Here is a 260,580-nt window from a genome sequence, read left to right on the forward strand (position 1 = left end):
CTCAGCTTCATTCAGCAGTATATCACTTCTCCCAGCCACTTTATATACGTTCCCATCCTGCAAAACATTACTCCTCTCATCTATATACAATCCCTTCCTGCAGCACATTACTACTTTCTTCTATACACAGCCCCATCCTGTAGAATATCACTCCTCTCTTCTATCCACATCCCCATTCTGCAGGACATCGCTCCTTTCAGCCCATCTATTTGCAGCCTCTCCTTGAGTACATCACTCTACTTAGTACTTTCTATATACAGTCCCATCCTCAGGTACATCACTCCTCTCAGCTCCTGTATACACAGCACCTTCCTAATGTACGTCACTCTTCTGATCACCTCTATATATAGCTTCAACCTCAGACTAATCCTGATTTCTCATCCAAACACCATTATTTAAAAACGGTCTATTGTTTCTCTCTTTCATTTGCTAGAAGGGATGAAACTTCTATGCTTATCACATACTACAAGGGTTATTACCAAAATACTATGGTTTGTTGGGCAATCTAGCAATCCAGATATTGGGGCTCTCAAACCCTGTCCTAAATGGAGTGGACATGTGCTTGCTCAGCTTTCTCTCCATTTAATGTCAATGGAAGTGCCAGAGAGAGCCACATACAGCACTCATTTTTCTCCAGCAGTCCCATAGATAGTAAATGGAGTGGAGGTTGAGCATGCATACTTCATCTTTATTTAAAACAGGGCGGGTGATAGGATATTTTTTTATTTCATAAGGCTTTAAAGTTCTTTGTTTTTAGATCAGCAAACTCCAAATATTAATTTCACCTACATTTGCTAAATTGGATCTTATATTGGCAGATATATTTTAAATGTTTGTGAAATAACTTTACAAAAGTCTATTTATATCTAGAGAAATAAATACTATATGATTAGTGCCTCGTACATCATCCACCTCCGCCACATATGCTATTTCTGATAAATTCTCAGAAGCTTGCTTTTTCTTTTCTGCAACAGCTGTTAATGTTTGCTTGCAACAGCTTACTTCCTTCTTGTCATTCAAAAGGGAAGGCTCTGGTGGGTTCCCATCACTTGGGAGCTGTGATACATTCTTGATTCTTGTGACTAAGACTACGTCAATAGGTAACGTAAGCTGGTATGAGTCATATAACAAGAGACTTAAGAAAAAAATATATAAAAAAAAAGTTACAACACTTCTTAAATCCCCCACTATTTCAGCCCCAATGTTTTGGTGGACTCCACCACAACTAGGGACTAGTGATGAGCGAGCATGCTCATTTAACCCTTTCGCCGAGCATGCTCAGGTGCTTTCCGAGTATCTGCGGCATGCTCATATATTAAGTTCGAGTCTCTACGTCTGCATGATTTATGGCTGTTAATCATGTCGCAGAGTGCATCTTCTTACAGTCACCACTGTACTTACGAGAGCTTCAATCAGCAAAATATCTTGAGCAAACTGTATTACTTCATACTGGTTAAACATGAGATACAATTCAGTGTCACACAGTCCGTGTGCTGCTGACATAACACGTTCAAGAAAAGAAAAGAAAAAACAGGAAGTATAAAACAACCAACAATTGAGAGCTTTTCTCCCACCATTACAGCAAGCATATAACTTTACACACTATCGCCCTCTGCTGTCTGGTTAGTATAAAGTCCTCCTTACACTTATAATAAGTCCTGATCTGTTGTATATGCCAACACCCTTTCTCAACAGTAAGGACTTATTCAATCAAACCCAACTTTTTTATTAGTCTCTGGTGTTTATCAGCATTCAACGCCTTCGTGAAGATGTCTGCTGTCATTTCTTCAGTAGGACAATACTCTAACTTCAAGACTCCTTGTTCCTGATGATCTCTCAAGAAATTATATTTCACATCAATTTGCTTGGTTCTTGGATTGACTCTTTCCATCTGAGCAAGAACAAGACATCCTTGATTGTCCTCTTTCAGTTTTGTTGGTTCCAACTGTGGTTGTCCTAATTCTGTCAACAATTGTCTTAACCACAGTATTTCTTGACTCGCATGTGCTGCGGCAACATATTCTGCTTCTGTTGAAGATAGTGTCACAATTGACTGTTTCTTACTTGTCCAACTTATTGGTCCACCTGAGAGAAAAAAAATATGTCCACTGGTAGATCTTCTGTCAGTTGGATCTCCAGCCCAATCTGCTTCAACATATCCTGTTAAAATGCAATTATCACTTGTGGGTAATTTCAGCTTAACATTGCTAGTTCCTTTCAAATAACGCAATACTCTCTTCACGGCATTCCAATCAGCTTTATTTGGTTTTGATACCTTTCTACTCAGGATTCCTACTGCTGCTGCGATGTCTGGTCTTGTAACGGTCGCTAGATACAGTAGTTTTCCTATTGCTGTTCTGTATTCTTCATTATTTGGTAGCATATTTTTTCACTGTTCATCTCTTTGAGATAATTAGTTTCCATTGGAGACTTTACTGTTTTTGCATCCTTTAATCCAAATTTTTCTGTTATGTCTTGAATCATGTGATTTTGATTCAGTAGGAAACTTCCGTCTTCTTTTCTTTCTACCTGTATTCCTAGGTACTGTTTCACATTTCCCAAGTCTTTGATTTCGAAATGTTGCTTCAGGATTTTTAGAATGTTTTCTTTATCCCTTTCTTGTTTAAAACAAATCAAAATGTCATCTACATATATGAGTACATAAATCCATCTATTAATCAGCTTTTTTGTGTACAAGCATGAATCAGCTTTGCTTCTTTGAAATTTTTCATTTGTAAGTACTTCCGTGATTTTGTCATTCCACGCTTTAGCTGCTTGCTTTAAACCATATATGCTTTTCTGTAGTTTGCAAACTTTGTTTGGATTTCTTTCATCTTTGAATCCTGGAGGTTGTTCCATGTAAATGTCTTCTGTTAAATCTCCATTCAGAAAAGCTGTCTTGACATCCAGATGTCTCAGTTCCATCTGTTTCATTGCTGCAACTGTAAGTAAAGTTCTTATTGTAGTGTGTTTGACAACTGGAGCAAATGTCTCATCATAGTCTTCTCCATATTTTTGAGAATACCCTTTAGCTACGAGTTTTGCTCGGTATCTTTCAGCTGTGCCATCTGTTTGGTATTTTACTTTAAAAATCCATTGATATCCTATGGCTTTTCTTCCTTCTGGCAAATCTGTTAGTGTCCATGTATTTGAATCATGCATGGATTTAATTTCTGTTTCTGTTGCTTCTATCCATTTATTAGCTTCTTCTTCAGGAAGTTTAGATATGTCTTCCCAAGAGGTAGGCTCATAGATTTTTCTTATGCTTGTCTTGTATGAGAGACGTTTTGGTGGTTTTCCTTTGTTCTCTCTCATTGAACGTCTTGGTTCTGTGTCTGTTTGTAGTTGTGATTCTTCACTTTCAGCATTTTGTTCTTCATTAATTTCTACTTCTTTCTCATCAGATATTTCTTCAGTTATGTCACTATTGTTTTTCTCATTTTTTGTTTCAACTGAAATCATAATGTCTTCATTTAAATCTTCAATGAATGTCACACTGTTACTCACCGTAACTCTGTCTGTTTTGGGATCTAGGATTCTATATCCTTTGCAATTTTCCCTATATCCAACGAATATTCCTTCCATGGATCTGTTTTGAAGTTTGGAACGTTTTTCTGTTGGAATGAATATAAAAACTTTACATCCAAAAGCTTTTAAATGATTGACACTTGGTTTCATACCTTGCCACAGTTCACATGGAGTTTTCGTCAGTTTTCTGGAAAAAAGTCGATTCTGTAGATATGTAGCTGTCATTGCTGCCTCACCCCAATATTTCTCTGGTAGTTTGGAATCCGTCAGCATACATCTTATCATTTCTGTTAGAGTTCTGTTTTTCCTTTCTGCTACTCCATTTTGTTCAGGTGTGTATGGAACAGTTTCCTGATGTTCTATTCCATTTTGTCTTAAGTAGTCTTCTATTCTGTGACCTGAAAATTCACCTCCATTATCACTTCTGATGACAATTGGCTTCCTTTGAAATTTGTTACTTGATCTTGTTACATAGTCTACAAGTTTATCAAAAACTTCACTTTTGTTCTTAATTAAGTATGTGACTGTGTATCTTGAGTAGTCGTCTATAAAAGTCAACATGTATCTATTGCCTCCTGATGTAGTCACTTTCATGGGTCCACATACGTCAGTATGCACCAAATCAAGTGGTCTTTCGCTTTTCATCTCACTTTCTTTTGGAATAGATATCCTTGTGGCTTTGGATTTTATACAACATTCACATCTTACGGTAATTGAGCAATCTGATATCTTTAAATCTTTTGTCAATTCTTTTCTCTGTAGTTCCCTTAAACTGTCAGGGTGTCTATGTCCTAGACGTCTATTCCACATGTGAATACAGTTTTTGTGATCATGTGTACATACCTTCATCTGTTCCTTTGGCGTGTTAAAATGATATAATTGTTCATCTGCCTTGACTTTGGTTATCACCTTGTTTCCTGCAATAATTGCACACTCATTGTCTTTGAATTTTACTGTAAGTCCTTTTGGTGTTAAACGTTTCACAGATAATAATCCGCCTTCCAATTTTGGAACATACAACACATCCTGTACAAGTATCTTTGAATCTTGTCCGAACTTGTTTGAACAATTTAGCATACCTTGTCCGATAGCTTCTGCGGTTATTTTGCTTCCATCTGCAAGATAAATGGCTTCTTTCTTATCTAAATCAAGATCAGTAAAGAAATTGTCACTTGTCATATGACTCGTTGCTCCTGAATCAATAAACCAACCAAGTGATGATTTTTTGTCTGTTACTTTAAATGTGCCATCCCAATTATTCTCACTTGAATCGGAAATTGTGTTTTTTACTTTCTGTGTATGCTTTTTATGTTGTAATTTTTGTTGTTCTGCTTTCCATATGGTACAGTCTTTCTTTAAATGACCTTTTTTGTTACATCTGAAGCATTCTCTTGTCTCTTTATTATAGGGTTTTTTAAATTCTGTAGCTTTAAGAGCGTTTTCACTGTCCTTTTCAGTAGAAGAATCATTTCTTTGTTCTTTTCTTCTCTAATATTAATCTATTAGTCTTGTTTTCACAAAATCTAAGGTAATGTCAGTTTCTGGTCTCGTCTCAAGGGCATTTATCAAGGCTGTATACGAATATGGTAAACTGCACAATAATATAGCTGCTACCTGACTATTAGTGTTGAGCGAGCACTAAAATGCTCGGGTGCTCGAAGCTCGGGCCGAGCTCGCCGTAATACTCGGGTGCTCGACCCGAGCAACGAGCCCAATGTTAGTCTATGGGAGACTCGAACATTTTTGCGGTGGCACCCCCGGCAGTCTTTAAAAGCCTAACAAGTGCCCAAAACGATAGTGACAGTGCTCAAATGACATGGGGACAGCATGGGGATCGCCCCAGGAAGCATTTCTGACCCCCAGGTCACTGCTGTCAACAACGTGGTCAGAGATATTAAGCCACTTTTACAGGCTCACAATAAAACGTTCAAAAACGAAAGTGAAACTTTTTTCCTTTGAAATAAGGAACATCCTTTCCAGGGTAAAGACTTGTGTATAAGTTAAAATAAATGACCAAAAACAAAAATACTCCTCCACACCTTCGGCTATGTTCACAAGTAGCATTTTTTATGCGTTTTTGCACTTTTGTATTGCTTTCAACTATGACAAATGTATTCACCGTGAAATTTCATTTTAACATTTTACAACCTTATCTGGCCATGTGCTGTGTGACACATGCCGAAAGTGCTGAAAAGACAAGGGAACAGCATGGGGAAGACCCCTGGAAGCATCTCTGACTCCCAGGTCACTGTCTAAAAGTGTGCCCATCATAAGTGATCCTTACCGCATCAGAAGATGCAGACTTGCAACTATCCCCATGCAAGTTCTAGTCCCAGGGCAGTGTTCAATTGTACCTCCCCCATTCCTTGCAATACAAGCTCAAGTATGCAGCCTGCCACCCACCCACCCCCAGACTGCAATACCATACTGCTTGCTTGCTTGAACTTGAAATTGGGCCTTTTAGGCATGTGGAGGCGGAATCTTGCCACCACGTCATGGCTGTGTTGGCGGCCTGGAATCCATACTCAGTCCCCAGCCGCCTGGCGGCCGGGTGTCCATACTCGGTCCCCAGCCGCCCCGCGGCCGGGTGTCCACACACGGTCGCCAGCCGTCTGGGGGCAGCCGGGTGTCCATAAACGGTCCCCAACCGCCCCTATTTCTCCTTGGAACATCCCCCCACACACTTTTCTTAGCCCAGCCTGCTTTAGGCAGCATTGGACGAGCCCACCAGAGAACCAGACTCCTCCGGTGGGCCCTGACTTCTCCATCGGTGGAGTTGAGAGTGCCAAGGTGAGGAGCATGATGATGATGACAGAAGTTAGCATCAGCTATGTTTTCTTTTAATGCAAGTGTAAGTGTGCAGCCTGCCACCCACCCACCCCCAGACTGCAATTCCATACTGCTAGCTTGCACTTGAAATGGGGCCTTTTAGTTTGGAGGAGGCCGAAGCTGGCCACTACCTCATGGCTGCTTTGGCAGCGAGGTATCCATACTCAGTCCCCAGCCTCCCATATTTGTCCTGGTGTGCCTTATACATAAGATTAAGCGCGTATACCAAAACATTACCTGTGCCCTCCCCAGTGCATTTAGTGGGAAGGAGAGCCTATTCCGCTGTAGTGTGTGCATGCCAAACCCCTGTTCATGGTACATGCGAAGATGCCTCCCACCTTGCACCTGTCGTTGCAGACTTGCAACTATCCCCATTCAGGTCCTTGTCCCAGGGCAGTGTTCAATTGTACCTCTCCCATTCCTTGCAATGCAAGCGCAAGTATGCAGCCTGCCACCCAACCACCCCCAGGCTGCAATACCATACTGCTTGCTTGCACTTTAAATTGGGCCTTTTAGGCATGTGGAGGCGGACTCTGGCCACCACGCCATGGCTGTGTCGGCGGCCTGGTATCCATACCCAGTCCCCAGCCGCCTGGTGGCCGGGTGTCCCCGCTTGCTCCCCAGCCTCCAGGGTGTGGCCAGGTGTCCATACTCGGTCTCCAGCCACCCCTATTTGTCCCAGTAACCTTTCCCACACTTTTCTTAGCCTGGCCTGCTTTAGGGCAGCATTGGCCGAGCCCACCGGACTATCAGACTCCTCCGGTGGGCCCTGGCTTCTCCATCAGGGGAGTTGAGAGTGCCAAGGTGAGGAGCATGATGAGGATGATAGAAGTTAGCATCTGCTTTGTTTTGTTGTAATGCAAGCGCATGTATGTAGTAGCGGCTAGGCCTGAGGTGGTCAGCGTTTTGGCGCATATCCTACCTCCTGCGAGGATTGCTGGATGTTTTCCTGCTACTATCCAAGTTCTATGACTCCCGTTAAAACAAAGCTTCAGGTGATAAATGATGGATGAGGTAGTGGCAAAGGAGAAAGAGCAGGAGGAACAGGGACCATTCACATCAATATCAGGCCAGTCAACCAGATATGTCTTGTAGGATATGTTTCTGTAACAAAAGGAGCAGTTCGGCTACACAGTTATAGGGCATACAGTGAATGCAATGCCTACCAAAAATTTCGAGCCACTCCAATGCCCCTTGGAAATGACACGGAGGTCAGAGGGCGTTAACTAAACCTTTTTTTCCATTTATAGCAACTGGGTCTCCCGTGCACTGTTGGCCTAAGCAGTGAATGGAAGGCTTTCCAAAAATTATGAGGAACTGCAATGCCCCTTACAAGAGCCATGTGTGGCACCCCAGGGGTCTGGTCACCACAGTAATAGAGATATTATGTCGGAGAGCAAGTGGGAGGTTTCCTGGTCAGGATCCCTTAAACATGCAACATCCTCCTGCCCCAATCCTGGGAGGGGAGAATTCTGCCCTTATAAACAGGATCTGGAGCGGGGTTGAGTGAGTCAGAGAACAGTCAGAGTCAGAGTGAGAGCAAGGGAAAGTAACAGCAAGGAGCTCTGTAGGAGCTAGGAGCTAAAGACCAGGGACTGGTAGCTGAGCAGAGCTCGCCCTGGCAGAAGACAATAGGAACCGGACACAGGAGTCCGAAGCTGTGAGGACTTATATATCCAACAGCAGAAACCAGCCGGCAGGGGATTTCAGGTCCTCTGGCCATAGAAGCCCGGAGGCTCAGTCACAAGCAAGGGACCAGCACCGCCGTCGTGGAGCAGAGGCTAACAGAAGGCCCCAAGTCACCAGCCATACGGGTGAGCACTACACGGTACACTCAGGGACGTGGGCTACTTCTACCCGCTTACAGCAAGGTAGCCAGGAAGAGTGCAGACAGACGGGGAGGCCTACAACTCCACCTGGCCAGGGGAACTCCTGCTTGCTCACAGACTGACCAGGCCTCTTATGCTAGCCAGTACTCCCGGGAGGGTCTACCTTATAATCATCAGTAAAGACCCTGAACTGCACTGCAAAGACTCTGAGTCATTCCTGCTGCGCTCGTGCACCATCACCCCCATCATCCACACTCACTGCCCTGAGGCTATACTCCTCCCGAGGGGAGTTATCCCATTCTATGCTGCGCACACAACACCAGCCTCAGCGGCCTGCCTCGCAGCGGTGGTACTCCCTGACCGCAATCCACGGGTGGCGCAGTCGGACAATTAACCTCAAAACCTAAGAAAGACTGCCACTGGTTTGACCAGCCTGAGCCACGGGACCGGGTCACCGCCACGGAGACTACAGACCCCAGAGACCCGGCACCGGGTATCCCACACACGTGTACACACGGCCCAGGGGGCGCGTCACATGCTGTACAGCATATTACAAACATAAGTCCCATTATTGGGGAGTGGGGGTCCCATGGTATTTGCTTATGCTTTCCAAGCAAAAGCTGCCAAAAATTAGGATGGAGCAACTTGCAATGCCCCTTACAAGAGCCATGCAGTGCAGCATATTACAAACATAAGTCCCATTATTGAGGAGTGGGTGTCCCATAGTATTTGCTTATGCTTTCCCAGCAAAAGCTGCCAAAAATTAGGACGGAGCAACTTGCAATGCCCCTTACAAGAGCCATGCAGTACAGCATATTACAAACATAAGTCCCATTATTGGGGAGTGGGTGTCCCATAGTATTTGCTTATGCTTTCCCAGCAAAAGCTGCCAAAAATTAGGACGGAGCAACTTGCAATGCCCCTTACAAGAGCCATGCAGTACAGCATATTACAAACATAAGTCCCATTATTGGGGAGTGGGTGTCCCATAGTATTTGCTTATGCTTTCCCAGCAAAAGCTGCCAAAAATTAGGACGGAGCAACTTGCAATGCCCCTTACAAGAGCCATGCAGTACAGCATATTACAAACATAAGTCCCATTATTGGGGAGTGGGTGTCCCATAGTATTTGCTTATGCTTTCCCAGCAAAAGCTGCCAAAAATTAGGACGGAGCAACTTGCAATGCCCCTTACAAGAGCCATGCAGTACAGCATATTACAAACATAAGTCCCATTATTGGGGAGTGGGTGTCCCATAGTATTTGCTTATGCTTTCCCAGCAAAAGCTGCCAAAAATTAGGACGGAGCAACTTGCAATGCCCCTTACAAGAGCCATGCAGTACAACATATTACAAACATAAGTCCCATTATTGGGGAGTGGGTGTCCCATAGTATTTGCTTATGCTTTCCCAGCAAAAGCTGCCAAAAATTAGGACGGAGCAACTTGCAATGCCCCTTACAAGAGCCATGCAGTACAGCATATTACAAACATAAGTCCCATTATTGGGGAGTGGGTGTCCCATAGTATTTGCTTATGCTTTCCCAGCAAAAGCTGCCAAAAATTAGGACGGAGCAACTTGCAATGCCCCTTACAAGAGCCATGCAGTACAGCATATTACAAACATAAGTCCCATTATTGGGGAGTGGGTGTCCCATAGTATTTGCTTATGCTTTCCCAGCAAAAGCTGCCAAAAATTAGGACGGAGCAACTTGCAATGCCCCTTACAAGAGCCATGCAGTACAGCATATTACAAACACAAGTCCCATTATTGGGGAGTGGGTGTCCCATGGTATTTGCTTATGCTTTCCCAGCAAAAGCTGCCAAAAATTAGGACGGAGCAACTTGCAATGCCCCTTACAAGAGCCATGCAGTACAGCATATTACAAACATAAGTCCCATTATTGGGGAGTGGGTGTCCCATAGTATTTGCTTATGCTTTCCCAGCAAAAGCTGCCAAAAATTAGGACGGAGCAACTTGCAATGCCCCTTACAAGAGCCATGCAGTACAGCATATTACAAACATAAGTCCCATTATTGGGGAGTGGGTGTCCCATAGTATTTGCTTATGCTTTCCCAGCAAAAGCTGCCAAAAATTAGGACGGAGCAACTTGCAATGCCCCTTACAAGAGCCATGCAGTACAGCATATTACAAACATAAGTCCCATTATTGGGGAGTGGGTGTCCCATAGTATTTGCTTATGCTTTCCCAGCAAAAGCTGCCAAAAATTAGAACGGAGCAACTTGCAATGCCCCTTACAAGAGCCATGCAGTACAGCATATTACAAACATAAGTCCCATTATTGGGGAGTGGGTGTCCCATAGTATTTGCTTATGCTTTCCCAGCAAAAGCTGCCAAAAATTAGAACGGAGCAACTTGCAATGCCCCTTACAAGAGCCATTCAGTACAGCATATTACAAACATAAGTCCCATTATTGGGGAGTGGGTGTCCCATAGTATTTGCTTATGCTTTCCAAGCAAAAGCTGCCAAAAATTAGGACGGAGCAACTTGCAATGCCCCTTACAAGAGCTATGCAGTACAGCATATTACAAACATAAGTCCCATTATTGGGGAGTGGGTGTCCCATAGTATCTGCTTATGCCTTGCAAGCAAAAGCTGCCAAAAATAAGGACGGAGGAACTTGCAATGCTGGCACCCTGGTGGTATAGTGGTGGTGGAGGCTGAGGATAAGGAGAAGAAGATTAAACAGCCGAAACGAGGAAGCGTATACCCATGTGTGGGTGTGAAGCGGTGCATGTGAATACACCTCCCGAAATAACACAGTGGATTTGACTTTATGTTACTCTGCTGTCATTTGGTGGTGATGAGAAGTCTGGCCCAATCCAGCCCTTGTTCATTTTGATAAGGGTCAGCTTGTCAGCATTGTCAGTTGACAGGCGAGTGCGCTTATCAGTTATAATTCCCCCAGCGGCACTAAAAACACGCTCCGATAACACGCTAGCGGCAGGGCAGGCCAGGACCTCCAAGGTGTACAGAGCGAGTTCATTCCAAGTGTCCAGCTTGGATACCCAATAATTAAAAGGCACAGAGGAATCACGGAGGACGCTGGTATGATCGGCAAGGTACTCCCTCACTATCTTTTGAAACTTTCCACTCCTTGTGAGAGTACCCCGCGCCTCAGGGCCTGTAAGCTGGGCGGGTGTCAGAAAACTGTCCCAGAACGTTGACAGTGTTCCCCTGCCTCTGCTGGATTGGAGTTGCATCTCTCTCGCCTGTACGCCTTGATTGGGCAACGAACTGTGACCTCTGCCGCTAGCGTGTTCAGATGGGAATTTTTTTAAGAGTTCTGCAGCAAGGGCCTTCTGGTATTGCCCCATTTTTGTAGACCTCTCCACCTCAGGAATAAGAGAGTGAAAGTTCTCCTTGTAGCGGGGGTCTACAAGTGTCACCAACCAGTAATGACTGTCACCCAACATTTTGACAACGCGAGGGTCACGGTTAAGGCAGCGTAACATAAAGTCAGCCATGCGTGCCAGACTGGTAACGGGCAAGATTTCCGTGTCCTCACCAAGATGATGACTGACCATGCTCTCCTCCTCCTCCTCCTCTTCCTCCTCCCCCCTGTCCTCAGGCCACCCACGCTGAACCGACGGTATGACACTTGTACAGGTACTACCGTCTACAACGCATGATAGCAGCTCCTGTTCTTCCTCCTCCTCCTCCTCCTCCTCCTCTTCCTCATTGTCCCCCAATGCACGTTGGGATGAGATGAGGCTGGGCTGTGTGTAATCGCCCGCTACGGCTTCTTGATCCATCTCATCATACTCTGGCTGCAATGCCTCCTCTTTAATTCTCTGCAGAGAGCGTTGCAAAAGACAGACAAGTGGGATGCTGACACTAATGATGGCGTCATCGCCACTCACCATCTTGGTTGCCTCCTCAAAGTTTGTCAGGATGGTACATATGTCAGACATCCAGGTCCACTCCTGAGGTCTTATGTGTGGAGTCTGACCTGAATATCGACGGCCTTGTTGCAGCTGGTACTCCACAACTGCTCTCTTCTGCTCACAAATCCTTTGCAACATGTGGAGGGTAGAGTTCCAACGTGTGGGGACATCACACACCAGTCGGTGTGCCGGAAGCTGCAAATGCTGCTGCAACACAGCAAGGGCGGCGGAAGCTGTAGCCGACTTGCGAAAATGAGCTGACAGGCGGCGTACTTTCACGAGCAGATCTGGCAACTCGGGGTACGATTTAAGAAACCGCTGAACCACGAGGTTAAGCACATGAGCCAGGCATGGTACGTGTGTGATCTCACCTCGCCTCAGAGCCACCACCAGGTTACGGCCATTGTCACACACGACCATGCCGGGATGTAGGTTCAGCGGTCTCAGCCACAGATCTGCCTGCTCTTTCACAGCTGTCCACAACTCACAAGCAATGTGAGGTTTATCACCTAAGTTTATGAGTTTCAGCACAGCCTGTTACCGCTTGGCGGAGGCAGTACTGCAATGCTTCCAGCTTGTAACTGATGTGGTGATATCTGAGATGGAGGCTGAACATGAGGAGGAGGAGGAGGATGCGCAGGAGCTGTACACTGTGGGGGCAACTCTGACTGACATAGGGCCCGCAATCCTCGGTGTGGGGAGGATGTGTTCCGTCCCAAGGTCCGACTGGGTCCCGGCTTCCACTATGTTTACCCAGTGTGCCGTCAGAGAGATGTACCGTCCCTGGCCACAAGCACTTGTCCACGTGTCCGTTGTCAGGTGGACTCTCCCAGTAACTGCGTTGTTGAGGGCACGGCAGATGCTTTGGGACACGTGCTTGTGTAGTGCGGGGATGGCACACCGGGCAAAATAGTGTCGGCTGGGGACCGAGTACCGAGGGACGGCCACTGCCATAAGATTGCGGAAGGATTCCGTCTCCACCAGCCTAAAAGGCAGCATTTCCAATGCAAGCAGTCGTGAAATGTGCGAATTTAGGACTGTGGCCTGTGGGGCGTTAGCTGCGAATTTCCGCTTTAGTTCAAAGGTCTGGGATATGGACAATTGAACGCTGCGGTGGGACGTGGACGTTGATGCTGTTTCTTGAGAAACTGCCATAACAAGTGAAGACTGAGAGGAGGGGGCATCTTTACATGCAGTATGGACAGGGGATTGCCTTGCACACACAACAGGGGGTTCTATTGCACGCACAACAGTGGAAGAAGCAGTGGTGACACCCGCTGACACTGGTCGTGGACCCTGGGTTTCGCCCCACAAAGTCGGGTGCTTTGCTGCCATGTACCTGATCATGCTGGTGGTGGTCAGGCTGGTAGTTTTGTCACCCCTGCTGATGCTGGCATGGCAGGTGGAACATATGGCCTTTTTGGGGTTATCAGCAGAGTCTTTAAAAAAATTCCAGACTCTGGAAGACCTACCGCTTGTACTGGCAACGTCCCTCGTGTTGGTGTTACGGGGAACGGTTGCCTGCCTTCTGTCTGCGGCCACCACACTGCTTCTTCCTGCCTGTTGGGGTACTCTGCCTCCCTCCCCCTGAGTGCTGCTGGCCTCACTCTGCATGTCCTCCTTCCACGTTGGGTCAGTTACTAGATCATCCACCACCTCCTCCTCTTCCACTTGCGCACCACGATCCTCCTCCTCACTTCCTGGCAATTGTGTCTCATCATCGTCCACCTCTTGTGACAGATTGCCAACGTCGACTTCCTGTGGCCGTGGCTGTTCAAATATTTGGGCATCGCAACATGGGATCTCCTCTTCCACCACTTCAAGCGTATCAGGCGAGGGGCCCAAATATGGAAATGGACCAGTGAACAGCTCTTCAGAGTGTCCAAGTGTGGGATCACTTGCTGTCTGATGACACTCGGCATGGTGGGAGGAAGGAGCATCAGGGTGAGGAGGAGTATGCGGTCGAGACTCACGGCTACTAAGAGTTGACCGCGTGGAAGACAGACCGGAGGTGGTGGTGCCCAGGTAACTGGAAGTATTATCTGCTATCCAATTAATAACCTGTTCACACTGATCAGTTCTCAATACTGGTGTTGTTCTGTGCTTCCCTAGTAATTCGGTCAAGAAGTGGGAGCGAGAAGATGTGGCTGTTGGTTGTGGCACATTTTCACCTTGGCCACGGCCCTGTCCTCTGCACGAACCATCACCAGAGCGTCCACTTCCACGTCCCTTGCCACGCGCCTTGCCCATTGTAAATGAAGTAAAATAGCTTACACTTGCACTATCAATGGAAAAAGGGTAATGAAGAGTAGATTAGAACCGTGGAAGAGGAAAACCACAGTTATTGTTTACTGGGGTATACCACACTTTTTTAAATAGAGATATTTGCGGCTGAACAGTGAGCGACACACTCAAACTGCTTTTTTTTTAGATACCAAAGGCCCAAAACTGGATAGTACAGCGATTTGACCCGTGGAACTGCGAAACCACACTGGGATGTCGGGCCTACACAAGACTATTTTCAACAGATATATTTTTGTGTCACAACAGTCAGGAGACACTACTGTTTTTCTTTACGGAAAAAACTACCAAAAGCTGAATAATAGAGATTTTTACCGTGGAATGGCAAAACCACAGTTATTGTTTACTGGGCTATACCACACTTTTTTAAATAGAGATATTTGCGGCTGAACAGTGAGCGACACACTCAAACTGCTTTTTTTTTAGATACCAAAGGCCCAAAACTGGATAGTACAGCGATTTGACCCGTGGAACTGCGAAACCACACTGGGATGTCCAGCAATTTCAGCAACAGGAGCACACAGGACTGTAATGCAGCGTTTGCTGGTATAACCACTGTGTCTCCTATACAGCCTGCCTGCCTGGTATCTGGGATGGATATTAGTCCTGAAAAGGACTGTTAGTTTGTTCTGGCAGCCTTTACAGACCCTACACTAACTATTTCGCAGTTTATAGCTCTTCCTAAATCAGCAGCGCTGTCCCTACACTGTCTAATCCGGAGCGACTGTGTCCAAGATGGCGGCGCCCCTTTTAAATACTCGAGGTGACGCTGTGCGGCCAGCCAATCACTGTAATGCCCACAACCAACATGGCTGCAGCATTACAGTGACTGGCTGGCAATCCCTGCATGTTCATTGGCTCTGTAAAGAGCGCCAAACATGCAGGGCGGAGACCCGAGCTCCCGCCCGAGTAACCCGGAAATGCTCGGTGGTCGCTGAACATCCTGAATAGCGTGATGCTCGGGCGAGTACCGAGCAGTGTCGAGCATGTTCGCTCAACACTAATGACTATCTTTAATGTCTTCACCAATAGATCTTAGCTGTGATATCACTTCCATCATTGAGAATATGTGCTTCTGCATGTCGTCATTTGCACTCAATCTCATACTGTAAAGCTTTCTTAATAAAAATAACTTGTGATTCAAGCTAGGTCTTTCATACAGTTTTCTTAATTCTTCCCACATTCCTTTAGCTGTTTCTTCATTTCTTATATGTATTAATTGTGCATCATCCACTAATAAGCTAATGGGGGCTCTCGCTTGTCTATTCTTCTTATCCCATGTCTGATTATCTTGATCTGGTCTTTCTGTAACAATTACTTCCCATAAATCATCCTTAGATAACAACATCTCTACTTTGAATTTCCATAACTGATAATTTTCACTATTCAGTTTAGCTACTGTGAATTTCAGTTCTGTGTTACTCATCATCTTTATATAGTCTTACTTGTTTAGAGAGTTGTACTGAAGATATTTTCCTGTTTTTTTCTTCTTGCTGATAGTTCCTGTATGTCCTGCCTGTGTTGAAGTCTTTGTAATTATATCCAGCTCCTGGGATCATGAATTCCTTTGTCACTCTGTATCTGGATTTATTTCCTTCTGTTTACAGAGCTTATCTGTGTGCTCTGTTATCTGGGGTTATAAACCAGGATCCTCTTGTAGTGCGGGCCTGTAGTGTCTGGGCTTTAGTGTCTGGGCTCCGGCCAGGGCCCATAACCTGTCACAGAGTGCATCTTCTTACTGTCACCACTGTACTTACGAGAGCTTCAATCAGCAAGATATCTTGAGTAAACAGTATTTACTTCATACTGGTTAAACATGAGATAGAATTCAGTGTCACACAGTCCGTGTGCTGCTGACATAACATATTCAGGAAAAGAAAAGAAAAAACAGGAAGTATAAAACAACCAACAATTGAGAGCTTTTCTCCCACCATTACAGCAAGCATATAACTTTACACACTATCGCCATCTGCTGTCTGGTTAGTATAAAGTCCTCCTTACACTTATAATAAGTCCTGATCTGTTGTATATGCCAACAAATCAGCCTCAACACATGCACAGATTGCCTGTTAGGTAATCCTCACATGTGTTGAGGCTGACTAACAGCCATAAATCATGCAGACGCAGGGACTCGAACTTAATATACGAGCATGCCGAAGATACTTGGAAAGCACCCGAGCTTGCTTGGTAAAAGGGTTAAATGAGCACGCTCGCTCATCACTACTAGGGACCAACCAACAATAATGCTGAAATGGCAAAAGATTTAAGAGTCAATCGTTTTTTTGCCTTTATTTATTTTTAGTAATAACTAACCTGTTTGAGACCTATATTGTCAAACCTTTCGGTACAGGAGATCCATTTTGTGAAACCTTAGGGGACAGATATATATGGTGCTCGGCGTATGCTGCTTACTTTTATTTTATGCCTTTATATTGATAGTAACAAGGCGGAAACACCTTAATTCCTTAAAGACAGGGAGATTTTTCAATTTTGTATTTTCGTTTTTTCCTCCCCTTATTCGAAGAGACATAACTTTTTTATTTTTCCATCAATAGAGCCGTGTTTTTTGTGGGACAAGTTGTACTTTTGAATGGCACCATACATTTTATCAAATGATTGAATGCAAAGCAGGAAAAAAAATTCTAAGTGTGGCAAAATAGCAAAAAAATGCAATTCCGCAATAGCTTTGGGTTTTATTTACAGCGTTCATTTTACCATAAAAATGAACAGGCAATATAGTTCTCAAGGTCAGTACGAGTACGCAGATACCAAACATACATAGTTTTTATTTTATTTAAGTGGTGGAAAAAAAAAAATCTGAAATTTGTAAAAAAAAAAAAATTTCTTGTGTCGCCACTTTCCGAGAGCTGTAACGTTTTCAATTTTCAAATTTTCAGGATATATGCTGTATGAGGGCTCGTTTTATGCACTGCAAGATGATGTTTTTATTGAGACCATTTTGGGGTATATACCATGTTTTGATCACCTGTTATAACATTTTTTTCTGTTGTTGCTTCGGCCAAAGAAACACAATTCTTTTTTTCTTTTGTTACGCCGTTTACCGATCGGATTAATTTATTTTATATTTTGATAGATCAGACTTTTACGAACGCAACGATACCAAATATGTGTATTTTTTTCAATTTTTTTTGTTTCTTAATTTTTATTGGCCCAAAGGGGGGGGGGGGGTGATTTGATCTTTCATATCTCAAAAAAAAAAAAAAATTTTTGAAAACCTGTTTTTTACTTTTTAGTACATTTGTTAGTCCCCTTACGTGAAGCTGCAATCGTCTGATTGCTTCTGCTATACATAGCAGGGCCATAGCTAAAATCACGGTTTCCTATGAACGCAGGACCACCGTGATGACAAACAGGGATATTCTGCTGACCCCTGCCTGTCATGGTAACACATCATCATCCCGCGATCACGTCGTGGGAGTGCCGATGAGGAGATAGAATGGTGTGCCCCCTGCCATCGCGTGTCACAGATTGACAGCAGCATTTAACATGTTAACAGCTGCGGACGGAGCTCCAATCCACCAGTGGCTGTTAGAGGCAGATAATGGCTGAACACTTTACCCATTATCTGCTGGGAAATATCTGGGCTCAGCTTGCAAACCCGCATCAAAGGCCGGGAGATGACTTATGACGTACTAAGTCGTTAAGGGGTTCAAGAAAAACTCCCATTTCTACAGTGGAAATTCAAAATCTCCTTTCTTGTTGCATTTATTGAAATACACTTCCCTTTGTTTCCCTCTTGCAATTGTATTGTGTAATCTTTGTCTAGCAACCAATAATAACAGCCATTAAAGAATTTCAAGAGCATATAAACCTTTAAAGTATATAGAGTTAAACCGCCAGCTATAAGCAATAATGGTGATCATATTAAGGTCCCTTCACATGAGTGGATAGTCGCTGAATGAGTATCCATAATTTCGCATGTTGCCGATCATTGGGATGAAATTAGCAAAATGGTTATGTCTATATAAAAATCATCGCTGCTGGAAACACATGACAGATGTAGGGGCTGTGCATCAGCCAACATAGCCCCTGCACGGGAACAGAACGATCATATTTAGGCTGGGGTCACAGGGCTGTTGATTCTCCCATCAGGACAATTATGCTAATGACACTCGGCTCAAACTCAGTCAGAGTGTGATCAGAGTGCCATCTTATTGTGATCTGACTGTCAGAGAATCGCAGCACAGGTGCGGAGGAGAAGGCGAACTTAATTTCTCTATCTTTTCCATTGTCTCTGTCTGCGTAAATCCGAGTGCAGTCCGATGTGTCACACGCACCCATAGACTTGTATGGGTGCGCATGGTCCGATTATCAGATGCACTTGCAGCATGCTCTGAATCAGCATGAGAAAAAAAGCGCTGGTCGGCACTGCCCCATAGTATAACACTGGGTCGAGTGCCATCCGATAAAACATCGGCTAGCACTTGGCCCTGTTACACGCTCCTGTGAGCGCGCCCTAACAATCGTTCTTTGCTTATCAGCTTGTGTTGGCCTTTGTGAACAGGCACTCATTAATGATCTGAATTTGGCCAAGATAAGTGGGCCTTTAAAGAAGCCCTCCCATTAAGTTTTTTATTCATTAAATATGTGTATATGTGTTATGTAATGTAGTGTGAGTGTATTAATATACTCACCTACTGCTGCTCTCTCCAGTGTCCTGCGCTGTTCTTCTCCTCTTCTCAGTGATGTTACTGCAATTGTGACTATCCGGCTCACTCTATGCTCTATGTGACGCGCCCCTGGGCCTGTGTCGCGCTGCGTTGCGCACGCGGGAGCTTACCCGGAGCCGGATCTCTTGAGGGTTGTAGTCTCGTGGCGGTGATCCGGTCCGTGCCCAGGGAGTCAGACTAAGTGGCGCTGTATCAGCGGTAGATGATGGACGACTACGCCACCCGTTGAATGCAGCTATGGAGCTGCCACTGCAGGGCAGACCGCTGAGGCCGGTGGTAGGATAGTGCAGCGTAGATGGTATAACCCCCAACGGGAGGGGTATGGCCTCAGGGCAGCCGACGTGGATAATGGGGGTAGCAGGAACCACTCAGAGACGATGCGGTGTAGTTCAGGGTCTTTACTGGTGACAAAGATAGACCCTCCCGGAGTACTGGCTAGCGATTGGGGCCTGGTCAGTCCTTGAGCAGATGGGATCTCCCCTGGCCAGGCGGAGTTGTAGGCCTCCCAAACTGACTGTACTCTTCTGGCTACCTTGCTAGAAGCGAGTATAAGTAGCCCACGTCCCTGAGTGTACCGTGTGGTGCTCACCCGTATGGCCGGTGACTCGGGGCCTTCTAGTAGCTTCCGCTCCACGACGGCGGTGCTGGTCCCATGCGTGTGACCGTGCCTTCGGGTTTCTTGGCCAGAGGACCTAAAATCCCCTGCCTGACGGATTCTGCTGCTGGGTAGGAGTTAGTCCCCACAGCCTCGGACTCCGGGTCCGGTAAGAAATCTTCTCAGTCAGGGCGAGCTCTGCAGCTGCCAGCCCCTGACTCTTTGTAACACTGCTCCCACAGAGCTCCTGATGTTCTTCTCCTATATCTGCTGCTCTTCTCTGTCTCTACTTCTTCTCTACTCACTAACCCTGCCTCAGCACTAGGTTTATATAGGGGAAGTTCTTCCCCTCCCAGGACTGGGCAGGAGGTGTGGCATGCATAGGATCCCTGACCAAGAGACCTCCCACCTGCTCTCAGACATAACATTGCCATTACTGTGGAAACCAGACCCCTGGGGTGCCACATTCCCCCCTAGTGAAATTTAGTACTCCGGGACTAAACATATTTTTAGAAAAACATAACAAGGTATAAACAATAATAATACAATAAGAAAAACACATAAAGATGGTTACGGCGTGTCCGCAACCGGGTGCAGTTTTGAAGAAAAACAAGGTGTCCATTTCACCAAAAACAGGGAGACGTAACCAGGTAGGGGTCTGTCCTGCCCCGAGTCCTTAACAGTCTCTAGTCCATTCCTAGGTTACGCTCCAACCAATTGTACAAGGATTCCCGGTAAACCCACCAAGGACTCCTAAAAATAACTAGAAACACATAATTATTTACAAGTAACAGACAGGTGACCACAAATAAAACAATTTAAACACTTCAAATCCTCCAACGTGCGGGTAACTGGCCTCTAGTGGCCCTAGTGGACCTACGGAGCTGACTGTCTGGCCCTGAACTACAGGGTGTAGGTGCTGTCAAGGGTAAACTGGGCAGCTGTTTACGGGCTCTTTGGCTCACTAGGGGTACGGCAGGCTCATTATGAGCAGAGGGTTGATCCTCCTGTTCTGCTTGTGTGGAGTCTGCTGCCTCCTGGACCGGCTGCTCTTCCAGCTCTACCTGTTGCTCCGTAGGCACTTGGGATGCTGGTTGGAGGAACGTGAGGACGGGTACCACAACTGCACCATTGACTTGAGTCCAGGACCGAGGGAAGTCTCCGAGCACAGTACTAACCATATCTTCCCTTTCCTCTACGGGTCGAGGGTCTTCTTGCTCTCCTTCTGGGTTCCGTAGCTGTTCGGGACACTTCTTCAGGTGATCCCGGGATACAATGGCTGTGGTTTCCCCTCCGTCTTTACTGATGGTACAAACCTTCGGGTTGTCGTGGCTTGAGGGCAGTACGGTGTACGGGTCCTTCTCCCACTGGTCGTCCAACTTGTGGAGCCGTCTCTTCCTCTTCAAGACCTGCTCTCCGGGTACCAGGGGAACAGCGGGAGCATACTGGTTGTAAGTTTTCTCTTGTCTTTCCCTAGCGAGACAGAGACTTCGCTCCACGCTCTCCTGTACTTTCCGGTACTGCTGCTGCCTCTCTGTGTCCCAGTCTGCTTCCGGTGAAGTGTCCTCGGGTGTCAGGACTCCCATCTCCAGGTCAACAGGTAGCTTACCAGGCCTTGCCCTCATTAGGTAAGCCGGGGTACAGTTGGTGGAACCTACAGGGATGTAGTTGTATAGGTCCACCAGGTCGGGCAGCTTCTCAGGCCACAGACTGCGTTCTTCCAGGGGCAACGTTTTCAGAAGATCCATTACCACCTGGTTCATTTTCTCACAAAGTCCATTAGTTTGCGGATGATAGGGTGTCGTCCTTATCTTCCGGCAGCCATACAGATTGCAGAATTCCTGGAAGACCTCCGCTTCAAAAGCAGGTCCCTGATCCGTCAGCACTTGGTCCGGGTACCCGTGTGGACGGCAGAAATGCTGCTGGAAGGCTCTAGCTGCCGTTTGAGCTGTTAAGTCCTTAACGGGGACGACAACCAAGAACCGGGAGTAATGATCCACAATGGTTAACGCGTAGACGTAGCCACTTCTGCTTGGGGTCAGTTTTACATGATCCAAGGCTACCAGTTCCAACGGCTGCTTGGTGACGATGGACTGAAGGGGGGTCTTCTGGCTGGCACGGTCCTTCCTTCTTAGGTTGCACGGGCCACAGTCTCTGCACCACCTCTCGATGGTTCCCCTCATGCCTACCCAGTGGAACCGCCCGCGCAGCAGGAACTCCAGCTTCTTCCATCCGAAGTGTCCAGCCCCGTCGTGGTATGCCTCCATCACCATGGCTGCGTCTCTTTGTGGCACCACTACTTGCCAGATTAGTTCATGCGTCCGGGAGTTAACCATTCTGCGGCACAACTTCCCCTTGTAAAGGAACAGTCGACTCTTCTCAGCCCACAGTTGTTTGGCTTCCTCCGGAGCGTCTGGGTCAAGGCGAGCCTCTGGCCGAGTCAGCATCTCCTTCACCAGTCGGACGGCAGGGTCACTGTCTTGCATTTCCTCCCAGTTGTAGTGAGGCAAGGGGTTAAACGTAGCGGCTTGCTTACTCCTTACCCGATGGGAATACTGGATAGTCCCATGACGGTGGAACGCGGGGAGTTCGACTTCTTCCAGTCCCTCTGGATCTTCTCCTACGTCCGGTAGGTTTGGCATCCTGGACAGGGCGTCCGCGTTGGTATTGGAGCGTCCTGCCCGGTATTTGATTGTGAACTCGTAGTTGGACAGACGGGCCATCCATCTCTGCTCTAGGGCACCGAGTCTTGCCGTGTCCAGGTGTGTCAACGGGTTGTTATCCGTGTACACGGTGAACCGGGAAGAAGCGAGGTAGTGCTTAAAGCGTTCGGTGACTGCCCACACCACTGCCAGGAACTCTAGCTTAAATGAGCTGTAATTCTCAGGGTTTCTTTCGGTGGGTCGCAGTTTTCGACTGGCGTAAGCGATTACTCGTTCTTTCCCCTGCTGGATCTGGGACAGTACGGCTCCTAGCCCGATGTTACTTGCGTCGGTGTAGAGGATAAAGGGCTGGCTGTAATCAGGGTATGCCAGGATTTCATCCCCCGTGAGGGCCATCTTCAGCTGGCGGAAGGACTCTTCTTCTAACTTCTCCCATTTGAAGGGCGGCTTCTGGTTCTTGGCCTTCCGGGACTGGCCTATCAGGAGGTCCTGCATAGGAGCTGCCTTTTTGGTGAAACCGGGGATGAATCTGCGGTAATAGCCTACCAACCCGAGGAACTGCCGCACTTCCTTTACACTGGAGGGACTTGGCCATTCCTTAATTGCGGTGATCTTATCAGGGTCGGGAGCCACTCCGTCAGCGCTCACCACGTGTCCCAGGTACTGCACCTTTGGTTTTAGGAGGTGACACTTGGAGGGTTTTACCTTTAGGCCGTAGTTTGCCAGAGCTTCGAACACTTCCGCCAGGTGTTTCAGGTGGTCCTCATAAGTCTTGGAATATACGATGACATCGTCCAGGTACAACAGGACCGTCTCGAAGTTTCTGTGGCCCAGACAGCACTCCATTAATCGTTGAAAGGTTCCTGGTGCGTTACAGAGTCCGAACGGCATGCAGGTAAACTCGCTAAGTCCCATCGGGGTGGTGAATGCGGTCTTCTCCCGGTCCGCCTCTGCTACAGGAACCTGCCAGTACCCGCTAGTGAGATCCAAGGTAGAGAAGAAGTTAGCAGATCTTAAAGCAGCCAAAGACTCCTCTATCCTTGGTAAGGGGTACGCATCCTTGTGTGTGATATGGTTGATTTTCCGGTAATCTACACACATCCTCATGGTGTTGTCTTTCTTTTTGACTAAGACTAGTGGAGCTGCCCAGGGGCTACAGCTATCCCTGATCACCCCAGCCTCCTTCATGTCCCTAAGCATCCCCTTGGCGTGTTGGTAGTGTGCAGGGGGTACGGGTCGATACCTCTCTTTTATGGGAAGATGGTCTCCCGTGGGGATGTGGTGTTCTACCCCCTTGACTCGCCCGAAGTCTAACGGGTGTTTACTAAACACTCTCTCGTACTCTTGAACCACCCGATAGACTCCCTGTCTCTGGTGTGAGGGAGTGGAGTCAGTACCCAAATGTAGTTGCTGACACCAGTCCTCCATTGTTTCCTTAGAGCCGTTACTTTCCTCAGGGGAAGATGGAGGCAAGGGTTCTACGGACTGTATGGAATTTTGATTGATGGTATACAATTTGGCTAGCGTGGCATACCGGGGCAGGTACACTTCCCTCTTCCCGATATTTATTATGCGAACGGGCACCCTCCCATGGCGTACATTGACCACCCCCCGTGCTGTCAAAATGGTGGGCCTACTGTCTGAGTAAACTGGTTCTACCATTGCCTGGTAATCTCTACCTCTCAGACCAATAGCTGCCCGGCACCAAATCATCATTTCACTTTTTGGGGGCATGGCAATAGGGAAAGGGTCACACATTCTTACGCTACCAATCTCACCACCGGAGAGTTCTATCTGTTGCCGTCGCATCAGTGCCCGGATCTCTTTCTGGAGCACTCGCTGCTGGCCGGTGCTGGCGTTCTTGGCAACCTGCTGTAAAAGGAAAATCACCTCTGCAAGACAATTTTCAATTACATTAGTTCCTAGAGTTATCTTTGGGTGACTCTCGTGCTTGTCAATGTCTACAATGATCAGTCCCTGTGCCGCCAGTTCAACTCTACCGATTTTAATGGTCACCTCTTTAAATCCAATCTGTGGCACGGGCTGACCATTGCTGGCGATGATACTCAAATCGTCGTCAGGGTAGCGGGTGATATCCGAGTCATTCCAGTACTGCTTGAAGAGCACGTACGGGATAGTGGTAACCTGCGACCCGGTGTCCAGTAGGGCACTCATAGGGATGCCATCCAGTACCACAGGCAAGACTGGACGTCCTCCCACATATTTGTCGCGCCAGTTCGATGGGCCTGATGATCTTTTTCCTGGGGTTTGGCCCTCTACCCCAGGTTGTGCCAGTTTAAAGGACAGTACCTTGCCATATGTCCGGGTTGATTGCAGCGGCGGCAGATGGGTTGTCCGTCCTCGTTGTATCGGTCGCTGGGTCTTCCTCTGGCCGGTGGGGTCCTCCTTGGTCGACGCCACGGGATGTCCTCCGGTCTGGATGCCAGCTGGATCTTCCCTGGAGTGGAAACCTGTAAAGACTGCACAGTTCGGGTTAGCGCGGCAACGCTTTTAGCTAGCTCTTGGACCTGATGGTGCAGGTCTGGAGCCGGGTCATTGTTCAAAGCCTGCGCATCAGCTCCCACAGGCCCTGCTGACAAGGGCGCCGCCTCCTGGTGGTAAGTGGTAGTGGGGCGTCTGTGGGTCACAACGCCACCTGGTGCCGGTTCTCGGAGCACCCGGATGGCTCTGTCCTTGAACTGTGCAAATCCCAGATGAGGGTCCTGTAAGGCCATTGCCCGCAACTGGGTTCGGTGGGCATTGCAATATAAACCCTCTATAAATTGTTCAGTCAACAGCCTGTCCTCGTCTCCCACGCCGTCAGGGTCGGTCTGCTTAATGGCTCTCAGGGCCTCTTGTAGGTTCAGGGCATAGTCCCTTATACTCTCGTGTGCTCGCTGCTTGCACCCGTAGAATCTAAGCTTGATCTCGGCTGAGGTGCGGGTATCAAAGGTGTCCCTCAGCCGGGTTAGTATCCCTGCAACAGTCCTCCCCCCAGGTGGCCAGGACTTTACCTCCCTTTGGGCTGCCCCGGTTAATTGGGCCACCAGGATGCTCACTTTTTGCTCTTCTGTGAGGGGATACACCTGGAAGAGGCTATCCAGCTTTTCTCTAAAGTCATGCAGGGTATGTGACTCCCCTGAGTACTGGGGTAGCCAGGCCGCTCCCGGGATATAGGGCATGGTGAAAGGCATGACTGCAGCAGCGGTGGCGCTGGCGGGGGTTGAGGCAGTGAAGCTCTCTTCCGTATCCGACATCTTCCTCCCCCCTAGTGGACCGTGGCCTACCTTGCGATGATCCTCTTCCGTAGGCCGCGGCTCCGCAGTGGATCGTCAGGGTTGAGGACCTTCCGTCGCGCTCCTGTGACGTCGGCGTCTGCTGGGCTCCTTCCAGGACCTTACGCAACGTCCGGACGTGAGGCGGGGCTTCAGTTCTCGCGCGCTTTCGGAGTCCACGCCCCTCTTCTTCCCGCGTGGCGTCTTCAAGATGGCGTCCAACGGCGGGAAAACTCCACGGATGGCGGGAAGAAGGCAGAAGATGGCGCCGGATGGCGGGAAAACTTCGCGGATGGCGGGAAGAAGGTAGAAGATGGCGCCGGATGGCGGGAAACCTCCACGGATGGCGGGAATCTTCACCACTGGTAAGTTTGAACAGTCTTTTTCAGGCACGCAGTACCCGGTGGTTGCGGGCACGAAATCCTGCCGACTACGCCAAAAGTTGACGCGCCCCTGGGCCTGTGTCGCGCTGCGTTGCGCACGCGGGAGCTTACCCGGAGCCGGATCTCTTGAGGGTTGTAGTCTCGTGGCGGTGATCCGGTCCGTGCCCAGGGAGTCAGACTAAGTGGCGCTGTATCAGCGGTAGATGATGGACGACTACGCCACCCGTTGAATGCAGCTATGGAGCTGCCGCTGCAGGGCAGACCGCTGGGGCCGGTGGTAGGATAGTGCAGCGTAGATGGTATAACCCCCAACGGGAGGGGTATGGCCTCAGGGCAGCCGACGTGGATGATGGGGGTAGCAGGAACCACTCAGAGACGATGCGGTGTAGTTCAGGGTCTTTACTGGTGACAAAGATAGACCCTCCCGGAGTACTGGCTAGCGATTGGGGCCTGGTCAGTCCTTGAGCAGATGGGATCTCCCCTGGCCAGGCGGAGTTGTAGGCCTCCCAAACTGACTGTACTCTTCTGGCTACCTTGCTAGAAGCGAGTATAAGTAGCCCACGTCCCTGAGTGTACCGTGTGGTGCTCACCCGTATGGCCGGTGACTCGGGGCCTTCTAGTAGCTTCCGCTCCACGACGGCGGTGCTGGTCCCATGCGTGTGACCGTGCCTTCGGGTTTCTTGGCCAGAGGACCTAAAATCCCCTGCCTGACGGATTCTGCTGCTGGGTAGGAGTTAGTCCCCACAGCCTCGGACTCCGGGTCCGGTAAGAAATCTTCTCAGTCAGGGCGAGCTCTGCAGCTGCCAGCCCCTGACTCTTTGTAACACTGCTCCCACAGAGCTCCTGATGTTCTTCTCCTATATCTGCTGCTCTTCTCTGTCTCTACTTCTTCTCTACTCACTAACCCTGCCTCAGCCCTAGGTTTATATAGGGGAAGTTCTTCCCCTCCCAGGACTGGGCAGGAGGTGTGGCATGCATAGGATCCCTGACCAAGAGACCTCCCACCTGCTCTCAGACATAACATTGCCGTTACTGTGGAAACCAGACCCCTGGGGTGCCACATTTGCATGAGCCGGAAGTCTCCTTTACAATGTAAGTCTATGGAGCCTTGTTCTGACGCTTCATACACTTACATTGTAAAAGCATATTTCAGAGTCACACAAAGCGCAGTGTGACCCAGAGAGTCTACAGAGTGGTGACGTCACTGAAGAGGAGCAGAACGACGCTGGATCCCTGAGAAGACAACGGTAGTTGAGTATATTAATACACTAACACTACACTACATACACATATACAAACATTTAATGAATAAAAAACTTAATGGGAGGACTTCTTTAAGTTGAGTTCAAATCACATTTGACTTATATGTCGAGAGCACATTTTGGAGAATGTCTGGAGAATATGTTCTGTACAGTGGTGTAACTTGAAATTATTTGTTAGCTCCAATACAAAATATCCAATAATATCCCCAATTGTCACAGGTCTTTCATAGTATTCGTTTTCTATTATGGGTATGCCAAATGTATAGCCCGATCATGATAACATAGTGAGTGTAGGGTTGTCCTTAATTCTCAAACGCAACTATGCTGCCAAAAGTATACCAGCTGATAATTAAATTGAGGATTGTAATATGGAATTAATATAATCTAGGATTTAATAACTAGCTTCAGCTAAACGTCCATATTAATTAGACATTTCCATCCCATGGCTATGGCATTAATAATATATCTATGTCTATAAACCGTATATTAGATGGTCTGTAGTCATAGCAATGTTATAATCACAAAAGTTCCCTAACTGGCAGGCCTACCTGTTTAGTTACGTTTTCAGTATATAAATCAACAAGAGCAGAAGTTTAATGCTCTGAATGAACATGACCTCGAAAAGCATTATACTGGTTTGCGATGTTAAAATGCATTTGTCAGAGTGCGATTTGTAGGTAGGTTTATGTAAAGCCTCATGCACATAGTCATATTATTTGGCGTCACCATAGGCATCCAGAGAGGCAGAAGTGTAACTAATAGGGGGCAAGGTCAGTCTTTGCAGGCCCACCCCTTCAGTGGGTTTCACCCAGATCCTTGGGGGTTGCAAGTCTTAATTGTTACAACCTATAGGAGAGCAGTTAGCCATGGGCTCCCCACCCTACCAGACTCCTAGTGTGGGCAACAGTGCGCTGAATGCTAATAGAATATATGAGGCCTTTGCTGTTGCACTTGTCGGGGTTAGATGAGTAAACAATTTTTTGGGGGGTGCAACCTTACTTTTAATCAAACACTTATTTTTGGGTGAAAAATGCAGAAGTGGTGACGTGTTTCTATTATACTTTTCCACTCCTTATTTTGGCTTACAAATACTGATGTAAAATACTGACCACATACTGAACATGTGAACATGGCCTTACTGTTATTTTGCAGTCGTTTTTTTTTTTACTTCATGGAATAATGAAGAAACCGCTAGAGGTTTTTAAAGCAAATATGCTGGCAAAAGAATTTTCCCATTGATTTGCATTGAAAAGTACAGTGTCTTCTGAGCACAAAATGCTTGAAGAATGGCAATATTACTTCTTTTAACTGACTCGCGACTTTAGAAACCTGAAGTGGTTAAAAGACATTTTAAGCCTTGCACATATGGCCAGCAAATAGTTTTTCATAATTTCAATCTTTGGAGAATTTTCTGAATCCACCTGAAAAGACATGGAGTGCACATACCATTATAGGGATTTTGCATTACACCATAGAATCAGGACATGAGGAGTATAAGCCTAAGGCCACGGCCCCACTATCAGTATTTGGTCAGTATGCAGTCAGTATTTTTTCTCAGGAGTGGAAGCCAAAACCTGATGAGGAACAATCAGAGAAAAGGTATAATAGAAACAAGTCACCAATTCTGCATTTATCACCCACTCCTGGTTTTGGCTCCCACTCCAGAGAAAAAATACTGACCAAATACTGATAGTGGGACCGTGGTCTAAAACAAAGGAGCAAACCAAAAGTACCTATAAAATCATCATTTTTGTTGAAATTTAGTAAAAAAAAGATATAAAGTAAATAGTACATGTGGTTACTGGATGTACCACATAGAGAATTAGAACACACTCTATGCATTGTTCAGCATATTCCAGTGGTAAAACAGCATTTAGAAGTAGAGCATTATTAATATAGACCATTGCTGTAATGACCAATATTACATTTATTATGTTTATCTGCAGGGGAATACATAGAAATCATTGGGCCCCATAGCAGAAGTTCTAGTTGCCCGCGCCCCCCAAAAAAGATAAATAATTGTTGGGGTCACAGAAGAGCATATCTCACAGCTTTGCAGCCTTTACATAGTAATTTTCCACCTGCTGAAGTCTTAAGCCCCCGTCTCACATAGCGATATCGCTAGCGAGATCGCTGCTGTGTCACGGTTTTGGTGACTCACCAGCGACCTCACCAGCGATGTCGCTATGTGTGACACTTTGCAACGATCAGGCCCCTGCTGTGAGGTCGCTGATCGCTGCAAAGTGTCCTGGACCATTTTTTGGTCGTTGGCCTCCCGCTGGCCAGCACACATCGCTGTGTGTGACCAGCGGGACCAACGATCTGGCTGGTAACCATGGTAAATATCAGGTTACTAGGGGCACGCGCGCACTTAGTAACCCGCTGTTTACCATGGATACCACTCTGCTACAGTGAGCGGAGGCTCCCGCGCACCGTAGCAGAGTGGTATCCATGGTAAACAGCGGGTTACTAGGGGCACACGTGCACTTAGTAACGCGATGTTTACCATAGTTACCAGCCTGCTCCTGCTTCAGCAGGCTGGTAACGGGAGCAGGACATCGTGGAACGATTCTTTCCACGATATCGTTGCTCCCCTGATCGCTGGTGAGCCTGCCTGTTTGACAGCTCACCAGCGATGTATTAGCGATGCAGCAACGATCCCTGACAGGTCGTATCGTTGTCGGGATCGCTGCTGCATCGCTTAGTGTGACGGGGCCCCTAGATTACTCTTTCATTGCCCCCATAAAGTATTATGCAAACAAAAGTGTCCTCCAAACACAGTATGACACCCCCATCCTCCGCATGCACAGTATAATGACCCTACTGTACCCCACCTCAACTCCCAAGGCAAAGTATGGTGACCCCCAACACAGTATGAACCCCCAACTGTGACCCCCCCACTCAGCTCTCCATGCAGTATAATGAGCCTACATTTCTGTTTTTGAAGCTTAAGGATGGCTTGTTTCACCTGCATGGAGAGCTCCTTTGACCGCATTTTACTTCACACCAAAACCTTCCAAATGCAAGCACCACACCGCAAATCAACTCCAGGCCTTTTATCTGCTTAATTGAGAATGACATAACAAAGGGATTGCCCACACCTGTCCATGAAATAGCCTTGGAGTCAATTGTCCAATTACTTTTGGTCCCTTTAAAAACAGGGTGGCACATGTTAAGGAGCTGAAACTCCTAAACCCTTCATCCAATTTTAATGTGGATACCCTCAAATGAAAGCTGAAAGTCTGAACTTCAACTGCATCTGAATTGTTTTGTTTAAAATTCATTGTGGTAATGTCTAGTACCAAAATTAGAAAAATGTTGTCTCTGTCCAAATTTATATGGACCTAACTGTAGCATAATGGCCCACACTAGCTCTCCAAACAGTATAATGGCCCCCACACAATATGATGGACCCCACACAAACCTTCACACTGTATAATTGCTTGCATACAGTATAATGGACCACCACATATTATAATGGCCCCACTAGCCTTCCATATAGTATAATGCACCCCCTAATCCTCCATATAGCATAATACACCCCCATAATCCTCCATATAGTATAATGCACCCCCTAATCCTCCATATAGTATAATACACCCCCATAATCCTCCATATAGTATAATGCACCCCCATAATCCTCCATATAGTATAATGCACTCCCCATGGTCCTCCATAGACTATAATGAACTCCCCATGGTCCTCCACCCGATATAATGTACCCTCCACGGCCCTCTATACAAGTATAATGCATCCCCCATGGTCCTCCACACAATATAATGTGCACACCATGATCCTCCATACAGTATAATGCACCCCCCATGGTCCTCCACAAAGTATAATGTGCCCACCATGATCCTCCACACAGCATAATGCACCCCCATGGTCCTCCATACAGCATAACGCACCCCCATGGTCCTCCATACAGCATAACGCATCCACATGGTCCTTCATACAGCATAACGCACCCCCATGGTCCTCCATACAGCATAACGCACTCCCATGGTCCTCCATACAGCATAATGCACCTCCAAGTTCCTCCATACAGCATGATACACCCCCCATGGTCCTCCATACATTATAATGCAACCCCTCGTCCTCCATACAGCATAATGCACCCCCATGGCCCTCCATACAGCCTAATGCACCCCCATGGCCCTCCATACAGCATAATGCACCCCCCATGGTCCTCCATACAGTATAATGCACCCCCATGGTCCTCCATACAGTATAATGCACCCCCCATGGTCCTCCATACAGTATAATGCACCCCCTTGGTCCTCCATACAGTATAATGCACCCCCATGGTCCTTCATACAATATAATACACTCCCTATAGTCCTCCATATAGTATAATGCACTCCCCATAGTCCTCCATATAGTATAATGCACCCCCCATGGTCCTCCATACAAAATAATGCACTCCCCATACTGTATTAGGACCACTGGTCACTGATTTAAAAAAAATAAATACAATACTCACCGGACATCTCAGAGCAGCGAGCGCCCTGTTATGACATCATACATCAAGGAAGAATGATCGTGGTGGATGTTTCCTCCTCCATCATCATTGCTCGCACTGGGCCCCCAGCGCGAGCAATGATGTTGGAGGAGGGAGCATCTGCAGAGGCTCACAGGTCCCATAGCAGTAGCATAGCCTGCCACCATTGGCAGTACACCACTGGATATATGCACACACATATATACAGTATATACGCACGCACACACACATTCACACATATGGACTTACCCTCTCTGCAGATGATTGCACATGATGCATTTCTCTCTGGTGCAGCCTCCAATCTCCCAGGGCCCGACTGCAGAGCTTTCTTGCTAATTGCAGGGCTGAAGGCAGGAGGGGGAGAGCGGATCAGTACAATACAGAGCAGGGGAGGCAGGGAGAGCAGTGGCCATGCTGTGATCAGCCTCCTCTCCTGCTCTAACAGAACAAACACCGGAGTCATCCTGCAGGGAGAGATGAAGAGGTGGGTCCTTCTCCTGACTCCGGGCCACTGAATCCTAGTCTGGAGGTTCTGAAGGAGACCTTAGGAGACTTGAAGCTGCGATTATCCGATCACCTGTGATACACATAGCAGGGCTTCAACCCTGCTATGTGCAGCATAAGTCATGATCTGTGAACGCTGGCCATGGCCTGGCGTTCATAGGAGATTTATAATTACAGGCATGGGGGTCTTCTTCAGACCTGCGGCTGTCATGACAATCCTTCGGCGATCCCATGATGGGGCACCGATGGGCGGGTCTTGTGACGCGCTTCTGGCCAGCTCGTTTTAAATGGCAGAGACTGACAGCGGCATTTAACTTAACAGCCGCAGGTGGATTGTGTATCCACCCGCGGCTGTTAGATGCACATGACAGCTGATCAGATAAGCTGTCACGTGCAGGGAAAGATGCAGGCTCAGCACTGGAGCCAGCATCAAAGGCAAGGACAAGACCGATGAAGGGGTTAATATAAATCCCTATCTATTTGATGCCATAATCTAAACTAATGTCTAATATGTTTGCATTTAAAATTCCCTACTGTTACCTAACTAACAGTTATTGTTTATTGCATTCCCTACTTCCTGTGTGATGACGCTTCGTTTGAGAATCCCAGTGAACATAGCCTAGGTCCCCTCCATGAAATGAAGTGTCATCAGTGACGCTCGTTTCAGAAGTGGGGCTAGTCCCTGCACTCTGTGCACTGTGCGATGTGCACAATCACAGAATCAGAGTGTGATCTGTGTTGCCGGCTCAGATCAGTAGAAACGAGTCGGCAACACAGAGGAGAGCGCACTATCAGAGCGATGTTAGGGTACCTGGCGTGCAGAGACCAGCGCCGTCCCCAAATGTGACTCACTGCGCTCACTGCTCCACTCCTCTCAGTCTCAGGCCATCATGCCGAACTCCCATTTGGAGCACTCCTAGCACTGCTGTATTCTCCTCTTGCTATTAATCTTCACCTGTCTAAAGGGAGGCACAGTCAGACTCTGCAGGGATTTAACTCCTGTGTGTCCTGCAGAGTTTAACTTCCCTGCCCTATCCCCCTCCCAGCACATTATATATTAGGCCCTCCGCCTTCCAAACAGTGCCTGAACTTAGATTCCTAGTGCAGTTTGCCTCACAGTATCCTGTCACGGTGTATTAAAGTGTTTTCTCTCTTGTTACCAACCTGGCTAGTGTTACACGCACGCCGCTAGGTTCAGATAGGGGCAAGACAGGTTACATGAATTCTTTGGAATCCTGGGGGAACCGTTACTCAGGGCGACCATAGACCATGTGCTGCAGCTTCTCTCAGGCACACAGGGGTATTGACCCTTAGGCACAGTCAAGTAGGTTGTTTCACTTGCTGACCAGACACACTTGACAAGAGTCCTCATAAATGGTAGAACAGTAGCATTTAATAAGAAGCCGCACAGCCAGTGCAAGTTAAGTCTTATGAGTAACAAGCTCCAGTGACAAACAGTACAGTTTCCTTAGCAGCACAGCAGTTCACAGTCTTCCCAGTAGTATAGGACAGCACAGTTCTAATGCAAAGGCACATTAATGAACACAGCATTCTTTACAGCACAATGAGATGGAGGAGGGGGGAGGGTTTTCTGAGGGAGATGATCACTGTGACACCATTTCTTACAGTCCTTATCTTTCTGCTTGACAATACTCTGCACTGCTAGTTCAGGAACTCTATCAAAGAAACCTAGGCCATATGCGCCTTGGTTTAAATGGAAGAAAAATAGAAAGACACATAAAATTAATTATTATTTATTTCAACAGTTTAAAATAGAAACAGGATTAAAAAACAAGTGCCCTCAGAATACATAACAAACATATTCCCTTAGCTAAACAAATACAGTGGTGGGGGGCCCTATATCAAAAAGGGTCAAAAAGGTATATTACAACTGTAATAAATATTGTGCACAATTCCTATAAAAAGGGGGCTAATAATGCTATAATAATTTGATAATTTAATATCGGTAAATAGTACAACCTGCAGATAAGTAAAGTGCAAATGTGCCTGAAACAGTATCAAAATATGTAAATTAACATATATATATATATATACACACATATATATATACATACACCCTAAGTTTATAAATAAATATATAAAGTGAAAAAGTGCATAAAGAGATTAGTGCATACAAAAATACACTTGCAGGTGTACCAGAAGAACAAAGGTAGTGCAATGATTGTAATTACATCTTATGCATCCCATTTAGCAAGTGCTAACAACAAGACCTGTCAGGTGGATGCATAGAAATAAAAGCACAGAAGTAATGTGTACACCTCAAAAGAGATTACTTACATAATGACCACCAAGGGAATAGCAAGGGGAGATATGCCGTCCTAAACCCCGACGCCGCCGTTTCGCCTGTAGCTTTTTCAAAGGGGCGTGCTAGTTCAGGAACTCTACCTGACCTGTGCGTAGCTTCACTCCTGACTTGAATCCTTTTCACTTGCAGGGGCACTTCTGTCAGATGCAGAACACACACACCACCTTTCTCTTCAGCCCCAGCCAGACAGTAAACAACTTCCTCACAATCCCCCTGGGGCTCTGCTAAAACACTCCCCTTCTCCTGTGACTGTGTTAACCCCTCTAGTTGCTGGATGCTTCTGGAGCACAACACTTCCTGTCTCATGTGCTTGTGTTACTGCTAATAGTTGCTGAATGCTTTTAAAGAAACAGCACTACTTCTGCATGTCACACTAGTTTCCTCATTTCATCTGACCTCTCCGCTCCTGACCCCGGCTTCGTATTCTGATCCTGTGCAGTCCGCCCCAACCATGGACTATCTGACTACGTCTCTGCCTGTGCCCTCTGTACCATATCCCTGCCTATAACCGTTGGTCAGCTGCTGCAGGTCCAGTCATTGCCCTGAAGTGGCACCTGGTGGCTACCCAAATGACCTAAGCCTATCCTCATGATCAGAGCCTCTAGTCAAGACCAGGTAGCCACTTAGTCATGCCCCTCCAGGGTAAGTCTGACCAGTGGCACAGTGGGTTCACACTCATCGCCACCACAGTAAGTTCAGGTGATGGGCCCTGCTGACAAATCGGGTCACAGAGACCCCAAGTCTCATGTTCAAGTCTTGTATGAGGAGGTTCCTGCACCTGTCAAGACCAGCTAATGCAGGCAATTAATGTGGTGGCAACTCTGCGGCAGGATATGTCCACCTCAGTTTCTACTCTGTCCTGTGCCTCTACCATGCCAGGTCATCCTTCCTCAGAACTGGCAGCCTCTCCTGGGGAACTGCCTAAGACTCCAGTTTCAGGTGGAGCAGCTAAGCTCCACCTTCCACTCCCATCCTGCTATGATGGAGACCGCAAGGAGAGTGGCGGCTTTTTAAACCAGTGCCAAATCCACTTCATGCTCCACACCCATATTTTACCTTTGGACCAGACCAAGATTTCATTTATGGTCTCGCTGCTGTCTGGACAGGCCCTGTCTTCAGCAAACACCATTTGGCAGCGTGGAGGTCCTGAGACCCGCGATTTAAGAAAGTTCCTGGAGATGTTCGAGGTGGTGTTTGAGGTACCAGGCTGCACCTCCTCAGCTGCCTCATCCCTTTTGACTATGAGACAAAGTGCGGACACTGTGGCTCAGTATGATTAATGTTTCTGCACCCTGGTTGCGGAGCTGGCATGGAATGAAGAAGCCCTGATAGCGACCTTCTGACAGGATCTGTCCGGTCGTATTAAGAATTAACGGCTGGCAGAGATCTACCATCCTCCCTGGACGCACTTATACTCCTGGTTACTAGGATTGATCTCCGTTTCCATGAGCGGGTTCTGGTACCTGCTCAACTACCCACGTAAATCAGAAGACCACCCAAGCTGGCTCCAACCTTAAAGTACCCCTTGCTGTCGCAAGCCACACCTCCTGCTATAGAGCCGATGCAGGTTTAGTGGGCCAAATTCTCTGTACAAGAGCGACAGGGAAGGTATAAGTGCATGTACTGTGGAGGCAAAAGGTATTCTGTTCGTCAGTGCCTAGTGAGGCTTGGAAACTCCAGCACCTAAAGTTGGCCAGAGAGTCGGCCCTAGGTGAAAAAGATTGCTGTCCAAAACTATTGACTGAGGTAACCCTGGTCTGGGGAGAGAGGTCTCTCTTCGCGGCAACCCATTTAGACCTCAGGATCTGGTTTATCAACTTCAGCTTCCTACCCAACAGCTTGATCATCCCTTCTCTATTGCCTCCATTGGCGGACAACTCCTGGCGGAACAGATGTATCACCCTACCATTCACATTGCAGATTTGAGTTCTGCATTCCAAAAAGATCTTGTTCTACTTGCTCCCTAAATCTGTAAGCCCTGTCCTTCTGGGACTTCCATGGTTGCTTTTACACGCGCCGGTTGTTGACTGGTCCACCGGCCGGGTGCTTCAGTTTGGACTGTTATGTGCTACCAACTGTTTTGCCAAGGTCTTACCCAAGTCTCCACATTCTGTGCCTCCAAATTTTTTTTCTCTGCCTACCGATTATCGAGCCTTAGCGAATGTCTTTTATGTGAAGAAGGTAGATGTTATGCCACCCCATAAATATTACGATTGTCCCATCGATCTTCAGTCCGGGGTTGAGTGTATCCTCTCTCTTTATTAGAGACTAGGGCCATGTCAGAGTACATCCAAGAGAACTTAGCTAAGGGACTCATGGCACTCTTCTCCGCCTTAACCATGAAGGGGGCTGTGAAGAAAATGCAAGGTATTCCCATGTCAATCACTGTGCACTGCTGGCAGGGGGGGGTTTACAGAGCTCTACAATATGTAAATCCGACACCACTGCAGCTCAAGCAGACAAGGTGGCCACCGCCTTACTGGAGATTTTCTCCCGAGTGGGTTTTCCCCAGGAAATGCTCACCGACCGGGGGACCCAGTTCATGTCGCAGCTGATGGAGTCCCTCTGTAGACAAATACAGTTGCAACATCTGGTGACTAGCCCGTATCACCCACAGACAAATGGCCTGTGCGAACGGTTCAATGGCATGCTGAAGCAGATACTTAAGATGTTGATGGACTACCATAGGCGTGACTGGGAGCGGTACCTCCCACACCTGCTATTTGCCTACCAGGAGGTTTCACAGGCCTCAATGGGGTTCTCCCCCTTTGAGCTCCTGTACGGCCGGCGTGCGTGGGGCCCTCTGGCTCTGGTGAAGGAGTTCTAGAAAGGGGACTTAGCCACCCCTGGAGTGTCGGTCATCGAATATGTCGTGCGCTTCCGTGACAAAATGCAGGCCTTGGCGCAGTTGGTGCACGACAATATGACGCGAGCCCAGGCCGACCAGAAGCGATGGTACGACCAGAATGCTTGTGAGAGGACCTACCAGGTGGGTCAAAAGGTGTGGGTACTAGTCCCCGTACCCCAGGACAAGCTTCAGGTGGCCTGGGAAGGTCCGTACCTCGTGCGCCAGCGGCTCAATGCCGTGAAGTACCTGGTCACCCTGGACCACGCCCGGGGGAGGCGGAAGACCTTCCACATGAACATGATGAAGGCACATCATGAACAGGAAGCCTGCACCCTTCCTGTGTGCAAGAGGAGGGAGAGGCGGAGACCCTCCCGGACATGCTCGTCCAGGCCAGGGCAGGTGGGACCATCGAGGACGTGAAGGTTTGCCACCAGCTGTTGCTGGACCAACGTCCCCAACAGTGGGCAACCCTGCATCCCTTCCTGGATTTGTTCAGCAACAAGTCCGGAAGGAAAGAGTCGGCTGTCCATCACATGGACAGCGGGGATCACCCCCCCAATCCGGCGTTCAGCATATCGGGTCTCCCTGGAAGTGCAGCAGCACATGCACCAGGAGATTGACGAGATGCTGAAGCTGGGGGTCATCCAACCCTCCAGCAGTGCTTGGGCCGCGGCTGTGGTCCTCATCCCAAAGAAGGACCAGACAACCTGGTACTGCGTGGACTAGCAGGGGCTCAACGCTGTCACGGTCACCGATGCGTACCCAATGCCACGCATCGATGACCTGCTCGATCAGCTGGCTGGGGCTAAGTACCTGACCATCATGGATCTGAGCCGGGGATATTGACAGATTTCCCCGACCCCCGAGGCACGAGAACGCTCTGCCTTTATCACCCCATTCGGACTGTCCACGGTGATGCCCTTCAGCATGAAGAATGCCCCTGCCACTTTTCAGTGGATGGTCAACACGCTGCTCAAGGGACTCGAAGGGTACACGGCCACTTACCTGGATGACATTGCCATCTTCAGTCCCACCTGGGAGGATCACCTAGAGCATCTGGCGCAGGTGCTCGGGCGGATCCAACGGGCAGGCTTGACCATTATGCCGGAAAAGTGCCAGCTGGGTATGAGAGAGGTCCACTACCAGGGACACCGGTTAGGGGGGGAGCTCTGAAGCCTGAGCCCGGGAAGGTGGATGCCATCGCATCCTGGCCCACCCCCAGGGCCAAGAAACAGGTGATTTCCTTCCTGGGCACCGCCGGGTACTATAGGAGGTTCGTCCCTCACTATAGTAGCCTGGCGAAGCCCCTGACGGACCTCACCAAGAAGAGGCTGCCCTCCGCAGTCGATTGGACAAACGACTGTGAGACGACCTTCCGGACGCTGAAGACCGCCCTTTTTAGCTTCCCTGTACTACAGGCAACCGACTTCACGCAACCGTTTGTAGTGCAGACCGACGCCAGTGACTTTGGCCTCGGTGCGGTGCTCAGCCAGGTGAACACTACGGGCCATGAACAACCCATTTTGTACCTGAGCCGGAAGCTCCTGTCGAGGGAAGTGGCCTATTCCACGATGGAGAAGGAATGTCTGGCAATTGTATGGGCCCTGCAGCGTCTGCAGCCATACTTGTACGGACGCCAATTCACGGTGGAAACAGACCACAAACCCCTCAGCTGGTTACACACCATATCCGGGACGAATGGGAGGCTGCTACGCTGGAGGCTCGCGCTCCAGCAGTACCACTTCGTCATTTGCCACAAAGAGAGCAGCGAGCATGGCAATGCCAATGGCTTATCCTGACAAGGGGAGGTTGCAGATTGGCGTGCGGGTGAGTACCGAGTGGTGCTGCCCCCTAGCACCCTCTAAAGGGGGGAGGTGTGAAGAAAATGCAAGATAATCCCATGTCAATCACTGTGCACTGCTGACAGGGGGAGTTTTACAGAGCTCTACATATGTAAATCCGACACCACTGCAGCTCAAGCAGAGGGGAGGGGGTCTGAAAAGTCGGAGTGAGATCCCTCACACAAGCTGCAAGTGGCACAGGACGGCCCATCCCCCAGCCATGTGCTCTCTTTGTTCAAGAAACATAATTCAACAGCAGTTATGGGAAAACGATATAGCCAAGTGATGCACAAGATGGATTTTTGGAAACTGGAAGGAAGAGAGAATCCCCCCAGCCCTTTCTCCACCGCCCAGCTAGCAAGGATAGGGAGATATGCAGCACAGCCTTTCAGAAGCCCCTAGGGCTGCTGTGTTTGGTCTCTACGCGTAGCAGGGGCCAGGCTGAGTCCATTGACACCAGAACCGGTTCCCTGGGACCATCCAGTAAGGAGGTATAACCCATTTTAGTTTGGAGACTCTTAGCTAAAAGGGAACAGGGGTGGAGACTTGGGTTAGAGTAGGGGGGAGTAACCCAGAGAGTTTAAAAACTCCTGCAGGTCTCCTCCCACCTGTCTTTTCCTGGGGGAGCTCGTGACATCAAGAAGTGTGGGATGCAAGCAGGGCCCACAACCTCCCCCATGTGACAGCCCTCCCCGAAAAGCCAGGCTTTCCATCTAAACTGGTAACTGACTTTAAGTTCTGCTTACTTGTTGCACCATGCTTTTGTATTTGTAACTCTGACCACTGTATATGTAACCCTTATGTATATAGTAGATTGTTTAGTGAGCACTTATGGCAAATAAATATATAATTTAATCTTGGGCTGTTCTTTTATCTTGACCCCCGAACCTTACGTCTGTTGTTCGGTCCAACGAGAACGCTACCGGGCTGGTTTCTTGCCCGATATAAGCCTGTTATATCAAATAGGAACTGGTGGCAGCTCTATCCAGGCCAACAAGGCTCTGCTTCACTGGATTAGTGGAAGAGCCTCTCAGCCTTCAGGGGTGTGAGTGTGGGGGCCACGTCAGTGTCTGCGTGGATCACCTTTTCTCACTCCCTGGTGCCTCTCTGTACCCGTGTGGACAGGAGGTGACGGTGTAAAACTGTACCAATCTGACCTTGCGCCTCCTTAAGGGGGGTGCGGAACATCACGTTGGTACAAAGAGTAGATCCTTATCACTTGCTCCGTCTGGCGTAGTGTGACGTCAGGTGGGTGGCGGGGTGTGGATCCACCGGAAGCGGCAACAGTGGGACTCTGCGTGGCCCCCGCTTGTGCCGTTTCTTCATAGGGGCTAATGCCAGAGTCTGGCCTGAGTCGGCTGTGTCAACCTTCCAAAATTTGAAAGAGGCATTGAAAGCCAACATTTGAATACTCTGTTGCTGCATCATTACGATCCTAATAGTTTCTTCTGGAAGTGGATGCCTTCTCTATCAGTGGTGGGGCAGTTCTTCTGCAAAGAACGTCTTTGGTGAAGTCTGTCTCTTGTGTATCTAAACTGTTCTCACCAGCCAAGCAAAACTATACTACTGGGGATCGTGAACTACTGGCCATTAAGGTGGCACTTGAAGAATGGCGACATCTTCTGGAAGCCGCCAGCTCTCCGGTAGTAATATACGCTGACCATAAGAATTTGACCTTTCTGCAGACCACCCAGTAATTAAATCTTCGTCAAGCCAGTTGGGCACTCTTCTTCGCTTGTTTTGACTTGAAGTTGCACAACCGTCCTGTATAGAAGAATGTTAAAGTGGATGCCTTGTCTCGAACCTTTCACATGTCCAATTCTGAAGAGGAATAGAAAAAAGAGAGGGGTCGCTCACTGGTCTATTCGGGTGCTCTGAAGAAAAGAGTAATCTCAATTGCAAAAAGAACTTCGGCACTCCATACATGAAAATATAAGAAATATTGTATCTAGACTAATGTCACTTTGAAAAAATGAAGGTTTTTTGCGCATAATTTGGCCAATTTATGTGTGCCCATCAACCACGACAAGGTCACCTTCGTATGATAGGAAACTACGCTACGCTACCACTGGATATGCCACTCTTGGGCTGTAAGCCTGTATGGACAATATGTCTTTGCTTGGGCTTTTAACCTACAATGTATGGGCTGGTAGAGCTAGTTAAAACCACCTGTGACTGAATGGGAGGGACACATGGTCAGAAAAAAGGCTGTCAAACTTCTAATAGTGTGAACACGTACCTGCTGCAATACTCCAGGAGCGGGATCCCAAAAATGATTAATAGAAAAAAGAGAGGGGTCGCTCACTGGTCTATTCGGGTGCTCTGAAGAAAAGAGTAATCTCAATTGCAAAAAGAACTTCGGCACTCCATACATGAAAATATAAGAAATATTGTATCTAGACTAATGTCACTTTGAAAAATGAAGGTTTTTTGCGCATAATTTGGCCAATTTATGTGTGCCCATCAACCACGACAAGGTCACCTTCGTATGATGGGAAACTACGCTACGCTACCACTGGATATGCCACTCTTGGGCTGTAAGCCTGTATGGACAATATGTCTTTGCTTGGGATTTTAACCTACAATGTATGGGCTGGTAGAGCTAGTTAAAACCACCTGTGACTGAATGGGAGGGACACATGGTCAGAAAAAAGGCTGTCAAACTTCTAATAGTGTGAACACGTACCTGCTGCAATACTCCAGGAGCGGGATCCCAAAAATGATTAATAGAAAAAAGAGAGGGGTCGCTCACTGGTCTATTCGGGTGCTCTGAAGAAAAGAGTAATCTCAATTGCAAAAAGAACTTCGGCACTCCATACATGAAAATATAAGAAATATTGTATCTAGACTAATGTCACTTTGAAAAATGAAGGTTTTTTGCGCATAATTTGGCCAATTTATGTGTGCCCATCAACCATGACAAGGTCACCTTCGTATGATGGGAAACTACGCTAAGCTACCACTGGATATGCCACTCTTGGGCTGTAAGCCTGTATGGACAATATGTCTTTGCTTGGGCTTTTAACCTACAATGTATGGGCTGGTAGAGCTAGTTAAAACCACCTGTGACTGAATGGGAGGGACACATGGTCAGAAAAAAGGCTGTCAAACTTCTAATAGTGTGAACACGTACCTGCTGCAATACTCCAGGAGCGGGATCCCAAAAATGATTAATAGAAAAAAGAGAGGGGTCGCTCACTGGTCTATTCGGGTGCTCTGAAGAAAAGAGTAATCTCAATTGCAAAAAGAACTTCGGCACTCCATACATGAAAATATAAGAAATATTGTATCTAGACTAATGTCACTTTGAAAAATGAAGGTTTTTTGCGCATAATTTGGCCAATTTATGTGTGCCCATCAACCACGACAAGGTCACCTTCGTATGATGGGAAACTACGCTAAGCTACCACTGGATATGCCACTCTTGGGCTGTAAGCCTGTATGGACAATATGTCTTTGCTTGGGCTTTTAACCTACAATGTATGGGCTGGTAGAGCTAGTTAAAACCACCTGTGACTGAATGGGAGGGACACATGGTCAGAAAAAAGGCTGTCAAACTTCTAATAGTGTGAACACGTACCTGCTGCAATACTCCAGGAGCGGGATCCCAAAAATGATTAATAGAAAAAAGAGAGGGGTCGCTCACTGGTCTATTCGGGTGCTCTGAAGAAAAGAGTAATCTCAATTGCAAAAAGAACTTCGGCACTCCATACATGAAAATATAAGAAATATTGTATCTAGACTAATGTCACTTTGAAAAATGAAGGTTTTTTGCGCATAATTTGGCCAATTTATGTGTGCCCATCAACCATGACAAGGTCACCTTCGTATGATGGGAAACTACGCTACGCTACCACTGGATATGCCACTCTTGGGCTGTAAGCCTGTATGGACAATATGTCTTTGCTTGGGCTTTTAACCTACAATGTATGGGCTGGTAGAGCTAGTTAAAACCACCTGTGACTGAATGGGAGGGACACATGGTCAGAAAAAAGGCTGTCAAACTTCTAATAGTGTGAACACGTACCTGCTGCAATACTCCAGGAGCGGGATCCCAAAAATGATTAATAGAAAAAAGAGAGGGGTCGCTCACTGGTCTATTCGGGTGCTCTGAAGAAAAGAGTAATCTCAATTGCAAAAAGAACTTCGGCACTCCATACATGAAAATATAAGAAATATTGTATCTAGACTAATGTCACTTTGAAAAATGAAGGTTTTTTGCGCATAATTTGGCCAATTTATGTGTGCCCATCAACCACGACAAGGTCACCTTCGTATGATGGGAAACTACGCTACGCTACCACTGGATATGCCACTCTTGGGCTGTAAGCCTGTATGGACAATATGTCTTTGCTTGGGCTTTTAACCTACAATGTATGGGCTGGTAGAGCTAGTTAAAACCACCTGTGACTGAATGGGAGGGACACATGGTCAGAAAAAAGGCTGTCAAACTTCTAATAGTGTGAACACGTACCTGCTGCAATACTCCAGGAGCGGGATCCCAAAAATGATTAATAGAAAAAAGAGAGGGGTCGCTCACTGGTCTATTCGGGTGCTCTGAAGAAAAGAGTAATCTCAATTGCAAAAAGAACTTCGGCACTCCATACATGAAAATATAAGAAATATTGTATCTAGACTAATGTCACTTTGAAAAATGAAGGTTTTTTGCGCATAATTTGGCCAATTTATGTGTGCCCATCAACCACGACAAGGCTGTAAGCCCAAGAGTGGCATATCCAGTGGTAGCGTAGCGTAGTTTCCCATCATACGAAGGTGACGTTGTCGTGGTTGATGGGCACACATAAATTGGCCAAATTATGCGCAAAAAACCTTCATTTTTCAAAGTGACATTAGTCTAGATACAATATTTCTTATATTTTCATGTATGGAGTGCCGAAGTTCTTTTTTCAATTCTGAAGAGGAGGCACAGCACATCTGTTACACACGCAGGCCGCACACATAGTTTTGTGGACCCACTGTGCCACGGGCCTGGACTTACATAGGAGGAGCGTAGCTAGTCGGCTACCAAGTGTTCACTGGAGCTTATGATGATGGAGTCGGTCTTGGCTGCAGGCGGCCGCACATGGACCGGGGGACGAGGTTCAGGCATTGGCCTCATTAGAACCAGGGACTTCTGGTTCAGGACTTGCTGCACAAGGACCAGGTATTTCGGGTTCAGGAATCTGGGCACACCAGGACCAGGGACTTTGGGATCAGGACTCTGGCCACACCAGGACCAGGGACTTTGGGTTCAGGACTGGCCGCGCAAGGACCAGTAACTTCTGGTTCACGACTGGCTGCACAAGGACCAGGTGTTATGTTCTGCTACCAAAGCTAAGGAAAGAGAGGAGATCTGTCCCTACTATAGGACTCAGCTGAATCCCTACGATGTAACAGGGAACCTGATCCTGCGATCAGACCTGCTAAAGTCCTAATCTAGTCTGTACGGAGACCTATAGATGTGGGGAGGGAATCCCTACAAGTACTAAGGACTGGGAGGAATATGGGACACCTCCTAACAGAAATAGTAGCAGACAGACGAACAAACAAAATAGATAGAACATAGAGGTCCGTAGACCAAGCAAACTAACAGAGTTAGATACAGAGCACAGGCTAGCTAGAAAGTAGATATACAATGAAGTCCAGCAAAGCCAGAAGGGCGGAGCAGGATTAAATAGGCCAACAAGGTCATGTGACCAGCAAAGGAAAAAAAACCTAACAGCAAGGTTCTAACACCAGGGACTTCTGGTTCAGGACTGGCTGCACAAGGACCAGGGACTTCGGGTTCAGGACTCTGGCCACACCAGGACCAGGGACTTTGGATTCAGGACTCTGGCCACACCAGGACCAGGGACTTCGGGTTCAGGACTCTGGTCACACCAGGACCAGGGACTTTGGGTTCAGGACTCTGGCCACACCAGGACCAGGAACTTTGTGTTTAGGACTCTGGCCACACCAGGACCAGGAGACCTCACAACGCATTAGTAGGCCACCACACTACTTAATGATTCACCGTGTTGCTTGGCACCTCCCTATTATATAAAAGATACCTCCCAGCTATTGGCTGGGAGCCATCTTGCAGGTGTACTTTGTTACTAAATGCCTTCCAGCCATTGGCTGGGGGCATTTTACTATGTGCGTGTGCTGCCCCTTTAAGAGCAAGGGAGGGCGCACGCACTAGGCAAGCTGCTGGGACCCAGGATAGGAAGGAAGCAGGGAGCATGCCGAGGACCATGCCGTGCGGCCGAGGCAGTGAGTATGCCGACGTCCCTGCATGGAGGGGGAAGAGGAACCATGCAGGGGTGCCAGCAATAGTGTTACATCATTAAACCAGCTAGGATTGTTGAAGCAGCTCCTGTTCAGTTAAAAGACATCCCTCCAGGTAAGACCTTTGTTCCTACTGATAGGAGGAGGAGAATTCTGTCCTAGGGGGACGAATGCAAGCTGGCAGGCCATGTGGGCAAACGTAAGTCCACTGAGTTGATTGCTCACCGCTTCTGGTGGCCTTCACTGGCTAAGGATGTTTGGGACTTTGTAACCACCTGTCCACTATGCGCCAAACATAAGTCTACCAGGAACAAGCCTGCTGATCCCTTTCAGCCTCTGCCAGCTCCTTACGCTCCTTGGCAACACATAGACATAGATTTCATCACGGACCTGCCCCTCTCTAAAGGTTACAACACTATCTGGGTCATGGTGGACTGGTTCGCCAAGATGGCTCATTTCATTCTTCTTGTTGGCCTTCCCTCTACTCTCAAGCTCGCCACGCAGTTCTTTCTGCATGTGTTTCATCTCCATGGTCTTCCTCTCCACATTGTCGCTGATAAAGAAGTTTCAGTTTACAATTAAATATTGGAGAGCTCTTTGCAGGCTGTTGAATGTTCAGTTGGATTTCTCCTCTGCGTCACATCCTCAGACCAATGGAAAATTGGAATGGGTCAACCAGGTTATTGAGAACTACACCACTTTAATCATCCGGTGAGGATGATTGGGTGCAGTTACTTCCCTGGGTGGAGTTTTCCTACAACAACCACGTTGGGGAGTCTTCTGGAACATCTCCATTTTTGTTGTAAACTCTCAGCATTCTGAAGTGCCCTCTCTTATGTCTGCTTCCTCTGGGGTACTAGCAGTGGATTCCTCATATGGCAAGTTCTTCCAGATCTGGCAGGAAACTCAGGCCTTTCTCCTTATGGCCGTGTCTCTTATGAAGTCTCATGCAGACAAGAAGAGAACTTTGCCATCTCATTACCAACCTGGAGCTAAAGTCTGGTTATCTTCCTGGAACATTTGCCTGAGAGTATCATTCTACAAGTTCGTCCCCTAGTACCTTGGGCCATTCAAAAAACTCAGACAAATTAATATAGTGACTTACTGTCTTAAGCTCCCGAAGAATTTACGGATTCCAAATTTGTTCCAAGTCTCGCTCCTGAAACTGGTGGTCCTGAATCGCTACTCTAAATCTCATACTCCCGCCTTTGTTTCTCTTCCAGAGAGTCTTTCAAATGTGTTTGAAGTTAAGAACAATCTGGATTCTTAGAAAGTTCAGGGGAAAACCTTTTATTTGGTCAATTGGAAAGGCTTTGGTCCTGAGGAGAGATCTTGGGAGCCTGTGGAGAACATCTACGCCACTATCATCTTGGAAATGTTTATCCATCGGTCTGGCCAAAACAGGAGGTGGCATAAGGAGGGAGCGAGTTTCCTGTCATGCTGGTAACTCACATGCTTTCTTACTCACTGTGCTCACTGCTCAGCTCCTCTCAATCTCAGGCCATCATGCAGAACTCCCTCTTGCAGCATTACTTACTATTATTACTTACTATTAACACACAAACACACATACACACTATAAACTGTATATATACAAACACAAAAAGTATATACACTGTATACCCTATATATACACACATACACTTTATACTACACTGCTCAAAAAATAAAGGGAATACTCAAATAACACATCCTAGATCTGAATGAATAAAATATTCTCATTGAATACTTTGTTCTGTACAAAGTTGAATGTGCGGACAACAAAAATCACACAAAAATCATCAATGGAAATCAAATTTATTAACCAATGGAGGCCTGGATTTGGAGTCGCCCCCAAAATTAAAGTGGAAAAACACACTACAGGTTGATCCAACTTTGATGTAATGTCCTTAAAACAAGTCAAAATGAGGCTCAGTATTGTGTGTGGCCTCCACGTGCCTGTATGACCTCCCTACAATGCCTGGGCATGATGTCCCAGATGTGCTCAATCGGATTCAGGTCTGGGGAACGGGTGGACCAGTCCATAGCTTCAATGTGTGAAATATGACAGAGTGACAGTGTGGAGACCATAGTTCATAAGAGAGGTGCATGTGACTGTTATAGTTCATAAAAAGTGGAGGAAGTGTATAATTCATAAGGGGGGCAGTGTGGCATTCATACTACATAAGGTATGACAGTGTTGCAGTCATTGTACATAAGAGGGAAAGGTTTGGAAGCAATATTTTGCAGGAGAAGACAATGTGGAGGCCATTTTGTGTGCAGGGCGGATATTAAGGGGCACAAAAAGAGTAGATGCCTCCCAAAAGTTCTGGATCCAGAAGGACACTTCAAGCTTTGGGGGCTGTCCTGATCTCCTGGGAAGTCAGCGGAATGTACTGCTTTGCATTTTATGTGTGTTATTAGGACACAGATACAGTTCAATATAAAAGTGGAGTGGGAGAGCGTCCCCACAAACCTATGACTTCTGAGGCTCGGCATACGAGGTGTGATGGCATCATGCCTGCTGCACTGACAACACACACAGCACAGAGTGGAAATCGGCTCTGCTTATCGTGGAAACTGGATTAGGTAAGTAGTTAAGAAGGACTAGGTAAGTAGTTACTGTATATATTTGCCAGTGGAGTGGAGGTGTCCCATACTGGGGGAAAGGGGCCACTTAAGCGTGATCATACCATAAGGTGAAAGGAGGGTGACTGGGTCATCATACTGTGTTTGTGCGTGTGTGAGGGAAACATAGGGTCATTATATTGTGTGGGGGGTGGACAATTGGGACATTATACTGTGCAGTTATGTAAGAAGTAACATGCAGAGAGTGACATGTTAAGCATGTCACGGTGAGGAGACTTTTAAAGCTGCAATGCTCCTCTGGGAAATATTTCTCCTTGCGGAGAGCGACATGTTAAGCTTGTCAAGGTGAGGAGACTTTTAAAGTCGCAATGCTCCTCTGGGAAATATGCAAATTGTCTCTTCAGAGAGGAAGAGGACCAGAACTCTATTGCCACCTATTGGAAGTAGCAATCCTAAAAGTCAATAGTGACCCTTTAACTAGCCTTTTCACATGACTTAGAATATAAACCAGAACCAGAAACTCAACATGCTTAACATGTCACTCTCCGCAAGTAGAAATATTACCCCTAGATACCTGTCTGCCGCCTCTCACCCAGCCAAACCAGAACTCACACTTTGCACTGATGAGGGGCAGGAGCCCAAAACACAGTGTCTGCAAATTGAGTTTCTGGCTTATATCTTAAGTCATGTGATAAGGCTCCTTAAAGGGTCAATACTGACTTTTAGGATTTCTACTTCCTGTAGGTGGCACTAGAGTTCTGGTCCTCTTCCTCTCTGAAGAGACAATTTGCAACTGTGTAGTTAGACACTGGTGGCATCATACTGAAATATTGACATTGGATTCAGTTATTCAGTTCACGTAATAATGGTAATACAGTAGAAATACGGGATAAATCCGGTGATTAGTGCTAACCAGACAATATGGTAATACTGCTGGGCTAGCTAAGACGTTCTGCTGGTTGGTGAAGACTACGAGAAGGAATATGCCTAGGGTTGCCAACTCAACTTTTTATTTTTTCTGGACGGCTTATCAAAACATCACAGACAGACAATATTTCTTACGGACACAGTGGAAAACCATAATCATAGGCGGATTATAATGAGGGCAATCTGGGCTACGGCCCGTGGCTCCGGGGGGTCCATGGCCAGATTGCCCTCATTATAATATGTGCGGCGCCGCGGCACATACTGGCAGACAGTGGCGGGGGGGCCCCCGGACCGCTCCCCCAGCAGCGGTGCACGGCCGCTGCTACTTCTTCAGCCGTGTCTGCTAGTGTGACGTCACGCAGTGGCCGCTCGGCCTGCACAGCTGCACCAGAGAGAAGCTGGATGACTGGAGCCGAGCCGGGGGATGGTGTGTGTGTGTGTAGGCAGATATCATTGTGTGATGTCTGTTTATATGTATTTTTGTGTTTCAAATGTGTTTATGCGTGTATGTATATGTCTATGTTTGTGTGTGTGCGTGACTGCGTGCGGCCTCCCACTGTCTCTGGGGGGGGCGCCGTGCGGTCTCCCGCTGTGTATAGATGGCTACGTGCGGCCTCCCGCTGTGTATAGATGGCTACGTGCGGCCTCCCGCTGTGTATAGATGGCGCCGTGCGGCCTCCCGCTGTATCTGGGGGGAACCGTGTGGCCTCCCGCTGTGTATAGATGGCTACGTGAGGCCTCCCGCTGTGTACAGATGGCTACGTGCGGCCTCCCGCTGTGTACAGATGGCTACGTGCGGCCTCCCGCTGTGTACAGATGGCTACGTGCGGCCTCCCGCTGTGTATAGAAGACTATGTGCGGCCTCCTGCTGTGTATAGATGGTGCCGTTCGGCCTCCCGCTGTGTATAGATGGCGCCGTGCGGCCTCCCGCTGTGTATAGATGGCTACGTGCGGCCTCCTGCTGTGTATAGATGGCGCCGTGCGGCCTCCTGCTGTGTATAGATGGCTACGTGCGGCCTCCTGCTGTGTATAGATGGCACCGTGCGGCCTCCCGCTGTGTATAGATGGCACCATGCGGCCTCCTGCTGTGTATAGTTTGCTACATGCGGCCTCCCGCTGTGTATAGATGGCTACGTGCGGCCTCCCGCTGTGTATAGATGGCTACATGTGGCCTCCCGCTGTGTATAGATGGCTACGTGTGCTCAATATTAAGCCCTTTACAACCGATGATGTCTTAGTACGCACATTTACTTACCCCCCGTTCAGTGAGGGCTGCTGCGCTGAGCCCTCACTGAACCGAGCACATGTCAGCTGATTCTTACAGCTGACATGTGCCCGCAACAGCCGCGGGTGGAATCGCGATCCACCCGCGGCTGTTAACATGTTAAATGCCGCTGTCAATCTCCGACAGCGGCATTTAATGCGCTCTTCCGGGTTGCCCGTCATAAGCCCCGCCCATCGTCGACCCCGTCACGTGATCGCGAGTCACCGATGGGTGGGCATGACAACCCAGGGTCTGCAGCAGACGCCTGTGGTTGTCATGATCTGGTCGCTATGAGCGCCACCTAGTGGTCGGCGCTCATAGCACAGGACCATTTCTGCTGCATGCAGGGGATCTGCTGGTCCCCTGTATGTAGCAGAGCCGATCAGACAACTGCTGCTTCTAGTCTCCTATGGAGACCATTGAAGCATGCAATAAGTGAAAAAAAAAAGTTTTTAAAAATATAAAAAAATTAAAAAAATATAAAAGTTTAAATTACCCCCCTTTCACCCCATTCAAAATAAAATATTAAAAAAAAAACCTACATAGAAATATTTGGTATCGCCGCGTTCAGAATCGCCCCATCTATCAATATAAAAAAAAAATTAATCCGATCGGTAAACGGTGTAACGAGAAAAAAATTCTAAACGCCAGAATTACGTTTTTTGGTTGCCGCAAAATTGCAATAAAATGCAATAACGGGCGATCAAAACATCGGATCTACCCCAAAATGTAATCAATAAAAAACGTCAGCCCGGCATGCAAAAAATAAGCCCTCACCCAGCCCCAGATCACGAAAAATGGAGACGCTACAGGTCTTGGAAAATGGCGCTTTTTTTTTTTTTTTTTTACCAAATTTGGGAAATTTTTTTCACCACTTAAATATAAAAGAACCTATACATGTTTGGTGTCTACGAACTAATGACCTGGAGAATAATAATGGCAGGTCAGTTTTAGCATTCAGTGAACGTGGTAAAAAAAATATATAAAAAACAACTGCGGTATTGCACTTTTTTTTGCAATTTTACCGCACTTGGATATTTTTTTCCGTTTTCCCGTACACGATATGGTAAAACTAGTAATGGCGTTGAAAAGTACAACTCGTCCCGCAAAAAATAAGCCCTCACACGGCCATATTGACCAAAAAATAAAAACGCTATGGCTCTGGGAACAAGGGGAGCAAAAAACGAAAAAGCAAAAACGACAAAACCCAAGGTTGCGAAAGGGTTAAGTCATACAATTAATGTAAGGCTATGTGCCCATGATGCAGAAATGCTCCGGATTTTTTTTTTAGCATTTCTGCATCTCCCTGGCAGAAAAAAAATATGCGGATTGTACATGCGTTTTCCTGCCAGGGACTTACTGATGTGAAGCGTTCTTCACTTGCATTTCCGCATGCGGGTTGACAAGCGCTTTCTATGCGATTTTAGCATCACTTGGAAAGTGCTTGACAACTTGGTCACACTATATAAAGCCATGCAACCGGCATGGATTTATATAGTGTGACCATAAAAGAATGGTAAAAAATAAATATATACTTACCTTCTGATGACCTGCTGACGTCAGCGGTCGCGTGACCCGTCACATGACTAAATGATGTCACGGCAGGTCCTTTTCAGACCATCGAGAGCTGCCGGGAAGCCAGGACGCATCAGAAGGTAAGTATGATATTTATTTTTTATTTTATTCTTTTTTTCACAGGTTCTATGGTACCCGGGTCCGGAGGAGAGTCTCCTGTCCTCCAGACCCGGGTACCATCCGCACACTGAACCGCATGGCATGCGCATGTACAGATGCAGTGATGCAGATTACATGCGTTCCAATGCAAGTCAATGGCGGCGAAAATGCAGCACTTCCGCAAAATAATTGGTAATGCTGCGGATTTTTCCACAATGATAATCCGCAGCGGAAATTTCCGCAGCATGTGCAGAGCACATGCGGATTATCATTGGGGAACATGGCAGGCCTTCGACCAAGCGTTTTTCAAGCGTTTCTGCAGCGGAATTGCCGCTGCGTAAATGCTTAAAAATCACATCGTGGGCACACAGCCTAAAAAAAAATATTATAATATATTAATATTGTGCCAAATTAATTTCACGTGAACTATCACATGATCTATCACAGGGGATCATGTGACATGTGATACATCAGGTGTGTGGGGGGGGGTCCGCGCCTTCTAAACTGCCCGGGGCCCTTGCTACTCTTAATCCACCCCTGGGTATAATAAATCATTATGATTCTAAGTGATCAATGTATACAGCCCATAATTCTGATATGAGACATAATCTGCATTCATTGTAAACTGTAAAATTATAATTACAGCCAAAATTATCTGTAAAACTTTTTTTCATGTTCAAAAAAATCAAGAATGCCTTATATTTTTTTTTAAGAACAGGGCAATAAAGTGCACTATTGTTACGGATAGTCCTGGAGTTTTGGCAACCCTGACTACACCAATAACTCTAGGCACTAGGGTACATAAGGGCGTTACTTTATTATACGGTAATACTGCTCGGCTAGACGTTCTGCTGTCTCTGCACGGTAATAACACTAGTCACCCGCAATACTAGGAGAAATACGGTGATAAGTGCTCAGCTTTACTATAAGCTAATACTGCTCAACTAGCTGACCAACATTGAACTTTACTAGAAGGAATACGGTAATCGTACTAGCTATAGTACTGGAATAAATATGGTGATTAATGCACGAAGTCAGGTAGCTGCCGCTGTATACTAGAAGGGATACGGTGGCACCACTAGCCGTAGGCAGCACTAGGATATATACGGTAATCCCGCTCAGCTAACAGACTGACGTTGTAGCCTACTAGCAGGAGTACGGTAACAGCTGTGCAGAGCAGGAAGATGCAGGCTGGCCCCGCCCCCCGCGCTGGGTGCTGTGCTCGGCTATGCACTCCCGGGGCTGTGCTGCGGTCTGTACTGTGGACTGTACAGGGAAGACCCTGCGGTGAGACCCTCGGCACTGTGCATGGGGCTACTGCCCCCCGCCGGACACAGACGCCGAGTAGCAGTGTCGGCCCGGTGTGGCGCCCCTGACAACAGTGGGAGGTGAGAGGCCCCTGCACGGACCCGGAAGAACAAGAGCAGTAGACGGCGCTGTGCGGGCGGCCTGGCACCGGGAATGGGGGATCAGCATGAGGAGGTGCCGCACACCCAGGACATGCAGCACTCCGCCAGCACTGACCAGGAGGAGGACGACGATGAGGAGGACGAGAAGGGGGCGCCTGCCCCGGGGACGGGCAGCAGCTCTGTGCGCCACAAGCCCCGGAAGAGATGCGGCGTCCTGTGCACCGTGTACTGCGTAGAGAGCGATCTCTCCGGAGAGCTGTCCCCGGAGCCCCCCGCGGAGCACGAGCTGCAGCGCCCCCTGGCGGACAGCACCCCCAGGAGCTCTGTGCGGGCCACCGGGGAGCTGCCCCTGAGCCCGGCCAGCCTGGAGCTCGAGCTGGCCCCCTTCCTGATCAGTAGCCTCGCCGATGGCGGCCACAAGCTGCTGATGAGCTGCCGGGTGTGTCTGGAGGACAAGTCCATAAAGCCTCTGCCCTGCTGCAAGAAAGGGGTGTGTGAGGAGTGCCTGAAGCGCTACCTGAGCTCGCAGGTAAGGAGGCTGCGGGGCCCGGAGCTGCCGGGCGATTGGTGGGGGTACAAGGATCTGCGCTACAGTATGACCTGCACTGTACAGTCCGCGGGCTGCTGGCGGCTGATTGGTAGGGGTACAAGGATCTGTGCGACAGTATGGTCTGCGCGACAGTATGGTCTGCTCTGTACGGTCCGCGGGCTGCTGGCGGGTGATTGGTGGGGGTACAAGGATCCGCGCTGTACGGTCCGCGGGCTGCTGGCGGCTGATTGGTAGGGGTACAAGGATCTGTGCGACAGTATGGTCTGCGCGACAGTATGGTCTGCTCTGTACGGTCCGCGGGCTGCTGGCGGGTGATTGGTGGGGGTACAAGGATCCGCGCTGTACGGTCCGCGGGCTGCTGGCGGGTGATTGGTGGGGGTACAAGGATCCGCGCTGTACGGTCCGCGGGCTGCTGGCGGGTGATTGGTGGGGGTACAAGGATCTGCGCTGTATGGTCCGCGGGCTGCTGGCGGGTGATTGGTGGGGGTACAAGGATCCGCGCTGTACGGTCCGCGGGCTGCTGGCGGGTGATTGGTGGGGGTACAAGGATCCGCGCTGTACAGTCTGCCACATTATTATTATGTCACCATGGTGGAAAGTGAAACATTGTGATGTCATTCCAGCGTCTGGCAGCTATCTGTCTCCGCCATGTTGATACTCCAGTCAAGTCACCGTGGCGGGAGACCATCAAGGCCAGGTATATGGGTACAATGAACACTCAATGTCATTTAGGGGACAACAAAGTATAAACTTTCCAAAAACTCAGCTGATAGTTCTTCTGGTGTTGGCTGAGGGCAGTGCTACCTGCCTGGTAGGAGGGCACAAGTGACCTACCTATAGTGCCTGCATGTAACCAGCCTTCTCAAGACTGTCCTGTGTACATATTGGTGCCTTTATGATCACTGTATAGCATGATGGCACTGTCGTTTTATGCTTTGTCTCCTGGACCCTGTATAACAGACAGATAAGGAGGCAGTAAGGCTCTGTTCAGATTAGAAAAGTGCTCTGCAGTTCATCAGGAAAGGAGGGGGGAGAGTTTACACCTAAACAGTGCTCGGCAGTGCCCCGTCTTGTCTATTCACTACATTGGCATATTGAGTCTCAAGGATGAATGTTTAATCTTTGCTCAACCTCCTTTTCCCTCAGACGGATTTGTGGTCCGCTCTGTGTGGCTGCTAGCTCCAGAGCAGTGCTTCCATATTCCATAGAATAGAGCTTGTAAGCGCTGCTCTCCTTGCCTAGGAGATTGGCCGATACGGTAACCTAGGCAATGGGCAGTAAACATTAAAAATCCCTCTGTTCTTGAGAACAAAAAATATTTTTAATAACAGGTAAATTGCTAAGTTACTTGTATGTAGCGCTGTGCAATATTACCCCTTTAATGTAATATGCTTAACCCTTTGAGGGTATTTGTGGTAACAGGAAACTTGTTGAAGCGCCACAATTCAGAGGTCAACTACAGGGTTGTGTGTGTTTGTTTTTTTGCCTTAATTTTTAAGGGATGGTCTGAAATGTCAAAAAACTGCTGGTAATCCTGTAGTGAAATGCTTTTGTCTGCAGACTTAGATAATGTGGGTAACCTACCTCCACACCGGGTCTTTTGTGAGTGGGTCATTTCCTGTGTGGCTGACTGTTTATCTTCCTTCTAAGAAAACAACTGGTCTGAAGCACAGCACAGCATAGAAGATAGCAAAGAAAGGATGTTGGCATTAGTTGGTTTCCTCCTCAGTGTGTGACAGGCAGCCATACTGCTGTGATAAGATGTTTGCCAACTGTCAAGGAAGTAAATATTCAGATCACACATTCAGCACTGCTAAGCCCCCCAGTCATGCCTGTCCAGGAGGGTTTGGCTGGGTGTCTATCTCTACCATCTCCTGTACACAGGAGCACTGGTTCCTGGCTGGGTGGCTATCTCTGCCAATCTCCCGTACACAGGAGCACTGGTTCCTGGCTGGGTGGCTATCTCTGCCAATCTCCCGTACACAGGAGCACTGGTTCCTGGCTGGGTGGCTATCTCTGCCAATCTCCCGTACACAGGAGCACTGGTTCCTGGCTGGGTGGCTATCTCTGCCAATCTCCCGTACACAGGAGCACTGGTTCCTGGCTGGGTGGCTATCTCTGCCAATCTCCCGTACACAGGAGCACTGGTTCCTGGCTGGGTGGCTATCTCTGCCAATCTCCCGTACACAGGAGCACTGGTTCCTGGCTGGGTGGCTATCTCTGCCAATCTCCCGTACACAGGAGCATTGGTTCCTGGCTGGGTGGCTATCTCTGCCAATCTCCCGTACACAGGAGCATTGGTTCCTGGCTGGGTGGCTATCTCTGCCAATCTCCCGTACACAGGAGCATTGGTTCCTGGCTTGGTGGCTATCTCTGCCGTCTCCCGGACACAGGAGCACTCTCTCAGAACATTCCTGTGTTGTCTTATAGAGAAAAGGATCAGAAGTCCAAAATCGGACACTCAAGTTCTTTCGTGATAAATCTGGAGAACCTCTTTAACTCCCCTTACAATCTGTCTTGGGCACCCATACACTATAGACTGACATTGGGGGGGCTGTACACAGGTAGTCCCAATATATCAGCCTTATTTACATGCAATCCCCAATAATTGGACAGCTCAGTAGTTTTTATGTTTTAGAAATGAATGGGGGGCTTGTAAGTAATTGGAAACCTTTCTGATTACATATGTGATTGATGTTTTGCTTGCCTGTATCATTATCGGCCCTGTACTTACTGTAAAGTGGGGGATCTTGACACCTTTCGAGGCAAGTTACATTATGCAAAAATACTAATATCACAGAACTATCCTTAATATAGTTATATAAAGGAAAAATGAGGTTATTGCTGTGTGATAAAAAAGGGGACACGCGACTCCCTGTCATCTGATTGGTAGATATGGTTTATAACTCATCACTGAAGGATTTCATATTGATGGCTGCTATTAATTTCCAAAAAAGCCCTTAGAGATGGCCTGAGAAGCGATTCCTCCCAAGTGAATTTCTGCCCAGGTGACCCCTCAGAGGGGCTTTTCTGGGACTTTATTAATATCAGATCCTTCAGCGGTAGGTTTTAAAACATCACCACTCAGTTCCCAGGGGAATCGCATTGGGTCTCTGTTGGGGGGGGGGGGGGGGGGGGTCAGGCATTTCACAGGAAAAAGTAGCATGGCATACTACAAGGTAAGGACTCTTTCACATGTCAGTGTTTCCGGTACGAGTGGTGACAGTTTCCACACGTACTGAAGACACTGACACACGCAGACCCATTCAAATGAATGGGTATGTGCACGTCAGTGTGTTTCCATGGACCGTGTGTTCCACATGCTGACATGTCTGTTTTTTTCCTGCTGCATGGTCCGCAAAATGTCTTGCGCTAAACACACATGGATGTCATCAGTGTGACACTTACCGGCGCCTGGGAATCAGCGGTACAGTTAATGCTGTTCCCAAGCGTCAGGTGCTGGATGCTTCCCTCATAATTGTCCCTTGCTCGCGCTGTGATCAGCATGAGCAAGGGACAATGTTGGGAGTAGCAGTGTCCCAAGCGCAGGTACGTTTGCTCCTGATGCGGCACACAGTTGCCACACACAGGACACGGATATCTCTGGTACGGGTTTTTTCGATCTCTGAAATATCTGGACGTGTGAAACAGCCCTAAGGCTGTGTGTTTTTATCTGTGTTCTCTTCATGAAAACATTGAACTGATAAAGTGCGTATAATGTATTTTAGCTAAATGGCAACACTTTTTCATAAACTCTTACAAGGGGTAAGCATTTTTAGCTGATAGAAGAAGCTTTGTTAGATGAAGAAATTGAGGATTCTCTAAAATAAGTAATATCCAGTTTCAGGTGACAACATGCTGGTAACAGCGCCGTCCTGAAAACGAGACTAGTTAGTCCTCTCCCTTCAGATGACTTCTATTGATCTGCACTTTTGTTCTTCCAGTTGTCATTTGGCCTGTAAATCCCAGACAAGTGGCAATGCTAAATGAAAAGGAGATCTATTTTTACCAGCAGTCCTTTCCTTTATGGCATGTTTCTGAATGTATAGTTGTATTAGTGTAGTTGCTTAGCAAGTATTCAACCATGCACGGAACAGGTGATTGCAGTCTGTGGAACTAATATATATTGCCTATGTAATAATCAGCGGTACCATTAATGTTTCAACATTTACTTATGCCGCTGCGATTGAGTAATGGTACATGTAAAACTGCAGCATATGAACGATGGCGGTTCACGTCCTTCAGATTCTCAGCAGGTGACTTGAAATATTGGTATATGTAAGCGAAGCAAACCTTACAGGGGTTGTCTGATGAAAACAAGTTCATAGCCACTGGAAAGTTGATAACTAACCGGTGGGTGTCCCATCACACCGCTGGGACCCGCACCCATCGGCAGAATGGGGAACCTTTATCCCCTGACTAGGAATTTATATTTCCGTTATAACATGAAGCATCAGTTCAGGCAGAATACTATAGGGCTACTGGGAAAAAAACAAGCGCCGCCTTCGGCAGTCCCGTATAGAATGAATGGAGCGGCAGTCACTGCCAAAGTCTATGGGAGTACAGCATTCTGCAGTCCCATAGGCAGTGAATGGAGTAGTGGTCTTGCATTTTTGATCACCACTCCATATAAACCCAGGGCCTTAATTCTCATGAGTGGTGTACATTCTACTGTGGATAGATGATTACTTGTGACTGTAGCATCTGTATTTCATCATTGGTTCCTGTAGCGTTGTGATAATTTCCATGCCACCAAGTCACAGTGTAGTCCAGTCCTAAATGTTAGACCTCTGGGATCCCACTGGCCATAGCTGTTTCCATAAGACCCATTGACACTAGTTGTTTGGAGCTATGGCGCGCCGTGCACACAACTTCTCACCACTTCTGTGCTGGTAAGAGGGGACATGGACGTGAGCCTCCAATAATACTGAACATTGGCCCTCCCCTTATTATCATGCACTTTTCATTGTTAGATTATTTTAGTGTTTGTGGGGAAAACACCTGGAAAGGGAACTTTTATTCTTGCTGACGTCTGGTCTTCTGCAAGTTTTTTTAGCCTCAATGCATTTTGTCTTATCATCTTTGCACAGATCAAGACTACACCATGGAATCACTAGACAATCTTCTCATTTTATTGCTGTAGGTTACAATATTAGTGTCTTCCAGTGCAAAGATCAGAAATAACAGATACAAGACACCATAAGATAATGTATTTAATGTTTTTATATAGAGAAAAACACAATGGATTGTTCTTGTTCAGGACTAAAATATTGATACCTTATCTTTAGAATAAGTTATCAATAGCTGATCGATGAAGGTCTGATACCCAGCCCCCCGCCATTCAGCGGTTATCCCGTGGCCTCGAACTACACAGTGTATGGAGTCGGAAAACTGCTCTGGACACTGTAGTGGCCATTCTCAGGTACTGCAGCTCAGCCTCCTTCTGGGGCAAATTGGCGCTAGTAGGTGTCCAGGAACTGGAACCTGACGATTTCCAGAGAAAGATGGTTTCGGTGGCTCTTTACGTTGTGATAGTTTTGTACTTCTGGGCATTTTTTAAAGACTGTAGCTGTATTAGCTATATTGTCACTACTTTACATATTAGGTTCTACAAGTCTCCTTTATAATTGGCATAAAAAGTCAGCCATGAGCCACAAGTGTCTTGTTTCTGATGGGTGCAGGGCGGTACAAGCGTGTTATACCAGCAGGACTCTGTCCCCAGACCCCTAGGTCTCCATATAATCAGTCAGTTATCTAAGGTGGATTCTATGACTCATATTGTCTGACGTGTTTACTACGGAAGTGCTTTATACTCAATCAATTCTTTACTGTAAAATAGATGGACTAAGGTTAGATCCAGATGACCTATAGCGTTTAAAATCCCCAAAATAGTATGTTTCTCACACACCTATTGAGAAAGATTTAATAAGGGCGCATTCAGAAGATTTTTTTTTTTTGTGGACACGAAAAAACCAAAATGCATCTGTTAGATGAAGTGTAAGCCTTTCATTTGTTTAACGGCACCTCGTGTATTGACTGGCTGATTCTGATCCCCAAAGGTGGATTAGAATGGAATATACTCCAGAATGGACGCACTGATCTGTCCAAAAAGAAGCAGACCTGAATAATTGCATTTGGCTCCATAGGGGGAATGAATCTCACTATACATAGAATCATAGAATGTTAAGAGTTGGAAGGGACCGCCGGGGTCATCGTGTCTCTGATCAATGCAGGATTCACTAAACCGTCTCAGACATATGTCTGTCCAGCCTCTGTTTGAAGGAGAACTCCCCACCTCTCGTGGCAGCCTGTTCCACTCATTGATCACCCTCACTGTCAAAAAGTTTTTCTAATATCTAATCTGTATCTTCTCCCTTTCAGTTTATCCCATTCCTTCTCGTCTTTTTTTTTTGTGCAAATGAGAATAAAGCTGATCCCTCTACAGTGCGACAGCCCATGAGATATTTGTAGATGGCTATTGTCTCCTCTCAGTCTTCTCTTTTGCAAGCTAAACATTCCCAGATCCTTTAACTGTTCCCCATAGGACATTGTTTGTATACTGCTCACCATTCTGATCGCTCGTCTCGGAACTTTCTCCAGTTTTTCAACGTCTTTTTTTTTTTTTTTTTTACAACATGGTGCCCAGAACTGGACACAGTATTCCAGATGAGGCCTGACCAAAGAGGAGTAGAGGGGGATAATTACTTCACTTGATCTAGACTATGCTTCTGTTAATGCAACCCAGAATTGTTTGCATTTTTTGCTGCTGCATCACACTGTTGACTCATGTTCAGTCTGTAATCTGTTAATATACCCAAGTCTTTTTCACATGTGCTGTTGCTTAGTTCTATTCCTCCCATTTTGTATATGCTTTTTTCATTTCTTTTCCCCGATGTAGGACTTTGCAATTCTCCCTGTTTAAAAACCTTCTATTAGTTGCTGCCCATAGTTCCAGTTTGTTTAGATCTTTTTGAATCCTCTTTCTCTTCTCTAGTATTAGCTATCCCTCCTAGCTTTGTGTTGTCATCATCAAATTTAACCAGTTTACCCTCAATTAATTCCTTCATCTACATCATTGATAAAGTTGTTGAACACAGCCTTGTGGTGCCCCACTTGAGACATTCTTCCAACTGGATGTGCAACCATTTGTGACCAGTCTTTGGGCCCTATCACGAAGCCAGTTATGAACCCACCTAACAGTTGCCTTGTCCATTACAACAAATTACACTGAAATACTACAGTATTGGTAAAATTTCTACCTAACATGTAGTTGCACAAAACTTTTGATACTCTTGATGTATTTGTGCTAGCTCTACTAACTTTTCAAAAAGTGGCCAGAGCAGCCGGACAGAACATGGCCTAGTATAATCTGACTGATACACTTTAATTTACACCTCCAAAAATGGGGTAAATTATATCAGAAATGTAGTCCAGTCCAGGGCGCATGGACAGCTGAAAGATGCATCAAATCAGACATGTGGGGGAAGTCAGAGCTGCGGCTTCTCTTACTTCCTCCGGATGTCGGTTATGCCCAAAGGAGGGAAGAGTGAAGCGGCCAATGATTAGCCACATGAATTAAATAGCATAACAATGTTTCGCTAGCCCAAGGAGAGCCAGTGCAGACACCACTGGAACAGCGCCTGCATCAGAGGTGGGTATAATTATTTTACTCTGGAGAAACGGTGATTGAGAAGGGGTTGTCCGAGTAGTGGACAACCTCTTTAATGAATTGACACATCTCCAGCAGACTCTGGCTGAAGGCTGGCCTATATGCCAGTCTTTACGAAGGCCTCAACTCAACCCAAACATTCAGTTGATTTTAAAAACCCAGTTCACGGACGACTATCAATGGGTAACTACACCTTTATCAGGGCTTCAGGATCATGGAGTCGGTGTCCATGTTGGTGGAATTGGTACAAAATGGACCGATTCCGACTCCGAAAATATATAATTAGATACAGTAGTGCAATGCAGGATGCGCTGTAAATGTTTTCATCAGAATTTGGGAAAGTTAAGAAATGTCCTATAAATGCCTGTTCTGTTCCTGATCTAAGGATCTGTTGAGATGAATCTGTGCTGCACTTTATGTACACTCTCAGTAGTGAGGCAGGGCTGTGGAGTCGGAGGTCTGGCTTACCGACTTCTCGGTCCTGACATTTATAGAACTTTTTAGAATAAGCTGTCATGTGTGCATACATGTGGAATAACACTCTTTCTGGCCATTCTATAACTTATAGCCTGTGTTTTCCCTTCTGCAGGTCTGGTTCAGACAGCCATACTATATCCTATCCAACTGATGGTACCACTACTTTTCATGATAATTGGGGTTGTCTTCTGTCGGAACAGAGAGATGATTGCACATGTGTCTTCCCAATTTGTTCTCTTAAGTGATAGTTAGCCAAGTTCAGTGTTTGGATATTCTTGTCAATCCCATAGACTTCTCATTCAAATGGGGACACAAGACCCCCCCCATTCTTGTGATCAGTGTGACACCCCCCCCCTCTCCACTCTGCACTCAGACACGTTGCCTGTCCTTTTGAATAGGAATTGTGCTATAACTATGGGGAACCTCTTTGAGTTTTAGCTATGTAAACCACTAAAAAAAGGGAAAGGCTCATCACAAAATGAATTGCTGTTTAACCCCTTAACGACCTTGGGATTTTCCGGGTTTGCATTTTTGTTTTTTTGCTCCCCTTGTTCCCAGAACCATAGCGTTTTTATTTTTTGGTCAATATGGCCATGCAAGGACTTATTTTTTGCGGGACGAGTTGTACTTTTAAACGCCATCACTGGTTTTACCATATCATGTACTGGAAAACGGGAAAAAAATTCCAAGTGTGGTGAAATTGCAAAAACAGTGCAATTACACAGTTGTGGAAAGAAAAAAAAAAAAAAAAAAAAAAACATTTACTGGATGCTAAAACTAACCAGCTATTATTATTCTCCATGTCATTACGAGTTCGTAGACACTAAATTTGTACAGGTTATTTTTTAAGTGGTTTTAAAAAAAAAAAAAAAAAAAAAAAAAAAACAAAAAAAACAAAGTGCCATTTTTCGGGATCTGGGGCCGTGTGAGGGCTTATTTTTTGAGCGCCAGGCTGACGTTTTTATTGATACCATTTTGGGGTAGATCCGATGTTTTGATCGCCCATTATTGCATTTTGTTGCAATGTTGCGGCGACCAAAAAAAAATATTTTTTTGGCGTTGAGAAAAAAAATTCCTGTTAAGCCGTTTACCGATCGGATTAATTTTTTTTATATTGATCGGGCTATTCTGAACGCAGTGATACCAAATAGCAGCAGCATTTAACTGGTTAACAGCCGCAGGTGGATCGCGATTCCACCAGCGGCTGTTGCTGGCACATGTCTGCTGTAAGAATCGGCCTACATTTGCCCTGTTCAGTGCAGGCTCAGCGCCGGAGCCCGTGCTGAATCAGGGATGATGGCCTGATGATACGCCCCAGGCCACTAAGGGGTTAAAACAGGTTTGTTATACCCTGTTTGTGAACAGGTATCCGATTATCACCTTAATCTGGCATGTTTTTTTCATATTAAAAAAAAACAAAAAAAAAAAACAGGTGCTTGTGTTAAAAACACATATATTTTTTAAATTTGCCTTTTTTTTTTCTTCTTCCCCACGTCACAATCTTTAGTTAAATAAAATTGACATCTTGTAATTTTCACACTGACCACTGTAAACGTTTAAGGAAATTTAAGTGTACGCTAGCTGCAATGATCAATCTGTCCCAATCTTGTATGTTACAGCATCTAATGAGCGTGTGTACAGGTCATTGTGAAGAGAAGGGGGATCGCCTATTGAGATTGGTGGATACTGTGTTATCTGTTCTTACCTGTCATAGTGATCCTGCCTCTGATAATATGGAATATTGCTAAAAACTCTTCGAAAGAGTTAGGGCTATTTTAGTCCCCGCTTTCCTATTGGCCAATGTGAAAATTGTAAGATTACTCATTTTGTTTAAGGCTTTTCTTTAAATATATGTAGTAGAAAAAACAAATTTCTGACGACACGTTCACTATAACTCTATGTTCCCACCATCGGTGTTTGAGTTTTTGGCGCTGGAGAATTTCTGCACCTTAGTATACTTGCGTGTTTTTTTGACGCTGCGCTTTTTGTCTGTTTGGTGTGTTGCGCTTTAAAGCTGCTTTGTTTTTGAAACTTCCTGGTGTTAACATTAGGTGCTGATTACATAAGTTTTTGATGCGTTTTACGCTGCGTAAATGCACTAAAACCACATGTGCGTTTTTTTTTTTTTTTACCTGCGGATTTTCCGCGTCTAATGCAAGTCTATGGGGAAATTCCGCACAGAAAACTCTGCGTACCCACAAGAGAAGTTGCCATGCTGCGGAATGAGAAAACGTACCACAGGTGAGTTTTTGCAGCGTAAAGCACAATGGACATGAGATTTCTATAAATCCCATCCACTTTGCTGGGACTGTAGCCGCAGTGAAAATAGTGTCAAAAAAACGCAATAAAAGCTTATCGTGGGCACGTAGCCTAATGGAGGTGTCCACTACTCTGATGACCCCTTCTTAAATATTCTGTTCCCAGTGTAAAATAACATGCTAACCTCCCGCATCGCTGCTGTTCCAGCCATGTCTGTGCCGTGTCGTCAGAGGCTCTCGTGATGTTGGCTGCATTGCTCACTTGTCATAACTATCGGCGGCCCCTGACTGACTGCTGAGCTCACATATTTTCTTTCATTACTCTGTAGTCCTTCCATGTGTTAAAAGTGCTGCATGCACTTGAGGTTTTATTCTTATGTTGAGCATAAACATGAATTGCCATGGACAAAACTGGTTTCTGCTGTACCTGCCATTGGGATGAACACTTACTGGGTTCTTGACAAGTGCTGCTACTTGATTATGTTTTCTGTCTATTATGGGAGGAATAAGCAAGTTAAACTGCTTTAACCTGTAAGTGTTGTGCTAAAATACCTGTCCTCTGCTATGGGTGTATCAGAGAGCGAAACCTGTTTTATCAGTGGATTACATAACCGTCTTTCATGTTACTTAAAGGGGTATTCTCAAGTTGTCTCGTCAGCAGTTCAGAGCAACACAATCCCCTTACAGTCTCCTTACTTCTTGGTTTCTATCAGCTCTGGCTTTCCTCATTGACTGACAGCGCTGGTGAATAGAACTGTAGTATTAGCAGAACTATAAAACCAAGCACAAGTTCTGCTAGAACACATTCAGCTATCAGTGGTTTGTTCTGAGTCTACACTGTTACATCTCTATTTACACAGAGATAATAGGGCATTTGAACAAGCACACAGACAGGAGGGCAGAGAGCCCTGACTGGTGATTTATAACTGCGTCTTTTCAGAAGATGATAGGAGGGAGGTGAGCAGCTAACTGCTGTATAGAAATCAATAGGCTGGAGATAAATGGCAGGTATGTTAAGAGTTAACTCCTCACCTAGAATTTAACAACTGGGCACACTCAGCCAGGTACTAGCAGCCGGGCTGCATGGGGAAAAAAAGGATAGCTAGAGATATGTCTCTATCTCTGTCTCTGTCTCTATATTAGATATCTGTCTCTGTCTCTATATTAGATATCTGTCTCTGTCTCTATATTAGATATCTGTCTCTGTCTCTATATTACATATCTGTATCTATCTCTATATTAGATATCTGTATCTATCTCTATATTAGATATCTGTATCTATCTCTATATTAGATATCTGTATCTATCTCTATATTAGATATCTGTATCTATCTCTATATTAGATATCTGTATCTATCTCTATATTAGATATCTGTATCTATCTCTATATTAGATATCTGTATCTATCTCTATATTAGATATCTGTATCTATCTCTATATTAGATATCTGTATCTATCTCTATATTAGATATCTGTATCTATCTCTATATTAGATATCTGTATCTATCTCTATATTAGATATCTGTATCTATCTCTATATTAGATATCTGTATCTATCTCTATATTAGATATCTGTATCTATCTCTATATTAGATATCTGTATCTATCTCTATATTAGATATCTGTATCTATCTCTATATTAGATATCTGTATCTATCTCTATATTAGATATCTGTATCTATCTCTATATTAGATATCTGTATCTATCTCTATATTAGATATCTGTATCTATCTCTATATTAGATATCTGTATCTATCTCTATATTAGATATCTGTATCTATCTCTATATTAGATATCTGTATCTATCTCTATATTAGATATCTGTATCTATCTCTATATTAGATATCTGTATCTATCTCTATATTAGATATCTGTATCTATCTCTCTCAGAAAAAGCTAGTCAATTGCAAACTTGCTTATTTTCACGCTGTCTAATTAAAGCAATTTAAAGGACACCTGTCATCAGGATTGTACTAAGTAAACTCCAGGCATTGTCAGGTTGGTGCTGTTACACTAATTTAAAATGATACCTGGGTTGAAGAAATCAGTCTTGTTGTTTTAATTTAATCTGTTTTGAGATAATTAGATGCTCGTGCTCCAGGCGGGTCTTTATTTATTTATTTTTTTGGGTGCTCTGGCCTTATCGTTATCATTCTGGGCTGAAATGATGACGATGACCAGTGGGCAACACTTGCGCAGATTGAGGGCATCGCTTGCCGATAGATGCTACTACTCATGTTCCACCGCCAGCGCCATTTTGATAGAGCCAAATTTTTTATTTTTTTTTTTGAAGACCGCAGTATTTCAAATAGGAGGCGGGTCATTGAAGGTTCATTGACCTGTCATTTAAGCCCAAAATGGTGACGATGCGGCCAGAGCACCAAAAAAATAGACCTGCCCACAGGCCGCCCCGGAGCACTGGCATATCATTAACTCAAAACTGCAAACACTGATTACACAAGATGGATTTGTTTAACCCAAGTATTATTTTAATCAGTGTAACAGCGCCAACCTGACATTGCCTGTAGTTTACTTAAATGAAACCTGTGATCAGGATTTTGCTAAGAACTTGAGAACACCCCTTTTTAAAGTACGCATAAAAAAAATGCTTCTAGTGATCAAGCCCAAGTAGTCTTTTAGGACATGCCAGAACAGATGCCTGTTCATTTTATATGCGAGTTCATGTAATGTGATGACATTTAAATTACAAAAGGAAGACCATTTTTAATGTTGCTTGATAATATCAGAAAAAAATGGTGAAAAGTAGTTTCCAGTTGAATGAAATCACGCCAAATGCAATAAATTAAGTTTTTATATTAACAGCAATATTGGATATCAACACTTTTTTATAATGTCAGAGTATAGTGATGTTGTCAGTAATATGAATGGCATAAAAATAAATTTTAAATAGATTGAGTTATGTTTTTCTTGTATTCCGCTATTCCGAGAGGTTAAACATTAAGGGGGTCCTTAACTTTCAGAATATTGATGGACTATCCTTAGGATAGGTCATCAATATCGGATAAGTGGGTGTCTGACTCCCATTACCCCAGTCGATTTTGAGAGTCGGTACCTTTTCAGCACCGTTTGCTTGCACATATTAGCGGTTGTGCTCAGTATTTCCGCGTTGTCCCGTTTGCGTCTTTTAACCACTGATTGGTAGAAATGCTGAAGATGAGGTCCTCCATGATCAGTTGATTTAATATTCTAACCCTGAAAAACCCCTTATATGTACCCCAAAATACAGCCTTCAGCTCCTCCCTCCAAAAAAGAGGCCCTAAAAAAGCAATGCTCACCTAAAAAATAAGCTATTAATATAAGTATACATGCCGATTATGGTATATATCAATGTATTCTGGCTATAGCAGCTTTGTAATTTTCTGTTTCTCAGTAATTAGAAATCTAGAGTGATTTAGGGTCATTTGCCGTGGTTAAAGTCCTGTTGGGAAACGTGTAGATGTAACGTTTGTTTCTGATTGCCCCTGCTTCATTGTGTTCTTTCAGTGGCGCTTCCACACATTCTAGTTATAAATAGATTTTTTTCCTTCCCAAAATGATTATATAGGACCAGGAGATATATTTATCAGTCGTTGATGTGAAGGCTCACAGTACTTGCAATCTCACTTGATTTACTAATTGCTCTCAAACCTTTATTGGCTAAACCAGAAAATAAAGTGCAGCTTTTGTCTTTTCTTTATACCTGGGCTTGGGATACACAGCATAAATAGCAATTTAGGAATCGATTAAATGTCTCCAAATTCTCCCTGCCCATCAATTTGCAAATCTAGGCCACTGCTTATCATAGAAACGTGGCTGTCTGCAAAGCCATCGAAGACCATTTCATAAGTACAATTGATATTTCTGGAATAGAATTGGACAAATTTTAATATCCTGGTTTTTAAAATGTCAGCATTAAATCTACCCTCTGAATCTATAGAGGCTTTTTGCACCTGACTGGTGGTAACCAGCACCATGGTTAACACCATGAACAAATTATATTGCTCACTGTAAGGGTGCATTTACACTGCGGGATGCACAGCGTTACTTGTCCAATGACCCAACAACTTTGCCAGTCCAGCAGTTTGATAGCCTGTTTACCAGGGCTGTGGAGTCGGTAAGCCAAACCTCCGACTCCTCAATTTCCATGACACTGACTCTGACTCCCTCATACATGGCTCATGTTTAAGTGATAAATTTACTGCAGCACAGATTCATCTCAGCTAAAAGTCTAGACCCTTAGATCAGGAATAGGACAGCCATTTATAGGAAATTTCATAACTTTCCCAAATTATTATGAAAAATATTCCCCACAGACTGCATTGTACTACTGTACCCAATTTATTATATATTTTAAGGGGTTGGAGTCGTTCCAATTTATTCCAACTCCACAAAAATGGACACAGACTCCGACTCCACAACCCTGCTGTTTACACAGGCCGACCCCGCTGCATATGCGCCTTGGACAATCTGTAATAGATCGTTAAGTGCACATAGGCTGCCACTGTTCTTAGCAGCAAAGGTCCTGTTTACGCAGAGAATGTTTTGGGCAAACCCAAACATCATTTCCCCCTTTATTGATGGGGGATCAGCAGCCTGTTTAGATTGCTCATTTTTTGTGATCGAGCGTTCCTAGAAATGCTTGTTCACCATAATCATGCAATGTAATTGCACCTTTTAGCTGTATGATTTCTGAAAGCTGCCAAAGACCTCTTTCACATGTGTATATAGTGGCCATATTTTGATATTTACCATGGCTGCAATGCCCAACAGGACTGTAGGCCTTCTAACCCAACTATGGTTAAGTGGACACAGTTCGTTTTTTCAGCGCAAAAATGGGCCAACAACGCATTGCATACCTTATCCCATAACTTCCTATGACATTTTGCAAGTTCTGTGCACATGATCAGGAATTTTCCTGACCGGATTTCATGTGCGGAAACGCAGCATGGCCATTCTTTGTGCATTTCCGCATGTGTTTTTGCCTATGCATTGCATTGGAAAAAAACGCATGGCAAAAAACGCATGTAAACGCTGTGGATTTTCCAAAGTCGCATGCATGGACTGCGCCCATAAAGGGTCTATAATGCTCTGTTCCTGATGGAAGGCACACATCAGCGGATTTTCAAGAGATGCCGAAACGCTGCAGAAATTTCCGCAAGCAATTCCTGAACGTGCACACATAGCCTTATTAGAGTGTCATATATGCTTATCAGGCTGCTACCACTGTCAGGCCAGGAATTGCAGCCTTAACACACTAGAATACACCACCTGTATGGTGCTACATGGCCATATTTAGGGCTTATTCACACCACATCTTTAGGCCAATGTATCTCTCTCCTGACCACCTACTGGGCTAGCTGATGCTGCATGTCTTATGTATTTGAGGTCAATTCTTTTATTTCTTTGGGAACAAAAATTTGTTTTTGAAATGCCACATGCACAATCCTTATTTCAGGAGTCTTCTATCACATTAGATGGTTGACCAAAACCGATGAAATCAGTAGGCTGTAAAGTGAAATGCCAGCTTAAAGACCACAGCCAATCGCAGACTGCTGAGACCTCTACCTATCACAAGAACGGTGCCACTTTGTTTAACCTCTATAGGATTGATGGAGGGGGCGCATCTGTCCATCCATTATATTACAATGCACACACAACCACCACTCCATTCAAACAGGGGGCACAAGCAAATGGAGGCTCTTGGCTGTCAGATCCCCCACCAGTGGGGTATTTTGCTTGTTTGCACTTCAGGCTCCATTCATGCGGTCTTTACTGTACATCTGTGTGTTTTTAAATTCATAGAAGGGCATAAAGTGGTACCAAACCATAGTCTGATTAAAAAAATATATTTTCATGGGGTCCTCCAGAATTCCAATAATAACCTATCACTAGGGTAAGCAATCAATGTCAGTTCAATGGAGGTTTGACTCCTGATATTGGTTGTTTAAACATCTTGAATGTTTGCAGTGCTCCATCTGCTCAGTAGAGGCTATGCTTACAATTGGAGCACTGGCCCAGTGAAACCCAAGGCCCGCACCGCTGCTACTGAGTAGATGGCATGCCAGTAAACGGAGCACTGTAAACATTGAAGAACCTGAGCGCCATAGCCCATTCAGACTGCTGATCGGCTGGGAGGCAGTTCCACACTGATTGCTATGCATGGCCTATCCTTATAATACATACACTGTATAGATTTGAGGGACAGTCTTATATTGAAATGCAAACTACAAAATGTGTCAAAAGCACTCTTTTTGGCAATTATTCGGAGATAGTTACATCTACTAAAAGCAAAAAGGAATGTTGAAATTGGGAACTGAAAGAGTATGTCACCACCATGCAAACTGCCTACAAAATGTATTAAAGACCTGGTGAGGTTAGTGGATTTTTAAAAGTGAAGAGCTCATAAGGCCAAGTGTATTCAGTGTCTGCTCACCCAGCCTGACTGACAGCTGCAGCTTGCACAAAGCAGTTGAAGATTTCGATGACCGCAGGGAGGAGGGACACTGAGGAGTGATGGATCAGGCTAAATGGGCGGTGTTTGAGTTTAAATTTTAAGAAAAACCACATGCAGCCATGGATTTTCATACGAAGTAAACCAGCCTTATTTGTGAGAGATCTGCTTAATGATGTATATAGTTTGAATAGTGAAATCTGGTGACAGATGCACTTGAAATAAGCACAGCTGCCCTGTGTCGCTCAATGTGTAGCATATGCTGCTGGGTACTGCACATCAACTCCTATTTTACTTAACAGCAAGACTTAAAGGGAATCTGTCAGCAGTTTTTGGCTACTTCATCTGAGAGCAGCATTATGTAGGCAAAGAGAAGCTGAATCCAATGATGTATCAGCTGGTTTACTGGGTGCAGCTGTTCTGACACAACCAGAGTTTTAGATGTTTAGCAATGCAGCAGAGCAGAGTAAACTAGCCCCGCCCACACACGACTCTACTTACATTTTCTATAGACAGTGAGGGGCTTATCATAGGAGGGGGCGGAGTCAGACTTGCAGCCAGCTAGTCCCAGCAATGATAATCCGGTGATAAAGCCTTCAGTGTAAAGCCCCCGTCACACTAAGCGAGATCGCTGCTGAGTCACAAGTTTTGTACGCAACAGCGACCTCAGCAGCGATCTCGCTACGTTTGACACTTAGCAGCGACCAGGCCCCTGCTGTGAGATCGCTGGTCGTGTCGGAATGGTCTGGACATTTCTTTGTTCATTGAGGCCCCAGCTGGGTAGCATGCATCAGTGTGTTTGACACCTTACCATCAACCTTGTTAACGACACAGAAACACATAGGCGTGCATCGTTATACAGATCGTTACCGGTCGCCGCATCGTTGCTGCGTCATTGGGAAGATCTGACTGTTTGACATCTCACCAGCGACCACATAGCGACGCAGCAACGATCCCTGACAGGTCGTATCATTGTCTGGATCGCTGTAGCGTCGCTTAGTGTGACAGGGGCTTTAGGAAACCACACACAGCTTGACATGCGACACACCTTTGAATTCTGTGTTTTAACCCCCTACCTCATGCTGTCCTCATAACACATAACAAAAGCCTGCTGACAGACTCCCTTTAAAGGGGTTGTCCAGTCATCTCGTATTGATGACTTTCCCTAAGGTTAGGTCATCAGAATCATAGGTGGAAGTCCCAGATTTGGCACCTCCAATGATCAGCTTCTATTATGTAGGTAGCTGCTGGATCTAAACACTGAACGGCGCTGCACTGCGCAGCTCTGTTCAATGTCTTGTGGCTGCTGCTGGATACTACTCATCAGCTCATATTCTACTGCAATTAAATGAACAGCAGCTAAATCTGCAGATTTAGCTTGGCCTAGCACACCATCTAATGACGCCTACTGGCAAAAGCAAGGCTTAAGGGGGTTGTCCAGTCATTTGATAATGATTACCTATCAAAAGGATAAATCATCAATATATCGATGGGAGTCCCAACACCTGACACCCTGCCAATCAGCTAATAGGTCCAACGACTGCATAGGAGCTGATGTGCAGCACTCGCTACACATTGAACTGGTCTGTGCAATACAGCTCAGTGTTTACATCCCACTGCCTCTGGACCTAGTAGCAACTGAATAGGCGCTTACGTGCAGTACCTGGCAGGGCCTGCTACACTGAATAGAGCTGTACAGTTCTGCATTCAGTGCTTACATCCAGCTGCTGCCAGACCTAATAACAGCTGATCTGTGGGTGTGCCAGGTGTTGGACTCCGACCGATATATTGATGATCTATCCTTTTGATCCATCATAAATCAGATGCCTGGACAGCCCCTTTAAGTCTTGCTTGTGCCATCGGGGATAATCAGGGGTGTACCCATACACATTAGATTGTCTGCTGGGCCAACCTAAATCTTCAGGTTCAGCTTTTCATCTAACTTCTGTGGCCACCTATATTGTCTGGCTTAGGGGTTTTTTTTAGATTCACTTATTTGAAGGTGTGTGTAACAAAATTAATAACGCTGTAATTTTCACTCTGGCCACTGGGGCTTTTCTAGACTGATACTTCCTTCCATTTTATACCGAGGTGCCGAAGCAAGAAATACTACGAATGCATGGCCAATATCTTGAAAAAATAGAAAATCACTTTATTGAGAACTTTTTTTAAAAAAGATCATTAAAGTCATACAGGACTTCGGTGGCACAACATATGTCAAAAAAGAAATTACACATAGATAATTAAAACATACTTAAGAACAGACACCAGGTGTCACCACAGGGTGCAGATATCACATCCATCATTATATTCAATTACATTTATATCACACAAGGGGACACTGTGAGGATTGTATGTATATTCATATATATTCTCACATATATGGGGGCTGGAGGGAGGTATCATAACAAGCTATACATGGCCACAAATAGAGCCTCACTTATGGACCTAAGCCTGAAATCCACCCGCCATAAATGTGAATAACTCACAGAACATATATCAAAAAAAGAAAGAAAACATGATTCACCTGGACAAAGAAGCTGCACGCTGTGTGGCTCCCCGACGCGCGTTTCGGCGCTCCTGCCTTTGTCAAGGGGATGGCTGTGACTGAAGATGAGCAGTGCTTTAATACCCCAATTGAGATTAATAATTAGCTCACATCCACCTGTCACGGGGGCCGGAACTATGCAGTCATGTGACCATCACCAAGGAAGCGCATGGTCACATGACCGTTACTATAGTAGTACCCGACGCTACCCACTATGCACCGCGACCCGGAAGTGACGCAGCATGCGTCCCTGCAGCCCGGCAACAGACCACATCGGCGTCGCAGCAGCAAAGCTGCCCAAGGACACCGATGGAGTCAGAAGCCACGGAGCAGCTATGCATCCGCATGCAGAGTCATGACTGTGAGTATACATACTGCAAGAAGAGACTGAGAGAACTACGGGGTGGTATCCTATTGATCTCAGTGGTCTGCCAACACACAGAAAGAGAAAGGGGGAAAAGGGGAAGACAAAAGAGGAAAGAAGGGGAAAAGAAACAGTGAGAGGAAAGAGGGAAAGAAGAGGGGACCAAAGGGAAAGAGAGATGAAGGGAGGAGGGGGGAGAAAAAAAAAAGGGGGGGGGAGAAACAGGGAAATAAAGGGGACATACCACATACTGCAAATTGGTATATCATCACATAAATGAAGATCCCATATCTCCAATGTCTATCACAGGATACATATATTAATCCCATAAGTAGTTCCCATATACAGAGAATAATGTCGGTGTAGGGAAGTATTAAATAGCTGCCTCGTTAGTCCTAAAACTCCCAAGACTACCGCTTGCTTCATTTTGGTGTACCAGATTGATTACCTATTGTTATAAATCGCATCTTGCCCCATCGATTTATCTAAATGATTCTATATGGAATCACACTAATATACATTGTCATATTGGGCCAAACACCAATATACAATATGGTACACATACATTGTAAAGAGAACATTGTGTCATGATGTTATTAGCTGTGTTAAATCCATTCTTAGAATGCACATATATATTACACCACAGAGAATCACAGAAGGAAATAATAACTATGGAAGGTATCATCATCAGGACAATATATGTGAGACCTGATTACATCAATTGATTGTAGCTAAATTACGTAGGACCAAATGGCTACATATATACGTTCTCTCAATCCGTGTATTACGAAGCTTCCCAGCAAGATTGGCATAGAATCACGTTCTAGGGCGTCGCATCCAAAGTAGAGATAGTCCGGTGCATAACATGGGTGAAGAAACAAACTACACATCCAGCCAAGGCCAAAAATTCACAGCACCTGGTAAAAAATATATTATATACAATTAAAAATAGAATGCACTCTATATATAATAACTAATACATACGTAAGATGGGAACCCAGGATAGAATCACAAATATGGGGCGAAACTATTATATTCGTTCAGACCTTTCGGATGTATTGTTTGGAGGGTCCAAATCCACCTGGTCTCGCTACGGGCAAGTCTTTGTGAAATAGGACCACCACGTATACCCACCTCTACCATGTCAATCCCTTTTACCTCTAATAGTTTGTGATTGCAATTGTGGTATCTTTTAAAGTGTCTTGGAAGTGTCTTTAAGGTAGATATTTCATTCTGTTCGGAAGCCGCTATCATACCCAGAACATGTTCCCTCACTCGTGTTTTTAGGCAGCGTGTGGTCATCCCAACATAGATGAGGTTGCAAGGACATGTAGAATAATATATCACGTTCCGGGAATTACATGTTATACGTTTTTTAATCTCATATGAATGTCTCCCCGTAGAGTCTACAAAATTAGTGCTTCTCACTATGTTGGGACAGGCCACACACCGACCACATGAGGTACATCCAAGACGACTATTAAAATTGTCAAGAAAGGTACCAACCCTTCCTCCTTCATAATGACTCCGAACTAGATGGTCGCGAAGATTTTTGCTACGGCGGAATACAATAGTGGGTTTGATCGTAATGTATTTGGCTAACACAGGATCAGCTCTAAGTACTGGCCAAGCTTTACTCAAGACCTTCCTAACTGCTGGTATTTGTGTGTGGAAGGTGGTAATGAACCTCACAACATCATTTTCTATCCTGGAACTAGATTTATACAGGAGTTCATGGCGAGAAGAATGTCTAGCGCGATTATACGCTTTCTTGACACGTCTATGGCTGTACCCACGTGCATAAAAGCGCTCACTCAGTTCCTGGGATTGTAATTCAAAATCATTATCGTTGGAGCAAATCCTGCGAAGCCGCAGGAACTGCCCCACCGGGACAGACCGAATAATGTGCGATGGATGGGAAAAGGAGGCATGTAACAAAGTATTAGATGAGGTGAGTTTTCTGAAGATATTTGTTTGAATGGCATTGTCCGGACCACGAGTTAGACATACATCAAGGAATTCAACTCGATCTGGATCACAGTTAGATGTGAGCCGTATATTGAGGACATTCACATTTAGGTCACGAATAAACATCTCTAGATGTTCACGTGACCCCTGCCAGATCAGGAATATGTCATCGATGTACCGCGTCCAAGAGAGGATGCGGCCCATCGAGGACTCCTGATCTGGCAGAGAGAGGTCCTTCTCCCACAGCCCCAAGAAGAGATTGGCGTATGAGGGGGCAAAGGCCGCCCCCATCGCAGTCCCTTGGAGCTGTAGGTAGAACGACCCCTTAAAAACAAAAAAATTGTGGGTAAGTGTGAATTCTAGCAACTCCATCACTAGTATTTGTATCTCAATTGGTATTGATGACCCTCTCAGAAAATATTGGGTAGCCCGTAACCCATCATTATGTTTGATGCTGGTATATAGCGACTCTATATCCGCAGTAACCATTAAAGAGTCAATATCAAGATATAGTCCATCTACCCTTCTCAATAGGTCCCCTGTATCTCTAAGGAAGGAGGGAAGAGTTTCAACTAATGGATTGATTTTAGAATCTATCCATCTATTGACGGGCTCCAAGTAGTTACCCCTGCCTGATATAATGGGACGTCCAGGAGGTCTACATAGATTCTTGTGAAGTTTAGGGAGGAGGTAAAGGGTGGGCACCGTTGGTTCTACCACACAAGGCCGAGGACAACTCGCCAGTAATAATCCCTTTGCTAACAGCTTGACCCAAAATATTCTTTAATTGTTCCTGAAAAGTATGTAATGGGTTGTATGTCAATTTTTTGTAGCATGTTCTATCCCGTAACTGGCGAAATGCCTCGGCCTCGTACATCTGCTGTGGCCAGATCACAAGATTCCCACCCTTGTCAGCCGGTTTGATTACGACGTCTGTCAGATTTTTTAAGATCTTAAGTCTCTGTCTCTCCTCCCTATTAAGATTATCACAGGAAACATGTCTGGAGATTTTACATAATTCATTGGAGACTATTTGTACGAACATCTCTACATTGGGATGGCTAGATAAAGGGGGGAACCGCTTGGAGCCTTGTCTAATAGATGGAGGTATTTTGGAACTATCAGTAGATGTATGTTCAGTCGCCAGTTCTTCCAGAGTTCTCACGGCTCTTTGCTCCTCCTCCGAGGGGAATAATTGCCATAGGTGAGAATCATGGAAATGATGTTTGAAAATCAGGGATCTAGCAAAAATATGTAGGTCCTTGATAAGAGTAAACTCATCAAAACCCATAGCTGGTGAGAAAGACAGGCCCCTACTGAGAAGGGAGAGGTCAGATTCAGAAAGCAAGTGCTGACTCAGATTGATTACCTTGTTGTCCGAATTCTTTTTCGTCGGAGGCCTAAAGTTCTGCCGTTTATAAGGGTGATAGTTGAGGTCACGATGTTTCCGGGTCATTGAGCCAGACCTAGTCACTCTGGAAGTAGATGCCTCATCGCAGGATTCACTGAGTGACGATCCCGATGAGAATGATGATGTACGAGGTGAACGAGGTTGTTGAACATGTTTTTCGCCACCAATAGACCCTTTTCAACTTGTAGTCACGTACATCTCTATTGATTTTTTTGACATGGACCTCCTGAATTTTCTTAACAATACCATCAACAGAATTCTCCAATTTGGAATCAAACATGGGCAATTTATCTGGAGGGCAATTTGCCCTAAATGCTTTCTGAGCAGTATCAATAGATAAATCCAAGGCCGTAATTTTGCCCGTATTTAGTTCACTAAGTTGTTGCATTAATTTATACGAACACTCATCACATGTAGCTTCTAGGGTTTAGGAAGGGTTTTCAGCAAGGCCAGGATTACAGGGACTGTTAACACCTTTATACACTGCTGAAAAAGCAGGATCCACCAATCAATATAGGGGATGTCACAGCTGACTCTGCTCCCCTTCCCTAAACAGTGACCTTTGGGTCGGAGTCTGCTCATTGTGGCTAAACATGTGGATTTCCTGAAATGAGAAGTTAGCATCTTAAAAGCCCCAGTGGTCGGTGTGAAAATTGCAAGTTTTTTTTTATTTTTCAATGCAGTTTTTGATATTCGAAAAAAAATTGCCACAAATTAAAATCGGATTTCTTTTTTTTTTTTTTATATATATATATATATATATATATATATATATATATATATACACTTGCTAATTTTCTGATGCTCTGCCATAATTTTTTTCCCCTAATCATTTCTAAATATGTATGTAATATAGTGGAAGTGTCTTAAAATACTTACCAATAACAGTCTTTCCCGATTTCCAGTGTCGCTCCAGTCCTCTTCTGGCCCATGTGACTTTGAACCCGGCAGGCCGGCACACAAAGGTGTTGGTGTGTACCGGAAGTTGCTTTCTCAGTGTAATGGAGCAATTGACACAGTAGACCCCGCGTGAGCCTGCAAAGCTGAAGCGTGGTCCATAGAATCAAAGAATGTTAGAGTTGGAAGGGACCGCCGGGGTCCTCGAGTCCAACCCTCTGCACAATGCAGGATTCACTAAACCATCTCGGACAGATGACTGTCCAGCCTCTGTTTGAAGACTTCCATTGAAGGAGAACTCACCACCTCTCGTGGCAACCTGTTCCACTCCTTGATCACCTTCACTATCAAAGTTTTTTCTAATCTATCTGCTCCCTTTCAGTTTCATTCCATTGCTTCTCATATTTCCACGTGCAAATGAGAATAAGGATGATTCTTCTACACTGAAACATCCCTTCAGATACTGTGTTTGTAGATGGCTATTAAGTCTCCTCTTAGCCTTCTTTTTTGCAGGCTAAACATTCCCAGATCCTTTAACAGTTCCTCGTAGGACATGGTTTGCAGTCCGCTGCCCATCCTGGTAGCTCTTCTCTGAACTAACAGTTTCTTCATGTCTTTTTCCAGAGTAGGAGCAGCAAAGTAGTGCTAGTAGGTGGGGAGGATGTATTATTCACAAGTATTTTAATACACCTATACTACATCACATGCATATTATAAATAGTTTCTGCAGATGCTACTTTAATTGGTTGACACCCCCCTTCAAAGTCTTTTTATACCTTTTCTAAACCACCAGTTTCTCAGGCGACTCCCCAGCAATCAGAGATGACTGTGCACCAAGTTCAACAGTATCTATGGTAATCTTCCAAATATAATAACTAGTGATGAGCGAGCATGCTCGCCGCTGCTCGGTACTCACCCGAGCATCTCGGAGCTCGCCGAGTACTTTCGAGTTGCGCCATTTCTGGGGCGGCTGACGGCTGGTGTTTCTAGCCTGAGAGGGGGCCAATATTCATGGCACCCTTCCTGGGCTATTAATATCAGCCCCCAGCTGTCTGCCTAGCCTTTGCTAGCTATTAAATTAGGGAGGACCCCACGTCATTTTTTTTGGGGGGTCCCCCATTTTAATAGCTAGTAAAGGCTATGTATTCAGCTGGGGGCTGATATTAGTAGCCTGGGAAGCTCCGTGGGTATTACCCCCTTCCCAGGCTTCAAACATCTGCCCCAGCCGTCTGCTTAACCTCCGCTAGAGACTAAAATTACGGGGAACCCTACGCCAATTTTTTTTTTTTTTTTTAATAAATCCTTTATTTTAACACTAAATGACAAGTACAGTAACCAACAATATCACTGTACTTCTTATATATGTGACTGACATGTTTCTATCTAATCTATGTGTGATGCTCTATTCTTTCTGTTCTAAATTGTTGAGTACCGGTGAATGCCGCTGATGAATTGCCGGCCGGCTTTTTTAAAGAGACTGGTGCATGAAAATCGGAGGGCACTAGTGTGTTCCAAGTGCCCTGCTATGTTTTTCATGCACCCTCCTATATACTCTGCCTGCCTGTCTGCCTATATATTCTGCCTGCCGTTTAATTGAGCAATGTTCCCATCGATTTTGGCAATTTTTGACCTTCTGCAGACCACCGGGGGTCTGCCAGAAAAATGCTCGAGTTTCCCATAGACTTACATTGGGCACGTTGCTCGGGTCGAGCACCCGAGTATTCCAATGTGCTTGACCCGAGCTTCGAGCACCCGAGCATTCTAGTGCTCGCCCATCACTAATAAACTGGATAACACTATAAAGAAATTAGTTATTATTTGGGCCTTTATTAGTACAAGGTAAAAGTTTTGTATTAGAACCACATATTACTCAAATTGCTCAATATTCCTGGTTAAATCAGCATGTATTATGCCAGTTTGTCCCCAGGGGTGGGGACTATTTAAAAAAAAAAAAAAAAAAACCCTCATCATGCAAACTTGAATAAGTATACATGAAGTAATGCAGGGAGTCGCGGATCTGGTACTACTGCATTGCTCCATAGGAAAATCCAGGATTTAGGAGCTCTGTGCAGTAGCCACTAGTTCTATTGCAGTTTTTCTTCTTTTTTTTTTTTATATCCGCACAACATCACATTAGTTTACAAACATCAAGGTTATCGCACCTTTAGTGCCGCAGTCTGGACGTGTTGCTAAAGTTAATTATTTATATCTGCCCTTTTGATTTCTTTTTATTTCCTAAGCAACATTTATTCATGAGATCGGAAAGGTTAAATGATGACGGCTTCACAGATCTACCCACCTGCAATAGTCTGCAGTTACATCATCGGATGTTTTATATATAGATTTATGACTGTATTTATCATGCTGCGCAGCATTTGGCCCTTTACCAGAGCAGTGATGCTATTCTGTTAGGCCTCTGGCACATGGCTGTATTATGGATCCATGTTATACAAGTCAGAAATCTTTGGCCCTACAGTGCACAATCCTATATTCTTCTATGTGATTTCATACATGGACAAATGGAGACTTTTTTTATTTTCTTACTGATTCAGTGAGAAAAAAAACATGGTGTTCTCCATTGTCTCCTGCATAGAGATATAGAAGCATTGCTGCGCAGACTGGTGGCACTATATGGCTTTAAGTGAAGTGCCTATGGCTCCTTAATACAAGAATATTGACAACATATACATATCGGTGTTATTCACGAGGTATTTATACACAGTATATATTCAGTGGTGTCCATTCGGCTTTGACATTTTAGTTTTCTGCCCCTATTTCAGAACAGAAAAATGGACTAGAGAATACAAAACACCATTTAAAGGTAACCTGTCAGCAGCATTTTACTACGTAAAGTACAGACAGGGCTATATTGGCGCTGTCATACTGATTAAAATCATACCTCAGGTGAAGAAATACATTTTGTAGATTTTTCATCGTTGTCTGAAGTTTCCTTATATTCATATCTTTGTGCATCGGGGCGGGCCTGTGGCCGGGATTGTGGGTCGGGTCTTCAGCTTTGTTTTGTCCCCTCTGCTGTGCCTGTGTGTTTTTTTATTGTTATTTAAAATTTTGAGGCTGGCGCTGATCTAGCCGTGGGCACCACTTGCACTGATTGAGCTCTTAGAAGTCTTCAGGAAAATGACGCTGGTGGCTGCGCATGTGCAGATTGCTCAGTGCCACCGGCACCATTTTAATGAAGCCCACCATTTGATGAAAGCTCCGCCATGGTTAGTTTTAATGGTGGGCTTCAGTAAAACGGAGCGAAATTTTAAACAAGACGACACCCAGACACAGCGTAGGGGGCGAAACAAAGCTGAAGACCCGACCCACTGGCCCGCCACGATGCACGAATATGTGAATACAAGGAAACTTCAAACAAGGATTAAAGAAAATCTACAAAAATTTATTTCTTCACCTGAGGTATCATTTTAATCAGTATGACAGAGCCAATATGACCGTGTCTGTACTTTATGTAGTAAAATGCTGCTGACAGGTTACCTTTAAGGGCTTGTTGCCTTGGGCCCTGTAAGCTGTAGAATTTGTGCTGAGAGAAAATCCACTACAGATTTCATTTTTGTATCTGTTCAGATCTGCTGCACGTTTCACCCTCCGCATTGTAAAAGGTGAAATATACAGCAACACCTTCAGCATAAAAGATTGATGTGCAATTTTGTATTTTTCTCCTCCTCCATGTGTGAATGGGTTTGTGAAATCTCATTCCTAATACTGTTACTATACAGCTGCACGGGAAAATTCCCTGACCATAGGATCTCCTGTTGTACAAGAATAGTGGATGAGACTTTGCTAGACCTGTGCTGATCGATTCTCAGGACTCTGGTCCATCAGCCAAGTCAGTGGTTTGTGGCCCCTGGGCGAGAGGAAGAACCACAGAAGTGAAATGGCCTTACCAACACCAGGTCAGATTACCAATGCACTAGTAAGATGCAGCAGACCCCCATGATAAAGGCGGGGGCAGCACATGTGCAAAATACTGATGAAACGTCCACTCACTAACCTACCAATTCATGGTGGCGGTGGCTGTCGAGTTCTACATCTGTGGCATAGGACTCCAGTCACACAGGTAGGTGTGATGCACAGTGTCTGGCTTACGGGCCTATTGATGATGCCTATAGTATTAGATCAGGTGGTCTGCCAAGCACTGTATAAGTGCACCCCACAAGACAGACGCCCCTGTTCACCCAACCAATACTAAAGGGTCTGGCTGCATCCTGCAAAAAAATGGAAAAATGTGCAATAACAAGAATGAAAGATGATGTATAAGACAAATGAGGTATCTGTCAATATTTTCGCCAAAATATGCAAGCTTGCAACCCATATTAAGGGTCCTAATATTTGCGAGTCCATTCAAGAAAGACCACCGAAAAAGCAGCTTTACCAACTCCTGGTCAGTTTACTAATGCACTAACAGGGTGCAGGAGACCTCCATGATAAAGGCGGGGGCAACACGGGTGCAAAATACTGCTGGATGGGAGGTTTGCAAATCTCTTTCCTTTCTGGATCCCCGACATGGCTTTTGATTAGCCTGCATCGCATAACATCATTATTGCAGCGTGACAAACGAATGATGTCGCCCCAGCTTGGTTAATCAACAGTTACATCGGGGATCCCGGAAGGTAAGAGATTTGCAAGCCTCTCCTCTAGATACCAGAGACTACTGATCTGGACAATGGACTGGAGTCCCGTGAATTGATCCAACCATCTCTATTAACATAATCTTATGCAAAATGTTCTTTTCTGTTTCCATTCTTTTGCATTGAGCATGGTAACTTGATCGATGGGGGTGCCGGACCTCACAATCTGATATTTATCAATTTTAGATTAGTGACATACCCGTGTGTCTAGAGTAGGGAAGGGCAGTAGACCGTGTCATCTAAGGCTGTGTTCCCATGTCCATGTCCTGAGTTAGAATGGATCCAGCAGTAGTCCGTTGACAAAGTTGTGCAGGCGCAACGTTTTTGTCTGCCTGAAAAAAAACAGATTTCAACTGGATTTGTTTGTTTTTTTTTAACATTGAAGTCTATGGAAAACGGATCTGTTAAATAGCCACCCGTATTTCTCCTATTTGAAAGAGATTCATGGGATCCAGTTTTTGCTTACTATAGGTGGAAAAATAAGTATTTAACATATCTTACTGGACATGTGAACTTTCAAGTAATCCTCTATTTGAACCTGATCAAGTAAGCCAAAACTGATCCGTTTCAAATGGGAGAACGGATGACAATTTAACAGATCCGTTGTCCATAGACTTCACTGTTAAAATAAACAGATCCAGCTGAAATCCGTTTTTCAAAAAAGTTGCGCAACTTATTACCAATAGATTGCTCTTGGATCCATTCTAGCAGATGACTCCTGGACATGTGAACATAGCCTAATAGTTGATGTCCATGAGGTCATACACCCCACCTGTTATCATGGATTCTGTAGATATGTGATGAGTATTATGAGTCACTCTGTAACAAACCCTCTTTAGACAAGGATCTGCTTATTCATTAACATTTGAATGCAGTTCCCTAGAAAAAACAAAACACCTTTTCTTACCCAGGACACTGACTCCATGTAAATGGATGAGGTAACAGGAGTCACAGGAAAACCTATGTCATCCAGATTGACCTCAGAAGAGGTCAAGGGGTCACCAACCACCTGGTCCATTAATCCTGTCCTTAATGAATGGGACATGTGGAGAGAAGGGCAAGTAGCCACCCTACACAAGTTTCTTTGCATCACATGCATGAAAATATTTCTGAAGATGATCAAAGTACTTTTTTATGGCCATGTCAAATTGTAAAAACTGGTATGGCACATTTTTGGATTTTTATCTATAGGAATCATTGAAACTTTTCTTGTTGCACTATTTTTTTCCCAAAATAAAATGACACCCTATGATGGATACCCAATTCTAGTTAATGGGGTCTTTTGGGTGATGTTAGTGTCCATCATTAGGTGGATCTATCCCTTGCATCAATATAGAAAAGCTGAATCCTCTTATGCGGATGTAAACCTAGCCTTCAAGGGGGTTGTCACCTTTTGGAAAAGTTTTTCTTATGAGCTATGTTCGTAGTAAAAAAAAAAAAAAAAAAAAAACCTGTTCTTTACTTCCTCAGCCTAGGTCCAGGCGCTGCCCCTGTGTTTGTTGTCTGCTGTACTGACATCACCTCGACAGCGCTGCAGCCAATCAGTGAGTTCAGCTGCTCAGCCAATAGTTTCCCAGTGATGGGCCTCAGTGCTGCAAACAGAGACCAGTGCAGCAGTGGAGATCGTGTGCTGAGATGGTGCATAGTACAGGAGTTTAACTACTACTAAGGCTATGTTCACATGTCCAGTATTGATCAATTAGAACGGATCCAGCAGCAATCCGTTGGCAAAAAGATTGTGCAGACACAACTTTAGTCAGGTTTTAAATAACTGATCTTTGCTGGATCCTTTTTTTTTTTTTTTAAATATTGAAGTCCATGAAAAACAGATCCTTTAATCAGACATCCATTTTTCTTTCATTTGTAATGGATCAGTTTTTTGGTTACTGGACCCTGTAACTGATCCATTACAAATGAAAGAAAAACGGATGTCTGATTAACAGAAATGATTTGTTGATTGAAAGTTGAGCTTATTATCAGGGCTGTGGAGTCGGTAAGCTAAACCTCCTACTCCTCAATGTCCCTGACTCTGACTCCACAGCCCTGCCTCACTTCTGAGCATGTACATAAAGTGCAGCACAGATTCATTACAGATCACATTCTTGGCACCCAGATTGGTGACCATTATTGGTCCTGACAAATGTAACAAGTCAGTGTTGGCCACATGAGTGTTGTATCAGGCTGTGATTGTTCGGTCTTGTGCTTTGACAATGTTCCCTGCAGCGGAGCACCCCCAGAAATTGCTTTCATTAGAACAAAAGGAGATCTGTAGCGTACTGTACTCTCCTCATTGCCCTCAATATTAGCCATTATGTGCCAGTGACTGGGATATAATCTAGTCTAAGCACATTGGCACACTGTTACATGGGAATCAAGTTCCACTGCTCTGGTGTTATTGTCTATCTGCATTTATTGTTTCCATATAGAATAACATTGGCAATTTTTAAGTGGGACATCACAATGTGTCTGCATGGTTCTGTTCTCTGATCCACAGCACAGTCTGGACCTGATAATTCTACATTTTCCCCTCATTGTACTTTTATAACTTTTTGTTATCTAATGTGAATTCCTTTTGCATTGTAATTCTGATAAAGGGAGTCTGTCCACCCAAACGGACAGTGGAAACTAAACACACAACCTTGTAGGGAATATAGCCTCTATAAATCGCACCTTTAGTGTTCTAATAGCTGCCTCCATTCCATCATTGCTGTGGCCAAGAGGCTCATTCCACCCACTGATTCTTCATGTCCCCGCCTCCCTCACTGCTGATTGACAGGACTGTCTTCTCCCCTGAGTAAGCACTCTGACAGTGCTGATTAGCTTGAGCTTTCTAGCCAATTACCAGTGAGGGTGGTGGCATGCAAAGCCAGTGGGTAAAACAATGCACTGAGCTTCTTGGCCTCACCGAGAGTGCGTTGAGCACCCTAATTAGCATATTACGTTTCTCAGTATATTTAGTAATCTATTTAAAATTCTATGTACCTAGTGACTTTTAATCTATCTGTTCAGATATTATAATTAATATTATGCCTGTTTGCACATATACCTTACTCAAATCTATTCCACCAATGACGACAGAGTTTACTCTATTTTATCAGTACATGTTTATCTATAATCAACTATTTTGAGTCCTAGATTTTTGAACCATAATTAAGTACTCTCCATTGGTCCTCGTAACACGATGACCCTCTATTTTTTTAAAAGTTTTAATCATGTAATTAAAGGTAACCTGTCACCAGAAATAACACTTTTAACCTGCAGATATGCGGTTAATCTGCAGATTACAAGCATTATTATGCTGTCCGGCGCCTGCACGCAGCCGAATGCAGCGGGGAGAAAATCAACTTCATTAAAGTCACTGCTCTGAAAATAAAGCGGCCGCTGTAACCACGCCCTGACCCTGACTGACACTCTCTCTGCATTGAGGCCGGCTGTCAATCATGATCAGGGTTGCGGTTACAGCGGCCACGATGTATTCTCAGAATAGTAACTGAACAGTTGCCGCTAGTGATGGGCGAGCACTAAAATGCTCTGATGCTCGGGTCAAGCAAATTGGAATACTCGGGTGCTCGGCCTGAGCAACGAGCCCATTGTAAGTCTATGGGAAACTCAAGCAATTTTTCAGGCGGCTCCCCCTGGCGGTCCATATCAATATGAACAGTGCTCAGATGACATGGGAACAGCATGGGGAAGACCCCTGGAAACATTTAGAATTATAGAATGGTAGAGTTGGAAGGGACCTCCTGGGTCATCTGGTCCAACCCCCTGCTCAAAGCAGGATTCACTAAATCATCTCAGACAGATGTCTGTCCAGCCTCTGTTTGAAGACGTCCAGTGAAGGGGAACTCACCACCTCTCGTGGCAGCCTGTTCCACTCATTAATCACCCTAACTGTCAAAAAGTTTTTTCTAATATCTAATCTGTGTCTCCTCCCATTTAGTTTCATCCCATTGCTTCTAGTCTTTCCTTGTGCAAATGAGAATAAAGATGATCCTTCTACAATGTGACAGCCCTTGACATATTTGTAGACAGCTATTAAGTCTCCTCTCAGTCTTCTTTTTTGCAAGCTAAACATTCCCAAATCCTGCAACCGTTCCTCATAGGACATGGTTTGCAGACCAGTCACCATTCTGGTCGCTCTTCTCTGAACTTGCTCCAGTTTGTCTATGTCTTTTTTAAAATGTGGTGCCCAAAACTGTACACAGTATTCCAGATGAGGTCTGACCAAAGAGGAGTAAAGACCGATAATGACTTCACGTGATCTAGACTGTATGCTTCTGTTAATACATCCCAGAATTGTATTTGCCTTTTTTGCTGCTGCATCACACTGTTGACTCATGTTCAGTCTATGATCTATTAGTATACCTAAGTCTTTTTCACATGTACTGTTGCTTAGCTCTATTCCTCCCATTCTGTATATGCTTTTTTCATTTTTATTGCCCAGATATAGTACTTTGCATTTTTCCCTGTTAAAAACCATTCTGTTGGTTGCTGCCCACTGCTCCAGTTTATTTAGGTCTTTTTGAATCCTCTCTCTCTCTTCTCTAGTATTAGCTATCCCTCCTAGCTTTGTGTCATCAGCAAATTTAATCAGTTTACCCTCAATTCCTTCATCTAAATCATTGATAAAGATGTTGAACAATACAGGTCCCAGGACGGAGCCCTGTGGTACCCCACTTGAGACATTCATCCAGCTGGATGTGAAGCCATTTACAACCACCCTTTGAGTCCGATCACTAAGCCAGTTATGAATCCACCTAACAGTTGCCTGGTCCATTGCATACTTGGTCATTTTTTCAATAAGGATGGTGTGAGATACTTTGTCAAATGCTTTGCTGAAGTCAAGATATACTATATCTACAGCATTTCCCTGATCCACCCAGTCAGTGATTCTGTCATAGAAGGAAATTAAGTTAGTATGACATGACTTGTTAGTTACAAACCCATGCTGACTCTGGTTAATCACTTCATTCTTATCCATGTACTTACATACATGTTGTTTAATAATTTGTTCAAAGATCTTTCCTGGTATAGAAGTCAGACTCACCGGCCTATAGTTCCCTGGGTCCACCTTCTTCCCCTTTTTGAAGATAGGAACAACATTTGCTCTTCTCCAGTCTTCTGGGACTTCTCCTGTTCTCCAAGAATTTTCAAAGATTATGGAGAGTGGTTCTAAAATTTCTTCTACGATCTCCTTCAGTACTCTGGGGTGTAATTCATCTGGACCTGGAGACTTGAACTCATTTATGTTCGCTAAATATTCCCTCACAATCTTTCTGTTTACAGATAACTTGGATTCCTCTATTCCTTTAAAATGACAGTGAAGATCAGTTGATGTTACATTTTCTTTCTGAGAGAAAACAGATGCAAAATAGGAATTAAAAAGTTCGGCCTTCTCAACATCCTCTCTTACCATTTCTCCATTTTCATCCTGTAAAAATCCTATAGCATCTTTGACTTTTCTTTTACTTTTGACATACCCCCAAAATCCTTTTTTATTGCTTTTGACATCTCTTGCAAGCCTTAATTCATTGTCAGCTTTAGCTAACCTGATACGTGCCCTACAGGATCTGCAGACTGCATTATAATCTTCTTTAGATATGCCTCCCTCTTTCCATTTAATAAACATTTCTTTCTTTCTTTTTAGCATGTGTTTAAGTTCTGTGTTCATCCATCCTGGTTTCCTTAAATGCTTCCCATTCTTCCTACTTTTCGGGATTGTTAACGATTGTGCTTTGAGAATCTCATTTTTAAAAATTTCTCATCCTTCCTGGACATTTCTGACTCCCAGGTCACTGCTGTCAACAATGTTGTCAGAGGTGTTAGCCACTTTTACGGACTCACAATAAAACATACAAAAACGAATCTAAAATGTATTTTCCTGGGAAATATGTGAAGGAACATCCTTTCCAGGGTAATGACTTGTATATAAGGCAAAATAAATAACCAAAACCAAAAATACTCCTCCACACCTTAGGCTATGTTCACACGTAGCGATTTTGATGCGTTTTTGCACTTTAGCATTGCTTTCAACCAAGAAAAATGCATTCACTGGGAAATGTCATTTTAACACCTGTCTGTCGTTGCAGACTTGCAACAATCACCGTCCACGTCCTTCTCCCAGTTCAGCGTTCAGTTGTCCCTACCCCATTCCTTGGAATGCAAGCGCAAGTATGCAGCCAGCCACCCACCCACAGGCTGCAATACTATACTGCCAAATTTTTGACAGCTGCTTGCACTTGAAATGTGGCCTTTTAGGCTTGTGGAGGTGGAAGCTTTTTACAACCTCATGCCTCGTGTCCATACTCTGTCCCCAGCCGCCACTATTTCTCCCTGTGTTGTCTCCGCCTTCTACAAGCGCGGGTCCCTGAACATTACTGCTGGTACTTTTCTGTGGGAATTTGCTTGCCTCCTACCAGCCTGGAATATTTCCAGTAAACTATGGTACGACGCCATGGTATTAGCACTGCCCCCAGTACCAGTACCAGTAGCGAAGCCATCCCCAATTTCCTCCTCAGGAATTTTATTTGGTAGACTGAGTGACTGCCCAAATACATTTTCTCACAAAGGAGCTGAAGATAGTGGCAGTAGGTGCAAGTTTCTCCAGCCTGTTAGATATTAGAGGGTGAACGGCAGCACATTGGATCAGTGGTTAGCACTGAAACCTTGCTGCGCTGGGATCCTGGGTTCAAATCACAGCAAGAACAACATCTGCAAGGATTTTGTATGTTCTCCTCGTGTTTGTGTGGATTTCCACCTCAGTAAAAAAGCAGCCATAGAGTGTCTGGGAACCTTCCCCCACACTTTTTTCTTAGCCAGGGTTGCTTCTCGGCAGGGTTGGACGGTCCCACCAGAGAATCCTCGGGTGGGCCCTGGCTTCTACATCAGGAGAGTTCATGATAGCGCAAACTTTTCAGCTGCTATGGGCCTCTTGAGCGGGGGAGAAAGGTGAGCCCTCAGAATCAAATCCTCTGGTGGGCCCAATGTTTTTCAATCTGAAACAGCTTCTCAGTGGGAGTTGTATTTCACCACAGCCATATTCTTTAGCTCGGTGAAAGGACTGGTGTAGTGCCGGCGTCCCTGCCCTCTGCTAGGCAGGGACGCTGTTCCCCTCACCGCTCTGCTCCGTGCCCGGCGTCCCTCTCCCGCTCTGCTGGCAGCGCGCGCTCCTTCCCGGCCACTGTGCTTAGGGCGCGCGCGCTCTCCCTCCCTCTTAAAGGGGCCGCGCGCGCCGTCCTAAGGAGTCCCCGGCCAATGGCCGGAGGACTTTACCATATATAAGGCACCTCCTCCAAAATGGAGGTGCCCGAGCAATGTTGTTTGCACCTGTGTCTCACCTGTGCTTCAGCCCTCAGGTCCCGTTGCCAGTTACCTGCCAGATTCCTGCCTGATTACTTGCTACCTGCCTGCTAGTCTGAGGTCCGACGGTCTGCCTTACTAATCCTGTCAGTCTGTCTAAGGACCAGCCTGCCCGCTCACCTGGGAGCGCACATCAGCTACCTGCCTGCTTGCCTGTGGTCCGACGGTCTGCCTTCCAACTCCTGTCAGTCTGTCTATGGACCAGCTTGCCCGCTCACCTGGGAGCCACATCTGCTACCTGCCTGCTAGCCTACCTGGAGGCTCCGCCGTCACGTGCTGTGACCACCTGCCTGTCCAGTGACTCCTGCCCGCTCACCTGGGAGCGCTCATCTGCTACCAGTCTGCTTGCCTACCCGGAGGCTCTGCCGTCACGTGCTGTGACCACCCGCCTGTCCAGAGACTTCTGCCCGCTCACCTGGGAGCGCTCATCTGTCGCCTGTCCGCTGGTCTTCCTGGAGGCTCCGCCGTCACATGCTGTGACCACCCGTTCATCCAGAGACTCTCGCCTGCTCACCTGGGAGCTCACGTCTATCTTCAGCCGCCACAGGTCGTACCAACCCTATACCTAGAGACTGCCCCGGTCACTTGCCGTGACCTCCAGCCCGTTCACTCAGAGACTGTCCCGTTCACTCAGAGACTGTCCCGTTCACCTGCTGAGACTTCCAGCCCGTCTTCCCTGGTCGCCACCCGCTCCCTTACAAGGACCGCCCCCTTGTATAGTAGCTCAGAGGTTCCGCCTCCCAGACCCGTTACAGTTTGCTCGGGCCATGGAACCCGGTGGCACCCAAGCTCCCTCGCTCTCGGACCTGTGTCATGAACTGTCCCGTCAAAGGTCCCAACAGGAGTCCATCCTGGGTCACCTGCGGAATGTCAATACTCGCCTGGACACTCTGACTGCTCCACCAACAACCTCCGCCAGTGCCATGTCTCGCAATCCGGCAGCTCCACTGCCCACTAATACCATGGTATCTTACCCCGGACCCCGGCTTTCTGCACCTCCTCGCTTCGGAGGCGACTCCGCCCAGGCTCGGGGCTTCATAAATCAGTGCACCCTGCACTTTGAACTATTATCTCACCAGTTTAACTCCGACCGGGCCAAAATTGCATTCATCATGTCCCATCTCACTGGGGAGGCCCTGGCCTGGCTAAATCCTCTATGGGAGAGAGGAGACCCCCTGGTATCCAACTTGCCTGCTTTTCTCACGGCTTTCCGGAAAGTCTTCGACGAACCCGGACGGAAGACCTCATCCGCATCATCTCTGCTACGCCTCCGTCAGGAAAGTCTCACCGTGGGCCAATATGCCATACGGTTCCGTACCCTTGCCTCGGAGCTGGCCTGGGATAACGACGCTCTGGTTTCCGTCTTCTGGGAGGGTCTGTCCGGCCGTATTAAAGATGAGCTTGCCGGTCGGGACATTCCTACCACTCTCGATGATTTAATAACTCTTGCCACCCGGATTGACCTACGGTTCCAGGAGCGTGCCAGAGAGGTCACCCGTGAGAGGAGATTACCACGTCTAGCTCCTACTTTTCAGAAACCCGTCACTCCTTCTGTCTCTTACCAGGTACACTCTCCTGAGCTTATGCAGGTCGACCAGACCAAGATGGTCAAGACCCGTCAGGACTTACGCCGTGCCGAGGGGACCTGCTTCTACTGTGGCAGTAAGGAGCACCGGATCCGTGCCTGCCCGGAGAGGTCGGGAAACGCCTGTGTCTAGGTTCGCTCAGAGAGGTCCACCTAGACAAGAATAAATCCTCTCCATCCCTGCTGTTGTCAGTTTCAATCGTCTACGGGGAGAACCGTTATTTCGAACTAGCCCAACTTGACTCTGGAGCAGCCGGGAGTCTTCTCACAGTCCCTGGTAGAGAAATACCGCATCCCCACCAACCCTCTGGCTGTACCCTTGTCTGTTGCTGCCGTGGATGGGGGGCTCTTACCACGCCCCATCCAACTCATCACCGAATCCATTACTCTGCAGGTGGGAATGCTGCATTCTGAAAGTATCTCCTTCCATGTTCTGCCTGGACTCTCTCACGCCCTCCTGCTAGGTCTACCTTGGCTCCAGAGACATGCACCCGTTCTTGACTGGCAGACCGGAGAAGTCCTTCGCTGGGGACAGGGCTGCCATAAGACCTGTCTGGTTCCCGTCCATCCCGTCCGTCCTTCTCCTACTCCAGCTAATCTACCTGGACTTCCGATCCCTTATTGGTCTTATGCTGATGTCTTTAATAAAAAGGAAGCAGAGACACTACCCCCTCATAGACCATACGACTGCCCTATCGACTTGTTACCTGGTACTTCTCCTCCCCGTGGGCGTATTTATCCATTATCCGCTGCTGAGACCCGCTCGATGTCCGAATATATTGAGGAGAATCTGGCCAGGGGATTCATCCGGAAATCTACCTCCCCGGCGGGAGCAGGCTTCTTTTTCGTCAAAAAGAAGGACGGCTCTCTCCGTCCCTGTATAGACTATAGAGGCCTTAACCAGATCACGGTGAAGAATAAGTACCCCCTTCCGCTCATTCCGGAGTTATTTGATCATCTGAGGGGGGCTAGAATCCTCACCAAACTAGACCTCCGTGGGGCGTACAACCTGGTTCGTATCCGTCAGGGGGATGAATGGAAGACGGCATTCAATACCCGGGACGGCCACTATGAATATCTGGTAATGCCCTTTGGCCTCTGTAACGCTCCTGCCGTCTTTCAAGAGTTGGTCAATGACATCTTCCGGGACCTTCTCTACTCCTGCGTAGTGGTGTACCTGGACGACATCTTGGTCTTCTCTCCGGATCTCCAGACTCACCGGAGGGACGTTCGTCAGGTCCTGCTCAGGCTCAGGCAGAACCATTTCTACGCTAAATATGAGAGGTGCCTCTTTGAGCAGACCTCGCTTCCGTTTCTGGGCTACATTATCTCTCAGACCGGCCTACAAATGGATCCTGAGAAACTGTCTGCCATCGAGAAATGGCCCCGACCGGAGGGGTTGAAGGCCATTCAGCGATTCCTGGGCTTCGCCAACTACTACCGCCTCTTCATACCACACTTCTCTTCCCGGACTGCCCCAATTTCCGCGCTCACCCGTAAGGGTACTAATCCCAAAGAGTGGCCGCCCGAAGCAGAGGAGGCCTTTCTTTCCCTAAAACAGGCCTTCTCTTCCGCCCCGGCGCTGCATCGCCCGGACGGCAACAAGCAGTTCTTCCTGGAAGTTGACGCCTCCTCCTCTGGAGCCGAAGCGGTACTTACTCAAAAATCATCTTCCGGGAGAATGGTAACTTGTGGCTTCTTCTCCAAACTCTTCTCCTCTTCTGAGCGCAACTATTCCATAGGAGACCGAGAGTTATTGGCCATCAAGCTGGCGTTGGAGGAGTGGCGTTACCTACTCGAGGGGGCTCTTCATCCGGTAATAATTTACACTGACCACAAGAACTTGGCTTACCTCCAGCATGCCCAGAGACTTAACCCGCGCCAAGCCCGGTGGTCCTTGTTTTTTGCTCGCTTTGATTTTGTTCTTCATTTTCGCCCGGCTGACAAAAACGTCAAAGCAGACGCCTTGTCCCGATCCTTTCTGGTGTCCGATCTCGAGGAAGAACCTAAACATATCATCGATCCCGCCAGAGTAATGCAGGTGGCTCCCGTGAGTCTAAATAGTCTCCCTCCCGGTAAGACGTTTGTTTCAGTACCTGATCGGGAGAAGATCCTACACTGGGGCCATTCGTCTAAGCTAGCTGGCCACGCCGGTCAGAAAAAGACCCTCCAGCTTATTGCCCGGCACTATTGGTGGCCTACCCTGCACAAGGACGTAATAGACTTTGTTTCTGCCTGTGTGTCCTGCGCCCGCAACAAAGTCCCGAGACATCTGCCAGCCGGACGCCTCCTCCCGCTTCCTGTGCCTGCTGCCCCCTGGCAGCATATTGCTATGGACTTCATAACTGATCTCCCCGTCTGTCGGTTGTACGGTCATTTGGGTGGTCGCTGACCGCTTTTCCAAGATGGCTCACTTTATTCCCCTGCCAGGCCTCCCGTCTGCACCCGAGCTGGCTAAAGACTTTATCCGCCATATCTTCCATCTTCATGGCCTGCCCCTCCACATCGTGTCGGATCGTGGGGTACAGTTCACCTCACGTTTCTGGAGAGCCACTTGTAAACTACTAGACGTCACCCTGGACTTCTCCTCCGCTTACCACCCACAGTCCAATGGTCAAGTGGAGCGGATCAATCAGAACCTGACCAGTTACCTCCGGCACTTCGTTAATGCCCACCATTCTGACTGGGTGGATCTCCTACCATGGGCCGAGTTCTCTTATAATAATCACGAGAGCAAATCCTCCTCCAAATCCCCGTTTTTTGTAGTTTTCGGTCAGCATCCTCTGATTCCTTTTCCTGTCTCCACCTCTGTGGACAACCCGGCTGCGGAATCTCTCGTTAGCAAATTTTCCTCCATATGGGAGAGTACCCGGTCCGCACTCCTTCTGTCATCCGAGCGTATGAAAAGACACGCTGACAAAAAACGCCTGGATCCTCCACAATTTCGTCCAGGAGATAAGGTCTGGCTCTCATCTAAATATGTTCGACTCAAGATACCTTCTTACAAGTTAGGGCCTCGGTTCATCGGTCCTCTGGAGGTCATCAGTCAGATCAACCCGGTGGCCTATAAATTGAAACTCCCGGCCAACTTACGGATCCCTAACTCCTTCCATGTATCTCTCCTGAAACCCGTGGTGCTTAACTCTTTTTCCAAGTCTACAGGTACGCCTCCTGCTCCGGTTTCCGCTGAGGACGAGTTTGAGGTAGAGAACATTCTTGCTACCAAAAGGGTAAGAGGGAAGACCTTTTTTCTGGTAGATTGGAAGGGGTTTGGTCCTGAGGAGAGAACGTGGGAGCCCCGGGAGAACATCCATGCCCCTCTCATCCTAGCTAAATTTCTCTCTGGCCTAAAAAAGGGGGGGCCTAAAGGGGGGGGGTACTGTAGTGCCGGCGTCCCTGCCCTCTGCTAGGCAGGGACGCTGTTCCCCTCACCGCTCTGCTCCGTGCCTGGCGTCCCTCTCCCGCTCTGCTGGCAGCGCGCGCTCCTTCCCGGCCACTGTGCTTAGGGCGCGCGCGCGCTCTCCCTCCCTCCTAAAGGGGCCGCGCGCGCGCGCCGTCCTAAGGAGTCCCCGGCCAATGGCCGGAGGACTTTACCATATATAAGGCACCTCCTCCAAAATGGAGGTGCCCGAGCAATGTTGTTTGCACCTGTGTCTCACCTGTGCTTCAGCCCTCAGGTCCCGTTGCCAGTTACCTGCCAGTTACCTGCCAGATTCCTGCCTGATTACTTGCTACCTGCCTGCTAGTCTGAGGTCCGACGGTCTGCCTTACTAATCCTGTCAGTCTGTCTAAGGACCAGCCTGCCAGCTCACCTGGGAGCGCACATCAGCTACCTGCCTGCTTGCCTGTGGTCCGACGGTCTGCCTTCCAACTCCTGTCAGTCTGTCTATGGACCAGCTTGCCCGCTCACCTGGGAGCGCACATCTGCTACCTGCCTGCTAGCCTACCTGGAGGCTCCGCCGTCACGTGCTGTGACCACCTGCCTGTCCAGTGACTCCTGCCCGCTCACCTGGGAGCGCTCATCTGTCGCCTGTCCGCTGGTCTTCCTGGAGGCTCCGCCGTCACATGCTGTGACCACCCGTTCATCCAGAGACTCTCGCCTGCTCACCTGGGAGCTCACGTCTATCTTCAGCCGCCACAGGTCGTACCAACCCTATACCTAGAGACTGCCCCGGTCACTTGCCGTGACCTCCAGCCCGTTCACTCAGAGACTGTCCCGTTCACTCAGAGACTGTCCCGTTCACCTGCTGAGACTTCCAGCCCGTCTTCCCTGGTCGCCACCCGCTCCCTTACAAGGACCGCCCCCTTGTATAGTAGCTCAGAGGTTCCGCCTCCCAGACCCGTTACAACTGGCATAGACTGTATCTACCCCGGCTGTCATTTCTCCGTCACCAGGTTCCGCCCATTGTCATCCGCTGAACATCTGTGCAATGTGATTACATTGAGGTTACATTGGCGACTGTTTTTAATACTAAAGAAAGATCCTACTGTTTTTGTTTTTTTTTATTTATCCTTACTTTTTAAGACAAATGCATTCACCGGGAAATGTCATTTTAACACTTTACAACCTTATCTGGCCATGTGGTGTGTGACACATCATCCGACACATCCTATTTCATTTATGATGGAGGGACTCTGAAAGTCACAAAGCCTATTTTTATAGGGCCATCAGGCAGCCCTTACTATTGTTAGAGAGCCATCAGCTGCCTATGCTTTGTTGTTCCCAGTATTAACAAGTGGGTCTCATATACTGTTATTGCGTATCCAGTGACTGCTAGGGCTGCCAAAAATTCGGACGCAACCCAATACCCCTTTGAAGAGACACAGAGGAGGGTCTCGGTAAAAAAAAATGTTCCCATTATAAAGGAGCGGGTCTCCTATAGTGGTAATGCCCATGCTGTGTCTGCAAGGGCTGCCAAAATTAGAAGAAGTTAAAGACACATAAAGCAGGGCCACAGTAATGACATGTTTCCATTACAAAGGAGCGGGTGTGCTATACAGTTATAGGGTATGCAGTGAGTCCAACGGCTGACCAAATTTAGGAAAAATCCCACTAAGAATTTATAGACACACAGAGCAGGGACACAGTAACGACAAATTCCCATTAGAAAGGAGAGGGTCTCCCATAGTGTTGGCCTATGCAGTGAATGCAACGGCTGCCAAAAAATTGGGAGGCACTCCAATGCCCCTTGGAAGAGACTTAGAGGGCCTCATAAAAAAAAAAATGTTCCCATTAGAAAGGAGCGGGTCTCCTATACTTGTAATGCCCATGCACTAAGTGTATGTGCTGACAAACATTTACCCCTAGGGGTATACATGAACATACGGTGTAAAAAAAAAAAAAAAAAAAAAATTTTATGGGCATCATAAACACCCTTTAAAAAAATTATGTGGGTGTTGCATCACGGACCACGATCACCCTGGTGATATGGTGGTGTAGGATGAGGAGAAGGAGGAGGACAAGAGCAAATAACCAAAATCAGGAAGCATATACCCATGTGTGGGTGTGAAGAGGTGCACGGGATTACACCTCCCAAAAAAACACTGGATTTCAGTTTGTTATGCTGCTATCATTCGGTGGTGTTGAGAAGTCTGGCCCAATCCAGACCTTGTTCAGTTTTATAAGAGTCAGCCTGTCAGCATTTTCAGTTGACAGGCGGATGCGCTTATCAGTTATAATTCCACCAGCGGTACTAAAAACCCGCTCTGATAAAATGCTAGCTGCAGGGCAGGCCAGGACCTCCAAGACATAGAGTGCCAGTTCATTCCACATATCCAGCTTGGATACCCAATAATTAAAAGTCACAGAGGAATCACGGAGGACGTTGGTATGGTCGGCAAAGTACTCCTTCAGCATCTTCCCAAACTTTGCACTCCTTGTGAGAGTACCCCGCGCCTCAGGGCCTGTGCGATGGGAGGGGCTGAGAAAATTCTCCCAGAACTTTGGCAGTGTTCCCCTGCCTTTGCTGGATTGCATTTGTCTCTCTCGCCTGTACTCCTTTGTTGTCCAACGAAGTGTTACCTCTGCCGCTAGCGTTTTCAGATGGGAATTTTTTTAATAGTTCCACAACAAGGGCCTTCTGGTACTGCCCCATTTTTGTAGACCTGTCCACCTCAGGAATAAGAGATATAAAGTTCTCCTTGTAGCGTGGGTCTAGAAGTGTCACCAACGAGTAAAGACTGTCACCCAAAATTTTGAGAACGCGAGGGTCATGGGAAAGGCAGCGTAACATAAACTCAGCCATGCATGCCAGACTACTAATAGGCAAGACTTCCGTGTCCTCACCAAGAGGATGACTAACCATGCTCTCCTTTTCTCTGTCCTCTGGCCATCCACGCTGAACAGACGGTATGACAGTTGTGCAGGTAGTACCATCTATAGTGCAGGAAACTAGCTCCTGTTATTCCTCCTCTTCCTCATTGTCACCAAATCTATGTTGGGATGAGATGAGGCTGGGCTGTGTGTAGTCACCCTGTATGATTCCTTGCTCCATCTCATCGTGCTCCGCCTGCAATGCATCCTCTTTGATTGTGAGCAGAGAGCGTTTCAGAAGACTAGAGAAGCGGGATGGTGACGCTAATTATGGCGTCATCGCCGCTCACCATCTTGGTGGAGTCCTCAAAGTTTTGGAGGATGGTACATATGTCTGACATCCATGTCCACTCCTGAGGTCTTATGTGTGGAGTCTGAACTGAATACCAGCGGCCTTCTTGATGCTGGTACTCAACAACTGCCCCCTTCTGCTCACAAATCCTTCCCAACATCTGCAGTGTAGAGTTCCAACACGTGGGGACATCACACACCAGTCTGTGAGCCGGAAGCTGCAAACGCTGCTGAAACACGGCAAGGGCGGCTTAAGCTGTAGGTGACTTTCTAAAATGGGCACACAGGCGGCATACTTTAACAAGCAGGTCCGGGTAGGATAAGGGGAAACCGCTGAACCACGAGGTTAAGCACACTGGCCAGGCATGGTACGTGTGAGAGCTCGCCTCGCCTCAGAGCCGCCACCAGGTTCCGGCCATTGTCACACACGACCATGCCTGGCTGTAGGTTCAGCGGTGTGATCCACAGATCTGCCTGCTTTCAGAGCTGTCCACAACTCTTCAGCATTGTGTGGTTTGTCACCTCAGCATATTAGCTTCAACATAACCTGCTGCTTGGCCGAGGCAGTGCTGCAGTGCTTCCAGCTTGTGACTGATGTGGTCATTTCAGAGATGGAGGATGAGGTGAAGGAGCTGTAGACTGTAGGGGCGACCCTGATTGACCTAGGGCCCGCAATCCTTGGCCTCGGGAGGACATGTTCCGTCCCAAGGTCCGACTGGATCCCGGCTTCCACTATGTTAACCCAGTGTGCCGTCAGCGAGATGTACCGTCCCTGCCCATAAGCACTTGTCCACGTGTCCGTGGTTAGGGGGACATTCCCGGTAACTGTGTTGTTGAGGGCACGGCTAATGTTTTGGGACACATGCTTGTGTAATGCGGGGACGGCACACCGGGAGAAATAGTGGCGGCTGGGGACCAAGGGACGGCCGCCGCCATCAGGTTGCGGAATGCTTCAGTCTCCACGAGCCTAAAAGGCAACATTTCTAGCGCAAGCAGTCGTGAAATGTGGGAATTTAGTAGTGTGGGGCGTTGGCTGCATATTTGCACTTGCGTTCCAAGGACTGGGGTATGGACAACTGAACGCTGCACTGGGACAAGGACGTGGACGTGCTTCCTGATGCTGCTACTTGAGTGTGCTCAATGACAGGGGCAAGGCTGGAGGCATCTTCGCATGCACCATGGATAGGGGATTGACTTGCATGCACAACAGCGGAAGAAGCAATGGTGCCACCCGCAGACACTGTTCCTGGACCCTGGGGTTCAGCCCACAAAGTTTGGTGCTTTGCCTGATCAGGCTGGTCGTTTTGCCACACCTGATGATGCTGGCCTGGCAAGTGGTGCAAATGGCCTTTTTGGGGTTATCGGCAGAGTCTTTAAAAAACAACCAGACTCGGCAACAGTTGTACTGGCAACTTCCTTTGTGTTGGTGTTACGGGGAACGGTTGCCAGCCTTCTTTCTGCGGCCACCACACTGCTTTTTCCTGCCTGTTGGGGTGTTCTGCCTACCTCCCCCTGTGTGCTGCTGTCCTTGCTCTGAATGTCATCATGCCAGGTTGGGTCAGTTACTATATCCTCCACAACCTAGTCTTCCACTTCCGCACTCTGGTCGTCCTCCAGACTTTCTGGCAATTGTCTCATCATCGTCCACCTCTTGTGACACTTTCCCACGGTCGCCTTCTTGTGACCGTGGCTGCTCAAATATTTGGGAATCGCTACATGCGATCTCCTCTTGCCCCGCTTCAAGTGGACCGGGCAAGAGGCCCGATTATATAAATGGAAAAGTGAACAGCTCTTCAGAGTGTCCAAGTGTGGGATCAGTTGTCTCTGGCACTCTCCATGGTGGGAGGAAGGAGGATCAGGGTGAGGAATATGCGGTCCAGACTCACGGCTACTGAGACTTGACCGTGTGGAAGACAGGGTGGTGGTGGTGGCTAAGTGACTGGAAGCATTATCTGCTATCCAACCAATAACCTTTTCACACTGCTCTGTGTTCAATAGTGGTGTTCTGCTGTCCCCTATTAATTGGGGTGAGAAGATGTGGGTGTTTGTTGTGGCACAACGCCTCGGCCTCTGCATGCACCATCATCACCATCATGTCCAGTTCCCCGTCCCTTGCCACGTGCCTTGCCCATTTTAAATGGAGGACAATATCTTCCACGCTCACTACAAATGGCTGAATTTGGAGCAAGCTTATATGTGAGCCGTGTGATTGAGAAAACCGTTTTAAATACCTGGCCTGTAGGTAACCATTTTGAACTGCAAACTGGTGTCAATTGCTTCACTAACACACAAACAAATTTTTAATGGAGGTCCGAGATGGCAGTATTTTCTGAAAACGTATATGTGATCCGTATGACGGAGAAAACAGTTTTAAATAGCTGGATTTTTAGCGCTGTAATATGGAAAGGACCTGGCTGTATTCTGCAGTGCCAACAAGCAAATGGCGCAGAAAAATGGTGTTCTCTGGATTGCTCTTTAAGAAATAATGACTATTAAGATCCAAAAAAAATAAAAATAAATTATTCCTGGCCCCTGAGACCTGGGCCTATTTATAGAAATATCTAACAGCAGCAGAAGGCAGAATTGGAATGGAGCCTCTTGTGCTATGTGCACTGCAGTCTGCTATAAACACTGCCTGCCTATATACACTGCTTGCCTGATATCTCTGTAGATGGATTAGTCCTCAGAAGGACTGTTTGTTGAGATGGATATGTGCCTCTAATATAGTTTGGTACACCTACACTAACTAGAAACAAGCAAATCTCTCCCTGACACAGCAGCAGCTCTCCCTACACTGTCTAATCCGGAGTGACTGTGACAAGCATGGCGGCGCCAGGTCTGATATAGACCTGATGATGCTGTGAGTGGCAGGCAATCCCTGCATGTTCATTGGCACTCTAAAGAGCACCAAACATGCAGGGAGAAGACCAGAGCTCCCGCCGAGCAACCCCGGAAATACTCGGCGAGCGCCGATCATCTCGAGCACCGTGAGATGCTCGGACGAGTAGCGAGCATGCTCGCTCATCACTAGTTGCTGCTCCTGCCGCCACCCATGATTGAATGCTGGCCGGGAGAATAAAGTTCATTTTCTTCCCTCTGCATTTGGCTGTGTGCAGGGTCCGGGCAGGTTAACAGCGTTATCTGCAGGTTAATATCGTTATTTCTGGTGACAGGTTCCCTTTCATACTAAATAAAGACCTATTTGTGCCATTTTGTGAAAGTCATCTATATAGGTGTAAATGTGTATCTTTCAGATACTGCACTTTTAGTATATATTTAGTTACAAATGTCTGTGGCCATGGACATCTTTTTTTATAGGTTATTGCGTCATTTTATGTTAATAAAATGGCTCCTGTTCAGAAATTTCCTTGGCATGACTCTAGCTGCGCTGACAGCACATCGACAGGTCACATGGTGTAGAGACTCCTCAGCACTGACGTGTCGATGCGATGTGACTTTTCGGGGCTGGGGATTGTGAAATGAGTCACTAAATTGGGCTAGTCTGAATGATCTTCTAGATGTGATGCCTCTTGGTTAAAAGTTTAACTACTGATTCTCCCCACTAGGGCACCGTGGGGAGACACTAGATATAGTGGGATGATACATTGTGTTCAGTTGCTCCCTTGTTAGCTTTGCTGCATATATTGGTGCAGAGTCATCTCCTAATTAGAGTGGGGGATTTAACAACAGATCCATTGTGTTGCTGTAGGCCTAGATAAGGCAAAATATACAAAAATATACAAAAATGAGGCTCTTTGTTAAAGGGAATCTGTCAGCAGGTTTTGGTTAATCTAGCAGCATAATATAGAGAGCCTGATTTCAAGGATCTGTCACTTTTAGGTTGTGTTGTGATTTCAATACAAACAGTAGGAGATTATCAGTTCCTGACTAGGTTTCACATGCAGGCTAGTCCAGCTAATCTGTGTAACCCCGCCCCACCACTGATTGGCAGCTTTATGACAATAAGCAGTATACACAGGAAATTGCTTATCAGGGGTGTAGGTGGGGTTATACACGGCTCTGCATTCTGACCACTGCTACGTCTACAACAGCAAAACACCAAGCAGTCCAATAACTAATGCATTGCTGGAATCTGGGTCTCTGCCCCTACATCATGCTGCTCTCGGAATACATAGTAAACCCTGCTGACATATTCCATTAAGCTTCCACTTTCCCTGCCTGTGGGTGGCCCAGCACTGTATCACTTCCTGTAGACTATAATAATCTTCAATATTTCTCTGTCAATTGACTCTCATTCATTGGAGCCGCCATAAAACACACACCACTTACTGTATGGAGAGTCTAGAAAGGGTTTATCTTCTTACAAATACTAAATCAATAGGTATAATTTATATATAGACATAATCCTCTTTAACAGTCTAAACAAACGGAGTGCCTTTAACATGGCATGTTCCTAATAAAGGGGTCTGTGAAAGGATTGATGAAACTGTGGCCAAGGAAGATTTCAAGTCTTATTTATACCAGATCAGATTGGTTTCCATTTTAATTGGTATAAATGAGAAATCTCACTAGATTACATAGTTGTTTGCTTGGCAAGAATCCGAGCTGTGTTCTTAAGCACTACTTATTTAGAATGGAAGCAGATTGCTTAATTCATACTTGAGTGTTTGCTAGCATGCAAAACAAGGAAATTGTTCTAAATAGCCATCTAATTGGCAGTCTGTCGGGTACACGCCTCTTTACCCATCCTGTCTGGACGACTTGTTAATTAGTATGTCATGTTTTGGCACAAAGGGTTATTGCATCTCAAGATGCCAATGACTGCTGCACAACATAGTCTTTAGTATCACTATACAGTGGCTTGTGAAAGTACTCAATCCCCCCGCCCTTTGGCTTTTTACCTATTTTGTTGTATTACGTGTTTAAATATTTTTGTAATCCGATTTAACTAAGAAAAATATAGGCAAAAATTAAATTTATGGGATCAAATACCTAAAAATTGGCATGTGCATATGTGCTTTTGCTATGAAGCCCCTAAAAATTTCTGGTGCAAGTAATTACCTTCATAAGTCACATGCTTAGTGAAAGGAAGCCCATCTGTGTGCAATCTACATGCCACATGGTCTGTCAGTATATTCACACCTTTTCTGAAAGGCCACAGAGGCTGCAACACCATTAAGCAAGAGGCACCACTAACCAAACATGTCACGGACAAAGTTGAGAAGTACAAGTGAGGGTTGGGTTATACATACAAAAGAAAAAAAAATCCCAATCTCTGATGATCCCCCGCAGCACCATCAAATCCATTATCCTCAATTAGTCGGTACCACAACAAACCTGCCAAGAGAGGGCAGCCCACCCAAACTCTCAGCCCGTGCAAGGACTGAACAAGAGTTCCCAAACAGACTGGATTGTCTGTCCATATGACCACAAAAAGCCTTACACTCGAAAGAGGTGGCCTTTGTGGAAGAATGGACTTAAAAAAGCCTTTACTTACACACACAAATTGTAAGGCTCATTTTGAGTTTGCCAAATGTGGGAGACTCCCCAAATGTATGGCGGAGGGTGCTGTGGTCAGATGAGACCAAAATTGAACTTTTTGGCCACCAAGGTAAACGTGCAAAACAAGCACAGCTCCTCACCCTAAGAACACCATTCTCACAGTGAAACATGTTGGAGGCAGCATCATGCTGTGGGATGTTTTTTGGCAGCTGGTGCAGGGAATATGGTCTGTCAAGGGGGAGATGGATGGTGCAAAATACAGGGATGTTCTTTATGTATTGGTGAATGGATTCCATAAAAACCCATGAATTATGGATGCTACACAATGGTTCTTTCCATAATGGCCTACAGATGATATTCGTTTAAACAAGTGTCAGCTGATTTCTCATACAAACTACATATATTAAATAGGTTTATTAGAGCTGATAATCCTAGGGTACTTAGAAAATGGTTGGAAAATCTTTATAATTGAGCATAGCTATATAATGAAATGCCTCATAAGTCCAATTGTATTCAGTCTCCACTTGCCCAGCCTGGTTGCAGCTTGTACAGAGCAGTGTGAGATCTCTGCAGCAGGAGGGACACTGAGGATCTGTCAGACTAGCAAAATGGTTATACAACCATTCTGACATGGCTTTTCATAGTGCATTAGCCTCATCTGGTCAAAGATCTTACATAATGTATACAGTTTGTGTAGTGCATTCTAGTGACGAATCCTCTCTAATGAATCCTTTGGTAAACATAAGAGGTGTACGTTAAACCCATGCCATAGTAGCCTATGGGTGATTATTGCCATACAGCCTTTAACATACGAGTTGGGTGTTTAGTATTTTATAAACTGAGGTAATATAAAATAAGCCATAAAGATAGCCTGTGAATGGCATATTAGGCTATAGTAGGCTGTGAATACTGCTATGAACTTTGTAAATGTGGTTGTCACGAAGTACGCACCTGCCTGTGTAGGAGGCTAAGCTCAATGAGGCTATGTGCCCACGATGCAGAAATGCTCCAGATTTTTTCCTGAGCGTTTCTGCATCTCCCTGGCAGAAAAAAACGCATGCGGATTGTACATGCAGATTGTACATGCATTTTTCCTGCCAGGGACATGCTGATGTGAAGCGTTCTTCACTTGCATTTCCGCATGCGGGTTGTCAAGTGCTTTCCAAGCGATTTTAGCATCACTTGGAAAGTGCTTGACAACTTGGTCACACTATATAAATCCATACAACCAGCATGGATTTATATAGTGTGACCTTAAAGAATGGTAAAAAATAAATCTATACTTGCCTTCCGATGGCCCCTGGAGTCTTGCTTCGCTCCGTTCTCCCTTGCCGGCAGCTCGCGGTACACTACACTGAAGGACCTGCCGTCACATGACTATATGACGTCAGCGCAGGTCCTTCAGTCCACCATAATCTGCCGGCAAGCCAAGACAAGGACACCGGGGGCCATCGGAAAGTAAATAAAATAAGATAAAAAATAAATATATATATTTATTTTTTTATTTTTTTTTTAATACAGTTTCTATGGTACCTGGGTCCAGAGGATAGTCTCCTCTTCTCCACACCCGGGTACCATCCACACATTGAAACGCATGGAATCCGCATGTACAGATCCAGTGATGCGGATTACATGCGTTCCAATGCAAGTCAATGGCGGCAAAAACGCAGCGCTTCTGCAAAATAATTGGTAGTAATGCGTTTTTTTCCCCGTTATCAAGCACTTTAACATGTGATGCTAAAATCGCTTGGAAAGCGCTTGTCAACCCGCATGCGGAAATGCATGTGAAGAACGCTTCACTTCTGCTTGTCCCTGGCAGGAAAAATTCATGTACAATCCGCATGTACAATCCGCATGTGTTTTTTCTGCCAGGGAGATGCAGAAACGCTCAGGAAAAAATCCTGAGCATTTCTGCATCATGGGCACGTAGCCTTAAAGAGGCGCTGCCAGACTTATCTGGCGGTGGCTTATCTCAGGAGCACAAAAGAATCATCAGTCTGGAATTGGAAATTCCAGATCCTTAACTTCTTCAACAAGCTGTTGTCTCGGGTTCCCATACACATTCGATTAGCAGCAGGACCACATGGATATCTGTGGGCTCAGCTAACATTAGTCTGTACAAACCTAACTGTGCTGCAGATGGACCTTGTGGAAATTAGGGAACTTAACTGATCTCTCTAATCTGTTATATGTGCAACACAAAACAATGTTTTATGTCTAAAACTTGGACAAGGTAAAGGTGACCTGCGAATGAATCATAAATGCCACACAGTACACAATCACATACAGTAATAAAACGCCTCGGCATCAAAATTGCAACACCAAGAAGGAAAATCTGCGGTATTATGGTAATGACAGGATTGATAGACATGGTAATGATATGCAAATGCTGAAAAAAAATAGAAACCCATTTTAAAAACATCTTGTTTGAATGTTACACATAGAAATACATGCACTTGCACGCCTTAGCATGCCATCAGTAAGGTGATCAATGGTGGTCTGAGGAATGTTCTGCCATCCTGAATGCTTTTGGGCATGCAAATTGTTAAGATTAGTTTTTTTTTTAGCTCCCTCTGCAATTTCTGACCAATAATGTCCCAGATGGTAAACAAGTCCATAGAGCCTGCAGCACATCTACGCAACGCAGACTGCTCACAGCATGAGCAACATGCGGCTCGGCGTTGTCATGTTGATTAATGGCTCCTGAGACACTTTGGAGGAATGAAAGTACCACTGCCTTAACGCCCAAATCAATGGAACGCTGAGATGGTAGTGTACCTGTTATGAAGACTAGAGGTCCCACTGTCATTCATTATGCTACCCCACACCATAATCCATGGAGGGGAACTGATGTGACTGTTCACTCGAAAGCCTCATGGCTTTGCTGACATGGTCTCGCCAGATTCAAAGAATAGCACATAGTGATTCATTCTGTACTGGAAGTGAAATTGAATGTTTCATACCAAGCCTAAGGCGTCAAGCAGTATCTACACAAACAATTACAAGGTGTTTTCATGAACTTGGGATACGAGATCTATGTCCATCTAGCTACAGGTGTTCCATTGACTTCATGCCACCGCTCTGAGAAGCAATCATTGTACAGAGCTAGAGTGCAATGGAGGCTGGAATGGAGATCTACCCTCTAAATTAATGAGTCCTTTTGTCTTTGATCCAATGATAGCTGGAGATCATTCTGAAGACCATGTGGGTAACGCATTGAGGACTTCACAAGAGAATGTCAAACCGGTTTTACTTCTGGGATTATGGTGTTGGGTGGTATAATGTACAGTAGCCGGAACCCCTCTAGTCTTCATTCCAATTACATTAACTGCTTGGCCTTGCATCTGTTTGGCTGTGGAACGAGTGGTAAGGCAATTTCTTCAAAGTGTCCTAGGAGCCGCTTTCCAACCTGACAACGCCAGGCTGCATGTTGCTTATGCAGTGTCTGTTTCTCGCTGAATACATCTGGGAGGTCATTAGTTGGAAATTGCAAAGGGCGCTGCCAGCAGCTTATTTTGATTATTTGTGTGCCCAAGTGCATTCAGCAAAAAAAAAAAAAAATTCCACAATGGTTACCTTCTTGGTGTTACAGCTTCAATGTTGAAGAATGAAATACTATAGGCTTGAATCATCAAGACCTGTGGTGTTTACGGCAGTCTTGATGAGATGTGCTGGAGTCAGACGCTCCTGATTCATGAAGAAGCGGCATATGCCTCTTCATTAATCGGGAGCATCGGATGAGTGGTGTACACCTCTGTGTGCGCCTTGCTGCTAATCATACTGCAGTCGCTGCTGGAGTAAGATTTGTGGCATAGCGAATAGCCGCCAGTAATCATGCTCCCCGCTCCAGCTCCACTCACTTTTTAGAAAAACTTGGCGATGATGTGAGAATTCTAAGTTGCAAAATTTTAGCGCAGCCTCGATTTGCGCCAAAACTATGCAACTTTTTGAAGTATTTTACACCAGAATATTGGTGTAAAAGCTTCTTATACGTGTGATATACTGAATCGAATTGTAAAGGGCCTTGCAGTCCATGATATGTTTGTTCTTCTATATAACAAATATATAAAACTGTCTTTAGATAATGAATCTTGAAGGTTCTTTTCTTACGTTCTTAAAGTAAAAAATATAGAATTTTTGTTAGACAGGCTTAATTGAAAAATGTCTGCTTCCAGAGCATAGTTGTATTGGCCATGGCAACTGCTATGGGGTCCAACTTCTAAAGGGTCCACTACCGTTTTTAAAGGAACCTGCCTCCACATTTCTAATGGCTTAACTGACAGCATGACGTAGTGTGGACTGTAACCAGCATAAAAAAGTCAATTTTCTTGTGTAAAAAGACTGATGACAAGGGCAATATGACATTGAGTTAATGATTCTTATCATAATTACTTTTTTCTTATGCAGATTTTTATTATCTGGCTGGTAATCTGGAAAGTCTGCCTGTATGGTAGATTATTGGAGTATCTTTCCAGTAGATGAAGCATACTGGATGTTCGCCCGCTCTCTCTGGAGACAATGTATAAGGGCTCCACTATGAAGCTAATTTAAAGCGATTTATAAAGATTTATAGCCGTAATCTGTCAAGCCTGAGCTCAGTCGGAGATCCCCAGCGTGTAGGAAATGCCACATTTTCTGCGTCACTCCTCTTCTACTATTGAAAGAAAGTGGCCTGACTCAATTCGTAGACTTTTCATTATGTTGGTTTTGTGTTAATCCATTATTAATTGTATCGTATATCAATTGTGCGTCCTAATGTTGGAAACTCAAGCCATTAGTGGATAGGGTGCGGTTCCTATGTTTGTCAGTCTCTGGCTTGCCTCATGATATTATTAGGATTGTAGCCATCTGCTTCCTGGGTTATAACGAGTGCACGTTTCTGTATGTGCTTTCTTAGATGACACCGCGTTCTGCAGGTGCGCAGCTCGCACGTGACAAAGCCGTTCAAAGCCATTTCCCAGGTAGTAGGTTTCACAATGAAAGAAAAAAATACAGCTCTGATTTACAGAACATTATACGAGTGTAGGCTATTATATCTTTACATGATGACTGTGATCGCTCGACAGCTAAGTACCATACATTGGGGCATTTGTAAAGCCATTATTCTAGAGCTATGGAAAAGTAAAAAGCGTTTTGACTGGTCACAAATAAGTCACATATACTTCAATATAAGCTGTTTCAGTGCAGAATTCAAAAAGATCAAAAAAGGTGGCACTCACCATCCCATAAAAAATACTTTATTCAAAATTCATTAAAAAGTGGAAGCAAGAGGATGCAGGCAGGCAGCGTTATGGACATATCACTGCCTGATCCTCCTACTTCCACTTTTTAATGAATTTTGAATAAAGTATTTTTTATGGGATGGTAAGTGCCACCTTTTCTCGATCTTTCGGAATTTTGCATAGCCCTTACTCTCCTTGGTTGAGTACCACAATATTCCTAGAGTCAGAAGGTGCGTTTTGGATAATCCCGGACACTAGATATATTTAATGGTGCCGGGTCATTCTCAAAGTTTTTTTTTTTTCTTGCATCACTGCAGAGTTACACTTGACCAGTGACTGAAAATCTAACATGAATGGAAAAACCTATATAGAGGAAGAGGTAGGCTTTCCCAAGTGGGGGCACCAGGTTAAGCCATCCGACTTACCCATCAGGAATATCACTAACGCCCCGACGCGCGTTTCGCACACCCAGTGCTTTCTCAAGGGGAGTGTGTAGTGACGACTATCAGCTGTGTATCCACCAGACTTCTGTACAACACAACTGATGGTCCCAACCCCATTTATAAGGCAAGAAATCCCACTTATTAAACCTGACAGGGCACACCTGTGAAGTGAAAACCATTTCCGGTGACTACCTCTTGAAGCTCATCAAGAGAATGCCAAGAGTGTGCAAAGCAGTCATCAAAGCAAAAGGTAGCTACTTTGAAGAACCTAGAATATAAGACATATTTTCAGTTGTTTCACACTTTTTTGTTAAGTATATAATTCCACATGTGTTAATTCATAGTTTTGATGCCTTCGGTGTGAATGTACAATTTTAAGTCATGAAAATACATAAAAATCTTTAAATGAGAAGGTGTGTCCAAACTTTTGGTCTGTACTGTGTATATGTGTAATATATATATATATATATATATATATATATATATATATATATATATATATATATATATATATATATATATATATATATATATATATATATATATATATATATATATATATATATATACTGCAGACCAAAAGTTTGGACACCTTCTCATTTAAAGATTTTTCTGTATTTTCATGACTTTGAAAATGAATTAACACATGTGGAATTATATACTTAACAAAAACGTGTGAAACAACTGAAAATATGTCTTATATTCTAGGTTCTTCAAAGTAGCCACCTTTTGCTTTGATAACTGCTTTGCACACTCTTGGCATTCTCTTGATGAGCTTCAAGAGGTAGTCAACAAACCAAGATATATACACTGCTCAAAAAAATAAAGGGAACACTCAAATAACACATCCTAGATCTGAATGAATGAAATATTCTCATTGAATACTTTGTTCTGTACAAAGTTGAATGTGCTGACAACAAAATCACACAAAAATCATCAATGGAAATCAAATTTATTAACCAATGGAGGCCTGGATTTAGTCACCCCCAAAATTAAAGTGGAAAAACACACTACAGGCTGATCCAACTTTGATGTAATGTCCTTAAAACAAGACAAAATGAGGCTCAGTATTGTGTGTGTGGCCTCCACGTGCCTGTATGACCTCCCTACAACGCCTGGGCATGCTGCTGATGAGGTTGCGGATGGTCTCCTGTGGGATCTCCTCCCAGACCTGGACTAAAGCATCTGCCAACTCCTGAACAGTCTGTGGTGCAACGAGACGTTGGTGGATGGAGCGAGACATGATGTCCCAGATGTGCTCAATCAGATTCAGGTCTGGGGAACGGGCGGGCCAGTCCATAGCTTCAATGCCTTGATGTTGCAGGAACTGCTGACACACTCCAGCCACATGAGGTCTGGCATTGTCCTGCATTAGAAGGAACCCAGGGCCAACCGCATCAGCATATGGTCTCTCACAAGGGGTCTGAGGATCTCATCTCTGTACCTAATGGCAGTCAGGCTACCTCTGGGCTGTGCGGCCCTCCAAAGAAATGCCACCCCACACCATTACTGACCCACTGCCAAACCAGTCAAGCTTAAGGATGTTGCAGGCAGCAGATCACTCTCCACTGCATCTCCAGACTCTTTCATGTCTGTCACATGTGCTCAGTGTGAACCTGCTTTCATCTGTGAAGAGCTCAGGGTGCCAGTGGTAACAGTTTTTTTTCTTAAGGTTGAAGGAACACGAAGTCCATCTAGTTCAACCCATAGCCTAACATGTTGATCCAGAGGAAGGCAAAAAAAAAACCATGTGGCAAACACTAAGCTCCACATTGGGGAAAAAAATTCCTTCCCGACTCCATACGACAATCAGACTAGTTCCCTGGATCAACGCCCTATCAAGGAATCTAGTATTTATAACCTATAATATTATATTATACTTTTCAAGAGAGGCATCCAGGCCCTTCTTAAATTTTAACAGTGAATCACTCATTACAACATCATGCGGCAGAGAGTTCCATAGTCTCACTGCTCTTACAGTAAAGAATCCTTGTCTGTGATTATGATTAAACCTTCTTTCCTCCAGACATAGAAGATGCCCCCTTGTCCCCGTCTCGGGCCTCAGAGTAAAAAGATCAGTAGACAGGTCTTTGTACTGTCCCCTCATATACTTGTACATAGTAATAAGATCACCCCTAAGCCTTCTTTTTTCCACAGTAAATAACCTCAAGTGTAATAACCTGTCTTGGTATTGCAGACCCCCCAGTCCTCTAATAACCTTGGTCGCTCTTCTCTGCACCCGCTCTAGTTCAGCTATGTCTTTTTTATACACCGGAGACAAGAACTGTACACCGTATTCTAAGTGTGGTCGCACTAATGACTTGTATAGAGGTAAAATTATGTTCTCCTCATGAGCATCTATGCCTCTTTTAATGCATCCCATTATTTTATTTGCCTTTGCAGCAGCTGCCTGACACTGGCCACTAAACGTGAGCTTGTCGTCCACCAATACACCCAGGTCTTTTTCAGTTACAGTTTTGCCCAGTGTTTTACAATTAAGCATATAATTATACATTTTATTTCCTCTGCCCAAGTGCATTACCTTACATTTATCCCCATTAAAGCTCATTTGCCATTTATCAGCCCAAGCTTCTAGTTTACATAGATCCTCCTGTAATATAAAATTGCCCTCCTCTGTATTGATTACCCTGCAGAGTTTAGTGTTATCTGCAAATATTGAAATATTACTCTGTTTCCCCCTACAAGGTCATTAATAAATATGTTAAAAAGAAGGGGGCCCAATACTGACCCCTGTGGTACCCCACTGTTAACGGAGACCCAGTCTGAGTGTTTTCCATTAATAACCACCCTTTGTTTCCTATCACTGAGCCATTTCTTAACCCACATACATATATTTTCCCCTATCCCCATTGTTCTCATTTTATGTATCAACCTTTTGTGGTGTGGAACCGTGTCAAAAGCTTTTGAAAAGTCCATATACACACTTTGCCAATCCTGGTGTTCTGTGGCAAATGCCAAGTGTCCTGCATGGTGTTTGGCTTTGAGCACAACCCCCATCTGTGGACGTCGGGCCCTCATACCACCCTCATGGAGTCGGTTTCTAACCATTTGTGCCTGCTGGAGGTTATTTTGCAGGGCTCTGACAGTGCTCCTCCTGTTCCTCCTTGCACAAAGGTGGAGGTAGCGGTTCTGCTGCTGGGTTTTTGCCCTCCTACGGCCCCCACTTCGTCTCCTGGTGTACTGGCCTGTCTCCTGGTGTACTGGCCTGTCTCCTGGTGTACTGGCCTGTCTCCTGGTGTACTGGCCTGTCTCCTGGTGTACTGGCCTGTCTCCTGGTGTACTGGCCTGTCTCCTGGTGGCGCCTCCAGCCTCTGGACACTACGCTGACAGACACAGCAAACCTTCTTGCCACAGCTCGCATTGATGTGCCATCCTAGATGAGCTGCACTACCTGAGGAACTTCTGTGGGTTGTAGAGTCTGTCTCATGCTACCACGAGTGCGAAAGCACAACCAGCATTCAAAAGTGACCAAAACATCAGCCAGAATGCATTGTTATGGAGATGTGGTCTGTGGTCCCCACCAGCAGAACCACTCCTTTTATTGAGGGTGTCTTGATAATTGCCAATTATTTCCATCTATTGTCTATTCCATTTGCACAACAGCATGTGAAATTGATTGTCAATCAGTGTTGCTTCCTAAGTGGACAGTTTGATTTCACAGAAGTTTGATTTACTTGGAGTTATATTCTGTTTGTGTTCCCTTTATTTTTTTTGAGCAGTGTATTTCTATAGAAGTCAGTAAGTTCAGGTCAGAAGATCTGGCGGTCGGACTGGGCCTTACAATTCGAGCACAGACTATATTTCTCGGATATGTGAAACTGACCTTAGTGCTGCATAAAACATCAGCCTCTCAGCCACCCACAGCAGGAACCTGCAGTAGAGCTCTATTTCAAGTGAGTTGGGTGGGGGTCTCTTCGTTAATGTGCATGGCTAGCATTAGGCTGTGCTTGATTGGAAGCCAAATTAGTGGTAACTTTTTTGAGTACACAAAAAGTACTCAAACTATTAATGGCCAGATTCACTCCACTTTTTGGTCCTCATTCTTCAAGGTTGTGTGTGGGGTCTTCCTTTTAAATACTATAAAAATGGTATTCAGATGTTACCCCAATGAAGGCATTGACTTTAAAGCTCGCCTCCAGCGTTTGTTTGTTTTTTTATTTCATTTTACCACTGGAGCGGTGTCGCTTATCTGTTCCCTGCCCCTAGACTTATTCTTGCCAGCCGCCGTCTTCATTCGTCATCGGCACTAGTCCAATCATCTTAAGCAGTTTGTGACCTGGCAGATGACTCCAGTTTTTTTGTTGGAACGAACTGGAAGTCACTACTCAATGCAAGTCTGAGAGCCAGAACAAGGCCCTCATAGACTTGCATTGAGAGTTTGTGACGGTTAGCCCGAAGTTGTGGTCCCCATATGGCAGCGAAGGACCAAAGCGTAACCGGAAACAGCGTAAGGGCTCTTTAACACGTCCAGATATTTCTGGTATTGAAAAGACCAATACCAGAGATGTTTGTGTGTATGATACGTGTGGTAACCGTGTGCTGCATCTGTATCACACGGGCGCCTGGGAATCAGCGGTACAGTTAGCGCTGTTCTCAAGCGTCAGATGCTAAATGATCAGCGCAAGCAGGGGACAATGTTGAGAGTAGTATTCTGCTCCCGCTGTCTCCTAGTGTAAAAATATGAATAAAATCGTTATACTCGCCTGTCCGAAGATGAAATAAGTGTCCCACACTGTAATCCATCTGACCGAACATGCTGAGGAGCCGAGGAGAATGATTCGCTCCAAAGAGTGGGCACCTGACTTGCGCTGAGCTCAGCGCAGGTCAGGGGCCCGCTCACTGGAGCGAGTCATTCTCACCTGCTCCTCAGCGTATATGGTCACCTCAAGCCACTACAGACGCTGATGCAGAATTGTCGGTCAGATGGATTACAGCGTGGGACAGTTTCAGACAGGTGAGTATTATGGTTGGTTGGTTGTTTTTTTTTTGTTTTGTTTTTTTTACAGCGGACAATAGCTTCAGGGAATTGGGAATTAGGTGTAAAGGTGAGTATAATATTTATTTTATTCTTATCTTACACTTGCTGGACACTGCGGGGGCAGAATGCAACTGTCAACATTGTCCCCTGCTGGCACTGATCTCAGCGCCAGCAGGGGACAATGATGACAGATGCCTTCTGCTCCCGTCGGCTGGGAACAGTGCGAACTGTACCGCTGATTCCCAGGCACCGGTACATGTCACACGAATGTCATCAGTGTGCGGTATATTGCGGGCCGTGCTGCGGGTAAAAAATGGGCATGTCAGCGTGTTTTGCCCATGGACACGCAATCCGTGAAAACACATTGATCATTGCACAGACCCATTCATTTGAAAGGGTCTACGTGTGTCAGTGTCTCCAGTACGTGTGGAAACGGACACCACATGTACTCGAAACACGGCTGTGTGAAAGAGCCCTAAGACAGCATCTGCTAAGTATAATACTAGGGGCAGGGAACTTAATTTTTGGTATCACTCCAACACTGAAATTAAAAAAATGCTGGAGCAGTGCTTTGAGGTAAATATAATTCAGACTATGAAGCTTGTTTTGGCTTTTTGACTTTTTTTTTTTTTTTGGTGGGTGTCTGTTCTTTTTTTCTGTTTTTATGGAAACGTGCAGTTTTTATGGGATGTTTTATTACTTATCTCAATTATATTCCATCACAACAAAACCTGGTTCCATGACTCATTAGTACCTCATGTTTTATTTAGTAAAGTGAAGGCTGTTATACTATGACATACAATCAGTCTGCAATGTGACAAATATAACTCCCTATAATTACGTTAACACAATTTACTTTAAAAAAAACCTTAAAGGGCTTGTCCACTACTAAAACACCTCCTTCTCAATCTGAGTGTTTGTCCCCATTAAAATAAAAATGCTTATACTTGCCTCTGGTTCCGGTGCTGTTCCAGCGGTGTAGTCACTCGCGTTCCCGGGGCTCTTGTGAGGTTATGACGGGGAAGTGAGCAGCCAACCGCAGTTCTGACTTCCTGTTAATTACGTAACCATTAAGCAATTAACAGGAAGTCAGAGCTGTGGCTGCCGCTCACTTCTTGTCAATTACTTAAGTGTCTAAAGATGGGGAGAGAGAAATCGGTGCTGATTGGGTGGAGGGCTCTTGTGATAAACGACACTGGCATGGGAGGGGAGTATAGATGTTTTTATTTTAATGGGGGAAACAACTCCGATTGAGAAGGGGTTGTCCTAGTAGTGGACAACCCCTTTAATGGATCGACTCTCAATTTTTTTTCTTTTTCTATCTACTGGCTAACACAGTGCAAAGATATATATTTTTCCTGTAAAAACCCAAACAACTTTACATTTTAGCTCCTTTATAATTCTCCTCTCCGTTCCCATGATCAGAGAGATTTAGAATTTTCTAGTGTAGAGCTCATTGCCTAGGTTACTGGCCACCGTACAGTCTAAGTGGCTGGTTACCTAGGTAAGGAGCCTGCTTGCAGCTGGAAGGATCGCTAGATCCCATCAGCCTCCGTTCCCCTACACTTCTCCCATACAGTAGAAGCAAAGCTTCCTTTACGGGCGTCCTGAAGGAGCACTTGGTATGGACCAGCAGCGTGACCATGCCGCTGTCCGAACTTTAGGAGCGCACTGCCACTAACAAGGTGGGAGCGGTGTACCCCTGAACAGAAGTTAGACAAACCCATTAAACCTTTCATCCTGCACTGACTGATATGTATTTTGGCTGTATCAGTCACATTCTGTGTATGTTTGGGCTGCTGTTAGCAGGGTCTGGTGGCTGCTTGTGATCTGGTCGGGGATAACTGGCCTCTTTCATTGAGGTTGCTACATTGAATAAATGCAATTGTCTGTGTTCTGCGGCTTCCTGTGTACATGACTCGGAGGGGGAGAAGTATTTAATGGCTCAGATTTAAACATGCGAACATCACTACTTGCAATTAACGTCAGCTGAGTAGTTGTGAAGACCTCCTGCATAAGAAAGTATTCTAGCTGGCAGCTCCCCAGGGCGCGCTGCATGAGAACACTTCTAATTGGCAGTCAGTGAGCTTATTAATAAGCTCTTCACGGCTTCCCCTGGCTGCGCATCAGACATGTTTTTAACTTTACATCCAGCTATCCTCAGTCTCCAATATGGGAAAACTTGTGGGTTTCCAGGACGTGGGTTTGTCTCATCACTGGAAGGCTTATGAGATTAGCTGCATTCACTATTCATAATAACTAGTGGTCAGTGTTACCCACTCAGCAAAGTGGATTTGTCGTAGTGTGGGTGCATGCTAACTTGTCACTTCTATTTACATCCATTCCTATGTGTGAGATGCATTCTTTTTTTTTTTTTTCTTTTTTTTGTCTAGATATATGGATTCATTTTTGTGTTTGTTTTTTTGTTTTTTTTTTTCTTCTATAGAATGTCAAAAACCGCTTTGAATTACTCCTTAAAGAGTGACCGTCGATAGTACACATGAAAATAAGTAACGTCATATATCTCATCAGAGAAATTGGCTTTTTTCTCATCCTGAGCTGAACTTTCCCTCCCAATTCATGGGGGCTTTGCTTTCTGGGTAATTCTATAGAGTAGTCTAAAGACCCCCCCCCCTCCCCCGCCCAGAAAATCCAGCGAGCCACACAATCTTAGTAATGCCCGTGAAAATTAGCATTTGTTAAAATGGCCCATATTTATATAAGGGTATGTGCACACATACAGTATTTGCTGCAGACATTTGTATACCGTTTCTGCATCTCTTGGCAGGAAAAATGCAGCATAAAATACGCACTTTTTGCCGCTTTTTTGTTTCGTTTTTGTCACGTATTTTACATACGTTTCTGTTGCAGATTTTTCCCCACCTATTAGTATGAGTGAAATCCGTAGCAAAAAACGCTGAAAGAATGGATGTTCTGCAGGTTTATATCTGCTGTAAATCTACGAATAAAAAAAATAAGCAACATGTGCATGAGACTTCAGGAGTATCATTCACTTTGCTGGCACTAAGAAATCCAGGTCTTCTGTAAAGACTTGAACTGTGCGGTTTCCTTTTTTATCATATAAGTCTATGGAGATCCTGAAAAAAGTGCATGCAACAAAACACCTATTTTTAGGCACAGAAACCCAGTTTTTCTGCACTAAAGAAATACATAAAAAAAGCTGACAAATCTGCGCCAAAAGCACATTAAAAAAAAGTCAGCAAAAATGCAATAGTCTGAGTAGATTGATATTGTGTATGTTGGTGCAAACACCTGCAGAAAAACAGGGTTTTTTGCATGTGGAAACCTGGCCTTACTGAGCTTAAACAGCAGCATGGTGGCTCAGTGGTTAGCACTGTTGCTTTGCAGCGCTGGGATCAAATCCCACCAAGGAAACATCTGCAAGGAGTTTGTATGTTCTCCCCGTGTTTATGTGGGTTTCCTTCCACACTCCAAAGACATACTGATGGGGAATAAAGATTGTGAGTCACAATGGAGACAGTGATGATGACTGGAAAGTGCTGTGGAATTTAATGGCGCTATAAAAGTGAGTAAAATAAATAAACCTCTAATACGGTGATGGCAATGATTTTTTGATTTTTTTTGCGGATGAATGAGAAGACTGGGATGAGTTCTCCTCTCTCTCCTTAACATTTTGGGAGCACTTGTAGATAGATCCTTTTGTACGAGTGCGGTTTTTATATGGGTTCAAAATTAAAATGGTTGTCCAGCTTAGAAGTGACATTTTCCAATTTTTTTTATGTAAAATGACCAACATTTAAAAGCCAAAACCATGAGAAAAATCAAATAGATACAATAAAAAGATCTACTGATTTGGCCTAAAAATACTGATGTATGCATACAGTTCTAGGCCATGTTCACATGTTGGTATGTGATCTGTAGGGTTCCTTTTCAGTTTGGAGGATCCCTTTAACTGTAAAAGCCATTGTTACCAGTGTATTTGTACCTATTTCTATTGTACAGTGCCCACATGTTCTTGCCAGGGGATTTCATACCAGTAATAAATGATCGCGATCATTAAACCCAGCTGTCAAAATGGGTTTGGCTGTTACAACTATGCTCAAACAGATTAAAAGCTTGTAATAGCTTGTTTATAGCCAGGGCTCTTGTTTCCTAGAGTACATCTAAAATGTCCAACCAGTAACAAAAGCTCCCTCAATTATTTTTTCATGAGAATTGAACTTCTTTGAAGTCCCAGCTACATGTTAGGGAAGCTTAAATGATGTGAAACATGGCCGTGTTGAAAGCATATTTATCACTTAGCTTATCATTGTATCTGTCACAGCAGTTTGTTAGCGTAGCATCCCATACACGTGTGTGTGTGTGTCTCTATATATAATGTGGTGCTTCATTCTCAGGAGTAGGCAGCGTTCACACAGGTATGCTGCCTGTGTCCAAGCAGGCAGATTTATTCAAGTTTATAAATCTTTTCCAGCAAAATAGATAAATGGCCTTTCGGCATAAGGCAAAACAAAATAGTCCATACAGTTGTACTGGGCTCACCCCTTCGCAACATTGTCCAGATTCTCGCCGCACAGTCCGAGCAGAAGTAAGAGGTCTCTACACACAGACCATTATGAGCTACTCAGCGGCCCTTTTAACCTAGCTGTACTTTCTGGATTCGAGGATGGGAATGACCAGTCCCGCCCATCACTTACCTATCGTTCCTGACACCTGAACCCATACTGCTCCACTAAAGCAAAACCTCTCAGCACCAGGTACCTCGGCGACACATACACTCCAAATAGGAGTTATCCAGCTGTCATCTTACAATATACATTGGTGTGTCACTTCGGGGAAAATATCAGCTGGTTCAACTGATTATGAAAAGGTGTCTCATTACCAAGGTGCCGCACAAAAAACATCTCATGATGGGTAAAACCAGTGAACTGTCTCAAGACCTTCGCAACCTTATTGTTACAAAACATACTGATTGGCATTGGTTACAGAAACATTTCTAAACTACTGAAGGTTCCAGTGAGCCATAATCCGGAATGAGAAAGAACATCATTTCACCATTAGCCGGCCACAACCAGGTGCTCCCCACAAGATTTCAGACAGAGGAGTGAAAAGAATTGTCAGAAGAGTTGTCTAAGAGCCAAGGACCTCCTGTGGAGAGCTATGGAAAGCCCTGGAATTGGGTACATTTGTTTCAAAGAAAACTATTAGTAATACACTCAACCTCCATGACCTGGACCAGTCTCACCACACAAGACTCCCATTACTGAAAAAAAAAAAGCATGCCCAAGTGTGTTTACAGTTTGCTCAACAACATTTAGACAAACCTGTGAAATACAGGGAGAGTATAGTTTGGTCAGATGAGACCAAAATTGAACTGTTTGGATGCCATTATACACACCATGTCTGGAGGCCAAAAGGCATTGCATACCACCCCAAAAAACACCATATATCTCATTCTCCATGCAGGTAAAAGACATGAAGCCTAAGGCTATGTGCCCACGATGCAGAAATGCTGCATATTTTTTACGCTTCTCCCTGGCAGGAAAAACGCATGCGGTTTTTACATGCGTTTTGCATGCATTTCTGCATGCGGGTTATCAAGCGCTTTTCCAAGCGATTTTAGCATCACTTGGAAAAGTGCTTGACAACTTGTTCACACTATATAAATCCATGCAAACAGCATGGATTTATAGTAGTGTGACCAAGTTAGTTTAAAATAAAAAATAAAGATTATACTCACCTTCCGATGTCCTCCCAGTGTTTTCTCCGCTGCGTCCGTTGCCTTGGGCGGCTCGCGGTGGTGTGAAGGACCTGTGGTGACGTCATTGAGTCATGTGACGGGTCACATGACTCAATGACGTCATGGCAGGTCCTTCACAACACCGCGACCCATACAGCAGACCAGACGGAGGGGAGAACACCGGGAGGACATCGGAAGGTGAGTATAATCTTTATTTTTTATTTTAAATTCTTTAACAGGTTCTTTGGTACCCAGGTCTGGAGGAGAGTCTCCTCTTCTCCAGACCCGGGTACCATCCGCACATTGAACCGTGTGATATCTGCATTTGCTGATGCAGTGATGCTTATGTCACGCAGTCCAATGTAAGTCAATGGCGGAGATTACGCTGCGTGTCCGCAAAATTAATGGACATGCTGCGTATTTTTACGCAATGATAATCCGCAGCCGAAATTTCCGCAGCATGTGCACAGCACATGCGGATTATATTGGGGACCATGGGGCACGTATTACCAAACGTTTTTTAAGCATTTTCGCTGCGGAAATTCCGCGGCAAAAACGCTTGAAAAACGCGTAGTGGGCACGCAGCCTTAGTTGTTACGGATGCGGCAATTCATGTACATTATTTTTTTTTTTCCCCACAAAATAAAGACAGACGAGGGGAGGTACTTTAATTTAACATTTTATCAACTTTTGTTTTTCCCCAATCCCTCTAGCGGACTTGAAACGTGATCACCTATTAGATCAGGGGTGGGGAATCTTCTTTCTGCCAGGGGCCATTTGGATATTTATACCATTATTCAGGTAGCATTAAAATTGTGCACGAACTCTGCCCACAAAGTACTTTCATTGCACGCGCCTCAGCGTTCAGTAGTGAACGTTGCATGCACATACTCACAGAGCAAGAAGAAATTAAAAGGCCGGTGGCTATCAAAACACTGCTGCCGACCCAAAGCACTGTGTTCCCCAGGAATGTGCCCAGGGGCCGGAGAAAAGGTCATCTAGGGTCGTAAATTGCCCGTGGGCCTGAGGCTCCCCTCCCCTGTATTAGGCCCTGCTAGAGTAGGAAGATAGTTGACCTGGGGGCCATTGTTTAGCCTCCTGCAGATATAGTAACTAATTGGCACCCAGTAATCATGTTAAAAGGGGGTTAACAAAAGGAAGCCCTTGACGGTGGCATGGGTATTAGAGCTTAAGTGTACCTATCATTTTATATATATATATATGTATTTTTTTTTTCATTTCCTGAGCAATTCTCTCCTAACATGCGCTGCTGACCAGAGGGGCCTGGGTTGTAAGACTCCCACCAGTCACTCAAAAAAAAAAACAAAACCCGCTGTGCATCACTCTGCTCAGCTTGCAGTAGCGCACAGGTCCTGCATGTACATGTACTCAGAGCAGTATGCAACCTTATAGATTTCCTATTGTGCAGCGCACTGCAGTGTGTGTTTGATCAGTCCATGAGGGTCTGAGGACCCAGACCCTTACTGATTGGCAGGACTTATTAGGAAGGAGGTACATGTTGAATATAAAATGATAGGTACACTCTAATTTAGGTCTTGTCACAGATGGGCTTCCACAGTAACCGCTCCTGCACCCTGCAACAATCAAGACATACGTGTACAAGTATTTTGCAGAAACTACAGTACCTCCCGCTAATAACATACAGGTACGTCATATGTTGGGAAGGCCATATATATACGCAACTGTGTCTAGATGCTGAGGTTGGAATCTTGTTTGTTAGGGCTTTCAAGAGAAATTTTCAGCAGAGCTCAGAACATCCTGCTAATCCGTTAAGTGCGATCATCTTTGCCAGTGACAACTCAAATCACTGATTAGTTTGGTGGTTTAAAAAGCCATAGCATTTAAAGGGCTATTGTTCTATTTGCAGGAGCTATAGATAAGATCCAGAAGGTAAAGTTTTCTTCTTTTTTTTTTTTTGTCTGAATTATAGTTGCACAAGTACATAAAGCCATGTAATTAAAACGATTGTTGTGCAGACAATTCTAATACCAGTTATTTGGCGCTTTGCAGCCCTGCCTCACTACTGAGCGTGTACATAAAGTGCAGCACAGATTCATCTCCACTAAAAGCCAAGATCCTAAGATCAGGAATAGAACAGACATTTCATAACTTTCCCAAATTCTTATGAAAACATTTACAGCACATCCTGCATTGTACTACTGTATCCAATTTAATATATATTTTAGGAATCGGTCCATTTTATACTGACAAACTCCACGACCCTGACTCCACAACCCTGTTTGCAGCGTGATTTTTTTTTTTTCTTGTATTGAGTTCATATCTTTTACAGTGAGTTGACTTATGGGGTTTGCAGTTCTTTAAAAAAAACAACTGACATTTCACATCACATTACATTTTTATTTTCTTATCCCCATTTAAACCCGGGAATCTGCTGCCAGATTTTGCCACCTAATCTGAAAGCCGCATAATGCAGAGACAGATTCTGACTCTGGCAATGTATCACTTAAGCCCCCGTCTCGCATAGCGAGATCGCTGCTGTGTCACGGTTTTGGTGACACAACAGCGACCTCACCAGCGATGTCGCTATGTGTGACACTTTGCAGCGATCAGGCCCCTGCTGTGAGGTCGCTGATCGCTGCAAAGTGTCCTGGACCATTTTTTGGTTGTTGCCCTCCCGCTGGTCAGCACACCTCGCTGTGTGTGACCAGCAGGAGCAGCGATCAGGCTGGTAACCATGATAAACATTGGGTTATTAGGGGCACACGCGCTCTTAGTAACCCGCTGTTTATCATGGTTACGAGCCTGCTAAAGTGAGCGGTAACCTCCCGCTCACCGTAGCAGAGTGGTAACCATGATAAACAACGGGTTACTAGGTGCGCGTGTGCCCCTAGTAACCCGATGTTTATCATGGTTACCAGCCTGCTCCTGCTTCAGCAGGCTCGTAACCAGGAGCAGGACATCGTGGAAAGATTCTTTCCACGATGTCGCTGCTCCCCTGATCGTTGGTGAGCCTGCCTGTTTGACAACTCACCAGCGACCACATAGCGACGCAGCAACGATCCCTGACAGGTCGTATCGTTGTCGGGATCGTTGCTGCGTCACTAAGTGTGACGGGGCCTTTACTGGTTTGCTTGTTGAAGTTTTGATCTCCTGCTAATTTAAACAGTGATTTTATTAGAGGACTAGTAAACCTGCTGCCAGATAGTCAAGCTTATTCATGAGCCCTGTATAACCCCGCCTCGACCACTGATTGGAAGCTTTTGCTGTACACTATACATGGGCGGAGAGCTGCTAATCAGTGGTGTGGGCGGGTTTATACAGGTCACAACACAGGCTGCGTGCCCACTATGCGTTTTTTTCAAGCGTTTTTAACGCGGAATTTCCGCAGCGAAAACGCTTAAAAACCGCTTGGTAATATGTGCCCCATGGTCCCCAATGATAATCCGCATGTGCTGTGCACATGCTGCGGAAATTTCCGCTGCGGATTATCATTGCGGAAAAATACGCAGCATGTCCATTAATTTTGCGGACACGCAGCGTATTTGCCGCCATTGACTTGCATTGAATCGCTTAATATCCGCATGACTACATGTGCACAGGCAGATATTAAGCGATTCAATGTGCGGATGGTACCCAGGTATGGAGAAGAGGACTCTCCTCCAGACCCGAGTACCATAGTACCTGTTAAAAAAAAAAAAAAAGTGTTTAAAATAAATATACATTATACTCGCCTTCCGATATCCCCCGGTCTCCTCTATGGTGCGTCCTGGCTCCCCGGTGGATCGCGATGGTGTAAAAGGACCTTCCATGATGTCATTTAGTCATGTGACAGGTCACGCGACCGCTGACGTCTGCGGTCGCGTGACCTGTCGCATGACTAAATGACGTCATGAAAGGTCCTTTTACACCACCGCGAGGCGTACAAGAGACCGGACGCACCGGAGAGAAGACCGGGGGATATCGGAAGGTGAGTATAATGTGTTTTATTTTTTTACCATTTTTTTTTTTTTTTTTAACTATTAACTTGGTCACACTATATAAATCCATGTCTGTTGCATGGATTTATATAGTGTGACCAAGTTGTCAAGCACTTTTCCAAGTGATGCTAAAATCGCTTGGAAAGTGCTTGATAACCCGCATGCAGGAATGCATGCAAAAACGCTTGACAAACGCTTCTACCTGGCAGGAAAAACGCATGTAAAATCCGCATGCTTTTTTCCTGCCAGAGAAATGCAAAAAAAAATCTGCAGCATTTCTGCATCGTGGGCACTTAGCCTCAGAGAAAACTGATTTTTTTTTTTTTATCAAAACTACAGCAAGTAGCCCAGTAAGTGCTATATCACTGGAATTAGGTTCTCTGCCCGCTACATTATGTTGTGCTCAGATGAGGTAGCAAAAACCTGGTGACACTCGCTTTAAAAAAAAAAAAAAAAAAAACACACACCCACCCTCTCCTTCGCCAAAAGGCTGGCTAATTATAGCCCAGGCCACACCCTGGGGTGGACATATGGTGAACAACCTCCCACCCACTCTACAGCTGTTCACATAAAACCTAGCCCATTAAAATGGCCGATTAACCCCTCAGCACATAACATAACAGAGAAAATTTCAAGGTTTCACTTCACTGAATCAGCCTCAGTGAAACATATCTCCCCTCCAGGACTTTGTCACAGGACATAACACTTTATCATTTATTTCAGGTTTTTAATTTATTCCCATTGCCAAAGGGTTATAACATGCAGCACAAGGCTGTCTGCCTTTCCAAACTTTTGTGATAGCATGGCTCGTTCTAAAGAGATGACTGAATTCAAGTGTAGCACTGTAAGAGGATGCTTCATGGCATGTGTTTCCATGACTGAGCAGCAGCATGCAAGCTTGACCCCGACAAGCACAGTGCCAAGATGAAGTGGTGTAACGCACGCGCAGCGGAAACATGTTTTGTCAAGTGCCGAATTGCTCTTCCCTATATGGCACTCTCATGGACGAGTGAGTTTGGCGAATCCTAGGAGAATGTTACCTGCCTGACTGGTAAAAAGATAATGATGTAGGGTTGTTTTTAGGGGTAGCACTTAGCTCTTTAGTTTCAGTGAAGGGAAATCTTAAAGGGGATTGTCCACTACTAGGACATCCCCTTCTTGAACTAAATGTTTGGCCCCGACAAAATAAAAAAGCCTATATTCCCCTCCCGTATTGGCGCCGTTCCAAAGGTGTCGGCACTCGCAGTCCTGGAGCTCTGTTGTGGAATAACACATGGTGCTCGGTGCCCAATCAGCACTGGCGTCACGGTCTCCGACTTCGTACGTTTTGATGATGAAGAGGAAGTCTGGGCTGCAGCTGATTTCTGACTTCCTCTTCATGTTTAATCCGTATGAATGCGGTGACAGTGACGCCAGCGCTGATTGGGCGCCGGGCACAATGTGTCATTCCACCGCACCCGAGCTTCGGGACCGCAAGTGTTTACACCGCTTGAATGTTGCCAGCACCAGAGGCGAGTATAGATTTTTTTATTTTTTTTATTTTATCAAGGCCAAAGATTTTAGTTCAAGAAGGGGTTGTCCTACTAGTGGATAACCCCTTTAATTCTTCAACATTCCAAGACATTTTGGATAATTGTACACAGCTTTGTGGGATATATTTAGAAAAGACCCTTTTCTGTTCCAACATGACACTACCCCAGTGCACTAATCAAGGTCCATGAAGACTTGGTGGTGTGAGCGTGGAAAAACTTGACTGGCCACAAAAGGCTCTGACCTCAACTCCATTAAACATCTCTGGGATGAACTAGAACAAAGACTGCAAGCCAGGCCCAACATCAGTGTCTGAACTCATAAATGCTCTTCTGGATGTATGGGCAAATATTCCTACAGACCCATTCCAAAATCTTGTTAAAAAGAAGTTGTAACCTTGTCCATATGTTTAGTGGCCATAAACTAATCCATACTAGTCTCCCAGTTTCATCTTAACCTGCAGGTAGAGGCCAGAATACATTGGAGTAAAGCCTAACTAGTTGATCTGAAAGCCAAGATATGACTGACAAATTCTTGTTAAGGGAGAGCTTAAAGAGCCCTTTTAGAGTTTTCAAAATGTTTTCTATTATGTATTTTCATGCTCCGCTGCAATATTGGGGTGCCCTGTTATGGAGACTTGTAGATTTGAGCCAAGCACAACATTTCTTCCTATTGACTTGAGTAGTGACTATTGGAGGACCTTTAATAGTGAATTGAATCCAAAGGTCTCCATGACCACCTAGGCATCATGTCTCAGTAGTGCAGCTTCAGGCCTTCAAGTGGTCATATCAATCTGCATAGATACTGTAATTTTCTATTGATCTATTATTAGATAGTGATTTGGGCATTGTGACCTACAGTAGCAGTTGTGTAATACTGCCTCATATCTTACGTAAGATTTTTCCATACATTATTTTTGGCAGATTGATTAAAAGTGCATTCATTCCGTCATAGATTTATTTTTTTTGTGCTCTCCCGCTAGAGTTGATCTTTCGCTACATTTACATCTGATGTAATTAAGAGTGACTAAGCTTTTAAAGCTGCTGCTCCGTGTCAGGTTGTACAGAGGACGGCATTTCATTGTGTCAACAGAACAGCTAAACCGATTGAACTCAGATCAGTGGGTCACAAGTTACCGATCTAGATCACACCTGCTTACCAGGAGAGAAGTTACAGCGGCCCTATAGGATGGGAACAGAGGGAAACTCCAAAGGCTAACCTGTTAATCATTACTGCATGTTTCCTGATTAATAATGCTTCCATGACTATGTATCCATCCATACCTCCCAGTGTTGGTTTTATTACACAATGTACACAAGCCAAGCTTACTTTAGTAAGTATATTTTTCATTGGAGATTACTTGTTCTATTAGAAGGGAATTTTTGCCATGCGTGCAAGCTTGATCTCTTTAACAAGACTCTTGTAATATCTATAGTATATCCTAGACTGCTGGTTCCGTGCACAGTTCATTTTTCCAGACCATTCAATGGCCTGAATATGGGGGTCGCCATACCAAGCCCTACAGTCCAGGGTGTCCCCAGGTCTACCTGCCGTATCAAGCCCTTCAGCAGTGACCTATCATTGTGTATGGCAGAGCATACAAGGGTCCTGACACTAAACTGCATGAGGACATCTGTATGGCATGGTATACAGTGTCCTGATGCTGGATTACGTGTGCTAGAGATAAGAGAAGGATGCCAGAAAAGGTAAGTAAATACCTGCTGCTTTGTTTAGTGGTCTGATCCAGGGTCTGGGCTCTTGAGTGGGGCCTAAAATAATTTGGGAGGGGTTTGGGGTTATTTTGCCATTGTTCATACTGTGTCACTGCAGATTTATTTTGCTTGCAAATAGGAACAATTAGTGCACTACTATTGCTTGTTTATGGACTTTTTTTGGCGGGGGTAGCGGGAAGGGTTTTTTATTGCTAAAAAGGTTGGGAAGTCCTGTACTTTTGCAAGGATAATACATATATTGCCACATCCAATCAGGCATTTGAAAACAGCCTATGTATTAGGATTCTGCTATGGAAAGTTCCATCAGATACTTGCAAGCTAAATTAGCTTCTTCTAAGTAGAACTTTTAGCTTTGCTATGGGTGGCTGATCGTTCTTTATGGTCCGCTTATTGGAGGGTGGTCAAAGCTTTGTACTGAATGCATTGGTTTATCACATGAGGTTCCATGCACAGATTGAATAGAACTTTGCTAGTGTATACAGCACGTGCAAATTTACTGTTTATAATTAATAAAGCATAGAGGGACAAAACACTGATTAAAACATTGCTTATTTTTTTCCTTTAAATACAGGTGCAGCTTGGACAAGTGGAGATAAAATGCCCAATAACGGAGTGCAATAAACACCTGGATGAAGCCACCATTTTGTTCAACCTGCCACATGATGACATCATCAAGTACAAATACTTCCTGGAACTTAGTCGCATAGACTCTAGCACCAAGCCCTGTCCACAGTGCAAGCACTTTACAACCTTCAAGAGAAAGATCCACATTCCAAACCCAAGCAAATCCGAGATCAAGTTCAAAGTAAGCCAATGACATGCGCAGTGAGGACCCCTGAATGAGGAGCCCAGCCTTTCACAAGTGCCTGTATGGTTAAACACTTGATCACATATTGGGTTTTTACTTGATCAGTTGTAGATAATGGTCTAGATCACACGGTCTGCACTTGTTACTAACTACCATGTTTCTCTGAAAATAAGACCGGGTCTTATATTGTTTTTTACTCCAAAGCGTGGGTTAGGGCTTATTTTCAGGGGATGTTTTATTTATTTTTCCAATCCACATTTCTTCTTCGTGTCGTCATATTCTGGAACATCAATATAACTCCCCAAACCCTGAATTCCATCATGAATTTCTTGAGATCCTGTTTTGTTTTTCCATGTACAACAATCTACTCTTTACAGATGCTGACGAAGTACGATGGGGTTAGAATGATCACTAATAGATCATTCTGTCGGCATTTTATCGGCAGCACATCTAATGTTTACACCAGGCAATGTGCTAACGAGAACAATGGCCCTCATTCATTAAGTCCAAACTTTTGGTCTGTACTGTACATACACATGTATATACACACACTGCACATACATACACATGTCTATATACTGTATAAATATACACACACATTCACTGCACATACACATGTATATACACACTGCACATACATACACATGTCTATATACTGTATAAATATACACACACACGCACTGCACATACACATGTATATACACACTGCACATACATACACATGTCTATATACTGTATAAATATACACACACATTCACTGCACATACACATGTATATACACACACTGCACATACATACACATGTCTATATACTGTATAAATATACACACACACGCACTGCACATACACATGTATATACACACTGCACATACATACACATGTCTATATACTGTATAAATATACACACACATTCACTGCACATACACATGTATATACACACACTGCACATACATACACATGTCTATATACTGTATAAATATACACACACATTCACTGCACATACACATGTATATACACACTGCACATACATACACATGTCTATATACTGTATAAATATACACACACATTCACTGCACATTCACTGCACATACACATGTATATACACACACTGCACATACGTACACATGTCTATATACTGTATAAATATACACACACATACACATGTATATACACACTGCACATACATACACATGTCTATATACTGTATAAATATACACACACATGCACTGCACATACACATGTATATACACACTGCACATACATACACATGTCTATATACTGTATAAATATACACACATTCACTGCACATACACATGTATATACACACACTGCACATACATACACATGTCTATATACTGTATAAATATACACACAGATGCACATACACATGTATATACACACACTGCACATACATACACATGTCTATATAGTGTATAAATATACACACACATTCACTGCACATACACATGTATATACACACACTGCACATACATACACATGTCTATATACTGTATAAATATACACACAGATGCACATACACATGTATATACACACACTGCACATACATACACATGTCTATATACTGTATAAATATACACACACATGCACTGCACATACACATGTATATACACACTGCACATACATACACATGTCTATATACTGTATAAATATACACACACATTCACTGCACATACACATGTATATACACACACTGCACATACATACACATGTCTATATACTGTATAAATATACACACAGATGCACATACACATGTATATACACACACTGCACATACATACACATGTCTATATACTGTATAAATATACACACATTCACTGCACATACACATGTATATACACACACTGCACATACATACACATGTCTATATACTGTATAAATATACACACACTGCACATAAATACACATGTCTATATACTGTATAAATATACACACACATGCACTGCACATACACATGTATACACACACACTGCACATACATACACATGTCTGTATACTGTATAAATATACACACACACACACACACACACACACACACACACACACACACTGCTCATACATACACATCTATATACTGTATAAATATACACGCACTGCATATACACATACATACCAGCCTGTCTCCTCTTCCGCTCTAGATTCCAGCAGTGAAAAGTCCTTTGGTGACATCATGGTCACCTGACTGTGATGTCACCAAAGTTTCTTAAGCAATCTTAACCTTGGAATAGGAATGCTAGGGGACCCCAAGAGAGTGGGGGTCCTGAGAAATTGCCCGGTTTGCTCTCTCCCCCAACGCCAACACTGCATACCAGCCTGTCTCCTGTTCAGTTTCTTTAGACTCCTGCAGTTAAAAGACCTTTGATGACATCAGTCACATGACTGAAGTCACCAAAGGTCCTTTAGCAGTCTTAAATAAGCACTTACATCAAAGTTTTTATTCTCTTATAATATGATTGCAATATACTATAACGCTGTGTACTTACAATTGCTCATTTTGCCTTTCTACTCAGTGATTCTTCTTTTCTCTGCTCTATGTAGAAACAGGAAGTCTCTTGTCCTGCATTTACCATTCCCCTCTTCAACTCCCAGACCCAGCTGCTCCGCTCCTCCCCGCTGCCATATACTTTTGCAGTGATGTGTGCAGAGAAAATTGACCTCCTGTTTCTACATAGAGCTTAGAAGGATTCAGTTAGTCAGTTTTTAATCCGTAATGTCATAGACCTAATGGAAAACAATAGAATTAGCTGGGTAGAAGGAAAAATGAGCAGTTGTAAGTACACAGAGCTATATAATATGTTGACTGCTATATATTAATAGGATAAAAGCTTTGATGGGAGGAGTGCTTCTTTAACCTCGGGGCTCCTAAGAGCGTGGAGAGTGAGGACTGTATGCAGTTACTGTAGATTGTAATGTTCTGATACTTCTCTGTCTCCTAACTTATTGCTGTTGACCTAATGAAAGCACACACCCCGCTTCACTGTCTTCACAAGGAAGGGTTTGCCACCATTTTGGTTGTCCCCCATAGAAGTTTTTAAAAATGTCTGCTTTGAGAAAGGACCAAAACTGCTATGTGCCACTGACAATATGGCATCAGTGCCAAAGTCTCTGATATGCTAATGCCGCCTGCGCTACAATAATGCGGTTGTATCATGGGTAATTGCTGTTTGCACCCTTTTATATAAAAAAATGCAATGTTGAATTATGTCCTTTTTAGATGTTCCTGTTTATATTGGATAATTTTTTAAAGAGTATCTAAACTTTTACTTGCTGATCAGTCTTTGTAAAGTTATGAATCTTTGTAGTAGACTCCATTACCTTCGTTTGCTTCCTCTTGTTCTGTATACCATGCTGAAAGTTCTGCTATGATTTGTGTTTATACCACTTGTCTGGGCTTAGGTAGCAGAGCACTGATGTGATGGTTAGGTATATGAGTTCCTATGTATAGTAAGAGTTGCCAAGATCTCTCCTTGGATTTACTCCAGTAGTGGTCTTCTTTACGGCAATACAAGCTTATTTTGACTGTTCCTATATGGCACATAAGTGAGCGCATTCCCTTTGGGATTACCCACGGATCACTCTCATTTTTAGCATACCAATCTATTGACTGAACGGTGGCTTGTTGTACGCTTAGAATATGCGGAGCAGTTACATAACACCCAAATGACGACAGTGCAACAGACTGCTTGAGCACTATGACCCGTTTTATCTAACAGCAATATTACTGTTGCCATAGTATATTGGGATGCATATCATTAGGATGCTAATTTAATTGCTGGGTGTCAAAATGTGGAGGCTCGCGGATCTGCTGAAAATCTTCTAGGGGATGGCAGGTAGCTCAGATTCTTCAGTCTTCATAAGATAGTAACACTGAATGAAGGTGTGCAGAGGATGCCTACAGAGGGAGTGAGGGCTCCTACTGGTCCTTTATAGAGGAATTGCCCAACATCTTAGAGCAGGGTTCCCCAACTCCAGTCCTCAAGGCCCATCAACAGATCATGTTTTCAGGATTTCCTTAGTATTGCTCAGGTGATAATTATATCACCTGGACAGGCAAGAAATCCATCACCTGTGCAATACTAAGGAAATTCTGAAAACATGACCTGTTGGTGGGCCTTAAGGACTGGAGTTGGAGATCCCTGTCTTAGAGGACCTGTCACCTAGTCAAAAGTGGCCGTTTTTGCTCTTAATTTATTCTTGTGGCACTTCGGAGTATTCTGGGGTTTTTTTTGTTTGTTTTTTTAAATCCACCGGACGGTTCCATCTTTTTATTTAGGGCTAACTTTTAGGGTCTACCTAAGGGGCGTGGTTCACAAGGTACCGAGCAGACTAAGGACATGCCCCAAAGAATCCTGTGAGCCATACCCCATTGGTATAAGCCTAAAAAGTAGCAATAAATAAAAAAACATATCTCCAGAAAGGTTTGGCTGATTTTGTTTTAAAAAAAAAAAGTTAGAATAGACATGGGAGCAACGGGAATAAAAATGAGAGCAAAGACTGCCAACTTTTAACCTTGTGGCTTGTTGAGCACAGGCCTGGCTTTTTATGTATTCCACCTGAAGGAAAGACATATGGTCTTGATTTTTTAGCTTTGTGCAAAAACTTCTCACCTCACTTGCACCTTTTTTACAGGCAAATTACATTTCATTGGTATCAAAATCCTGTGCAAAATAGCACTAACCTGATCCATTTGTATTATCTATTGATGATGCACCCCCAATTTGACATGACCGCTTTAGCTCGGCTCCATCGATTTGCTACACAAGTGCATTATTATTTGTGACCATACTAATGTCTTTTGTGCCATTGCTAGTGATACATTAGTGATCAAATGGAGTGTAAGATTGCATTTACTGATTCTAAAGATAATACATTTAGTAATATAGCACCAACATCTTTGGCAGCACCTTACAATTCACAGGGGATATGTACAAACAGTATCCGACATTAGAGTAACACGTAATTCTACAATTCAAGCAAGGAATCATGGCCCTGCTCGCTTATGATCTATGGTTCTCGCCCAATAACTAGATGTAGTGAGGTTTACAATCAGATTATATTCACCTAATCTATGAAGACTACATTCATGTTGGCTACTAAAGTCCACAAGTTTATCCTCTCCATGAAATAGACTTGATTCCTAATCTGTACATAATGATCTATCACAATCCGCTTTTATGTGACCAGTCAAGACCATAACAAATCGTCAAACATGAACTCATCGGTAATAGTAATTTTTTTTATTTCTGCTTTTAGATTCAGTGTCCATCTTGCCAATTTGTATGGTGTTTTAAGTGCCATTCTCCCTGGCATGAAGGCGTTAACTGCAGGGAGTACAAGAAAGGGGACAAACTTTTGCGTCACTGGGCCAATGAGATTGAGTATGGGCAAAGGAATGCCCAGAAGTGTCCGAGATGTAAGGTGAGTATCTGAAAAGGTCCATGGGAGTCATGTTCATTCACCTTTTATTAAGGACAGGCTATGCAAATACTTTCATGCCCAAAAAAGACAAGTCTAATAGTGATGTCTTTATTGACTAACCTGAAAAATATATTTACAAATTTAATTTTCTGGTACGCCAATAAAGGTATCACTCTTAGGCCACGGCCCCACGATCAGTATTTTTTCTCAGGAGTGGGAGCCAAGAGTGGAACAATCAGAGAAAAGGTATAATAGAAACAAGTCACCAATTCTGCATTTATCATCCACTCCTGGTTTTGGCTCCCACTCCTGAGAAAAAATACTGACCGAATACTGATAGTGGGACCGTGGCCTTAAAAGACTTCTATATCCAAAAAAAGACAAAAGTATTTGCATCAACTTTCCCTGGTTAACGTGTGTGTGTATATATTATAATATGTACATAGATTACACAATGTATTTTATTGTACATCACATCATTACTATGGAGCGCTAATTTTACTATGATTTTATTCAGTTCTTTGCAAAGTTACTGTCTTAAGTTCACCTAAAATGAATTTCATGTTAAAGATCACTTATCCTATTTGGGTATACAAGGGAGTTACTGGAGGAAACAGACTACCAGAAACCACCCATTAAAAAATATTGAACACTGATGGTCCTTTAGAGCAGTATTTCTAAATCTAGTCTTCAAGGAACTCCAAAAGGTCTTACACTGCCCATTATTTAATTAGATTAGACAGGCCTAATTTGGTCCTCCCCAAGTAAGCTTTGGAAAAATTGAATTGTGGTTTCTTCAAGGTAAACCTGTAACGCTGACAGATGCATTTTCCAAGCCGGTTTGCTTTTAACTGAGATGTCATGCAGAAGTGCCACATCCTAACTGATCTCACAAGGTGGTGGTAGACCTGTTCCCCCTGTTCCTTTTTATCATCAATATTGGCTCCGAGCGGTCTTCTCCCAAATGTCACTCGGTCATTAATAATTGACGCAGCAGTGCCAAAGCTTTTGTAACCAGAGTTTCTTTAACTGTCACAATTTTTCACAAAGGCCAAAGTAATGATCACCTCTCACATTACAATTATCTGCGATCTCTGGAGAACACTGCCCACCTGGGCCATACAGTGAGATGTGACAGTCCATTGTCCTCCTTTTTTTTTCTCTGTATGCCCTCCATATGTCATCTGCTCAATTTTGAAGGACATGATTGTCAATACCCAGGCCATGTGAGGTTGAAGCTTTTGTTTCTGCAACACCTGAGTTGACAAAAGTCAAGTAAGTTTACGGTTTCATGTTGCCTGAGGCAAAAACACTCAATGGCCATCTGATTGGTGTGTCATGGGAACCACCATTCACCCTTCCGGTAGAACCTGAAAACGGGCATAAACACTGCGTGTTATCAGGTCCTGAGTGTTTGGCATGGGTTGGGAAGGAGAGTTTTGTTTTTAGAATCAACAGAAGACAACAGCATGTTCTAACCAGTGCAAAGGGGACTTGTCTGGCCCTTCACTTGCCCCTTAGCCACAGTCTGGGTGATTATGAGATGATACCCTTAAGCTTAAGTTTTCTATCAACTAAAAGTCAAATAATGACAAGGGTATAAGCAAGTGGTGACTTTCTGTTCACCTGGCAAGACCAGTATTACCTGATGTTCAGTTTTTGTTTTATTTTTATATGTTTGGGTCTAATGTCAGGTTATAACTTTGAGCATAAACATAAGCACTTCCTCTCATAGTTATGATTCATAAATTCACATTTTTTTATTTTTTTTTTTAACTCTTTTGCTGCCAGGGATTTAATTTTGTGAATAATTTTCTTACATGTACAAAGAATCTAAATTACAAAATTAAAAGATATTAATTCCCCCCCTAATACTTATATATTTTCTGAAAGTAGACACCTGGCACAGTCAAAATGCCACTCGGCCTTTTGATGTAAAATTGCATTGAGGTGCCTGCTTGTACCTCACTGGTCTCTGCACGCCGGGTATTGTGACATCACTCTGTTGCAGTCTCGTTACTGCTAAGACATCGATAGTGTGTGCACAGCGTGCAGGGACTAGCCCAACCCCCTGAAAGGGGTATCATTGACTTTTTGTTTCAGGGACAGTGCAAGGGCTGCGGCAGTGACCTTACGTAGCCTCTGCCCCTGATGACTTTGTTTGTGTATCCCAGCATACAGTGGGATTCTCAAAAGAAGCCTCATCAAAAAGGAAGTAGGTAAACAGAAAAAGCAGTTACTGAAGGATGGGGAATTTTTAATGCAAGTATTTTAGAAAACAGTTTAGATTATGGCATCAAATACATAGAAATTTAGAATGAAAATTACTTTTGAACTCCGGCCACCCCTTTAAAATAGGTTTAATGTGTTGTGTCCATATATAGGACCTATGTTTAAATTTTAGCAAATATTTAAAAAAATCATCAGAGCTGGAAAGACCAAAAATCTGATTTTATGCTCAAAAATTCAATTTCCTTGGATGATGTCACTTTACATAACAATAACTTTAAAATATTGTTACATATTCCAGTGGTTGTGACATTGTTTGGGGGGTATTTTTGCACATTTTGATAAATTAAAAACTTATTGACCCAAATTTACTGTTAAACAGGTGCTTCACATGATCTAAGGCATAGTGGAATGAATAAATGGAAAATGCCATTAAAATGTAGTTTTGGCTCCAAATTTTTCATTTTCAGAATCGGTAATATGAGAAACACCCAACAAATGTTTACGCAATTGCTCCCCAAGTATGACAATAACCTATATGTGGTTGTATACTGTTTTTTTGGGTGCATAACATTGCTTAGAATGCACCAGTGACCCAGTTTTGGAAATATTTTGACCCCAGAATGGTCTTCAAAAAAGAATGCCCCGCAGATGGCAAAAAATGAAAATTGCAATCCCCCCCCCAAATAGTTAGTTTTTTTTTTTTCCGATGCGGACTTTGTGGCACAAGTAGTAACTTTTATTCTGTGGGCAATTTATGATCACTTTTTTCCAATAACCCCCACGACAGCACACAGGAGGATGTAACCCCACCCTAATAGGGACAGGAAATACGAAGAGGTTGAAATAGCCCCTCCCACATCCTCCCTCCAGTGTTATTTCCTGTCCCTATCAGGGATGAAGAGGTCATCCCCGGTGTGCTGGGCCGGCGACAGGCACTGGGGGAAAGCTACTAGCCGGGCAGCGGAGGATCGAGTGGTCTTTACCTCTCCTCCTCAAGGCGCTGCTCCCGTCTCCTCCGGATTCGGGACCCCCTCCTGCAGTCCATGCTCTCGGGCAAGGTCTGCAGGATCTTCTGACCGGAGGCCTCTCTGAGTCCATCTCCTCCTCTCCCCCTCTGGATGCGCGGGCGATGCCGGCTCCAGGATGTGGAGCGCACGCCGCGGCACCGGAAGTGACGTCTGATGCCGGGCAGTGGATGATGACGTTACTTCCGGCAGTTTGCGTTCCGCTGTGGACCGCATCAAAAAGCTATGGGGGAAAAAGAGTGGAATGCCGCCGGCGATCAGAAATCTTCACCTGGACACCGGGGGAGTAGCCCTCTAAACAGAGGGAGGCACTGGTCCGGTCGCCCATAAAAGGAGCCCTGGACAGGAAGACAACTACAGGTAGGACAAAACCATGTCTGTTGAAGCTTCTTGCTCTGCATCTGTAGAGCCCAGCACCGGTCCGGTCCCAGTAAGTATGGCACTGGTAGTCAATCTCCCAGATGCTGGAAATAGTGATTATAGCTCCCCTCCCCTCTCTTGTAGGGGGACAAGGAACCTACATCTGGAGAAAAAGTTAAACTGTCACACAGATGTCCCATCTGTACAAAAAAACTATCGTCCTCCCATAGAAAGCCCCTATGCAAGGACTGTACGGAGAAGATTATCAGGCAGGAACAACCTTCCTTAATGGAGGAGATAAAGGATTGTACGTCAGGAGATCAAATCCTCCTTAGCCTCAGTCAGTCTCCCTACGCCCTCACCTAGTCAGGGTTCTACATCTACTCCCTCAGCAGCCAAAAAGAGGAAAATTAGCCCGCCAGAGTGAGGGGAGGAAGACTCTCAAGAGGAGATATATATCTCGGAAGATCTTCCAGAGGAAGGTGAGCTAAGTCCAACTCCTGATAACTCCCAACGAGAGAGATATTACTTTCCATCAGATAGCTTGGAGGAACTCCTCATGGCAGTAAGGAGAACTATGGAGGCCAAGGAAGAAAAAGTGCCCCAAACAGTACAGGATCAGATGTTTGGGGGGGCTTCCTTCCAGGAAAAAATTGGTGTTCCCTATACACCAGAGTATTAGGGACTTAGTCTTAGAGGAGTGGGAATCTCCAGAAAAGAGATTAAATACCCCTACAGAGTTAAGGGATAGATTTCCTGTAGACAATGAGACGGCAGAATGCTGGTCTGAAGTCCCAAGAGTGGATATCCAAATTGCACGAGTAGCAAAGAAAACCACACTGCCCTTTGAAGATTCCTCTCAATTAAAAGACCCCTTGGAACGCAAAATGGAGTGACTACTCAGAAAATCCTGGGAGACCTCAGCAACACTATTAAGCACCAACGCAGTCTCTACGGGCATAGCTCGATCAATGGCTCGTTGGCTAGATCAACTGGAGGAACACCTAGTTTCAGGCACCCCCAGAGAAGACATCTTGGCATCCCTACCGCTTCTACAGAAAGCTACGGGGTTTTTAGCAGACGCCTCTGCAGAATCCGTGAAAGTGGCGGCAAGAGCATCTGGGCTAACAAACTCTGTAAGAAGGGCCCTATGGTTGAAATCCTGGAACGGCGACATGGCATCAAAAATTAAGTTGTGTTCCATCCCCTTTAAGGGGAAATACATGTTTGGGCCAGCCCTAGATGATCTTCTAGAGAAGGCCTCAGACAAGAAGGCCCTCCCCGAACCTAGGAATGTGAGGAAGAGGCCTTTTTGTCCCTCCCAAGAGCAGACCCCTTAATATAGGGGTAAAGGCAAAACAGGACGATGGAGCTACCCAAAAGGTAGAGGAGGCAAAAATCTTTGTCTCCCAAAACCAACGTCCGAACAGACCATGACGTCAGGACAGTTGGGGGCCGCATCTCGAATTTTCTCCCTCAGTGGAAAGAAATCTGCTCAGACCCCATGGGTCCTGAGGGTTGTCGAGTTCGGAGTAAAAATAAATTTCTCCTCCTATCCTCCAGAGAGGATAAGGTTAACACCGCTCTCCTCTGAGTTTTCAGGCCACCCTGATATCCGGTCTTACAGACCTATTGTCCTCAGGGGTGATATCCCTGGTTCCTACAAGAGAGATAGGCACAGGACATTATTCCAGACTCTTCCTAATAAAAAAACAAACAAATGGCTCAAACACAGTTATAATCAATCTAAGGCCACTGAATCAGTATATCCACTACCAACGATTCAAGATGGAATCCATCAGGTTGACTGTCCCCCTGATAGGATAGGACCATGTCATGGCCACAATTGACTTCCAGGATGCATATTACCACATCCACTTCACAGGAGGTTCCTAAGATTCGCAGTGGCTCAGGGGGATCAAATAGTCCACTATCAACTCCATGTTCTCCCATTTGGAATTTCATCAGCCCCACGATTATTTACAAAAGTTATGGCTTATATCAGAGGTCAGAACATTTCAATAGTACCATACCTCGACAACCTGTTATTAATCAGGCCCTCAGTACCAGCACTCCGAGAACATCTACAGTTGACCACTCAGATCCTATCGTCTCTGGGCTGGTTAGTGAACCAGAAAAAATCAGATATGGTTCCCTCCATGACAAAAACATTTCTAGGAGTACTATTGGATTCCCACAGCCAGAGGTCATTCCTGCCCAAACAAAAACAGATCATGATAAAAGCAAAAATCAATGTCCTAAGGAGCGGAAGATTAGTATCATTAAGAGACGCCATGTCTTTCCTCTGGTCTATGACATCCTGTATTCAGATGGTGGCCTGGGCTCAGGCGGTAACCCGAACATTACAGACCCACATCCTTACGAATTGGGACGGATCCCCATGGTCTTTGAACAGGAGAATCCCTATACCACCACGAGTAAGGACCTCTCTATTCTGGTGGCTGAACGGAAAAAATCTGAACAGAGGAGTACCATGGATCCAGAATCCGTTGGTAACCATAAAGGTGGATGCCAGCGAAAAGGGATGGGGAGCCATGGTCTCCCAAGAGCTATTCCAGGGTATATGGACCAAAGAGGTGAACCAACGCTCATCAAACTTAAGAGAACTAAAAGCCGTAGAGGAAGTCCTCAGAGCAGCAGAGCCTCTGGTCCAGAAATCTCACATTTAGATATTTTCAGACAATATCACCACGATAGCCCACCTTAGTCATCAAGGGGGCACAAGATATGAAAGCTTAAAAGCAATCTCAGCAAGAATATTCTCCTGGGCCGAAGAACATCTTCTATCCTTGTCGGCTCTTCATATCAAAGGTTCAGTCAATATCCAGGCCGACTTCTTAAGCAGAACAAAGATTTATCCAGGAGAGTGGAACCTAAACCCAGACGTCTTCCAGATGTTAGTCGAGAGATGGACAGAGTATCGCGGGTGCTTGAGTGACATGTTCGAGCCCCCGAGGCCACACAGCTGTTAGATAGCCACAAAACATGCGGGGATTGCCTGACATGCACGGGCAATCCCTGCATGTTTTGTGGATATCTAACAGCCGCGAAACATGCAGCCGCGGGGACTCCAACATGTCTCTCGAGCACCCTCGATACGCTGTGTATACCAGAGTACCCTAGGCAAACTTGAATAACGAGCACTTGCGCTCATCACTAATGCTCATCTCTTTTCCAGCATTGTCAATGCTGATGTTCCTGGGGGTGATGTGACCTTGTGTCGCATATCTGCTGCAGCCAATCAGCTGATCGACTGAAGCTTATTAATATTCTATCAGAGTGGATGTCTGCTCTAATGAAAAGGGTAAAGGCTGCAGGGGTCACATCACCCGCTGAGAACAGAAATAGTTAGGCTGTGTGCCCACAATGCGTTTTTTAAGCGTTTCCGCAGCGGCATTTCCGCTACAGAAACGCTTAACGCTTGGTAGAAGGCCTGCCATATTCCCCAATGCTAATCCGCATGTGCTTTGCACATGCTGCAGAAATTTCCGCTGCGGATTATCAGTGCGGAAAAAAACGCAGCAATACCAATTATTTTGCGGAAGCGCTGCGTTTTTGCCGCCATTGACTTGCATTGGAACGCATGGAATCCGCATGCTGCATCTGTACATGCGGAATCCATGCGTTTCAATGTGCGGATGGTACCCGGGTCTGGAGGACAGGAGACTCTCCTCCGGACCCGGGTACCATAGAACCTGTAAAAAAAAGAATAAAATAAAAAATAAATATTATACTTACCTTCTGATGGCCCGCAGTGTGCTTGTCTTCGCTTGCTGGCAGATCGCGGTGGACTGAAGGACCTGCACTGACGTCATTTAGTCATGTGACCGGTCACGCGACCGCTGACGTCGGCAGGTCCTTTAGTGTACCGCGAGCTGCCAGCAAGCCAGGACGGATCAAATCCAGACTCCGGGGGCCATCAGAAGGTAAGTATATATTTATTTTTTACCATTCTTTAAGGTCACACTATATAAATCCATGCCGTTTGCATGGATTTATATAGTGTGACCAAGTTGACAAGCACTTTCCAAGTGATGCTAAAATAGCTAGGAAAGCGCTTGACAACCCGCATGCGGAAATGCAAGTGAAGAACGCTTCACATCCGCATGTCCCTGGCAGGAAAAATGCATGTACAATCCGCATGCGTTTTTTTCTGCCAGGGAGATGCAGAAACGCTCAGGGAAAAATCCGGAGCATTTCTGCATTGTGGGCACATAGCCTTATGGTAACTTGCTGGAACAACGCTGCGGGCGGTGAGCTGTTGGTCTACTTAAGCTATCTTTTACATATAAGATGGCTATAAATTGCTGAACTCCTGCAGCGTGCTGCTCCTCTAAATCTTCAGAAGGGTAATTATAGATTATTACCGTGTATAAAGGATTTGGTGATCCCTAGTGATGAGGCTAATATCTGGGGAAAGATTCGATGGCATTCTCATATGACTGTACTTTGTTCTTCTCTATGTGTAAAGTACACATGCAAAAAGTTTGTTGGATGCCCTATATATCTGCAGCACCATTTTTTTTATATTTTTCTGTTAGGATGACTGGCTCCCTTACTGCACTCTGGGGCTGGTGAGGCCAGTATTCTGTTCAGTGTGGTAGAAACATTTGATACTGTGCCAGTAAATTTTCCCTGTCACCTTCACAAGTGTAATCCGGATTAGTAGAAGGATTACAGCAGTGGGTGGGATAAGCGGTGGGATAATAGAGGACCCTGTATTGTGGAACATTTGGAGATTGCGATCACATCAAATATTTGTGATGGGTGATTAAGCATTTTGTCTATATACACAGCTCTACTGTCTCAGGCTACAGATCTATTACATTTTTTCATTATGGCATTGAAACATTTTATTTTGATACAAACTCAGTATTTGCTATATATCATCCAGGATGATTTGCTATATTTACTAAAACATAAATAGACAATTCTGAGCTTTGAGAAGCTCCTACTATGTGCAGCACTTTGGAATGGGTCATTCCATGTTCCTGATGTTTGGCAGCATAGCATAAAAAACACTACTTAATTTCTCCCCAAAATGGAATCTCTACCAAAATCTCTGCTTTATGTGCAAAATGGCAAACCCTGGTGGGTGAACATGGTGAACGGCCACGCTAGTTTTCCTGCTGTAGCCATTTTGTAAGATAAGCTGACCATACACTGTGTTCCAAATTATTATGCAAATAATATTAACTCAGATTTTCCCAAATTACCTATATGAATTGCAGTCATTGTAATTTTCCAGTCCAATAACTATCAGAGTACAATTGAAAGGTTTTTGTACAAACTGCCTATGATAACAGTATATTTTTAAAAAAATAAAAAACTCAAACTGCACTCAAAATGCATGTTCCAAATTATTATGCCCAGCAGAGTTTTCAACCTTTTCATTTGAATAAAGAACAAAAAAATGGTCATTTTTTAAATCATAAGCATTAGCAGGTTGTTAGAAACTGAAATCAAACAGTTTTCAACTCAAAACTTTATTCTAGGTGATGTTACATTTGCACATAGGACCCCTTGTTCGAAAGGAGCTTCTGAACTCTCTCGTCCATTGAATTTGTCAGGTTTTGGATGGTTTCTGCTTCAATTGTTTTGCATGAGGACAGAATACCCTCCCAGAGCTGTTGCTTAGATGTGAACTGCCTCCCGCCATCATAGACACTCCTTTTGCTGATGCTCCAGAGGTTCTCAATGGGGTTGAGGTCAGGGGAGCATGGGTGCCACACCATAAGTTTGTCCCCTTTTATGCCCATATCAGCCAGAGATGCAGATGTGTTATGTGCAGCATGAGACGGGGCATTATCATGCATGAAAATGATCTTGCTGCGGAATACACGGTGGTTCTTCTTGAACCATGGCAGGAAGTGCTGTTTGAGAAACTCAACATACATTATGGAGTTCATCTTTACTCCTTCAGAGATCCTAAAGGGGCCGACAATCTCTCTCCCCATGATTCCAGCCCAAAACATTACTCCACCTCCTCCTTGTTAGCGCCGTAGCCGTGTTTGCATGGGGTGTCCATCAACCAGCCATCCTCTACTCCATACATCTGGACCATCGAGATCATTTCATGCATGATAATGCCCCGTCTCATGCTGCACATAACACATCTGTATCTCTGGCTGATATGGGCATAAAAGGGGACAAACTTATGGTGTGGCACCCATGCTCCCCTGACCTCTACCCCATTGAGAACCTCTGGAGCATCAGCAAAAGGAGTGTCTATGATGGCGGGAGGCAGTTCACATCTAAGCAACAGCTCTGGAAGGGTATTCTGTCCTCATGCAAAACAATTGAAGCAGAAACCATCCAAAACCTGACAAATTCAATGGACGAGAGAGTTCAGAAGCTCCTTTCGAACAAGGGGTCCTATGTGCAAATGTAACATCACCTAGAATAAAGTTTTGAGTTGAAAACTGTTTGATTTCAGTTTGTAATAACCTGCTAATGCTTATAATTTCAAAAATGCATTTTGAGTGCAGTTTGAGTTTTTTATTTTTTTAAATATACTGTTATCATAGGCAGTTTGTACAAAAACCTTTCAATTGTACTCTAATAGTTATTTGACTGGAAAATTACAATGACTGCAATTCATATAGGTAATTTGGGAAAATCTGATAAAATATTATTTGCATAATAATTTGGAACACAGTGTATACATTAGATGGCTGTCAGACAAATGATGTTTCAGCAAGTCGTTTGGCCGACAGCCATCTAAGTCGACATAGGAGCGCTCATTCGGCCGAGCACTTGGGTGTTCTGTATGTGAAAGCCACCAACTGACATGTTGACCTGTGGCTTATCTCAGGTAGAACCATGTGATTGGCAGTCCGAAATCAGACATGCACGATCTACATCTCTCCCGACCATCAGTTGGCCGGTGCCCCCATAGACATTAGGCCATTGATATGTGCAGGTTCTGCTGACATTAGTCCAATACGTATGGGGCCCTAACAAGCATACTCCTATTATTGAGTTATCCAGTGTCTTATATATGTATTGGCTTGTACATAAAATAGTGACTAGGCAATATTCTCTTCGTGGATAATGATCATTTCCAACCTCCATCTTTGTTTGCTCTTTTTGCGTAGAAGCATCCTTAAATTATTACAATTTATTGGATCGGTTTATGAATCTGCACAGATCACACCATGGCCCGTGTGATATTTAGACAAATTCCTTTTCAGAGAAAATATATCTTTATCAAAGATGTGGGCAGTGTGAGAGGAGTCCACTGAGTGGCTCCCCTTGGCTTTCCCCTGTGAATTGACGACCGGATTTTCCCTGTGTGTAGACCTGTCCTGTCAAACTGAATCGGATGGAGAGGAGCTATAAAAATAAGCTGCCTGGTGAACTAATTATCCCATGGTCGGGCTCTGTCTCTGAAACGCCATAGTGTTTAAGAAGAAAGCATGGTGCTCTCCAATGAGGAAGCCTGTGTAGTATTCATGCTGCCCGTAGCTCTCGTAGGTTACATGGTTGACAAGCTCCTTGTCCATATGGACAGAATGCAGGGAGCCTTTCTCTCTCGATTGTACTTTTGTTGCAATATATTTATCACCGTGCATCTTAATCTTTTTCTACTTCTGCTTGGGGCCTCGCTAGTAGTCATATTCCAAGATAGATCTTTCCTAAAGTATCTTTACTTTCATCCTAAACCCAGTTAAACGTTGAAATGAGATTAAAATGAGTCAGTTCTGTTCCTTAACTAGCTGCTACTGCTGCCAGAGCCAGAAATCTGCAGATGATCATTGACAAAGCAGTGCTTAAAGACTGATACCAGCACTGGATTCACACTTGCCTTTAAAGAAGTTGTCCTCTAGTTTAGCATTGATGACCTATCCCTAGGATACATCATCATTGTCTGATCTGCCGGGGTCCGACACCCCAGCCAATCAGCAGTTATCTGTGTCGGCGGTGGCCGGAGGTACGCTTGTGGAACTGTCAGTCTTCTGATAGTGACTTCCACAGGGTACTACACCTCTGCCTTCTATCCTCTCCCTAAAGTAGTGGACAACGTCTTGAAAGACTAACGTGCCTGCCGAATATGAAAAAATGACATGAAAGTTGAGTTAATGCAGTTTTGGGACGCAGACTGAGCTAACAATCATCACGTGCACTGTTAGGCTGGGTTCAGACAGGCATATTCCACAATGAATGAGCGGACTGTGGGTCTCCATACCCAAATGTTCAGCCTCATTCACATACAAGTCGGCCAGTCCAGACATTTCTGTCCGTATATGGACCATGACATTAGTTCATCTGAACCCAGCCTTGAGGGGGTGCTTTTATTTGTTATATATGGCCTACAAAATAAGTCATCCTATTTATTTCCTCATGGTTTTATTAAAGCTAATGTTATTTTATCTACTTAATATTGAACTGTGTATGTGGAAATGTACAAATATACAGTTATATGGGACGTAAGCCCCCTCTACTGGCCTCTTTGTGCATTTCCACATCCATTTCTTTGCAGAAAATATATAATTTTTTTTCTTTAATACAAACAATTTCATTTAGATAATCTATTAGGAAAGTGTCCTAGCGTGGAGTAATGTTGGTTACCAGTGGATAAGAAGCCAGACAGTGCAGGTCAGGTCTATATATCGGATTGGACCTTGTCCCTTCTTATTGCATTTAATAGAGGTGATGAGAAATGCTGCAGTAGTAAGACAATCAGCCTTCCACATGGCTGTATCTCTAAGCTGTGCTAGCATGGAACATCACATGTGTTTTGGGACGCCATATTGTAAAGGACTGACAAGCTCTCCACTTTTACTACAGTTGCATACATACATTCTAACCTGGATCTGGCCATTTGTCCATTTACTTTCACCTTACAGGTCCACATTCAGAGAACCGAAGGATGCGACCACATGAGTTGTTCTCAGTGTAACACTAATTTCTGCTACCGTTGTGGGGAGAGATACCGCCAGCTGCGATTCTTTGGTGATCACACGTCAAACCTCAGTATATTTGGATGCAAATACCGCTACCTCCCCGAGAGACCGCATGTAAGGAGATTAGTGCGAGGCTCTGTTTGTGGTGAGTGCATGAATTGTTAGGCAATTTATTTGCATGGCGGCACAGACTCCATATAAAAATACTTTAGAAGCTCAAACTTTAAAGATCAGGACTTGGAGAAGATGACGTGTAGTACAGTGCTGACTTTGGACCGCATTGATGAGCTTTCAAGTTTTCTTTTAAAGGGAGTCGGTCACACCCAAAATGCATTTTTAATGGACTATGGTGTATGGGACTTTCAATTCATATGCAAATGAAGAGGCTTTTGGGGATGACAGACTCCCTTTTTTAAGAAGTAGATAACAAAGCAGCAAACAATAGTAATAAATGAAATATGTCCATGAAGACTGGTCTCTGAAATATCACCCTAAAAGGATAGTCATTGGTACCAGTATATATTTGTCTGCCACGCTATATATTGCAGCGTCTATCCTTTGTTACATTATTCTAGACATTGGTAAGGGATTCATGTAATGCATGAGAGTTGCAACACTCTTGTGTGAAAGAAGATTTTATACATTCACACAAATGAATGTGACATCCTCCTGTGTCTGCTATATGCCGGGTCTGTTCTTACATTTAGAATCCGATTTGTTAAAAAAATGGCAGCTGTCCCCATAATAAATTGCAGATCTCCATGGCTGTCGTTGGGTCTTATCTGTTAATCTAAAATGATGACTTCCTTTTCTTTTTCAGCTGGGAAGCTGCTTATTGCACCCTTGCTCCTAGTCATTGGCCTGGCTTTGGGAGCTATTGCAGTTGTCATAGGTAAGAATCATCCTTAAAATGAATAATCAGAAAATGACCTATTTAAATGTATTTTTAAGGTCTTTTTTTTTTTTTTCTCAACTTAAAAAGTAAATAAAATTCACACTAGCGAGAACTGCTTAATATGAATCCGGGGCAATAAACAGTCTCTAGGTGAGCTGTGACCATCAATAATTGCGAATGGTGAATTCTGTGAAAGAAAGAAATAAAAAAATAAATAAAAAAAAAAATATATATATACACTACTCAAAAAAAGTGGATTTAGGAGTAGGAGCCAATTCTAAATCCTCATTTAGAAATTTGTAAACATATGGGTGTGCAGATTGTTACAGTAAGTAAGTAGAATTATAGTTCTGTAAGTAGAATTTGTACCTATCAGACATTTGTGGTGTATAAGTTCAATAGGCCATAAACGTCACCAGAAGGTAATTCTCATTTTTAGTGCAGCTCCTGGATTGGTTCAGTACGATAATGTGGTTTGTGGACCAAAAAAAGGTTGTGCACACCTGACTGATGTGTTTCCAACCAGAAATCTCGGGTAGGCACCATCACTCCCGATGTCTGTGTTTGTGCTATAAATCCTGATGCCGCAGCAAGATCAGGACTATGGATCTGAGCATATGGCATCCCCTCTGAGAAGACGCAATGCACAGATCTGCTGTGGGTCTCCTGACTCAAAATCAACATCCTCATATACACTGCTCAAAAAAATAAAGGGAACACTCAAATACCACATCCTAGATCTGAATGAATGAAATATTCTCATTGAATACTTTGTTCTCTACAGAGTTGAATGTGCTGACAACAAAATCACACAAAAATAATCAATGGAAATCAAATTTATTAACCAATGGAGGCCTGGATTTGGAGCCACCCCCAAAATGAAAGTGGAAAAACACACTACAGGCTGATCCAACTTTGATGTAATGTCCTTAAAACAAGACAAAATGAGGCTCAGTATTGTGTGAGGCCTCCACGTGCCTGTATGACCTCCCTACAATGCCTGGGCATGCTCCTGATGAGGTTGCGGATGGTCTCCTGTGGGATCTCCTCCCAGACTTGGACTAAAGCATCCGCCAACTCCTGGACAGTCTGTGGTGCAACGTGACGTTGGTGGATGGAGCGAGACATGATGTCCCAGATGTGCTCAATCGGATTCAGGTCTGGGGAATGGGTGGGCTAGTCCATAGCTTCAATGCCTTCATCTTGCAGGAACTGCTGACACACTCCAGCCACATGAGGTCTGGCATTGTCCTGCATTAGGAGGAACCCAGGGCCAACCGCACCAGTATATGGTCTCACAAAGGGTCTGAGGATCTCATCTCGGTACCTAATGGCAGTCAGGCTACCTCTGGCAAGCACATGGAGGGCTGTGCGGCCCTCCAAAGAAATGCCACCTCACACCATTACTGACCCACTGCCAAACCGGTCATGCTGAAGGATGTTGCAGGCAGCAGATCGCTCTCCACGGCGTCTCCAGACTCTGTCACATCTGTCACATGTGCTCAGTGTGAACCTGCTTTCATCTGTGAAGAGCACAGGGCGCCAGTGGTGTCTTTGCCAATCCTGGTTGTTCTGTGGCAAACGCCAAGCGTCCTGCACGGTGTTGGGCTATGAGCACAACCCCAATCTGTGGACGTGTGTGTGTGTGTGTGTGTGTGTATATGTATATATATGTTAGTACAGACCAAAAGTTTGGACACACCTTCTCATTTAAAGATTTTTCTGTATTTTCAGGACTATGACAATTGTACATTCACACTGAAGGCATCAAAACTATGAATTAACACATGTGGAATTATATACTTAACAAAAAAGTGTGAAACAACTGAAAATATGTCTTATATTGTAGGTTCTTCAAAGTAGCCACCTTTTGCTTTGATGACTGCTTTGCACACTCTTGGCATTCTCTTGATGAGCTTCAAGAGGTAGTCACCGGAAATGGTCTTCCAACAATCTTGAAGGAGTTCCCAGAGATGCTTAGCACTTGTTGGCCCTTTTGCCTTCACTCTGCGGTCCAGCTCACCCCAAACCATCTCCATTGGGTTCAGGTCTGGTGACTGTGGAGGCCAGGTCATCTGGCGTAGCATCCCATCACTCTCCTTCTTGGTCAAATAGCCCTTACACAGCCTGGAGGTGTGTTTGGGGTCATTGTCCTGTTGAAAAATAAATGATGGTCCAACTAAATGCAAACCTGATGGAATAGCATGCTGCTGCAAGATGCTGTGGTAGCCATGCTGGTTCAGTATGCCTTCAATTTTGAATAAATCCCCCACAGTGTCACCAGCAAAGCACCCCCACACCATCACACCTCCTCCTCCATGCTTCACGGTGGGAACCAGGCATGTAGAGTCCATCCATTCACCTTTTCTGCGTCGCACAAAGACACGGTGATTGGAACCAAAGATCTCAAATTTGGACTCATCAGACCAAAGCACAGATTTCCACTGGTCTAATGTCCATTCCCTGTGTTCTTTAGCCCAAATAAGTCTCTTCTGCTTGTTGCCTGTCCTTAGCAGTGGTTTCCTAGCAGCTATTTTACCATGAAGGCCTGCTCCACAAAGTCTCCTCTTAACAGTTGTTGAAGAGATGTGTCTCTGCTAGAACTCTGTGTGGCATTGACCTGGTCTCTAATCTGAGCTGCTGTTAACCTGCGATTTCTGAGGCTGGTGACTCGGATATACTTATCCTCAGAAGCAGAGGTGACTCTTGGTCTTCCTTTCCTGGGGTGGTCCTCATGTGAGCCTGTTTGTAGCGCTTGATGGTTTTTGCAACTGTACTTGGGGACACTTTCAAAGTTTGCCCAATTTTTCGGACTGACTGACCTTCATTTCTTAAAGTAATGATGGCCACTCGTTTTTCTTTACTTAGCTGCTTTTTTCTTTCCATAATACAAATTCTAACAGTCTATTCAGTAGGACTATCAGCTGTGTATCCACCAGACTTCTGCACAACACAACTGATGGTCCCAACCCCATTTATAAGGCAAGAAATCCCACTTATTGAACCTGACAGGGCACACCTGTGAAGTGAAAACCATTTCCGGTGAACGTACGTGTGTACCATTCACAACAAGACAAAATTATGGTCAGAGGACTAGGCAAGGAGGCGTAATGGCAAATCTCACAACCATTTCTATACGGAGTGTAGGTTCACTTTAAATGGGTGGATTGCTGGAATAATTAAAATATTTCCTCTACAACTGGCATGCTGTGCTTCTTCAACTTTGCCGTTGGCAGCTGAACACATGTAGCCGTCTGCTCTCTTCGGACATAATCTGGGCCACCTGCTGTGCGTCCTGGTGCAGACTGTATACAAGCTTACACAGATGGAGGATAGACACAAATCCACATTTGACATATAAATCCTTTTTAATGCCTTTTATGTATTTAATGTTTAAAATCCAGGGTATGCCTCACACGATAAAGGTCCTGTTTGGTAAAACAGTTAAGTGAACATGCTTGTCTACAAATGAAGCCCACATACATTTAACCACTTGTAATGATTTCCTGGGAAGTCATGTTTAGGCTGGGTTTCAGTGCATCTGTGGCATGGGGGGGGATCAGTTTCCTTGTGCCTCAACTGAACACAGCTGATGTCAAAACTGCATAAGTTGGCGTCTGTTTCTGTTGCAAAACCGGTGAGCTGGATCACAAAACACCACTTGTGGTTTCCAATCTTGCTCCATGAAAGGTTTGGAGCAGAAATAAATGCACCAGATAAATGGAAACAATCCTTTAGAAAGCTATACATCTGTTTCTAGAAAAGCGTACTAGTGTATATTGCATTTATTCTGCCCACACCATGGGTAGCATTTATCCATCACTGCAGCCTGGTAGGCTTTACTCTTGACCACCACAGCATTACAGACCAACATAGTTTGTGAAGTCGGCTGAGAACAATAGGGAGATACCTAACTATTCCGCTGCTGCTCCTGGCCAACCTTTCCCGTATTGCTCCAGTTGATTAGCAGGTCTCTCCCTATGTACACACATGAGAGGCTTTTCAAACGGTTTTATCTAAATCTCTGCAACATTTCAGAGTAAATTATATCTGACTGCAATAGAGCAACCAGACTGATTCATGCTGACCGTGGTTCGGTCAAATGACAGCTACCACAAAAAAGAGGTCCCCATAGATCAAGACAATTTTAAGACTTTTTTTTTTTCTGCCAAGGGCCATTTGGATATTTATACCGTCCTTCGGGCGCCGTACATATTGCGTGCTAACTCTACCCACAAAGTACGTCCTGGCACTGGTGCTAGGACGTAATCTTTCATTGCATGCGCCTCAGGGTTCAGTAGTGAACACTGCTTGCGTGTGGTCACAGAGCAAGAAGAAATGAATGGGTCACCAGCCATTGAAACACAGCTGCCAGCTCAAGCACTGAGGTCCCTGGGAATCTGCCCAGGGGGGCAGATAAAAGGTCGAGGGCTGTAAACATCCCGCGGGCCTGAGGTTCCCCACCCCTGGTCTGAGGTATAGGTGCACAATAAGCATATAATCTCTATATACAAGAATAGACCACACCCACTGAAAAAGCCACTTAGGAAATATTAGAAGGGTTGTATATTAATCAGGTGAATGGTCAAAAGGAACCCTTGAGATACCCGAAGTACCATGTAGCCTACTTTCTTACAGCCCTCCCATGAGCAGATCAGAAAGCTGTTCAGTGTGTTATGGCCGCCACTAGCTTACTCTTAAACTCCTCATACACATTTATAATTGGTGGAGTAATGTTGAACTTGATGGACCTAGGTCTTTTTTTAACCTATGTAATATTAGATGGGTGTTGGTCAAATGTTGCTTCGGACATTTATTCGGCCGACAGCCATCTTGGATTTCTCTCCCATTTTTCTATGCCAAATGAGAGTTACGGTGTTCTGTATGAGAAAGCCGCCAACAGACATGTCGGCTAGCTGATTATCTCTGGGAGAGCACAGCGATTGTAAGTCTGAAATCTGACCTGTCTGATCAACATCTCTCCCGATGATCAGTTGACCAGTGCCTCTATACATGTTAGACCTCATTCAGATGTCCTTTTTTCACCTACATGTTCTATTTGTGATTTTCCCATAAGTTCAAGTCTGTTTCTTCCTGCAGGCTGCCTTCACCCCCCCCCCCCCCCCCAATCTTCATGGATGAAAAGTACCAGTACAAGTCTGAAAATCGCAGACAGCACATGGATGGCATCAGTGTGGAGTCCGTGTGTTGTCTGTGATTAACATTGTAATGCATAGGAGAAGAGTTGTAATTTGTTATTTTTCCATACGTGAAAACTATTTTGGTAGAAATGAACACACTGGCCAAACAAAACACTTGACTATAACCTTTACTTTTTGTAGTAACTGCTGTTTTTTGTTTCCCCCTAGGGTTATTTGGACTGCCTATCTATTGCCTTTGTAAAAAGCAACGGAAAAGAACACGGACAGGCATGCCGTGGTAGGAGGGGAGGACTCCTTTAAGCTTGAAAATGTCTTGTGGGGGCCAAACCATGCAGTGTATCGGAGAACATTATCACAGTCACCTTTGTCGCCTGATCTTTGAACAGAGACCGTAGATCACCATTACGTCAATATTCCACTTTCTAGACAGCCCCCAAAGGCAGACCATAATGCCACCAGATAATGGTGCACTCCCAGCTGGATATGCCCAGAATTGCTGCTTTTTTTATTTGTGATATTTTTGTATTTTTATTTTAGAACATTTATTTGAATTACCATTCCCGTCATAGAAATGTCGACTAAAATTATATATAAATATTAGTGTGTATGTATATATATATTTTTTTTTGTTAGACAATCAAAGTACTTCTTCTGATCAGAACTTGAAGGCTTAAGCAGCCTCTGTCTCTTCCTTAAGCCTTTGTCACAGGCCTGGCTTACTTAAAGAAACCTTGAATCCTAAATATTGGAAAGTTTATCCAAGTCCAGTACAGACCGAAATCTGTAATGAAGAAAGCAGTAACGAGAACTCTTACAATTACGTTGGTGGTGATGGAGATTTCTGAATTTTGGCATTCTGAGTCTGCATAGAAGACAAATTTACCATTTCTTTTATTGCAGGGTTCAAACCTTGCCTTTTTTCCCTTGTGTATTTTCTAATAGTTAAGCTGTCTAACTCCTGTTAAGGCAACATTTCCTTTTCTTTGACACCTCCGGAGGGATTCTGTACTCACTGAGTCATTGGAAATTCTATTTCCAGGTCGCTGCTTATGGTGATGACTCACAGCCCAGGAACTTCTTGATATGACAATAATATAAAGAAATGTCAGCTGCTCGCGTTCATCCGTACAGCAGTATTCTGACAGTGACGCGTATTCGAGCTTCTTCTAGAACTTCTTCTGATAGTAGGAGGAAAATAAGACCACTTTTAGAATCTACATCAAGTAGAGGTCCTCTTCAGCAACAAATAAGATCTCCAATTCAGCCCTGCCTAGAGCGTAAAAAGACAAAATGGACATTGACATTTTGATTGGATAACTTTAATCAGTTGACTTGTCCTTTTTGCAATATATAGCCATCATGTAGACTGAACCAATGTTATACCTGGCAGCTTACAGGTGAATGGTTCATTTTATTGATACGTTGGTCTTTTTAATGTTCTTTCAGCACACCAAATGACTGCCTTAACCATTGCTATGATGGTACAGCTACCTGTCCAATAGATATCTTTTGTAAAGATAAATTGGTAGTACAAATCGGTCTTTAGTAACATAGTAACTACAGACAAAGGACCTGATGCATCCAAAACTGGTGTTTGCTATGCCAGTCTTGATGAACAGTCCACTGGAGCAAGATGCGCCAAATTAATTAAGCCAGCCTAAGAAAGGTACTCCAGCCTGAACCTGGAGTCATTTCTGCAGAAATTTGCACCACTTTGGATGATTTTGTCTGCCACTCAGTCAGGCTTCTCTGTACCTAAGTTTCTAAAACTTGGCAGATCCCAAAAGTCACAACAATTTTGCAACATTTCAAGCAGTTTTTTTGCTCCAGAATTCTGGCACAAACTGATAAATTGGTGCCATAATTTATTGATGGCCTATCCGGCGGCCAGAAGTTCTCAGATTCTGCTGGAGCATAGCAGATTCATGTGAATAAGGGGTGGCTCTGCAGGCCGTGGCCACTATAGAAATGACGGAGCTGCTGAGTTCTGGTGGCATCCGAGGACTTCTGGCTGGTACTGGTATCAACTAATCGGTGGGGCTGCTGGATTTTGCACCCCTACAGATAAGATATTTATGACCTACTCAAAGGATGGGCCATGAATGAAAAAAGCCCCAAACTCTTTAAGCAGAATGTTACAGTGGGAATGATGCAGCAGTCTCGCACAGCCAGTGGTAAGTGAGGGGGATTTGGTTATCCGAGCACTTTAGTGCCACACTAGGAATCGCCAGCTCACCAGAAGAGTCAGCGGAGTTATAGAGAAGAAATATGCATTGTGATCGCTGTCCTACTTGTAGATCTGCCTATATATCTTCAGTAGCTGTGGCCCAATTGCTCATTCTGCCAAAAGCTTTTCCTTCAGAAAATTAAAATATGCCTCCATCCCTTTTTTTCTTGAGCTTGAAGGACCCCATGCACATAAGATAGTCGCCCAATTCCGCTCATCATCCAAAATCAGTGGTGTCAGATGGCTTTGCTCTTGTGTGTAGGTACCACATCTGGCTAAGGAGTGAATTTAGTTTTTTTTAATGATTAGTAATGAAGTACCTGTGCCACAGCAAAGTTTAGAAGGAAATAATCTTAGCTTGCCAAGAACAAAAATGCCAAAAAAAAAAATTGTTTTGTTTTGCCAAATAAGGCCTCGAGTTACATGTGATTTTTTTTTTTTTCTTTTTAAACCACTGAAATATTAACATTTTACTTTTTTGTAATTCCTGCCATTTCAGCCAAGTAACTGTGTTCTGATTACAAAACGTTTAGATGGACAGAAGGGGAATGACAATTGCTTTTCATGTTTGTATTCAGAATTATGCCAGACAAAAAAAATTTGGCTTGGTGTAAAAGAGGCAATGTCCTAAAAGTCAGAAATGATGTCACGTGGCACTCTGCAATCCTAATGTACATTTAGTGGCCTTTATGAAGAACGCCTAGTATGGACTATAATTCTCCTGCTCCCCTAGATCTTAGAATTAATGAATTCTTATCTGAATGGATATTAGAATGATTCCATATGCATTCTGGTCAAGGTTGACATGATGGGATCAAAACTGTCACCGCAGATATGATGGCTATACATTTTATTTTACAAATACACGGTCATGTTCATGGCACCATTTTAGAATAAGATGATCTGTTAGGTAGCACATCATTTCTCCATATCTTAAGGGTGGGTCATCAATCAAAAAGTAGTGGACAACCTCTTTAACTGACAGAAGTAGAACCGATCTACTAATGAAGCTCCTCCACTTCGAGTTTCTCTTCTACATGCAATTAATGCAACACATACATAATAATTTCTCCCCATGCTGTAGTATTGATGCTGTAGTCAGATTGTATGGACACCCTCACCCCCCACTCCACAATTGGAAATGTATTAAATTTCCAAAAGGAATAACTGAGGAATGGCACAAAATTGAGTTCTAAGAAAAGATGGTCCAGAGTGTTGTAGGGAATACAAAAATGTATCAAATGGACATCAGGAAAGAACTGACAATTCTTTAGTCTCCCATTATATATCATGCCCTTTTTGGTAATATTTTGACCATGCCTGGAAGTATTCTACAGTAAAGTGTAACTTTCATTTTAAGAAAAGGGGTAGAAGTGCCTTTTCAGTTCTGATTACGCTCAGCTTGCCTTGGAGAGCCAAAGTGATTGCTGAACTAGCCAGTGTCCACTATCCAAGGAAAGGCAATCAAAACCGAGGGGGTCACAGCATTCAAATGAGTGCATCTGCCTCTAAGGTGAAGTTCCTACCATGAGTTTTTGAAAATTTTTGATGCTTATTTTCATTGCATCAAAAACATAGCATCTTACAGTTCCAGCAAAGTGAATGGGATTTCTTGAAATCTCATGCCCACTATGCATTTTTTTTTTACACAGTGTAAACTGACCTGTGTGCGTTTTTCAAAAGCACAACATGTTAATTTCTTTATGTGCAGATTTTCCCCATAAAATTGCCTTAGATGCATTAAATCGGCGGGCAAAAAAAGTGGCAAATAGCATTTAAATTCTGTGTAGCCAACTTATGGGAGCAGCAGCTACAGGGAGAAAATTAAGTTATATTCTCCCTGCATCCACTCACTACCAGTCATTGGGGCTGTGCAGGGTTCTGTTAGTTAATGCTCACTATACATGAGCACATGGTTATCACACCCTGATACTTTGCCATCCTACACTGCAAACACCCTGGTATAGAACAGGATGATAATGTGACGGGGAGTGACAACAGCTATTAATGTAGACAGTGGTGACTGTTTACAGCCCCCTGCCCCGCCCCAATGGCTGGAAGGGAGTGGCTGCAGTAAGAATAGAAGTTCACTTTCTCCCTGCAGCTGCTGCTCCAGTAAGCTGGTTACACAGGATTTAAATACAATTTACCAGCAGGTAAATGGTACTAGACGTGGCAGGTTCACTTTAAACTGTCGCCATTAAAATTAGTTGATTTAGACATTCGCATTGATAAGCAGGTGATCTGGGGTTCAATCATGGTGACCACTAAATGTAGAAGTTAGAAAGAAAAACTTTGTTCACGCATCCTTTAGTGCCAATTATGGAATGTGGTTTGTGTATATTTATATTTATATATATATATATATATATATATATATAATAGATATATTATATACTTTTTTTTTTTTTTTTTCTTTATGGAAAATATTGTACGGTTTAAATTTTATAATTTTGAGGAATTTCTACATATTTCTGTGAGACTTGCATCCAATTTCTAAGAAAGTGTAGTTTCGTTATATGAACTAAAAATTACAAAAACCTAAGGGCAGATTTCATGCAGCATGATCTAAACCAGGAGGTTTAGGTGGTTTTCTTGGATCATCAACCCAAATACCGTTCTGCTTCTATCCACCTGTAACTACCCAGGGGTGGATGTCTTTTAACAATGTTACTGTGGCTCGTAGACCATATTTGTTGCTGTAAGAGGACCAGTATCACAAATCCAAGCTTCCCGATTAGTAATGGATCTTTTCTTTTACTCCTGTTCATGTTCTTCAAAATGGTTTGACTTTTAGGAAAAGACAGCATAGAAGTCTACTAAATTTCGAAAAGGTAGCACATTTATGAAGACTACTATGTTGACAATGCCATTTGACAGTCGTTTTGCCAAATATGTGTGGTAAATGTGATTTTTGCCTTTAAGATGTTCAGGCTGGCTTAGTGCCATGTCCAGAGTCTCAGTCCTAGTCAGAAGCCATAAATGATGTCATGTATGAATTGTACTGAAATGAGAGCCTTGGATAAAATGTTGCAACGTTTCCTAAATATCCGTGCAATTAGGGGCCACAATGTACATGGGTGTCTAACATTATTTAGGGGGACAACTTGTCACTGCCACCTTGTTTCTTTTTCCTGCTCTTGAGCGAGTTGGCTGAGATTGTGTGTAAGGGTTCACCCGTAGGTGAGCTTGTATGTGTTCGAGCAAGTAATGCCCTCAGTACAGTGACTTGTATTGCACTGATAGTTTTCACATTCTAGATCAATGGAAGTTTTTTCCCATTGGTAAAATGATTGTTTCCAGCATCAGATTCACACCAAATAGTTAACCTTCTATTTAATTTGAATGCATTTTTATGAAGTTCTGGTTCGATTCAGACACAATGTGTACAATTAAAGAGTACCTCTGGTCCAGGAGTATGCAGACGAATCAATCAGGAAATTGCATTCCCATACAGGAGACATTGGAATAGGGAACCATGCAGTTTTGGGAAGCCATTTTTCTGCACCCTGTCAACAGGATACATAATGTTGTGAACCCAACTCTAGTGCTCTACACTTTTGTAACCTCCAAGGCAGAGAATAGAATTTCATCGCAGCTGTCTCTTGAGATGGTGGAGGTTTATAGCTGCAGTGAAAAAATATTAGGGAATTGCTGGTAACGCTAAATTAAAAGTCCATATTCCGCCAGTCTAAAAATGAACAACATAAACATCCAGCCTAAAGTGATCTGGAATTTCATAGATGCATGTAAAAAGATCCCATGTGTGGAGACCATAAGTGTGAACCACCACATCCATTTGTTCTAGATCAGAGTTTTCCATGACTGGTAGTTGTCTGGGCGTATGGTTCTACGCAGTGGGTCATCGGTTGTGAAGAGACACTAGTGCATGCTGGGCAATACAGCTCCCAAGCCAACAGTCATAAATAGGATAGGTTATTAATGTCTGATCGGTCGGGGCCCAGCACCCCTGTCGATCAGCTGTCCTCTGTGTCAGCGGCCGCCGGCTGTAAGTGCTCACTTACGGAGCTGGCCATCTTCTGATAGTCCACCTCCTATTGATTTGAATAGTAGGTGGAAGTGTAGTACCCAGCTGCGGCCACTATTGGAAGACGGCCAGCTCCGCAAGTGAGCATTTCTGGCCGGCCGCCGCCACAGAGAACAGCTGATTGATGGGGGTGTCTGACTCCGACCGATCAGATGTTGATAACCTATCCTAAGTCCAGTAGTGGACAACTTCTTAAAGTATCGATCCAGTTACGGTGTGTTTGCATGTTGTGTATTTAGTGCATATTTCTGTGGCAGAAAATTGTGGAACTGTGCCATTTATCTGAAACAATCCCAGTCAGATAGATGGAACAGATTCATTTGTAGACGTTTCTGCAATAAAATCTACAGTGTGTGAATTTACCCTTAGGCTTTATTCACACATCAGTATTTCATCAGTATTTGTGTGCCAAAACTAGGAGTGTCTCCAAAACAGAGAACATGTATAAATCTTTCAAATCTAGTTTTTCTCTGTAAGCTCCACTCCTGGTTTTGGCCTACAAACACTGATGAAAAACCACTGATGTGTGAAATAGCCCTTAGTCTTTCACCATGCCTGATGTGAGATCTGGTAAGGGAGCTGGGTAAAGGGGCTGTGCAATGATTAGTAAGTCCTAAACCGAGATCTGAGCTCAGACTTCAATCACATGCCAATATCACTTGGGCTAAATTCACAAGGTAGGAATTGATGAAAGGGCTTAGCCACTACTTGGACAGCCCCTTCTTAAATGAAATAGGACCCCAGTGAATATAAAAATAACATATACTCATCTGCCAGACCACCGCCGTTCCAGTTATGTCCAGACACTCGCGTGACAAACAGCGACCTCTAGGGGGCTGGAGGACTCATACCATACCCACACGTCTGAGTTTGGCAGCTGTGACATAGCCCATTAGCGGCCACTGATTGGCTGCAGCGTTGACTTTGCCAGAACAGCGCCAGTGCAGGAGAGTAGTATAAACTGATTTTATTGTCAGTGGGGCCCTGTTTCATTTAAGTTGTTTTCTAAGTAGTGGACAATCTCTAAGACCCAAATGATGGCTATACAGACTCCCTACAGTGACATGACATCCGTTGAGTTTACTTGCGGTGGGTTTTGGGTGATAGTTGATGGAGTTGTAACACAGACTAGACCAAATTTGCCTATCTACACTTTACAAAGAGAATTGTGACCCACGATTTAAAATTGGCCATGTAATAGTAAATTGCATTGTGGAGCAGACGTGAGCTTGGTTTCACCTGCAGATATAGTGGATTTTTTCTGTTTTTACAGGAAGTACAGCCATATTGGTTGTTAATTTTGAATCTGTTTCTGATGACATCTGTCACTTTTGTCAGCAACTTGTATCAACCACAAAGTGAAAACGTTCCCAACAGTCCTTGAGACGTTAATTCGGAAGTGACAACCAGTATGGCCAGCTGTATATTTTACTTTATCGCCCCTCTAAAGTAAACTGCATTTTTATTTATTCCACATATAATCCAGTTAAATAAACAGCGCCTCAATTATTTTGAAGCCTCTCATTTGGTTTCTCAAAGTGATTATAGTGTGTTCTTTTATTTTATATTTTTTACCTTTTTTGTTTGTCTTATTTTGTTTCATGCTTAATAAAATCTTAGTGATTTTACTCTAATTGACAGTAGTCTTTGTAAAATACTGATGGTAGTTACAGCCCATTTATCCTTTTTATTTTGTAGGACGTTTCCATATCATTGTTAGCTCTGAAGCCGAAAAGCAAGATGTTTGCATAGTATATTAATTTTTGTTCCTACATGTCTTTCATGTCTGTTTCTGTATTTTTAGCATTATGGGGTAAATGGGTTACTTTGTACTGTAATTTAATGATATTTATGTTTGGCATTACACGCACCATCGTTTTAATGTAACTTATTTAATGATAATGTACAAGCTGCACTTTAAGAAATAAGTTTTAATTGCACATAACTTAAACATGGCTTCTAGGTGGAGACAAACATTGGTTCCATAGGCTTCCATTCGGTGCTGTCAGTATGGATGTGTGTGTATATATACTGCTAGTATATGCATATACACAATGGTTGCATACTTGTTTCAATATACTTTAGTGCCTTATTTCTTGAATCAATTGTTTTCCTGTTAGTTCTGTATGGCAGTGCCCAGAATGTTCCAGTTTTTCTGTTTGATATAGCAGTTTGATTAGACATGATACAGGTTTGCGGTAGGTGAAAATTAACATGCCACCTTGTTAATAGTTTTAAATGCTAAATGTACAGATAAGTGACTTGTCATTGGAATAAACCAGATGGGCTGGGTAATGTTTCAGAAATAAAGATTTTTTTTTTTATACTCTATTCTGTATTGTTTATTCTGATTTTAAAGCTTTTATTATACAGTTATATGAAAAAGTTTGGGCACCCCTATTAATCTTAAGCTTAATGTTTTATAAAAATTGGTGTTTTTGCAACAGCTATTTCAGTTTGATATATGTAATAACTGTTGGACACAGTAATGTTTCTGCCTTGAAATGAGGCTTATTGTACTAACAGAAAATGTGGAATCTGCATTCATACAAAATTTGACAGGTGCATAAGTATGGGCACCTCACCAGAAAAGTGACATTAATATTTAGTAGATCCTCCTTTTGCAAAAATAACAGCCTCTAGTCGCTTCCTGTAGCTTTTAATGAGTTCCTGGATCCTGGATGAAGGTATGTTTGACCATTTCTCTTTACAAAACAATTCCAGTTCAGTTAAGTTTGATGGTCGCCGAGCATGGACAGCCCTCTTCAAATGATCCCACAGATGTTCAATGATATTCAGGTCTGGGGACTGGGATGGCGATTCCAGAACATTGTAATTGTTCCTCTGCATGAATGCCTGAGTAGATTTGGAGCGGTGTTTTGGATCATTGTCTTGCTGAAAGATCCATCCCCTGCGTAACTTCAACTTTATCACTGATTCTTGAACATTATTGTCAAGAATCTGCTGATACTGAGTGGAATCCATGCGTCCCTCAACTTTAACAAGATTCCCGGTGCCGGCATTGGCCACACAGCCCCAAAGCATGATGGAACCTCCACCAAATTTTACTGTGGGTAGCAAGTGTTTTTCTTGGAATGCTGTGTTTTTTTGCCGCCATGCATAACGCCTTTTTCTATGACCAAACAACTCAATCTTGGTTTAATCAGTCCACAGGACCTTCTTCCAAAAAGAAATTGGCTTCTCCAAATGTGCTTTTGCATACCTCAGCCGACTGTTTGTGGCATGCTTGCAGAAACGGCTTCTTTCGCATCACTCTCCCATACAGCTTCTCCTTGTGCAAAGTGCGTTGTATAGTTGACCGATGCACAGTGACACCATCTGCAGCGAGTTGATGCTGCAGCTCTCTGGAGGTGGTCTGAGGATTGTCCTTGACTGATCTCACCATTCTTCTTCTCTGCCTTTCTGATGTTTTTCTTGGCCTGCCACTTCTGGCCTTAACAAGAACTGTCCCTGTGTTCTTCCATTTCCTTACTATGTTCCTCACAGTGGAAACTGACAGGTTAAATCGCTGAGACAGCTTTTTGTATCCTTCCCCTGAACAACTATGTTGAATAATCTTTGTTTTCAGATCATTTGACAGTTGTTTTGAGGAGCCCATGATGCCACTCTTCAGAGGAGATTCAAACAGGAAAACAACTTGCAAGTGGCCACTTTAAGTAGCTTTTCTCATGAGTGCATACACCTGGCTATGAAGTTCAAAGCTCAATGAGGTTACAAAACCAAAAAAAGTGCTTTAGTAAGTCAGTAAAAAGTAGATAGGAGTATTTAAAACAAGAAAATAAGGGTGCCCATACTTATGCACCTGACAAATTTTGTTTGAATGCAGATTGCACATTTTCTATTAGTACAATAAACTTCATTTCAAGGCAGAAACATTACTGTGTCCAACAGTTATTACATATATCAAACTGAAATAGCTGTTGCAAAAACACCAATTTTTATAAAACATTAAGCTTAAGATTAATAGGGGTGCCCAAACTTTTTCATATAAGTGTACCAGAAGTCAATGATTGTAATGTACGCACTTACATTTTAGAAGCCTTAAAATAAAACTTTACAAGTATTTTATGCATAAATTCAACCAATTACATTTTATTAACCCATATTCCTTGCTAATTTTACTATTCGCACAGAGACCTCTAGCCAGTGCATGTCTGTATTTTAGAGAGCTATCATACAAGATGTCTTGCATTGCTTCTGAGAAACAATTCCTCACAAGTACTTTGCATAGACGTGCATGAAGAAAGGGTGAGACCCTTGCTTATCCCTATTATCACTACAAGACCTGGAAAAATCCCTCCCTTTAAAGGGAATCTGTCTCCCTTTTGAGCTTTTCGAGTTAATAATATGGGCATACGGGTTGTGTACAGCTGAAATTAGTCCTACCTGTGTGCCTCCTGGATGATGCCTTGTTTAGTAAAAATCATCTTTTATGGATTTGATCTTCCAGGCTATGGGGGGGGCCGTAACCTGCCCAGAAGATAAGACTGACTCCGGTCTTCATTATACAAGATTTTTCCTCCTATTCTCTTCAGTGTCCCTTTGACATCATGTGCGTGGCCGGAAATTCTGCGCATTCTGCTCAAAAGGGTGACCTTAATATTATGCAGTTTAAATGAACAGAACTGCCCACCAGCGAGGTGAGTAGACAGTGTCTCCTACCGAACCACCTAAGCCCTCTGAACGTCCATAGGCCAACAGATCAGAGAAAACATCTTAAAAAAGCAAAGACCCAATGCAGACGGCTAACCACAGTGCAAGAGAAGCTTAGTCACATCTAGCAAGAATAATTCACAGGGAACATAGATTGCCAAATTACACGTAAAGGGAATCCATCAGCAGGTTTTTGCTATGTAATCTGAGAGCGACATAATGTAGGGGCAGAGACCCTGATTCCAGTGGCATCACTTACTGGGCTGCTTGTTTTATTTTTCATTAAAATCATTGTTTTATTAGATGGAGATTATCACTAGATGCCTAATAACACCAAGAAAAAAAATATATATGGATATAATATAAATATATATATTATGTAGGTCTATTTATAGATATATATTTATATCTGTGTATGTATATATAGAGATATATCATAAGGCATCTTCAGAGAAACATATCTTATTGGTTCTATGCTAGACTAATAAATCTGCTGCCATGTGTCCAACACTCCTCCACCATTGACTGGCAGCTTTCTGCCTATGCACAGTATATACAGAAAATTGCCAATCAGTCGTGTAACCGGGGTTATACAGACATCAATATTCAGAGAAATCCTAGATCTGCAGCAGATAAAACAGTGATTTTATCAAAACTGCAGCACCCAGTAAGTGATTGCTGGAATCTGGGACTCTGCCTCTTCTACATCATGCTTCTCTCAGATGAAGTGGGTAGCAAAAACCAAGTGACAGATTCCCTTTAAACCTATTGTACATTACTGTTCTTTGATTAGGATTCATGGCAAAAATGTAGCATTTAAATGTGTGGGGGTGTTTTTTTTGTTTTTTTTTTTGCAGTTAAGTAATGTTTCATTGTGAAAAATGTCAGTACGTTAGTGTTATTTATTTTTAGGGCACCATTGATTTCTTGGTGCTGTACACATGAAACGGGGTTTACATACAAAATTCAACTAAGAACAAAAAACAAGTCTTCACACAGCTCCATTGATGGAAAAATTAAAATAAAGGTATGGGTTTCAGAAAATAGTAACGCAAACAAAAATAAAAAAATAAATGTAATTTACAATTATTTTTTTTTTTCCACTACTAAAATATATATAAAAAAAATAAAAAAAAACCCTGGACAAGTTTTGGTATTGCCATCATCTACCTTACTTGAATCATGTTTCCAGGGCATTTTTGCTGCCTAATGAATGCTGCAAAAACAAAACCCAAAAAACAATAGCAGAACTGTTTTTTTTTCACAGTTTTATACCCACTTGTATTTTTTTTCCCCATTTTTCAGTAAATGATACAGTAATATACGGTAAATGGTGTTTTGGCTAGTCCCGCCAAAATCAAGCCCTCATGAGGCTATGTCGACGGAGAAGTAAAAAAGTTATGGCTCTTGGAAGAAAGGGAGGAAAAAGACAGCTGAAAAATGAATCCTTCGCCTAATGGCTTCATGTTTTATCTTTTAGAGGATCTCTGTGATGATGCACGGTGAACTGGAATGATCTAATCCAAGGTTAACAGACTCGCTGGAGCGTTCTGATAACATGTGGGTTCAGAGAACTTCAGCTTTGTCAGCAGATTCTAGGTGGCGAACTGTGCAGAACTCAAAAAAGCCCAACATCATCTAATCAGAATGTTCTCCCAATGGCAGGAAGTGATCCCTGTAATAAGACCTTAGAGAATTGCTGTTTCTTAAAGGTTTATTAAAATGGCTAGAAGGTGAACCTTCCCTTTAATTATGGGTCACTAGCGGAGAAGAGAGAAGCAAGGTAAATAGGAAATTAAAGGTTACCTCTAAAATGAGGTGACCTAATGGGTTCAGCTTGGGAATCCCAGTCACTGACCAGAAGAACGTGATATTATCTGATCTCATAGATGCCACATGTCCATATGCTATTTGTGATGACATATGTTGTCTGTGCAGATAAGTGAGCGATGAGAGTTGACTGCTAGGTCAGACACAGGTTTAGTTTTTATTCCATAAGTCAATAGTCCACATGAAAATAAGCAACTTTGTAATATGTCTTATCAGGGAATTCTGCTTCTTTCTCCTCCTGGACGGATTCTTAATTCATGGGTATAATCGGTCTTCAGTGAATTCAGATTGTCCCATTAGATGACAGTTGGTGCTGATAATGTTCTATGGAGCAGTAGAACTGTCATTTTAGGATATCTTGCAGCTCAATGTCCGTGCCTGCCTCTAATTCCTCCCTTCTTTCCCCCTTAAGGCCTGTTTCACACGTCCACATATCTCCGATACCAGAGATATCCGTATCAGAGTGTGGCAACCGTGTACCGCATCAGGATCATACGGACGGCACCTGGGAATCAGCGCTACAGCTAGCGCTGTTCCCAAGCGCCGATGCTGAACGCTGCCCTCATCATGGTTCCTGCCGGCGCTGCGTTCAGTACCAGCAGGGACCATGTTGAGGGTAGTTATAGTCTGATCCCCCAGCGTCCCCACCTTTAAAAATACGAATAAAATAATAGTACTCACCTCTCCTAGGTGTCCCCCGCTGTAATCCATGCGACTGCTGCTGCCGAGGAGCTGGGGAGAAAGAGCCGCTCTGGAGCTGCAGCTCAGGAGCAGTGTCCTGTCACTCACTGAGCACAGCTCCGGCTCTTTCTCCCCAGCTCCTCGGCAGCAGCAGTCGCATGGATTACAGCGGGGGACACCTAGGAGAGGTGAGTAAAATAAAATCCATGTATTCTTATTTTTTTACAAGTGGGGACACTGCTGTCCCTGCTGGTGCTGATTGCAGCGCCGGCAGAGAACCATGATGAGGGCAATGTTGGGAACAGCGCTAACTGTACACTGATTCCCATGCGCCGGTACATGTCACACGGATGACACATGGTTGTCATCCGTGTGGGATGTTTTTCGGACTGTGTATCCGCAAAAAAACGGACTTGTCTCCGTGTGGAGCACACGGTCTGTGAAAACACACTGAGATGTGCTCATTTGAATGGGTCTGCATGTGTCAGTATCTCCGATACATGTGGAAACTGTCATCACACGTACCGGAGACACTGACGTGTGAAAGAGCCCTAACAGAGTTTCAAGCACCAATTGTCATTTCCCTTGTAGATTGTAAGCTTGCGAACAGTGACCTCACTCCTAATGTAACTGATTAAACTGTCTAACCTTGTATTGAATTTATTGTATGCACATGTCCCTGCTTAATTGTAAAGCGCTGCGGAATATGTTGGCGCTATATAAATATAAATTATAATCATTATTATTATGATCTCCTATCTCAGTAATGAAAAAATCTATCGTCACTGAAGACAGATTTTACCCATAAATTGAGAATGAAAGGAGAATGGAGGAGAAAGAAGCAGATTTCTCTGAGAAGATATATTACAAAGTTTCTTTTTTTTTCACGTGTACTATTGATTTATGTCATAAAAATTAAACCACTCGCTCAACCGATCACAGGCAGCAGTGATCCCTTTCAGCCAGTGGTTGGCTCAGAAGGCATTTCTGGTGGAGCAGATGGGTGTGATATAAGGGGGCACTGGCAGCGGTGACATTTTGGATTGGAGATTGTTAGGGGGCATGCCACATCATTCCTGACTACTCATACAGTGTGCTACCTTGGAGATATTGGCATTTTTCTAACATTTGCGTCAGTCATTTTACCCAGAAGGAGATTCATCCATATTGGTTATTGGCTTTGAATTCTGTTCTCGGAAACTGATGGTAAAGCTGTAATGTGCGGGTCCCCTGTCCCTTTCCCTAAACAAAGGAATCTTCTAGTTATCACTCCTAGAATACTTTTGTCTTTTTTGGGCGTAAAAGTATTTACACCTAAAACAAAGGGGGAGCCGTGCTCGGGCCTTGCACTCCTCAAATGGACTTGGTTAGTTGAAAATGGGCTCGTAGCCTTTCTCGGCTTCTGCCCCTTCATTTCAGCGCTTAGCGAGGCTATGGCACCAATGGCTGAGGATACATGTCTGCCTGGCGCCCGCCATTCATTACTCTTGAGGCTCTGAAAACAGCAGAGCAGAGTGAATGGAGTGACGTGGCCACGTGTCCATGTACAGGCGTGGTACGCACCCAAGACTATATTCATGGTTCTTCCCATAAGCTCAACCACTCCCTAGCAATACAGGGTGCAATGTGTGCACTGGGGACCCTGGGTGAGGTGCCAGAACCTGGAAGGTGGGGGATGGGGCATGGCTGACAAGTCTGGGATGCTCAGCAGCAAGATTAGGAATCATTACTGGACACACAACTGACAGTCAATGCCTGAGGCATCCACCAGGGGGCGATCACTGGACACACTCTAACCACGGACATAGAAGTCTTTGGACAGGGTGGATAAGACTACTTTATGGCTTATAAGCGCTGTAGTGGAGCAGCAGATGCGACCAGAGACATAGACGTGTGAGCACTGTACACAAAGGGAGGGCCGGGCCTAGAAGAACCGCAATAACGCACTTATTCTGCTGCTACTTGTCTCTGTCCGCCTCCATCACACCGGAAGTAGCTGCAGCCATGGCAACCGGCGCCGCGTCCTCCCTCATACAGGAAGCGTGAGTGACTGCACGGAGAGAAAAGGCCGCCGTCCGCCGTGTTCTGGTAGTGTACACATCTGATAGTACAGGGGGCACTCCACTAGTTCCTAAAATGTCCCCCCCAACACTGCTCGTACGTAGTGAGTGATGCCCAGACGCCTGGCAGCGTTACCTGAGGTACAATGTATTGTAGGGCACCCGCCCTCCACTAGAGGGCAGTGCTACACAGCAGACTCCTAGTAATCTACTCATGAAGATATGTATATGTAGCTATTATATATAATATACATGTATGTAGTTATTTTATATATGTATGTGGCTATATTTATATATACACACACACATGTGGCTATAATTGTAGATAGCTGGGTAGATATAAAACGTGGCTATAATTATATATATATATTTAAATATATATACATATGACTGTAGGATAGCTATCCTCCACTACAGGCCAGCAGAATACAAACAGCAGACTCTAGTAATTTAATCATGAAGTTGATTGTGTGCGTTCTAATGCTAAGCATATCTATGTACAATTAATGTGAACCTGTCCTCCACTGACTATAGAGAGAGAACAAGGAAAAAAAAAGCACCAGTAACATAAAATGGTGCAAATAGGACTTTGATGGCACATATGGTGCCACACGGACCATTAAAAGGCTAGTCCAAAACCCAAAAGTAAATATTCATTTCAATTAATAAATCTTTAATAACTAATAACTTTTGTAGTTTAAGTCATGCTAAAGTTCCCTACCATTCACTCTGTACTGTAACTTAGGTTTCTGTTTGTATTACCCACTTCCTATGATGATTCATTTGAGAATCCCCAGTGCATGATGGGATGCTCAAACAAATCTTTATCTGCTGGCTGACACTGCTGTCACTCCCCTTTCCACCTAGAAAGGAAGCATCATCAGAGGGAGGTGGAGCTGGGACATCCCAACATTCTTCTTGCCTTGTTTGCCTCTCTGAAACTAAGTGCCATCAGTGACGCTTGTTTCAGGGGCTAGTCCCTGCGTGTCTCCATTGTACAGTGTCTCCCCCAGCGCCCTGTGTGATGAGCGCGGTGTCTGCTGTGTTGTCAGCTTAGCTGAATAGTAATAAGCTGGCAGCAGAGCGGTGTCAGTATACCCAGTGTGCAGGACTAGCGCTGCCCCTGCAGGTGACGTCACTGGTCTCTGTCGGACATAGTGACACCGAACTGCTGCCGGCTTATTATTATTCATCTAAGCAGACAGCAGACCGGACGCTGCGCTCATCACACGGCACGGGGGGAGACACTACACAAGGGAGATGCCGCTGGGATTAAAGCGGGGACCAGCCCCTGAAACGAGCATCACTGATGACACTTCATTTCAGGGCGCCAAATGTAGCAAGGGGAGTGTCGGGATGTCCTAGCCCCCTCCGCCTCTATGACACTTTGTTTCAGAGTGGAAAGGGGAGTGACAGCAGTGTCAGCCAGCAGATGACAATTCGTTTGAGTATCTCATCATGCACTGGGATTCTCAAACGATATCAAGATATGTATAGATGTATTCTGTTTGTGTGTGTGTGTGTATGTATATATATATATATATATATATATATATATATATATATATATATATATATATAATGTGTATATAAAGAAAATAAAGCAACACTGGCCTAAAAAATAGGTGAGAGGTGCCATTGTTCAGATTGAGACCCAATAATTAGATTATACGTAAATGAAAAACGTAGGCAGCACTAAAAGGCATAAAAATGAAAAATAAAAACCTTTAATTAGCCCAAGTGGACAGAGGCAAACTACTCCTGTGTGAGACAAAATGACAGCCCTACTCTTATTGCAGAGCGAGTACAGGTTGCATAAGCAGAACAGAAATAAGTGTGATTACATCTCACAGGCTGAGAAATCTAAGCTATGCTGGGGGTGTGTACTTTTTTTCCTTTGGGTGTTGCTGCCTGCTTATGATTGGTCAGCATCATACAGGGGGAAGAGTACACACCCCCAGTGAAAACTATCCAATAACATTCACCTTAAAAGTTAACTCATTAGCTACCAAATAGTTTGATTGCTAATATTTCTGCAACAGAGGTGAAATTAAAAAGAAAAAAAAGTTTTATTCTGCTCTGCAGTCACTATACATCTTGTGTCCAGTTCAACGTGAAAAATTGGTGAAAGGTCTTCTTTAAAAAGGGCTGCCATACTATAGCTCAGCAAGAATTGGAGTATGCCCAATAAGCAATTAAGGTATATGAGCACCCTCTACTGTAGACAAAATGAAAGAAAGTAGGTCGAGGCTAGAAAAATGACATGGAGAAAAAATAATTAGACCAATCTAAACATTCTTGATGGAAAAATTATAGGTACAGAGGCTTGTGAAAGTATTCACCCTCCCCACACACACATACCCTTGGATTTTTACCTATTTTGTTACATTACAACCTGTGTTTAAATATTTTTATAATCCGATTTGTGTGTGATGCATCAGCACTAAATAGTCTAAGTTGGTGAAGTGAGAAAAATATAGGCATAATTTAAATTTATGTGATCAAGTAGCTCAGTTTATACACACTTTTTGTGAAAGGTCACAGAGGCTGCATCAAATCCATTATCATCAAATGGAAAGAACTTGGTGCCACATCAAACCTGCCAAGAGAGGACTGCTCACCAAAACTCTGAGGGCATTAATCAAAGAGGCAGCGTAGAGACCAAAGGTAACCCTGAAAGAGCTGCAGGGTTCCCAAGCAGAGACTGGAGTATCTATCCATATGACCACAATAAGCTGTACACTCCATAGAGGTGACCCTTATGGAAGAGTGGCAGAAAAAAAGCCTTTACTTACAAAAATTGAAAGGCTCATTTTGATTTTGCCCAAAGACATGTGGGAGACTCCTCAAATGAATGGAGGAAGGTGCTGTGGTCAGATGAGACCAAAATGTAACTTGCCACCAAGGTAAATGCTACGTCTGGCGCCAAACCAACACAGCTCATTACTCCAAGAACACCATTCCCACAGTGAAAGATGGTGGTGGGAGCATAATTCTGTGGGGATATTTTTTGGCAGCAGGGACAGGGAAAATGGTCCGAGTCTAGGGAAAGATGGTGCAAAATACAGGGATATTCTTGAGCAAAACCTGTTTCAATCTGTCATTGATTTGAGACTGGGACAGAGGTTCAACTTCCAACAAGACAATGACCCAAAGCATACTGCTAAATTTATAATCTACAATTTTTAAGAGACTTAATGTCTGAGTGTGGAACATGATCTTTAAAAGTGTTCAATAGTGAAATAAAATGGTGCAAGTGATATACAGCAACCCGTCCTAGTCATGTGTCAGGTCAGGCTGCAGACTGAAGACTTACAACTCCTGTGTCTCGGTCAGTCTGACAGCACAAGGAGACTGACTGCTAAGAATGGGATTACAAATAAACATTGGGGAGGATGAAGCTGGAGATACAACCCCTCGTTGTGCTCAGCGAGGAGAGGATATTTCGGCACTCTTCATAGCCCTGCTCCCTGCTGACTGATGTGCATGTGAAACTGCTCTTCTGTCAGTTAAAACACACACATATACAGTATTTTTCGGACTATAAGACGCACCGGACCATAAGACACGCCCCAAATTTGGGGGTGGAAAATAGAAAAAAAAATATTTTTTATAAGATGGGGTCTGACTTATAGTCTGAATAGGTATCTTACCTGGGGGGGGTGGAGCGGGGGTCAGAGGGGGCAGGGCCCTTCAGAAAGCCAGTGGAAGTGGAGGAATGCTGCGGACCCTGGATGCGAGAAGCCGGTGCTCCAGCAGCGGGGAGTTGCGGTGATGGTGAAGCAGGATCGCAGGGCCCTCTGTTCCCTCCCTCAGGAACCTGGCTGCTGCAGCAGAAAAAGTAAGATGCTGTGGGGCTGGTGCCTGGCTGGGGGCCTGTTGCTAGGAGCCTGGGGCTTGGTGCCTGGTGCTGGGGGCCTGGTACTGGGGGCCGGGGCCTGGTACCGAGGCCAGTGTCTTGCTATGAGCGGCGTGGCCGAGTGGCATTAGCGGCTTTCCGGGGGCCGCGACCATCTTCCTGAAGCTGTGATCTACAGGAAAATGGCCACCGGCGTGGCAGAGCGCCGCTCACGCTGCTCTGCCTCACAGCCAGACATCGGCCCCAGTACCCGGCCAGGCCCCAGCTAGATACCGGCCCGCCACACTTCTTCTGCTGTTGCCGCCGCCTTCCTGATGGAGGGAGGAAACTGAGGGCCCAGCGATCCTGCACCACCACCACGGCACCACCGGTAAGTCACGTTCGGACCATAAGACTCATCCCCCTTTTTCCTCCCAAATTTGGTGGAAAAAAAGTGCGTCTTATGGTCCGAAAAATACGGTACATTATATATCCATCTGTATATACACAGCTGTTTAAGCACTTATTGATGCTTTTTTCTTGTTTTAGAGAGAAAATATGGAGTCTGCAAAATTTGAAGTGGAAGGAGAATATATTAGGAACCTGCAACAACAGATATACTTTCTTGAACTTGAGACTAACTTTCTATATCCTTTACTAGTGAGGAATAATGTGTAGAGTGCATACAGTACAAAAGCTCTACCTGTATGACATGGTGATACAATACCTTAAATTGTAATAGATTCAATATTGCGTTATGTCATTTACTATATCACAATTCACTTATGAAACTCAAAAATTGGAGACTAGATTTATTCATTTATTTAAACCTGGTTTTTGCCAGAATAAAATAACATCTAGACTAAAACATATCTGTGTGCTGGTTTTACCGCACAACGGAGCCCATTCATATGATCATTACTTAGATCCTTAATTCCAGATCCTCACTCGTGAGCAGACTAAAAAGGCCACGGACCTTCAGCCCCAGCTCACACTAGAAGCGGATCATCTGTACAGGAAGCTTCAGGTAAGAGACCAATTATCTTCTAATTTGACCAAATGCTAACTGGTGAATCTACGGACACCATAGCAGTAACGTATTCCAAAGCACTTTACCTCGTCATCACTCACTGTCCCCAGTGGGATTTATAATTTAAAAATATGACGCAAACATGGACATTAAAGAGTAAGTAAACAATTTTTATTTTGCTTTTTCCAGTCTTTTAGCCCCTTCACACCATGGCCATTTTTTATTTTCATTTTTTCCTTCACTTCTTCCCAGAACTATAACTTTTTTTTTTTTTTTTTTTTTTTAATATCACCATTTGAGGACTTGTTTTTTGCAGGACGAGTTATTGTTTTGAATGACACCTTTCATTCTACCACATAGAGTACTGGAAAACGGGGAATAAAATTCCAAGTGCGGTGAAATTTTTTTAAAAAAAAGTGCAATTTCACAATTGTTTTTTATTTACCATGTTCACTATATGGTAAAACTGACCTGGTGAAATGATTTTCCAGGTCAGTACGAGTACGCAGATACCAAACATGTATAGTTGTTTTTTTTTCATTTAAGTGGTGAAGAAAAAATTGTAAGAAAAATAAATGTAGCTTTTTTCGCCATTTTCCGAGACCGTTAACGTTTTAATTTTTCGGGATATGGGGCTATGGGAGGGCTTATTTTTTGGCCCTGTGCTGATGTTTTTACTGATACCATTTGGGGTAGATATGATGTTTTGATCGCCTCTTATTGCAATTTATTTAAGTGTTGTGGCTGCCAAAGAATGTAATGTGGTGTTTTTTTGTTTTTTTTTCGTTATGCCATTTACCGATCGGATTAACTTAAATTATATTTTGATAGATTGGACTTTTACGAAGGCAGCGATATCAAATATGTGTATTTTTTATTATTTTTAATGGGACAAAAGACAGGTGATTTTAACTTTTTTATATATATATTTTTTATATTTTTAAAAACTTTTTTCACTTTTTACTGGATTTAATAGCATCCGATCATTTGTGCTATGTATAGCTAAAATCACAATCTCCTATAACTACAGCTACAGACTGGCTTTCACAGGAGGACCATGAGGTGTTATGACAACCCATCGGCGCCCCTTGATCACTGTAAAGACACGGGGGTCAGTGGGTGCTCTTGTCCGCTGGCCCGGTTATCTTTAGAAAGGCCGCATGGACCTGGGCTCGTACCACTGAATGCTGGCTCTCTTTTACCGTGGGCAGAACACTACTCAGACAACACAGGGTGATGGTAAACAGTGTGGCAATAATTTTTTGAACCACCAGCAATCAATAACATATAGAACAGTCCCAGCAAAACACAAGATGGTGCAAATTACAGAGTCTCACCCTTCCGCTGACCCGCCAGGTTTAGGGCAGTGAGATGTGTGATCAGGTGACCTGATTGTCCCAACCTGGATTCTTCAAATCATCTCTGAGAGTTCAGCAATGGTCAATGGAGCAGTTCTGTATTTTTCCAGCCAGGGCTGTGGTCCCGTAGGCTGTTATCCTGTAGTGTCTGCATGGGTTTCAGGTGACCAGATGGTCCCAACTTGGCAACCCCAAACAACGTATCCATGGGGCCAGATGACCTCATTGTCCCAACCTGGTTTCCCAAATGTATCCATGTGTTCTTTGATTTTCCTCGCAGCACGATAGAAATCCCTTTTTATATTTTTCTGTGGCTCGGGTCATCATTCACAGGTCAGGAGGAAAGGTGCAGGGCTCAGGTCATCATTCACAGGTCAGGGGGAAAGGCGCAGGGCGCAGGTCTCATTGTTTGAGCTTTTAATCAATTTACATAGTTTGTATCCCCCTGCACTGTAAATCAACAACTAGCTTGCTTAGTACAGTATGTAATTAGCATATTAACAAACACTATTGTTCTACCCTGAGTCACTATCCTTCTTGACCAGCAAAAGAAACACATACATTCAAAAGTCAACACAAAGATAATAGTGTATTTCTCTTGGCCTAGCAAATCTAGACATCTGGCTAATTAAGATTAGAAGCGGTGTCATCACAATCACGTCATGGACGCGTGAAATGACACACGCCCCTGCCTGCGCGTGTTGAATGCTGTTGTCAGAGATTGACTGCGGGATTTATCAGTTTAACATGTGCAGGAAAAGATACGGGCTCGAATTGCGAGTCTGCTTCAAAGTCAGGGAGCCAGTATATAACATAAGTTTACGTCATATGTCGTGAAGGGGTTAAGAGTTATTTCTAAAGTTGCATTGTTTTTCACAAAGGGCAGTAAATGCATCCTTATTGTTAGCATACAGACTAAGCCCAACATAATGTTTCTTTCTTATACCTTTTTTCATCTCTTTCTGCTCCTCGGTGCATCCATCTTCACATGTCAGGATGTGTGGTCCTATTCTTATAGCCCCATTTTGCTGTTCTCCTCTTTGCTCCATATATACACAGCCCCATCCTGCAGTATATCACTCCTCTCAGTATATCACATCTTTCAGCCCTGTGTATACAGCCTGTCCTGCAGTATATCACTCCTTTTAGCTTTCATGTATATAAAGTTCATCTTGCAGTATACCGTATTTTGCGGATTATAAGACGCACCCTAAATTTTGGGTTGCAAAATAGGAAAAAATGATTTTTTTTTTAAATAAAATGGTGCGCCTTATAATCCTTTTTACCTGAGGGCAACGGTGGTGGAGCAGGTGTCACAGGAGCCAGGGTCACACATAACGGAGATTGGTGGAGGAGGTGGCTGCGGCAGGAGTTGGGCGATGCTGCAGGCCCCCGTCCTCAGAAGAAGTGCCAGTGATTCAAGGCGGTGGTGGTGGCGGCGGTAGTGGGGCGATGCTGCGGCCCCGTCCCCAGAAGTGTCAGTGATTCAAGGTGGTGGTAATGGCAGTGGGAGCTGGGTGAGTTCAGCGAGGCAATGCTGCAGCCCCATCCTCAGAAGTCGGCGGTGAGTGGAGGAAAGGTTCCCTATTCCGTACATAGCCCTGCGCTGTGCTTCGGTAAAATGGCCACTGGAGCATGCGCAGATCGAGATCTCGTCTCTAGAGATCTCGATCTGCGCATGCTTCAGCGGCCGGCCATTTTACCGAAGCACAGCGCAGGGCTATGTCAGGCCTATACAAAAAAGGGGGAGATACGTAGCACTCCTAAAGTTTTGGGTGCTCAGATAGGATTCCACTCCACTTATAGCTACAACAAGAATCTGGCACTCCAAATTTCAGTGAGAAGATTTCAAAAATAATTTCTTTATTATCATGATTCATCAAAATTAAGTTGACTTTTCGGCCTCATGCAGCCTTCATCAGAACAAGGATCTGCCCTGTAGGTACAACGAGAATCAACCAGTGGCAGGGTCATAAAGAGAGACAGTGTATTAGTAGAAGGCGCTGTGGGGAGAAAAGCACTACCGCGCATTGCACATAGCACGGTAATGATGAATCATGATAATAAAGAAATTATTTTTGAAATCTTCTCACTGAAATTTGGAGTGCCAGATTCTTGTTGTAGCTATGTCAGGTCTATGTACGGGATAGGGAACCTCACCTCCGCTCACCGCCGACTTCTGAGGACGGGGCCGCAGCATTGCCCCGCTGAACTTGCCCAGCTCCCGCCGCCACCACCACCGCCTTGAATCACTGACACTTCTGAGGACGGGGCCACAGCATCGCCCGCTACCGCTGCAGCCGCCGCCAACCTCCTGTGTCTCGGACCCAGATCCAACACCGCCCCCCCAGGTAAAATACCGTAACTTCTCATTATAATACGCACCCCCTTTTTCCTCCCAAATTTGGTGGGGGGGGGGGTGCGTCTTATAATCTGAAAAATACGGTATCTCTTTTTTTCAGCCTCCTGTATACAACACATCCTGAGCACACAGGCACATTGCTGCCCCCTGGTATGAGCTGTAATAAAGGAGGCTCTGCCCCTTCCAGAGACGTCGTCTCTCACAGTGGAAGCTCCTTCTAGACACAGCACAGCTATGCTGGCAGGATGCCTGCTGTGAGAGACTGGACTGCCTAGTGAACCAGGAACCCTGAAACTACAGAACGGTTCTAATGGCAACTGAGAGTTATATATAGCCTGGGGAGGGTGGGGTTAATATGTGCAAAATGGGGCAAATCTAAAAATGGGTTATATTGGTCCAAATGAATAAATATATGTGTATATTATTATAGGTCTATATTGTAATTTTCTGAGTAACCCTTTAACTCCATGCTGAAAGTGATAGCTTGTTAGCCTAGTTGATTCTGTCTTAGTAGCTGATTTCAACTACAGGTGTTGCCAAATTTGTACTTATTTTTTATATTTAATTAGTGATCACCTTTTGTATTGTTACGAATCTTTGTAATAGAAAGAGCTGGCTTGTCTGCCTTGTTCATTCTTAGTAGTTGATTTCAAATACAGGTCTAGCAAAAATACGTACATTCGTTGCAGACTGCCGTTCGTTGCAGGTGTTTGACGCTAGGACCTGTTCTCCCGGATAACTTATATTCATGTCTTCTGCTCAGCCTGCTGTAGATGAAAATAAGGCAATGGAGAAAAGAGGAGTTGTCACAAAACGCCAAGACCAGGAAAAACCTTTACAAATAGATATTTGAAAAAAATCATGTGTGTACCCCCACAGACAAGTACATATTTTGTGTTACTCAGGATCTTCGTTCTGAATGTGAGGGTCTGAAGTTGGAACAGAAGCGCAAAGATGCTCATATGCTCATGGTCCAGCGAGATCAAGAATCTCTCAGAGAACAGATCAGAGAAGCTGAAGGTCTCATCTATATATAAATTAATCTTTACACTTTATTTTTCCATTTTAAAGTGCAACAATGAATGAAAAAGAGTTAACAAATAGGAGAATATTCACATCTGTAAGATTTGTTGCACAAAGTTCTGCGTCTGTTCCATTCACCTAAATGGGCTTTGTAGAATTCCATGTGCTTGCAGCCAAAACCATAATATTCAAATGAAGGGAGCGGATTATCAGACAACAGATTTAACTCTTGTGAATATATTCTCGCAGAGACCCTAAACATTTTTGCTTTGACTGGGTTCACACATCGCAAACCCTTGCATGTTTTTTTGCTATGATTTTCTAATGTTGGCAACTCTCAAAAACACGCAACAGTTTGCAACACGTAAACCCAGTCTTTGGGACCATAATGCTGCACACTTTATTCATGGTACCTCCAAATTGATGTTATTTCTTCAATTAGAAATACGACTTAAAGTCGATATCCTGGACTTGTAAAAAAAAAAAAAAGTGTCTAAACACTAACAGGCACGTAGTTGCTACCTACCTACCTGTTGTGTACGGCGTTGTTCTTTGCCATCACAGACCGCTCCGGCCAGCAATTCATCTGCCTCTGCTGACGTCACATCAACAGAAAGACGGCTTCTTTTCCAGCCTGCTCTGTTGACGGGGTGTGACTGCCGACGTCATGCTGAGTGACAGCCGACTCCCCTGGTTAGGCAGCAGGGATCCAGCTATCAATCAGAATGACGTCAACAGTCCCAACCCTGTCAATAGAGCAGAGTGGAAAATAAGCCTCTGCTCTGTCGACGTAACGTCAGCAGAGGCAGCTGAATTGCTGGCAGGAGCGGTCTGTGATCGCTCTGTGCCGGCGAAAATCGGAGCTGGGTACAACAGTCAGGTAGGAAGCAACTACCTGCCTGTTAGTGCTTAGCCACTTTTTTTTTTTTTTTTTTACAAAGTCCCGGATATCCCCTTTAAGTATTAAACACCTTTTCAGGTGTTCTCAGATCAGAAATTTGAATAACTCAACCATGATTGTGCATTCTACACTGAAGTGATATCTTGGTGTTATTGCAATGTTGCAATGTTTTTTCTCATTCCAAAAAAAGTCCTAAGAAAGGTACCTTCTATATTTACTGTAGAGTCCCATTCCAAAGAAAAGCAGCAACTAATTGAAGATATTGTTCGACTGAAGAAAGGGAAGGAGCTCACTGACAGAAGAATGTCTCAGAAGGAGATGGAGATACTTCTAAGCAAGCAGGAGTTAGAGCGTGAGACGACCAATGTAACCAACAGTGGACAAAGAATATCTACTTTTCAGACACAGGTACAGTATCTAACACACATAAAGGTGACCATGTGGAAGTCACCTCTCGTCTTGTTTGCCTCACTGTGTAACATTGGTAAAAATATTATGTCAGTAGAGGTGGGGGCTTTTCCCTCTCAAGTGGCAGTAGTCTCCCGTTAGTTGGGTGACATGGTGCCTGGGAGAATCGGTCTTGACTGTAGTCTACTGTCTAGGGTTCTCTAATGAACAAGGGGCCTGATGTGACGCTGTGACACAGAGGCTGGCATCACACTCATTGCTCCTAAGGTTACAGCAGCGACATTGGTGACATAGAGATTGTAAATGGGTATGAGGCTATGAAAGTTAAGAATGACCTTTACATTTGCGTCTTGTGCAGGGCTATTATTTATCCACTATCTATATACCTGTTATTTTTGCACTGGAAGATCTATCTCTAATTTTCAGTTGTCTCTGACCTTGTGGGTGGAAATTAGCTGCCATGCTTTCTCCCATACACAGTAATGTACACTGAGAGAAATAGACTCCTGCCCTTTTTTGTAGCACACAGAAGAAGTAGCATATATTCTATATCATACAGCAGCATTGAGACGTGTAACTGTGAATCCAGCACTGAAGTGCAATAATAGTTTTGCTAGAAGCTGCAGCACGATCTGGCTGTGTCTGCTTGTCTCACACTGTGCTGTGTGCTCCTCACTCACCCCCTTCCCCTCTCTATTGTTTATAACATGGCTCTGTGGAGAGGGGTGCTCAGCTGGTAGTCTCTTTTGCTTTGATCAGTAAGGATTTGGAGCTGACTCTGCGATGAGTTCAGGAAGTGGGGGCAGAAAGAGGAAGTGGCTTATAAATGGAGAAAGAAGCCATTTTGCGTTGATAAGATTTATTACAAAGTTTCTTTATTTGTTTGTATTAATGATTTATGGAAAGTTGTTTGAAATCACAGTGACCATTTAACCTTCTTGCGTACAGAAGAGAAGCTGAATCAATGCACTTTATTCTATAAGTCCACAGTCATGCATGTTTTTCCATGTAAAGTAATGAGATCAGCGTCATGAGTGAAGACATACCAGTACTTTGTCAGTTGTGTATGCTTTTGTCAAGTTTGTCATTTTTGCTATTTTGAACAGCTGAAGCAAAGAATGGAGCAACAGAAAGAGATGGAAAAACAACTGTCACAGAAGAGAATTGAGCTGCTGAAAGTGAACTCAGCCAGCCATGAAATGGAGGAAAAACTGATCAAACACACAACCGTGACTCAGAATCAGCTGACACTTGATTTAAGGTGTACAGATCTGTTTTCTCTGACAGCTCATTAGTACATTGGGGTAAAAGGATAATCTGACTAAGGCCAGTTTCACACATCCAATATTTACAGTCCAAGTGAAAACTGACCGCGGGTCTCCTGACATTGCGATCCACAATCAGATTGTAAATGTCGGCCTCGTGAAAAGGGTCTAAATGCTTTCTGAAAGCCATAAGAATAAGCTATACAGCTATACACATGTTTATTTCCTTTGTGTGTATTGGAACAACACAAAAAAACTGAGAAAAAAAGCAAATTGGGCATAATTTCACACAAAACCCTAAAAATGAGCCGGACAAAATTGTTGCCACCCTCAACTTAATATTTGCTTGCACACCCTTTGGAATAAATAGCTGCAATCAATCACTTCCTATAACCATCAATAAGCTTATTACACCTCTTAACTGGAATTTTGGACCACTCTTCTTTTGCAAACTGCTCCAGGTCTCTCATATTTGAAGGGTGTCTTTTCCCAACAGCAATTTTAGAATCTCTCCACAGGTGTTCAATGGGATTTAGATCCAGACTAATTGCTGGCCACTTCAGTTTGTTTCATCCATTTCTGGGTGCTTCTTGAAGTATGTTTGGGGTCATTGTCCTGCTGGAAGACCCATGGCTTAGGATGCAAACCCATCTTTCTGACACTGGGCACTACATTGCGACCCAAAATCCTTTGGTAATCTTCGGATTTCATTATGCCTTGCTCACAATCAAGGCACCCAGGGCCACAGTCAGCAAAACAACCCCAAAATATCTTTGAACCTCCACCATATTTGACTGTAGGTACTATGTTCTTTTCTTTGTAGGCTTCTTTCTGTTTTCAGTAGACATTAGAATGACGTGCTTTACCAAAAAGCTCTCTCACCTGTCCACAAGATGCTTTCCCAGGAGGATTTTGGCTACTGAAATACAATTTGGCAAAACTGCAGTCTAGCTTTTTTATGTCTCTGTGTCAGCAGTGGGGTCCTCCTGGGTCTCCTGCCATAGAGTTTCATTTCATTCAAATGTTAATGGATAGGTTGCGCTTACACTGATGCACCATGAGCATGAATTTCTTTAGAACTTGTTTGGGGCTGCTTATCCACCATTCGGACTATCCTGCGTTGCAATCTTTTCATTTTTCTCTGCCATTCACGTCCAGAGAGATTAGCTACAGTGCCATGGGTTGTAAACTTCTTGATTATATTGGGCACCTTGAGCAAAGAAACATCAAGATCTCTAGAGATGGACTTGTAACCTTGAGATTGTTGATATTTTTCAGCAATTTTGGTTCTTAAGTCCTCAGACAGTTCCCTTGACGTCTTTCTGTTCTCTGTGCTTAGTGTGGCACACACAGACACACAGTGCAAAGATTGCGTTAACTTCTCCCCTTTTCGTCTTGTTTCAGGTGTTATTTTTATATTGCCCACTCATCTTACTTGCCACAGGTGAGTTTGAATGAGCATCAAATGCTTGAAATAAAGTTGTTTACCCAAAATTTTGGAAAGTGCCAACAATTTTGTCCGGCCCATTTTGGGGGTTTTGTGTGAAATTATGTCCAATTTGCCTTTTTTTGTTTGTTTTTTTGTTTTGTTTTGTTCCAATACATACAAAGGAGATAAACATTTGTATAACAAAACATTTGTAATTGCAATAATGTTCTGGGGAAAATACTTCATTTCCTGGAACAATTTCAAGGGAGCCAGATATATACACTGCTCAGAAAAATAAAGGGAACACTCAACTAACACATCCTAGATCTGAATGAATGAAATATTCTCATTGAATACTTTGTTCAGTACAAAGTTGAATGTGCTGACAACAAAATCACACAAAAATCATCAATGGAAATCAAATTTATTAACCAGTGGAGGCCTGGATTTGGAGTCACCCCCAAAATGAAAGTGGAAAAACACAATACAGGCTGATCCAACTTTGATGTAATGTCCTTAAAACAAGTCAAAATGAGGCTCAGTATTGTGTGTGGCCTCCACGTGCCTGTATGACCACCCTACAATGCCTGCGCATTCTCTTGATGAGGTTGTGGATGGTCTCCTGTGAGATCTCCTAGACCTGGACTAAAGCATCCACCAACTCCTGGACAGTCTGTGGTGCAACGTGACGTTGGTGGATGGACCGAGACCTGATGTCCCAGATGTGCTCAATCGGATTCAGGTCTGGGAAACGGGCGGGCCAGTCCATAGCTTCAATGCCTTCATCTTGCAGGAACTGCTGACACACTCCAGCCACATGAGGTCTGGCATTGTCCTGTATTAGGAAAAACCCAGGGCCAACCGCACCAGCATATGGTCTCACAAGGGGTCTGAGGATCTCATCTCGGTACCTAATGGAAGTAAGGCTACCTCTGGCGAGCACATGGAGGGCTGTGCGGCCCTCCAAAGAAATGCCACCCCACACCATTACTGACCCACTGCCAAACCGGTCATGCTAAAGGATGTTGCAGGCAGCAGATCGCTCTCCACGGCGTCTCCAGACTCTGTCACGTCTGTCACATGTGCTCAGTGTGAACCTGCTTTCATCTGTGAAAAGCACAGGGCGCCAGTGGCGACTTTGCCAATCGTGGTGTTCTGTGGCAAATGCCAAGCGTCCTGCACGGTGTTGAGCTGTAAGCACAACCCCCCATCTGTAGATGTCGGGCCCTCATACCACATTCATGGAGTCGGTTTCTAACTGTTTGTGCAGACACATGCACATTTGTGGCCTGCTGGAGGTCATTTTGCAGGGCTCTGGCAGGGCTCCTCCTGTTCCTCCTTGCACAAAGGCGGAGGTAGCAGTCCTGCTACTGGGTTGTTGCCCTCCTACGGCCCCCTCCACATCTCCTGGTGTACTGGCCTGTCTCCTGGTAGCGCCTCCAACCTCTGGACACTACACTGACAGACACAGCAAACCTTCTTGCCACAGCTCGCATTGATGTGCCATCCTGGATGAGCTGCACTACCTGAGCAACTTCTGTGGGTTGTAGAGTCCGTCCCATGCTACCACGAGTGTGAAAGCACAACCAACATTCAAAAGTGACCAAAACATCAGCCAGAAAGCATTGGTACTGAGATGTGGTCTGTGGTCCCCACCTGCTGATCCACTCCTTTATTGAGGGTGTCTTGATAATTGCCAATAATTTCCATCTATTGTCTATTCCATTTGCACAACAGCGTGTGAAATTGATTGTCAATCAGTGTTGCTTCCTAAGTGGACAGTTTGATTTCACAGAAGTTTGATTTACTTGGAGTTATATTCTGTTGTTTAAGTGTTCCCTTTATTTTTTTGAGCAGTGTAATTTAAGTTCTATTTATGTGTCATCCGGAATAAAGGGACTGTTAGGCAGGGAATTTATAAGGAAAGATACAAATGCTTGTGATTGAGGGGCTTCAGTAGGGGCACTATTTCTGTGTACTTGACACAATACATGTCCCTTTCCCTGTCTTTAAAAGTTGGGAGGTATGCCCGGCAAATGCACCTATGCACTTTGAGCCTGCCTATTTTTTCATTGGTGGGATCGAGGAGGGGGCTTTTGTACACCCCTGGCACAAATATAAAAATATACGCACATAAACATACGCATATTCCTAATTTATTATTACATATCCAGCATATATCATATATGGGTATATATATATATGGGTAATACATGTTGTGTTGTACTGCTGCCTTGCAAGCAGCTTGGAATCTTGGTGCGTGTCTAATTAGAATACAGCTGCCAACCTCAAGATGGCCGCTCCCATGAATTGTGATTCTTTCATAACATAATTCCCCTATTCACAGTCATTATTTTTCCAAAAGTGATTTATTCCATGTTTATTTATACATACAGTCTCCTTACTATGATATATGCTAATATGTGTGAAGGTGATAGATCCTCTTTAAAATCATATTCATGCAGTGGTTCTGGTGTATGGAGAGGTTCAGCAGCTGAGCTCTCCACATAAGGCAGATGCCTGCTATGTCACATAGCCAGCACCTGTCTAACAGCAGCTAAGCTCTGATCCCTGCTGTCAACCATTTAAATGCTGTTGTCAATCTCTGATAGCGGCGTTTAAATGTAACATGCATTGGTGCTCAGGTGCACCAGCTCCTCTGCATTATGATTGGTAACTTGCTAATCCATCTTGGTAGTCCTGTGAGGATCAGATACAGGCTAAGCTCCATATACATTTACATTATATACTGCAATACCGTGATATCGGATGATCGCATGTGAAGTTACCTTAAGAGGAGTAAAAAATAAAGCAAAAAATGGTTTAAAAGTATAGAAAACATTTCAAAATGATAAAAAAAAACAGAAAAAAAACTCTTTCCCCCCACTAAAAATAAAAAAATAATCATATTTTGCATTTCTGCGTCCATAATTGTCCATTCTATCAAAATATAAATTTAATTAACCCGTAACAAGAAAAAAAAATTGCAAAATTTGCTCCTCTCTAAAGAAATGCAATAAAAAATAATCAAAACATTTTATGTACCCTAATTTGGTATTAATAAAACTGTCAGCTTGCCATGCAAAAAACAAACCCTCACACAGCTTAATTGACAGAAAAATCTAAATGTCACTGGTCTAGAAAAATTATGACGCAAACTAAAACTTTTTGTCCCCACTGAAAAAGAAAATCTTTGCAGGTTTCATATAGTCATAAACATAATGACCTGGAGAATCATGCTCATGGATCATTTTTACCACAGAGTGAACGCTGAAGAAACAAACCTCAAAAAATCATGGCGGAATTGCATTCTTTTCACAATGTCATTGCTTTTGGAATTTTGTTTCCATTTTCCAGTACATTGAATGTTAAAATGAATGGTGTCATTCAAAAGTACAACCCATACTGCAAAAATCAAGCTTTATATCGCTATATCAACTGAAAAAGGCATGGCTATTGGAAGAAGGAGAAGGGAAAACAAAAACACAAAAAACTTGCCCAGTTTTTAAAAGGAAACTTTTATTAGCGTCAACCCCCCTAAGCCGTCTATATGGGCTTGCAGGTCATAGAAAGTCGAATAAAATAATACCTTGATATATGCAACCCGATGTCTTATTCCTAAGAAAGCCACATTTTTTTAATATGTAAATCAGTTGTTAAGATCTATGGGCTAGAAAAAGATCTGCATGAGAATCTGCCTCCAGAACTTATTTTATATTAAAGGGGAAAATGTGAGACATGTAGATTGGGAGATTAGACTGTCAGTCATTACATGTCTCACATTGGTAATACCCCCTTTAGGCTCTGGAGGAAGATTCTCAGGAGATCTATATCCAGCCCATAGATCTTAACAGCTCATTTACATATTAAGAAAAATGTGGATTAACTTGGAATAAGACATCAGATTATAGATATCAAAGTACAACTTTACTCAACTTTCTAGGACCTGTATGGCCATATAGACGGCCTAGGAAGGTTGATCCTACAGACAAGTGCCCTTTATGGGGTTAAAGATAGATCCTTTTTAACATATGTACAATAGAAGTGAAATAGGTGTAAAAACTCATCATATTTGGCTTTTCAGGAATGAAATAAGTTTCCTCCATCAGCAAATTCGTGAAAATGAACTATTATCTGAACAGGAACGTGTGCTGAGACAGAAAATGATGAGCGATTGTGCAGATCTGACCAGTGAGAACAATGATTTACAAGCTCAACTACTGGAACTTGCCAAACAGCTGGAAATAGTAAGAACGATTGCTCATCTAAATGTCGTCACCTAGCAGACAATCCTGCCTGGCACATTTTAAAGGGAATCTGTCACCATGTTTTTGCTACCCCGTCTGAGAGCAGCATAATGTAGGAGCAGAGACCCTAATTCAGCGAGGTGTCACTTACTGAGATGCTTGCTTTCATTTTGATAAAATCACTGTTTTATCTGCTGAAGATCTACCAGTTCAGTGAATGTATAACCCCGCCCATACCACTGATTGGCAGCTTTCTGCCTATGCACAGTGTACACATAAAGCTGGCAATCAGTGGTGGGGGTTATACAGGGCTCATAAATATGCTTGACTACCTGGCAGCAGATTTACTGGTCCTCTTATCTCCTGCTGATAAAATAGTGATTTTATGAAAACTACAGCAAGCGGTCCAATACGTGACACATGGCTGGAATCATGATCTTTGTCTCTACATTATGCTGCTCTCAGATTAGGTGGCAAAAGCCTGATGACATATTCCCTTTAACTTGCTCCTAAATGGGGGAAAAAACACTCAGGCCTTGATTTATCAAGACTGGATTAGTTCATACCCAATTTTCATGATGGGACGTGTTGAAGTTAGAGGCTACTGATTCATTAGGAAATGCATGCCTCTTAATGATCTAGGTGTGTCTTACAAGTGGTGTGCGCCTCCATGTGCTTCACCGCAAATCTTAAAATGTGTAAGGTAATGTAACAAAGTAAATATGCAATGACTGAATGAATGGGAAGTCACAAGAATAATGTCATCATGGCCATGATGTGGTACATACGTCCTCAGCAGGGGTGGACACAGACAGAAGAGGTCCTTGTGCAAGAACACTTTACTATATGTGCCCTTTGCAATCCAATGTTTGGTGCTTTTTAGGTGGAAGTGGCCCCCTTACATCTTGGGCCCCTGGGCGGCTGCATAGATGATGTGTCCACCCCTGGTCCTCAGCATTTTCAAAGCAGGTACCAGGGACAGATTTTATATACAAAGTGTAAGGGTAAGTTTATTATTTTATAGCAAAAAGTTACCATAGCCCAAAAACACTTATATTAATACCAACAGAATAGGTATCACATGTAATTACCAGCATAGCTTTGATATATTTTTTAATATACATGATAAGGCCAGTGTCCTATTTTGGGCAATCTGTACGCAGCTCCTTATGAAGAACAATATATAGTATATACAATATATAATAGGATACAGTTTTGCCATCTATTGGTGGAAACAGACAGATTATATTTTTTACAAATATGAATAGGAAACGGGCAATGAATGATGAAATCTGTCCTTTATATGCGATGGGTACAGTTTCAAATACCATATTTTGCAGACTAGAAGACGCACCCCAAATTTTGGGGAGGAAAACTATTATTTTTTTTATAAAATGGTGGTCCAACTTATAGTCTGAATTTACGGTAGCTTACAGGGGGGGGCTGCTTACAGGGATCTCTGCTGCAGGAAACTGGCCCCGGCCTCCTACAACTGCGACCATGCCTCCTGTGACCTCGCTCCACCGCAGCGTTCCCTGGTAAGCTACATTTGGATTATAAGACGCACCGCATTTACCTTCCAAATTTAAGAGGAAAAATGTGTGCCTTCTAATCTGAAAATTACAGTACTTCTGACCTACAGAATATATGTCCAAGAAAAATAAAGTTGATTGGCACATCCCAAAAAATAGATGATTTTATTCCATATATGTCAATGAAAATCCACATGTTGATGATAGAAAAAACACTCTTAAGAGTTTCTGGCGCTGTGTGCACCCTTAGTCATAGAGAATGCTAACACAGTATGTAAAATTACCTTATAAAACAAACCTCCCCTAATCATGTGGAGATAATAATTACAATTATGCAAAAAACATGATCTGTCATCAGAAAGATATTTAGGTCATTATTATATATTAGATATGGACTCGGGGGGGAGGGGGAGGGGACTATTTAATAAATGAACATTGTGTCATTCCTGTAATTCATGCCGTTTGGTATCAAGCTTTAAATTGAATGGGAGGCGGATGTGTAGTACCCCGCGCCAGCTACTACAACTTGACGGGCAAGCACCGCAGGTAAGGACTTCCGGCCGCCGGCTGCTGCCTCTGACACCGATGACAGCTGATCGGCGGGGTGCCACGTGTGGGCCGATCATACATTGATGCCCTATCCAATAGATAGGGCATCCATGTGAAAGTAGTGGATAACCCCTTTAAAGTCCTTACTGACAAAGTTATATGTATCATAATCATCCACATTTATTTCACCTTGCTGTTCAATGGCAAGCTGTTTTTCTCCTGTCCCCATTGCCCCGGCACATAATTATATAGAAGGGGCAGAGGTACATAGGTATTCCTAGTTTTCTCGCTTTTTTGACACCCACTCACACTGACCTCACAAGTTGCCAAGCAACAAATGCAGATTTAGAATATGAAATATATAGTGATGTAACGTAGACTGACTCATGGTCTGCGTCGTGTTGTACCACTTTCTGTAAGGTATGGAATTACAAGCTTTCGGGATTTTATATGGTTTAATACATGCAGTTCTGAATCTCGGCTTGTGTAAATGAAATAAAGTTACGCAGAAGACTGCTTTTTGATTAATTGATGTCTGATCACCTATGTGCACATATCAAGATTTCTATTAATATGCACACATCATACATTTCTTATCAGATGAAAGATGAGTCATGATAAAGTAATTCTGGTGTTGGAAATAGTTAGGGCTTGAAATAACGAAGCTTGTGCTTGCTAAGATTCACTGTCTTAAACTATAAGAAAGGCTGTCATTTATTTACAGTAAATGTCCCTCTGCTTTTCAATTGCGGTCCTTAAAGATTAACTAAACTTGTTTTCTATCGTTTTGTCCAGCATGGAAAGTTATGAAACTTTAAAAAATCTTTTTATTAGGGCATTTAACTTCACTACTGTAAAGAAAAAATGGCATATAAGTGGCTTCCAAACCCCTGCTTTTGTCCACCAGCCTTTCCCTGAATTGATTTTAGAATGTACTAAATTAGAGTACAGATGATGGCAGTGATGGGTCAGCAGCACCTATGTCTCACTAACTCTGGGGATCAGCTGCTGCAGAAGATTGTTCTTATGAGCACAACACTCAGAGGAAGTGCTGACCCGTCACTGCCATCAGCTGTACTCCAAGTGATTATCTTCTCATATTCGTGCAGCTGAAGGCAGGAAAATAGACTGGGGAAAAGCAGGGGTTTGGAAGCCGCTTGCATGCATTTTTTGTACAAAAATGAAGACAAATCTCCTAATAAAGTGATTTGCAAAGTTTCATAACTTTCCATGCTGGCCGAAACAATCATTAAAAAAAATACCACTTTAGTTACAGTTTAATCTATTTTCTCTTTGACAAGGCACAATGAATGGCAATATGATTTGAAGTATATGGACATTATTCTTGCCAATGTTTACATAGTTAAAACATAAAAGTCTACAATTGTATACTTACCAATATTAATATTGGTTAAATAGGAATGTTTAAATTCCGCCTGGGATCACCCCCGCCACCACCCAAGAACACCCCTAACTGCAAGGTTGTGCCCACTATTGGGTACGTATAGACAAACCCCTCTCCTGTTTGGCCTGGGACTGCCCCAATTCTGCTGGGATTATAATTGTAAAATCAGGACAGTTTCAGGCTAATGTACACGTGAAGCTGCTTTATGTTAGAAGAGAAGGCAGACATTTTACTGCCATACCAGACAGGCTCCTGAGATCTAATCCATTCCTGTTTGTGATTTTAATAGGATTGTAAATTAAATGAAAAGAATTTAATTTTATTATTCCAGCAGAAAGCACTGAAGGAAGACAACTATACCCACAGTTCTGCTAGTGTCGCTCAACTTCTAAGTGTCAAAGACAAAGAAGAGCAGCTGATCAAGCAGGTGCACCTGCAGGAGGCGTTTCTGGAGAAGGAGAAGGTGCATTTCAAGGACTTGATGGGAGAGGTAAGGCTAACATCACAGACCAGTGTTTCCCAAATCCAGTCTTCACGGCCCCCCAACAGATAATGTGTTCAGGATTTCCTAGGTATAGAACAGATGATGTCTTGATGATCATTCCATCACATGTGTAATACTAAGGGAATGCTGAAGACATGATCTTTAATAGACCAATCTGTAGTAGACCAATGACAACTGACAACCCTATTCCTTCCAAGTGTTTCTCTGTTGGGAGTTAAATACCTTTTAATGGCCAGAAAGATGCTAACAAGTTCTAGTAATTATACAGATCTTTCATAAACCCTGGAGTGACAAAATATCCCAACTTCTAAATAGAGAAATAAAGAAAAACCTTTTTTGTAATACAGGAATTAGGAAACAGTACCAAAAAAACATAGGAAACCATGCAACTCGAAAAAGAATCTTCATAGTGTGTGTATAGTGGCACTACAAGTACTAGAGCAGACGTGTTCTGTGTCTTTTTACAATGTGTACAAAATTCTATTCAATGAGAGACTGAAAAAAAATGTATAGCTGAGAGCTGGACATGTGTAGGCACTTATCCTTCACAGCTTCCACAAGACGCGAGCTGGGACCCCGATCTTTCATACATTTCTGACATATCCTGTGAATAGCACATACATATCTTAAGGTGGGAATAACGTATGCGATTAAGAAAAAAAATCTTCCAAATTTAAAACAGTCTATTTGTAAGTGCTGTTATTTGGTCTGTGTTTTTATGCTTTTGGACCAGTGGCTAAGAGCACAAGCATAAAGTTACTAAATACTATACAAATTGTCTCTTCAGAGGGGAAGAGGACCAGAACTCTAGTGCCACCTACAGGAAGTAGCAATCCTAAAAGTCAATAGTGACCCTTTAACGAGCCTTGTCACATGCATTAACTTTCCAGGTTTCTTTAATTTGTTAACAACAAGAGCAATACATGTGTGCCACTTATCAGCATCAGATGAATGGAGCGGGTTCAAGAGCTGAGCCTGCTCCATTCCCGGCATATTATGGCTGCATTATTCACCCATCATTTGCCTCTAACAGCCATGAGTTAAACCACGTCTGTTAACCTGTTGAATGCCCTACAATGTTCTAACCGCTCATCAGACCCCTCGCAACATAATCACAGGATGCCGATGGGTTGTTGACAGCCAGGGGTCGGCTGAAGAACCCCATGCCCGTAATGACTGTGTTCCTTTGACTTCCAACCTGTGACTGGTGTTTATACAGGACAGAGATTTGTGCTATATACTGTACATCAATACTGTATTGCTGTATATAGTATAAGTGATCAGACAATCGCAGATTCAAGTCCCTTAAAGCGCACTTGTCAGCAGGATTGTGCTCAGTAAACTACATGCACTGTCAGGTGGGCAACATTACACTGATTAAAATGATACCTTGGTTGATGAAATCTGTCCTGTGGTTCTTGTGTAATCTTTACTTTCAGTTTGGAGATAATGATATGCCTGTGCTTCGGGGCAGCCTGTGGGGGGCGCTCTATCTGTTGCTCTGCTTATATATTAATCTGTATGCTCTTATGACAGCTCACTGATCGTTCACTGACCTACCTCCTATGCTACATAATGCATCTAGTAGTGCAGGGCTAGGTAAAATAGGAGGCAGGTCAGTGTAATGTCGCCCCCATCCTGACAGTGTATGTAGTTTACTGAGCACAATCCTGGTGACAGGTGCGCTTTAAGGGGACTACAACATACAATAACAAATGTTTTAAAAGATATTAAAATAATTAAAACATAAAAATTCTAATCACCCCCCCTTTTCCCTTTTCAAAATAAAGATCTTAGAAAAATAAAAAAAACATGCACCATGGGTATTGATGCGTCTATATAAGTCTGACCAATCAAAATATAATATTAACCCCTTTCCGATGTGTTGCATATTAGTACGCATCACAACAGTACCCCCTGTTCAGCGCGGGCTGCGGCGCTGAGCCCGCACTGAACCGGGCACATGTTCGCTGATTTATACAGCTGACATGTGCCCGCAACATCCGAGGGTGGAATCGCGATCCCCCCGCGGCTGTTAACCAGTTAAATGCCGCTGTCAATCTCTGACAGCATTTAACTTGCGCTTCCGGGAAGCGCGTCACTTACCCCACCCATCGGTGACCCCGTCACGTGATCCAGGGGTCACTGATCAGTTGGCATGACAACCCGGGGTCTGCAGCAGACCCCTGTGGTTGTCTTGTCTAGATTGCTATGAGCACCGCCCAGTTGTTGGCACTCACAGCAAGTGAGCATTTCTGCAACATATAGGCGATCTGCTCATCGCTTGTATGTAGCAGAGCCGATCAGGCAACTGCTGCTTCTAGTCTCCTATGGAAACTATTGAAGCAGGCAGAAAGTGTAAAAAAAATGGTTTTAAAAATATTAAAAAAATATAAAAGTTGAAATCACTCCCCTTTCGCCCCCTTCAAAATAAAACAATAAAAAAAAAACACATACACATATTTGGTATCGCCACTTTCAGAATCGCCCGATCTATCAATATAAAAAAAGGATTAATCCGATCGGTAAACGGCGTAATGAGAAAAAAATTCTAAATGCCAGAATTATGGGTTTTTTTGTCGCCGCAACATTACAATAAAATGCAATAACGGGCAATCAAAATATTGGATCTACCTCAAAATGGTATCAATAAAAACGTCAGCTCGGCGCGCAAAAAATAAGCCCTCACCCGGCCCCAGATCATGAAAAATGGAGAAGCTAAGGGTCTCGGAAAGTGGTGCCGTTTTTATTTTTTTACCAAACTTTGGATTTTTTTTCACCACTTAAATAAAAAAAGAACCTATACATGTTTAATAATAATAATGGCGGATCAGTTTTAGCATTCAGTGAACGTGGTAAAAAAAAACAACCCAAAAACAACTGTGGTATTGCACTTTTTTTGCAGTTTCACCAAATTTTTTTCCTGTTTTCCAGTACACGATATGGTAAAACCGGTGATATCGTTCAAAAGTGCAACTTGTCCCGTAAAAAATAAGCCCTCACACGGCCATATTGACCGAAAAATATAAGAAAAGTTATAGCTCTGGGAACAAGGGGAGCAAAAAACGAAAACGGAAAATGCTCCTGTCATTAAGGTGTTAAAATACCTGATTGATCAAACAAAAAGGTAAAGAGAAAGAAAAAATCAAAACGCCAGTATTGTTGTTTTTTTTGTCACCACAACTCCGCAAAGAAACGAAATAAACAATCAAAGCTTAGTCTCTATTCCAATATGGCGTCAATAAAAACGTCAGGTTGCCGTGCAAGAACAAGCTTTCACACAGCTACATCAAGTGAAAACATTACTGGTCTCGGAGAATGGCGACACGAGCAGCAGCGCTCAACAGCCGGTGCTCCAATATGGCGACTGCGGAGTTCTCAGCGTGGTCACGTGGGACAAATCTTATCTCAGAAGAACAGGCTGAACCAGGCTGCAGCTGTGACCTTCTCTTGCCAGGGTTTGCCTTTTCCCCTCTGTGATTTGGTCGTGATTTGATTGGCCAGCATCAGAAGAGCAAACTGAAATCTCACAGAGAGGTTCTGTGGTATACGCCCAGTTGGTTGAAGGGAAAGTTAGCATCATTATTACCGGGGAACAGAACTTTGGAACAGACCAGCATAGAAGAAAAAGAAAAACGGTTCTAGATTCAGCAGAGCAGCGCCAAGTGGAGGAGAAAATTAATTTAAATGTAAAAATGCAGTGAAAGGTCCTGTTTAAATAACTCTGTTGCTAGTTTGCTGTGCATACTCGTATTTACCGAACATACATTAAATATGAACATCTATATACCTTTATTCTAGGTCCGAAACAGTTTGCACAATTTGTATCTAATTTTACAATTAAAATGGAGCATCAAGTAGAGAACTTAAAAGGGTATTCCCATCTCCAAGATCCTATGTAGTAGGTGTAATAATAATAATATTAGCAAATACCTCCAATTAGAAATGTAGTATAGTATTTTTCATTCACTTTGTCTCTTTCCTCATGTGCAGGCATTGCAGGACCTTAGGTACCCATGGTTACGTCCACTGATAAAGTGACAGTTAGCCAGCTGTTAGCGGTCGTAACCATGGATACCTAAGGTCCTGTAATGCCTGCACATGAGTTAAGTGGCATAACGAATCAAAAATACTATACTACATTTCTAATTGGAGGTATTTGCTAATATTATTATTATTACACCTACTACATATTGGGATAGGATCTTGGAGATGGGAATACCCCTTTAAGTGAGAGCTTGTAATTTGGACAGAATGGTGTCCTGGTAAACTTAGTTTTGTTTGAGAAAGTCACTATAGGCATGTGTATAGGCACACCTATACCCTATGAGTATGTGTACAGTACACGGTACACATTGTGTTAATGTCTTTTGATTTACTAGATTGACCTGCTTCTTAGTGGGAACGGTCTACAAGATTTAAGAATCACTACTTTAAGCAGTCAGATTGCTGAGATACAAGCTATATTACTCAAGGAAGAGCAAATCAACACAGAATTAAGAAGAGACAAGGCACTATTGGTCGACCATGTTTCTTCCTTGCAAACCCAGGTAATGAACCAAGAAGTCATTGACAATTTTGTTGCTTAATGTTATTGTATTGGTCACTTTTGCACTGTGGTTAGTCAGTAGATGTCTGTATCCATTTAATGAGTTAACTTATAATAGAATTGACAAAACTTGTGTCACCACATGTCTCAAACTCGTTGTAATTGCCAACTCTTCCAGGACATTTGGAACTCTCCCAGGAAAAGGAGGCCTCCTGGACTCCCCAAAGAGTTGGCGAATTTCCCAGGTGCTGACGAAACGTCCCAGAATTGAGAGATTCCAGGAGGTTTCTAGCACATTAAGCTGGTATGCTCCATAATCATATGAAGCACTGGCATCCAATTGATCATTTAGGGGAATTGGTCTAAAAGGGAAAGAAAGGAATGTGGTCTGTGAAAAGGCCATGGTTTGGGGCAATTTTTGGTGACATGCTTTGCTTACCTCTGTAAAAAGCTCTCTCATAGTTCTATAGATATTTTGGTAATGAGAGAAAGAAAATGTTATCAACTTGTTCCCTCTACTAGCTCAAAATCTGCAAACTGTTCAGGTTGCTCAGAATCCTAAATGTAGTGTGGTTGAGCAATCTGGTTTTACCTTGAGATCTGATCCTTCATGTTGTAATACAGTTTTGGTGGAGCTTAGCTTATTGCCCCCATTTTTAGATATTATTGAATGCTAAGGTTCCCATATGTGCAGAGTAGATGGAGAATATAATTCACTGTACAATAATATTCACAACTTTGGGACTTTATATATATATATATATATATATATATATATATATATATATATATATATATATGCATATATATATAGATATATATTTATTTATCTATATATAGTCTCACTGCATACACTGTAATATTCCTTCCATCTACACCTTAATTCTTGAAGAGCAAATTATTTAAAATTTTAGCATAATACAGGACACAAATGGATAACCGATATTGATCTAATACTGATGGCCTTTCCTGAAGATCCCTCAAGGTCATTTTACTATTATGTAGCAGTACATTGCACTAATGATGCAGGAGCAGGTGCTGTGCCTGTACTTGCGGATGACAACTTACTTTCGTGTTGCCACCCTTTTTCACCATAAAATGCTAGGCAAGATTTAGAGGGACGTGATGTTGGAAGAGTGACTTAACACAAAGTGTGTTTTTCTTATATACTGAAGATAAGGGATTATGGCTTCAGATGGGCAAAGAAAAAAGAGGTGTAAGTCCTACATAAGCAGATAGCCATCAGATCATGATAAATAAGTTTATCTACATTATTACACAAGATACTCTCCGTTTGGAAGTTATGGGGACTCAAGGCATTAACCCATAGTTAATGCCTTGTACTTTTAATACTCCGTCAAATGAAGGATAGAGGTAAGAAAGATATATGGTAAGAAATGAAGCATAGATTCAAGTATACTGAGTTGTACTGAGTATGGCTAGCTAGTTTAGTTCAGGCCGCCCATTGCTGCAAATTTTTGTTTCCTCCTTTTTGTGTCAATCTGTATTTTTCATATTGAGTTCAGTTCATTCACCCGTTCTAGTGTAGAGGGCGGTTTTGTGTCTTTCCAGTGTCTAACTATGAGGGCTTTGGCAGCATTAATAAAGTGGGGAATAATCAAGTTTTTATTACTGTATGAAGATTCTAGGTTAATTAGTAATGCAAAGAGCCGCTTGTGAACAGTACGGTATCGGGCAATGCCTGGAGGAGGATTACATGGTGTTGTAGTATGGAATTTAAAGGGTAGTCTTATTGGCTAAAACCATAAAACAACGCAAATTGGTGCAGCGTTGTACAATTATCAGATTCTTTAGTATAAATAAAGCCTGCACCGAAACTGCGATGTTTTTTTGTTTTTTTTTGTTTTTTTTATGCTTTTATCCAATAAATCTATTTTTTAAACTCCATACCACGACTCAACATCTTCCCCCTCCAGGCAGCGCCCAATATTGGACTGTTCATAAGCGGGTCTTTCCATTCCTGGAACCCCCTCCGAATCCTGACGATAGCAGGCAATGGGGGAATAATCACAACCGTACTGAGCAGCAGCCTGTACCTGCTGGAAGCTGCAATTATCTTGGCCTCTAAAGCGAGTCCAGTGAAATAATTTATGTTTTTTTTTTCCCAGAGGGCTTGAATTTTAGAGCATTTGAATTAGATATGGGATGGTTCCCTTTGTTCAACCCTCAAATGTTGCCCAAATTCAGAGTGATTTACACTTTATTTTCTTGTGTGATTTTTTGCCATGATTTTTCACAAATTGTGCAAAAAAAACAACTCACTATGAACCTGCACTGCACCACCGAGGGTTATCTCTCGCTCTGCTGCCTTACCCGTTAAAATTTTTTGCTGGAGCCAGTCCCACATTTGATCTAGTTCTGACTTTACTGACGTTCATAAGGCTGGTTGGCCTATTACTGGTGAAAATAATTCATTTTTACCAGCCTCCGAGTGCGAATACCGAATATGCTAGGAGTTCATGAGCCAAGTGGCAACCCTATATTTATGATATAGCTGACACACTGCTGTAAGGCGCAGGATCAGAAATTACTCTAATCCTGGCCATTAACCTTTTGAACCCAGTAGATAATGCTCCCACTATAGCCTCCAGGCATACAATTCACTGATGCCTCTTAGGCCCTCGGCTCATGGGCTGCAGTCAGATTTACAGTGAGATACTGTATAATGCACTCCAATCCACGATTATTGGAATGTGCTATGGCCCTCATATACATTAGATAGCTGACATGTGACATCATGGCAGGCCGGTAAATCAAAAGAAGAGCGTCAGATACCGTCAGGTAAGAGGCGGTTCTTACACTCCTTTCCATCAGCCGCACACCACTATTCCGGCCGATGGACCGGGACACGCGAATCAATTCACACCCACTCTGAACCTTAGATTCCTCAAATTACCCCACCCCCTTCCCGCCACCACCCACGTACTCTGATGAAGCTTTTTTGGGATTCTCTCAAGCAGCTCAGTCAGGTAGTGACCTGGAATTGCTTCCAACAGTCTTGAAGGATTTCTCAGACGTGCTGAGCACTTGTTGGCTCCTTTGCCTCCACTCTCCGGATCAACCCATTCCAAACCATCTCATTTGGGTGGAGGATGGGCACTTTATCCTTATGTAGTTTGGAGGTGTGTTTTGTGTCACTATTCTGTTGCATCACAAATCATGACGCCACTAAGTGCAAACCATATGGGATAATAATAATAATAATAATTTTTATTTATATAGCGCCAACATATTCCGCAGCACTTTACAATTAAGCGGGGACATGTACAAACAATAAATTCAATACAAGGTGAGACAGTTTAACAGTTACATCAGGAGTGAGGTCCCTGCTCGCAAACTTACATTCTACAAGGAAATGGGGGGACACAATAGGTGTAAAGTGCTTGTTATTTCAGGTCAGGCAATTATAACAAGTCGGGATTATCATATAAAGCTGTATGATCCGGTCATCAGCCTGTATGTTCAAGTGCAATACTCAATTACCGAGTGCAGTTATCGTGTGCATGGAGGGTGTAGAGACAGATAAACAGTAGGGGGCAGATTCTGAATAGTATTTAGGAGGGAACAGGGGAAGTTAGTTTACTGGGTATTTGAGGTGGTAGGCTTGTTTAAAGAGATGGGTTTTTAAAGCGCGCTTGAAGACATCGGGGCTAGGCATCAATCGGATCGTCTGGGGTAGAGCATTCCAGAGAACTGGCGCAGCACGAGAGAAGTCTTGGAGACGGAGGTGCGAGGTTCGGATTATGGGGGATGTTAGTCTTAGGTCATTTGTGGAACGGAGGGCACGTGTAGGATGATAGACTGAGATGAGAGAGGAGATATAAGGTGGTGCAGAACTGTGGAGAGCTTTGTGGGTGAGAGCAATGAGTTCATATTGGACCCTGTAGCGAATGGGTAACTAGTGAAATGACTGGAACAAGGTGGAGGCATCGGTGAAGCGGCTGGACAGAAATACGACCCTGGCTGCCGCATTCAGGACAGATTGGAGAGGGGAAATTTTGGTAAGAGGGAGACCGATCAGAAGAGAGTTGCAGTAGTCCAGACGAGAGTGAATAAGAGCGACAGTAAGAGTTTTAGCTGTTTCAAAAGTGAGAAAAGATCGGATTCTGGAGATGTTTTTAAGATGCAGGTGACAAGAGCGAGTGAGTGATCGGATATAGGGAGTAAAGGAAAGGTTAGTGTCGAATATGACCCCAAGGCAGCGGGCGTGCTGCTTGGGAGTTATGGTTGAACCCTCCAAGGTAATTTCGATGTTAGGTAGAGTTAGGTTAGTAGAGGGGAGAAACACAAGAAGTTCAGTTTTGGAGAGATTCAGTTTAAGATAGAGGGAGGACATGATTCTAGACACAGCAGACAAACAATCCTTGGTATTTTGTATTAGGGTAGGGGTGATGTCAGGGGAAGAAGTGTATAATTGGGTGTCGTCAGCATAGAGATGATACTGGAACCCAAATCTGCTGATTGTTTGTCCAATAGGGGCAGTGTATAGAGAGAAGAGGAAGGGGCCTAGGACTGAGCCCTGCGGAAGCCCGATAGTAAGGGGATGAGGAGGGGAAGAGGAGTCGGCAAAAGATACAGTGAAGGAGCGGTCAGAGAGGTAGGAGGAGAACCAGGAGAGAACGGTTTCCTTGAGGCCTATAGAGCGGAGCATAGTGAGGAGGAGCTGGTGATCCACAGTGTCAAATGCTGCAGAGAGATCCAGGAGAATCAGCAGGGAGCAGTGACCTTTGGATTTCGCTGTTAGTAGATCATTAGAGACTTTAGTGAGGGCAGTTTCAGTGGAGTTTAAGGAGCGGAAGCCAGATTGTAGAGGGTCGAGGAGAGAGTTATCTGAGATATAGCGGATTAGACGGGAGTGGACCAAGCGTTCCAGGAGTTTAGAGATGAAAGGAAGATTAGAGACAGGTCTGTAGTTAGCAGTGCAGTTATGGTCCAGGGATGGCTTTTTAAGTAAAGGGGTTATGATGGCATGTTTAAATAAGGAGGGAAAGATACCTGAAGAAAGAGAGAGGTTAAATATTTTAGTCAGGTGAGTGGTGACCACCGGTGAGAGGGACTGCAGGAGATGTGAAGGAATGGGGTCACTGTTGCAGGTTGTAGGCCAAGAAGAAGCGAGGAGCTGGGTAACTTCTTCTTCTTTGACAGGCTCAAAGATGGCAAGTGAGCTTGAAGTGCGGCAGGGAAGGGGATCCAGGCACTGAGGAGATTGGGCTGAGATGTCCTGATGGATGTGGTTGATTTTTTCAAAGAAATAAGTGGCCAGATCCTCCCCGCTGAGGTTGGTGGTGGGGGCCTGTGCTTTAGGTTTCAGGAGGGAGTTTAAGGTTTCAAAAAGTTGTTTTAGATTGTTGGACATTGAAGTGATGAGGGTGGTGAAGTAGGATTGTTTAGCCAGATGAAGGGCAGAGTTATAGGTTTTGAGCATGAATTTATAGTGGATGAAGTCCTCTGCTAAAAGAGATTTTCTTCACTGACGCTCAGCACACCTTGAGCAACGTTGAAGAAAACGTGTTTGCATCGTGTGCCAGGTCTGCCGTTGTCTGTGTCGGGTCTTTCTGCGAGTAGAAGGAGCTGCTTCATCTAGGGCACTCTTCAGTGCATTATTGTAGTGTGACAATGCTAAGTCTGGACAGGAGAAGGAGGAGATGGGGGCTAAAGATGTGTGGAGATTGTCCATAAGCTGCTGGGTATTAATGGTACGTGTATTCCTATAAGTGTGGTACGTGGGGGTGTCCCGGGTGAGGAGACAATTCTTAACAGAGAAGGAAAGAAGGTTGTGGTCCGAGAGCGGTATAGGGGAGTTGGTAAAGTCATCCAGCAAGCAGAGACTGGAGGGATGACCTGGAAAGCACATTGTGAGGAAAGGAGCAGACCAACACCTCCACCCTGTCTGTTGCCAGGTCTGGCGGTATGTGAAAATTTCAGCCCACCAAACGAGAGAGCTGCAGCAGCGGTGGTGTCTGGCTGCTGAATCCAGGTTTCTGTGATAGCCAGAAGGTTAAGGGAATTAGAGAGGAAAAAATCATGGATGTAAGTTAGTTTGTTACACACAGACCGTGCGTTCCAGAGAGCACAATGGAAATCGATAGGAGAGGGCATGCACTGAACGTTAATAAGATTAGCAGGGTTTCTATATGCAGCTGGAGGAGAGTAATGTATGCTAGTGGAGGGGGGCCCAGGGTTGGGGGAGATGTCGCCTGCGACTAGTAAAAGGAGAAAGAAGAGAAAGAGCAGGTGGTCTAATGATTTGTATGAACGTATTGAGTGCTGTATGGAGGTAGAGGATGGTTTGCAGTGGGTGAGGAATGTCAGTAGAGCCTCAGAGTTATACATGGGAGAGGGGAGAAGGGAGGGGTTGATATAGAGAGAGTGCACAGAATGTGTTAAAGGGCGGGTGAGTTGTGAGAAAGCAGAAGTGAAAACAAATAAAAAGCAGATTGATAAGACTAATGCATAATGCAGTATGAGTGACGGAGAAGCATGTTTGTATGAATATCTTATGCAGCTTACCTGTCTCCTGCCCAACTGCCATGTATAACTGCACTTTTAATTATTGCACTTAAAATCTATTGCACGCGTGACCCAGCACGTGTGCTATCCCGAGCCAGAGCTGGATATATATGAAATGAAATGTCTGCTAGAGTCCAGCACCAGTTAGTCATACTAAGTAATTAGCCAATTAGCACAGGGCTAGAGCAGGCAATGCTATGTAAGATAAACACAGAGGCCATAAAACAGTGAAATAGAAGGCTTTGAACATTTTAAAATAGAAACAAGACAACAAAAACGACAAAAATACACAGGACCAAGGAATTAAATACCATGGAAAAATGTTGCTAGAGAATATGACTCTGTTCACACTTCTCAGACAGCACACAAACGGATGGATGAATTAAATACCATGGAAAAAATGTTGCTAGAGAATATGACTCTGTTCACACTGTATGTTGTTATAATGCTATGGTAGTCATACTGGGTAAGTGTGCCTTGAATTTGGAATAAATCATCAACAGTGTCTAACTTGAGTTCTTGTGTTGCATGACCCAAGAAAGTCTCTTCTTGTTTGCTGTCCTCAGTAATGGCTTCTTTGCTGCAATTTGACCATAAAGGCCTGCTTCTCACGGGCCTTTGTGGTGCTGTGCTATCTGTATACTGTTTTGCTTCCTCCCCTGCCCAGGAGCTGTGGTATGATCAGACCATGTTCCGTAAACAATCAGACACAGCCATTACACAGGGGAGCATTTATAAGATTATCTCAGCACAGGAACATTTTATTTAAACACATCCAATTGTGGAGCTTATTATTATTCCAAGATCTATTGATTAAAATGAACTTTCTTTCGTGGGAAAACCTCTTTGAGCTATATTCTCTCTGTAGCCACTTGGTCCAGTTATCTGGGCGGTGCTGCAGCAGTTAAACAGTCAAGATTGTGAAGTGACCGCGGGCAAGGCCGGGCGTTGGTATCTATGATCTGGCCCAGCAAGATCCCCACACAGACTCTACCTTGATAACCGTATCTTTACTTGTATACATTTTTAACACAGCAGAACACAATAAATGACAACCGTAAATGTTCACAGCAATAACGTGTAGTTATAAGCTGACCCTCACTGTCCCTACTCACACGTTATCAGTCCTTTACTCCAGAAGGATGCGTCCCCCGTCGCAGGCCTGTCTGTCTTTGCAGGAAGGCGTCCCAGCCGAAGAAAAAAACAGGAACAACAAATTTCGCTGAAAGGAGGGGATACTTCGGCCTCTCGCCAGAGGTCCCGCTTACAGTCTCTCTGATCCGGATAGCAGCTCTTGTGGATTCCCTTGTGTAGTCCACACTCCAGTAGTGGGGAGTGTAACAGCTGAATCCTTCAGCCGTGCGGAAGCTGGGGAAAGCTCTGAGGAAAAGATGTCAGATAGCAGCAGCCACGTTGATAGTATCCTCTACGGCACACCCGAGGACCTGCACACCGTCCTGGTTCTTTACACAGACTCTCTCAGACTCTTTGCGCGCTTTTTCCTGCTTCTCACTCTGGTCACATGACTCTCTAGGGCGGGACACAGGAGACTCAGTCTTTTTCTCTGTCATCACACCCTGCGCAGGTGCAACCTCTGGCCACAAGGTGGCAGCACCATCCTGCGTAATCATTTCTGTCACGGGCTCTATTTCAATTATCACAGAACAGCCAGAGCCGGCCAGCTCACTACAATTGTACAAAGCGCAAGCACTTTAATTGCACCCAATGATCCTTGCTTGAAATTCTGCTCAGCTCATTCACATGCTCATGACAAGTTCCAAACTGGAAAACTTTAAAATTGAATATTTTGACGAGCCAGTTCTAGTTATTTAGCAGTTATGTGAAGATTCCTACACATTACATTGAATTCAGATGAACCTACCGTTTTCTGTGAAACCATCTAACCATGTATTGTGTATGAGGGTTTTCCAACATCATGATAGGAGGTTCAGGCAGTTAGAATTCATACACCCCATCCTTTTGTTTTTGCAGAAGATAAGCTGTCACTAGACTTATCTGGCAGCAGCTTTCTCCTCTCTTTCTATTGAAGACAGATGGACACTCAGCCATGCTAAACGTTCCTGTGCATGAGGAAGTGGAGAATAATAGCTGTCAGCAGAATGAACATTTGGCCAGCAGCTATCAAAGTGTATGAGAACCCCTAAATACCAAAAAAAATCAGTGTAAACGATTTTGTAATTAAATTTCTTTTCACCAGATGGCAAAAAGACTTTACCTTATATAAGAAAACACAAAGTATCCCAAACTATGCTATTTGTTCTACTGCATTAAAGGGAACCTGTCACCAGGTTCTAAGATGACTAGCACCCTAATCAGCGCCTGTGCTGCATTCGATAAAGGGGTATATATCCCCCTAAGTACCACCCAAAAACCTTTTGAAACTCTCCCACACTCTATGTAAATTCTGCCGGTCTGTTCCGATAAGCATCCTTGCTGAGGCGTCTATCCCTCTTTCCCTCTTCCCTACTGCAGGTGGAGCCTAAAAGATAAGTGCGTATGCACCCTACTATGGGCGGAGCCTAAACCATAAATGGGCATGTTCCCTTATATTTTAGACTCTGCCGACAGTATGGCACAGCAAAGTGCACAGGCGTGAGCCAGCGATGTCTCTGCGCAGGCGTGAGATTTCGCCCGGCTATGTGGATGATTCAGGAGGCGTCATGCACGTCAATCAGAGCAGGAGGACGGCAATCAGAAGCCCAGAGGAGGGATAGACGCCTCAGCAAGGACGCCGACCAGACCAGCGGGATTTACACAGAGCATGGGAGAATTTCAAAAGGTTTTTGGGTGAGTCAGGGATTTATATACCCCTTTATGGAATGCAGCTCAGGCGCTGATTAAGGTGTTAGTCTTAGTTCAGACATGAAAAATCTGATGACAGGTTCCCTTTAAGTGGTGAAGCGATTTGTAGCTTGTAATTGTATAATTAATGAATTATCTCTTTTTTTATGTATTTGTGTGTAACATGTCAGCATTTTAGAAACCTAATTATGAAATCAGCTCTTTTTATTAATTTTCAAGAAGGTGAAACCTTTTAACTTTGCAGTCAGCTTAGCTATGACGTCAATGAGCTGAAGTCTGTGATTCTCGAATCATTTAGAGTACATAGCTGCTGCAAGATGACTGATGGCTGATGACTCATATTTTCTGTTCTGTTAAATGTAAACCGAATATATAGATACTAAGTACAAATACTGTAGCTGAAAAAGATCAAAGGCCCAACAAGCTCAAGCAGAATAACTCAAAGGCAGAAAATTCTGGTGAAGTGATGGAATAAAGAATAAAGTCTGATAGCTTCTTCCGGTTTGTACAGTACAGGAGTAGTATAAGGCTATGTGCCCACGATGCAGAAATGAAGCAGAAAATTTCTGCAGCATTTCTGCATCTCCCTGGCAGAAAAAAACGCATGCAGATTGTGCATGCGTTTTTCCTGCAGAATACATGCGGATCCACATGCGGGTTCACATGCATTTCCGCATGCAGATTGACAAGCGCTTTCCAGGCGATAGCATCACTTGGAAAGTGCTTGACAACTAGGTCACACTGTAAATCCATGCAAACAGCATGGATTTATACAGTGTGAACCGTAAAAATTAAAACAAATAAAGCTATACTCACCCCCGAGGCCCCGGCGTGGCTGCAGCGCTGCTTCCTGGCTGGTTCCCGGCAGCCGGCATATCGCGAGACAGAGCGGTGAAGGGCCTGCGGTCACATGACTGTGACGTCACCGAAGGTCCTTCAGCGCTGCTGGCATTCAGAGAGAAGACGCCGGACAGGTGAGTATAAACTTTATTTGTTATTTTATTCTTTTTTTACAGGTACAATGGTACCCAGGTCTGGATGAGAGTCTCCTCTCCTCCAGAACTGGGTACCATCCGCACATAGAGACGCATAGAAGCCGCTTGTAAAAATGTACAGTCGCGGTTTCTATGCGTCTCAATGCAAGTCAATGGCGGGAGTTCCGCTGCACTTCCGCAAAATTAAATGACATGCTGCGGATTTTTGTACGCAGCATAAACGCTGCGGAAAAATCCGCAGCATGTGCATAGAACATGCGGAATCCCCTTGGGGACCATGGGGTGCGGATTACCTAGCGTTTTACAAGCGTTTCCGCTGCGGAAATTCCGCAGCATAAACGCTTGAAAAACGCTACGTGGGCACACAGCCTAACTCACCTGCCTGTGTTATCAGATACCACTGCTCTTACTTGCAAGCAAAGCTGATAGCGGAAGAGGAGAGGCCACTGAGTGTCTCATCTAAGCAAAATCACCAAGCTATTATGCTGCTCAATTGAGTCCATTCCTATGTATTCTCCTAATGAGTGGCATAAGGACTGCACAGTCCCTTAGTCTTAATAAATATGCACTGTAATTTCAGTGACCAGGTGAGGCATAGTCCCCTATTTAAATTCTTATGGGTCACTATACCAGTGCCAGTTATTCCATTCACGTTTGCTCCTGATACAGCTAGTCCTAATTATTTTGATACCTGACTGTTTACAGGTACTTTGTTGCTTAACCCCTCAGATTATTATTTTAACTTGACCCTGGACTAGGAGAGCCTCACGATAATGTCATTGGTTTTGCCCCACTGGTTTTGACCTGCTACCAACTCACTCCAACAGCCATCAGCTACTACATGGACACCATTCAAGACGAATTTGAAGAAAAGGACTGATATCTTATAGTTGGGGGATACCAGGGGTGAAAGATTGAACAATCCCTCACCTTGCCTCTTATTGGTCATTGGCTTCTCTCTCCAAACACTCTCAGAAATGGTATGAATTCTTTAGCGTATAAAAGATTTAGGTTTTAATATAAAACGTATAGTGCTTAAAAGAAAGATTACTAAAAAGAGATAAAATAAAGCGACATACAAATATGCAAAACAGTTATAGCATGAAAAGAGAAATAGCAGAAAATACCTAAAAGTTTCAATCTATAGATGCTTTCCTGTTTTCCTAATAATAGGAGACAATGGAACACATTCAGACTTGACTGAGCCCCACCATGCGAACACCTTTCAGTTGTTGAGATAATAATAATTTTATTTATATATCGCCAACATGTTCCGCAGCACTCTACTATTAAGCGGGGACATATACGAACATAAAAACAATAAAAAGTCACATTTAGTTCAGTAGTTACAGGAGGAGTGAGGGCCCTGCTCGTATGCTTACACCTATAAAGAAATATGGGGGACAAAATAGGTAAAAAGTGCTTGTCAAGTATGGTGCAGCCACCATTGTAATAAATAGGGGTTATGATATAAAGCTGCTTGATTCGATCATCAGCCAGAATGTGTCTAAGTACAGTTACCAAGTGCTATTTTTATATCCCCAGTCCTTGGTTTAGGTTTCCAGGACCGTCTGTCAGTTGTGTAGGGAAATTTCAGGTCTATATACAGTAGCTACCAAAAGTTTTGCATTTTTTTTTTAAAGTGTGATTACTTCTGTCTGGTTGTTGTGATGCCATTTTCTTGGTGATGAATTGAAAGTGCATGAAGTTGTCATCATATAAGACCTTTATGGTCATTTAATTAAAGAAAACTGACTGCCAAAAGATTGGAAAATATACTATTTATTGTTCACAACACAGAGAGTAATTCATTGTATACAATGCCATAACTTAGTATAACCTCTTGCTTTAATTACTGCACCACACCGATGGGGCATTGAAGCCACTAGGGTATTCAAGACATCTTGAGGGATCTTGCTCCATTCTTGCTATGGGTACGGACCCCAACTCGTCGCCCTAACTCATCCCAAAGGTGCACTATAGGGTTTAAATCAGGTGATTGGCTTGGGCATTGTAACAGGCAAACATTTTTGTTTGCTAACCAATTTTTGACTAAATTGGATGTGTGCTTTGGATCATTGTCTTGCTGGAATTTCCATCCCCTGCCTACTTTGGTTTTAACATGTTGGTAATGCGACTGATGTGATTTACCTGGACTTTGCAAGGCATTTGATACTGTACCATATAACAGCCTTATACTGAAACTACAGAAGCAAGGATTATATGCAGATGGCTAAGGAATTGGCTAAATGATAGGAAACAAATAGTCGTCATAAATGGTACGTTCTCTAAATGGGACATAGTCAGCAGTGGGGTGCCACAGGGATCTGTGCTAGGACCAATTCTCTTTAACCTCTTTATTAATGACCTGGGGGATGGGATTGTGAGTAAAGTGTCAGTTTTTAATGACGACACCAAACTATGTAGGATATTAAAATCTGATCTTGACATTACGATATTGCAGAACAATATGGATAAGATGACTGAATGGGCAAACACTTGGCAGATGAGGTTTATTGTAGATAAATGTAGAGTAATGCACCTAGGACGGAGTAATCCTATTGCTGCATATACATTAAATGGGAGTATACTCGGGACTACAGAACAGGAGAAGGACTTGGGTATTCTGGTTACAAGTAAGCTGAGCAGCAATACTCAATGTCAAGCAGCAGCCGCAATAGCAAACAAGATTTTAGGATGTACAGTACAGACAAAAAGTTTGGACACACCTTCTCATTTAAAGATTTTTCTGTATTTTCATCACTATGAAAATTGTACATTCACACTGAAGGCATCAAAACTATGAATTAACACATGTGGAATTATATACTTAACAAAAAAGTGTGAAACAACTGAAAATATGTCTTATATTCTAGGTTCTTCAAAGTAGCCACCTTTTGCTTTGATGACTGCTTTGCACACTCTTGGCATTCTCTTGATGAGCCTTCAAGAGGTAGTCACCGGAAATGGTCTTCCAACAATCTTGAAGGAGTTCCCAGAGATGCTTAGCACTTGTTGGCCCTTTTGCCTTCACTCTGCGGTCCAGCTCACCCCAAACCATCTCGATTAGGTTCAGGTCTGGTGACTGTGGAGGCCAGGTCATCTGGCGTAGCACCCCATCACTCTACTTCTTGGTCAAATAGCCCTTACACAGCCTGGAGGTGTGTTTGGGGACATTGTCCTGTTGAAAAATAAATGATGGTCCAACTAAACGCAAACCGGATGGAATAGCATGCCTCTGCAAGATGCTGTGGTAGCCATGCTGGTTCAGTATGCCTTCAAATTTGAATAAATCCCCAACAGTGTCACCAGCAAAGCACCCCCACACCATCACACCTCCTCCTCCATGCTTCACGGTGGGAACCAGGCATGTAGAGTCCATCCGTTCACCTTTTTTGCGTCGCACAAAGACACGGTGGTTGGAACCAAAGATCTCAAATTTGGACTCATCAGACCAAAGCACAGATTTCCACAGGTCTAATGTCCATTCCTTGTGTTCTTTAGCCCAAACAAGTCTCTTCTGCTTGTTGCCTGTCCTTAGCAGTGGTTTCCTAGCAGCCATTTTACCATGAAGGCCTGCTGCACAAAGTCTCCTCTTAACAGTTGAAGAGATGTGTCTGCTGCTAGAACTCTGTGTGGCATTGACCTGGTCTCTAATCTGAGCTGCTGTTAACCTCCGATTTCTGAGGCTGGTGACTCGGATAAACTTATCCTCAGAAGCAGAGGTGACTCTTGGTCTTCCTTTCCTGGGGCGGTCCTCATGTGAGCCAGTTTCTTTGTAGCACTTGAGGGTTTCTGCAACTGCACTTGGGGTCACTTTCAAAGTTTGCCCAATTTTTCGGACTGACTGACCTTCATTTTTTAAAGTAATGATGGCCACTCGTTTTTCTTTACTTAGCTGACTGACCTTCATTTTTTAAAGTAATGATGGCCACTCGTTTTTCTTTACTTAGCTGCTTTTTTCTTGCCATAATACAAATTCTAACAGTCTATTCAGTAGGACTATCAGCTGTGTATCCACCAGACTTCGGCACAACACAACTGATGGTCCCAACCCCATTTATAAGGCAAGAAATCCCACTTATTAAACCTGACAGGACACACCTGTGAAGTGAAAACCATTTCCGGTGACTACCTCTTGAAGCTCATCAAGAGAATGCCAAGAGTGTGCAAAGCAGTCATCAAAGCAAAAGGTGGCTACTTTGAAGAACCTAGAATATAAGACATATTTTCAGTTGTTTCACACTTTTTTGTTAAGTATATAATTCCACATGTGTTAAGTCATAGTTTTGATGCCTTCAGTGTGAATGTACAATTTTCAAAGTCATGAAAATACAGAAAAATCTTTAAATCAGAAGGTGTGTCCAAACTTTTGGTCTGTACTGTATAAAAAGAGAAATAAAATCCTGCGATCCCAACATACTGTTACCTCTTTATAATTCACTGGTGAGGCCACATCTAGAATATGGGATCCAGTTTTGGGCTGCACATTTTAAAAAGGATGTTCAGAAGTTAGAGTCAGTTCAAAGATGGGCTTGTTTAGCTTAGAAAAACACACATCAAAGGGGATCTCATTTACATGTATAAATATATGTGTGGTCAGTACAAAGGCTAGCACATGACTTATTCCTTCCAAAAGACCATACAAAGGATCGGGGGGGGAGGGGCACTCATTGCAGGTGGAAGAAAGGCGATTCTGGCACTCAAACAGGAAAGGGTTCTTTACAGTCAGAGCAGTCAGACTATGGCATGCCTTACCACGAGGTAGTAATGGCAGACACTATGACAGCTTTCAAAAAAGGCCTGGATGATTTCCTCGATACACATAACATTGTGGGTTACATTTAAATTAGACAAAATCTACAAACCAGGGGAGGAGTCCTGAGGAGATAATTTGCATATTCCCACTGCATTTTGGGGTAAGTGAAGAGTCTCCGCGAGCTCAAAGAACACTGGATTTTGGCTGTTGGAGCTGAAAAGAGGACATCGGTAAACCAGGGGAGGAGTCCTGAGTAGATAATTTGCATATTCCCACTGCATTTTGGGGTAAGTGAAGAGTCTCCGCGACCTCAAAGAACACTGGATTTTGGCTGTTGGAGCTGAAAAGAGGACATCGGTAAACCAGGGGAGGAGTCCTGAGGAGATAATTTGCATATTCCCACTGCATTTTGGGGTAAGTGAAGAGTCTCCGCGAGCTCAAAGAGCACTGGATTTTGGCTGTTGGAGCTGAAAAGAGGACATCGGTAAACCAGGGGAGGAGTCCTGAGGAGATAATTTGCATATTCCCACTGCATTTTGGGGTAAGTGAAGAGTCTCCGCGAGCTCAAAGAACACTGGATTTTGGCTGTTGGAGCTGAAAAGAGGACATCGGTAAACCAGGGGAGGAGTCCTGAGGAGATAATTTGCATATTCCCACTGCATTTTGGGGTAAGTGAAGAGTCTCCGCGAGCTCAAAGAACACTGGATTTTGGCTGTTGGAGCTGAAAAGAGGACATCGGTAAACCAGGGGAGGAGTCCTGAGGAGATAATTTGCATATTCCCACTGCATTTTGGGGTAAGTGAAGAGTCTCCGCGAGCTCAAAGAGCTCTGGATTTTGGCTGTTGGAGCTGAAAAGAGGACATCGGTAAACCAGGGGAGGAGTCCTGAGGAGATAATTTGCATATTCCCACTGCATTTTGGGGTAAGTGAAGAGTCTCCGCGAGCTCAAAGAACACCGGATTTTGGCTGTTGGAGCTGAAAAGAGGACATCGGTAAACCAGGGGTGGAGTCCTGAGGAGATAATTTGCATATTCCCACTGCATTTTGGGGTAAGTGAAGAGTCTCCGCGAGCTCAAAGAGCACTTTATTTTGGCTGTTGGAGCTGAAAAGAGGACATCGGTAAACCAGGGGAGGAGTCCTGAGGAGATAATTTGCATATTCCCACTGCATTTTGGGGTAAGTGAAGAGTCTCCGCGAGCTCAAAGAACACTGGATTTTGGCTGTTGGAGCTGAAAAGAGGACATCGGTAAACCAGGGGAGGAGTCCTGAGGAGATAATTTGCATATTCCCACTGCATTTTGGGGTAAGTGAAGAGTCTCCGCGAGCTCAAAGAGCACTGGATTTTGGCTGTTGGAGCTGAAAAGAGGACATCGGTAAACCAGGGGAGGAGTCCTGAGGAGATAATTTGCATATTCCCACTGCATTTTGGGGTAAGTGAAGAGTCTCCGCGAGCTCAAAGAGCACTGGATTTTGGCTGTTGGAGCTGAAAAGAGGACATCGGTAAACCAGGGGAGGAGTCCTGAGGAGATAATTTGCATATTCCCACTGCATTTTGGCGTAAGTGAAGAGTCTCCGCGAGCTCAAAGAACACTGTTTTTTTTGCTGTTGGAGCTGAAAAGAGGACATCGGTAAACCAGGGGAGGAGTCCTGAGGAGATAATTTGCATATTCCCACTGCATTTTGGGGTAAGTGAAGAGTCTCCGCGAGCTCAAAGAGCACTGGATTTTGGCTGTTGGAGCTGAAAAGAGGACATCGGTAAACCAGGGGAGGAGTCCTGAGGAGATAATTTGCATATTCCCACTGCATTTTGGGGTAAGTGAAGAGTCTCCGCGAGCTCAAAGAACACTGGATTTTGGCTGTTGGAGCTGAAAAGAGGACATCGGTAAACCAGGGGAGGAGTCCTGAGGAGATAATTTGCATATTCCCACTGCATTTTGGGGTAAGTGAAGAGTCTCCGCGAGCTCAAAGAACACTGGATTTTGGCTGTTGGAGCTGAAAAGAGGACATCGGTAAACCAGGGGAGGAGTCCTGAGGAGATAATTTGCATATTCCCACTGCATTTTGGGGTAAGTGAAGAGTCTCCGCAAGCTCAAAGAACACTGGATTTTGGCTGTTGGAGCTGAAAAGAGGACATCGGTAAACCGCGCGCCGGAAGGCGCGCGCATTTTAAAGCTTTTTTCACTGTTTTCAGAACATTAACAGTAAGAACATGGAAGAGTCCAGGAGCCATTTGGTGAGCTGCATATCCTGCTACATGTTCACAGACTTGCCAGTGGAAAAGCCAAACTTCACATGCCAGAAATGCAAGCTTGTGTCCCTGTTGGAGGAAAAGTTGCGAAATCTAGAAGAGAGGTTAACTACCTTGAAAATCATTAAGGAAGGTGAAGAGTTCTTAGACAGAGCAGAATTATCTCTTCATGATTCAGAAAGAGAAGAAATTCGAACTGCACCTGATGAAACAGAGGAATGGAAGCATGTGACCCACAGAAGCAGGAGGATCGAGAGGCAGTCAGCACCCATACTGCTCAGGAACCAGTACCAGGCTCTCACGCAGGAGAACCATGAAGAAATACAGCAAAATAAGACTTTGCCAGCAATGAATAACCTTGTAAGCCCTCAGAATCCTCCTGGATGGAAAAAGAAGAATGTTGTGAAGAAAAAACGGAGAGTGGTGGTCATGGGGGATTCCCTGTTAAGAGGAACAGAGGCCGCTATCTGCAGACCAGACATAACCTCAAGAGAAATGTGCTGTCTTCCAGGAGCAAAAATTAAAGATGTGTCTGACAGGATATCAAGACTCTTCAGACCTACAGATCACTACCCATTCCTGCTAATACATGTGGGGACAAATGACACCGCAGGAAAGGACCTGGAAACCATCTGCAGTGACTTTGAAGACTTAGGCAAGAAAGTGAAAGAATTGGGAGCGCAGGTGGTCTTCTCATCCATCCTCCCAGTGGATGGCCATGGAACAATGAGGTGGAATAAGATTCTACAGGTGAACAACTATCTACGTCGATGGTGCCGTGAACAAGGATTTGGATTTCTGGATCACGGAATGAATTACCTATACGATGGACTACTTGCTAGAGATGGGGTGCACCTTACGAAGACTGGAAAACATGTATTTGGAAGTCGCCTTGCTACACTCATCAGGAGAGCTTTAAACTAGAACAATGTGGGAAGGGAAGCAAAAGGCCAGAAAAAGCCATACAGCTGACAAATACTATTGAGATCTCTGCTACTGGAAGTGGAAAGGAAGAACAAAGACAAAACAATTTAAATAATAAAAATATGGGAGGAAGAGAAACCAATCACAAACTAAAATGTTTTTATACAAATGCACAAAGCATGGGCAACAAACAAGGAGAATTGGAACTACTAATGAAGGAAAAGGAATATGATGTCATTGGAATCACTGAAACTTGGTGGGACGATACACATGATTGGAATAAAAGGCTAAAAGGATACAACTTATTTGCAAGAAACAGACTTGATAAACGAGGAGGAGGTGTCGCATTGTATGTTAGAAAAGCGTATATCTGCACAGAGATTGAAGCTTCAGAGACTGGGAGTTCTGTGGAAACTGTTTGGGTAAGAATACAAGGAGAGAACAACGGAAAGGACACCATTGTAGGCATTTACTACAGGCCACCTGGGCAAGCTGAAGATATGGATGAACTCTTTATGTATCAAATTACCAAGTTCTCCAAAAAATATGACGTAGTGGTCATGGGAGATTTCAACTATCCAGACATTTGTTGGGAATCTCTCTCAAGTAAAACTAACAGGTCAAGCAAATTCTCATCCTCTCTTGCTGACAACTTTATCTTCCAAAAGGTAGGGGAGAAAACAAGGGGATCTGCTACTTTGGATCTAATCCTTATAAACAGGGAGGAAATGGTTGAGGAGGTAAAGGTGGCTGGGACCCTAGGAGGCAGCGATCATGCTATTATAGAATTTTGGATAACTAGAGGAGGAAGACATGTGAAGACTCAAACTTCAAGGTTAGATTTTAGAAAGGCAGATTTTAAGAGACTCAGAAAGAGAATAGGAGGGATCCAATGGCTGGATGTCCTTAAGGACAAAAATGTCCAGGAAGGATGGGAAATTTTTAAAAATGAGATTCTCAAAGCACAATCGTTAACAATCCCGAAAAGTAGGAAGAATGGGAAGCATTTAAGGAAACCAGGATGGATGAACACAGAACTTAAACACATGCTAAAAATAAAGAAAGAAATGTTTATTAAATGGAAAGAGGGAGGCATATCTAAAGAAGATTATAATGCAGTCTGCAGATCCTGCAGGGCACGTATCAGGTTAGCTAAAGCTGACAATGAATTAAGGCTTGCAAGAGATGTCAAAAGCTATAAAAAAGGATTTTGGGGGTATGTCAAAAGTAAAAGAAAAGTCAAAGATGCTATAGGATTTTTACAGGATGAAAATGGAGAAATGGTAAGAGAGGATGTTGAGAAGGCCGAACTTTTTAACTCCTATTTTGCATCTGTTTTCTCTCAGAAAGAAAATGTAACATCAACTGATCTTCACTGTCCTTTTAAAGGAATAGAGGAATCCAAGTTATCTGTAAACAGAAAGATTGTGAGGGAATATTTAGCTAACATAAATGAGTTCAAGTCTCCAGGTCCAGATGAATTACACCCCAGAGTACTGAAGGAGATCGTAGAAGAAATTTTAGAACCACTCTCCATAATCTTTGAAAATTCTTGGAGAACAGGAGAAGTCCCAGAAGACTGGAGAAGAGCAAATGTTGTTCCTATATTCAAAAAGGGGAAGAAGGTGGACCCAGGGAACTATAGGCCGGTGAGTCTGACTTCTATACCAGGAAAGATCTTTGAACAAATTATTAAACAACATGTATGTAAGTACATGGATAAGAATGAAGTGATTAACCAGAGTCAGCATGGGTTTGTAACTAACAAGTCATGTCAGACTAACTTAATTTCCTTCTATGACAGAATCACTGACTGGGTGGATCAGGGAAATGCTGTAGATATAGTATATCTTGACTTCAGCAAAGCATTTGACAAAGTATCTCACACCATCCTTATTGAAAAAATGACCAAGTATGCAATGGACCAGGCAACTGTTAGGTGGATTCATAACTGGCTTAGTGATCGGACTCAAAGGGTGGTTGTAAATGGCTTCACATCCAGCTGGATGAATGTCTCAAGTGGGGTACCACAGGGCTCCGTCCTGGGACCTGTATTGTTCAACATCTTTATCAATGATTTAGATGAAGGAATTGAGGGTAAACTGATTAAATTTGCTGATGACACAAAGCTAGGAGGGATAGCTAATACTAGAGAAGAGAGAGAGAGGATTCAAAAAGACCTAAATAAACTGGAGCAGTGGGCAGCAACCAACAGAATGGTTTTTAACAGGGAAAAATGCAAAGTACTACATCTGGGCAATAAAAATGAAAAAAGCATATACAGAATGGGAGGAATAGAGCTAAGCAACAGTACATGTGAAAAAGACTTGGGTATGCTAATAGATCATAGACTGAACATGAGTCAACAGTGTGATGCAGCAGCAAAAAAGGCAAATACAATTCTGGGATGTATTAACAGAAGCATACAGTCTAGATCACGTGAAGTCATTATCGGTCTTTACTCCTCTTTGGTCAGACCTCATCTGGAATACTGTGTACAGTTTTGGGCACCACATTTTAAAAAAGACATAGACAAACTGGAGCAAGTTCAGAGAAGAGCGACCAGAATGGTGACTGGTCTGCAAACCATGTCCTATGAGGAACGGTTGCATGATTTGGGAATGTTTAGCTTGCAAAAAAGAAGACTGAGAGGAGACTTAATAGCTGTCTACAAATATGTCAAGGGCTGTCACATTGTAGAAGGATCATCTTTATTCTCATTTGCACAAGGAAAGACTAGAAGCAATGGGATGAAACTAAATGGGAGGAGACACAGATTAGATATTAGAAAAAACTTTTTGACAGTTAGGGTGATTAATGAGTGGAACAGGCTGCCACGAGAGGTGGTGAGTTCCCCTTCAATGGAAGTCTTCAAACAGAGGCTGGACAGACATCTGTCTGAGATGATTTAGTGAATCCTGCTTTGAGCAGGGGGTTGGACCAGATGACCCAGGAGGTCCCTTCCAACTCTACCATTCTATGATTCTACAATTGGGGGAGGAAGGTTGAACTTGATGGACCTAGGTCTTTATTCAACCCACGTTACTATTCTACTATGTAGCAGTATTATCTTCTCCAGTATATCCTTGTACATGGCACAGGGCCAATGTCAGATGCAGAAAAACAGCCCCAAACCATGACATTGCCACCACCATGTTTTGCTGTACGTGTTTGGTACCTTACATCATTACGTTTTCCAATTGTGCGGTATATATACTGCTCGCCATCACTACCAAACAGATTGAACTTGAATTCATCTAACCACAACACCTTAGACCAATCTGTCTCTTTCCATTGGATGTGTTCTTTGGCAAAATCAAGTCGAACCTTCCGGTTCTTTGCAGAGATGAAAGGCTTCTTGACTGGAACTCGTGCATCCAACCTTACTGCTCTTAGCCGTCCCACCACAGTTTGGTGACTCACTTTAAACCCATATTCTTCATTCATTTTGTGCGAAATCTGTACAGCACTTTCATGGACATCAGATACTGACTTTTTCTTAATAATGTGATCAACTCTGGAGGAAGTTTTCAGTGGTCGCCAACTTCTTGGTTTGTCAGTTCTTGCATAACTTTATTTTTCTTTCTTTAATATACATGACACTTGACTCTGAGAATAGTTGAATTCCATAGCTACCTCTTTTTGGCTTTTGCATGACTTCACTCTCAGAATAATAAGCTTCCTGACATCTGGTGATAAATTTGGCTTGGTCTTTGCCATGTTTTAAACTAAAAACACACATAAAAAAATAACATTTTAGGCATAATTCAACTACCCATGACAAAATATGCAAAACATTTGGCCCAAACAAATGTTGGAAACAAACGCATAAAGGGATAAAACAATGTCAAACACAAATTTCTTCCTTATAGCTGACAACCATTTGCTTCCGGTTTACTAAAATCACCAGGAAAATGGCATCACAACAACCAGATAGAAGTAATCACACTTTTAAAAAAATGCAAAACTTTTGGCCGCTACTGTAACTGGACAGTGAGCTAATAGAAGGGCAAGTAAATTGAATATTAAAGGGAACCGGTCATCTAAAAAAATGCTATTAACCTGCAGAGCTGGCTGTCAGTCAGTGCTGGGGGCACGCCGGTAACTGAAACCACGCCAGCCCATCCCTATGACTGAAAGCCCGAGCCTGCCGGGAGGAATACAGTTCATTTTCTCCCAGCTGCGGGGCTCTCAGAGTGGGTGCTGGGCAGTCTAACCCCATATCTGCAGGTTAATAGCGTTTTTTTAAATGACAGGTTCCCTCCCTTTAAACTGGTTCATTTTCATGCATCCTGTCCTACTATAGGGAATGGGTGATATTCAGTTTGGATAATATATGTCCATCTTCCCATCCTTTAAAGCTTGTACCAACTAGGCCTAGGAGTCAACAATGACGTGCTCTCTACTCCAACAGATTACTACCCTTCTCAGATTTGGCTCCTGCAATATTAACATGACCTAACCTGCAATCAAAGCTTTTATGTTGCTTTCTACAAAGTTAACCATGTTGATGTCAGAATTATATCCTCATATTACATTTTCCCTTCCACCTCCCTCTTTTTTGATTGTGCATGGGAGACAGGCTTAGGCTATGTGCCCACGATGCAGAAATGCTCAGGATTTTTTCCTGAGCGTTTCTGCATCTCCCTGGCAGAAAAAAACGCATGCGGATTGTACATGCGGATTGTACATGCGTTTTTCCTGCCAGGGACATGCGGATGTAAAGCGTTCTTCACATGCATTTCCGCATGCAGGTTGACAAGCGCTTTCTATGCGATTTTAGCATCACCTGGAAAGTGCTTGACAACTTGGTCACACAATATAAATCCATGCAGCCGGCATGGATTTATATACTGTGACCTTTAAAGAATGGTAAAAAAAAAAAAAAAATCTATACTTACCTTCCGATGGCCCCCGCAGTCTTGCTTCGCTCCGTCCTGGCTTGCCGGCAGCTCGCAGTACACTGGAGGACCTGCCGTCACATGACTATGACATCAGCGCCGGTCCTTCAGTCCACCGCGAGTTGCCGGCAAGTGAAGTCAAGGAGAGCGGGGGCTTTCAGAAGGTAAATATAATATTTATTTTTTATTTTATTCTTTTTTTTACAGGTTCTATGGTACCCGGGTCCGGAGGAGAGTCTCCTCTCCTCCAGACCCGGGTACCATCCGCACATTGAAACACTTGGATTCCGTATGTACAGATGCAGTGATGCGGAATCCATGCGTTCCAATGAAAGTCAATGGCGGTGAAAACGCAGCCTTCCGCAAAATAATTGGTAGTGCTGCGTTTTTTTCCACAATGATAACCCGCAGCAGAAATTTCCGCAGCATGTGCACAGCACATGCGGATTATCATTGGGGAACATGGCAGGCCTTCTACCACGTCGTTTTTTTAAGTGTTTCTGCAGCGTTTTTGCCGCTGTGGAAACGTTTAAAAAACGCATCGTGGGCACACAGCCTTACTCTCCAAATCATATCTCTCCCAGTACGTTCCCCATGGCAGGACAAACCATCCACATTACCATGATTAATATCCTGTGCCCCAGTCCTGACGACAGGTCACCCTTCTCCTCAGGCATTCTGCAGACAAAAAGGACATACAGTATTCCACCCCTATTATGATGAACTTCCATCATATTAAAATGAAAAACCTTCTAACTCTTTGTATGTTCATGCAGTGTCACAATATAGTTAACATCAGTTCAGATGCTTGCATATAGTGTAGGTAGCGTCCCATGCAACTTGTTCTGCAAAATAGAAACCCACACTCAAACCTTCTGCCTTTCTTCATAGACCCTCCATCTTAATACTAGTGTTGAGCGAATTTCTTCGGCATTTCAAATTCGTGTTCGGGGTTCCGGCTTGTTCGCGCCCAAAAATCGCCTCCGCCCACGAACATCCCTGATTTGCGTGGCAAAGACCGTGATTGGTCTGCCAGGCATCTTAGCTTCTCCAGACTGGCATCTGTTAGCAAGTTGTTTTAAAAGCACTTAATGTTGGTCTGCAGGCCTAGTGAGGATGCTAGACCATGCTCAGATGTTAGGGCCTTCAAGTGTTCTTATTGGAACCTAGGTAGGTTTGGATTTATGTGACGGAACCTGGGATTCAGTATTAAAAGTATTCTGACTGAGAGTCATAGCTGCAACATATGTACACTCCTCAACATCTCTATGCACGTCCAGTGCAATTTGGATATATGTTGTCTGTTCTCCCTCCAAATCAGTACATTTCACCATATAATCACACAGAACCTCTGGCGCGTCACTTGCCTCAATTGTTTCTTTGGCATTCAAATTGGGACACCATCCTGTCCAGGTCAGTGCCCAGCAACACTGGTGTTGTAGTGTCTGAAACTCCCACTTCCCTCAATCTTTTCCCTGCTCCCCAGTCCAAATACACATGGGCCATAGATACGGCAGAGCTGATTCCACTAGTTCCTGCTACAGACATGGTCTTTACTGTAATTATATTCTAAAATGCCACCATCTCTGGACCCACAAGTGTAACCTATTCTCCCGTGTCTCTGAGGCCAACCGTAACTCTACTGCCGATGGTGACAGATTGAAAGTTATCATTAGTCCTTACTTCAGTCCCAGCTACAAATTGGTGATGACCCAGATGGCTTTGTAGAAGTAATGGGGCTATTCTTCTTATCAGGACAAGTGATACTAGCATATCCCACCTTGAGAAAGATGTGAAAAAATTGATCCTTCACCATGAGATCTTCTAGTTCCTCAAAGCTGGAAACAGAAATTCCTCACTAATTTACTGGCAGAAAGCGATCCTCTAGCTCTTCGCGACACCCACATAGTTGTCAGTTGATCCTCACTGTAGACTCCAGATCTTTTCTCAATACACTTCTTGCGTGAAGTTGTATTTTCTAATTAAGGCATCTTTTATTGTGTCATAGACCCAACTAGCTCTGGTGGAAGGCAAAGACTTCCAAGGTTTTGCTTTTTAATCCTGGGGTTAAATACTGTGACCATTGATTTCAGGGCTGATGGTTTTGCTTGCATATTTTTTCAACCCCCTGCAGAAACGTATTTCAGTCCCCATCTTTCTTTATCACATAAAAGTTTTTAAAACAGGATCTACTTGGATTCATGTCAGAGGACTGGGGTAACTGAGAATTGTTACCTCTTTGTATTGGGGGCCATATCCAACGGGAACTCTACCCAAGCCTGAAAGTCTCCAGCTTCTCTCTCGACCTGACACTCTACAGTAGCAGCCGGTTGGTACTATACAGGGTGGGCCATTTATATGGATACACCTAAATAAAATGGGAATGGTTGATGATATCAATTTCCTAATTGTGGCACATTAGTATATGGGAGGGGGAAAACTTTTCCAGATGGATGGTGACCATAGCGGCCATTTTGAAGTCTGCCATTTTGGATCCAACTTTATTTTTTTCAATGGGAATAGGGTCATGTGATGTGACACATCAAACCTATTGAATTTCATAAGAAAAACAACGGTGTGCTTGGTTTTAACGTAACTTTATTATTTCATGAGTTATTTACAAGTTTATGACCACTTAGAAAATGTGTTCAAAGTGCTGCCCATTGTGTTGGATTGTCAATGCAACCCTCTTCTCCCACTCTTGACACACTGATAGCAACACCATAGAAGAAATGCTAGCACAGGCTTCCAGTATCCATTGTTTCAAATGCTGCACATCTCGTATCTTCACAGCATAGACAATTGCCTTCAGATGACCCCAAAGATAAAAGTCTAAGGGGGTCAGATCGGGAGACCTTGGTGGCCATTCAACTGGCCCATGACTACCAATCCACTTTCCACTTTCACCCCCTGACGAAGGTGTGCCGAAACGCGCGTCAGGTCGGCATGCAGCACACGGAGTTACGGACCACCAGGTATTGAGATTTTTCCCCATTCCATGCTGTACCTAATTGATTTGCAGGGCAAATCTATATATTAGCTTGTACTTATACCCTCTAGACATTCATTTGGCCAAGATATATACCTCTATTTCCACTCTGAGTATTTTTTACTTGCACCTACAATTGTTTAGGTGTATGAGATTTGCAGCTTTATTTGGTCATTGACCTTATATGCAATTGAATACTGATAGGGCTGCATTGCACTTTTTATACCAGAGTATGTGGGTATAATACAGTACATATTTTATACCGTGTACGCAGCATTGATATACTATGGTGTAGTTTGGTCCTTTGTTTTTTGCATTTGTACTTTACATGGATGTATTACACATTTTTTATTTACCCTTGTGTGCACTTTTCGTCACAGTGCCACCAAGAACCAATGATGTTTCTAATAAAGGTTTTTTAGTCTGACACATTGTTTGGCTAATTCTTTATTTTTTGTACATTATGACCTATGTGTTCGGCTTTTTTTCCTTTGGGTTTATTCTTGATAAAGCCACAATGTTGGTGAACAGCCTTTGCCAAAAAGAAAAGCAGAGAAGGGGAAGCAAGTATTATAAATAAGCACTAAATTAGCCCTTGAAAGGATACTGCCACATGGTTAATCTATCTCCATTTACTTAATCTTGCACTTACCATCCACTCAGAATGCAAATTGAGCATAAATCACACCTCAACAAAGTCCCCCCACCCAAGATACTATACAACTGTCACTTCTCACCAAACAAAGTGTTGAGTGCCCAAAATATACACTTCTATCTAACAGTCAAAAGACCAAATACTCTCAGAAAGGCTATGTACTCTTTAGAGCACAAAAAGACCAAACGTCTTAAAGTTTTAAGCTTTAATATAAACAGTACAGTGCTTATAAGAAAATGAATAAAAGGAGAAAATAAAGCAACATACAAATATGTAGCATAGTTATAAAATAAAAAGTAGAAATAACAGAAAATACCTAAAGGTTTCAATCTATAGATGCTCTTTTGTTTCCCTGAGGGTGGGAGAGCTTTGGAACACACACAGACTGGCTGATCCCCAGCATGTGAACTGGGCTCAGGTTTCCATGTCTGTCTGTCATTTTACTCGGGAAATTCCAGGTCATCATGTACCAACCAGGCTTAGGTTCAAGAAGGGTACTCTTTCTACTCCAAGAGATAATCCTCCCTGAGATTTAGTTCTTGTTATATCCATACAAAACAGAAAACGGCACAACAAGTTGTTTTACTTCATAATTTACCGAAACATATTTCGTCCAGTATATATATACAGCTTCTTGTCACTAAATTACAATATCATCAAAAAGTTAATTTATTTCACTTCAATACAAAAAATGAAACTCATATATTATATAGAGTCATTACAAACAGAGTGATCTATTTCAAGTGTTTATTTCTGTTAATGTTCATGATTATGGCTTACAGCCAATGACAACACAAAAGTCATTATCTCAGTAAATTAGAATACTTTATAACAACAGCTTGAAAAATGTTTTTAAAATCCGAAATGTTGGCCTTCTGAAATGTATGTTCAGTAAATGCACTCAATACTTGGTCGGGGCTCTTTTTTCATCAATTACTGCATCAATGTGGCGTGGCATGGAGGAGATCAGCCTGTTGCACTGCTGAGGTGTTATGGAAGTCCAGGTTGCTTTGATAGCAGCCTTCAGCTCGTCTGCATTGTTGGGTCTGGTGTCTCTCATCTTCCTCTTGACAATACCCCATAGAATCTCTATGGGGTTAAGGTCAGGCGAGTTTGCTGGCCAATCAAGCACAGTGATACTGTTGTTTTTAAACCAGATATTGGTACTTTTGGCAGTGTGGACAGGTGCCAAGTCCTACTGGGGAATGAAATTTCCATCTCCAAAAAGCTTGTTTGCAGAGGGAAGCATGAAGTGCTCTAAAATTTCCTGGTAGACGGCTGCACTGACTTTGGTCTTGATAAAACACAGTGGACCTGCACCAGCAGATGACATGGCTCCCCAAACCATCACTGATTGTGGAAACTTCACACTAAACCTCAAGCAGCTTGGATTGTGTCCCTCTCCACTCTTCCTCCAGACTCTGGGACCTTGATTTCCAAATGAAATGCAAAATTTACTTTCATCTGAAAACACCTTGGACCACTGAGCAACAGTGCAGGTCTTTTTCTCCTTGGCCCAAGTAAGATGCTTCTGGCATTGTCTATTGGTCATGAGTGGCTTGACACAAGGAATGCAACACTTGTAGCCCATGTCCTGAATATGTCTGTGTGCTCTTGAACCAATGACTCCAGCAGCAGTCCACGACTTGTGAATCTCCCCAAATTTTTTGAATGGCCTTTTCTTAACAATCCTTTCAAGGCTGCGGTTATCCCGGTTGCTTGTGCACCTTTTTCTACCACACTTTCTCCTTCCACTTTCCATTAATATGGTTGGATACAGCACTCTGTGAACAGCCAGCTTCTTTAGCAATGACCTTTTGTGGCTTACCCTCCTTGTGGAGTGTGTCAATGACTGCCTTCTGGACTTCTGTCAAGTCATCAGTCTTCCCCATGATTGTGGAGCCTACTGAAATGAACTAAGGGACCTTTTTAAACGCTTAGGAAGCCTTTGCAGGTGTTTTTTGTCAATTATTCTAATTATTGCTTCCACAGTTGATTTCTTCACACCAAGCTGCTTGCCTATTGCAGATTCAGTCTTCCCAGCCTGGTGCAGGGCTACAATTTTGTTTCTGGTGTCCTTCGACAGCTCTTTGGTCTTCACCATAGTGGAGTTTGGAGTGTGACTGTTTGAGGATGCGGACAGGTGTCTTTTATACTGATAACAAGTTCAAACAGGTGCCAGTACTACAGATAATGAGTGGAGGACAGAGGAGCCTCTTAAAGAAGAAGTTACAGGTCTGTGAGAGCCAGAAATCTTGCTTGTTTGTAGGTGACTGTGAGGACCTGGCCACTTAATAAATACTTTTCCAGCACTGAGCACCCATTTTCGTCATTCTTAATTTTGTGTTTTGTTAGAATTTTGCTTGCTGTGTTAGGTTAGTGATTTGTTTGCTCATCAGTTCAACCTCAGGTATCTATTCCATTCAGTGACCATATCTCCGAGACCTTGGGCCATTGTTCTCTCCGTCACCACAGGTAGTCTCACATGCATACCCAGGGGTTGGGTTCCACCTGAGAAAATATCTCCACTAAGGCACAATTAGCTGTGGGAGGGAGGGGTGAGCTCTTCTGCCGATTCAGGGGGCTGAACCCTGTGCAGGAGAAAGAGAAGATTCATTACTAGTTGGACTGAGAGCTGGGTGGTATCACGGGCTGCGGTCGTGATATCCATCATCCGAAGGAGCATATGTTGTGACTGCCAATATACCGGCGGAAGATACAAAAGGCTGTGGGCCAACCAAAAGTTGGGAGACAGTGAGTATCACCTGGTACGGGGCAGTGGAACTACTGATCCCAGGTTGGACACTCGAGGACTAAGAGAATTGTCTGTTGGACATTTACCTGGAATTGCTCTTCACCGTGGTCGGAAGGAATAAAACTAATAGCATCAATAACCTGCCTCCGTGATTATTAAAATCCACAACCGCACATCTTTACAGTGACCAAATACTTATTTTCCACCAAAATTTAAAAAAAAATTCTTTCCAAATCAGACAATGTGATTTTCAGGATTTGTTTTCTCATTTTGTCTCTCATAGTTGAGGTTTACTTATGATGTCAATTACAGGCCTCTGTCATCTTTTTAAGTGGGAGAACTTGCACAATTGGTGGCTGACTAAATACTTTTTTCCCCACTGTATTATATATATACAGTGTATGTATGTATGTATATATATATATATATATGTATATATATATATATATATATATATATATATATACACACATATACAAGTAATAGAAATAACTTTGCAATATATTCACCACTGTGAACAAATCATCCAGACTGCGGTATGGGCTTCAGCAAGCTTCTGATTTGCAGACAGATCCTGGGTGTGGGTGATCCCTGTGCAGACATGCACTTCCATGGATTAAGCAGGAGAGTAGAGACACTGACCGATGATGAGGGAAACACACCTGGGCGACATTTCGTTCTTGTTATATCTACATGGGCCAGTCTGTAATCTGAGTTTTTATGGTGCTTTGTACAGTGTTAACCATGTGGATTTCATGCTTGCATCCTAACTACAGTGAACTAATATGGCAGCATACCTCAGATAGGTGAAGTGTTGGAGCGGAGGATTTTTTACCAGTCTCCCTTAGGACTATATTATTTACTAGCTCTAAATTTATATTTCTTATTTGAACCTTGACAATTATTAAAAGTCACTTTAGACTTCTAAACCACCGAAGTTAAGAATTAAAATGGTCTTGTGGATTCTTTATCAACAGAATCCAGTACAGTACTAGACTAAAAGAGCTTTTCTGTTTGTGTTATATAGATAATTATCTTGAGATTAATAGTTTAATTAAAACGCCTAATTACTAAAGAACGGCTGTTTAATTTATTCACTGTTTCATACATTTCAGAGTTCTTATACTAATTTGTAAGTAATTTGTTTGATTGGGGACTCGATGCAGATTTAAACCCAGGAATGTCTCTTTCACACACATTCATTTTATATTAAAATGGGATTAAACACTTGTTACCAACCAGTGATATGATTTGGACTGTAACTCCTAGTAATGTTATGACATCCCATATGACTAGTGCACAATAGTACCTGCAACTGCCAATAGCTGGGAGCATGTCGTTCATTGTTTGGGCTGCTTAGGGTACATCCACATGTATCAAAATCAGCTGTCAGACAAAGAAGTGTTTAGCCTTCAAATATCTAAAATGCATACTCTATTATTATTATTATCTAATAATGAAGATAGATTAACACCATAAAAAATAGGGAAATACCCAGCATCACACACGCGTAAACGATTGGGATTTATCATGTACATATGAAACTTCTCTGCATCAAGCAATAGTATCAGTTTTTTGTAATTTTGTAAAAAAACATGTGCTCCCATAAAACTTTCTCATTTCTTTATTGTTACATGGTTGAAATCTTCCTATAACTCCACAAAAAAAATGAGAGAAACGTCAACGCGTTTCAAATGGCCAAACCGTCCTTAATCGTGATACAAAAACAATAATACAAACTTCAATTTTAGTCTAAGTTCGCAAGACCGGTAAAAAAAAATCATCAGATTTTTATCCATAAAAACAAACAAACTGTTATGATCTGCTACAGGGACTAAGGAAAGACAGGAGAACTGTCCCTACAATAGAACTAAACTAGATCCCTACGATGTAACGGGGAACCTGATCCTGCGATCAGACCCGCTAAAGTCCTCGGCTAGTCTGTACGAAGACCTATAGATGTGAGGGAGGGATCCCTACAAGAACTAGGGACTGGGATAAGTTGGACACCTCCTAGCAGAAATAGTAGCAGTCAAAGACAAACACACAACAAAAAGCATAGAGGTCAGAAGACCTAGCAAAACTAACAGAGAACGGCAACAGAGCACCAAGCTAGCTCAAGAGTAGTAAATACAATGAAGTCCAGCAAGACCAGGAGGGCGGAGCCAGATTAAATAGGCAAAAATGGTCATGTGACCAGCAAACTAAAAAAAACCTAACAGGAGAGTTCTAACAGTACCCCCTCTTCTAAGAGGATCCTCCGGATCCCCTAGGCCCAGGCTTACCAGGAAACCTCCTGTGAAACGCTCTGACCAGTCTGGAAGCAGAAACATCATCCGCCCTCACCCATGAGTTATCCTCGGGTCCGAAACCCTTCCAAGCGACGAGATACTGCAAACTCCCTCTATACCGTCTAGAATTTAGGATGCGGGAAATTTCATATTCCCCGTCCTCCACCACCGGAGGAACAGTGGCAGAGGCGTCACCATCCGACACATCAGCTTTTTTCAACAGAGAAAGATGAAACACCGGGTTAATCTTCCAGGACGTAGGAACCTCCAACCTAACAGCAGATTGGTTAACTATCTGAAGCACCTTAAAGGGCCCTACGAACTTGGGACCCAATTTTTTAGAAGGAATCCTCAATCGCAGATTCTTAGAGGACAACCAAACCAGGTCACCAACAGCAAACAAATCCGCTTTAACATTCTTGGTACCCGGGATGTAAGTAACGTAAAAATTAAACCGCGAGAAAAAAAGTGCCCACCTAGCCTGACGGGCATTCAAGCGCTTGGCAGCATCAAGATAGATCAGATTTTTATGATCAGTGAAAACCTGAATGGGAAATTCAGCACCTTCCAAGAGGTGACGCCAGTGTTCAAATGCGAGTTTAATAGCCAGCAATTCCCGATTACCAATATCGTAATTAAGTTCAGTCTCAGAAAATTTTTTTGAAAAAAAGGCACAGGGATGTACTCCATCATTGTTTTCCTGAGACAACACCGCACCGACCCCCACCGAAGAAGCATCAACCTCAACCAAAAACGGCTTAGTCACATCAGGCTGCATAAGGATGGGAGCAGAGGTGAACCTCTCCTTTAGAAACACAAAAGCTTCAATGGCCTCAGAAGTCCACTGAACCGCATTAGCACCTTTCCTGGTGAGATCGGTCAGCGGTTTGACAATAATAGAAAAATTTTTTATGAATTTTCTGTAATAATTGGCGAAACCCAAAAACCTCTGTATCGATTTCAAACCAATAGGCCTAGGCCATTCCTGCACAGCTTGAACTTTAACCGGGTCCATCTCAAAACCTTCACTGGAGATAATGTAGCCCAAAAAACTAATTCTCTGTACAGCGAACTCACATTTCTCCAGCTTAGCAAAAAGCGAATTGTCCATTAATAACTGTAATACCTCACGTACGCTCCGCCAATGAGACTCCAGATCAGGCGAATAAATCAGAATGTCATCCAAATACACAACCACATTTTTGCCGATTAAAGGTCTAAGGATGTCATTAATAAGATTCTGAAAAAATGCTGGAGCATTGGTAAGACCAAAAGGCATCACCAGATTCTCAAAATGACCCACAGGAGTGTTAAAAGCAGTCTTCCATTCATCACCCTCCTTCATGCGCAACAAATTGTATGCCCCCCGGAGATCAATTTTAGAGAACCACTTGGCCCCCACTAACTGGTTAAATAAATCAGGAATCAATGGCAGTGGGTAAGGACTGCGTACAGTAATTTTATTAATCTCACGAAAGTCCAGACAAGGACGTAAACCGCCATCTTTTTTTTTTACAAAAAAAAATCCAACAGCCACAGGAGACTTGGAAGGCCTAATGTGACCGGCGGCCAAGCTTGTCTGTATGTATTCCTCCAAAGCCTTTCTCTCAGGAATAGTAAGATTAAATAAACGACTTTTAGGAAGAGTCGCTCCAGGGACAAATTCAATGGTACAATCATAGTCTCTATGGGGAGGCAAAATTTGTGACTCCTCCTCAGAAAAAACTCTCCAAAAATCCTGAATAGGTACAGGCAATTCCCCTTTATCCACAGCAGCAATACGTCCGTTACAACACTTGTCATAACACTTAGGGCTCCAGGACTTAATTTCATTGGTAGACCAATCCAGTACAGGATTGTGCAATTTTAACCAGGGTAACCCCAATATTACTGGAGAAGGCAAATTATCCAATACCACCAAATCCAAATTTTCTTGGTGAATACCATTAATAGTGAGGGGAAATTCACAGACCTTATGAGTAACACTCTTCAAGGGAGAGCCATCAACAGAAACCACAGCAATAGGGGATGACAAAGTTTTAGGTTCTAATCTAAGTTTTTCCAAGAATCCCCCATCAATCACATTCAGAGTAGAACCACAATCCACAAATACCCGAAATTCAATTAATTCATCCTGAGCAGCAGTAGTGGCAGATAGGAATACTCCCTTAGAATTTAAACAGGCAATACGGGCATAACTGACCATTTTTTTTTCTTTCTTCATACGAAGCACACAGTTCTTAATAAAATAACCAGAATTTCCGCAATAGAAGCACAAGCCTTCAGAAAGCCTGCGGTCTTTTTCCTGAGAGCGGGGTGTCATCGCCCCAATCTCCATCGGCTCTCCATTGTCAGCACAGACCCTCTCAGGACTCGGAGCTGACATAGCAGAGGATTTGCTCTCATTAACCCTTGCACGCAGTCTCCTGTCCACCCGTATAGCTAATTGCATTGCCTCCTGCAAGTTTCCAGGTGTGGGATAAGCAATCAGTAAATCCTTAACCCTTTCACCTAGCCCTGCAAGAAACAAGCTTTTCAAAGCTGAATCGTTCCACCCCACCTGGGCAGACCACCGACGGAAGTGAGAACAATATTTTTCCACATTACCAGATCCCTGCCTCAAACGTCTCAATTCAGGCTCAGCAGATGAGACACGATCAGGATCATCATACAACAAACCCAAAGCAGAAAAAAAACTATCCACTGATCTAAAGCACGGATCACTAGGTTGGAGAGAGAAGGCCCATCCCTGAGGATCGTTGCGCAAAAGAGTCCCTGCAAGCGTTGAGCCAAATCTTGAACCGAGACCATGATGGAAAACTGGAGGTCTTTCCTTAGAGAAATTTTTTTTTTCTTTTTTATGGCTGGACTTACTGTTATGATCTGCTACAGGGACTAAGGAAAGACAGGAGAACTGTCCCTACAATAGAACTAAACTAGATCCCTATGATGTAACGGGGAACCTGATCCTGCGATCAGACCCGCTAAAGTCCTCGGCTAGTCTGTACGAAGACCTATAGATGTGAGGGAGGGATCCCTACAAGAACTAGGGACTGGGATAAGTTGGACACCTCCTAGCAGAAATAGTAGCAGTCAAAGACAAACACACAACAAAAAGCATAGAGGTCAGAAGACCTAGCAAAACTAACAGAGAACGGCAACAGAGCACCAAGCTAGCTCAAGAGTAGTAAATACAATGAAGTCCAGCAAGACCAGGAGGGCGGAGCCAGATTAAATAGTCAAAAATGGTCATGTGACCAGCAAACTAAAAAAAACCTAACAGGAGAGTTCTAACACAAACTATTTTTTATCTGTATTGTCATCCATATGCCATCCATATGACGTTCGTTTTTATACTTCAGACGTTAATAAAATTTGCAAGACCAAATACAGTTTACTATGCTAAGAATTGCAATGTATCTGTAAAAATCAGATGCAAAATTGTTGATCCGCATGGTATCCCATTTTTTTTGCGCACCTCTACACTTGAATAGGTGAGTCTCAGACAAAATATGGAAGACACTGGTGTGTGCTGCGATTTTTTTCACATCGACATTCAGTCACCTAAATATTCTAATTGAATAACGTGTCCAAATGCGGTCTGTGTGAGGACAGCACTCAGACCGTAATTACGGTTATCTGAACGCACCCTTAGGCCAGGTTCAGACTGGAGTATGAAAAAACTCAGGCAATTTTCATCCATATTGTCATCTATAGTCCATCCATTAGCCATCTGTGTGTCCATATTTTATGTCCATATACTGTATAGCTGTGAGGATTCTCCGGTGGCGGCTGTGGGCGTGTGACCACAAGTATGTGATTTGCATACTTGCGGTCAAGTGCTGACTTGATGGGCGCGGCCTCACTCAATGGAAATGTATTGAGTGATCTGGACACAGTCTAGTTGGAATGTGACCAGAAGTATGCAAATTGCATACTTGCGGTCACATGACCACACACTCCCAACTCCGGAGAATACTCACAGAGTGCAGTGCGCGCGATCTGAGGATTCACAAATCTGTAGTCACATAGATTTGTCACACACTTGTAGCTTAAGACCGGACAACTCCTTTAAGTCAGACTTTTTTTAAAGATCTTTGAGGGCTGAATGTTTGAAAGTGGATTATGGTTAGTAAAATTGCTCCTTGAAATATCATAATTTTTTCAATTCTCGTTCCATGATGTCTTGAAATCTGTCAATTCTTTCTGTCCTATATTGTAATGGATAAAAAATGGGTTAGATATCCTGATCTCACACTACGTTCAAGATGAATGTTGTCACTGTCCTATTCCATATTTAATTCTGCAAGGTTTTCACAGCAATTTGCTGCGGAAACCTCAGTCCTGTGAATTCATTTCTTGTAACCATTACATTTGGAAATTCTGTTTCCCCTGATTCTTCATTAGTGTCTTTTCATAGTAATACTCACTAATGTCTAATAATTTAATAAAAGGTCAAAGTAACGAGTAGGCACAAAATTTAATTCCAGTGTCAGAACTGCAATTTGTTTAGGTGTGAGTTCAACAGATGACAAATTCAGCAAATCCAGATTTTCTTCTATTTTGGTTTGATCCTCAACTGATGCTTGAAAGTTGTCAGATTTTCTCTTGTTTTTCCTTCCATTTCTCCTTATGTTTTTTGACACTTGATTTTTCGATTTCTTATAATATGAGGGATACTCTTTTTGATTGTATTGTGGTACATCCATTTTCAGAACTATCCCCCTAAAGATCTGAAGGGTCATGTTCAGACGAGCCGAAACTGAGCCTTGTAAACAAGTGTGTGGAGCGAGGCCTCAGACACTGGCCGGGAGTATGTATACCCTCTGGTCCCAGGTCAAAAACCAACGAATCCCTGCAGCGCCCAGTGCATGTGTTGGGGGGACTCAGAAGTCTGCAGTCACACACAGAGTGACTGCAGATTTATCGATTTGGACCGGACAACCCCTTTAAGTATGCTTTGGCCACTTGAAATGCATTGATGTTTTTTACATATTCCTGGAGTTACAGGAAGTCTTTAAATATGAATCAATAAAGAAATAGAAAGGTTTTACAGGAATGTTGAAGCACATGTGTTTTTTCCTTGTATATTAACTCATTGTTTCTAGTAGTATTAACACCCAGACTGTTTTTTGTGAGTAATCATGTTCTAGATTAGGGCTAGGTCTGTTATCTGCAATGTTCTTGGCTTCATTTTCCAGTCTGTTTCTGTACTAGTCTGTAGTGACTTGTGACCTTGCTTGTGTCGAGTGCTTTGTTATCCCTTTTTCCTACCCTTGTCATCAGTACATTTGTTCCTATTTATTCATGTGCTTGTAAACCTTTTATTGGATAGCGACAGAACACTGAAGGACAATCCGTAAAGCTGATCACAGAAATTGTCAGCAGTTTCCACTGACAATCTAATGTGGATTTTCATTCTCATGGGGAACTGATTTTGTTGTTTGTTCTAGATACTTGTATACCAGCGTGTCATCACAGTCCATCTGTTATAGAATATCATCATATTTTGCATAGCCAATATTGAAGTCATTTCAGTATCAGAAGATAAGGTTCCCCCTTACTGTAAAAAATAAGCATGAACATAAAAAAATGTAAAGAAACCTGTCAGGTGATTCATGCTGCCCAAAGCGCTGGTAGCATGAATCACAGTCTTGCTGTCTCTGAAATGCCAAAAATATACTTTTATTTTAAAGTTCCCAGCATCGCTGTAGGTGATTGACTGGTCTCTCCCTCACGTGTAGATAGGGAGAAGCCTAGGACAGCATCGGACTAGTTTGGTCTCCAGTAATGGTCCCCTGTCTGATCTTCAAAGTACATTTCCTCTGAATTGCCATAACATGGCTGCAATTGTGCAGCTAAGTAGTGATTAATGTTGCCCGTGGTTTGGGCAGCATGAAACATCTGATGGGTTCCTAGTAAGGAGTTCCGTGGTAACATAAAACCACAGACTGTAGGCTTTGATATATAGCATTTTGATGTTTTAGGACAATGTACACTATAATACACAATCCCTCTTTTGCAGCACTGTTTTTGGTACAGTTCCTTTACAGACTGCCCCTGCTTTTCTATTCAAAAGAAGTATTTGTCATATTGAAGATCTTGGTAAAGGGCTGCACCTCTTATCCTCTCTTTTCTTTCACTTCTTGTCACTGTCATTTTCTTCAGATTGCCACACACTGACCCAAAGAACTTTAAAATTGTGATATGACTGTGTGAAAGGTCCTGGAAGGTCTGTAGTGAAGCTACAGTCACTACTAATCTTAGGTGCTTGAGAAGCTTCATTTAGACCCAGTTACAAAAGACAAGTTTGATACCGCATTCCCAATAAAATAAACATGTCACCTTTATTATTTACTATGTAGTACATATATCTTGTTTCTTGTCACTGAAAGTCTGATTTAAAGGAACTCTGTCAGCACAGAATAACTGTGAAATCAAGTGCAGGCGCTCAGTGCATCATGGTGGAGCCATTCATTTAAATATACCTTCCCACCTGCTTGCTTTCCATCTATCTCCTCCCTTCTTTGGCTCTATGAAGACAGAGCTGTCAATCAAAGAAGATGAGAGGTGGAGATGAAGGGAAAGCAAGCAGGTGGGAAGGTGTATATAAAAAGTTGGCCCCACCGTGAAGCACCAAGTGGCGAAACTTAGTTTGAACAGTTATTCTGTGCTGATTTCCTTTAAAGGGAACCTGTCACCAGATTTTTCCAATATGAGGTAGGGACAGCACCTGTAAGCCTTCACATACAGCAATGTAGAATGCTGTATATATGTCCCCAATGCGCTCAGCATAACACAAGGCCAAAGAAAGGGAAAGGACAAAGAGTGCTAGCACATGTGCAGTTAGGTAATTTGCTCTGCCCTTGGCAGGGCAAAGAGAAGTGCGCTTGCGCAGTAACGCGATGGAGGACACTGTGTGGATGACGTAGGATGCCTAATCCACATGCAACAAGAAGGAGGACGGTGATCGCAAGAAGAGGAGGTGCCGGATCAAGACCAGTGACACCCATCGGACCGGACCGCGTCGTAGGTGAGTATAATAAAAGCTATTTTTTGTGTTATGCCAAGCTCATAACAAATGGGGAGATAATATACAGCATTCTACATTCTGTGAACCTGTCAGCTGATACATGCTGCTTAATCTGTGGGAAGCATGTATCAGGCACTGGCTGTATTATTCTAGCAGGGCATGTTTGACTCTGAAACATTGCGGAGTCAAAAAAAGCCGCTGGGGACCGAGTAGTGCTCTTGGCTGTTGTGGGATTCTCTCTGCCCGGGCAGAGAGAATCTTTCAGGGACCCGCCTGTCCGACTAGTGTATACGCGATCTCGGTCCCCGGCAACTTTCAAAGTATGTTTTTCTCTGAAACGCTGCAGCATTTCCAAGATGAATACCTGGTTGAGATAATACAGCCAGTGCCTAACAGATTGGGCCGTATGTATCAGCTGACAGTTTATATAACACTCATGGCCACTTTACTTTTTTACGCAATGGAAAAAGGCCTGCGGTACGGTTTTGAAATCCACAGCACGTCAATTTCTTTTGCAGTAAATATGCATTTTATTTACAGATTGTTCCCATAGACTTGAATGAGGTGCGGAAATTGCTCAGGTTAAAAAACATTAATTTATAATCTGCACCCAAGTTTAGCAATAAAGTTTTATGAAAGCAAAGCCATTGAGCAAGAAAGAAGTTTCCAAAAAAGTAGTTTTATTTTAAACTTTATCTCTCAGAAAGAGACAAAAGACATACGTAAAAAATTGCACCAAAAAAAAGAAATTACATTTTGCTAATTGGTGCAGAAATATTGCTGAAAATTCATAGGATCCAAAAATGCACCATGGGACCTTAGCCTAAAATATTCTCTATCTAAAGATTAACACTGCGTTTGCAAGTGATGTAATTGTATCTTCAAGAAGATTAGAGAAACGTGACAAATCAGTTTATAATACTGTTTCATTAGATGTTATAATAAATTGTTTACACAATTTTAGTTGATTTTGTGGCGTAAAGTGATTTCTTTCCAATGTGAACTGCCACATATTAGGGTTTTCAATCTGACTTTATAAGTTCTATTGATTTATTGTTTTTTTTTACTTTCTTATTTTAAGATCACTAAAAAGGAGGCTGAACTACTGCACATTTCTTTAAAAATAGAGGAACTGGATAAGCGTCTTTCAACTGTTCAATCTGATCACTCTATGCAGCGGTCTCTCCAGTCAGTCAAGTGGAAGGAGATCTCCGACTTGGCGAGGTCCATGAAGAAACTATCCGAAACATTGCCTGGTCCATACCTAGACAAGCATTAATGTACCATGTCTTACCATTCTATTGGCACGGTCAATTAATAAAGCTTCTTATACAGTAAACCCCAGACATTTATCACTTTTTAGAATTTTTATTAAATCTGAAAATTAATAATCAGCTATCACTTCATCACTTTGTAAAAGGTTTTGTATTTGTGTTTTTTTGTTTTTTTTTTCATAAATCTTTGTCTTTTTGTGTTCACTGATCTAGTAGTTTTAAATTGAGGTATGTAGTGGCTATCATGCTGTCAAATGCCTGTATGTAACATGTTTGCAACCAAGTAATGGAACAGTTAGGAGATATTTAGAAAATAACAACTGAAAGTGTCCTATCATGAGTAAAGAAATTTGAAAAAAGTAATGCAATGGAGCCTTTATATAAACCACCTCTTCAAGAAGACCACCCTCTATATATCCATACCAGATCTACAATGAGAGATTTACAATTTTAAGCATACTGATCATGCTCCCTCCCCCCCCCAGAAGACCACTTTTTTAACGCAAAGTAAAATGATCCTCTCAGCGAAGTTAGAATGCTTACAAAAATCAAAGTATTAATAATTTATTTCTAGCAATAAACAAAATGCAAAGGGAATGAACAAAAGATCAATGTAAATCAATCAATATTTGATGTGACCACCCTGTGACTTCAAAACAGCATACATTTTTCTAGATTCACTTGCACGGTGGTTTTGAAGAAACTCGAAAGGGAGTTGTTTTTTTCAAGCATCTTGGAGAACTAACCACAGGTCTTCTCTGGATTTAGGTTTACACAAATCTTTCTTTCTTTTCATGTAATTCCAGACAAAACTCAATGATGATGAGATTTGGGTTCTCTAGGGGCCACATCATCACTTCCAGGACTCCATGTTCTTTTTTTACCCTGAAGATGATTCTTAATGTTATTTGCTGATATTTGTGATTGTTGTCCTGCTACAGAGTAAATTTGTAGTTAATCACATGCCTCCCTGATGGTATTGCATAATTGATGAGTATCTTCCTGTATTTCCCCATTGGGGACACAATCCTTACCAAATCCTCAATTCCATTTGTTGAAATGCTGCCCCACACTTACCAAGAACCTCCACCATGCTTCACAGTAGCCTGCATACTCTCATTATTGTACTGCGCTTCAGCACTTCAGTTAACAAATGTCCTTCTGTTACAGCCAAATATTTAAAATTTTGGCTCATCAATCCAAAACACCAGCTGCCATTTTTCTGAACCTCAGTTCTTATGTTTTATGCAAAACTGAGCCATTTAGGCTTTTTTCTATGTCAAAGGTTTGGCTTTTGGTCTGCAATTCTTCTATGAAGATCACTTCTGACCAAACATTTCCAAACAGTAGATGGGTGTAACTGGGTCCCACTGGTTTCTTTCAGTTCTAAGTTGATGGCACTACTGGACATTTTTTGAGAATTTCATAAGAAAAACAATGGTGTGCTTGGTTTTAACGTAACTTTATTCTTTCATGAGTTTTTTACAAGTTTATGACCACTTATAAAATGTGTTCAAAGTGCTGCCCATTGTGTTGGATTGTCAATGCAACCCTCTTCTCCCACTCTTGACATACTGATAGCAACACCCCAGAAGAAATGCTAGCATAGGCTTCCAGTATCCGTTGTTTCAGATGCTGCACATCTCGTATCTTCACAGCATAGACAATTGCCTTCAGATGACCTCAAAGATAAAAGTCTAAGGGGGTCAGATCAGGAGACCTTGGTGGCCATTCAACTGGCCCACGACAACCAATCCACTTTCCAGGAAACTGTTCATGTAGGAATGCTCGGACCTGACACCCATAATGTGGTGGTGCACCATCTTGTTGGAAAAACTCAGGGAACGTGCCATCTTCAGTGCATAAAGAGGGCAACACATCATGTAGCAATTTCAGATATCCAGTGGCATTGAGGTTTCCATTGATGAAGAATGGCCCCACTATCTTTGTACCCCATATACCACACCATACCATCAAGATACGAGATGTGCAGCATCTGAAACAACGGATACTGGAAGCCTGTGCTAGCATTTCTTCTGCGGTGTTGCTATCAGTGTGTCAAGAGTGGGAGAAGAGGGTTGCATTGACAATCCAACACAATGGGCAGCACTTTGAACACATTTTATAAGTGATCATAAACTTGTAAAAAACTCATGAAAGAATAAAGTTACGTTAAAACAAAGCACACCATTGTTTTTCTTAGGAAATTCTCAATAAGTTTAATGTGTCACATGACCCTCTTCCCATTGAAAAAAATAAACTTGGATCCAAAATGGCCGACTTCAAAATGGCCACCATGGTCACCACCCATCTGGAAAAGTTTTCCCCCTCCCATATACTAATGTGCCACATACAGGAAGTTGATATCACCAACCATTCCCATTTAATTTAGGTGTATCCATTTAAATGGCGCACCCTGTACTTCTTATTGTGCCAAGATTCAATGATTGATAGATCATGATAATCCATGTGAAAAACTGACATTCTAGAAAGGCGCATCGTAAGGTAATAATGTTATGGTAAATGAAAGGTTAGTAACACAATAAAAATAGCTTCTCTCCTGATATGGTTGTCCAAATCTGCGCACCGCAGTATTGAGAGTGGCTGCTGCAATCCTCTTGTCATCAAAGAAGAAATGTTCTCCCAGAAAAACATTGTTTTTTTCACTTGAAAAAGACTCATCGAAACATGTAGTGCCAACAAAAGCCTTCTATCACGTCAAGAAAATTTAATTCCAGCAGCACAGCCTATTTTAAACAAGTTTTGTCCACCTTGGTAAATTGGAAGGATTAGCGCATATAAATGGATATCAGAATATATAATATAGGTATAGTGGAAAACTGCTGTCAGTCTAAAATGACAGCAAACTAACCAGGTGGTATAGAATGTACTGTATTATAGCAGATATATACACTCTAGCCTAACCAGTGCATATTACTACATTAATACATTTATTAGATATAAAGAGAGACAAGCTAGAAATACTTCTGCTGAGGAATATAGACAAGAAATCAAATACAATAAGTATGTTAAATGAAACTTGTCACTAGTTTTTAGCAATATAACCTATGGCCACAACCTTTCAGCTCCATGTGACAGCATTCTATAATGCTGTATATATGACTCCAATTCGCCCTGTAAGGCAAAAAAAATACCTTTTATTATACTCCCTTACACTTGTGGTCTGGTCCGATGGCGTCACTGGTCTTGGTCCGGTGCCTCCGGTCTTCTTGCATTGCCATCCTCCTTCTGTGCTTCATGTCATTCAACTCTCTTAGTTACTCTCAGCACCATTTCAATAATAAAATATATATTGAATCTATCTTTTCATTGTTACTTTTGATACCATTTACATAAATCAATGAATAAATAAATTAGAACATGGAGTCAAATTGGCTTATAAATGAATGAATTAAAAAACTTGTGTTCCCTTTCTCCTATTCCTTCACAGTCTCATCTCGATCATCTTTCAATATTACAGGTCCCCTTTATCACGTTAACTCAATAGCCTCATTTAGACCATCCGGGTGTAAACTCGGTAAATTAAAAACCTAATAGGATTCACGTCTATTTAATACTTTATACCTATCTGGAATCTCAAATGGGATACTTTCTATCAGGGTTATTCGCAGGCCCTCTATAGAGGTTTTTTTTATACACCCCAAAAAAATGTGGGACGAACTGTGGTTTATGAAACCTGATTTTACATTAAAACAGTGGTTGTTGAGTCTGTTTCTCAACTTTTGAGTGGTTTTACCAATATATTGTAGTCCACATTCGCATTCAATAAGATAAACTATGAAAGTAGAAGCACAATTCAGAAAGGTTTTTAGTTCAAACTGCTCCCGAGTGGATTTAACCTTTTAGTAACCAAGCTAATTTTGCACCTTAATGACCAGGCCAAATTTTAGAAATCTGACCACTGTCGCTTTATGAGGTAATAACTCTGGAACGCTTCAACAGATGCAACTGATTCTGAGATTGTTTTTTCGTGACATATTGTACTTCATGATATGAAACAAATTATATGAAAAATAAATTTAAAATTTACCTCTTAACATGTTACTTTAGCTCCAATTTTTTCACTTTTGCAAGAGGCAGCACCAAAAAGTGGACCCCAAAGTTTGTTACCCACGTTCCTACGAGTGCAGCGATACCCCACATGTAAGGATTTTTTTTTGTTGTTATCATTTGATTTTGTTCCTTGTCTTTTTTTTTCTTTCCCGCTCATTTTCCCATATTCCCTATTAAAGTATTCCTTCTTTTCTCCCTTTTTACCCTTATCCCTTCCCAACCTTTTTTTGTCTTTATTTTTTAATTCTTTAAATGTTATTTGTTATATTATAAAAAATTCAATAAAAACCATTGGAAATAAAAAGTTCTGTTTGGACAAACGACAGGGTCCGGAACGGAAGGAGCAATATTCGAATTTTGGAACACAGATTTGGCATAAATAGATGGCGGGCACCATGTCGCATTTGCAGGGCCCCTATGGTGCCTAAACAGCGGAAACCCCCCCACAAATAATCCCATTTTGGAAACTACAGCCCTCAAGGATTTTATCCAGGGGTATAGTGAGCATTTGGAACCAACAGGTACTACACAGAATTTGATAACATTAGGTCGTCATATTGAATATGTCGTCATATCGTCATTCTTTTTTGTAACTTTTGAAAAAACCCTAAGCCTAACCCCAACCCTAAGCCTAACCCAACCTTAAGCCTAACCCTAATGGCAAAGAATGAAAGAAATAAAAATTATAAAAAAATTGATCTAAGGGGATGAAACGGGGAATGATCAAGGGGAAACATAGCGAAGCACAACTCAAATGCTATCCTAATTACTAATTATTGGGCTTTTGAATTTATGACAGCATTCAGTCTTTTGGGTAAGAGTCTATCAGCATGGCACATCTAGAATTGTCAATTTTTTTCCACTCTTCCTTGCAGTAGCGCTCCAAATCTGTCAGATTGTGAGGGCATAACTGTGTACAGTCCTGGCAAAGCCATTCTTTCATTGATTTGGAGGTATGCTTAAGGTTGTAGTCCTGCTGAAAGGTGAAATTCCTCTTCATCATCAGCTTTTTAGCAGAGGCCAAAGGGTTTTGTTGCAAAATTGACTGATATTTGGAACTGTTTGTAATTCCCTCCACCTCACTAAACCTCCAGGTCTACCTTCTGAAAAGACCCAAAGAATAATGCTGCCTTCACCATGCTTCACTGTGAGTATGGTGTTCTTTTAGTGATGTGCAGTTTTGGCTTTGCACTAAACATATACATTTTGGCCATAATTGCAAAAGGTAACACATTTTCCCACATGGTTTTGGCAGACTTGATGTGGATTTTGGCAAAACATAGTCAGGCTTGGATGTTTTTCTTTGTAAGAAAAGGCTTCCGTCTTGCCACAGTAACTGACAGGCCAGAAATCTGAAGAACACAGGAGATTGTTGTTGCATGCAGTACACAACCACTACTTGCCAGAACTTCCTGCAGCTCCTTTAATGTTGCTGTAGGCCTTTTTGCAGCCTTCCGGACCAATTTTCTTGTCTTTTTTATCAATTTTTGAGAGACATCCAGTTCTAGGCATTGATATTCTCGTGGCAAATTTTAGCCACTTCTTGATGACCGTAATCACAGTGTTCCATGGTATATCTCATGCCTTGGAAACATTTTTGTACATTTCTCCTGACTGATATAATAATGAGATCCCTTTGCTGTAATGTAAATTTTTTACAGACCATGGCTCTTGTTGTAAACTGCAACTAAGAAAATGTCAGGAAAATCCTACTAGAGTAGACAAACTTAATGTGGGGTTTATCATAATCAATTTAAATGATGGCAGCTGTTTATTGACTACTATTTAACATGAGCTTAAATGTGATTGGCTAAATTCTGAGCGTACCACATTCCCAATTATAAGAGAGTGCTCACAATTTTGCAACGACATTATTGTTTTGTAATTTTTATTTTTCCCGTAAAAAATGATTTCAGTTTGTTTCTCAATGGATTTGTACAGATTATGGGTGACACTAAAGGTGGAAAAAGTTCTGAAATTATGTTTCTTGTTATGATTTTTTAACATGACAAAAAAACTGCCATTTTAATAGGGATGTAGACTTTTTATATGCACTGTAGATAAATATAAAAATAAAAGCTTTTCATGCAAAGATGAGTGTAAAGCCCCCAAGGTTATCACTAAAACCTCTTGTATACAAATCCAATAAATGGGGGCATCACTCCAGTCGGAAAATATGTTCGCGACACCACGACTGCATGATTCGTGGCTTTCTGACAGCCTCGAGAGATGCAGGGATTGTCTGACAAACAGACAAACCCTGCATGTGTTGCGACTGTCTTACAGCCGTGAGACATGCAGCCGCGGCGACGCGGACATATTTTCCGAGCACGCCGAAGATACTCTGTTAGGATTCGAGCCTGCTTGGATAACCCCTTTTCCGAGCACGTTCACGCAACACTAATGATGATAGATAGATAGACAATATAAATGTAGCCATGGTTAAAAGAACACAAATAACACAATACCGCGACATCACAGTGCAGAAAAGTGTAATCTGACACCTAACTTGAGATAACTTCATATTTTTTGAAATGTTCATTTCTTTTAATCCACTTTATTGAGATAACTTTCAGAGCTGGCATGTTATTTGCATAGTTAAATTTGGCTAGATAAACAGGATATAATAGATGGATGAGTTGATGGACGGACAGATAGAAAGATACAATCCTAAACATGGAAATTGCAACACCAAGAAGCAAATATCATGGAATTATTAAAATCACAGGATCTATATACATGTTAATAATATGCAAATGATGAAAGAATGGAAACAAAGTTTTCCAAATATCTCGATTTATTTAGGATCAAGTATGAGCGCTACACGCAGAAATACACGCACTTACACGCTCTGGCTGCGACCAATGAGGTTATTAATGGCTGTCTGAGGAATGTTCTGCCATGCTAAATACACTTGGGAACAAAAATGATCAAGATCCACTGTTGACAACTCCATTTGCAATTGACCAATGCTGACTCAGATGTACTTGATGGGTGACAAGGTCGGAGACGTTGCAACTTTCAGGCCATGGTAGCACCTTTAGGCCACACAAGTTACTCACATAACCATGAGCAAGATGCAGCTTAAGCATTGTCATGTTGAAAAATAGCTCCTGTGACACTTTGGAGAAATGGCCGTACCACTGGATTCACCACCAAATCAATTTAACGCCGAACTGTTAGCATACCTGTAATGAAAACTAAAGGAGTCCAGCTACCATTCATGATGCAACCTCACACTATAATTAGGGAGTAGGACCGATGAGATTTTCTCTCCTAAAGGCCCTTTTTTTGTCATGTCATTGCCCACGTGCTTTTCACACCAATCTCCAGTTATCGTTGCATCCAAAACGAAAGTGGGACTCGTTGCTGAAGAGGATAGACCTCCATTTCAGTCTCTATTGCTCCTATTGCTGCCTCTGGTCTCTATCTGGAGACCACATGGGCAACACCATGAAGAGGCCTTGATGAGGGAATGTCACACCGATCTTACTCCCGGAATTATGGTCCAGGATGGCACAGCTCAGTGTTACATTGATTTCGTAATGGAACCAGTGATATGGTAACTTTTCCAAAAAGTCCCAGGACACGATTTTTAAAACAACACCAGGTCACATGTTGCTGGTGCTACTGTGAGCAGCCTAAATGGCCTGCAGTGTCTCCGGACTTGTCTCCCATCGAGCACATGTGGGAAGTCATTGCTCGGCAATTGCAAAAGGAGCTGCCAGCAGCGGATCTTGATAATTCGCATGCCCAGGTACATACTACATGGCAGAACATTCATTAATATCATGCCAAGGCATGTAAGTGTGTTTATTTCTCCATGTGGTGCTCATGCTTGATGTTGAGCGAATTGAAATGTTTTGAAATTTGTGTTTCCATTTTTTCACCAGTTGCAGATCATTAACATGTCTATCGGTCTTGGGATTCCCATAATTCCCTAATTTTTTCTTCTTGGTGTTGCAATTTCAATGTTTAGATAGATATGTGGTGGGCCACTGGGGAGGCGTCAGATGTTGCAGAAGGGCCAGCTGGGGTGTGTAGCCTCACTGGCAGCAGATAATGATGTCACGGTAGCTGAACTGGGTCGCTGGACCCCTCAATGCCTCCCTCGTGTTCATAACAATTTCAAAAGCGGGATGTGGCACTTGTGGATGGTATAGGGACCACCCCACCCTCAGGGCACTCCTGTAGCGGTGGTGTCTGGGTGCAGGTTTTGGAGTGCCCGTGATGTTTGTGCAATCTCAAGCAGCCAGACACGCAGGTGAACTTGTAAACATAACAATTTTACTGAAGGAGGTAACGGGGTACAGTCCAGGTTAAGTTCAGAGTATATTGTGCATACGAAAGTAATGGTTTTCTCCTCGAGAGACAAGCATTGTTATTGTCCAGGGCGGCTGGAGCAGAGTTCTCTTCACTTGCTAGTACAGGAAATGCTATGCACAGTCCAGGAAATATTAAACTGATGGAGGGACCTTCACAGATTGGCTCTCTGTAGAAAACACACTAAAGTGTGGATGTAGTCACAGTTTTTATCCCACCGTTCCCTCTTGCAGGGGGTAGGTTTAAGCAAAGTCGGTGGTGTGGCAGCCATGTGGATCTGGTCCTGACTAGAAGCGATCAGGATAACCAGAGAGCAGGAGAGTCCATGTAAAGCTTCTCTCTCCTGACTAGAAGACACTTCACTCTTTTTGTGAAGGAGATTATGTGAGGTAAAATGTCCCTTCAGCGTAGACTGGCATTGAAAACTCTTCTCTGAGAGAACAATGTCTGTCCTCAATCTTCCTGAGGCTGCAGGAACCGCCCACAACTGGTTTGTACCAGTGTTCTAGTCAGAGTGAGAGCCCTGAGCTGGGAGGCTCCTCTCAGCCATTGCCATAGCCACCACTTGTGAGGAGAATAATCATTACTTCATATACACACATTGGCCAGCAGATGGCAGGAAAGTACAATTTACAATGCAATGTACTATATCCCCTAACTCAGTGCACACAATAGAACAAATCTACTACCACACTACAACTGTCTCATTTAGAAGTAGTAGGACGGGTACCGGGATGCCACAGATAGATACTGAGATGTTCAGTATCACTCTTAGAGCCCGCACACTTCTGTACAGCTTTCTTAGCATTGAGCTGAGTAAATTATACAACCTTAGCATCCTATATGATACAAAACCAATGCCTGCCTGGTGTTCGTATTGATATGTATTGGTATGTACGGTATATCATGCAGCATTGCTTTGCTTTATAATGGTCACTGCACGTCACTTATGCCCTTGAACCCTTCTATAGCTGAAAAGGGAATTATTTATGCATATTAATGATATTAGTATGTGTAGGCAGATCGAGTAGCAAATGAGTATAATGGAGAGGACATGTTTCCATGGTTACCACAATGCATATGCCTTTCCTGGAAGTGCAGCAGTCTTAATCCTCTGTACCTGTTTGTCAGACTGCATGATTTTCATCTTGTGGCCAAAAAAAAAGGATTTTGCCAGCGTGAAATACAACGAAAGATACTCAAACTGAAAAAATAATATTGGTATAGTGTTTCTGGATACATTGTAAATTCCTGGCATAGTCTGCAACACGTAGCTGGATGCTTTCACTAAAAATAGATCTTGTTTTATCACGACCTCTTCTAAAATTATTGCAGTTAGATTACACGTCAGCCTTCCTGAAGGAAATGTCTGCATCATATTCATTTTACCCATCAGTCACTCATTTACTGATATTTGGTGGAATTCCTATATGGATCACATATAGACTTGGCGAGAATGAATCCTATATGTCAGGTCCAATGAATGTATTCATAGCACATTATATTCAGAAACTAGAGGACATTGGTTCTCATCCAATACCCGTTTCTGTGTTTCAATAATTGAATGTAATATGATGTTCTTTTTCTGACGAGCTTTCAGACTCATCGCTAGTGTAGGAGTAATGCTTCTCCAGAATATCCCGGCCACTGTTTGGACCTTCCAGTTCTTAAATACCATATAACAGGGGTGGAAAAGCAAGAAAAACGACAATCAGTAGTCCGAAATAATCAAAAAAGTATCAAAAGTTATTGAACAAATATGTACAGGAAAGAGAAACATGAATACACACATGTGACAAAAAATCATGTAATAGGCGTGAACGGAAGGAGCATTGCCATTTATGGTAAATATATAACATTCAATCAATAATCATAAATGTGCATGATGTAATAGCCACACACTTGTCCAAGTGGGGGAAGAGACGTCAAAAGGTACATATCCATATTTAATCAATCAACAATACAAAAGTCAGTACTGGGATACTAAATACCTTATATAGACATCAACAAGTGCAGAGGCTCCAGGACACCTGCGCGCCAGCCCCGACGCGTGTTTCGGTCCTGTCTATATTTGTTCAATACATTTTGATACTCTTTTAATTATTTCGGACTACTGATACTAATTTTTCTCACTTTTCCATATAATTTCCATGACGATTTGTCCCTTATAGTCCTACTATATAGCAGCATAATGTATATGTTCTACTTAGTTCACTGTTGTACACTTCTGCCTATCATGCTATTTTCCGTGAGTAATTTGTATCATATAACAGGGGTGTACAACCTGCTGCCCACAATGCCATTTTGTGCTGCATCCAAATACATGGACAGAAATATATTTGCCTAACAGATTAACTGTATGTGAGCAGCCACACACAGAAGAGTAGTGGCCGGCAGCTGAGGTGCAGGGACTGGCAAGTGCTAATGGTGCACTGTGTAGACATCTCTGGATGCCTCATACATCAGAAGAATGGGATCTCATCCCACATTTGGCACTGCAGAAAAGGATATGTGAATTAGTCAGGTGACCATGTCTGTGGCTGTAGTTTATGGGTGTCTGAATGATTAGGCAGTAAGCAAAAAACCATGATTTATTGTAGAGAGCTATGTGCATGCACGACCTCTTCCTCTTTAGGGCCTATTCGCACAGTTTTTATACAGGGATTTTAGTGCAAATCCACATAGAAAATGTTAAATACTCAATGAATAAGCTTCCTATCATTTTAACTGAGAAATGCTCAAAATAATGTGAGACAAAACAGCACTGTATGCACTGTAGGGACTTTTCCCATTCAAATAAATCGGTATTTGGCACAGTTTTTATTTGAATTTAGGAACCGAATCTATTTCTAAATCCTTGTCAAAAACTCTATGTATGTACCATGAGGCTACATTTCCATGATGAGCATTTGATGAGTTCATGATGTTGCAGATTTTCTGTAGCATTTCTGCACTTATTAAATAAAGTACGGTAGATTGTTTCTGTTTTATATTTGGATTTTGAGTGCGTTTTTGTACATGCATTTTGGACACTGCAGTTTTGTGTCTTTTTGATATGTCATGCTCTAAGTAAAGCTGCTTTGTTTTTGATACTTCTTAGTATTTGGCTTTGACAAAACCTTATTGATACAGTCATGTGCGGATTACATGTTTTTTACCTGTGGTTTCTCGGCGTACTTGACATGTTGCAGTTTTGAAACACATACCACAAGTCAGTTTACGCTGACTAAAAAAAGCACAACGGGCAGGAGATTTCTATAAATCCCATCCACTTTGCTGGAACTGTAAGTCACTGCTTTTTTGATGCAGCAAAAGAACGTAGCATCAAAACCTCACCAAAAACTCATTGTGGACAATGATTTAATACAGGAGATATCATGAGTGCTGAGGTAAAAAGAGGCGGCTCACACTACCCTCATGCCTGTCTTACAGCTCTGACCTGGAGTCACCAGGAGTGCTGAGGTATGAAGGGGTCTCTCACTCTACAGTCATGGGCAAAAGTATTGAGAATGACACCAAAATTATATTTTCACATGATCTGCTGGCCTCTGGTTTTTATTAGTGTTTGTCTGATGTTTATATCACATACAGAAATATAATTGCAATCATATTATGAGTACCAATAGGTTATATTGACATTTAGAATGAGTTAATGCAGCAAGTCAATATTTGCAGTGTTGCCCTTTCTTCTTCAAGATCTCTGTAATTCTCCCTGGCATGCTCTCAATCAACTTTTTGACCAAATCCTGACTGATAGCAGTCCATTCTTGCATAATCAATGCTTGCATTTTGCCAGAATTTGTTGGTTTTTGTTTGTCCACCCGTCTCTTGATGATTGACCACAAGTTCTCAATGGGATTAAGATCTGGGGAGTTTCCAGGCCATGGACCCAAAATCTCTATGTTTTGTTCCATGAGCCATTTAGTTATCACCTTTGCTTTATGGCAAGGTGCTCCATCATGCTGGAAAAGGCATTGTTGGGCTCCAAACTGCTCTTGGACGTTTGGGAGAAGTTGCTCTTGGAGGACATTCTTGTACCATTCTTTATTCATGGCTGTGTTTTTAGGCAAGACTGTGAGTGAGCCGATTCCCTTGGCTGAGAAGCAACCCCACACATGAATGGTTTCAGGATGCTTTACAGTTGGCATGAGACAAGACTGGTGGTAGCGCTCACCTCTTCTTCTCCGAATAAGCTGTTTTCCAGATGTCCCAAACAATCGAAAAGGGGATTCATCAGAGAAAATGACTTTGCCCCAGTCCTCAGCAGTCAACTCCCTGTACCTTTTGCAGAATATTAGTCGGTCCCTGATGTTTTTTCTGGAGAGAAGTGGCTTCTTTGCTGCCCTCCGTGAAACCAGCCCTTGCTCAAAGAGTCTCCGCCTCACAGTGCGTGCAGAAGCACTCACACCAGCCTGCTGCCATTCCTGAGCAAGCTCGGCACTGCTGGTAGTCCGATCCCACAGCTGAAACAGTTTTAAGATACGGTCCTGGCGCTTGCTGGTCTTTCTTGGGCGCCCTGGAGCCTTTTTGACAACAATGGAAGCTCTCTCCTTGAAGTTCTTGATGACGCGATAGATTGTTGACTGAGGTGCAATCTTTGTAGCTGCGATACTCTTCCCTGTTAGGCCATTTTTGTGCAGTGCAATGATGGCTGCACGTGTTTCTTTAGAGATAACCATGGTTAACTGAAGAGAAACAATGATACCAAGAACCAGCCTCCTTTTAAAGTGTCCAGTGATGTCATTCTTACTTAATCATGACTGATTGATCACCAGCCCTGTCCTCATCAACACCCACACCTGTGTTAATGGATCAATCACTAAAACGATGTTAGCGGCTCCTTTTAAGGCAGGACTGCAATGATGTTGAAATGTGTTTTGGTTGTTAAAGTTCATTTTCTGGGCAAATATTGACTTTGCAAGTACAGTAATTGCTGTTAAGCTGATCACTCTTTGACATTCAGGAGTATATGCGAATTGCCATTACAAAAAATGAAGCAGTAAACTTTGGAAAAATTACTATTTGTCTCATTCTCAATACTTTTGGCCATGACTGTACTGTCAACCCTGTAAATCTGATCTAATCACTGGAGATACCAGAGCTGCTAAGGTAATAAGAGGCTGCTCACACTACTGTCTACCTAGCATTCCTGATCTAATACTGTAGGTACAAGAAGTGCTGAGGTAAGAAAAGGCTGCTCACACTACTGTCTACCTAGCATTCCTGATCTAATACTGTAGGTACAAGAAGTGCTGACGTAAGAAGAGGCTGCTCACACTACTGTCTACTTAGCATTCCTGATCTAATACTGTAGGTACAAGAAGTGCTGAGGTAAGAAGAGGCTGCACACATTGCTATCCACCTTGTCTTTCTGTTCTAATACTGAATATAACAGGGGTACTGAGGTAAGAAGAAGCTGCTAACACTGTTCTCCACTGTCTCTTTCTGATTTGATTCTGTTACGGTAAGAGGAGGCTGCTCATACTGCTGTCATTCCTGTCTTTCTGAATTCTGAGCACCTGCTGGGAACTAGAGATAACTAGACAGTATGTGGTATATGTTATTTTAAGGTCACAACAGCAGAGCTTCCTACTGTACATGCTCATAGGCACCTACCCTATAATGACTCTAGGACTTCTGCAGTGTAACAAGATGGTGGCCATTTTAATTTACTACAATGATTACTTGCTAAGACCAAACAAATGTGATTTGCTAATTAAAGTATTTATTCCTAATAACATTTCCTTCCTTCCTCTATCTCTCTCACTTTCTTTCTTTTTACTATTTAAAGGTAATCTGTCAGAACAACCCTCTCTGCAAACTGTTTATGTGACTATGTTACTCTCTGAAAGATAATGTCATTCACACCTTTACTTATGCAATCTGTTGCTCACTTACTGAAAAATTGCTGTTCTAGTTCATGTGCAAATGAGGCTTAAGAGCTATGGAAGAGTCTTCCCAAGTGCCTGCCTCCCTTTGATTTGGGGATTGAGGAGGCCGCACATACCAGGATTGGGGGGTTGAGGAGGCCACACATACCAGGATTGGGGGGTTGAGGAGGCCACACATACCAGGATTGGGGGGTTGAGGAGGCCACACATACCAGGATTGGGGGGTTGAGGAGGCCACACATACCAGGATTGGGGGGTTGAGGAGGCCACACATACCAGGATTGGGGGGTTGAGGAGGCCACACATACCAGGATTGGGGGGTTGAGGAGGCCACACATACCAGGATTGGGGGGTTGAGGAGGCCGCACATACCAGGATTTGGGGATTGAGGAGGTCGCACATAACAGGATTGGAGGGTTGAGGAGGCCACACATACCAGGATTGGGGGGTTGAGGAGGCCACACATACCAGGATTGAGGGGTTGAGGAGGCCACACATACCAGGATTGAGGGGTTGAGGAGGCCACACATACCAGGATTGAGGGGTTGAGGAGGCCACACATACCAGGATTGAGGGGTTGAGGAGGCCACACATACCAGGATTGAGGGGTTGAGGAGGCCACACATACCAGGATTGAGGGGTTGAGGAGGCCACACATACCAGGATTGGGGGATTGAGGAGGCCACACATACCAGGATTGAGGGGTTGAGGAGGCCACACATACCAGGATTGAGGGGTTGAGGAGGCCACACATACCAGGATTGAGGGGTTGAGGAGGCCACACATACCAGGATTGAGGGGTTGAGGAGGCCACACATATCAGGATTGAGGGGTTGAGGAGGCCACACATACCAGGATTGAGGGGTTGAGGAGGCCACACATACCAGGATTGAGGGGTTGAGGAGGCCACACATACCAGGATTGAGGGGTTGAGGAGGCCACACATACCAGGATTGAGGGGTTGAGGAGGCCACACATACCAGGATTGAGGGGTTGAGGAGGCCACACATACCAGGATTGAGGGGTTGAGGAGGCCACACATACCAGGATTGAGGGGTTGAGGAGGCCACACATACCAGGATTAAGGGGTTGAGGAGGCCACACATACCAGGATTGAGGGGTTGAGGAGGCCACACATACCAGGATTGAGGGGTTGAGGAGGCCACACATACCAGGATTGGGGGATTGAGGAGGCCGCCGCTAAAGAGAAAGCATATTCACGCTTCTCCACGCCCATAGTCTCGGCGTGGAGAGGAGTGAATGTGCCAGCAGCAGCTCACCTCGGCGTCTGAGAGCGCGTGCTGCTCAGATGCCGACATGAGCTGCTGCAGATAGGACTCAGCGCTGGAGCAGAGGTGAGGAAGGAAGGTGAGTATAAGTGTTTATTGTTTTATGTGTGCAGTGATTGGGGGATGAGGAGGCCACACATACCAGGATACTTGGATTGAGGAGGCCACACATACCAGGATTGGGGGATTGAGGAGGCCACTCTTACCAGTATTGGGGGATTGAGAAGGCCACACATACCAGGATTGGGGGATTGAGGAGGCCACACAAACCAGGGATTGTGGGATTGAGGAGGCCACACATGCCAGGGATTGTGGGATTGAGGGGGCCACACATACCAGGGATTGTGGGATTGAGGGGGCCACACATACCAGGGATTGTGGGATTGAGGGGGCCACACATACCAGGGATTGGGGGATTGTGGGGGCCACACATACCAGGGATTGTGGGGGCCACACATACCAGGGATTGTGGGATTGAGGGGCCCACACATACGAGGATGGGGAAATTTACCAGTAGCTGCTGCATTTCCCACCCTAGGCTTATACTCAAGTCAATAGGTTTTCCCATTTTTATGTGGTAAAATTAGGGACCTCGGCTTATATTCGGGTCGGTTTATTTAAAATATACGGTATTTTAAAATCAGTGAGTACGTGGTGCCCATAATACTGCAGGACTGTGGCGTGCATTATACTATCTGGGGGCTGCATTTTACCCTATGGGGTGTGTATTATACTGTATGGAGGACTATGGGGAGTGCATTATATTCTATGGAGGACCATGGGAAGTTCATTATACTATATGGAGGATTATGGGGGGCGCATTATACTATATGGAGGTTTATGGGGGGAGCATTATACTATATGGAGGATTATGGGGGCGCATTATACTATATGGAAGATTATTGGTGGTGCATTATACTATATGGAAGGCTATGCAGGGCCATTATAATATTTTGAGGGCTATGTGGGGGGCCATTATACTGTAGGAAAGCAATTATACAGTGTGAAGGTTTGTGTGGGGTCATTATACTGTTTGGAGGGCTGTGTGGGGGCCATGAGAGTGTATGGAGGGCTCTGTGGGGTTCACAGTTGGGGGATTATACTGTGTTAGGGTCACCATACTTTGCCGTGGGAGTTGAAGTGGGGTACAATAGGGTCATTATACTTTACATGTGGAGGAATGCACCATAGGGGTATCATACTGTTTGGGGGGCACTTTTGTTGGCATCATACTTTATGGGGGCAATGAAGGAGGAATCTACGACTTCAGAAGGAGGTAAATTACTATGTAAAGGCTGGAAATTTATGAGATCTGCTCTTCTGTGACACAGACAAATATTTATTTTTTGTAGGGGGGGGGCCCAATTAGAGCTTCTGCTATGGGGCCCCATGACTTCTATGTACACCCCTGCTTCAGCCTTATTTGCATATGGATTAAAACAGCGATTTTTCAGTCAGGGAGCAACAGATAGCATCAGTAAAGATGTCGATGACACATCATTCAGATCTCATATTGAATAGTCGTGACGGTTTGCACCTTTTCACACTTGCCTTGTTCTGTTTAGAGGTACTAGTCAGCTTTTTTGTTTTGTTTAGAGAGCATCATGACCAGGGGCATAACGACCACGGTCGCAGTGGTCGCCGCTGCAACCAGGGCCGGCAGGTCAGTGTCTCGGCAAGTGAGGGCCGGGGTCCGTCGACGCCAGCAAAAACTTCAGCTGGATGTGCGCCACCGAGGACGCACATACAGCTGAAGTGTATTGCGAGCCGCAATACACACTGACTCAGTGGCCAGCAGCTGCCGTCGACGAGCATGTGATGGTGTGCATGACGGTGTCGTCACACACTCCCGTCACACGCCGAGTCCTGCTGGCTTCACAAGAGGACGCACGCAGTGCGGGAGCAATGGAGCGGTATTTATTCCTTTATTTTTTAAAAATCATTGGCCATACTAGTATGGATGTTTATGGGGTGCATTATACTACTATGGAAGGGGTGCATTATACTACTATGGATGGGGTGCCTTATATTACTATGGATGGGGTGCATTATACTACTATGGATGGGGTGCATTATAATACCATGGATATTTATGGGGTGCATTATACTACGGATGGCTATGGGGTGCATTATACTACTATGGATGGCTATGGGGTGTATTATACTACTATGGATGGGGTGCATTATACTACTATGGATATTTATGGGGTGCATTATACTACTATGGATGGGGTGCATTATATTACTATGGATGAGGTGCATTATACTACTATGACTGGGGTGCATTATACTACTATGGATATTTATGGGGTGCATTATACTACTGTGGATTTTGAGGTGGTGCATTATATTACTATGGATGTCTGTGGGGTGCATTATACTACTATGGATGTTTATGGGGTGCATTATACTACTGTGGATTTTTATAGGGTGCATTATACTACTATGGGTGTCTATAGGGTGCATTATACTACTGTGAATGACTATAGGGTGCATTATACTACTATGGATGTCTATGGGGGTGCATTATACTACTATGGATGTCTATGGGGGTGCATTATACTACTATGGATGTACATGGTGGTGCATTATACTACTCTGGATGTCTATAGGGGGCATTATACTACTATGGATGTCTATGGGGGTGCATTATACTATTTTGGATGTTTATGGGGTGCATTATACTACTATGGATGTCTTTGGGGGTGCAGTATACTACTATGGATGTCTATGGGGGTGCATTATACTACTATGGATATCTATGGGGGTACATTATATTACTATAAATGTCTATGGGGGTGCATTATACTACTATGGATGGCTATGGGGTGCATTATACTACTATGGATGTCTGTGGTGGTGCATTATACTACTATGGACTTTATGGGGTGCATTATACTACTATGGATGTCTTTGGGGTGTATTATACTGCTATGGATGTCTATGGGGGTGCATTATACTACTATGGATGTCTATGGGGGTACATTATATTACTATAGATGTCTATGGGGGTGCATTATTCTACTATGGATGGCTATGGGGTGCATTATACTACTGTGGATGTCTATGGAGTGTATTATACTACTATGGATGACTATAGGGTGCATTATACTACTGTGGATGTCTATACGGTGCATTATACTACTATGGATGTCTATGGGGGTGCATTATACAACTATGGATGTCTATGGGGGTGCATTATATTACTGTTGATGTCTGTAGTGGTGCATTATATTACTATGGATGTCTATGGGGTGCATTATACTACTATGGATGTTTATGGGGTGCATTATACTACTGTGGATTCTTATGGTGTGCATTATACTACTATGGGTGTCTATAGGGTGCATTATACTACTCTGGATGACTATAGGGTGCATTATACTACTATGAATGTCTATGGGGGTGCATTATACTACTATGGATGTCTATGGGGGTGCATTATACTACTATGGATGTACATGGGGGTGCATTATACTACTATGGATGTCTATGGGGGCGCATTATACTACTATGGATGTACAGTACAGACCAAAAGTTTGGACACACCTTCTCATTTTAAGATTTTTCTGTATTTTCATGACTATGGAAATTGTACATTCACACTGAAGGCATCAAAACTATGAATTAACACATGTGGAATTATATACTTAACAAAAAAGTGTGAAACAACTGAAAATATGTCTTATATTCTAGGTTCTTCAAAGTAGCCACCTTTTGCTTTGATGACTGCTTTGCACACTCTGGGCATTCTCTTGATGAGCTTCAAGAGGTAGTCACCGGAAATGGTTTTACTTCACAGGTGTGCCCTGTCAGGTTTAATAAGTGGGATTTCTTGCCTTATAAATGGGGTTGGGACCATCAGTTGTGTTGTGCAGAAGTCTGGTGGATACACAGCTGATAGTCCTATTGAATAGACTGTTAGCTGCTTTTTTCTTGCCATAATACAAATTCTAAGTAAAGAAAAATGAGTGGCCATCATTACTTTAAGAAGTGAAGGTCAGTCAGTCCGAAAAATTGGGAAAACATTGAAAGTGTCCCCAAGTGCAGTTGCAAAAACCATCAAGCGCTACAAAGAAACTGGCTCACATGAGGACCGCCCCAGGAAAGGAAGACCAAGAGTCACCTCTGCTTCTGAGGATAAGTTTATCCGAGTCACCAATCTCAGAAATCGCAGGTTAACAGCAGCTCAGATTAGAGACCAGGTCAATGCCACACAGAGTTCTAGCAGCAGACACATCTCTTCAACAACTGTTAAGAGGAGACTTTGTGCAGCAGGCCTTCATGGTAAAATAGCTGCTAGGAAACCACTGCTAAGGACAGGCAACAAGCAGAAGAGACTTGTTTGGGCTAAAGAACCCAAGGAATGGACATTAGACCAGTGGAAATCTGTGCTTTGGTCTGATGAGTCCAAATTTGAGATCTTTGGTTCCAACTACCGTGTCTTTGTGCGACGCAGAAAAGTTGAGCGGATGGACTCTACATGCCTGGTTCCCACCGAGTAGCATGGAGGAGGAGGTGTGATGGTGTGGGGGTGCTTTGCTTGTGACACTGTTGGGGATTTATTCAAAATTGAAGGCATACTGAACCAGCATGGCTACCACAGCATCTTGCAGCGGCATGCTATTCCATAAGGTTTGCGTTTAGTTGGACCATCATTTATTTTTCAACAGGACAATGACCCCAAACACACCTCCAGGCTGTGTAAGGGCTATTTGACCAAAAGGGAGAGTGATGGGGTGCTACGCCAGATGAACTGGCCTCCACAGTCACCAGACCTGAACCCAATCGAGATGGTTTGGGGTGAGCTGGACCGCAGAGTGAAGGCAAAAGGGCCAACAAGTGCTAAGCATCTCTGGGAACTCCTTCAAGATTGTTGGAAGACCATTTCCGGTGACTACCTCTTGAAGCTCATCAAGAGAATGCCAAGAGTGTGCAAAGCAGTCATTAAAGCAAAGGGTGGCTACTTTGAAGAACCTAGAAGATAAGACATATTTTCAGTTGTTTCACACTTTTTTGTTAAGTATATAATTCCACATGTGTTAATTCATAGTTTTGATGCCTTCAGTGTGAATGTACAATTTCCATAGTCATGAAAATACAGAAAAATCTTAAAATGAGAAGGTGTGTCCAAACTTTTGGTCTGTACTGTACATGGTGGTGCATTATACTACTCTGGATGTCTATAGGGGGCATTATACTACTATGGATGTCTATGGGGGTGCATTATACTATTTTGGATGTTTATTGGGGTGCATTATACTACTATGGATGTCTATGGGGGTGCATTATACTACTATGGATGTCTATGGAGGTGCATTATACTACTATGGATGTACATGGGGGTGCATTATACTACTATGGATGTCTATGGGGGTACATTATACTACTATGGATGTACATGGGGGTGCATTATACTACTATAGATGTCTATGGGGGTGCATTATACTACTATGAATGTACATGGTGGTGCATTATACTACTCTGGATGTCTATAGGGGGCATTATACTACTATGGATGTCTATGGGGGTGCATTATACTATTTTGGATGTTTATGGGGTGCATTATACTACTATGGATGTCTATGGGGGTGCATTATACTACTATGGATGTCTATGGGGGTGCATTATACTACTATGGATGTACATGGGGGTGCATTATACTACTATGGATGTCTATGGGGGTACATTATACTACTATGGATGTACATGGGGGTGCATTATACTACTATGGATGTCTATGGGGGTGCATTATACTACTATGAATGTACATGGTGGTACATTATACTACTCTGGATGTCTATAGGGGGCATTATACTACTATGGATGTCTATGGGGGTGCATTATACTATTTTGGATGTTGATGGGGTGCATTATACTACTATGGATGTCTATGGGGGTGCATTATAATACTATGGATGTGCATGGTGGTGCATTATACTACTCTGGATGTCTATAGGGGGCATTATACTACTATGGATGTCTATGGGGTTGCATTATACTACTATGGATGGCTATGGGGTGCATTATACTACTATGGATGTCTATTGGGTGCATTATACTATTATGGATGTCTGTGGTGGTGCATTATATTACTATGGATGTTTATGGGGTGCATTATACTACTATGGATGTTTATGGGGTGCATTATACTACTATGGATGTCTTTGGGGTGCATTATACTACTACGGATGTCTATGCGGGTGCATTATACTACTATGGATGTCTATGGGGGTACATTATATTACTATAGATGTCTGTGGGGTGCATTATTCTACTATGGATGGCTATGGGGTGCATTATATTTCTGTGGATGTCTATGGGGTGTATTATACTACTATGGATGACTATAGGGTGCATTATACTACTATGGATGTCTTTGGGGGTGCATTATACTACTATGGATGTCTATGGGGGTGCATTATACTACTATGGATGTCTATGGGGGTGCATTTTACTACTGTTGATGTCTGTAGTGGTGCATTATATTACTATGGATGTCTATGGGGTGCATTATATTACTATGGATGTTTATGGGGTGCATTATACTACTGTGGATTCTTATGGTGTGCATTATACTACTATGGGTGTCTATAGGGTGCATTACACTACTGTGGATGACTATAGGGTGCATTATACTACTATGGATGTCTATGGGGGTGCATTATACTACTATGGATGTACATGGTGGTGCATTATACTACTCTGGATGTTTATAGGGGGCATTATACTACTATGGATGTCTATGGGGGTGCATTATACTATTATGGATGTTTATGGGGTGCATTATACTACTATGGATGTCTATTGGGTACATTATATTACTATAGATGTCTATGGGGGTGCATTATACTACTATGGATGGCTATGTGGTGCATTATACTACTATGGATGTCTATGGGGTGTATTATACTACTATGTATGGGGTGCATTATACTACTATGGATATTTATGAGGTGCATTAAACTACTATGGATGATTATAGGGGTCCATTATACTACTATGGATGGGGTCCATTATACTACTATGGATGGGGTGCATTATATTACTATGGATGGGGTGCATTATACTACTATGGATGTCTATGGACTGCATTATACTACTATTGTTGACTATGGGGGTGCATTATATTTTATGGATGACTGAGCTGTGCAGTATATTATATGGAGGACTATGGGGAGTGTGTTTATACTTCTATGTACGCCCCTGGTGAGTATAATAAAATTTATTCAGGTTGGGAGGGTGGCAGGGGGCCCCAGTCCAAATCTTGGACCGGGGCCCATCAGACTATAGTTACACCACTGATCATGACCATGTAAACTGTTTGGGAAGGGGATCATTCTGACAAAGTCTCTTTAATACAATGCACTGAGCATTTTTACCGCCTTTCCAGGGCTATCAAGAACTAGTCTGCCTAATATTTCCAGATACAGTACAACCTTTCCAAGTGAGCACCTCAATTAGAAGACTTCTTCTTTATCTAGACCAGATTTCCTGGGACAGATTTGCAGCCCAATGATATACTATGCACGATAGCCATTTCTCTCCACTACTTTAGAAGGCTATTTCTCAATGCTGTTTTGTGTGATTGTCTCAAAGCGTATTCACCGTGCTTCATAGAAAATGACCCAATCCTGGGTGACGTGGCTTTCTCATTGTGTGTACATAATATGTATTGAAAATATTTGGTCTGTCAGATCCTGTTCCTCCTGTTTTACTTTCAAAGTTTTTTCCATAACTGAGTGAAGCACACTAACTTCTTCAATGTGGTAGTTTAAGTAAAGTACTGGAGGTTTACTCTTCCTTGAGTCATAGGCTTAAATCCTCCAGTTCACCTTCTTTCTTTTCTCCTTCTTGTCTTTTTTAGTAATCAGTACTTATGACTTGATGGTCATCCCTAGATAATATCAAAGATCTCACCGTATGCATTTACGGCAATGATAATGCTCTTCAGTGTTCATTTTATTGCTGAAATGCTCCAATGAATACTATGGTGTCCCTCCTAAGAGATCACCGGAAAACCCAATGACTATTGAAATAAAATACAAGACCTTTGTATGTAGCTGTCTAATGTAATAGTTCTTACCTTCCATTACTATATACTACTTCTGAGCTTACTATACCACATCCATTCAATGCTTTATCTTTAATAATAATAATATTTCTACTTATATAGCGCCAATATATTCCGCAGTGCTTTACAATTCAGACACTTTACAGACATTATCGGCACTGTCCCCATTAGGGCTCACTAGGCCCGGCGTCAGCACCCGGGCAAGTGCCGGGGCCCTGAGCAGGCGGGGGGCCCACTTGCCGTTGTGCACCCCGGCGCGCTATGGGACGCGTGAGCGGAGGAGAGTGGTGCCAGCGCCCGCCTTCCCCCCCCCGCTTGCTCAGGGCCCCGGCACAATACTTACCCCTCCTCGTGCCTCCGCAGCAGGTCCAGTGTCTTCCGCGGCTGCAGCACTGTGACGTGTCAGATCAGAGAGCGCGATGACGTCTTTCCACCGCGCCCTCTCCTGAGCAGTCACAGCGCAGAGCAGGAAGATTCCGGCAACGCTGAGGAGCCCAGAGCTGAGCAGCGGCAGCAGGTGAGGAGAAGTGAGGTGAGTGATTTTTTTTTATGTATGGAGGCATGGGGCAGTATATGGGGGGGACATCCTGCATGGGGCATTATGTGTGGGGTGGAACAGCCTGCATGGGGCATTATGTGGGGGCACAGTCTGCATGGAGTATTATATGGGGCCAGTATCCTGTATGGAACATTTTATGGGGTCCATTATTCTTTATTGAGCAATATATGTGGTCAATTATTCTGTAGGGAGCAATATATGGGGCCCATAATACTGTCTGGTCATGCACTGTGCGTTGAGAGAATTTGTTAGTTTCTGAACTTTTGTAGAATTTACAATAGATATCCCTCATGTAATAAGTGAAATCTTTGGCCTTGTACTATAACTATATTTCTCTGCGGTATCTGTGCATCATGAATCGTGGTATGTGTTAAAGGGGCCCACGAAAACCTGGAGCTGGCCCTGGGGCTCACAATGTACTTTCCCTATCAGTATGTCTTTGGAGTGTGGGAGGAAACCCGCACAAACACAGGGAGAACATACAAACTCCTTGCAGATGTTGTCCTTGATGGGATTTGAACCCAGGACCCCAGTGCTGCAAGGCTGCAGTGCTAACCACTGAGCCACTGTGCTGCCCTTTAGCTGCCCTACTGCTATCATAACCTTCACTTTCTCTGTATTAAAGGCGTTGTCTGGCCTTAGGGTAGAAAACTGCAGTCACTCTGTGTAACTGCAGACTTGTGAATCCTCACATCGCATGCACTGTACACTTTGAGGATTCTCCGGAGCCATCGCCAGGAGAGGTGGCCGCATGACTTCTAGTATGTGATTTGCATATATGTGGTCACATGCCAACTAGACGCGCATGGCCTTGCTCAATGAAAGTGTAATGAGTGAAGCCAGACACGTCTAGTCGGAATGTGGCCAAAACTTGCAAATCGCATATTTGCAGTCACTTGATCGCCTGCTCCCAGCGCCGGAGAATCCTCACCGCATGTAGTACACACGACGTGGGGGTTCACAAGTCTGCAGTCGCATAGAATTATGGCAGACTTCTACCCCAAAGCCAGACAACCCCTTTAACTGGATGTCTCGCTAATTTTGTGTGGAGCGTAAACAGCAGCATAATGAGAGTTATTAATGTTTTTACCACTCATCTTAAACACATCAGCCCAGATTTATAATGCTTATATCTAAATGTTTCTTACCTTTGTTACATTACAGTTATAGTTACTTTTGTTTTAAAATTACGTTCCCATTTATTTATTTTTTTAATATACGTCAATGGAAAGTTTCTGTTGATGTACTATATCTATACATAATATTTGTAAACACATCACATTCTGATGTCAGAATCTGACAATTACACATAGATGAGAGGTGCTACATCGGTACTGCCCATCGCATTCTGTTATATATCACTTTTGTAGGAACCTTCTTCTGTGCCAACCACTACTTGATATGCAGCACTCCCCTTACCTTTTATAGTCTATGTAACAAGGTGTTCAGGGAAATCTGGAGAAGGTGGCTCTGTTGTAAATGTAAGTGTATAATGTATATGACTGATGGCAGCAAAAATGCTAAAGTTGGAAAACCTGCATAACAAGAGGTTCCTCATCAGCTGCACTAATATACACTTCTTTGCCCTAGCTACTGCAGAACATCTTAATGTACCGTACACCTCACAGGTTGCAGACATTCTTTCTAAAAAGAATGAGTAAATCTCCTCCTTAGGTCTCATTCAGATAACCATTTTTTTCTCATAGGTGGCATAAATATACTGTAGTCCAAATTTCATCAGTGTTTTAGCACAGATTTTCATCCATGTTTGGTGAATATCCGTTTTTACTATCAGTGTTTCATCAGTTTTTCCCCTAATAAACAAATAAGAGATGGAGATTTCTCAAGTTTTTCCTAGAAGTCAGTGAAAAGGTGAGTTTTTCCCAGACCCATAGATAGGCATGGGCGATGTTTGATGTGAACAACCCCACAGACTATAATGGGTACGTGAAAAATAAAGATAGGAAACGTACGTCTGAATGAAGCCTTACACTTTAAACAGAGGTTCTGCAGCAGCTGAGGTGTGTATATTAAAGAATATCATATTTTTTACTGAATTTTCAAGTATATAAGGAGTTATCTTACAGACCTGTGACTTTTATAAATGCACTCAGCATATGGTCCTTTACTCAGGCTGTGGTCCTACACTCAGCATATGGTCCTTTACTCA

General features: G+C 43.6%; 2 protein-coding genes across 4 annotated transcripts; both read left to right on the forward strand.

Annotated features, from left to right (window-relative positions):
* The first annotated feature begins 53,127 nt into the window (after positions 1–53,127).
* On the forward strand, positions 53,128–152,701 carry RNF217 (ring finger protein 217). The gene is made up of 6 exons (XM_073676012.1): positions 53,128–53,921; positions 127,829–128,062; positions 133,336–133,500; positions 145,988–146,189; positions 146,865–146,936; positions 152,309–152,701. The coding sequence occupies exons 1-6, from the start codon at positions 53,445–53,447 to the stop codon at positions 152,380–152,382; spliced, it is 1,224 nt and encodes a 407-aa protein (XP_073532113.1). The 5' UTR covers positions 53,128–53,444; the 3' UTR covers positions 152,383–152,701.
* Positions 152,702–167,499: 14,798 nt separating this feature from the next.
* LOC141258202 (uncharacterized) lies at positions 167,500–234,265 on the forward strand. 3 transcript variants are annotated; one of them, XM_073673204.1, is made up of 10 exons: positions 167,500–167,649; positions 172,009–172,106; positions 172,408–172,486; positions 177,115–177,229; positions 178,357–178,541; positions 179,648–179,802; positions 185,320–185,482; positions 189,300–189,458; positions 193,856–194,023; positions 234,008–234,265. In XM_073673204.1, the coding sequence occupies exons 2-10, from the start codon at positions 172,018–172,020 to the stop codon at positions 234,203–234,205; spliced, it is 1,311 nt and encodes a 436-aa protein (XP_073529305.1). In that variant the 5' UTR covers positions 167,500–167,649; positions 172,009–172,017; the 3' UTR covers positions 234,206–234,265. The 3 variants fall into 3 exon arrangements, with proteins under 3 accessions (XP_073529305.1, XP_073529304.1, XP_073529303.1); XM_073673203.1 differs by having other exon boundaries at positions 167,647–167,762; positions 189,303–189,458; XM_073673202.1 differs by lacking the exon at positions 167,500–167,649 and adding an exon at positions 167,650–167,762.
* Positions 234,266–260,580: the final 26,315 nt, after the last annotated feature.

Source organism: Phyllobates terribilis, unplaced genomic scaffold (assembly GCF_046119375.1).
Source record: "Phyllobates terribilis strain yellow unplaced genomic scaffold, ASM4611937v1 Scaffold_3__8_contigs__length_932513732, whole genome shotgun sequence".
Taxonomy (NCBI): domain Eukaryota; kingdom Metazoa; phylum Chordata; class Amphibia; order Anura; family Dendrobatidae; genus Phyllobates; species Phyllobates terribilis.

What these genes read in the sequence shown, in the direction of transcription:
- LOC141258202 (XM_073673202.1), top strand. Translation starts at nt 167,733, where the DNA reads ATGCCCAGACGCCTGGCAGCGTTACCTGAG. An exon ending in GCCTGGCAGCGTTACCTGAG is followed by an intron (nt 167,763 to 172,008) that starts GTACAATGTATT and finishes TTCTTGTTTTAG; the next exon opens with AGAGAAAATATGGAGTCTGC. An exon ending in ACAGATCAGAGAAGCTGAAG is followed by an intron (nt 177,230 to 178,356) that starts GTCTCATCTATA and finishes TATTTACTGTAG; the next exon opens with AGTCCCATTCCAAAGAAAAG.
- RNF217 (XM_073676012.1), top strand. Translation starts at nt 53,445, where the DNA reads ATGGGGGATCAGCATGAGGAGGTGCCGCACACCCAGGACATGCAGCAC. An exon ending in AATCCGAGATCAAGTTCAAA is followed by an intron (nt 128,063 to 133,335) that starts GTAAGCCAATGA and finishes TTCTGCTTTTAG; the next exon opens with ATTCAGTGTCCATCTTGCCA. An exon ending in AGTGCGAGGCTCTGTTTGTG is followed by an intron (nt 146,190 to 146,864) that starts GTGAGTGCATGA and finishes TTTCTTTTTCAG; the next exon opens with CTGGGAAGCTGCTTATTGCA.